The sequence below is a fragment of the Aulonocara sp. 'chitande type north' Nkhata Bay genome, linkage group LG16 (assembly GCF_057382095.1).
Source record: "Aulonocara sp. 'chitande type north' Nkhata Bay isolate Kocher_YH1m ecotype deep benthic linkage group LG16, A_spYH_male_GT1.1, whole genome shotgun sequence".
Classification (NCBI taxonomy): domain Eukaryota; kingdom Metazoa; phylum Chordata; class Actinopteri; order Cichliformes; family Cichlidae; genus Aulonocara; species Aulonocara sp. 'chitande type north' Nkhata Bay.
The window spans coordinates 20866888-21126176 of NC_141359.1; the positions used below are offsets into that span (position 1 = coordinate 20866888).

The following is a 259289-nucleotide window of genomic DNA, read 5'->3' on the forward strand; positions in this document are numbered from 1 at the left end:
TATGTCACCCCACCACTACTACTTTTTGAACTTGAAAACTACCCCTATTTAAATAAAAGAGAAATCAACAGGAATCATAGTCAAACGTGACTAAATTCCATAGAAAGTTGAATGCTGTAGCTTTTTATTTGAAATTGCAGTTATGCAGAGCATCTTGCACAGTTTGTTGATTTTGCAAGTGATGGAGTAATGGGCTGACAAGAGAGGAACTGTCTGGAGGCTTGCAGATGTGGGTTAAAAAAAAAAAACAGGTTACACTTTGTAGCAAGCGGAAAAATCTTTTGTCAAAACAGACTTTTTATTTTTAGAAATATGCTTTATCTGAACTTTTATTTATTCTTTCCTGAAACTGATTTTGTGCCGATGCTCAAGTGACACGGCCGGCCAAATAATGCAAGTAGAAGGGGGATTTAAATCTGGCATCTTAAAACAGTTGTATTGCTGCATTTGATTGTGAGTGTTTGAAAAAAGGTCAATGCTAAAACTGAGGGTTCACAATTAGGTTTTACAAACAATGGGTAATGTCACAGTGGCTACTTAAATATACACACACACACACACACACACACACACACACACACACACACACACACACACACACACACAGACTCGCATTGACACAATTGTGCTTTATTGCTGTACAAGTACAGTACTTAAAAAATTGGGAACATAATAATTCTGAAATATCACAATCATTTTTTTCTTTCCACAAACACATATGTATGCAGATTAAAATATACTGTATGTCATGTACAAAAGAAAGATTACAATAAAAAAAAACAAAAAACAACAACAACAACAATATGAAAGGCAGTGCTGAAATATCATGTCTCTCTGGACAACTATAAGTGGACTGGAGACAATAGATGGCCATTGTACACTGGCAGTAGCACCAGAGAGGTGATCTCAGAGCAGAGGATTTATAGATTCCTGGCTAACGAATATGACTGGCAGTATTTTGGCTGCCGGAGCTTACTTCAGAGTGAGCGAATTCATCAAGATTTGTATGTGATGAAGTGGACATATTAGCAGATGGGTTTATGTGGATATGGATGGATGATGTGTTTAGCCGAGACAGTGGGGGACAGTGGAGTGATTCACAGTGCAGAGGGAAGCAGTTCTTCACATTAGACAGCCTTTATCTTTTCTGCACGAGCATGTTATACGGGGAGGACACCCAACATGTGGTCATGCAAGGTAAAAACCACTGATATGCTTTAAAATACAATTTAAAAATGTCCTCATTTCATGACTTCCATAAACATAAGTATACACAAAACTGCACACGACCAACCATAACTCTGATTATACTGAAGGATAAATACCAAAGCTAGAAATTCTTTCAATGGCATTAGCAAGGTTGACGAGCTTAGTCTTGGTTCCTGTCTTTTGTTTGATCGCAGATGAAACACACAACTACTTGTGTGAAAATGTTTGATATATTTCTCCATTGCAGTGCTCATGCAGCCCCAAATCACAGTGCACAAGGTGTGATATATGGGGCAAATCAATACCTTATACTTGCTTGAAAAAAAATGAACTGCATACACAACTTCTGAAGACAATAATCACATTAAGCAGTTAGGTACACTGTTTTGATTCAGGCGCATGTTCCGGTAATAAGATACAAAGAGATTCAAAGATGTGCACAGGATGGTGGAATAAAAATTTTGCATTTGTACATTCAGCCAGTCAGACCAAAACACAACTGGGCAAGTTCGCCTTCAACGGGCTCTTGAATATTTGTGCACCTTCGCACGCCGACAACAACCGAAATCGATCCTGCGATGGCGCTGCTAATTTGCAATTCTGAACCAATTTAAATGCCTTGTGGGTGATCAGTGGGAATGAGAAATCTATTAGAGCTATTGATACTTGGAGGCTCTAACAATTCAGACTGGATCTTTAAAGATCGAACACCTTGTCTAGACACACCCAGCCCATTACAGAGGTCAACACAACACCACATAAACATTGTGCAATAAAACATCCATATACATTTAGAACATCTGCATTGCATCAGGGAGCAGAACAATGGGGTCGAAGGGGAATAAACAAATCATTAAATAGAGTATAAACGAATTTTCATAACCGTAGACAGTCGTTCTAAAAAAAAGAAAAAAAAGAAAAGATATTCACATCTTAAAATAGACCTCTTTCTCTCAGCATTGCATCTAACCCGAGACATTCTTCAATCTCAGTTTCACCATACACAGTATTATATACTCATCCTTGTCTTTCATCTTCAAGGTCAACCGCCGTGCTTTTCTTCTATAGTAAAAGCTAAAACATATGACACCATTCACTATTTACACTGTGGCTACCATGGAAACACCCGTAAAGCCGGTTTGATCCACTGGAGGAGGTGGGGTGGGTCAAGTAGGGGAAAGGGCAAGGGGGTCTGTTTGTTTTGGGTCAAGTACGGGAAAGGAAAAGAAGATGAGGACAGGACAGAGAAGGTAAAAAATAGGCGCCTGCGAGGACACAACAACGAAGTAGGGATCTGTACAATAATCAGGTTCATCTGTGCGTGAGGTCTCCTGAAAAACGCATTAACCTGTTCAGATGCTGATGAGACACGTTAAGAGTGTGAACAGTTTTATACCCATTTTAAACACTTTTTAATGTTTTTAGTCCACACAGGATCACCAGTGAACTGCAACAACAGCTATGATTTGGTCATTTGTCAGTCTGTACATACAGTATACAAGCATAAGGAGACTACCGTACGCATCAGTTTTAATAACTATACTTGTTAGTTTAGATATAGCTTTCACACATTGTATCACTTTGGCACAGAGTTTCATGTTCAGAACATGAACTAAATACCTATCGGCTAAAGCTTTTTTTTTCTTTTCTTTTTTTAAAATCTCAGCTTTACCTTTATACATAAAGCCAAAGTATGCTCATTAGTTGGATCCCCGTCTCCTAGTAAAGGTAAGTGCAGTAGTTTAGGATTGGCCAGAGGGCTTTCTCACAGGCTGGTGGTAACAAGGGGGAAGAGAAGTGCACCTTGGGATAATACTGAGGTTACCCTGACCCCGGGCCCCTTGCTGCCAGGGCTGCAGTAGCACTTAGAGCCCACACATGAGACGCTAAATGAGAGCTGTGTACCTGAAAAAGGTCCCATGTCTAAGCCAGTAAAGTGTTGTTCAAAACTGAAGGTCTCCAGAGGCGTTGGTTGACTTGTAAACTTTCTGAGACTTTCTGAGGTGTGCACATATGAGAAAGCATCACACGGGAACATCACAGCACGTCAAGTATAATCAGCACCGGGTTTTAGAGTGGAGCTCATTTTAATGCAGCAGCTCATCTTATGAGGCCATACGATCCAAATCAGATGGCCATTCGGCATCTAAACCCCAGGTCAACTACTTTGCTTGTAAGCCTCCTATTGATCAGCGTCAGTCATTTCATCTTAGAAGAGCTGAAAATAAATAGACAAGTCAGTGTTTTTCTCTTTTTGATCATATATGTCATCACAGACTATCCCGCATCTATTCTTTTTCTGCTTTGCAGTCATTTTTCATGGATATCAGTTAGTATCAGTTAGCTGTCACATGGTGCTGAGTTTCTATCACATAAGTAAGGGAATCCCCCACAGTTGAGTGCAAAGGGAAAAAGCAGGACCTTCACCCCACGGACTAGGCTCATTCTTGGAGCTTCAGCTTAGTCAATGGGGACAGAGGTTAACAGATCAAAAACAAACAAAAAAAAGGGAAACGAATAAAATTGAAAAGCTCGTGGAAGTGTGGCTGAAGAAAGAGGGAGGAACTTCATAGCCAACGTATGTGACTTTATCAGAAAACCTCCATCATGGAGGGGCCTTCCTGTTGGTCCAGAGCAGTGTGGGGGGCAGGGGTGGGGACTTAGGTGGGCGTGGGGGGCAGGGGTGGGGACTTAGGCGGGCGGCGCTTCCAGTCACTCCGCCCCTCACACTGCAATCGCCGCCATCGCAGAAGCTCTCCAAGGGCGGCGCTCTCATCCCCGTTGGACAGACGTAGCCGCTGGAACACCTGGGGCACAGAAGGAAGAATACAAGGTTAGGAAAGGAGGCTAGGGTTTGCTGAGGAGATGCAGCACACTGAAAAATCCAAAAGATTAACGACAGGAAGTCCAATTGACAAGCCATGATCGGAGCGGAGGGGTGGGATGATAAACAGTGACTGCACAAGCATCATAAAAATAATAACATTAACAGGGCAAAAAAAACAACAACAACAGCCTGGTCATCCAAACCTGATTAGAAACTGGGAGGTAGGGGTGTTATGCTGGCAGCTGGTGGCCTAAGAAAAAAGAGCTCAAAGGTGAACGCTTTTAAGACAAAGATCCAAATATCCCACTGTTGTTTTGTTCATTTTAATAAATACTATGAAAACACTCTCTCTCTCTCTCTGTGATTTCAACTTTCCTTACCCCCACTGCTGCACCCTAAACCTACTGCTTGCTACTGACGATGTAAAGCTTCAAAAACACCTTTAAGTGCTCCCACGGGCCCTATGAAACAACTATTAACAAAGTTGCTTCTCTTCACACCTATCAGTTTTTCCACTCTGCTGAAGTACGAGCAGTGAGCTAAATCAGCTCAGTAGTACCTATAATGTAACATTTTCCAAGTCAACTGCCAAACATGTCATGTGTTTAGTGAGGGAGTCATAGGCTATGCCACACACACACACAGACCGGGGAAAAAACATTGCACCGATTGGATACTCTGACAAACATACCTGCACATACCTACTATACATGCACACCCAAACGCTCAAACATACATTGAGATAGATTGCCTGCACTAGCACAATACTCAACAAGCTAATCCATAATTTACACCTCCCTGCCAGGCTATTCTTTGCACTGGCGCCAGCGAGGAACACCGGCTACTGGAACAGAAAATAAGTAGGAACACTGTGTCCCTCTGCAATGCATGACTGTACTGTTCATGGACACACACACACAGTAAACATCAGATACAGTTTTTTTTCAAATTAATAACTGTGAAACATTTACGGTTTCTGGCCTTGATGTCTGAAATGTAAAACAGTTTAATGCTTGTCTTCAAAATGTCATCATGACATCGAGGCGAGATGACAAAGTTAAGTTTAGAAAATTATATCGCTTTTTGACATTTCAAAGCTGTCTGATGGCGACTTTACTCCAGATAACAGCACTCTGAAATCTAAACCACACCCTTCTGTGTTGGGGGAAGTGGTGGGGGGATGGGTTTAGATCCATACCAACATGTGAATGGATTGTTATGGTAAAAGCATGGTAATGTGGGATAGTAGTCATTCCAAACTGTCACTCACAGGAAGGATATCCCGAGGCCACAAAATATTCCAATAAGCTCAGAGCTTTTCCACATAAAACGCACACATTCCCAGGTGTAAACAGCTACTGCATGCACGCTACTGTGTATACACCCTCAGATACAGAAAACTAAAACACCGCGTTCTCTGATTGTTTGTACCCACAGCACTAGATATGACTTAGGATTTCACAGAATATAAATTGCATTTTTTATTATCTGACAAACAATAACACATGAAATTCCAAAAGAGTTTCTTTTATGTGTTAGTCAAAGCAGATAGAAAAAAAGAGAAAGGTCACTAAACAGCTAATATTTCTATAACTGGGTGGCCAAGGACAGGTCGATCAAAGAGAATAAAACAAGTAGAATAAAAGAAACTGCAGACAGGATGATATGTTGCTATCTCGGGATGACTTATGTGTGATGTTTTCCTTTGATATTCCCCTGAATAGTTCCTGTGGAGTCATGTAAGGATCTCTGTCTAGTCCGATACATTTTAAGAATAGGTGTCACATGTCACATGTTCCCGAGTAGCACATGTGACCACTCCTATTTCAAATGCCCTGCCAAGTCATTGTCTGAAGGGATAAACAAAAATATCAATCTTTGTACCATTCAATCATTTAGCAGTCTGTCAAGTCTTTATATAATTAGTCTAGACTGCTGCTCGCTATTCACGGCGAAGACCCAAACAAACCAGTCCATTCATTCTTAAATGAGCTGCCCATTCATCTTCCTTCATCCTTTCCTTTTTATTTATCCCAGTAGTTCTGAGAAACCTACATAAAAACGGTCTAGCACAGAGTTATTCCCACCTCACGATCGTGTATAAACTCACAGTGATGAAGGTGATCAAGAAAGCGAAACACCGGTGAACAGCGATGATGCAGTGATGCCAGAGAGAGTCTGAGGAAGGGTTAAAAGGGAATCGAGTGATGGACTCAGCAACGTAAAAATCCCAGCAGATGAAGAGCAATAAAAACTGCAGCTCGAGCTTGAGACTCTCAGGAAAAACACTGTATAGTGACTTTTTGTGCTGAGGAGGACAGCAACAAAAAGGAACAAGTGCAATTGCCTAAGGATTTCTCCACATGTGTGGGTATTCAGATCTATTTAACCTGTGAGCTGCAGTTTCCTTCCAGAAATGAGGGATAAAAAAAGAAGAGCGTAAATGTCATCGACTCAGGATTCCTCTGACTCCTGAGAGCCGAGATGATGTCCTGCAACAGCAGTGGTTTTCAAAAATGCTTCTCCAGTGACCCATATTTTCAGAAGATTTGATTTTTTATGACAACTGCCAGAAATTCTGATTAGAATTTTTACATCTTATTTTCAGCCATGAGTTCAGACTTCACATCCTGTGTAATATTAAACTAGAATTAATTTCAGGTAACCGCAGCCACCGATTTCCATAAAAGCTAAAACAATAAATTCCCTTCTTACTCCATAAACACATTTTTGCCATTTTAATTTTGACTCAGACAAACCTTCTGGAAGTTTTATGAATCATTACTGATTTGACTGCACACTGGATTGATGAAAAACACTGCGATTAAGGGCAGAGAGGGGCACGGCATGACGTACACTCACCACATCCCTACATGTGCACGAGGGCTCACAGCGAGCCCACCCCCTGTGCCCCCCTCGCTGTTTTAGAGGGCAGCCCCCGCACCGAATGGAGAAAAGTTGAGATGACCCCTCTGGAAAATATAGGAGGCAGTGAGAATAACAGCCAAGCTCATTAGATTCATAGAAAGAGAAAGAAAACAGGCATTTATGTACAAGACAACAGCCTAGTCCAAAGTAGATGGTTACATGTGCTTCACACTTTAAAATGCTGTAAGAAAGGAGCACTAAGCAATCACAAACAGGCTTCAGATACTCAATGCACAAGGTGAACTCATCCAATTCTGAATGGAGCGATAAAATATTTCATCAACCTGAGGATTGTCAAGTGGGTACACAGCGTGCCTTTACATCTCTAGTGAAGTTTACCTACGAATAGCGTGCGCTGAACTCTTCTGAGAGTGGAACAGAACGTCCTTTGCTTCTTTGTGCATTAAACACAGAACAACTCAAAAGAAAGAAGCCAAAAAGAAGCCAGTGTTAAGTTTTTGTGTGATATTGGATTTAAACCCTACTCTCTCAAGTGCAAAGTTTCTTTCTTCCTGTGCGGCTCTTCCTGCAAAAAGCAAAAGAAAAGCATCTGGAATTCTTTAAGTTCTTGAAGACATTTCATCTCTCATCCAAGAAGCTTCTTCAGTTCTAAGAGAGATAAACGCAACATAGAAGAGCCACCTTGACAGCACAAGACTCAGATGTACACCTGCATCTAAAGGACAAAGGTCACTCTTTCAAGGATGCCAGTGTTCACATTTTGGACAAAGACAGATGGTTTGAAAGAGGAATGAAAGCCATCTATGTCCACTGTGAATGATCATATTTGAACAGAGGCGGTGGCTTACGACACCAACTGTCTGCCATCTACAATCCAGTTTTGAGATCCCAACCCAGGAGCATTAACGCCCACTCACACCTTGGGTCAGTTGATCACAATAAGTCACATAATGTTCTGAGGCCATGTCCACACTAATACGTTTTTATTTGAAAAAGCATCTTTTTCTCTCCGCTTTGGCTTTCCGCTCACACTGAAACGGCGTTTTTGGTCAAGGAAAATTGAGCTTTTTGAAAACGCTCTCCAAAGCGGATACATTTGAAAACGGCGTTTTTGCGGCGCAGTGGAGACTGCATAAACTGAGACTTTTTAAAACGATGACGCATTTTAGTCATATGATGCAGTCATGTGACCAGTTAAACTGAGATGGCGGAGCGCATTATGCAGCAATTGTTTTGTTTGCTCTCAATTTTGACAGCCCTTTTAAAGATCAATATCAGTCTGTACATGGTCCAGATAGCTTTTCTTCAAATTCTTTAATTCTCACTCGCTTTTGCAACTTTGTACTTTTGTGTTACTCGCAGCAACAACTCCACCTCATTGTTAGTCCATTAAAAAAACTCGGTGCTTTTCCTCAACATTTTGCTGCAAAATTTCAAAGAGCCGGAAATGAGCAGGTCGAATCGTCTTACATTTCATGCATGCGCAATACAGGAATGTAAGCATTTTCAGTCATTCCAGTGTGGATTTTCAAATTTAGAAGAATTAGTCGACTTAGCATCATAATGGGTTCACCCAAAACCTTGGCTGATTGTGACGCACACTCGTTTTCACATCTTGGCTCGTGTGATTAGTGACCCTCGTAGGGACACTCCCTATAGGGCTTAAATCTGGGTCTCACCAATTGCTCTTAGAACTGAAGAAGCTTCTCAGATGGCACTTTTCTTTCCAAGCTTCTTAGGCTACGTTCACACTGCAGGTCTTAATGCTCAATTCCAATTTTTTGATCAAATCAGATTTTTTGTCTGTTTGTTCACACTACAAATAAAATGTGACAGCAAACGTGCTCTAGTGTGAACCCTCAAGGCGGCCAACATGCGCAAAAAGAAGACGTCACACACAACGCGCTCTGTTTAGACCCAGACCAAACAGTCTTGTTTGACTGATGGCCGTTAATATAAAGACTTGTTTCGGATTTTACGTTTCCCAATTTTGCTTTAAGTTATTTTGTTATTTACATATGGCCTAATAATGATCCTTATTGCTGTTTCAGAGAGGAGCGGTGCTTCAAAGGATAGTTGCAGATTTCTGTCAGAATCTGCAGATTATACAGTACAAATAAAATAGTCACGTTTCTCCAACGCTGTCTTCCCAACAGTTTCACTGGATGGCCAGGAATCGTTCACGATGTCTTCTCGGGTGCTGATAATTGGCGTCTGTCTTGTGTCAGTGACGTAAAAGACGGATTTAATGCGACCTGACCGTTCAAACAACTGTCGCTTTCTGAAACATCAGATATGCATCGGATTCAGTACCACATACGAAAGTGACCCAGATCGGATTTGAAAATATCGGATTTGTGCCGTTCACACTGTCACACCATGATCGGATATGGGTCGCATAGGGTCAAAAAAGTCGGATTTGATGCGCTTTCGCCTGCAGTGTGAATGTAGCTTTAGACTACGATGACCTGGATGACTGAGAACCTTCACAGACATAACGAAAACTATAGGTATAGGTGTTGCTTGTTTTGGACTGATTTGATTTGTTGCCCTTTTTTTCTCTCATCTGCTATGTCACTTTTTTTCTGGAAGTTTAAATTGGTTTTATTTGTTATTTTGATAAGTTGCTTTATTTATTCAGTTGAGTTCTTTCCTGCTAACTTTGGTACAGGCCCCAAACTATGATGTGGGGTTTTTTTTTAAACATGTAAAATAAAACCAATTTTTCATCTGTGCTCCACCTGTGTGCATCATCTTAAAAGTTAAAATTAGACTTTCTATGACACACATTCATCAGTCAGTGGTAAGGCTCAGTTTTCAAAAGGTTCGTCTACAACCATACGGTAGTTAATGAGCTCAACATAATGAGATTCAGAGTATGTGCATTCATGTAAGCATATGAGTGCAAAAAACTAAACAAATATAAACCAAAAATATTTTATCCTGTAATTATACACCTGTCCTTGGAAGCACAAAAAGCTCACATCACAAGTGATGCATGCCACTGAAAGAGGCCACTTCCCTGTCCACTTAAAATGTCAACAAACCCAAACAGAAACCTTATACAGGGAGTGCAGAATTATTAGGCAAGTTGTATTTTTGAGGAATAATTTTATTATTGAACAACAACCATGTTCTCAATGAACCCAAAAAACTCATTAATATCAAAGCTGAATGTTTTTGGAAGTAGTTTTTAGTTTGTTTTTAGTTTTAGCTATTTTAGGGGGATATCTGTGTGTGCAGGTGACTATTACTGTGCATAATTATTAGGCAACTTAACAAAAAACAAATATATACCCATTTCAATTATTGATTTTTACCAGTGAAACCAATATAACATCTCCACATTCACAAATATACATTTCTGACATTCAAAAACAAAACAAAAACAAATCAGCGACCAATATAGCCACCTTTCTTTGCAAGGACACTCAAAAGCCTGCCATCCATGGATTCTGTCAGTGTTTTGATCTGTTCACCATCAACATTGCGTGCAGCAGCAACCACAGCCTCCCAGACACTGTTCAGAGAGGTGTACTGTTTTCCCTCCTTGTAAATCTCACATTTGATGATGGACCACAGGTTCTCAATGGGGTTCAGATCAGGTGAACAAGGAGGCCATGTCATTAGTTTTTCTTCTTTTATACCCTTTCTTGCCAGCCACGCTGTGGAGTACTTGGACGCGTGTGATGGAGCATTGTCCTGCATGAAAATCATGTTTTTCTTGAAGGATGCAGACTTCTTCCTGTACCACTGCTTGAAGAAGGTGTCTTCCAGAAACTGGCAGTAGGACTGGGAGTTGAGCTTGACTCCATCCTCAACCCGAAAAGGCCCCACAAGCTCATCTTTGATGATACCAGCCCAAACCAGTACTCCACCTCCACCTTGCTGGCGTCTGAGTCGGACTGGAGCTCTCTGCCCTTTACCAATCCAGCCACGGGCCCATCCATCTGGCCCATCAAGACTCACTCTCATTTCATCAGTCCATAAAACCTTAGAAAAACCAGTCTTGAGATATTTCTTGGCCCAGTCTTGACGTTTCAGCTTGTGTGTCTTGTTCAGTGGTGGTCGTCTTTCAGCCTTTCTTACCTTGGCCATGTCTCTGAGTATTGCACACCTTGTGCTTTTGGGCACTCCAGTGATGTTGCAGCTCTGAAATATGGCCAAACTGGTGGCAAGTGGCATCTTGGCAGCTGCACGCTTGACTTTTCTCAGTTCATGGGCAGTTATTTTGCGCCTTGATTTTTCCACACGCTTCTTGCGACCCTGTTGACTATCTTGAATGAAACGCTTGATTGTTCGATGATCACGCTTCAGAAGCTTTGCAATTTTGAGACTGCTGCATCCCTCTGCAAGATATCTCACTATTTGTGACTTTTCTGAGCCTGTCAAGTCCTTCTTTTGACCCATTTTGCCAAAGGAAAGGACGTTGCCTAATAATTATGCACACCTGATATAGGGTGTTGATGTCATTAGACCACACCCCTTCTCATTACAGAGATGCACATCACCTAATATGCTTCATTGGTAGTAGGCTTTCGAGCCTATACAGCTTGGAGTAAGACAACATGCATGAAGAGGATGATGTGGACAAAATACTCATTTGCCTAATAATTCTGCACTCCCTGTATAGTCGTGCTCTAACTGTGTGTGTGTGTTTAACTGTATACATATATGCATCCCATGACAAGTTTTAAACACACCAAGGTCAGATGCACTTCCGTGTGTTACGTAAAGTGTTGGGGAGTAAGGTTGCAAAGAAAAAACTGCACCTGTTGCCATCTGTACATAGCTTCTGATGAAGGCACCAAAAGTGTGTCTGTGTGTTTAAGTGCCTGTCTTTGTGGTTACCTGAGTATGATGACTATCCATGTGTCTGTGCAAAGAGGGGGTGCTGGAGGAGTTTGACTTGCTGTGACTCTCATCCTCCAGCGACCCTGAACACAAAAAAAGAAGCGTTTCACAAACCACGGATATCTGTCTTCTCAAGTCTTTCCACACACAGGCAGGTAGAGTCTGAAGGACACACCGTTTTTCAAACACAAGCAATCTTAGAGAGGGCTAAGAAACTGTTTTCATGCAAAGAAAAATGTTAAGGCAAGAGTATGGTTTGGTTGCAAAACTCTCTGGGTATTTAAGAATAAAGTAACCACTCTCTGGTTCCAGTAAATCCTTCTCAGTTTCTCAGGTCACCTGATTATACCATTTAATTTCCCTCTCGTTATTTGTAACTCTAACTCCACTTACCAATCTTCCCAGCCTGCAACTACTTTTATTTCAGTCCACTCCACAATGAATTGAAGTGATTGTGCGGATCTGGCATTACAATGGCTAAAAGGAGAGTTTGCAGCTAAGACTGGCCTGGTGTATGACTTTGTCACTCCACAGGTAGAGCCGGTGGAACTGTATTTCTTATTTACAACCACATGGCATTTTAACTAATTTTTACTAACTGTAAACTATAAGTAGACTGACACCCATTAATCTCTAGATGCATAGTTACGTACCAACATGACAGTGGTGAAGCTGGCAGGGTCTTAATATATGATAACAGAGGTTGTAAAAACAAAACAAAAAAACTCAGTGTGTCTTTGCTTATCACCTGAAATGTCATGAAGGTGCCATGTCAGTTTTCCTTAATGTCACACTTGAAATTTGTCAAAAACACATTGTAACCTTGACATTCATAAAATATGGAGAACTTATTTGATTCAATCCAGGCACTGTATGTGCACAGCTTTGGATTTCAATTTTTGCCATGCTTAAAAACCACTAGCAAGTCCGCGCCAAGCTTTACCAAAGTAACCTTGAAGAATATAGCGGGTCATTGCTATTTAAAAATATCTTCCCAAGATTGTGAGTGTGAATGTGCAACATTGGGCTGTTACCGTTTGAGATCTGGTTCCCGTTCTCTACAGGGGCAGAGCTTTGTGAGTGGGGAGAGTGGTTGTTGGCGTTCTTGTCTTGTAGCTGGAGAGATGGTGAGGTGGGGGCAGAGCCACAGTCTTCCCTCCCTGGCAGATTGATATTAGAATTGAATCCTGGTGGGAATATAACAAGAGGAAATGCAACTGCATATCGGTGCATGTTACAAACGGTAATATCCATCATGCATAATATCATCAGAATACCCTCTCTTTATATATTTCATAATATCTGTCTGCCTTTCTCCCTTCTGCTGCTCCTTGGGGCTCAAATGCTACACACTGCATGAGTAAGTAACTGTGGGTGCATATGTGTGTGGCAGTGTGAATGAGAATTCATCAGCTGCTGTCCCACACAGAGAATGTTTGCCTCCCGGTCCATCCATGGTCACAAGATGCCTAAATATAAAGTTACCAAACTGTACTATCCCATGGGATAGGTGAGTTTTTACAAGGGACACAAGGCCATGCAGTGAGACAGAGCCCATGCGCGTGTTCATGCTTATGAAAGATGAGTCATTCAGGCACAAAGACCATAATAAAAGCTAAATGAAATTGGAAATTTTGGATGGTGCTGCTGAGGTATGATGTGTCTCATGACTCTGATTTCCTAAAGCCTGCCAAGACCCCCTGCCCTCTTTCCCTTGCATTCCTGTGGTTTTCTCATTCCCTGAAGATGAGGAAAGGCGGGTGGAGAAAAGAGCGTCAGCTGCTCTGCACTTCATGTCCGGGATAGCAACTGCAACCCCTGGGCAGTCCCACAGCGTCAGGTATCACATTCAGTTATTTAACAGCCGATAGGGAACGGAAGTAGAGCGTTCTGTTAAGCCCACTGGCATCTCTCTACGCATGGATCTAAGAGGGCCGCCTTGCTTTGCCCACTCAAAATACACCAGTGCTTGGTTCCCTGTCACACACACCGTTTCCATGACGCCAGCACTTTTCCCGTACAGTTGCAGGTGCTGACGAGGGGTCAGACGCAAGATGTCATGTGATTCAAATGCGTAAGCATGTTCACTTGCCCTCATACCGTCTCTTATAAGGAGTTCAACTTTTTGCCCACTGAACTTATTGTATTTATAGAACTATGAGACAACAGCTTTGATCACAGCTCAGCTAGCTTCACAATCAGCCTCTAGCATGGTGTCTAGCTGATGCTTTCACCTGAATTCTCGAATATGCAAATAATAGTCCAGGACGTGCTGTTCAATGCTGCGAGGCAGTCTCGCTCCCTTCAGTAGAACCTGAGCGAGCTGTTAAATATTTCATAGCTATCCTCTTGGTTCTCCTGCTCATGTATTATTAACCCAGCCACAACTAATACACTTTGAGGAAACAGAGCCTCAGACAGTAGGGTGCGACAGTTTCTCAAGGTGGAATATCAGTGATAAGTTTACTTTTCACGCTCTCTCTGTCTGGGTTTGAAACCTTTGACCTAAGGGACCGGAGTTCATTTCATTCACTATGTGTGACAAATACTGTTTGTTCTTCTTTTGTAAAGGTCAGCTTTTTCATCACTACACACAGTTTCTATGTACTTTACATACGTGCAGAGCTATAGCACACAATAACAAAGCTAAAACATAATTACAGTGCAGTGTGATGCTAAGTGATTTACACAAGCTGGCTCATTACCTAACATATTAGAAGGCAGCTGCAGCAGCCAAAGGGCACTACACAGGAGGCTGTAACAAATGGGTTGCCTCAAGTAGGCCAAAGGGGGTTGCTGGTTACAACATCTGATCTAATGTAAGGGGTTTCCAAATGTAGGTCTGGATAACAGCGCATCTTACCTCTCTACTACTCGAAAACAAAACAAAATCTGTGACAGATTTATTGACAAAAGATATTGTTATTACCTATTTAAGCATGTAAAACTACTCCTGCTGTACAGAAGGTAATCAGATGGCATGCAATAAATCATCTGACCTAGGTCAGGATGGGATTTTGATCATAACCTCACAACTGTGGGCAGACAACAGCAAGAAACACACGTGCATTCAATGAATGAATGGGAAACTCTTTACAAAATGCAAAAAGGTTCGTATATTGGTGGTTTGGGAAGCAAATTAATACATATGCAATAATTAAAGGAAAAAGGGGGAAGTGCATGTACTTCATAATGTGTATGTACACGAGGAGTGTGTGTCTACTGACAGACCTCCATCTCTCATCTTGCGGCCAGACTTCCTCAGTAGGCTACGTCCAGAGCTGAACAGGGTGCTGAGTTCATCCAGGGGGCTGGTCAGGGGCCTGCCGTTGGCTGGGTTGAATAGCAGTGGAGACGAGGAGCACGAGTGAGCTCTTCGAGGCTCAGGACGAGACACCTTCACAGGGGAATAGGGAGGAGGCTTCCCCAGCGGCTCCCCGCCTGTTCTTTGTGAGGACGTTTTGGAGGAATCTGAGCTCCCGGTGACAGATGCTGCTCGTGTCAGAGCCAGGAAGTTGGCCTCAGGTGGGAAGGGGAAGTGTGAAGGAGGTCTATAGGGTGGAGGTGGGGCACTAGGAGGAGGAGGTGGAGGAGTGAGTGGAGGTGTGGACTTCTTCTCTGGCATTAGAACAGTGAGGCTTGGGGAGGAATCAGCCCTCTGGCGGGCGTACTGTGGGGACAGGGGGCTGTCTGGCCCAGTGGCATAATTGAGGTTTGTCTCAAACACCGGCAGCTTTTTTACTTCTAGGGGGGTTAGGGGTGACTCATCAGAAGCAGGAGAACAGGTGACAGGGGAGGGTGGAAATACAAGGAGTGGAGGGCGGTGGGGAAGCAAGTTGGGAAAAGGTGCAGGAATGTCACAGCTGCCATCTTTTCCATGCTGGCTTTTGGGAGCTCCACTGTTTGATGTGCTATGTGAGTGAGCAATGTCCAAAGCAGCAGTCACCCCCAATGCCAGTCGTTTAGTCTCTGCACTCTGAGGAGGGGATGTCCCCAATCCTAATAAGTTGAGTCCTAGAGCCTCCAATTTGGCTGGTTTGGTGACAGAGGCAGCAGCTCCACCATCTTCAGAAGGGTAATACTTCATCTCCTCGTAGACAGCTTCCGAGTCGGCTTGCTCTGGGCTATCAGGCGGCTCCTGGAGGCTTCGTGCCCGCTGCTGGGATCCCAACATCTCTATGTAAATGTCTTCTTCATCTTGGCCCTTGAACAGACTTAGTGCAACCCCTTGTGGAGCATCTATGGAGGCTGCTCTCTGCATCAAGCCTCCAAATCCCCCGCCACGTGAAAGCAGGGCCAACTTTACATCAGCTGGGCGTAGCTGATGGAGCTGGGGTGCTACAGCATTAATCTCCTCATATGAGCCAGTCAGCTTAGTGTTGGGGCTGCGCTTGGGTTTCGGGGGTGGTACCTTTCTCATAGTTGTGTAGTCATCACTATGGGGACGGGGTTTGGACAAGGCTAAGGAAGAAACAAAACAAAGAAAGCTAAATCAATATGTAACAGCAATGAGGCACCGCCATCTGTTATATCTTTGACAGTCCAGTAGAAATTATTTACCTGCTGGGTCTGTGGGGGATAGCTGGGATTTAGGAGGGCTTCCAGCTGGTGAAGCGTAGCCCTCTGGAGTGGAGCACTCTTTGGCGGCCATCGTCAGGCCTGCACTAACTGCTTCATAAGATGCACTCAGACGAGTATTGGGGTCCCTCTTTGGTTTAGGAGGAGGTTGCTTACGAGGAGAGGAAAGACCTCCCCCGCCTGCTCCGTCCTCATTGATATGGACAACTTGCTGCAAGGCTGGTTTGATGGGTGGATTGGCAGACGAATGGACCATGCTCTCAATGGCGAGCGGGGTGGGTACCGAGCTGGAGCGAAAGTGGCGAATGACTCGACTTCCGCCGTTGGCAGGGCCTTCATGCACTTTCGTGCTTTTCTCTGCCACTCTACAAATGGAAATAAGGAACAATGAATTTATGTTTAAAAGGCGACGAGTGAGTTTACTTTATAATTAATCAAACTCAATATACGCTTGCCTCAAATGTCACTTCAGAGGTTTAAGATAAATTGGGCAAAAGGAGGAAACAACCAAAGAGATTAAACCTAATGTCCTTGCTGTGATTTGATATCATCCAGTTTGATATTTCCTTGGCTAATCTGGGTGAGCCATCTGTTAGTTTCCTGATTGCAGGCAGGCATGCGGTCGGGGGTGAGAGGTGGGGGGTGAGCATTTGTGGAGGTACTCAGGAGAGGCATTTTGAAAATCTGCAGTGAGATTACAGTAGGGGAATCTGGGGGAATGTGTAGATGTAAGTACATTTTTATCTCCTCTACAGGACAACGGTGAAACCTGTTATCAGCTGTTACATGCTCAAGGACACAGAGTTTATAGAAAACATGTGTCTTATATTATTTGTGATCTCTGGTCTCCTTTCACGTTTAAAAAGCACATTGAAATGTGCTTTTTTTAGGCATGTGTGACAACAACTCAAACCTAAATAAATGTAGAACAATTTGCTATTTTGTCAAAATGTTTTGTCCTGTCAGGATTTTAGCCACCAGTATTTATCAAAATGAAATAAAAGTATTTTTCCTCCAACAACAGCAGTAATCAATAGAAATGATATAGCACTGCTTTCTCTGCAGGCAAAAAAGAACTTATAGAAATAATGCACATATTTATGAAGCATACTGCAGAACGCATAAGAATATAGTACCTGTACGTACTTACGACTTTAATAGTGCTGAAATACCAATCACACTTGAGTTATTATGAAGGCCCTTCATTTAGCGCCACCTCTAAAAAGCTTTTTATTGCTTTTTTACACTTTTTCCAAGAGAGTTATTTAATTTCCTCCAAGTGTAATATACTGGTATATTAGAATGAGGTGAGGTGGAGATAAGGATTGTATTCCATAGGAGCAACACAATACGAAAACAATCTGATAGCGCGAGTCATTATCTGACTATCCATCATGAACCTCACAATTAAAAGTCTGCAGCACACAGGTATACAGTGACATCATTAATCAGAAAGCACATGCTGTGCTGGCATGGCCACACACAAGCACGCAGATGAATAAACACACACAATTATGAAGGCAAATGATTCCTTCACACAGTCATAAATCCTGTAAATGACTACGATTGTTTTTCTCCGGGCTAAATGACGCTACAGTTACTACGAGGTCAGTGCCTCATAATATGAATCACATTATAGTGAGTAATGAAAGCTCTGTCTTAGTGAGAATATGGTCTTGATTGATCGCAGTGACTATAAAATGTCAGAAAATGGCTAAAGGTTACGAAGATGTGCACTGAGAAAATGAAAAAAGAAATATCCATATTTTAAATTAGTTCTAACCAGGAGAATAGCGGAACTCTATCCTTGATCAAGCAAAATATTTGCTTTCTGATCTAAATAAAAGGGCGTACGCTGTATTAGTGTCTGCTCATTTACCTCCTGATTGGCTGATCTTCCTCCTTCCCCACCGGCTCTGGTCTTTCGCCAAGGGGTGGACTACTGCCAAGGGTGTTGAGCAGGCTATTGCCATGGCAGCGCAGGCGGTCGTTTTCTCTTGCAATGTCGGAGGCATTTTGGATAACCAGCTGGTCGTAGGTTCGCAGTCCCATGTCTTCTGCCCCCTGCAGGAAGTGCTGCACACCGCACTCCTCTTTGTGTTGTAACGATAACCTGCGATTGACCCGCTGCCTGGCTAGCCAGCCGCGAACAACTGAGACATTGGGTGGAGATGAAGACACAGTCATCAGAGGTGTCATGGCTCGAAAAGAAGATGGTGGTAGACGATATTGTTGTATTGAGTATTACCTTTCTGACAGGTGATGATCTTTTTATGTAGCTGGTGGCAGCGGTCGTTGAGCTGGTCTGCCTGCCAGTATCTCAGAAACACTTTACTGCTGCCCATCTACACAGACAACGAAACAAGAAATCTAATAAAACATACACATATATATCTATTTTTTTTTTCATCAGCTAAAAGGAGCACTTAGAGGACCCTGTGAAGCTGTTTTCTTTTGGAAATCTCAGAAGAGTGTGACCTGCTAGTTGAGCGATGGGAGACCGGTGATGTAGCAGTAATTTATGATAATCAGTGGGTGTGGAGTGTGGATAGGGTGTGGGTTTGCATGCTGATAATGCATTCACTTCCTGGACATAGAGAGCTTTTGAGAGGTGACAGAGGTCACGCTATACCAGGTGCAAGGAATTGTGAGGGTGACATACTTGCACAGATAGCCCCTATTCATTCCAGCACAAGCTACTTGTAGGAGTAATGTGTGTGTGTTTGTGTGTGCGTGTGTTTGTGTGTGAGTGACTGAGTGAGTGAGTAAGGCAGGGTTTTATCAAAAGTATCTGCGGGCTATTGTGGAGGAGTGTGTATGCATGTGTGACCTGTGGGGTCACACGCTCAGACACAACAGCAGTCTAGCAGACAGGAGAGAGGGGGGTTGGAGGGGTCCGTGCTGCTGTGTGCGTGCGTGTGTGTGTGTGTGTCGAATTCTGATGAGGTGGGACAGCTGGAACAAGTTGTCAGGATTCCATGGGATCTTTGAAACAGAGGGTCAGGGATTAAGTCATTTGGCAAATTTTTCATTATTGATGGAGACAGAAAAGGACACTGGACACAAACACACCTGCCATCCCTGGAGTTTTGATTGTTGCAGAACTGAGCGACATTTTTCCTCCGGAGACAGTTTCTTCTTGTCTCCCAGTGTTGGGACAACAAGGTCTTTATATCTGTAACACGACAAAGAAAAACACAAAACATCAGAGCTCCAGGGATAAACACGCTGAACCTAAAAACCCAGACAAGACATGGAGGCAGCCTATTTTGGAAACAATGGGTTCAAGGGTCATTAGGGTCATTCAGAAGACAAGCCAAACAGCATCTGTTCCTATTGGCAGTGTCCATGGCAACCGTTGTTATGAATGGTCAGCTGGATGGAGTCAGTGGTTTGTTTATGCACTGGGTGGTGTGGAGAGAAGCAGAAAGTAAGAAAAGTGAATATAACTGTTAATGTGTAATAAGAGTAGACGTTTTTATATATTCTGAATTCTGAATACACACAGAAGAAAGAATGATTATGAATTATGGAGGAAATAAACTGACCACATAGAAAAATGTGACTGAACTGAAAACACAACATCCCTAAAGACAACCGTATGCTTTGTTGGTGTGAATATAAGTGTACAACAAATGTACTCAATAAGGTATGAAGATTTTTCTTGCTGTGATTGGTTCAGCTTAAACCTATAGTAAAGCCTTCAGCTTAATGGGAATTCAGTTTGACTTTTCCTTATTCCCTGCAGAGAAACTTAGGCTTGCAGTCTGCACTCTCATTGAGGAAAGACTGTTTTGTACAATAGGAAGTGCTTCCAGCTCTTTAACTGAAAAAAAAAAAAATACAGAATTAAAAATTAAAGAAGCAATTTTTCCTGTGAATTAAGTATTTATCTATATATACACAGCTGATTGTTATACACTGGGGGACCGCACCGGTCCACACCCGATGCCATACCAATGTGAATGAGCTGTAAATATTCTAACTGCGCTGTTTATCTTCGACAGCTTACAGCATTACCATCTGTGACGGACAACTGGTTCACAAAGCTCATCCCAATATTTATAAAACTACGGGACAAGGTGCACGTGTCATTAACAGAATATATAACTGAAAGTATGTCATGTCATGAGGTGCATACAGTAAATACAATAGGCTTATTCTGTGCAGAAATTCTGACTTGACTAACATTACTGTGCAAAAGTCTTGAGTCATTTCTTTCCAAGGAGTCAGACTTTCCTCAAATTTTTTAACTGTTCTCGAGCAAGTACTCACGGTTGTTATCTATGTAACAGATTTTGCTCAAATACAGTATATTTAATTCAGGTGTTTTTTAAACTTTCTTACAAATTAACACCATTATGTGATTTTTCATTGTTGTATTGTTCAACAAAAACACAGTTTTTTCACGAGTATAAAATACACTATAAAATACTTCCTATGTTTTAAAGTTCTTTAGATCTCCAGGCTTTTTAGGGGTCTTTCAAAGTTTTCCTTTGACATTGACTCATTTTTACCAGATTTTTAGTCTAGCAGTTGACCATTTTCAAAGGAATATTTTGTTTGTTTGTTTTTTAAGCCCATTAACACTGGCCTATGAATCATCCAAACATAAAAAGGAATCTAACTCGAGGGGTTAACTAATTTTGTGTCAACATATAAAAGACAGCTATCTTCAGGCACTTTGTTACTACAACCTGTTGTAAAAGCACATATTTGTTCCCTTTTCTTTAGTTCAATCTGTGAAAAATGCCCCCAAAAAACATACTTTGACAAACATGAAATAGTATTTTGGCACAAACAAGGTGATTCCAGAAAAGCTATTAGCCCGTATTGAGGAAATTGAACAAGTGGAGGAAAAAAATCCTAAAAAAAAAAAAATTATCTGCAGCAGATGAACAGTATCGTAAAATCATGAAGAAATAGGATAAAATAAATCCAGCAAAGGCCCGATACAGGACCAGACAGCTGTACGTGAGCCTTCAGTTTATCCATCTACTGTTCACTGAAGCCTCATCAGAAATAGTCTCAGCTGAAGGGTCGCTGTTAAAAAGCCAGTTCTAAGGAAGGAAAGCAGGGAGAAAAGGCTAAGATTTGCCAAATTACACAAGAACTGGACTCGAAATCAGTGTAAAACAGATCCTATGGAGTTATGGGTTCAAGTCATTATTAGAGATGGACCGATCCGATATTTAGTATCGGTATCGGTCCGATACTGACGTAAATTACTGGATCGGATATCGGAGAGAAATAAAAAATGTAATCCGATCCGTTAAATATCAAAAAAGCACCTCACAAAACTTGCGACATGGCGTAACTGTGTGTATTTGGAGCCTCGCTACCAAACCGGCATTTCATCTCCGAGGAAGTGATCCCAGAGAGAAGTAAAGCAAGTGTGTAAGTTCATCTCTGAATGTTTGTAAAGCATTCCCACGTTAAGCTTAACAACCGATATATGGAGCGACTGCCTCTTTTTGCTGCTACTTCAATCATGAAACTGATTAATGATCAGCTGATCGGCTTTTCTGTCGCTAGTCTGTCTCCCTTGTTTGTTTTTGGCCCACTTCGCGCCAGAAAGAGGAAACCAGTGGCTGAATAACAGCAGCACGTTTAAGCTTGATAAGCTGTTGTTAGAATTTATTTAATATTACTTTCTACACCAGGAGATTTTTCTACGTAGCTGACAGCTGGTAACTGTGCAGGGGCGGAGCTAGCAAAGTTATGCAGGGGGGCCGATAGGGCATGAACAGGGAAAAGGTGGCACAAAGACATACTTTTCTTTCTTATTCTCATTTAAAATGTTGAGCTTTTAATAAATAATTATCTGAATCTTACACCCAAAGTTTTAATCTTATGTAAAATATATAGAAGTCCATTACTGTATATAGTAACTATTAAGTCTAATATACCCTAGTAAGCTATAGTACTTTTTCCTTTGGGAAGGTACCATCTGTGCAGTCTGCAGTTCTGTTGAAGAAAGATGTTGAATCTATTTAATTATTCTTGAAAAATAATTGATTTCTGTGCATTTTTTCCCCCCACACTGCATCAAATTAAAGTTGATTACGTCGATTAAGCATCATGAGGTGGAGGGTGGGGGGTGGTTCCCTATTTTTTTTGCTGGGAGTTTGCAACCCTATTAGTTAGATTGCTTAATATTTCTGCTAAGTGCTCTTTAAAATACCAGAATAGGAAGGATTGAGTAGGTTTAAGTTTATTAGATTGATCAGTATTGCTGAACTATGAAATATTTTGGGTGCAGTGTATTTTTTTTTTTTTTTAACATACAGGTATAACAGAATAGCTTTAGTGTTGTTGTTTATTTAAACTTGAGTATGAACTTGCAATATATAAAAAAAACAGTTTTATTGATTAAAAAACACTATATCGGATTCATATCGGTATCGGCAGATATCCAAATTTATGATATCGGTATCGGACATAATAAAGTGGTATCGTGCCATCTCTAGTCATTATCAATATGTATGGAGGAGGTCAGGACAGAGGTACAATAGTGACTGTATCAACACTGCTTAAAGATATGGCTATAGGCTTTTGCACAGCACCCAAGCAACAATAACACAGTCACTTATACAATATAAAGTATATATTGTAATATACCTTATAATATATATTTTAATATATTATATTAATATAATAATATATAACAGTGAGTCAGTAATCTAATAGTGTATGAAGTAAGGCATGACAGTCACAGAAACACAGTATAAGAATGCTAAAAAAAATCAATATTTGGCAGGAAAAAAGTGTCCATGTACACTACAATTATCATTACATCTTATAATTAAACTTTATATTTTACATAATACGTCTAATAAATATTCCAATGTACATTTTGGAATCATGTTTTATGCAAAATACTTTAAATTTTTAGGGGCCAAAGAGCTAAAGATTAATATGCTGAATTTGTCACTGGTTTCTATCTTTATTTTTTCCATAAATGCTGTAAGTAAAGCTTCCTTTACACACTATTTCAGACACTGGTTTTTGAACATTTGTTTTTATTAAAAATCTGTTATCAGTACACTAGTCTGTCTTTTCTGTTCTCAATGGGAAACATTACTAGCTGATGATGCCACTCTGCTGACGAGACATATATAACAAGCAGATGGCTGGAAACATAAACCACTTGCGCTGTCAATAGCGAGTATGCGAGTGTATATGGATATGGGATGTGTTTGATTTACAGAAGAGGGCTATGTCTGAACTCTCCCTAACCCTCTCTCTGTATGGTAATACCAGTTCTGCAGACAGCACACACTGTCCCTGTGGGCCCATAAAATACAAAGGAACTCTGTAAATCCATGACCTCTCCAACGAGGATATGAAAACCGTCGATGGTCCCTGCTTTAACAAGACCTAAGGGGGCTTCATGTGGAGTCAAAGAAGTGAAATAACCCTTTTAAAAAAGCTTAAATGGAGGGTTACACTGCGCTAACGTGGTTCACTGTGACCAGAGGGCTGTCACTGACCTCGTTGACTGAGCATCACAAAGTTGGTAATGACAGTGCATTTGTAATTTAAACTCTTACTTCCTTTCTGAAGCTGCTCCTTAGACATATTTCATGGTGGCAACATTTAGTCAATAATATCTGCCGACATTACTTTCTATGTACTACCAAGAAATTTGTATTTTTATCTATCAGTGGAAGGTAATGAAGATGTACTTGGAAAAAAAATCATATTTAAAAATGACTTTTATTCTTGTGGACTGCATTTGTACCTCGCTCTGTAAATACTTATAAATCTTTCACATCCAATTTTGGATAAATGATAAGAACAACACACATCGAGGGCTGGGGTTGGAAGAAACAAGGTTCAAATGGTCCTATTTGACCTCACACATTTGCAGAAAATAAACCTGGCCACAAAACACATATGGTATCATAAAAGACAAATAAAAGCAACAGTAAAACAGATTTCATCGTAAATCACCCTGGTTACCAGGACACTAATGTAATTTGCTTCAGGCTGCCACTTTGACTTAGTCGAGTGGCCTGCGAGGCTTCAGTGTGTATTTCTGTGTAGGCATGGCTCTGTTTGTATTCATGAGACTACAGCAAAGTCATGGATAATGAGTAATTTAATGGGCTGCCATTCTGATTAGTCTAGAGCCTGGGATTATTTCTGAAGGAGAGACACATTGCAGGGAAAAGATGGAATAAAAAAAAAGAAATGGTACGAAACTGGAATGACTGTGTGGACATGACAAAAGTAGGTAGTGATGATGAGGGAAAAATACAAACAGTGGTTCAGAAGAGAGAGTAAGTGAGGAAAGAATGAGACATCAAGTGAGAAAGAGCTCTGGAAAACAGCAGTGCAATCCACCCCCAAATCAGCAGTCCAAGCAGTGATCATAGGTTGGCACTGTGTGCGCTGGACCCAGTGGAGCTGAGAGAGATGAATGGCAAATGGCCTGGATTGACTGGTGTTTTGTGAGTGGCAACCACTTAAATCAGGTATTGCTTTGATTTACAAAAACACACACACATCAGAACACACACCATTTACTGTATGAACAACAACAACAACAAAAAACTGCCACACAGGCATTCAACAGTTTTTGTCTTTTGCTTTTAATGCCAGAGACGACTCACAAAAGCTGGAATCGTAACTCTGAAAACACAAAGAGATCTACAGTAAACTATCTTAAAGCTTAAACAAATCGAAGGACAATTTAAATCCATCCCTCCTTCACATCAGTGATAAGCCAACTGCAACTTATATTCTTAATATTCTTTGGCAAAGTTCCCAAAATCTGGAAGGGTGCACTGGTGCGCCCACTGCATAGAGGTGGTGACCCAAGTGACTCAAGTAAGTGACGCCCTGTCTTAAAATGGTCTAATTCTGAGTTCCTAATGGAAAGTGTATCTGGAAAAAACAAAACATTTTATAGTCAGAAAAGTCATGTGTTAAATACAAAGCACAACAACAGCTGCAGTATGTGTACTACAATGTTATTGTAGCATGTAGTAATGCTATTGAAGCCCTTGATAATCATTAGTAATGCATTTTTCATATCTACCAAAAGCATTTAATTCAGTAGATCACATCATTTTATTAGAAAAACAATTCTCAGTCAGTTTAGATGAACAGTCCCTTAAATGCTTTCATTGTTGTCTTTCTGACAGATCTCAGGAGACTCCAGTGGTTTTCAGTTCAAGTCCACTTGCCATCTGGACAGGTGTCCCACAAAGATCTATTCTTAAACCCCTTTAATTTACCCTCCGCCACCCAAAACTGTAATGTACATTTTTATGCAGATGATACTATTTTATATGCTGCTTGGCATTCCATTCATTGCCATTACAAATCTACATTTTGCTTTTTTTTTTATAATTTCAGAAATGTCCTATTGTGGAGGTAAGCATCAACGACACAGCTCTCAGTTCTCACTCCTTCTTTATTCGTCTCCAACATCAACTGCTCATATCGCGCCACAAAACACAGGAACACACTTCCTATACACTGGGTGTGAGTGGAGCCCTCTAGTGGTCCACCACACATGCCCCCCCCCCCGAACACCCAGCAGAACTAGTCCAGGACCCGGGGCTTAAGCAAACGGCCGGAGCGGCTGAACTGGGGGGGTGGGGAACTGACAGAGGGCAACCCAGCCCGGGAGCGAGGCTGGCACTGGCGGTCAGAAAAAGCTGAAGACGACTCGGACTCCGTTGATTTTGGGTCGCTCCTGGGGGAAAAAACAGAATCCATCAGCCCGGTGGCAGGTGGGCGGCCGCGGCGAGGGGCCTGGGCCGGGACCACCTGATCCTCTTGCATAACATGTGCAGGCTTAAGTCTGTCAACAGAGACAACTTCCTGCCGACCGCCAAAGTCCAAAACGAAATGTTTGTTGCCTGGTTTAAGAACCCTGTATGGCCCGTCATATGGTGGACGCAGCGGAGTCCTATGGGCATCGTGCCTGACGAAAACGAAACGAGCAGAGTCCAATGAACTCGGAACAAAGGTGTCAGGCAGGCAGTGGTGCACAGGACCAGGAACAGGAAATGAGTTTCTTGGGGGGCGAAAAGGCAACAAAGAGGTATCGAAACATGGGGGAGGGCTCTCAGGTAAGAATTCCCCGGGGACCCGGAGAGGCTGGCCGAGGACCAGTTCAGCCGGGGAAACCCCGAGGTCTTCTTTAACCGCGCTACACAAACCCAGCAAAACCCACGGAAGACGGTCGACCCAGTCGCCACTTGTCAAGGAAGCACGGAGCGCGGCCTTAAGTGACCGGTGAAACCGTTCGCACATCCCATTAGCTTGCGGGTGGTATGCTGTGGTGCGGTGGACCTTGACTCCCAGGCCATCAGCCATAGCAGACCAAAGCTCGGAAACAAACTGGGGGCCCCTGTCCGAGGTAATGTCAGCAGGGGGGCCGAAACGTGAAACCCACGTTGACAAAAATGCCCTGGCCACCGTCGCCGCTGTCGTGGACGCCAGGGGTACCGCCTCCGGCCACCTGGTTGTGCGGTCCACCACAGTCAAAAGGTGCGTGAAACCCTGTGACTGCGGCAAGGGACCAACCAGGTCCACATGAACGTGATCGAAACGCCTACCCGGGACACGGAAAGGTTCGAGGGGTGCCTGTGTGTGCCGGTGGATTTTCGAGCGTTGGCATGGGATACAAACTGCCGCCCATTCTTTCACCGTCTTGCGAAGGCCCGGCCAAACAAACCTGGCGCTGACCAGCTTGACCGAGGCCCGGACGCCGGGATGAGAGAGGGCATGCACCGAGTCAAAAACACGACGACGCCACGAAAGGGGAACCACCGGGCGGGGGCGGCCGGTGGAAACGTCGCAAAGAAGGTGCGGACCGCCGTCCCACACCGGGGTGTCCTCCAGCACGAGGCCCGTTTTTGTTGACTGAAGGGCAAGGACGTCCGGGTCAGCACGTTGCTCGGCGGCCATGGCAGCGTAGTCGATGCCGACATACACCAGAGAAACCAACACACGTGAGAGACAGTCAGCGACGTGATTGGACTTACCAGCCACATGCTGAATGTCTGTGGTAAACTCAGAAATGGCCGCCAACTGGCGCTGCTGGCGTGCGCTCCATGGGTCAGAGACCTTGGACATCGCAAACATCAAAGGTTTGTGGTCAACGTACGCAGTAAAGTTGCGACCCTCGAGGAAAAAACGAAAATGCCGTGTTGCGAGGTGCAGGGCCAGCAACTCCCTGTCAAAAACACTGTACTTGCGTTCAGCATCCCGGAGCGTACGACTGAAAAAGGCAAGCGGTTGCCAGAGACCTGAAACCCGCTGTTCCAACACTCCGCCCACTGCCACGTCCGAGGCGTCGGTGGTCAACGCGATCTCCGCCGACGGAAGCGGGTGGGCCAGCAGGGCGGCGTCAGCCAGCGCAGACTTGGCTGCGGAAAACGCACGGACGCGTTCAGGCAGCCAGTCAACCGGATCTTTGGCTGTTTTACCTTTTAAGGCAGCATAGAGCGGCTGTAGCAGGTGGGCAGCTCTGGGGAGAAAGCGGTTGTAAAAATTTATCATCCCCAAGAACTCCTGCAACGCTTTAACCGACGTGGGACGCGGGAAAGCCGAAACGGCCTGGACTCTGTCGGGCAACGGAACCACACCTTCAGCGGAAATGCGGTGCCCGAGGAAATCCAGAACAGGCAACCCAAACTGGCACTTGGACGGGTTGATGATCAGGCCGTGCGCTTCCAAACGCTGGAAAACCTGGCGCAGATGGGACTCGTGCTGGCTCGCTGAGCAGCTGGCCACCAATATATCGTCCAGATAAACAAAAACGAACGGCAGCCCACGCAAAACGGAGTCCATCAGCCGCTGAAAGGTCTGGGCGGCACCTTTCAGGCCAAACGGCATGCGCAAAAACTCGAACAAGCCGAAGGGGGTAATGACAGCGGTTTTAGGAACGTCTTCGGGGCGCACGGGAACCTGGTGATACCCCCGCACCAAGTCAATTTTAGAAAAAATCGACGTTCCGGCGAGATTGGCAGAAAAATCCTGAATGTGGGGGATGGGGTAACGGTCATTCTCCGTGGCATTATTTAAACGGCGGAAATCTCCGCATGGCCGCCACCGACCGTCCGATTTGGGCACCATGTGAAGCGGAGAGGCCCATGCACTGTTCGAACGCTGTACAATGCCAAGGCGCTCCATGGCTGCAAACTCTTCCCGAGCGACGGACAGTTTCGCGGGGTCGAGGCGGCGCGCGCGCGCGAACACCGGGGGCCCGACCGTGGGAATATAATGCTCAACCCCATGCTTCGTTACCGTGCTAGAGAAATTAGGGACAGACAGCGATGGAAACTCTAAAAGCAAACGCTGAAAAGCATCCCCGGAGGTCACTACATTAGCCCGAATCAGGGGCTCGGCGGCCCGAGTAAAACAGGGTAGCGAAGAAAACGAGAGAGCATCGATTAAACGTCTGTTAGCGACATCGACAAGTAGTCCATGAGCACACAGGAAATCAGCACCCAAAATAGGTACAGAGCTAGCAGCAATAACAAAGTTCCACTGGAAATCCCGGCCATGAAAACAAACAGTCACCAACCTTTCCCCAAACGTTTTGATGGGAGAGCCATTAGCTGCAATGAGCTGCGGCCCACAGTTCGCTGCTAGTCCGTCGGCAGTGGTAGGGGGAAGGAGGCTCTTCTGGGAGCCGGAGTCCACGAGAAAACGTCTCCCGGAGCGCGAGTCCTCTATGAAGAGCAGCCTTTCTGTATTGCCAGCGGTCGCGGCTGCTACGGCGCGCTGGCGGGTCCGTTTCCCTGGGCCGTGAAAGCGCAAGGCGGCAGGCAGCGACGCGCTCTGTCGCCAAAACGCTGATGGTAGAAACAGATGCTCTTTCCGCGGTGCCGGCGTGTAGCAATCCCTGCCGTCAGCAAGGGGGCGGATGCTCCGGGGGAGGCAGGTGGAGGCGTGGAAGGTGCCGCCGGCGTGTCCGTAGCCAGGGCGTGAACGTCGAAAGTGCGGCTAGCCAGGAGAATACGATCCGCTTCTTCAGCCAGGGAGCGATAATCCTTCGCAGGCAGAAGCGGAGAGTTCGCGAGGACAGCTCTCACGGCGGCCGGTAGTTGGCGGAGGAAGAGGTGCACGAAGAGGAAACCACCGTCATCCGGCCCGAGCAACGATAGCATGTTCTCCATGAGTTCGAGCGCGGTACCGCCACCCAAGCCTGACAGGTTGAGGAGCTTTTCGGCTCGTTCGGCGTCGGAGAGGGCATAGCGCCGAAGAAGCAGCTCTTTGAGGGCGGCGTATTTCCCTTGGGCGGGTGGGTCCCGGAGGAGCGCCATCGCGCGACGGGTGGCCAGCGGGTCGAGCGAGGCCACCACATGGTGATACTTCGTGTCGTCAGCCGAGATGCCGCGAAGGGCGAACTGAGCCTCCACGTGTACGAACCATGACGGGGGGTCATGGAGCCAAAAGTCCGGCAGTTTCAGCGCCACAGCGAACGTAGCTGCAACAGGAGGCGGAGGTCCGGCGGCCGCTGATGCATCCATAGCGGAGTGTGCGTTATCTACGGCCCGTTGCATGCTCGAGTCAGGGGTCACCAATGTGGAGGTAAGCATCAACGACACAGCTCTCAGTTCTCACTCCTTCTTTATTCGTCTCCAACATCAACTGCTCATATCGCGCCACAAAACACAGGAACACACTTCCTATACACTGGGTGTGAGTGGAGCCCTCTAGTGGTCCACCACACTATCATACATGAACTTGATTTAAATTCTGATAAAACTAGGAACTCTGTGGAACACCTATCAAAAAATTAAGGATAAATATTTTATTTACACACAACAAGATCGACAGAACCCTAAGAGCCTTCATCTGAAAGTTAATGGGGATGTGGCGAACAACACTAGAGGCCAACTTTAAGCCAAATGAACAACCATCAAGTGCAGGATTTACCAAGGAGATGCTCTGTCCCCACTGCTGTTCTGCTACAAGACTGGCTATGGATACTGACTACAGAATTGAGGAATCATTTGGCGCCTCCTCTACATGGAGTAGAGTAAACGAAACATTGATTCACTGATCCAAACCACTAGAATCTACAGTAATGACGTTGCAATGTCATTTGAACTGGAGAAGTGTAGTCAGATGGTGAATAAAAAGGGAAGGTAGTCAGAACGGAGGGAACTGCAATACCAGAAGGCAACATTGCAGACAGTGAGGAAAGTTACAAGTATCTGGGAATCCCACAGGCAAATGGGAATCATGAAGATGTTGTTAGGAAAGCTGCAAATACTAAATAACTGCAGAAATTAAGCTGAATGGGAAGAACAAGATCTGGAGAATCAACACCTATGTACTGCCAGTTGTCAGATACCCTGTTGAGATCAGGTGGCCAAGGGAGAAGATAGAAGCCACTAACATCAAGACAAGGAAGCCTTACCATGCATGGAGGGTTTCATTCCAAGGCCAGCACCCTGAGACTGTCCACTAAGCGTGGTAGAGGACTAGTGAGTGTCAAATCCACTATCCAGAAAAAAACAGCAAAGATCCATGAGTACATCAGGAAGATGGCCACAAAAGATAGTGTGCTTAGTGAATACCTCAGGTAGCAGAAACCCGATAAAGAAGAGGAGCAAGAAGAGTTACCATAATGGAAGGACAGGGCCCTGCACAGCATGAACCACTTGCTGATAGAAATGGCTGATATCAAGAAATCTCGCCAATGGCTGGACAAAACTGGACTGAAAGATAGCAGAAAGGCACTAATCATGGCAGCAGAGGAGCAAGCTCCAAGCCCAAGATCCATGGAGGCTGGGGTCTACCATACCAGGCAAGACCCCACCCGGATGCAGGCTGTTATGCAGGTACAGGCTGTTATATGCTGGGCTGTGCCTGAGACAATCCAGAGAGAGATAGCGCAACAGGAAACAATAAAACCAATGTAGTTTGAAATTCCCAAGGTCAAAATACAAGATCATTGTAAAATTCTGAAGCCTCATGTTTCTGTGTATCATACAAAACCAACAAACCTATTTCCTGATTTCATTAAAACACTTTGAGGGAATATATTTATCTAAGTGTTCCTATCACTATTTGAAAACTGTGATGGATTCATGTGTACAGTAAAATCTACAAACGTCAATCATGTGGACAATATGTGATGTCTGACTCACTGCTTTCATTTTTCTTGTTTCAAAATCCATTTAGCGGTTAAGTGTTTTTTCTAGTCCACTAGAAAACCACTAAACCCACCAACCAAACTGAGCTGAATGTAGTGAAAGTGCAAAAGTGCATGTTTGTTTTTTCTTTCTAACTGCTCAGTGTGCGGTGTGCAGATAATTGAAGAACTTGCAACATGTGTAACAAAAAACTGGCATAGCTGAATTTGTTAAGTAATGTGTTAAGATTACAGCATTACAGAGAAATTGAATGTGATTACAGTAGTGAGTTACTTTGAATAGAAAACCAAACATTAAGAGGCACAGCCATTCCTTTTCTTTAACTTCTCATAATTATGTTTTGACAACTTCAAGAATGTTGCTTCAAACTCATTAGCAGTGAAAATACTGAACAGGTTTTTGATTCATCCACTCTTTCAATTGAGGTTAAGGAAGTGAGGAGCTGGTTTGCACAAGTTTGTATGTATGAATATGTGTAGATGTGTGTGTGTAGGTGGTGGGTAGGAGGATTGTGTGTGTGTCCAGGGGGGGTGATGTTTACAGCAAAGTAGTGGAAACTTTTGAGGGGGGTCATGTGACCAGCTTTGTCGTCTCTCATTATCTGCCAAGAATGTTCATGTTAATCCCTTTATCCTCAAAAAGAGAGAGAGAGAAGCTAAGAGAACAGAGGATGAGAGAGAGAGAGGGAAAGGGAAACGGGGTGGGGAGGTGGTTGGACTTAGAGGTAAATCCTCTCAGTATTTTACTGGTTCTCAGAATCAGAAGACAGGAAAAACTGAGACAATTAACTGAAGCTGAGGAAGTGAGACATAGAAATGGAGGAGAAACGGAATGTCAAAATCACATTGTTTTCTCTGTTTCTCAAAAAAAGAACAATGAGTAACACATGAAGGCAAAGCGTTTTTAAAAAAAAGGGCAGATAGTAAGGGAAGTCAGGTGATGTGGAGTAACTGTCAAAAATAACCGTCAAGTGCAGGACAAAATGACCTTACGTACAATTGGTTAATGCCTGTGTGTCACGCTGACATGGGAAATGTCTGTGGTACTCATTAGCAGCAATGGTCTCCCATTATACCTAAAAAAAGACATTCTGGGTCACGCTGCACTCGTAACAATAAGAGTCGCAGTGACTTTTCAATTCAAATATGTCGGTCTGCCTGTGAACTCGCAGTACTGTAGGGTATATGCCCATGCATTCATTAGCAGTCATTTGCTCTGAATCTTTAAGTCTACTTTCACCTGCTTGATGTGTAACAGATAAAGGGAAGTTTCGCAGTGACCTGCTGGGAATGGTTCGGTATAACTGAGATGAGTCAGAGAGACAAAGAAGCAGTGCAATATGTCAAATTTAAGACCTTTCCCTAAAAGTAGCATCTGAGAGCTAAGAAAGATGTGGTAATAAAGTGGATCAGCATACGGAGACAAAACAGTAAATTAAGAGGAGAAGTTTCGATAGTTACAGCACTCTTATCCGCTGCTATAACACTGACCTGCTGAGGAAGCCTGGAAAGGACAGGCGCACGGGGTAACCATAACGGATCATGCGCACCATCTCAAGCACCCCGATGTACTGCAGCTGGGTAGACACATGGAAGCTGTCAAAATTGTCTGGCTGACAACTAGAGTTGGGTCGCACACACTCCACGAAGTGGGGAGTGCAGGCCTGCAGTTTGCTAACCAACTCTGACAGTGTGTTCTGGAAGAGAAAGAAAACACAGAGGAGATGCATTCAATTGCACATTTTTAGCGAGTCGATCACAATAGCCTCGTGGCTGTTTTTACATGTAAAGTAATTTAGAGAGGAAGGAAGGATTGTCTGACTTCATTTGATGTTTGACGTGTGTGCTGTACAAACTGGAGCAAAATTACAATGTGTTTGTGACAAAGTGGTGTGATTTTGGGGTGTGTTTTTGCCTCTGGAGAAAACAAAAGCACAAAGAGCTCTTTGCTCTGTCTACGGGTGTGTGAGGGAGAACGCGAGAAAGAGCTTTTCTTCAATCCCTGAATTCAAAGATGCTCCATTCAAGGTCACATAGACCCATAAACACTTACATCTGTGTTTTTGCCATTCGTCAAACTAACGTCAGTCTATGCACTGCATACCCTTAGGTTTCAGTGCTCAATACCTCACCCCTCATCTTTGGATGCCACTAGCAGCATTCACATAACTGTCTTCCCTCCAAACATGCGTATGCACACACTCAAATACGTGCCCACAGAACACAGTGGTTTTTGTTCATTGTTCATTCATTCATGTGGAGGGCTTCATGTTTGGCTTGGTACAGCATCATTCTTCAGCCCACTCTCTCCTTCCCTGCCATTCCCAGAGGGACTCGTTGACCACAAGTCCACAAGTCCGATTGTGCAATACACTGGTTTCATTCAAACCAAAGGTACTGCTTCTCTCAACCACATTTTAGGCTTCTTGCGTCACCACCAAGAAGCCGCTCTCCCCTGCTCTCCTCTAACTGAAAATTTGTGCTTCTTTATATAGTTGTGGAATCACAGCACCCAATTCTAAACTTAGTTTTGCATTGTTGCAAATGCACAGTAATTCACAAGATTGACATAAATTCCTTTGCTTATTCCTGTAAAATTTCATTCGCTTGCAACTGGAAGAATTATGTAACGGGACGAGATCATACCCTTAGCTGGACTGCCACTGTGGTGGGTCCACAACGCTCTAGTCGCTGGAGGAAGGAGCTGGAGCCCTTTTTCTTCAAGATCTGGAAGCAGGAAGCGATAATACAGGAACTTATTAGACAGATGAACCTCTTGAAGGGGCCATTGATGAATACGGAACATTATCATCACATATCATCAAATTTGTGCAGCCTTAGTAAAACCATGTTGATATCTTTGATAATTGGTGTGGTTCTTGCAATCAGATTAAATATGTAGCATATTTAGAATTCAGACACAGTTATGATTTGTCATATGTAAGAAGAGGTTCAGTGCTTCACTGTTATATTTACAGGCTTATACACCGAGCAGCAAAACAATATTGCCTAGTGTTACCGTATAAGGCTGCTGGGACAGATCAGTGAGGTTAAAGGGGCCTTGTATAAGCCTTTGCTCTAGATGGCTAATGAGCCACAGAAACAGCAGACAGGGCCTCCTGAAGGTTATACAACCAGCAATCACATATGTGCACCACTACACTGTACTTTCAAAACATTGAAACAAATAAAATAAAGAGGGAAAAACAGCTGAACGAAGAGACTTGGGACACTATCGTTTTCAGGTGTGCTTTTTCGTGTTTTGAGAAAAATGTATAAGCACACTAATGCCCCCAGTTCATGTGCACGTGCATACATTCTTGCGGAGCTTTTATCTCTTGCAGGGCTGCACAAACAAATCTAATTCCCAGATGTTTATATATAGCAGTGTGGTGGGAAGAAGCCTAGATTAGCCTTTTCTTTTTCTGGGTAAACATGTCACCAAGTCCTATTTTCTAATATGCAGTTGAAATGGGAGTGGCCATGTAATATTTTAGTTTACTTAAATCTAGTGGTCACGCACTAAAAATACTATAAAGGTGAATTGATGTCAGTGTATTGGCTCAAGTGTAGGGTGTAGCCACAGTAGTGGACTCATCCTACTGTGTGCAAGGTACCGTACCTTAGTAAGATCATGGTACCTCCGGGGCTGTTGGGGGATTGAGCTGGCACTGACAAGGGAGACTGATGGTATCCTGTGGAGCAACAAGGCAGCTTTAGGCCCCCTCAGCCCTATGCAGCTCCGGGCTGCTGGCACCAAGGAACCAGTCTGAGTCAGCTTGGACTGGAAGAGCTGCTGCAGCAACACACTCTCACTGGCTGCCGGGCACAAAGCACATACATGCAGAGAGGGAGGAAAACATAAGGGTAAGAGAAGCAATAGCATTGGTTGAAAAAGTGGGTGGAAGCGAATATGGAGAGGTGAGAAAGAAAGAAAGATAGAAAAATGAACAAGGACAGAGAGAAATATCAGTGGAGGAGTGTAAGCAGGGAGGACGCATAAAATCAATCTGCATGTAAACAACAATCAGTTAGGCAACAAGAGGGGGTGGACCATGTCACTCTATAACACGTGGAGCGGTTCGCAACAACAATGAGCTCATTCAGAAAGCCAAACAACATGTGTGTGAACGTGGGTGTGTGGCTCTAATCTGAAAGGCTGAGAAAGACACAGAAAAAAAGGAAAGAGAGAGCGAAGGAGAGGTGGTAAAGGATGGTGGCAGTTAAGCAAATAAAAAACAAGACTTCTTTCAGGACTTAAATACTAAAAGCTCCGAGCTAATTGCCTTTTTATTCATGGCAATCACTTCGATCATCTGAATAATCCATGTAGCTTTGTCTCGATCAATAATCTATTTTGAAAGAAAAATCTGGAAACAGTTTTTTGTTCTTAACTAAAGGTTTTTTTCACTCATTTTAAAGAAAAATATAAATCAGAGCAGTTGGTGACACAAAACAGACACCAGGATTGCTTTTTTTTTTGTTTCATTTTTGGTATAAAATGAAAGACAATGACACAATTACTAACCAATGACGATGATTATATTCAAATGTATCATTTTTTATAAACAGCTCAAACGCTATATTAAAAAAAATATGCAGGGGTGTTTAGTTTTATCACATTTATGGACACATCATCAAGGGTTGGGTAGATTAACAGGAGCTGTCTAGATAGACTTCATTCACTTGGCAGTTTGCACTTAAATTCATTCTTTTCTTTCTGAAAGTAAACCATAACTCTAGTGCTGCTGTAAAGTATAAAGATTGTTAACCACTTTGACTTTTATACTTTGAAAAACTAATTAAAATAACCTTTTTAAATGTTAACAGCGTAACTAGCCATTTATAGCCTATTACATTTCATGAGTAACCTTTTTCAACACTGCTGTGCTCCTGTTTTCCAAACCGTGGTATAGTGCATGTAAAATTACAAGAACAAGAGCTGTTGCCCCCACTAAGAGGGGCTAAACCCTTAAGTGAGTGCTTCTGTGAAGAGCAAACAAAGGTTAAGTGAATAGCTAGCCAGAAACATGAAACAGTATACTGCAAAATGTCTGAGCATCCTGCAGAATTATAAACAAGGGAAGATAATAATAAAGAGTCTTTGTGTGCAAACACTCGCATGGACACAGACCCTAAATTAGCTTAATCAACCTACCATCTTTGTAATGAAATCTCATAAGACATATCTGCGAAATGGAACGGTTCGAACATTAAACATGTATCCAAATTATGTAACTTTTTTTTAAATACCCAATTCAATTTTAAGAACAAAATTATATGTAAAAAGTCATAATTTCCACCTTTAAAATGCTGTTACAAACATTATCTTATTCTTTCAGTTGGTGTTTTGTTTGAAAAATGGAGATAAGCTACATGGATTCAGAATACTGAACTACACTACGAACATTTTGGGCACACTGTTTTGGTTTTGAGTCAAAGAGCAATAAGAACAACAAACATAAAGAGCTCTCTACAGCAACAGTGAGAAAAACAAGGAATAAATCTTGCATTTTTTTCAGGTAAACTGATTATAAAAACATTCAGGGCATTATTTTTAGATCATCTTCACCCTATATTCACAGCCTACAATTTCATGTAATAATGCACATAGCAGACACTTTGGTCCTTTTAACTTCAAGCCCTAAACAAGAAGTGACGAGGGGATGCCACCTAAAAGAAAAAAACCACATTGTTTATGTCTCGGTGTGGATGAAAGGCAGCGATGCATCGACCTGTCAGACGGAGGGATAACAGCCAAGTCTGAGAGACGAGCTAGCCTTTAGAAGATTAGCCTCATCATGGAAATTATAGCAATTAGGCTTCTGGACACGAGGCTAGCCTGGCAGTCACACAGCGAGTCCCTGTGTCCTGCTAACCACAACACCTCACATCTGGCACTTTCTATAGACAATATACACACAGACGGTGCTGTCTGCTGCACAGGGGATGAAACGCACATATAAAAACACAACCACATTTGGACAACGAGTGGTTTTGTGTACTGTTTGTTTACACAAGAGTGCGTCTTTGTAATGAAGCGCGTGCTGACACCACAATGTGCACGCATGTCTGTTATTCATTGGGTACTTACACTTAATCGTAAACAGGAGATTCTGAGGAAGAGAGTCCTTGTTTTTTGTGAGCGATCCCGTGAGGTTGTATGAAATCTGGCAGAAAAAAAACAAATAAATACAAATCAAGAAATATATACTAGTATAAAAAAAATATTCCATTATATTTATTCTATCAGTTCATATCTCGCAAATGTGCTATGAACCACAGATACAGATGCAATACAAACAGGCCCAGTAACTGGCTGGTCCTTTAGTGGTCGCCATAGTGGATCATCTGCCTCAATATCGCCCTTTCTCTAGCATTCTCCTTCTGTCGGGCCAATCCTCCTTTATTGCATCCATGAACCTTCTGTGTGGTCCAATATAACCACCTGCAAATGTCCAAACCATCTCAGCCTTGCCTCAATAAGTTCTATCGATGTACTCATTTCTAAGATTCACCGTTTCCAGCTTGGCCTCCTGTCTTTTTTTCAGTGCCACCATCTCCATGATGAGAACTGAGCTGGTCTTGCTACCAACCTAACCTTTTACTCTTGTTGCCATCTTTATGTCACAAATCTGACACTCATCTCAATCAACTCCATCCTACCTGCGCTATCTTCATTAGCTCTCTTGTGCACTGGCTGTTGCTTTGGATGGTTGACCCCAGGTATTTAAACTCCTCACTACCTCTCTCCTTGCTTGCTCACTGTCACACCTGCTTCATTAACACATGTGTTCTGCTTTGCTTCTATTGACTTCCATTCCTCTTCTCTCCAGAGCATACTTTCACCTTTAGTCTCTCTTCCATCTGCTCCCAACTCTCATCACAGATCACAATGTTGTCTGCAAACATCGCAGTCCACACTCCCGCGTGACCTCATCTGTCAGCCTGTCCATCACCATCACAAACAACACGGGGCTCAGTGCCGACCCCTGGTGTAATCCCACCCCCATCTTAAACCCATCTGTCACTACTACTGCACACCATACCACTTTACCGCTGTCCTCATACATGTCCTGCACCTCCCTCACATACTTCTTGTGCCACTCCAGACTTTCTCATGCAGTACTATAGTTTCTCACTTGGCACTCTTTCACATGCTTTCACTAGATTCACAAATTTATTCTGCATACGTCTCCATCAACACTCTCAAAGCAAACATCACATTTATAGTTTTCTTTCTTGGCATGAAGCCATACTGCTGCTCACTGATCATCATCTCTCGTCTTCACCTAGCTTCAGCAACTCTTTCCTATGTCTTGGTATGAGTCATCACCTCTTTCCCTCTGTAAATTCTGCACATCACCCTTATGCTTGAAAACTGACACCAGTACATTTCTCTTCTCACACACATCTTCCTCAGGCATCCTCTCACTCTCAATCTCCTCACACTGTATAAAACAATGTGCTCAAAAAGACATCCTAGACATCGCCACACCTCCACAAGTATGTCATCTGGACTAACTGCGTTTCTAACATTCATGCTCTTTATAGCTGGCCTCACTTCATCCTCATTAATCCTTTGCAAAATCTACTGAAATAAAATTGCCATACACACACAGACCTGTCCTGCATAGTGGCTGACAATAAAGGCTGGGCCTTGGTCTTTCGGTGGGGGGTTCCCATTGCCATCCTTGGTAGTGAGAGACAGCCCATGAATTTGGTTGGAGTCCAACTGGGCAGAGAGCCTCTTGTACAAGGTCTGCTCTAATGGCCGCAGGCTCTGGCTCTCCTCATCTAACACGCACAACAGCCCCTGGGGCTTCTAGAGGAGGAACAAACAGATGTTCACATTATCATTTATTTAGGAGATATTTACAAGCACTAAGCAATAACAGTAATCCATATTTTGTGACACTTCCAGAGAGCCACATTTTTTTTTTTCGTGTGACATGAAGGAGATTCAGTGATATTATTTGATTTAGAGATTTCTCGCACCAATTACAACAGAGGCAGACAGTTGGCTTAGAGGGGCATTAGCAGTTATGTTTATATAGACTTTTTGAACATGTTATGTTTTTGCCTTTTGTCTCAATTAAAACGTCAAGACTTTAACTGTGTACATTAGAAAACTGAATAATTGTGATTCCAAAAGTTAGGTTGGGAAAGTGTGGTTGGGATTGTTGCATTACATAATGTCAGATCAAACTGGACTGGACTGGTCCAAACTAGAAGCATACAGTACCTGAAAAAAGAAGTCCAGAATGGCTGGGTGGTTTCTGGGAGAGCGTGCGTTCTCCATGGCGATGCCCTCCTGCAGACACTCAGCCTGCTCCTGCTGGAATAGCACCTCAGAGACGTACTGCCTCAGCCGCTCATTGGTCATGTTCACACACAGCTGGAATGCACAGAGCGCACACACACCAGCATGTAAACACTCTTCAGCACGCATGGCTGACGTTCATCAGAGAGATGCTGCTGAATGCTTATGTTTAAAGAACAAAAATGTTCACAATGCTGGACACAATCGGCTGTCGGGGGCATAAATGAGCTGACTTCTCTTGTAACAGTGGACCAGTAAACTATTACAAATGTCTGACACCTTGGTGTAGACTAGGGTTTAATGCCAGGAAATGGGATTCCTGGGAAATCCTAGCAAGATTATTTCCCCAGTTCCTGGGAAATGTAAAGACAGAGAAAAAATTAACTTGAGTGCTGTTTATTAAAAAATGTAGCCTGTTAATGAATACAAAGCATTTGGGGTCAGTAGCACATGTTCCAACTTCTGAGTTGACACTGTGGGATTGCATTTCCACGGTAACACATTTTGTATGGTGTGGCCTTGTTTATGCACACATCCAGAAGAAGGAAAAAAGTGAGTGCAAAATGAACAAATGTGACTAAAATAAATGATGCCTGTTGTTGCAAGTTCATTTTTGCTTTAATCGGGGAAACTCAGAATCTATTTTAATTATGATTGGTCCATCTGATTTATATATTATAGTTATATTTTGGTAACACCACTATACATTAATTGTCTATTTTGCCTTAATAATAAGCAGAAAAACACGTAGAAAATGTCATTGTGAACACATGCATGCCCGATTCTCCGTGGTGTATTAGAGCTGCTTTAAATGATCAGAGTTTAGCTGAAGTTATTAAAAAGAAACATGTTTAATTCCCAGGATTCCTGGGAAAACTGAAGATGAATTTTCCCAGGAATCCCAGAAAATAAAAACACTTTGCAGTTTATTGTAAACACATGACAAAAAAGATTGAAAGAGATTGTGAAACATCTATAAACATCTATAAAACATGTGTAACACTAATTATATGCAGGTCTTGGTTGACCTTACTGAGCACGATTATGATGCGACTGTATTCCTGAACAATGCAACTGTCATATCGAACAGAAGCACTGCAGATGCAAATCATCTGTGCCCTATTGATGGCTACTGTTAATAGGAGCACTAGAGTAACCAGAGACATATCCATAGCATCGTAAATTCAATAACAAATGCAGTTAAAGTCCGAGCAGCACTCACTGCCACAGCCGCAATTTCAATAAGTACAGACCACTCAAAGGCACTCAGGGCCAGCTACATACTGTCATAGCTTGCCCTTTTAATAGGAGTAATGAGAAGCAGGATAGAGTGGTCAACCTGCAGTGCAAAGTGTCACATCAACTCTCCTTTCTATAGTTTCTCTGGGTTGGCAGTGTATAACTGGACTAGTCCAAGGCAGAAACTGCTCCAATACAGCAGAAGTAAAATATCACAATAATTATAGGATATTAGGATAAAATCTGATTTGCTGAATGCATGGTAATCATTAACTAACAGGCGTAATATATTTTTCATAGTGCAGGCGGTCCCATCTTCAGTCTATTCTTTTACTCCAAGCTAGTTTAGTCCATTAACAGCTTAGCCCCAGCAGGTGGTTGATTGAGTTAGCTCATTAGCAAAGTGTTGAGCAGGTACAACACATCCCTGCAAACACAGTTCTAATTAACAAGTTCTAATGACCCCGATCCTTGTGCGCATGTGGAGCGTGCTCGGGTACGCTGCTGCATATGCGTGCACATGTGTGTACAAACATGTCAGAGCTTGTTTGTCACTGAAGTGCCACGTCTACTGTACGAGGTCATTGTGTTTATCCAGAAGTTGCCCCTCCTCTTCCCTCTTCTGTGGGTTTAGTGTCTGATGAAAGAAAGCATGCAGTGCCAGACACAGTAGTTTTTCCTCTCGCTTTTTTTTTTTTTAGATTTTCTTATCCTGTTACTTTCTTTTCTCTTCTGGCACTTTCTATGACTTAAATAGAAAAGGTGAAATAATCTCTCACCTCCATTTGGACTGGAAAAAAATCCAGATGGGCTAGGCCACTGTTATCTTAGTGACAGACACACACACTCATACAAAGCAAATACAAACAGACACTCTCTTAATGAAAGCTGTGAAAAACTAGTAGCTCCACAGGGAGGAAGTGTGAGCTTTCAGTAGCAGGAATAAGCACTTAGCCTCTTGAGCACTATAAATTACACTCTGAGGCTCCGGATACACACACACACACACACACACACACACACACACACACACACACACACACACTTGTCTTGTCTGTCTGATCCCTGCTGATCTTACAACTGAGTAGTCTATTAACAGTGCATGCCTGATGAGAACATGGCAGATTTACAGCCTATAGCAGGTGAGCTGTATACAGCGGCACATGTTGCACTTCACAATCTATAGAACCAAAGATGGCAGACATGCTGAGCAGCCTGTGGATGCAAATATATGTATATATACAAACATGTATTCCAAAACTTCCTTGCCACAGCAGGTAGCTCCATGTGTTTCATTTGGCTGAATTTTAAACCGGAGAGTTCGTCCGTTAGTCGAACCTCGGATACAGGAGGAACAATGCGGTTTTCGTCCTGGTCGCGGAACACTGGACCAGCTCTTTATCCTCTCCAGGATACTTGAGGGTGCATGGGAGTTTGCCCAACCAGTCTACATGTGTTTTGTGGACTTGGAGAAGGCATTCGACCGTGTCCCTCGGGGTGTCCTGTGGGAGGTGTTGCGGGAATATGGGGTGTCTGGCCCATTGCTACGGGCCATTCGATCCCTATACAACCGTTGCAAGAGCTTGGTTCGCATTGCCAGCAATAAGTCGGACTCGTTCCCGGTGGGTGATGGGCTCCGCCAGGGCTGCCCTTTGTCTCCGGTTCTGTTCATAATTTTTATGGACAGGATTTCTAGGCGCAGCCAAGTGGCGGAGGGCTTTCGCTTTGGTGGCCTCAGAATCTCATCTCTGATTTTTGCAGATGATGTGGTTCTGTTGGCTTCATCGGGTGAGGGCCTCCAGCTCGCACTGGAGCGGTTCGCAGCCGAGTGTGAAGCAGCGGGAATGAGGATCAGCACCTCCAAATCTGAGGCCATGGTTCTCAGCCGGAAAAGGGTGGAGTGCCCACTCCGGGTCGGGGATGAGTTCCTGCCCCAAGTGGAGGAGTTCAAGTATCTCGGGGTCTTGTTCGCGAGTGATGGGAGAAGGGAGCCGGAGATCGACAGACGGATTGGGGCTGCAGCTGCAGTAATGCGGACGCTCCACCGGTCCGTCGTGGTGAAGAGGGAGCTGAGTGTAAAAGCGAAGCTCTCAATTTACCGGCCGATCTACATCCCTACCCTCACCTATGGCCACGAGCTGTGGGTAGTGACCGAAAGAACGAGATCGCGGATACAAGCGGCAGAAATGAGCTTCCTCCTGTTAGGGAAAATATTCTAAAACACTTCTTCAGTAAAGACTCAGAGAAGAGAAACACACAGAGTTCTTGCTAGCAAGGGCAGCTCCCTACTGAGAGACTCGCACTAAGAAACTGCCCCGGTCTTTATTTATACTTCAGTGTGTGTGTGTGTGTGTGTGTGTGTGTGTGTTACTGCTGATCAAAGGGTCATGAGAGCACAAAAGGTACATCCTTGGTCAGGAAAGGGGGTAGTCTCCCCCACCCTAGATAACATGGTGAGGAAGTCCAGCAGTTCATCTATATGTAAAGAAGCACTTAAACTAAAACAAATGTAACTACGTTAATCCTGCCATAAAACAATAAAACAAGGTATGAGCTCTCATGCTCCCAGACGTGGGGGTGCATTCCTGGGATGCACCCCAAGCCTGCAGCCTGTTAGAGATCACACACAATTAATTATATGCCTCTAAGTATACATGGTTGAATATTTTCTAATACAAATAACTACATGCAGTATTCTACCATATGCAAACTTATATCACTAAAAGATTATACTGACTACTAAATACAATTTTCCATTGACACCTCCGAAGGGTGGCTGGCCTCTCCCTTAGAGATAGGGTGAGAAGTTCGGCCATCCGGGAGGGGCTCAGAGTAGAGCAGCTGCTGCTCCACATCGAAAGGAGCCAGCTGAGGTGGTTCGGGCATCTGACAAGGATGCCCCCTGGGCGCCTCCTGGGTGAGGTGTTCCAGGCATGTCCCACCAGGAGGAGGCCCCGGGGCAGACCCAGGACACGCTGGAGAGATTATATCTCTCGGCTGGCCTGGGAACGCCTTGGTATTCCCCCGGATAAGCTGGAGGAGGTGGCTGGGGAGAGGGAGGTCTGGGCCTCTTTGCTTAGGCTGCTGCCCCCGCGACCCGGCCCCGGACAAAGCGGATGAAAATGGATGGATGGATGGATGGATGGATGGATGGATGGATGAATTTTAAACCAGATATGTTTCCTGACACAGTCTCAAAGGGCATTTCTGAAGCAACCTTATGTTAACTACTATACTATAGGAACCACAATACATCAGATACATAGAAACATTAAAAATAAATAATATAGTGATGTCTCAAACATGAGATGCAGGACTTTAAAAACCCGGTTTTTAAAAAAGGAGTAGTTTATGTGCCAGTTTCAGGTACACCACTGTTACACACTAAGCAAATCTGCTTGTCTTCATAGATAGACTTCTTAATATTAAATATAAACTTTACTCATGAACCAAAACTAAAAGTCATGCACTTATTATTTACTAATGTTTCTGGTAGTGAGCAATAATTACACTGCCTGTTACTAATGTAGCCATATCTGGGTGCAAAAATGAAAAATAAATGGGATCAACTATTCTGGACTAAGATCAACTTGATTCAATAGCCTGTACTGGCAAGTAATGTAATGCCAAATATATAAAGTTGTATTTTATTAAAAACAGGTTTTGTATTCCTCATACACACACACACACCCACATGGTGGTTTGAGGCTGCCTATTACACTAACATGTTGCACAGAGACAGACACTGTGTCAGCCGTTGGTTCATTGGAGGACAGATGAAAATCACGCCACAGTCAGCCACAGACCTCACCACATTCATTACAATTACAGACAAAAATGTCTGGGCTAAAACAGATAAGAACTCCAAATATTTAAAAAATTTGATTAGGATCACATACAGTACCATTCAGAGATATTTCAATAGCAGAGAACGGCCACAGGGGAGGCATTTGGCTCAATTAGGCGGAATAATCACACAGCGTAAAGGGACGAGGAACATAATAGCAATGTTTTGGTTTTTTGGCTGAATTTTAAAACAGAAAGCACTGTCCCACCTGCTCAAATCCATTCTTCTGAAATTCTTCAAACCCAAATATGTCCAAGATCCCAATCTCCCAAGCAGGATCACTGGAACAAAGAAATGAATGTTACTTATTAAATAGCCACTTTTATTTTTCCTGAGTCAACATGAGAAAAGTGTTGCTTATGTCACTAATGAGACATTTGATTCTATTGTGTGTGCGCGTGTGTGTGCAATAAAATCTGAAAGGGGTGTGCCACGAATGTGTGGTTGACAAATGTATTACATTCTGTGGCTGGTGTGTAAACAAGGCAGCTCACAAACACATTCCAGAAGATCTAGCGCAGGTTATCAGAGTGTGATAAGGCTTCACAACATCAACAACACCAAGGATCCTATGTCCTTCACCTGGGTGTGTGTGAACATAAGTTGTTTTTTGTGTGTATCTGAGGCCTCCATTAAAAAAAAAAAGCCTTGGATGTGTCCTCCATCTCTAACCTGTTGTTCAATACACAGATTTTAGTCCACAAGTTTATTTAAATGTTTATCTCTGCTCTAAACTAAAGGATTACTTTACAGTATTAGTGTTAGTCACTCCAGTTTACACAAATGAGTGATTGCTTTTGGAAATCTGTCATTTCAAAGGTTTTTATTGTGGTGTGTCGCGGAAACACATCTAGACACAGACACCACACACCACTATACCTGATGGTGTCATCTTGTCCCTGAAGGTAGTCGTTGATATTGTTGACCAGATAACTGAAGAGGCGCCCGTAGATGGCTTTGGCAAGCTGGTCCCTGTACTGCTCTGACATCTCTACTGTGTGGCGCCGAGTGATCACATCACCTGCACAAAGGCACAAAATACAGTTTCCGGTATTCGACAGATGGGGTTTTTACACTTTTCTTTCTTTAAAAGGTTAAATCTCCTTAGGGCTATGAATACTACTAGTGGTGCAACGGATCACGGTTGATTCGTAATCCAAACCGATCCCACTCACGGTTCGGCACGCACGTGATCCGAAGATTCGAAAAAAAAGGAAAAAAAGTATGCGTATGGTGGCGTGGTGGGTCTGTCAAGAGATAGTTATGGCCAGTGCTAGCGGTCCAAGTGGAGGAGCAGAGGAGCTTGCGGTATTTAAGCAGCCCTTTGCTGCCCAATCCGACCAGGCTAAAACTATTACAAAAGCTGTTGGGGTGTTTAGCTGCAGACGGGAGGCCGTATCCCGCTGTGCAAAACAAGGGGTTTAAACTATGATGCTTGAGCCACGCTATGATATCTTGTTGCGCGTCCAGTTTAGTGGCAAGATCGTTCCAAGCACGTATGAGCAGGAAAAGATTTAAGTTATGGCTGAACTGTCCCAGGCATCTTCTGTTGCCCTAACTACTACAAATGGGTGGAGCTCCAGCGCAACGGAAAGCTATGTGACCGTGACCGCTCATTATATCGCAGCAGAGTGCGATATAATGAGCGGTGTATTATTGTAGGGTCTACCTTACAATATAAAGCGCCTTGAGGCGACTGTTGTTGTGATTTGGCGCTTTACAAATAAAATTGAATTGAATTGAGTGGTAGATACAAAGCCCTTTACTGCCCTATATTGTACCATAATTTTTTTTAAATCTTTTTTCTTTTTTTACTGATCCGAAAATTGATCCGATCCCTGACTTAAAACCATGATCCGATCCGAACCGTGAGATTTTTGATCACCACTAAATACTACTTATCTCTCTATGCTCTCTCTCTTGAGGGCTCCAAAGACAGTCCCAGGATAGAAGAGATATACAGATTTTTGACATATTAACAGAAAACCCTTCAAATTTGACGCCTACATAAGGGATATTCTGTAAGGGGTATTTCCCAAGCATGGTCTGGGTCCATTTATCCCTTTGGGGGAAGGACCATTGTAAAGCCATAGTAAAATTATTCTGGGTGATTATTTGATTGTGCGCTGAAGCATCATGATGAATATGGTCTCTTCAAGGATGACAATGCCCCTTATCCATATGGTACCACGGCTCACTGAAAGGTTGGATGAAAATAATGCAAATGGTGAACACGAAAAGGCTGATAAAGCAATACCTTTGAAATACTGAACATCAGAGGTGAGGGCGGTGCTTAAGTCACTGGAGGATACCTGCAATAATCCAGCAACTGTTGCAAGGAAGAAAAAGAGAGAGGGAGCAAGGAAGAGGCAGAGTAAATGACAGTGACAGGTTAAAAAAGCATCAAAATAACGCCATTAAATGTTAACCGAGCATCAGAAAGATAGGGACGATAACATCCCAGAGCCCACTGCTCTGATGATGATATCACACTGACAGCATAACAGCCTGAACTCTGCTAAAGCTCATTCCCGTTTAACTGATCGATGAAGCTGGCAGCAATTAGTCATCATTGGATTTCTGAGCAGAACCCATCAACAAGCAGCAAAAACAGGTGACAGCAACCCTTCGCTGACATCACTAGTCGTAACAATACATCTCCAAGGTAACAATGTCTCCTTCCCGATCAGGTGCTGATGTGATTTGTTTACATCAAACATGTGCTAGCTGCATAATGAGCGAATTAGACTGAGAGACAGGAAAATAAGGCTGTCCCTGATGACGGAAAAGTCTGTACATGTACATGTTGTTTTCAGTGTGGATACCAAACAGGTAACTGCCTGGCCTTCAGCTATTGCTGGCAAGCTGCCAAGAAGACTACTCTAAGGGAGGATGAGGGAGGCGCTCTGACAGCAAGGTAAATAGAATGAGTTAGTGAGATCCACCCCTCCTCCATTGCCTAGTTCCACTTCCTCTAAGGGTGGAAATGTGGCCCTGGTGGTGGCATAAGCACTGACCTCTCTCCAGCAGCTGCAGGTCGGAAGGGAAGGCTGTGTCAGCATCTGTCAGTGCTGTGAAACGCAGGTCCCCGATATGGAGCACAGCAGAGAGCAGCGTAAATACTGAGTCAACCTCCTAGCAGCGAAAAAGAGAGAGAGAGACAGGAGAAAGTTGAGAGAATATGATATTAACTATAATCTTTAACTACTAATTAAAAATGGAACTATATGAAACGGTTATCAAATCCAACCTTTTTCATAGGGACATGAGTCTTTATTCGATGTCAACTTCATGATCCTAGTGATCCTTCTAACAAGCCCATGGAGCCAAAGCCTTATTAAGTTCAGTCCTCTTTGCCCCAGACCTCCAATTAATCTCACTTCTATAATTCAGTGGCCAGGTTCGCTCATTATCTTGATCCCTGGCGGTGAAGATAGTGTGGAATAAACATGCTAGTTTTTTATTTTATTTTAATGTATGCATAAATCAACAGCTTAAAAACGCTGCCCTTAAATTAAGCGCACATCCTGTTATATCTGTGCTGTGTGTCCTCTAGCTTCAGCCCCACTTCAAACAGTTTCATGCAGCACACCACACTCATTTTAAAACACAAACAATCTCTTTTCAGATCAGCATATCATCACCAGTTAAAAAGTAATCTCTATCCTTAACGAAGCGCCTGAAAATGTGTATCACATGACCATTTATACATGTAGGCAGTTGGCGTATGATCAAATATAGAATTTGACTGGATAGCGATCTGGCAGCATAGAAAAAAAGGGTAGCAATGTCTGTCATTTTCCCTGAAGTAAGCGTTTATAATCAAGGTTGACGGCTGTGTGACAAATGAGCGAACAACACAAACTGTCAATGCACGATTGTTTCCAAAAGTTTCAACGTCTACCTGTCCAGCCTGAGGGCAATACCAACGTATTTTAGATTTAAAGCATCCACCTCTTGCTACAGTTATGAGTCACTCTCTGAATCACTCTCTGACTTTGAAAAATGCTGCTGATTGTCTGGACTGACTGGAGCAGCATGGAGATTTTGGAAATGATGCAGACACCTACATTCACTTCCAGTGTTCAGTCATTTCAGCATGCAAATCAAAGTAGAATACATTGCGTTAATTCACATGCACATGATGATAAACGGCAAGTAAAAGATGGTTATTTTACTGATGTATGATTATGGTTATGGTTAGGGTTACTGCTGGTCTCACAGCATATGGTTGTCTAACAAATATCGCTCACTTTGTGCTACACGTATGCCGATATGACAATGTATGTTGATGTGACAGAACACCGTATTGAATCACGTCACAAAACGTAAGCCAAGAAGCACTTTAATTCTGTCTGTCTCACGTGAGCGCTCCTTTAAAACTGCTCAGCTGCTACTCATGTGTTCACACGATCGTCCTCCAAAGAAATATCTGGTTTTACTTTCTCTTCTTCTTCATTAGAGTCTTATATAAGCAAGCAACGTGTGACTCCTGTTTATGCCAACAGATACTGAGTGTGCATGTATAGTCATGTATAGATATGTGTTTACAGGCATGTTAGTACACAGAGAGGTTGTTCCTGAAGCACTTGCCTTAATGGAAACCACTTTCATTTTAAAATGTTTTTATTTTAATTTAATTTAAACATATTAGAACATGTGTGGTTGTGGTTTGAAATGGAATCCTGGAGTTTTGAAATAATTTTGCTTTTTTTAATGTTTATTTTCTTTTAGCAGCAATGATAGAGCTGAGAGTATGGGTAATATTTGGGAGATATAAAAAGACTGGCCTATACGCTGTTTTCATTATCGTTGTCTCTTTTTTGCTAACACGCAAAATGCAAATAAACAGCACAAATATCAGGAAATTCAACAGTTATGATTCACAGGTCCTCCTAACTCGATTCACCCGCTTCTCTTCTCACCCTCTCTTCCTCTGTGCCCTTGAGTAGAGGACGCTTAATGGAATACCCCATTAAACCATGCACTGAATCTCTGAGAGGGGGATGTCTGAGTTTGAGGATGTGTGCTTGTGTACATGCGAATATGTCTGCGAGTGTACTCTTTCCAGGCAGGATATTGGAGCTGATATCTCTGAGATAAACAAGCATTAGTCTCTGTCGGACACTCTATACATGGAGAGACCCTTCCGCTTAGGGAGCAGAAGAAAGAGCAGGGGAGAGAAAAGGCGCTGCGGGGAGCGTTAATGACAGTTGACCTTTGGTTCTGGACTAGGAGCCATCCCCTGATGAGAGCTTAGACAGAGACCAATGGGGGGTCTATCACTTCCCCCCTACTACCCCACCCCTTCTTCTGTCCCTTGGTCCTTCGCTTATCCAGAGGACAGTAATGCCCTCTGATAATACCACTATCTATTGCTCTATCCCTCTGTCCCTTATGCCTTGTCTGTGACTGCTACTGGATTAAAAGGTGAGATGATGGTCACTCAGTGCTGATAGATGCTGACTGGAATCTAAGTATAGAACCTGATAATGGAGTGGGAGCACAGCTGGTGGTGGACAGGACGGACTGTACCAGTGATCACTGCACGCACACTGTAAGCATAAATCAATGTCTCCTCGACTATTCAATTCTATTCAATCCAGCTTTATTTATATAGCGCCAAAACACAACAACAGTCATCTCAAGGTGCTTGATACTGAGAGGCAGAGACCCCACAATAGAAAACCCCAATGACCCTCTATTAACAGGCAGTTTGCAAAGGTGGAAAGGAAAAACTTGATTTTTATAAGAAGAAACCTCTGTCAGATACAGGCTCAGGGAGGGGCAGCCATCTGCTATGACAGAATGGGGTATGCTTTCTGTAGACAGATGCTTCATGAAAATTTTCAAGAAATTTAACTGTGAATACACAAATTCTTGGTGCCCTCTTTATCCCTCAATTCATTATTTCATGCAATCAAGAGAAGCTACCTGTATCTTTGTCATTATTTAACAGGAATAACAGGATATCTGTTTGAAATATTTCACCTTACAGATGAACCAAAGCCAGACGGTTAATTCTACTCGCAAAGTATGATAAACCGGAAGGTTCAGCCTACAGTTTTAGGTCCGCCTAAAGCCCTTGGAGTTCCATCGCCTGGTTTCAGGCAGCTGCAATCTCAGAAAAGAAAATCTGATGTAATATCTCATCAGTGACCTGTGTGACTTGTGACTTCAAGGCCTGTGACACGACAACGTTTATTTCTCCCTGCTGTCAGTAACCTTTGGCTCAACACCGTGCTGTGCAGCTGTGCAAATCAATACCTGCTTGTTGAAGCTGAGGGCTCGCAGGGCTTGTTTGACTGCCGCAAGATGTTCTCTACTCTGGGTAGAGGCTGTAGCTACTGGAGGGTTCTCCCCTGGAAGTCTTCCGCTAATATACCTGCAGTACGGATGGAAAAACACAACCTATAGTGAAGGATACTCATAAAATAAAGCTATTTTTTAATAAGTGACACATATTATCTTTATGGACAGGACACCATATATGCGTGTATTATATCAAGGCTTGTGTGAACTGTAGCTTGTGAGATCTAAATTTTCAGCAGCAACATAACCGACAGTCATTTTTAAAACGTATTAAATCATTTAGTAATATAGAACATATAAAGCCCATGACAGCCGCATACCTATGAGCCAAGACGTTGTTGAGGTAAAGTGCACTCTTCTCCTCAGCTGAAAGGCCCTCAGCCATCAAATAGAAGATTTTGAAGCTGTGTTGTTGAGCAGGCAGGTGGACTAGACGGGACTTCTCCAGCATATAGGTGTATACATGGGCTTAAACATTAAAATGTGATCATAATTCAGTAACAGGGGAGTCCAAATCACGTTTTAACAATGGCAGTTGTGAAAAATGTAAATCTGTGGCCACTACTGAAAGACCAGTCGACAGGTATCAAATAAACTGGAGTAAAAGAAAAAAAAAAGGTGATTCACATAAAAAGAAACAGACATATAGGATTTTGCTGCCCTCTGCTGGTGTGCAACTGATCTTGAAGAAAGTGGATTTAATAGTAGAGTATCTTAATCACAAATACAGTGACTGAGAATGTGAAATTTACTCTGTTATTCTGACAATAATTTTAATATTCAAGAATAAAATGTGTGGAACAAAAATGGTAAATATTTTATTTTGTGTGAATCGAATCAGAACAGAGACATTCTGATTGAAGTTTTTTGTTTTGATCCGTGCAACAGAATCACATCCAGCGCTATGGTTGCGTGAAATGCAGGTTACCTCTGAGTGGTGTCCTCCTCTTATCACAGTATTGGATCGTCAGCAGCTTGATAAAGCGGCTTGAGTTGCTGTTCCTCTGGGTCTTAGCGTGGCCAAAGGCTTCCAGTACACAGTTGACCTGCATTTCCCATCAATCATATGACATTATGGTCTCTCAGAATTCCTTTATTATCTATATATTTCTATTACTTAAAGCATCTCTCATACATGCCTTGCAAAAATGGAGCCCTGCTTCCACTTTCTACCACTAGATGTCAGTGTACATCCATTATTTGAGCACTCAAAACAGCATGCTACCAGAATTATAAGAGCAAGCTGACCCAGATATTAACTGCATAACGATGACTTCATCCAAACCCAGGCTACATGTTGTTTTGTTACACATAGTTACATGACTGACAAACTAACTGGAAGACGGAGTGAGTGCAGCGCAGGTGCCTCACGTTTTAAACGCTTTCAACAAATCTGAACCACAGCAACTGGAAACACAACAAGAATCTGAATCCTTCACGAGGTGAAGGCTTTCGCCTTTCAGGACACTTAATTCCTGAACTTGCTAAGAAGCTTTTATGTTTCAGTAAAAAAAAAAAAAACTTCAGTCCATATATGTTTTATGTCTATCTGTCTTATCTCTTCTTTGGCGTTCTTAGCTGTAGCCTCTCCAGATTCACAAGAACATATCCTATTAAGGGCATGTGATCATTAGTGCTCTACAGTCTTTTTTTTTAACAATCCCTCTTCAGGCTGTAAGTGTTTATGATGCCATCAAACAGTTTATTAATGCGCAAATGGTTTATCTGACAAATGAAGAGCTAACAAGCAGAGAAGAAAAGACTACAGTACTGTGGTATGCTAATCCATACATTTATTATTTCCCCTGCCACAGCGACAGAGGAACAGTAGGATATATTCACACAGTTATGAGCACTGCTTCGCTGTGTGCTATGTTATTTTGGAGGAGTTTTTTTAATCACAGGGACTGCAGGAAAAAGAAGTAATAAGCACAGTGAGACATAAGCATCAGGAAAACGCACAAACATTAAGTTTGTCAGTGGATTAGTATTGCAGCATTTTGCCGTTGCGAATAACAAATGATACATGAGTGCTTAGTCACACATGCAGCACATGGTCCTTAGTTATGACAGGCTGCAGGACACCCAACCCACTGACTGACTGAAGTGTAAAATAAAAGAACAGCTTGTAGACAGATAAGTCCTAACTTACATGTTTCATTCTGGGCTCCAGCATAAAGCCTTTGGTGCTGGAGCGGGCTGTCAGGTGTCTCACTATGTGCTTGCACGCCTCTGTTTTTCCAGAGCCACTCTCGCCACTATGGAAACAAAGGGAGAGACAAAAGATGCAGATTTAAAGTAATTTATATCTCTGGTGGTACATAAATTGTTTCACATGCCTTTGCCCTTACTGTTTCAAGTTCTAATGCTACAGCATTTTATACTGCTTCAGCCTCAACTCTTCAATCTTCAGTACAATGAACATGCATTGCTGTGCTTACAAATCTATCCATCAGTCTACAGAGCCGTGAAAAAGAATTTCCCCCCTTCCTGATTTCTTTGCACATTTGTTGCACTTAAATAATAATCTGAGTGAATGCAGGTTTTAAATTTTGATTTCATTTATTAAGGGGAAAACAAGTTATCCAATTATCCCCTACACATAGTTACTGGTTTTACCACCCTTGGCAGAAAAAACTGCAATCAAGCATCTGTAATAACTATGAGTGAGTCTTTGACATCCTTGTGGATTAATATTATTACTGTTTTTCAGGGCACAAGCTGATGGCTGGACATACTCCTTCAGGGCTTTCTAGCAGAGAGCAGACTTTGTGGTTCCATCATTTACAGCAGGTCATCCAGTTCATGAAGCAGCAAAGCATCCCCAGATCATCACACTACCACCACCATGTTTGGATGATGTTCTTTTTATTAAATGCTGCTACTTTCTTACTTTCATGTCTTCCGTCCACAGAATATTTTCCAAAAATGTGAAAATATGTGAGACGAGCCTCCCATGAACTCTCCCATGGATGCCATTTTTGCCCAGTCTCTTTCTTATTGTTCATTCATGAACTCTTGACTGAGACAAGTGAGGCCTGCAGTTCTTTAGATATTGTTCTTGTTCTTTTGTGACCTCCTGGATGAGTCGTTGATGCACTCTTAGAATAATTTTGTTAGGCTGTCTACTCCTGGGAAGGTTCGCTGCTGTTTGAGCTTCTCTCCATTTGTAAATAATGGCTCTCACCGTGTTTCACTGGAGTCCCAAAGCCTTAGAAATAGCTTTGCAACTCTTTCCAGACTGATAGATGTCAATGACTGCTTCTCATCTGTCCTTGAGTTTCTTTAGATTGTGTCATTATGTGTTATTTTTTGACATCTTTTAGCCTTCTTCACTTTAGCATTTATTTAAGTGATTTCTTGATTCAAAAAGTCTGGCAGTAATTCTGGTCGAGTGACACGGGTGTATTTAAATGGGATTTTCTTTCTTTTCTTTTTTTACAACAAATGAAAACAGAAAGAGTAATGGGAGCAACTTAAACTTTGTGATACACTGCTGTATATGTGCCTTGGAAGACTAAGTGTGACTTATTAGTCATCAAATTTCTACCTATTGACGTCATCCCTTTAGGGATTCCCTCCCATTAAATTCATAATCTGTTCTTTCAATAACGTTGCTCCACTGAGTGCCCCTTTTCGCACCACTAAGGCCACAACTTATCTGGCAGTGAGGTCCTGTTTTTAATTTTCTGTTGAGTGGATATTAAGTCTGGCATAAGGTACCTCTACAGTACATGCACTGACACTCTCCGACATGCAGAGAGTTGCGACCCACATAGTAACACCAAGCAGATGGCTCGAGAAGGTCAGAAGCTTGTACTAATGACCGCAGTGTGCTGTATTACAGTTTGTCTATGTGTACGTGCGTCACTTTATTTCCTACTAACAACCCTGCTGAGTGTTAAGTCCAACGGTCTTTTCGCTTGTCTTTTCATTTACCAGTTTTTATTAGATTTCAAGGGCATTTTGTTAGAACACTTGCCTCGGGGGATCTTGGAGACTGATTGCCAATAAATGTGTATAAGTGTGTCTGTGCTTCGGAGCGTGTGCGTGCATGTGTGTACTTCAAGAAACGAGAAGAACCACAGTGAAACAGAAAGCTTGAACAAAAGCAAAACAAGAGGAGAAATGATAAAGGAAAGGACTGAGGGGACAAAGGATGCGTGTACATGTGAACAGTGCAAAGTTTCCACGGCTCCGTGTGTGTGTGGGGGTGTGCATGTTAGTGAGATGGATAGCCTATGGCGAGGGTGCATTAAGTCTCTGCCAGATTGGTTACAACTCAGCGGGAATGTCACTGGAGAGTCGGAACAGGATTTAATTGCAATCAGGGAGCTGCCTGAGTCCAGTCGAGGACAAAGAACAAGACGCTCCCAGTAAACATACATCGTAGTGTGAACACTGAACAAGCCTACAGCTCAGCTCAGGCTGAGAGCTATTAACCTCTCAGGGAGTGCTAAACAGGTGCGTGGCAGAGGGGTGCATACAACCAGGTGGCCGCCTTAACTTTCACTCACTATTATTCCCGCAGTCATTCAACTTTAGGGACTTTTTATGTTACATTATCCTGAAGCAGACCATTCAGTGACTGTACAAATGAATGAGCAGCAGGTGTACCTCAAGATGAAACACTGCGGGCGTTTCTCCTGCTGCATCATGTGATAAGCTCTCTCTGCTGAGGAGAAGATGTGAGGCGGCAGAGAAGAGCAAAGGCGACCCGTGGAGCTCAGGTACAACTGACTGACCTGAGGAAGAGAAGATGTTACATAAAACGGACACAAACATGGCCTAGCTAAGAGATAAGGATTCAGTTTCACCAAAACAGAGAAACCATACTGGGTATCACCTTCTGTGTGTCACTGTAATTGTGTATCAACTTCACAAAGAAGCGGTCTTTTACCATCCTGTTTAAGTCATTAGAATCTGTAGTTTTACACTACAATAATATTTATCAAAACCAAAATGAAAAATTGAAAAAAAATCCAAGAGGGATAAATAAGAAAACTTGTCTCTGAGAGTATCTGTCCTATTAAACTGTGAGTCGACTGTAATGTCACAATGTGTGCCCTGTGCCAGTGTTAGTGGCTGTGGCAAAGGGGGATGGTTTTTGGACCACCAGACCAGAGGAGGTGACAGACGGCCAGCAGATCACACATGTTGTGACATATGTCCTTCTTACACTAGCTCCTCCCTGCCCCCTCACATCCTCTCAGCTGGGTATAGATGCCTGGAGTGAATCCAGACAGAGGCAGGAATGGGACAGCCAGAGAGGGGCTTGGCTTCATTCTGTCAGGGTAGCAGAAGATCCATGAAACCCCTCCTGGGATCCACATGGGCAAGCCTCTACCTGCCAAAAAGTGAGCTATTTCAAAATGAGCTAAGTCCTATTTAAAATAAACCAAAACCCTCTTTATTATGATTGGGCTCACATGTTAATAAAGAACTAAAGACCCGTTACTGACAGGCTTCTCTACTGGTTTATCGTAAATATGCTATTTTTTTAAGGTGAGAGGTATGTATGTGCCTGAGTGCTTCTGTCTTCCGTGGCTGATGCAGAGTCAGCCTTACGCAGGGTAACTGACAGGAAGACTGCATTATTTATCAACTACAAGGTCCATTTCATCTGCTTATTCCCTGCTTATTGTACCGCATACATGCCCCATTTATCATAAACTTCCATAAGCATAGTATGTAGTTTGTCAAATATAAAGTCATGAATTTCAAGCGTGAGGCCAAATATGTGCACATACCTGTAAGTTCACTCAAATGCATTCTTACCAAAGTGGAATAGATGGGCAGCTCCTTGTTTGGATTGACCAGCAGAAGGATGTGGCCAATGTAAGTCTAGAAAAGAGCAGAAAATACACCTAAGTCATCTTCACTAAAGCAACAAGTTCATTCAGTGTTATAAAATATATCTCTGATGGACCATTTTGACACAAATAGGCTGACACCGCTTAAAATTACTCTCAACCTGCCTAAAGCCAACACTGACCTAGAAATAAAAGTGCTGTCCCACTCTGTCCTTACCAGCTACATTAACTGTGTGGGCATTTTCCATTGCTATAAGGTAATGTTAATGTCGTGGAAGAGAAAGGTCAAGCAGGGACCTCCAGCAATAACCCCCGTAATGACCTTTCTCTAATAAAGACAACAAATCTGTTCTCTCACAGGCAAACCCTGAAGCTATCTAGATAAAAAAAAAACACCAGCTCCAAATTTCTGACCCCTTCCACTAAACTGCTAACCCTCTGTTCCAGACAAAGAGTCCTGGAGGCTGTTTGAAAGCTAAGACTCTGTTGTTCCCTAATAGAGTACGGGCTAACATTGTGTAACATGCTGCTCTGACCTAAGAACATGGCTTCAGTTTAATGACTTGAACACATTCCCAATTCTTGAAGACACAGAGCAAAATTTACAATATGTTCTTCATGTGTTTTTTCATTAAGTGTTTAAAACTTTCCATAGTTTTTTTTTTACCATCTAACTCTGTTGTTTAATCTCATGACATGCTTGTCAATAATCAGAGTCTTCTGTTCTGTATTTCTTCAGTTCCTTGCCACTCTCATCGGGGGTTTAGCGGTGGAATGGCAGAAGGCAGTGACAGCTCATCAAAGCCCCATCTCTGACCACCCTGCTAGGCACATATGGAGCCCTCGGTGCCTTTGTTCTTGCCTTCATCATATCTCGGCTGGTTTCACCTTCTTTCTAAAAACTCAAACTACTTCGCACATAATATCAAGTGCATACGGACGAAATATAATGAACGGGAATAAAACGTCTCTTATTTTTCTCATCAACGTCTTGTTGCAAACTTTATGTTTAAAGCCAGTCAAGCTAGCGTTTGCTTCCTTGAGGGGTTTAAGAATATCTTAGCTGCATATAAAAAGAAACACAATGAATGACTGTTTCTTGTGCAACTCTACAATATTAACATAGGTATGCTCCCATATTATTGTGATAGTTGCACATTTCAGTGTCTTCATTTAAATCTAGGGCACCTCCTGTACCCAGCTTTCAATATTCTGAATTCCAATCGTTTCTCTTTTCTTCATCCACCGCTTGCACTCCCTTTCACTGTCATCTCCTCATCCTCGTCTCCCGCTGTGACTAACCCTAATGTCTGTGGCCCATCTGGGTTTCGATAATAACAGACTATCACTGCCTCTTCACAGAGAAGAGAGCGCACTGATAGCTCCACATTGATCTGGTTCCAGTCTTTATAGAGCTCCATCCCTGTGGAGCTGGAGTGGAGTTTTAAAGGAAAGGGCTATAAAACAGAGATACAAAATGGACCAATTGTTGGAGATGAAGGCATTTTACTTCTAATTTTTTTCTCCCAATCGATCTAAATGGTATCGATTTCGCAGTTGTCATGTGTCTCAGTATTTGTGTTGGAATGGGATACGACACTTACTGTGCAAAAGTCTTGAACAACTCCTCATTTCTTTATATTTTGCTTCGAAGGAGCCAGATATTCTTGTAATGTCTTCAAGTGATCTTGAACAATAGTTCTCTGAAGGTTTTTCAGAGTTTTTCTTTTGACATTAGCCAGCTTTTTCCACTTGTTTTCATTCCATTTTCAGATTAATATCTATATTACGAAGTGTCAGTCCTAAAAAACAATCTACAACCGATGCAAAGTGTCTGAAAGTCTGAACCTATTTCCCATTTTCAATGCAAAATATAAAGAAATGAGAGGTGGCTCAAGAACCGTGTTTATTATTTAAAGATAAAATCCAGCAATGTTTTAGATCATTTAAACTCTACTGATCATTCCCCACTTTTAAGCATTTAAAACAGAAGTTTAAGTGCATTTGTAGGTCCGAGTTTACAAACTGTGAATTCAAATGAATTTACCAGTCCTGTATACTGGTGTCACAGCATTAAGATGGTATAGTTGGTTTTCCTTTGTTTTATGCAGTGAGCACAGTGAATCAAAACCGTTCACTTCAAGTTTTAGCAGTTTTTGACTGTTAGACATTGACTGTAGAAAATTACAGAAAATATCGTTATGCTTTGACTATACAGCAATATTTGTTGGTTTTGTTCTTCTCTGAATTTGTAAAAATGAATACAGAATATAAAAAACATAATATAATCTACATTATAGTGCTCAGAATCTGTGATGCACTGTGCATGGTGTTTATATGTGTTTACTGTACATGCATATATGCTTAAGGGAAGGTGACTGTAGAGCCCACGGGTATAAAAAATGAGTGATGTGATCCAAACACCTAGAAAATTACCAGGGTATAAAACACACTCAACAAATAAACAACTAGATGTCATTGTTAAGCCCATGAGAACATGTGTTTGTCAGTGCTCTCTGTGTGCTCTGGGCTCTAATGAATGTTTAATGTTGAGTGGAATTCATTCTTAAGTAGCACAAGGACAGACGAGTCTTACGTAGATTTGGTCGTTGCCAAAACGTTTCTGCATCTCGTAGAGAAGGCTGCTGTCAGTCAGCTCACTGAGGGACGCCAGATCGTCATTGGGTGCCGGAGGCATCAGTTTCACCTGAAGAAAATACACTTAGTTTAATGCAAACTCTCACAGTGTTTTCAGAAAGGATGAAAGGGCTGAAAAGATAACTTGAGGATTTACAATGGCCATGGGTCTCAAATGCTTAATTTTGGAGCTATCTATTCTTAAAATGGTGTGAATAGACAACAGAGAGGATGGATAATGTTTGAAATGTATTTATTTGTGACTGTTTTATTTGAAATTTGAAAAGAAAAACATAATGTGACACATGCAACGTCATGATGTCAAATTTCAGAGTTTTGTAAACAACATGCAAGTAAACCCTGTGTTTCATATAACTATGTACAAGTCTGTATGCTTTATTTGTTTATATTTTTCTTCTCCTTGAGGACAAATAAACTGTCTTTATGGAACTTTCTTTCTTCTGTCTTGCGTAAACCCCTCTGGACTTTTTGGGATTTTCTGTGTACTTACTGTCTTACACAGATTTTTGCAGCATGTAACATGACAAGGTACCTGCTCCAGTTTGCTGGCTCCAGAGCCAAAGGGGCTATCTAGGCCATTATCCTGAGAGGGTTGTCGCCTCAGTGCTCCAGCTGCCTCTCTGAACATGGCACATTTCTCCAGCAGACTGTCCCGCTTAGCGATTGGGATACCCAGGGGGTTCCTGTATAGGGTGGCATAGAAGATGGTTAGGCAATAAGGTGAACTAGAGCAAAAGAGAAAAAAAAAGGTTTATAATATGTGACAATTTTTGTGATTTTGAAAAATGTGAACCCACAAGTTCTTGACAGGGGTGTTGAGGTCATGTGAACCACTATCATAGCGCTGGTCAGTGGAGGGCAGAGGAGCAGAGGGGTCCTTCAGCCTCTGTTGCCAGCTCTCTTCTGCATTCAGCAGCATATCTGCTATGGGCTCTGACACTGCAATATCTAATGACATGATATAAAATATGAGATAAATTATTTGGGAATCTGAAATTCACAGAGGCATGTTTAATTCGATAGAGATACAAATTTTAAAATGTCAGATTTGTACGATCTAGTTCTATCATCTAAAGATACTGAGAGTGTAATGATGTTGTTCAAAAGACTGTAAGGGTCACACCACTCCACAGGTACACCTTTTTGTTCTCTTCCCAAGCTTAAACCTCCTTTAAAATTTGTGCGAATGAGTGGTCACTGGTGGAGAATACACTCTGTGGATCAATGCAACCGTGCTTCAGATGAAGGAGTTAAGATCGTTTTTTTGTAATGAGGTCTAAGAGGGCACGAGGGATTGGAATGGCTTGAAGCTGTCTTTTTATTTCTGTGTAGGCACTCATCTCTTGTTCTGACTTTCTTTCGTCATTTGGAGGGGTGTGGGGCTCTGGACTCTGAGTCTCAGTCTCTAAGGGCTTGTCTCACTTCTTTTCTAAGACTGCATGCTAGAAGGGGTATCGACTAAGACCCAAGTGAGGCAGTCAGAGTAGTGATTACACGATGGGAGTAAGTGGTAAGAGGCAGAAATGACATTTTATCCCACAATTTAGCGGTTAGGAGGTAAATCCAAAGTCCACATACAAAAAACATATCATCACTACGACACAACGAACTATTAAGATTTCTAAACACTCTCACAGGATAGTATCCCAGTGGTTCTTTGCTCTTCAACAGCATTAGGAACATTGATCTGGATCATTAGCTAGTAATGGCTTCAACTCTAAAATGACAGGTTTTTTAATGTAAGGCCTCAATCTCACAGGCCCAAAGGCCGGTTAGTCATCTCCTGACAAAAATTCTTATTCCCCAACCAGTTGGCAAGTGGTTGCTAGTAGTGGCTGACTCTCACTGGGTGAAATCGGAAATATGGGTCCTGCATCCAACACCTCATTGTGATTGCTTGGTAACATGCTTGCATGGAAACATTCACTATTTACTCTTCGAAATAGTGGGAGGGAAACCAGAAATGGAGAAAATCCATCTTCAAAATAAAAGTTGAACCTCACAGCTATAACCAACACATTTATAAAAGTACAACTTTTACTTTGAAGGTGAATGTTGTCCGTTTCCAGTTTGCACCCCACTTTTCACACGGAAAGCCAACATCTTCCATGCGCACTACTGGCGACTGAGTCAAACCACTGTTCGATGGTTGCCAACAGGCCTGTTTGACTGAGGCCTACGCACTGACAGCGAGCTGTTTATTCAGCACGGTTAGATTTGGATTCCAGGACACAACTTCAAGAGCAAATGTCAAAACTGGGTGGCTGTAGCTCAGGTGGCAGAGCAGGTCAGCCACTAATCAGAAGGTTGGTGGTTCGATCCCAGGCTGCATCCTGGCTGCATGCCAAATATCCTTGGGCAAGATACTAACCCCATGTTTGCCTACTGGTGGTGGTTAGAGGGCCCGGTGGCGCCAGTGTCCGGCAGCCTCACCTCACCTCACCAGGGCAGCTGTGGCTACAATGTAGCTTGCCATCGCCAGTGTGTGAATGGGTGAATGACTGAATGTAGTGTAAAGCGCTTTGGGGTCCTATGGACTAGAAAAGCGCTATACAAATGCAGGCCATTTACCATTTACCATTCCTTCGTAGGAAAGATCAGATGTAACATGACAACAAAATTCATCAGATTTTGGTGAGCTAGACGACCATAGCAAATGAGTCGCATTGTTTTCAAGCTCATCATTAAACCACTGCGTGACGCCTCTTCCCCTGTGGATGGAGAATTGTCACCCAGGAAATGTTCACTTCTATAGTAGTGAACCAAATGTGCTCAACGGTTAATTGTCTCTGTTGATTCTATTATTACTGCAGCATGCTAACACCCAATTATTCTTTTAGTGCTGAAAAGACAAAAAACAAACAAACAAAACATGCTTTCGGTAATAATATGCTACCTCTATGCCCATTAGCAAATGATTTCCACCGGTGGTATATAATTACTGCTACCAACCAAATTTAATCAGGACAAAAATGTGTTTGTGTTTAGCACAGGGTGTTATTGTTTTCTTTTTGTGCATGCCTCTTTGTTTTATATCATCACAGTGACTGTTAATGCTTTTGAATGGGCTGAGTTGAATAAGACAAAATTTATGCCCCTACTTCTTTTCGCATCATTACCTCCCACTCTCTCAAATGTGTTTGCCCATTCCCGCTGCCACGTCTGTGTGTGTTTCTAGGCACACGTGTATATTTGTGTGAAATACGTTACCGTAGGGCTTGTCTTGGTTGCAGTTCAGCAGAGTCGGGTTCGCGCCATGCCTTAGGAGCTGGCTAACAATGCTTGTCTGTAAGAGATGGGACAAACACAACCATTTTCCATTAAAACCTACAAAAACATGTCATTGCAGGTCTGTACATCCTCCTGTACAAGGTCACGGGAGATGAGGCGGTTATACCTACATTTATAGTTACCGTGAAGAGAAGAGTGGGTATGCAAAAATGTAGTACGGTTTACCGAGACAAACCGTACTAGCAACTCGCAGATGTTACACACGGCATATGTCACACATCACAAGTCTACACAAGTGTTGCCTCTGACCGAAGAGCTCCTTTAATAATGAGCCCATCTCCCATTACATGTCACAGTGAAAGAACCCCATAGCTGTCTACTATCATTTCTGCACAGAGCGACTGTCTCTTTCACCACCCGTCTTTGCTCACAAAGTGTGATGCACAGCTTGATATGGATAAAGTATTTTGGATTAGTATACAGCAGGTATTTTTAGTGGGACTCAAATTACTGGAAAGAAGGATTTTCACTACAACGTGGGAGAGATGCAATGAGTTTAAGGACAGCTCCATTTAACTCTAACATAACAAGCGCTGTTAAAAGAGAGCACTTTACATTTTTATGCAGCAATAACTGTAATAATGTTCTAACTAAAGGTTACCATCCAGCAAAACTACCAATAAACAGAAAGTGTCCTTCAGTGAGAACAAAATATTTAAATGTTCCAATTCCAAAAAATCTTGGGATGCTGTGTAAAATACAAATAAAAACTGAATGATTTATAAGACTCATAAACCCACAGATAGATAATAGAGGCTTAGAATAATATCAAATGTTTAAAGTGAGAAAATGTAAAGCCTTTAAATGAGCTTTGGCCCAGAGAAGACATCAGTGTTTCTGAATCACGCTCACATTTGGTTTCTTCTTCGCAATGATAGGGCTTTAACCTGCATTTGTGGATAGCACTTTGAACAGTGTTCACAGACTGTTCCTGAAGCCCTGAGATTACCATTACAGAATCATGCCTGTTTTTAATGCTGTGCAGTCTGAGGGGCTGAAGATCACGGGCATCCAATACTGATTTACAGCCTTGTTCCTTGCACCCAGAGCTTACTCCAAATCCTCTAAATCCTCTGATGATATTATGTACTGTAGATTATGAGATATTCATGAGACAATTATGAGTCTCTACAATTTTACATTGAGGAACATTACTCTGAAATTGTTCCACAATTTGAAGACACATTTTTTATTGATCTGTGAATGTCTTCCCATTTTGCTCTTCTGTACATTTTGCACAGTGTTGAAACTTTTAGACCTCTACTTTGTAAAGAAAAGAAAAGAAATCAATAACAAGGCCCTCCATAGATTTTACACATCAAGGTTAGTTTTGTGAGCTTATAAATGCAGTTGTGTTTTGTTTCCTGCAGGGCCAGAGGAGGTTTCCAAGTCTGGGGATTGTCCTGGGAACAACAATGTGAAAAGAGTCTGACAAATGACACAATCAAATTGCGATTTACCAAAGGTCAGGATATCTTGGTCTCTGGAGTGCTGATGTTTATCATTTTATTCAATACTACTGCCCAACTTCATGCATCTCCAATACCAAATGTACCAACATACTTTTCTGTAAGTCACAGTTCACATTTCAGATTCTTTGAAGTACTGCATAGCAACAAGGCATCATCAAAGTACATGGGGGAGTGACTCAGCACATTCTGTAGACTTGCTCTGACCCATGTCAACAGCTGTTCAGCAATCAGTTTACAGCGTCTCTACTGTACACAAATGCCGTCAGCGACACTCGCGCTCTATAAATACTGACAGCTCGTCAGCAGCACCACGAGATCTGAACTCCTGAGTGGGTCAAAGATTAAAGGAGCACTACGAAATGGCTATCAGTACACGGCGGTTCAGCAGGGACAAGACAAACTCAGTGGTGATGTAGATTCCCACAGACAGAGTAGTTTTGGGGAAAAGCCCACATGTCCCTTTAATATTTGTCACACAATGCAAAACCTGACATTAACATTAAAGTCCTTCAGAAAAATGAACCTGTTATATAAAATCATGATGCTGCTATATTTCCACAGCCTTCACGTGTAACTTCATTATAAAACTGAATAAATTAATCCAAATCCCTGCAGCGCCGCATTTTAATACCCTGTCACTTAGTTGCAAAATCCAACACAAAAGTATTTAAAAATGTCTCCCTCGAGAGAACACAAGTTGAAAAGCCCTGAGTCAAATCAGGGAAGCCAAGAGCCAGGGTCTAACTTATCACAAGACCGAGAGAGGTAAGCTTAATTAGCTACAGTAATAAGGTCATACATCTTCTTAAAGGGTCAGTCTAGTGTGAATACCACACTCCACATGGGGTTTTTAGGTCTAATGCACCGGTCGGTGTTACAGTTTCCAGCGAGTCTTTACAAAGAAATCGTCTGCTTGGGACTCGTGTCAGAAGAACTTCTTACTAGCAGAACTAACGATTTACTTAGCTGGATACTTGCACACATTTGCAGCCATAAAGTCTCGTCCCAGCCACACTAACCAGTATAAGAAGAAGACACCAGAAGGTAAATGTTAAGCAGGCTCTGGGAGTAGTTTGTATGCAGGAAAGAAAGCACTGGCACCAGTAAAGAGCTGATGGGATATTACGCACTGCGAGGGAAACCTAATCGATTTTCCAATCCTCCACACTGACACTCTTAAGTCAAATATACTTACATATTACATAGAACACTTACAAACACACACAGCATGGCTTTTGTAAAAACAAAGACATGGAAGAAGGTTAAAATTCAATTTAAAAAGAGAATTATGTGGAGTTATACATTTAAGCTTACTGAATAGCTATAATCTGATCATGAAGCAACTACAGAGAGGAATTCAGTAAGAGGGGAGAGAGAAAACTAAATCAGAAGATCCCTGTGAATGAAACTGGGAAAGGCTAAAAGGCACAGAGATAAAGAAAAATATTTTTAAAACACACAGGAAAAAAACATAGCGTGAGAACAGATAAACCAAAGACAGAACGACTCAACACACCAAATGAATAAAATCTCTTTGTCAGCAGCCAAGCACACAGCCCAGAATGTAATTAAATAACTAGTTGGGTCAGCAAGATCTGAATGTGATCAGTCTCCTCTCTTCAAAGCTGGAACCCTCCCAAACCAGCAGATCCTATTCCCTTCCTGTTCCACCATCTCATCTGGAAATCAATCTCCTCTCTTCTGAGAGAAGCCATTAAACTGCTAATCTAGAGTGCTGTATGCATTTGTTGTAACAAATCCATACACAGAGTCCTCCTGTGTGCCTGTTTCTGATCGACTGAACGAAGAAGAACAGCTTATCAGAGTGTGTATAAGGTAACGGGAGGCGCGCTTCTCTCTGGAATAATCTATCACAAATTTTTCTCATCTTTTCATTACTGAGTTTAACTTAGGGGACTATTTAATCAACGTCCATAACATGCTGGCTTTCTGTGCAGCTGTGGGTTACCTGTCCATATTTAGCAGCCAGGTGGAGAGGGGTCCAAAAGTTGTTGTCAGCAGGATGAGGATCTGCACCGCTCTGCAGTAGCACAGACACCACTTCTCTGTAACCACTCGCACATGCAATGTGGAGCTTCAGAGAGAGAGAGAGCAGCAAAGAGAAATTGTAAGTTTAAGTGCAACAGAAAGCTTTTACATCCTAACACATGTGTGCTTTTACATACCAGAGTAATTCCTTCTTCATTGGGCTGATTGAGGCTTCCCCCTGAGGCTACAAGCTGTCTAACATCAGAGAGCATGGTGCTGGGTCGCTGAATCTTCATGGCATGCATGGATGACACATCCACACCTAAAAAAAACACCACCATAACTGAGAAACTTGTGTTACAGTAAGTCTTTAGTTGGCATGCTTAAAGGAATAGTTCCAAATAATCTGACTCATTATCTTGCAAAGAATTGAACGGGAATGTTGATAAAACTCATATTTCAGTGGATAACGCTGGAACCAGGAAATGGTTAACTCAGCATTGCATGAAGGTTGAAGCAGCTAACGCAACAAAGGGGAAAAGCCTACATCTCACTGACAAATGCACTGTAAGCTAGTTTCCCAGACATGCCTTGCCCTAGACTAAGAGAAATATTCAATAAAGCTCTTGGCTGACAAAGGGTTTGAGTCTACAGCTAAGCTTGTCTGGAAAGAGCCATTACTTGTTTTACTTATTCTGTGCAAAAATGTTAACATAAAAGAAACAGTTTTGATGTAGTTTGACCCCAGACAATTTTTGACCTTTTAACTGCAGCAATAAATCAAAGCCAGATACATATTCTTTTAAACTTACTAGACTAAACTGCTTAAAACAAAGTGGTTTACTGACTTTTGCAGTCTAAAGGAATGAGCTACTTGGTTGTAGCTCATTCCTACACTCCTGCAGAGCTAAACTGTTTACGGGACTAAATCTGAGATTCACGCGTTGTTTTATATTAGCAGTTGTGAACGACATCATATAAGGAGAGAGCTGGCCCTGCGCTCAACAATGAAAATTAAAATACCGACACTTGCTCCACCCTGTGACCTCTGTAACAGGGCCATCAAAGACAAACAGAGGTTTACAAGCGCATCTATCCCAAACAATGAAGATCTATGTATCTTTTCATAATTAAATACACACTGCACACCTTACTTTGGTTGCTGTAATAATGTAGATTGATTGTCAGTCAATCTATATTTCAGTGCGATAAGCTTGAGGGCACTAACTAATAGGACTTTTCCAAACAGCCGTGATTAAATCAGGTAATCAATAGTACTGTGTTTCCAAACAAATTAGAGCCTCTGGGTGTGGAGGCCTTTAAGACATACTGATAGTAAAAAAAATCCACAGCTTGCCAGAAACTGTGGGAATCCAGTGGTGGATTAAACCGTCAGTGACTTAACGAGAACAGTGAGAATGAGCTAGACGATTTTTAAAGAAACCGATGGCATGGCGGAGTACAAAAAATATCCTGATGCAGACACACACGGAAAGTCTGTCGTTCTCCTATAACCACGCAAACTTGATGGGGTGAGAGCGCATGCAGCCAGGTTGCTATAGCAACAGAGGCTGAGCGAGGCTGTGTGAGAAAAAGTATGTTTTATGGTGGCAAAACCAAATGCGATTGGGCGGTGTGGTGTGGTGGATGGGTGGTGGCGGGTTGGGTTGATGGGGGAGGGTCAGAGGTGCTGCAGGTTGGCGCGGTGGGGGGGGGGGGAGATCACCACAGGGGCTGACAGACAGAAGCAGACTCAAAAGACTCAGAGGCTGGATGTGCGCCCATGTGCAGGGTGGTCTGAGCTCGATGAGTTCGCCGTCTCCACTCACAAGCTTGCATTTGTCATGTTATTCAGCGCAGCCTCATGTGTGGCAGATGGGTGAGGGAAAACCCTCAATCATTGTCATCATCTGTTTCTATCCAGCTTTGTCAGCATGATTCCCGTTCTTCATTCTCTGCATGTCTCTCGATATTTTTTTCTATATATTTTCTTCTCCTTCTGCCCTCATGCGTCTCTGCCTATACCGCTTTCCTCTCCCTGCGCCTCTGTCTCTTTAATTTCCTACTTTGCTGTTAACCTTCACCTTTTTTAAGAGACTAGTGCCCCATTCACGATATACCACAATTATGCCCGTGGGTGTGCCTCACCTTCATGCACAAGTACACACACAGAGCAACTCATGTTTAGCTGCAGGTATAACATAACATCCAAATACGTCCCAAGCAAGACAAATGTAGTCATTAGGATTTTTTTTTCTCTTTGAAAAAAGGGTGTGACATAACAGAAGTGAGCCTTTGGATTTGTTTGGGAAGAGTTAACACACATTAAATACCAACTTTACCGTTTTCCTCCAAGTGTTTTCGGAGGATGTAGCTGGTCTCCGTCCCCTCAATGGCGTAGTCCAGAGGAATGTTTCCATTGATGTCCTGAAGCAAAACGTTCACTCCAGCCTTCCAAACGCAGGACAGAAAAAAGACAAGAAAAATAATTTACGAGCAAACTCTGTTTAAGCATGTACCCTGAGCCATTCATCAGACTTGAAGAGATGATAAATTGGGAGTAATTATCTTGGCTTCCCAGAGGGATATACCTGAGCAGCGCCATGGAGATGCTAACAGACAATACACTGAATTAAAGCCATTATTAAATCACTGCCTGGGGGGGCAGTAAAAAGTGGGTGCATTGGTTAACACTGCCTGGGATCACACAGGTCAGTGTGTGTGTGTGACAAGATTAATATGTGTTCATTCAACAGGGATGCTGTCAGAGCATAAGATAACACAAGAGGCCTCCCTCTGGAACCTTTAATGATTGCCTGATGACAGTCGTCAACAATCAGTGTTCACTCTATGGTTTATTGTTTCTCTTGAAAGGAAATTCCCCACCAAAAATGCACCTCTTAACCTGTAAACCACAAAGGTGTGCAAGCTGAGCAATATGTACTCTAGTTACAGTGACGCTGACAGGGCCTTCCCGCTGTCTTCTTTTCTTTTTTTTTTTAGTAATTGCCAGTTGTCAGCATCCAACCATAAAATGCTTCCTGCTGTTTGACTAAAACATAAAAAAGCAAGTCAATGTAGCTCTCAGAGAAGGATGAGATCTGACAATAGGGATGAGAGACTAACTGACGGTCCTTGTTTAATATTTATAGTTAATAGATTTCTAACGACCTGTTTGGAGTGTGGCAAAGAGATTTATGGTCTAGTCCTCAGGCAGGCAGCGATGGAGGGGCTGGGGAAAGAAAAGAAAACTGAAAATGCAAAGAGGGAGCAAGCTTACTGAACTGCACGAAAGCTGTTAACCTTAGTGCTCAGAAAACCAATCAGCAAAATCATGAGAAAAAACAAACTTCGAAATAAACTTTATCTGTCCAGTTGTCTTACAAATAACAGACGTATTTTATTAAAAGAAATAAATAAAATGAAAAGGGAACATTTCTGATTCAGGGACACTGAATTCAGTTTTGACTGATCTGAAATGTGTTCCAGTGAGATCCACAGCTTCATTGTGCATCCATCTGTGCTGTCCAGTGGGAGCTCTTTTTGCTCACTTATGAGGGTGAGCTGGGGGTTAACAAAGAGAATTAATTAACATTAACTATCAGCTGGTGCTTCATGACTATTCATGAAAAAAAAAAAGCCTTATCACAATGTGAAACACAGCTTGAGAAGAGCAAGATATGAGATGATGACGAGTAAGTCAGAGTGGGAGTGCGCATTAAGGGGGCACAATTATCCCCCCTCTGCCAAACCCACACAGCAACTACACAAACACACACTCCACCCTCACTCCCTCAAACACTTATGGTGCTTTGCACCCAGTGGTAATCTGCAAAACGTCCTAATAAACCTGAAAGGAGTTCTCATGGTGCCTCTCTTAGCATGCATGTGATTATTACACAGTGGGAGGAGAAGTGTGCTAATCCACACGTTTACCATCAAGATTCAGTAGCGGTAAATAGATGTGCAGCAGAATGAAGTTATTACCTGACAGACAGATACATTATGTCCTCTCTAAACATCCACACCTATACACCTCTACAAAAAGCATCCAGAAAAAACATTTAAACATATAGAATAAGAGAATAGAACAGCCCTTTACTGTCACTGTACATGTACAACAAAATTGTGGAAATATGTTGCTGCCCATTCTGAGAAGGTTAAAACTGCACAAGCAGGACATAATCCTGCACCTGATACTGTTATAAGACAGGGCTTTTCATCCGAGAGTGAAACAATCACAAGAAGGAAATCAGCAGAGAAACTCATTGTATGAATGTAAAAATGCTGGTTTAGCTGTACAAGTTCTAACAATAACAACCAACTGTCATTTAGGAACAAAAAAAGGTATTATGGCACACAGACCTCAGCCAACAGACACAGATTATGAAGCAGGAGCACTAGGCACCACCAATCCAGTGACAAAATCACACATGATAATTGCTGACAGATATAAATGGGTTTGTGTTGTCTGGCAGTCAAGCGTAGTGTAAAGGGGTTATAAAGTTGAGTTGTGAGCCCCACACAAGCCAGCACCATTATGATGGATCCACCAAAGACATCCCAGAGATGGAAATCTGTTAATGCCAAACTCCCTGTGGTTCATAATGGCAGTTGTTAAACACAGTGACTGCTAAAAATCAATAACAACTAGTAAATGTGTGTTGAAAGCTGTCCCTGGGGTAGTTACTGCTGAGCTGGACACCTTCGGTGTGAAAAGCTAACCAGCACTGACAGCTCGCATACGATGAGGCATCAGTCCAACGTATGTCTGACAGACCAGTAAGCTTCTGTCTTAATCAATACAGCTGTCTACAGCTGTTCTTCTGACAATTTATGTAGCCTAGACAAAAAAAATGCTACTTTTACTGAAATCGATTGTAGTCGGATCATAGCCATAGCCCCAACCACAGCTCAGAACAGCAGTGTACAGAACAGCAATCTGCTCTGTACACATAGAATCATTTAGACCTTCAACCTACTCTTATGTTCCCATGTTTTACTTTTGTGACAATTTTGCTTGCTTTTACAAAAAGAGCAGATGTTGCAGGAAAATAAGGAGTCATGATTTCATAAAGATTTTAAGTAATGTGCAGCACAGAAAATCTTTTCATTCTACTGAAAAACAAAAATGAATATAAAAAAAAAAATTGTCAAAAGTATAGGTTGAATGAAAAAGCGAGGGGGATGAAAATCTACCCGATGAATGCAAATATGAATTTCCCAAAATAAAGAGTACGTAATACATTTCCTGCTAATATTACGAGCAGTTTTCTGGGACCTAGCTTATAATGCACTAAACGACTAAGCAACAGTTGCCTGATGAACCACTGTGATGTTTGGGGGTTGCACTGCATTATTAGTAGAGAGGCAGAGAGAGTGATTTCAACTGATGTCAAGTGAAGTTCAATGCAGCCAGAGGCTTGCTGTTAAACGTCTGACTTCAAAGGACTCGGAGTTCACAAGTTCTAAATTCATTATTTACAAGCATGGAAAGTGGGTTAATTCAACGACTGTACCCGTGCTGGATTTTGAGCAGTAAGACAGGAAATTACATTTTGCAAGAGAAACTGCTTCCAGTCGATCACGTGATTCCATTCCTCTCCTAGCACAAGACTGAAAGCTACACAGCAAAATCTCCAGTGTTAAATTAACACTGGAGATTTTGCTGTGTAGCATTTCACAGAAAATGAGAAAATAAAAGGAAAAAAAAACAGAAGTGGTTTTGTTTCAAAAGGTAGAAACTTTGACAGGAACCAAAACAGAGCCTCCAGACTAAAGACAAGAGGAACAATCTGACTTTCACAGAAATTCCAACATTTCCAGTGACACTGGGGGTGTGTTAGTGTATGTTGCATGTCTGTGAAGGCACCAATCGTGCTTTCACAGATGCTGCCATCTCGACGACACCTGTGTCAGGACAGGCCTGTCTAAATGTATACCAGTCACATGGCTTCATAGTTAAAGAGCTTGGGTTCTAAAAGGACCTGCCTGCAGTCAACTCCTGTTACTTGCTGAAAACATTTGGTTGGGATGGAACAAAAAGTGCAAAAAAGAAGCCTCTAAACTGCTGAGCAACTGAAATATGAATTTTAGCCTCTGTCCTATTTACAATTAAACAAAGGGTTTTAAAGATCTGCAAATATTTGAATCTTTATTCCCATTTTATACATTTTGGGAAATATAGCTGTAGCATTTTCCACTCTGAACTGCGAGTTAATCCTACTAGGGTGTCAATAACAAACATTTACCAGAACTGGAGTGTCAATGGTTTCTGGAAGGGGTTTGGAAATGGGCTGGGAATGACAGAGCTTAGAAATGGCTCGCTCTCCTGCTGTTTGGAGGGAGGAGATAAGAGAATTAACATTACTGCCAATCCGGATGCAGAAAAGGAATTCACTCATATTTCTAATCATTCCCCCCATCCCTCTACTTTTCCACATGACAAGCTTGGTAACATCTCTGTCAGCAAAAAAAGCACTCTGTTGCTCTGAGAAGGAACTGGAAATCAAGGACAGGGAAACAGAGGACAAAAGGAGGGAAATAGCAAAAGAGATGATGGAGTGGAGACAATAGATTAGTATATACTAGCAACATTATTCCTTCTTGTGCCAATCAAAGATAAGGGTGCCAGTCGAGCTCCTCGAGTGAGGCCATTGTTAAATAAAGCCGTTACATTCACAGGGAAGAGCTTGCAATTAGAGCTCTGACGAGGGAACAGCCTGACAACAGAGCAGAAAGACTGGAAATTGGCAAGAGTCTGCGGTGAAGGAGTTGGGTGTCAAAATGAATAAACAGAAGAAAAGGGATATTGGATCTCTATCGGAAATACTGTTGGACTAAAGCTATTTTTGCCATGGTAGACTGAAAGAGCTTGGGTTCTCCTTTCAGAAATTATACTCCCTTGCTGTTCATAGCAGAAAAAAGAAACTCGAGCGTTTGTCTTACTATGAAGTGAAAAATTCACCCCAAGGAAATTTGCACCATTTTGAAAACTCAAATGTTGGAAAGTGTTTTCTTCCTTTCACCCAAATGTTGTCACGAGCATGCGCAGGGACACACTCACAGAAAGCACAAGCAAAGCCAAATACAGTACTGTGCAAAAGTCTTGAGCTAGCCCTCATTTCTTCTTTGGGTTCCAGTGGTCCTGAGCATTTCTCCAGGTTTTCTGAAGGTCTTTCAAGGTTTTTCTTTGGACATTGGCTGCTTTTTCACTCAATTTCAGCCCAATCCTTGTACCATTTTCAGAGGAATGTTTTTTTTCTGGCTTATTACACCACTTAACACTACTAAGCATAAAAAGCAACCTAACTCATGTGTCTACACATAACAGACAGCTTACCAAAGAACTCATTTTAAATATTATTATTATTATATACTTTATTACTAGAAACCTGTTGCAAAAACAACATCGTTTATTCCTGTTTCTTTAACTGAATCTACAAAAAATTTCAAATATAACAAAATTTGAAGAGCATAAAATAGTATTTTTTAACCAGTGATAAATTAAAAAAATCAGAGGACAAGTTGAGGACAAAATAGGTTGCAGGTCTAAAAACCAGTCTGCAGCAGATGAACAGTGTCTGAATGCACTTAAGAATTCCAGAAAAGACCTGACAAAGAAATTTACAAGAACAAAATACACATAACACCAAATAATAATGCTCAAGCTAAAATCACACAAAGTCAATGTTTGTTTAATTTACTGTGATCCCTTGTGTCTTAATATTTCAATAAATTTCTGCACCCATTTTCCGAGCAAAATATAAAGAAATGAGGGACGGCTCAAGTCTTTACTGTACTTTGTGTTGGTAAGCTGTAAAAATGTCTGAACTTCTCATAGTTTTTAATTTCTAACAAATGTTCTTCTTTTTTCTTCCCTCTTCCCCTGTTCTCTTCCAACAGAGCAGAGTTATGCGTCAATATGGCCCAATTTATGAGGAACTAGTTCTTTCCTGATAGCGAACGGGAAAAGTACAGAATCAATCTCTGTCTCTCTCTCTTTCTCTCCCATGGCATTGCCCATCATGAAAGCCCCCGAAAACACAAGTCACTGCATTAAAGTGCATTTGAGATACATACAGGACACCCTCCCTAAGCAAACTAGGCACCCCACATGCTTGTAGGGATATTAAATGCACGCAAATACACAAACACTATAAATTATCTGTATTCTTTTTTCCTGGGAAATACTTCAAACGTATACATTCCTCCCAGGAAAATCTCTTCCCTTTCCCACAGACAGGAAACACCAATCACTCAGGACCCAATCAGCAGAACCAGAATCCACTGGATTCTACACAGTTCTACACCACATGCAACCCTCTCTGCGTCTAATCAACACCAGCGCAGCAAACTCAGCCCACTCAGTGACTGGGCTTCATGTGCATGCCCTCCCTTACAGCTGGCACTGCTCTCATTATGGACCTAATCAGTACAACCAGGGCTCTTGTCAAGACATTCTCCACAGAATAGTCTCTCTTTGATATGATGCAAATGCCGAATTCCAAATATCCTAATTTTCGGAGATTCAACTGGATTTGTGAAAGAATAAAAAGCTCTGTTTCAGATCCTCAGCCACACAAAACCCCTCATCAATGGAAGATGCTCCACTTGGACAGAAAATTCTTGATGACTAATGTGAGCCAGTAGTTCAAAGCTACTTCTAAATGAAGCGTGAGTACCAACCAGGTCCAACACACTAATCTAATTTGTAGCTGACACACTTGGAATTGCAAAGATCAACCAGAAAATTACAACTACAGCCAAAACGTGTGTCCTTGAATGTCTCTGTATGTTTTCTTTTTTCCTTCCAATATACTGCATGGTCATGTTTTAATGTGTGTTTCTCACCACCAGCAGCAGCAGCACCATATCAGCATGGTCACACACACAGGCTACATGTAGGGCTGTCCACAGGTCTTCGTCCTGCAGGTTGACGCTCAAGCCTCGTTCAATCAGAAGTTCTGCTGCAAAGACATTGTCATGGCGGGCACACTGCAGAATGCAAAAAGAAGGAAATTACAGTACAGGGAGTGCAGAATTATTAGGCAAATGAGTATTTTGTCCACATCATCCTCTTCATGCATGTGTTCTTACTCCAAGCTGTATAGGCTCGAAAGCCTACTACCAATTAAGCATATTAAGTGATGTGCATCTCTGTAATGAGAATGGGTGTGGTCTAATGACATCAACACCCTATATCAGGTGTGCATAATTATTAGGCAACGTCCTTTCCTTTGGCAAAATGGGTCAAAAGAAGGACTTGACAGGCTCAGAAAATTCAAAAATAGTGAGATATCTTGCAGAGGGATGCAGCAGTCTCAAAATTGCAAAGCTTCTGAAGCGTGATCATCGAACAATCAAGCGTTTCATTCAAAATAGTCAACAGGGTCGCAAGAAGCGTGTGGAAAAACCAAGGCGCAAAATAACTGCCCATGAACTGAGAAAAGTCAAGCGTGCAGCTGCCAAGATGCCACTTGCCACCAGTTTGGCCATATTTCAGAGCTGCAACATCACTGGAGTGCCCAAAAGCACAAGGTGTGCAATACTCAGAGACATGGCCAAGGTAAGAAAGGCTGAAAGACGACCACCACTGAACAAGACACACAAGCTGAAACGTCAAGACTGGGCCAAGAAATATCTCAAGACTGGTTTTTCTAAGGTTTTATGGACTGATGAAATGAGAGTGAGTCTTGATGGGCCAGATGGATGGGCCCGTGGCTGGATTGGTAAAGGGCAGAGAGCTCCGGTCCGACTCAGACGCCAGCAAGGTGGAGGTGGAGTACTGGTTTGGGCTGGTATCATCAAAGATGAGCTTGTGGGGCCTTTTCAGGTTGAGGATGGAGTCAAGCTCAACTCCCAGTCCTACTGCCAGTTTCTGGAAGACACCTTCTTCAAGCAGTGGTACAGGAAGAAGTCTGCATCCTTCAAGAAAAACATGATTTTCATGCAGGACAATGCTCCATCACACGCGCCCAAGTACTCCACAGCGTGGCTGGCAAGAAAGGGTATAAAAGAAGAAAAACTAATGACATGGCCTCCTTGTTCACCTGATCTGAACCCCATTGAGAACCTGTGGTCCATCATCAAATGTTAGATTTACAAGGAGGGAAAACAGTACACCTCTCTGAACAGTGTCTGGGAGGCTGTGGTTGCTGCTGCACGCAATGTTGATGGTGAACAGATCAAAACACTGACAGAATCCATGGATGGCAGGCTTTTGAGTGTCCTTGCAAAGAAAGGTGGCTATATTGGTCGCTGATTTGTTTTTGTTTTGTTTTTGAATGTCAGAAATGTATATTTGTGAATGTGGAGATGTTATATTGGTTTCACTGGTAAAAATCAATAATTGAAATGGGTATATATTTGTTTTTTGTTAAGTTGCCTAATAATTATGCACAGTAATAGTCACCTGCACACAATGATATACCCCTAAAATAGCTAAAACTAAAAACAAACTAAAAACTACTTCCAAAAACATTCAGCTTTGATATTAATGAGTTTTTTGGTTCATTGAGAACATGGTTGTTGTTCAATAATAACATTATTCCTCAAAAATACAACTTGCCTAATAATTCTGCACTCCCTGTATTGTTAGATTTATTGGAACCACAGGAGTGGTTCAGTGCGCATACACTAATAAGTTGTAAATATGGAAAAATGTCCAGCAGTAGTAAATAAAATTTTGCCACTGTCACGGAGGAATGTAATACATTTTTGCAAAAATAAAGGCATGGACAACGGTTATAAGTATAAACATGTTACATTTATATGAGTGACAATATCATTCTGTGAGGACACATAACAATGTCCTGATTTTTTAAATCTGTGCATTAGAAATGCAGGAATTCCAGGGAAGATGAATGTGAGTGTAAAAAATGCCACTTCCTGTTAGGGACATATCTTACCAAGTGTAGCAAGGATCCCCCAGAGGAAATGGGAGTGTTGGGGTCAACACCTTCTTTCAGGAGGCGCAACACTGCAACACACCAAACATCCATATGTTAGCACCTGCTGTTTGCGAGGACAGGCAGCGTGCTTAAGGCAAGCACAGTAGACACATACGCAAACACAGGCATCACTATCAAAACCGATGTGTGTCGAGTGAGTGTCCTCTGACTGTCCTTGTTACGTCAGTGCGGATCAGTGTTAAGTTGTGCGTGCATGTTTGGTAACCCCTGTTTTCTGACCTGCTGCTGGGGCAACAGCGAGCCACGCAACCCAATAACACACTGACACAGATCGACTAAAGGAAACATAAACCATTACAAACAAGCTGACACAGTCAGACATAAACAGATAAGCAGACATGGTTAACACAGATAAGCAGGGTCCTAAGATTTTGCTATAAATTTGATGTGTTTTTAAAGAAATAAATGTGAACGTAGCAGCACACAGTGACAGAGCGAGAGCGACAGGACACTGGGGTGTGCGACAGATGAATAGAGACTGATAGTCAAACAAGAAAAGCAGGTGGAGCGCTGTAGTTTGGACACATGTGAATTCAGTGACACTGACAGCACTAGACGGCTGCTGACTGAACCGAGGAAGACCTTATACCAACACTGTCACACAATCCCACCACATATGCCACATACACAAACGCATACAGTCTGTTGCATTAGCACATACATGAACATCCACACAGAGCCATGGAAAAATATTACACTTTAAAGTTTTTGCTAAAATCTAAAGGAAAGGATCTGTTAAACATTACTGTCTTAAAATTTACTAGCATTGCAAATGGATTCACCTGCGATAAATATGTGTATTTTATAAACACAGATAACTGTTTGAAGTGTGCATCGTGCATTTACACACCATCCACAACTACAGTATATGTTAACGAACTAAAACACCACATCAGAAATCAGGGAACAATTAACAATGAGCTGGTTGGCAATAAAAATTCAGAATTATCTTCAGATATTAAGCAAAGTAAAAAAAAATCTCAATAATTTAAACATTTATCAATCTAACGTAATATGATGTATGGTTTGGACATGGCAGACCTGAAAACAAGATTAGAAATGAGTATATGAGAGTGACAACTTAGGCTGAGCAGTTTGAAGACAAAGTTAAAGGCTGAGATCATTTGGGACACATACAGAGCAGGGATAGTGGCTATATTGAGAAAAGCATTTTGCCCATGGAGTCGTCAGAAAGGAGGAAAAGACGACTGCAGGAAAGGTTGATGGATGTAACGCAGGAGGACATGCAGGGGGTTGGTGTGCAGAGGGTTCATGTGTTGGTATAAGAAAGGGGAAAGGGTGAGATGGAAGAAGAGGATATTCACTAATCACTTGGTTGGCCTATCATTGTAGAGGCACATGCACACATATCAAGCAAGCCAGACATTATACAAAGAATGTTTTTCCATTCTTCTCATGGCTGCAGTGCTTAATAGCATTTAAGTGGTGGATGAGTAATAAACAGACCAGTGCTGGATCCAATCAGCATAATTATCTCCTCAAGTCTCCATATGCTGTGGAGACACAAGACTGTAAAACATCAATTAAAGTACATCTAAAGCTGAATTAGTTACGGGGGAATTGATAATGTTCCTGCTTTCTTGTCTATTAAACAATATATCACAACTCATCAGTGAACTCAGAAGGGCAGTTTTTAAGAATGTAAAGCATCTTGTGATTCACAAATGGTAAAAGTTGGTATATTGAAGGTTGGTATATTTTCCTGGTTAGGATAAACTCGGGTTTTAAAATGACCCAACTGATGGAGTTAGTTAGTAAGGAGCTTTCATTCAACCTGCCTGGATTTTATGGCCCACAGCTGCAGACAGGTCAAGGGTCAAGTGGTTCATAATGTCATCAAGTAGCAAATGGGGAAAAAATGTTTGTCTGACAATATGGCCATCGGGAATCAATAGTACTGTTGCACGCGTGTCCATCTGTTGTGTGCATTAGTAGTAAAGCTGCCAGCTATGCTAAATATCACTAATATTGAAGGCTTTCATTTAAAAATGCTTTGTGTGTCTTATGATCCCAAACATATTTTGTATTATACCTTTATGTAGCTTAGATTAAGATAACAGTTATTATTTATTATTGTAATTTGCACTGCTTTCTTACAATGTCAGTCTTACTTTCGCTGTTTTTTTTTAACTAACTTCATTTGTACATTTTTTTTGCTTTTGATCATTGCTGTATTTATCTCCATAGCATAAGGCTCTTACCAGGTGCCTTTGGCACTTTAACTTAACTGATGTTTATTGCAGACTGTACTATTTTTATACTTTATACTTTATAATGCTGCTGTAACACAACAATTTCCCTTGTAGGATCAATAAAGTATCTATCTATCTATCTATGAACACTGAAACAAGTTTTGCTTCCTGTAGGCAATATTCCTGTCAAGTCAAACTAGGGGCATCCAATTATCCCTGTCTAACGTACGTCAAATAATGGAAGACAATAGCAAACAAAATCCCAAGACTTTGTTCTCAGCATAAACATGGTATAATCCAAAGTTCAGATAAAGTTTATACAGAACTTCAGAAGCCTGATTTAGACAGCTCAGGTAGGTGTCACCCAAAGTTTGAGTCTTTTTAGTGCAACATTCCCTCTTTGTGTCACTAAGTCTTTACAATAACTAAGTGCAGAAACAGTAGGCAGGGGAAAGTCAAATTTAATACCATGAGCTTCCAAAAAAACCTGAATGTATTGAATTTTATCCCCTGTTTGTTCCTATGGAATCATCTTTACAAAGGATCTGTCAAAGTCCTGCATACACAGAAGTAACGATTAACACAAGCAAAGTTTATTGAAGAAAGATGAAACAGTGTGAATCCATAGTTTAAATCATGGCTTGACAGACTAAATTAGTTCTTGATAACTCTATAATCCCAATAAGGTAATGGGATTTCAACTACAAAAGGAGAAAGCCATTTGTCAAGTCAATAGCAAAAGGGATGCATGACACTGTTTGTCTTAAAGCTACTAACGACGAGCTGTTTTACATTATGAGGTGATGCCACATTATCACGTAACTAAAATGCAAAAGGAACCCTGGAGTTGTGGCAGCTATATATTTATCTCACAGCACAGCCACAACATTAACTGTCTTTATATATTTATTAATTTTTATATGTGAGTCGGTGTATGTAAGTGTGCCACCCTTCAATCAGGCAGTGAAATGAAGAGTGCGCAAAAACTAAAGTCAACTATCTTTTCTGGACAACCACAAAACAGCTGTTCAAGACGTATGTGCAGTTTCCATGGCAACCACATAGGACCTGATAGAAAAAGAGTAAGCACGACGGAGAGAGAAGAGAAAGATGAGAGAGAAATCTAAATTAGCTACAGATTGACAGGTGGACATGAATAGAGCATTATGACCTTGATAACTACTCAGATTCTTAAAAGCCAAACCTGTGACATCTTATTGGCCTTCTTCTTCTTCCATGGAAAAAATACTTCACAGTTACATCCCTACAGTAAGATATTATAAATACAGCTACATCCAATACATAAAACTGTACATGAAGTTAATCAGTAACTCTCCTGAAAATCCATGCTTTCATTTAGATATTAACTCATGCTTGTGTTCAGCACCTTCAGGACCTTTTGCCTACACAGTATATTGCAAAGTATGTGCAGTTCACTGTTAAAAAAGCAGTTCTCCACTCAGGAAAATTAGATTTACATATTGTTGAACTGGAACTGCTTGAAATAGATACAATGCCTCACGCTGACTGTTGTGCAGATACAGTGCAAGGTTGGATGTACTTTTCTCATGGCTCTCTTTTCAATTCTGTGGCTCTTCTTTCTCTTCCCCTGACATTCTATGAATCTGATCAAATCTCTGTAATGTGCGCTCCATAATGTGCCACTTACATCAGCATTGCCAATTTTCTTCGTATGGCAACCAGACACATTCTTCTCATGTAAACTATCATTCCTTGGCAGCCCTATATGAGATTACGTTCAAATCCCTTACTCTTATAAATGCGTCTGTCTCTTGGGTCCTTATCACAGAGTCATGATCACAAACGGGGGGCCGTCTCACCTCACTGCCCCATGTTTTTGAAATGAGTTTTTCATTCCTCCTTTGTTTCATTCATGATGGAAAAACACAAGTGTAGAGTTTTCAAATAGATAATGAGTCTTGTAAGAGGGAACAGGGAACCACTGCCTACTTATTCCCAGAAAAGGCCATGTAATGGAATTCAGCTTCTGTAACCATGTAATAAATGCCACCAAAGGGGGGCAATGCACGCTCACAGTATTTGAAGTATTTAATAGACAAAACCCCTCCATAAATGTTGACTTGCAACTTTGTTTAAGTTGCGTCCTCCAGTGAAAGAAACACATTACTCTAAAAGACAACTCTCAGACAAATGGTGCTGGTGCATATTTTATCTCGCTTTCTTTTTTCTACAATGAAGCACTGGAATTCTCCTCGTAAAATCATGCCTGCAAAAAGAAAAAAAAGAAAAACTGAAATTGCTTATTTGTGACAGGAAAGGGAAAGTGGGACCGCAAATTGAATGTGAATGCATTTTAATCCGGTTTTACAGCCGGCCATTTTAGGGGAAACTGTCATTATGTGTACTTCTCTTCCTTTGTGTAATTTTAATTAAAATACTCAAACGTAGAAAAAAAACATCTAAATTAAATTCCATCTTCAAACCGAGCACAACTGTAAGAAATGACTTCATAACATTCACATCCTTTGCTCATTTTACCTGTCTGGACACTCATGACTCATCAAATGAAGTATACATTTAATATTAGAAGGTCGGAGAAGTATGAATTCCAGTGTAAAGTTTCATTGCAATATGACAAAAGTTGTCATTAAAGCACATTTATGAAGGATGGCAAAAAAAGGGCTTCTTTTTCTATCAGCTCTGTGGGCCTAGGCCTTGTTCTGTCAAAAACATGACAGATGTCTGACACCCTTTTAATCCCAGTGTGGTGCACTGAGGGAGATATCAAGTGATGTTCCCTACCATCCCTAACATATTTACTTATTTTTCTTCCCCTTTGGTTAAGTTTCACCACCTAGGGGAGAGTATATATAGATGGAAGGCTAACAGAACAGAGCTAAGTGTCTGAAACTTCCCATAAGACTACACTACACATCACAGTGACTTCAACTGTGGTCCAGCACATCCGCCACACAGTATCTAATGATAACAGATGGATATAGTTATGATTATGGATATAACAGAGAATTCCTTTGAGTTAAAATGTATTTCGTGGGCAGTGTCAAGTGGATTCCTTAAACTTTGTATTGAAGCTTTTGCTTCACTGAGATAAACACATGGTGTTTAGTACTTTAGGTGTGATATGTTTCTAAGGAGTGCTCCAAAACACTCCACATGACTGGAAGCTTTTATTACCTCCACTTTCCCGACTTCCTCACTGTGGAGAAGTGATTGCACTATGAGTCCCTGTGCTGTGCCTGCAGGATGGATCTATACACATTGATCAATAATGAAAGATGGCCATTCAGACACACTTCACACAGTAATTACACTTCCATATAGTGCACACTGAACAGACACGCAGCACAGGCACAGGGGAAACACGCTCGCCCACTGGTGCAGAGACCGATCCAAATAACAATATTTCTGACTTGAGTTGGAGTCCCCACTGAGGGGACTGTGAATGCATACGGTTGCATAATACAGGTAATCTTTACTGCCAGCAGGAGAAAAGTAGGTTTGACCCGAGGTCTGCGGCAGCTAAAAAGGCCAGGATACAAGAGACACTAAAGGATCATGAGGCTATGAATGTCTTAAATGACAAGCCATTAAACAGTACTGGTCTAAAGAATGGATGTTCTAAAGCAGGGCTGCAGGCTTCACACATACACATGCATGCAAAACAACAATAATCATTAGAAAACAGCAAATTGTTCTAACACAACAAAGTACTGGTGATTTTCTGTGTAAGATCTGATATATGAATGGGGTGCACAGTGCAAAACTGGAGCTCATGAGATTTCGGTTTTTAAAGAAAGTGCTTCAAAGAAAGATGCGGATACAGTCCACAGGTGTCTTAAGATGAGTTTTGGAATTGTACCAATCAAAAAGAGGTACCAAAAACCTCTCAAGATTTGATAACCAAAGTTGGAGAAACCAGCACAAAATGTCATTAAATAGCATTTTTGGAGAGTTAAGACATGGTAAATATTAATAGTAGGTTCCATGGTTACGAGAGCAACAGCTTCACATTCTGATGATTGGTTTAAAAAAAAAAAGAAGCAGTTTCACCAAATGTCAAAACACAAGCGAGCCAGATGTTTGCATATGACAGATAAACCCGTGAACGAAGATGACGTGCAGTATTCTCAGATCTACAGCTAGAGCTGTGTGTCCGTGCTATATCTAACCTTAACCCTGCGATATCCTTCGTAATCCAAAAGCATCTTTGCTGCTGTTATTTAGCTTCATCCATTTTCCAATGTTCCCTTTTCTCAGTGTGTTTGCCCTTCCCTCTTCTCTCTCCCTCATCTTACTTCCTGTACAAGACGAATGATAAGAAAAACAAAATCCTTTTGTGACTGCGTGTGTGTAGACTGTGTGTGCATCTCTTATTATCTGGCTGTCGTGTCAGCAGACAAAGTTTCAGCACCTCGTGCCTCGATTTTTTTAATTTTATTTTTTAGTTAAGGCTGAGTCTTATTTGTTAATCTCTCTTTTTGTGTCTTTTTCAGTCACAGCTTCTTAAAGAGCCACCTAAACATCTTTAATTATTTTTCAATAATCATCACCGTCTGAAGCAGACGGCGCTGACAAATTAAGTTGAGATATTTAAATGTATTCAAGATAACAGACATTTTAAAGATACAAGTGTATCTTTAACAAGTATATCACTTGAGCTTACTCTAGAAGGGATCCATGAAATGATAGCTTAATCGTAATGCTGAAAGCATAACATAATTAAAATATTGGCTCTTTTTGGAAGTCATACAGTATATGATCTACTGCTTAAATAGTGACTGTGTTTAAACCCCAACAACAGCTTTTTGGAAATCAGCCAGGCATGATACACATAGCCATAGTTCCAGTATAGAGCATGAAACTGATGTGCGGCACACAGAGTTCATAGCTATTGCTAATTTCTAACCCTAAGTTTAAGTTTGCCAGTGCCAAATATGTTCCCACATTACTCTGGGACAGTCCTGGCCAGAAGCAAATCCTATCTCTCTTTACAAAAAAGGCTAACACGAGCAGAGATAGTGAGAAAAACGTATCACTTCGAGCACCAGCACCACTGAAGAATACTAAAGAAGAGGCATTGTCAGGATATACAGTACTGAGTGCTGATGGATCCAACTTCCAAGTGTAAACTCTAAGTGGTTTGGACAGATCCTTACGCAGAGGCACTGACCCAAAAGAACCAGACAAGCTAGCATAAAAAGAACAGCTGATGAATCTTTAAGGCAGTATTTTTCTTCAAAGATAAAGATATGAAGTGTTCCCTTATCTACAGACGCCTCTGCATGAATCTACTATTTTGTTTCATTTGGAGCCAGTTCTTGTTTTGAGCACCAAATGGTCACAAAGCCCTCACATAGCAAGACAAACGGCGTCCTGGTACCACTTGAGCATCATAGTGGGGCTTAGGTGATTAGGCAGAGGAGTATGCGATCCATGCCAAGCCAGTGAACCCTGTTTTCAGGTTGGCTTTAGCAGTGGCACACCAGCTGCTCCCACATACCCCAGCTGAATCTTACTGGCAGCCAGGGAGCAGAGATTAACACAGTGACCTGCAAAGTCTGCCGGAAGGACTGACGGAGATATGCTCAGACAGATGTGTCGGTGACTGGCAAGTGACTGTCATAGACAAAAAGAAAAATGGTAAGGTTGGACAAAAAGATGTGCCTTTTGGAGTAAAATGTGAATACCCTTTAAATTTCAAGAGGCTTGTTTTGTGACAGAATGATGTCAGCATCAGAAGTTAGTGTGTTTTTATTGTCTGAGGAAAGCTTGCAGACTCCTTTTTCTCTGGCTGGTAACAGATAAATAAACACACACACAGACAGGAACAAAGAAACATTCTCAGACACAGAAACCGACACAGGAGGGCAGACAACGGCGCTTTTCGCCGACATCAGTAAAATCACAGTCATTCTGAAGCCACAAGAAAGTCTGTGAAGGTTCTCAGTCATCCAGGTCATCGTAGTCAAAGGAGCTTGCAAAGAAAAGCGTCTGGACTTCTTTAAGTTGCTTGAAGACGTTTCACCTCTCATCCGAGAAGCTTCTTCAGTTCTAAGGTCAAATGGTGGAGAGTCCCAGATATAAACCTAGTGGGAGTGACCCCCCACAGAGGGACAAAAGGACCCCCTGATGATCCTCTAATCGCCTGAGCCAAGGTGGGAAACTGGGCGTGGGTCCCAATCAGCCGGAGTTTCGGGTGTGTTCATTGTGAAGAACACAAGAAAGTGTTTTTAACCATTTTTAAATGCTTTAATGGACTATTAACTATCAGCCAATCAAACAGCCGTATCACATGTTCTTTCTTTATCTGTTGAAGAACATTCTTATGTCATCTAGCTCTCTGTCAGTGTCACTGAACAGCATATGTAGGTGGGATTGTTTTCAACACTTTGCTCTCAAAATCAGGTATTGCCATCTCTGCTACCCTCTTGTTACCCTCGTGTTAACCAGAAGCAGACACGCCCACTCGCAGAAAAATCCGAACACACACCTTCTTTGTCGTTATGATGAATGATGGCATCCTGTATAATATCGGCAGGCCTGAAGCGAACGTGGTGCTTCTTGCGGTGCGTGGGCAGGGCTCGAACCTTGACTCCACCTTGCTGGCGCTGAAGGCTCTTTTCTCTCTCATAGTACGCCCTTATTTGTTCACAGCGCATCCTCCTGACCAGCCTTTGGCGCTGGCCAATGGGAAGAGACTCCAGCAGACACTGGTCTATCTCCATGTTCTGGCGAAAGACGTTACATAGCTGGAAGCAACCTAGAGACAAAGAGAGAAAGCCAGAAACAGCAAAATAACATTAGTAATGTTTTATCTCAAAAAAATTATGTTGCGTCATTTGTCTTTTTTTTTACATAAGATTTGTTTTTATTCAAGTTTTGAATGCAAGCTGTCCATGCTTCAGTGAGGAGGACAACCTGGTGAATGAGTGAAAACACTATCCCGCTAAACATGTCCTATTGGTGCTGGTGTGGGCCCACTGTGGAGGGCCCCAGACACCCCACACAAAAGTGCCCACATGGGCCCCACATTGGTAAGTCTGCCATGATAGTTTACACAGTAAATAAGAAAATGCTCTCTGATTAAAAACAGAAACAAATTTACCTAAAGATGCAGCCGTACATGTCATTTACTTTAAGTCTTGTTCCTGACAAGCAGAGATTTGCGTGGATACCCAGATTTATTATTAGGGCTGTGGTCTCAGGCTCGACTTGTTGATTTTTTTGGATGATATGCAAACGAGCCTTGGTCAGAAAATAGCCGGTGTTACTCAGATAAGGAGACAACACTTTATCAAAAGCAGTCGAGGATTTATCACCCACACGGCTTCACAGCTTTGTACTTGGCCAGCTCGATATAGACTGCTAGGTCAAACGTATGCAATGTTTACATTTGTTCAGCTTTAGCAAAGAGTGTACGCTGACTCAATCATATCATGTCAAAGAAGCACTCTGTGTGGGTGCGTTTTCGGCCAAAATGTCAAGTATAAACCTTTTCACAGTTCATCGCTGAAAAGTATGAACATATCATCAGTGTGCAGCAGAACTGTCATTTTTCAACTGTCATATTTTCACCTTGATTTGTTCTAGTAATCTTTTTTTTTTTCCTTTTTTTGACACGTTCATCCGGCCACAGCTGTACAAACTCCAGTGTCTATCAGTAGCAGCTGCTACACAGACCAAGCTGTCTCCCTCATTGGAAGGGAAAGTGATATCACAGGGGGAATAGCAGAATTTGTTATTGCTTTATTGCTTGTTTCCTCAGCAGCTCTTATGCTGAATCACCAGCTGATGTAGTTCTATTTTTGGATAACACATGAATATGGGCAGGTGCTCAGTGATCGGATCTGGCCTGTGATCTTGTTTTCAGTCTAACATAATGAGCTTAAAGAGATGTAACGCGATAGCATTGGGTCATAGTGGAGGATATCTTCATGTAATAACTGTAAATACTCACAGCAACAAAACAGTGTCAGCTGAGTTCTTCAGCTTTGTTCACCAAGATAGTGAACCAAAGAAAATTGTGCCCTACATTAAATATGTGTATTTTGGTCTTAGCTTACTTTGCTACTCAATCATTTTGGAGAAATCATCAACACCCCAGCGAGAGGAAAGTTAAACCACAAACACACCCTTTAAAAAGTAATGAGGGTGAATGGAGATTCAAAACATTTCACTTCCAAACATCACAGATGTTCTCTTATGAATTTTACTTGTTCAGAATAAATTTGAAGAAAGTTATTATCCAGAATGCCTTACATTTTTAAAAAAAAGTAGTTAGCACACTGAGATCTTATTTATTTATTCATTTATTAAACATGTCTCAGATAATAAGAAGCATCCATGTCCTCAGGTGTGTTGAAGCGGTAATGTGTTCTCTAAATATCAGCTTTTTATAGCAATTTTATTTATAAAGCACATTTTATTATGTAAACTTAATGTACTTAACAAAGAAGAGAAAAACATAAAAAAGATCTGTGAAGCTTTGCCTTAAGGCACAAAAGCAAAAATAAAATGTAAGAAACAAATCAAGAGCTGCTTTTTATGCTTATTTATAATTCACTGAGGACAATAATTCTAGAAAATATGCTGCACTCCATACACCAAACAATTAGTGCAGAGCAAGTGTGATTATTTTGTTTAGTACAGCTCTAAACTTTGCACATAAAAGAATAAATTCTTTGCTGATTTTAAATTTAAAAAAGTATTCTGAAATTGCTGAACAATTTTCCCACTCGCTCTTTCACAAAGTGGTAAAAGCCTCCCAATCGTTACTTCTGAAACTATCAGCCTCTCTGGGATGCGCTTTCTTTTTATAGCCAATCATTTTACTGACATTTTACTAATTAGTCTAATTTCTTTTATTTTGTTTTCATTACACGACCTTTCCAATCTTCCTGCCCTGACCCAGCTGTGAAGGATATTTGCTCATTGTTTAGCCCTGGGGTGGGTTGTGTGAGACACCACAATATTTTATGTGTTGTTTTTTTTCTGTCCTAACAGAGTGTATCAATTCTTCTGACTGTGCATAATCTATCTGCCTCTCAGTGGAACGTAGCCAAACAGATCTCATCACAAGGCAGCTGCAAAACTTATTCTGGTCTGCTTGGGTGATGTAAAGTAGTGGGACTCTACAGCAGGAGGGCCAAGCCTCGGAAGACCAAAAGAGCTCATGTAGAAATATAAAAAATCAAAAGATGCTAACACTTTTAGGAATAATAATTTGTTACAAAGTAAGTTAAAGTGCAAACAGAAGACGAACTGTCATGACAGCACTGATAATATGACAAATTCAGGTCATAGTCAGCCCAGAGGACAAGCAAAACATGAAGACAAGATAGTCTTTGCACAGACAATGACTCACTAACTTATGTCTCTTTGGGCATGTTATATCCCACTCCTTACATTTCTCAAACTGCTCTTCTTTTATTGTGCTTGGTTTTTTTTCTTCTTTGCCCACTTTTGATTTAGTTCTCTCTTACTTTGAGTATTTTTGTCTGTTCACTGATGTAGCACTCTTTTTCTCCGTCATCTGTCTGCTTCTCTTTTAGGGTGACTGAGCACACATCAGTGTTTTCAGCAGGTGAAAAATACTGTTAGCAGGGCACTTTTAAAGCACTGCATGCTTTCCAACACCTTCTGTTTCTTTGTCACAACTTTATCAGGTCTTAAATATCTTATTTTTCCAGAGCTCCAGACTGTGACTGGTCACACTTTACCGTCAGAGGAAATAACAGTATCAGACACACATTATTGTTTTATTTCTGTCCCAGGGTGTTTTCTGTCTGTTTCTTACTTTGTATCTGTGATGTTAGTTTTCCATTGTTTTTACACATTAGAGAGTGTTGCAAGTTATCTCATATAAGTGTAATATGCATAAGAGCTATGCACATTTGTTCCCCAGTCCAGCACTTGCACTACCACCTGAGAATCTTGGCACTAGAGCCAACTTTCTGAGACTGTAAACTGGGGCTTTTCTTTCAACAGTGAAAAGCAACCTAACAATAAAAGAAGTCCTTAACTGTCGAGGCGTAAGTACATTGCTGTTACTTTTTAGAGTATACCAGAAGCTGTCATTTGAAGGGGCTGGGGTGTGTTCGGATTTTTATCAGGCAGAAACATAGACGTCCTAGCAGACAAAAAGATGCTTCTGTGTGCTTTTTTTGTTTGTTTTTGTTTGATATACATCTACACATTCATTTGAACACCTGCCCCCCCCCCCCCCCCACACACACACACACACACACACACACTTCCTTCACAATACATCAGTGCCATCTGCTCTGGACAGACATGTAAAAAAAGCGTTCTTTTGTATTCAAGTTCCAGACGGGAGTGGTGGGTGGGGGTCATTATTATACTGCTCATGCCAGGTGCTTCAACTGTATTTTATTTTGGGAACTTGGCTAACGGTTGAAACACAGAAACACACTCAACCTACTGCTTTTTCTAATAATATACGACAATGTGTCTCCACAGTCTTGCATTCTCAGTCCCACAGTTGTTGCCTTATTTTTCTCCTGTTCTTATATGCACACGTGACAAATTAAAGGAAAAACCATCATAAATTGTTTTAATAAGGTGTTGGGTTACCACATGCCTACAGAGGAGCTTAATTGCAACATGACATTAATTCAGTGAGTCTCTATATCTCTTCCGTGGGGAATTAAACATCACTCTGCCAAAGGATATCCCCTCACATGATGGTCGTTCATCTAAAGTCTCACATAGATCTTCAATTTGGCTGAGAGGTATTGGCTGTGAAGACAGTATGTGATTCATATTAACTTTATACTTATTTCTCCAATCAGTGATCCTTCATGATCTACAGAAGGGGGGGCATTATAATTTTGAGAGAGACCACTACCATCAGGAAAGGAATGCTTCATGATAGGTTAAAAGGGATCAATTTCCTGACTCTGCCCAGGAAAGATACACGTGAATCTTAACAGTGTCATCAAAATACCTCCTACGACATATCAGAGGATGACCTTGCTGTAGGCGTTCAAGGATTAAGGGTTTTTTCCTTTAATTTGACTGGTGTGTATTGTGTCATCGTATCTATTTCATTCACTGCAGAGTTGAAGATCAAAAAGAAGAAGAAAAAGATGAAACAGACCATCAAGACCAGACACGTGTAGTGCATCACACCTGCACATACACATGCGCACACCTCAGAATACTTTTCAGTATTCCTACTGCTTGTTCCTTGGTTGTATCCTCTTTGTCCACACTCTTTGTCACCCCAATACATCATCTATTAAGCATACATTCAAGGTTACAGTCACACAAATCCATAAACTCCCAGTCCATGACAGACAACAAATAAGATGACATATTAGGGCTGACAGCCCACACATGAACTGTAGGTGTACAAAGCATGTAAGATAGATGGGTATAAAAATAGGCTAAATACGAGGAGAGTATATCACTAGAAACTGAACATTTTTGTTCAGCTTCTAGTAAGGTGCACTTCACTTTCCACATAAAATTTCGTGCACATCACATCACCTTTTAATAACCTGCAATTTATTTTCAAATATTAGGACATAACGTCTGCACTAAGTGGTCAAAATAACAAGATACACTGACTCTTGCTACTATGTGATGAATGGTTGTGGACAAATACATCAGACCAGGAAAGGACTAATCGGAAATGGGTCTGAATGAATCTGGGATATGGATTAAGTGGATATGCAGAGAGAGAGAGAGAGAGAGAGAGGGAAAGAAAGCGCGAGCTTTCTTCTTCTGCCATCCCATCTCCAAGCTATCAGTTATTGATTAAATGTAGAGCATCCCATGCAGGCTCCAGCAGGCTTTGGCTAATAACACAAACACCATTGCAGGAGGTTGTAAATTGCAAAATACCACACATACACATATACAGTTAAATGCACACAAACTCACATTTATGGTGTCTATAAGCTGCAGACACCATAAATATGCAGGATATGTAGGAGAGGGGATGTGGATGATTAAGAGGTGAGGTGGGTTCTTAGAGTGAAGGAGAGACTTTGACAGCCTGCATCACCTCTATCATAGCACTCAATTATCTTTCCTCCTATATTCTCCCTTTTTCCGGTCTTCATTGCTGTTGCCTCTCAAATATTTGCATCTATCACTCAAAATTTGGCCACATTCCTTATGTCACTCCTTCCATCCATTTCCCAATAATGCCATCCCCTCCCTCTCTCCCGTGCTCCTCTAAACCACCATCAGTTTTCTCTCCATCTGTCTTTCTCTCCTTGAAACCACTTTCTCTCTGTGAGTCTGTTAGTGTGATGTGAATATGCCAGACACTCGTGGGAGCTGCATCTTTGTGGCTTTACTTCATCTTCCTTTCCTTCGTTTTGCTGCTACCTGCCGCATTCACTGGTCAACTTCACTCATCTGCAGCAGCTCTCTGCAGCAAGCTCACACACCCACTTACTGCACGAACACACACACACACACACACACACACACACACGCACACACACACACACACACACACGGGGGGGGGGGGGGGGGGGGCACAAATACCCATTTGAAGTTTAGACCACACCGCTGCTGCGTCTGCAGCAAATGACCAGAATTCTTAAGCATGTGAACTCATACAGTATGGCAGCTTGAACATACAGTAAGTGCTAATGCAACAGACACACACCCATGGCTGACAAGTCTACTTGCATGCATAAATATAGAACTGCTGAATGGCTACTTACAACATTTGATGAAATGGTAGTGAGACATTTTCTGAGCAAGTCAGACAGTCCAACAGTCAGGTAGGAAGGCAGGCAGGCAGAAAGGTATGCGGGGGAGTCAGTGAGTGAGGAAAGCAGGCAGATAGTAGGCAGCTACAGGTTCCAGAAAAACTAACTAAAGCAGAGCTCATAACCGGCACGATACATTATTAATCTGGCTCACTGCATGCTATCCAAACTCTGTTCCCCTGTCTGCATTATTCACCACCACCAGTAGCAGCTCCGGTTGCAGCTCATGCAGCATCTACATGCATACAGTTCATCTCTCGCTTTCTCACACACACTCTCACACACACACACACACACACACACACAGACATGCACTCTCTCGGTCACCCCTTCGGCAACACGGAGCTGCGGCTGGTTCTAGCTCTTCTCGCCTACAGCCGGATAACCACTGCACAACGTCTTCCCAGCCATAGCCAACACACGTGCTCCACTGGCGTCACTGACTGGCAGCCGGCTCAGCCCACCTCCTGTTCAACACACCCCCAATGACGCAATGCTCTTCGCCTCCTTACACACCCCCCTCCTGGTTTTCTTCACACACACACATATGCAGTGACTCATACAGATGCACGCTTCTTTGGACTATCCTCTACCTTCTCAGCCCAAAAAAAAAAAAAAAAGGCGGCAAGAAAGGATCCATTGAGCTATATTATAGATATAACGCAGAGAGAGCGAGACAGACAGATTGTGAGGAGGGCTGTTTGATTAAACTGAAGAATTGCAGACACAGCAGGGGGAGCAAGAGAAAGAAAAATAAGCAAGAGGCAAAAAGAGAGGGGAGTGTTAAATTTGATAGGACAGCTAAAGACATAGAGAGAAAGAGAGGCGAAGCTGCTGCAGTGCGGCTTTTGGTGTGGTGACAGGTTAAGTGTTCATCAGCGGTCTTAAACTAGCCTCAAATTTACTACCGATAAAGATAGTTTATAGAACGTTGGAGCTTGAGCGCAGTACGTTTAGACGCCACTATAATGCACTTATCATGCAGCAACAAACCACAGGGCATGGTGCAATATGAACTATGTGTGTCTGTAGGGCGATCTCTATGATTTTGTCCTTTAAGGCTGATTTGCATTTACTAAGCTTTGTGTTAAAAAGGGATTTGTGCAGGATGGGAATGTGAGAAAGAAGGAGGAAGAAGAGACACAGCGAGAACAAGAACAGAGAGAAGCTGAAACACACTTAAAAAAATGGATGATAGTAGTAGAGGTTAACAGGGTGTGCAGTGTGTGAATCAATCTGGATTGCGACGCACGTTTTAGAAATCTGTGGCGTGGCGCTTACACATCTACAGCCTGAATAGCATGCTGATTTTCCCGTGTGAGATTTTGAGGCACAATCGCTGTCAAATATGAGCGAGCAGAGATGGGATTAAAGCACGTGAGAAGCAGGTGAGGTTCACTCCGCGTTGGTGGCGAACAGTGAGGAGTAACAGAGCAAACTTGAAAGAGACTGGGGGAAAAGAAAAGACACACTGGGAGTTAGATTTGTGTGTATGTGTGTCAGACTGGATACTCGAGTAATTCCTGTCATAGGAAATCAGGTCAAAGCAACTGCTCGCTGCATCGTATGCAAAGTACAGCTTGAGCAACTACTACAACAACTACCGGAGTAAAATCAGGTGCCTGTGTTCAAGTGTGTGCAAAGACTGCACTATGCAGAGTAATTCAATCGTACTGCTACATGTGTTTGCACACAAACACAGAGACAACAGACAAATTCACATCTTTACTGCACTTGCAAGCCAAGTAGTAAAGTGTTTTTGGGATAACACAATGACTATCCCATTATCACTTTTGAAATGGAGATCGCACAACAGTACATTCTGACAGGGGAATGTCATGCGTTCCCATCTAAATGTCTTTAAGCATTAATGGCGCATGTTATCTGCGCCTGCAGTAATAGAGACTTAAGATGCCATATCAGAAAGCGGTGGCTTGCTGGAAAACTGGAACATGAGGTACTGTAAAACAGAGTTTCAAAGTGAGACATCACCCTAGAAGGGAAGTCTGTGGCAACAGAGACAGGACAATAAATTGTTGACACGTAATGATAATTTCTATCTCTCTGCAGCCACAAGTAAGCAGCGAGATAGAGTGAAGAAAAGAGATAAAAACAACAGATGTAAGGACTCCATTGTATATAACAGCCATCTAAATCTCTGTCAAAGGAAAGCACGGCTGCAGTCACTTGTGTAACTATCCACAATCTGTTTTCTTGGCACTATCTATGTCTTTATTGTTTCAAAGTCACTCACAGTGTAGCACATGCTGTTTCTGGTAGAGACTGAGGCTCTCTTCTTCTTCTGTGCAGCACTGACAGGTTTTCACTAAGGCAGCGTTTGATGCACAGATCATAAATTTCATTCACTTTGACACAGTGGTCACTCTGCCATCATCACCCTCAGCTGTCAATCAATGCTGCAACTGTGTTACCACCATGAATTTTGTGCTTGACATCCTAGAGAGTGAGTACATTTGTTCTTAAGTGTGATCTCTTCAACTGAGTTCAGTGGTGACGGATCCAAGGTGCAGGAAAGGTTCCTAATAAAGGCAAAGCCAAAGGCACTTAGCACTTGAGGTATTATATATTAAAGGAGACTGTGAATTCAGTATTTCTCATTTCCATTTGATAGATTTATTTGTGTAAATCCGTTCCAGCTACTTACAATCCCATATATTGTATCATGCTATTGACACAAGGTGCTCAAGTAAACATACACCAAACATAATTTGCTATTTCGTGTATTTTTTTAAATGATCTGTTTAACACCTTGCAATCATATTTTTTTGTTCTGTTTTGTTGATTTTTTTCACTGCACAAAGTGTTATTATCATTTTGCTAATCTGTCCTGTTTTTCTTACATTGGTATCATTTTTAATTTATGGTAATTGTGCTACTGACAGTACTTTCTTCATTCAGGATTCAATTTAAAATCCTCTATATTAGGTTTGGTCATAATTGTTCATGACAATTGGTCGAGCCCATTGCCGACTTGTGCTGTGAGGGCATGAAAAATAATTAACTTGTAGAGCACAATTGATGAATACTGGAGCAAGATTCTTCCTTTAGGTTGTGGAGAACGACAGTGGAGACACTGATTGAGACTATTATGGATTGAGCTAAGAAGCTAGCTCAATCCATAATAGACAAGCTAGCTGCTAACTTGGTGCACATCACCATTAGCTTAATGATATTTGTTAACCCCATCTGTTTGTTCATTCAGAAGCTTCAAGGTGTTCTTCATCTAGTTCCTAGAGACTGGTTGGTGACCTCCTGGCAACCACTGGTCCCTAGGGAAAAACAATTATTCCCCACTAGTTGTGAGTGGTTGCTATACTCCCCACTGCTTTGCTTGCTAACAGACTGCTGTAGTCACCCATAGTTTTAACGGAAGATCTGTCTACAACCACCACAGAGAGGTAGCGAAACCTGAGAAAGTGTGTCACAAACTGGAATCTGAGAATTTCTACCTTCAAATTTAGAGCTGCTTACTGCTAAAGCCAGCATGTTTCAATAGGTGCAACCTTTCCTTTGAAAGTGAAAAGGCTCTTTTTCCAGTAACCGTTTTTTTCAAGTTTCACTTCTACTCAGTTAGAAAGTGTTTGTGGACAAGTTGGCCTCTTCCCAGCAAATTACAGGTGACTCGAGCATTCTGCTAGTGGCCAAAGCAATCACAAAGAAGTTTTTGGTGCAGGACCCTCTCTGTGACTGATTTTACTCAGCATCAACCAGCAACTTCCAGTAACTTCTGGCCAGCCAATCTGGGAGTACACATTTTTCACACTTTTCTCTTCAGCGACCAAATGTTGTCAGGGTTTACCATCTGGTGCCTCAGTCTATCACGTTTGTGTGGTCTAATACAAAAATAATCCCAAGTATGTGAGTTTATTTTATTTATTTTTTTGCGGCAAGCTCATTCATGCATGTGCATGCATGCGGGAGTGGGTGGCACTGCACATGTATCAAAAAACTGCAACTGTCTGTTGTTGATGGTGGCCAGTAGACAATTTTTAACATACTGCCCAAGCTTTCTATATTTTTCTCTCTGTATTCTGTGTGTACTCTTACAATCTGCTGTCAGAATTATATTTTTTATGCAGGTTTTATGGTAAGATTAGTATTAGTATCAATATTGGTGTTGACAGAGTATATGCCAATTTACACTCAAATGTAATCAAAAAGGTCAACGTATATTCATTGGCAATGCAAACAGCTACACTAATACAACTGACAAATTACTGAACTAATAACTACACTAATATTTCCTAAGCCACACACATTATGTGTTAAATCTTTTTGAATCACCTTCTAAACTGAATAATTGTGCAATCTGATCATTACACAGTAGCAGCTCAAGCCAGGTTTCAATTAAATGGCAGACTATCTAATATTCTTAATACCAGTTAATAACATAGCATCAATGTTAGTTAATTCTAAGGTGGATTGCTGCCTGCAGGGGGAAGATTTAAGCATTTCTCTGCACAATGCTGCAGATCACAGAGAAACTACCTATAAATACAGAAAAGAGGTCAAACAGCATTATCCTCTCTCATTTGTCCTGTTACTAGTCTTACTAAAGCACCACTTTGTTTCATTGGATAGTTTGTTACTATGCATCAGTGACATAAAAGGTTGCATCAATTATTTCAAGGACATTGCGGCCTGTCACAGTGCATTAGTGGAAAACAAATTGAATATACAATGATGAACAGAGGTCGAACAGATGAAGGTAAAATGGTATCAGTCCCAGTACCAGTCAGCTATGCCAGGGTGACTCAATAACAGACAGGTGTTAACAAGCTATGCTGAGCCTGTGAGCTTCAGCAGCTCCCAGGCACTGACCTAACAGTCACAACTGCAGAATTGCATGTTCTTATAAATCAGATTTATGGGCTTCAGACATGGCAGGCAATTTCATCTTTGACCCATTCATTTTTAAACTAACAAGCACAAACAAAATAATGCCTGTTGTGTTCAGTTGCTGGATCACACTATGCTGAATCTTGTTTTCTGAATTGTTTTGCTGGAGTATTTTATGAACACACAGGTATACGATGCAAAATAACAAACCTTTTGATTTTCACCTGCTAGTGACTAATCAGCTGGTTTTGTATAGAAGAGCAACTTATTTTTTGCCAGAAAGAAAAGAAATCATAGATGAAACAGTTTTGAAAATGGAAACATTTTTTGTAAAAAAATAAAAATAAAAAGCAAAAAGCAATTTTTTTCTTCAAAGGAAGGCACATAAAAATGCTTTGCTTTGCTGTCAACACCAAAATTCAGGCATTTTCTGAGTGATTACATGAATCAGCCATTAAATAAAATGTTTATAGTAATGTTCAAACCCGTATGACGACTTGTTTGTTTCAAAGATCTGAAACGGTCACCCACCAGTGTGACAAGACCTGCAATCTGCTTTGGAGCTCCCTGCCAATCACGTGTGTCATCCCCATTAATTTATTATTCAGCTACAGTTGTATCGTGACTGTAGGCAGTTATAAAGACAAACACGATCTGTTTGGGAGATCAGTCAGCTCGATACGCCCTCAAATATGGTAAAAAGCTCCCCACTCTGAAAGTGTAATTCTCTCGCCAAAGAAACTGACAATCAAGACAAAAGAAAATTCTGATTAAGTGGTTGATCAAGATTCATGCAGCTATTTTTTATTTTGACATTGAGGCATAGGTTGGCTGGACTAAAGTGGCAGCCATGTAAACAGGATTGTTTGTAATTTCACAGTTTAAGAGTCAACAAATGACAAAAGACTGCAGTAATCACTTCAGCATCATCTAGTCCGTTGATTGCTGAAAGACTGATACAGTTCATTATCACTGCTGGCCAGAAGAAGAAAGAAAGAACGAGAGAGAAACATGAGAAAGGCGAGGGAAAAAACTGTCAGAGTGAGGAGGACTTGAAAGACAAATTACATAAATTAGTACATGACAAAGGCAGAGACAGATGAGAGCTATAACAATTAATAACTTATGAGTTAGATTCTCTCCTCTCGTGCAGGCTTCGCTTTCTGCCTGTAATTATGAGTCTCTCTCTAAATCCCTCCCTTTCCCTCCTCTCCCCCACTACGCAATCCCTAAAACTGGAAGAGAGTCCAGTTCTCGCTCTGACTTTGTTTATCCTCCCAGCGCCAAGCAGCTGGCACAACAAACAAACGCGGGAACACAAAGCTTCGGCAAGAGACAATCAATAACCAGACAAATAAAAGAAAAGTACAAGCAAACATGTGAACAGCTCCAAGTCAAGCAGCACTTAGTGAAGAAACAGCATCCTACTCTCACCTGCTCTCAATCTTTCCCAGCTGAATGAGTGACTGGCGTCTTACACACAACACTGTGTGAGTGACTCACAGTGACTCACGCGCAGTTGGCTTCATCTACTAATCTACATCACCATTCAGCTTTATGTTATCATGCTACACACAGCTGTTTAAATTGAAGTACTAATGTTCCATAAGATGCCTGCTGTGTATCTGAGCAAATGTGCACAAACACACACACTGTGCACACTCTACTGCGCATGCACAACAACGCTTGACCAGCTGTTTTTTGGCAATGATACAGAGCGGGTAGGGCTACACACACAAACCTCCAGGATATATATTAACGCACTGGCCGACGCTACATCACGTGCATCATGCGACTACTTTAAGTAAACAAACACATTTTACAAAACAGACTTTTACTGAAAAAGTGACAGGCTGTCACTTTGAGATGCGATCAGATTGAAGGAAAGGAGTCCATTTCTAAAAAGACCGCACCTTTTGTTCACTCCAGTTGAAGTCTTTTATAATTATATCATAATTTCATGTTACGTAACTGACTTTAAACTGAACAGGAGTGTAGAAGTAAAAAAAGGAGATGGAAAAAGACAGCTGTGATTCCAATGAAATACAGGGAATAATAACATGGATACTATTGTGTTGCAGGCACAATAGGAAAATAGATTGTAAATAGGACAGCAACCTTCTTGTATATAAGGAAAATCAATGGTTGCCTGATTGCATCAAACGTTTTTGGTATTGGTGACCGATTACAGGTAGTTGCGTTGACCAGCTGGTCACCCAGAGGCTGAACATGCGACATACACAAACTCTGAGCGATCACACAGGTCAGCTGGTGGAAGGCGACCTGTTTTGCCTGTATTGCATACAGATTGCATGTAACTCATCTCTAACTGATAGCACAATGATACCATAGCTTGTTGTCGTTTTATTGCAGCTGACTGTGAGCGTCCACAGATCTTTGAAGCAACCATTTCAGAGGCAGCAAGTTCATGGCTCACAGCTTCAAAAAGTTGGGTCTTACTGCATTCTCCAACCACTGTTTCCCCTAGTGTGATTGCACTATTAACAACCACAGCATAATTATAGTCCGGAAGCTTCACCAGTTTAATGCAAATCTAATCAAGTTGCTACTTGAACCATTTCCATGTTTGTTAACAAATTTTGCATTTCACTCTACTCTTGCAAAACAGCTTAAATGGAAGCTGTAAGTCTACCATAAAAGTAATGAGAAGAAATCTGTGCAGCTATATTTGTGTGTTGTGCTTCTAACACACCCATTCACACACAAGTTAGAGTAGCCAACTGAGATGGATTAAATACAGTAGTATTCAAATCTTTGTAAATCTTGAGAAGAACACAAAAGGCCTGTTCACTGCAGGAGCTTTTACAGAAGCTCCTGCAGTGAACAGGCCTTTTGTGTGGAACATACAAATGTGTGGAACAGAGATTATATGACAAAGAGAGAGACAGAGTGAGTCAGTTTATAAGAGAACTGTCCAAGTCACTATGTAAATATGTCAGTATGATCACATAAATATGCTGCAGCAATCATGATGCTCCACAAAAACTCGTTATTTGTCTCTGTTAACCGATCAGCCGACACAACACAATAGCATTACATACTGTAATTCTGTCAGTAAAGACGATAAAGAAAAAGTACTGGTTGATTCACTTTTTGTCATTAAGGATAAACAAAAAAGACACACACACAAAAAATTACAATTTGATCAAGAAATTGTCTGTTTTCATTGCACAAACAGCTCCGCTGCACTACACAGAATCCTGTGAAAGAACCAAATCCCACCAACTTTGCTGCTTTTGCCGCTATCCAAGTAAAATGAATGCAAGAAGAAGCATCATATATCTAATAAATCAATCATATTTTAAATGATGACATGATAACTTATTATTATTTCTAATATTATTATGGAGACATGCCACCACTATGCTGATAAGCTAATACTGCATTACCAAGTTTGTAGGTGTAATTTTATTTTAAGCTCACTGTGTAGGTTCCAGGATTACTGTCAGCAGTCAGTCATCTGCAGCTTCCCACAACATAAACTAACAATATGTCAGAGTTATCCAGTAATCTGATTTCTCTCCAAAGCTAAACCCAACGAGGAACTGTAGACTGCAGGCTACACAATAAATATGCTTATATCACCCAGGTACAGTATAGGCACAACTCTTCATGTTGCTAAGCAACCACCATACTCTTACTTCTTTGTAGTAGTCATAAACAGAGAAGACCCAAAGTTAAGAGCAAGGTATTGAAAAAAACCTAAAGACACTGTGTAAGTGACACAAGAAAACATGCAGTAACAGAGTGGGATGGCCTAGATCTGACTTCAGATTATCTGCTCACAACACTGAAACAAAAGCACTATCTTAGGTACTGTTTTGCTACCGGGCAGTTTTGTGTTCAGAGCGAGTGATTGGACATCCTTCATGGGCAAGCATTCTGTCTCAGGTGATGCTTTCCAGAATGCCGGCAGCCTCACACTCACTCAGGTGAACTTTTAAAATGACCTAAAAGAGACTGACAGCACAACTGTATACTGTCTGCAGTGGAGCACCTTAACATCCATACTAGCTACTCCCATCCGGTGAGCCTATAGACTGTATATAAATGAGGTCCATCTAGTCACCATGATGTCACCCATTCATTTGAGCCCAACATTTTAGATCCTCACAATCTTGATTGATTCTGTCTTCTTTTTCCAGTTAGCAGAGATGCCACCTGCTGGCCTTTAGAAAGTATGAAGGTTTAAGCTGTATCCTCAGTACCTTGACTTTTTAGATGCACAAGCTACATCCATCATTTACCTACAGTGTGTGTCTTAACAACTCTTTATGTAAAAGCGTAGATGGTGTTAATGCACATGCTAAAGAAAATAAAAAATAAATGGAAAACAATAAAGGTTCATATTCTATAAGAGGCTAAAAAACACTGTCTCGCTGTGTTTGTAAAAACATCAAAGGAATTTGGCATGAAGGCAAAGGCAGACTGCAACACTGTAAAAGACGATGTGGCTTTCACACATGCGATTCTCTTTTTTCTCTTTATGAAAACATGTTTTTGAAGCGTATGGATTTCCATGTTTTGATTTAGAGAAGTGTTTGTTTTGTTTGCTTTGCTCTTTTGTTCTGTGGTTGCTCAGTTGTTTCTTTTGTTAAAAATAGATTTTGAATAAATGGGCTGAAGGGTCCATCTCGCACTTTCAGATGTCCTACAGAATGACACAAAATACACAAAATAAACTGCACAGACCTGAACTGAGGAAACTTTTTGGTTTCGTAAAAAACATTAAACTTATCCGACACATTCAAACCACACCGTGACTGCGTTAATAACCACGATCCTTTTGGTCACTATAACTGTGATTTGAAATGTTTATATCATTTCATCTTTAACACATAGAAACACAGTGTGACCCACATCTACGGTATAGTTGTCTGCATATCCCAGTGACAGTTTTATCAGTTTCACATTAAACTGTCTGAAAGAGCCTCATGTATATTCATCCTCTCTTTATTCATAATTGATGCCCTGAGCCTAACAACAGTGCTGATGCCGGACAGGCATATTGTCTGGGGAATTCAGCCTTTCCTGCTGTTTTTATAACTAAGTACAGTATTCTTCCTTTTGCTTCTAAACTATTACATTCAGTGGCTGAATTATACAATACTATCTGTTAAGGATCATTGCTAATGCACTGTACCTCTTTGCATATTCTCTCCAGACAAGAATAGACAGCACACACGTAACAGCTGAAAAGATGTGAAACAAACCATCTGGACTACGCATATTACAACAAAATTGTGGACCAGTGTGCGTGGATAATGGATTATGCTTTCAAAATCACTTAATGTTGATCCTTTGATCACTAATGTAATCTGTTATATGTCACCATTCTGGATGCTGACCAACAGGAAGAGAAACTGAGCAAGGACTTTGATTGACTTTACTGTGACCTCCAGCCCCTGCCCTTCAACTCTGTCTGTTTGTCTCTCAGGGGTCAATACAGGTCAACTTCCTCATTAATCACAAAGCCAGCTTTGCCAACGGACTCGCAGCACATTGGTGCACTGCTAAGAAAGACCACCCATAAATTAAGAGTCAAGTTCACTCTCCATTGGTGGAAAAGCTCCACAGCTCCGCCGCTGAGGTGCTTTCTGAACAGAAACCAGGTTTGGCTTCTGAACATCTCGTTCACGCTGCTAAAAACAGAGGCAACAAAGAAGTGACCTTAAGGAACTAAATGAAAATGACATAACAGCTGAAAGCATCAGCAACAAGATGACAACAGATGCAGTCTCAACAGCTTTAAAGTGTGAAAATCTGTAATCAAATAGATCTCATGACAGCACGGAAATCTTACGCTACACTGAAATCTTTCTTGCACAATCAGCTGTTCATTCCCAGCCATAATAACACACTAAACTAAGTGTCTCGTGGTATATTTAGACCCACGACAACTGCATGGCACACCATATGCATTTCCTTTCATTCCCAAAGACACACATGACACCCATGCTCCTTAACGCATGCATGCGTGTTCTCATTCTGTGCTGTAGTACCTGAATACTGTTATCAAAACAAAAATCACACTCACCATCAGGCTCATGAACAAGAAGTGTTAGAAGGAGAGAAAAAGCAGAGTCTCACCAGTGAGAGCTCGTCCACAGGAGACACCACGGCACGCAGGCGAGAGAAATGTGTCCGCCTGACGAAAACCCTACGAGAGCAGCCTGCCCGTGCTCCAAATCAATTTCACACTCTCTCACCTCCCCGCCACTGTGATGTCATTCATTCATCCTCTTCCCCTTCCCCGTAGCCATGGTAACTATGCCGCTTGGAGCTGATCATTCTTTTACATCTGTCTTTCTATCTCCCTCTGTGTCCCTCCCCCTCTCCAGACCTCGCTGAGCCCAGCCCACTCACTCCATCTGAGGGGTGCAGTTACACCCCTAGCCTCACAATCATCCACCCCTTCTTTCTATTCCCCACTATGCTGCTCTGACAAATGAGGAGGAGGGACAAGGAGAGGGGAGGCGCCTGGATTTGCTTCATGTAGTGTGCCCTGATGAGTTTGTGGCCAAACAGGGATAGTTTGCCAAGGAGACCCATAAAGACAGAAACCGGCTACAAAGCCAACTGCCAGACAAAGGAGACAAAACAGAACGACATGAGCTGTGTTTTTGGAGCCAGACACACCGAAAAAATATAATGGAGGTTAAATGCTCACACACAGGTGTGTCTGAAACCCCTTAATGTGCTCACACACATAAACCCAAACACTTAGTCCTGTAATGTGGTGGTGATGAATAGTTAAGGGCTATCACCATCATTACTACAGAGCTGCACTGGCAATAATCCCCACAGTGACCTTGGATTTTCCCCTTGTTAACATTTGTTTTTTTCTCAAAGCATCTTTTCACAATTTCCACATGTCCATTACAGCCTTATTTTAGCCATTTCACTGTTAGGTTCTACTCACCTACCCACCATGCTGCTGATTTAATATTCTAAATCTATCTTCCTTCATCTCCAAGCACACATGCTTTAATTCTCACCTGCAGAACTGGGAGAGCCACTGAAAGGTATGTAACAACAACACATATAAGAAGGAAGGAGTTAAAAGTCAGAGACAGTAATGGTTAAAAAAAATCATACATCTACAGTCACTGGAAAGGCTGTAATCATGAGAAAGACAAAGCAGACAGCAACATGGGGGAAAGTAATTATAATACCAAGAAAAATAGAAAAGCTTAAAGTAGATACAGAGAGAGGAGGGTACCTCTGAAAGGGGAGATCTCCTCTTTGTTGCATATCTTCACACATCAGCTGTTTTTAATTAGCTTCCTGTGCTTTCCTCCTGGATAATCTCTCCATCTGTTAGCATCAGTCCTAGTCTGTCACTCTTAATCTCTGAGTCGCTGCTCATATAATTAATGGGGGTCTTACCCAAACACCAATACAGTACCTACTGTTTGAGCTTATTAAAGTAATTATTGTCATAATTAACCTAAATTAGAAATTGACTGATCCATTACCCTGAGAGGTGGCACAATAAGAATTTGTATTTTACACATACATATGCAGAAAGCATACTATAAGCCTACATTAAGTGAGGGCAAGACATTAAAATGAAGGTTTACATATTGCACAACAACTCATTGCTGTTGATCCAATTTAATATTTCCTCAAACTGGCTAAGTAAGGCTAGAAAGCTAGCTGTCTTTTTAGAGCAATATTGTCGATCATCCCAAGACTTTGTTAATAACAGTACAGAAGTTTTAGCACAAAGACAAAAAAACTGCTGTTTAACTTCATTATCACCCAGTTACATCCCATCACTCCTAATTTAATGGTAAAGAATGAATTTAGCTATGTTGACAAAGTTAGCACCTAGCTACAAGTGATGCCATGGTATTATAAATGTTCCAGTTGCCTTACCTTAACAAAAATTAAAAAATTGTAGTCATGACCACACTTGTTTTCACTTATAAATGTAATTGTTCTGAGGTTGTGATGCTGAAAGCCCAAGAAGCTGCAAATTAAGTATTTTGGGTAAACAACATCTCAGGAAGTTTTAGAAAAATAGCAAACCTCCAATATTGTGGTTGTTCATGCAATTAGCTAGTTAGCACTATTTCCAATGAACATTTGAAAAATCTTGAATCTAAAGTCTAAAGTAAGCAACCAATGACTAAAGCAATATAAAGATTTTTTTATGCTAATGGCATAAAAAGGCATAGCAATTTTTCTCCATCGTAGTAGTTTTAACAATGGTGTTATTATTAGCTTATGCTACATATGTCTGTAATGTAATGTAGCTTGAAAGTCTTAAATGCTGATTTGAAATTAGACCATATGACTTATCTGAAGAAAGATTTAAACAAATCCTATTTTTAATTATCCCTAATTTTAGTAATACATAAAGCGTGACTACATGATTTTAGTTTGTTTTCCAATTACTATAAAGGTCAACACCTTTGAATGCAAGTGCTGTGTGACAGATAGACTTTTCTTGCAGGGATTTGAATCCATTTCTTTTTTCATAATGAACTGCTTAAACAGGGACAAGAAAAATGAGCTGATTTAATTAATTTACTTAATTAATAGTTATCATGTGTTTCATGTGACAAGATTAGACACCCTCACAAAGTCGCAAAATGTTCCTCTAATCAGTCTCTCTGAAATGTTTTCTTTTTAATATTCCACTGTCTCAGTGATCACAAAATGTTATCACTTCCCTATACCAGCCTGTGCTGTTCAGTCTAAGGCTACATAGGCAATGATATGAACTTCTAACACTTAGCTTGTACTTAAAATCCTTTATTGCACTACCTATTATCACCTCCTGCCACAGATCGTGTGCGACTATGGCTTTAATTAAATTACACACTCTGTAGTCTGGTGTAAGGTCAACTGGAAAATGTAAGAGAGAGTAAGGGAGTTATAACATGGAGACAAAGTAAAAACAAAGAAGGCAGGTGGGAACGATTTAGAGGTTGTTACATTTTGGATTGGTAGTTATACAAAGGGATGCAATTACAAGATCAATAAAATAAAAAATAAAAAAACACACTTTTATAACACACACGCACTAACACAAACACTCTGGGAGTATGTGCATGATCCCGAAGCAATTTCTTCCACATTATGGTATGAGACATTGCTTTACAGAGACGTTTTCCTTCATTTCAGACCTCTTATCTGTACCTGCAGAAATGAACAGATATTATGATAACACTAACTGGGATCTTTTATCACCCTTTCCTCCACACTTTCTTTTTACCAAACACATTATCCTTCACCTCAAATCCTCTCTCCTTCATTTCACTCCAGCTTTGCTGTAAGTGATCCTTTTTCTCAAGAATTTAGGTCACACACTCTGCTTTTTGCCTCACTTCTTTTGCCTCACTTCTGTCGATAATCCTCGATCTTTCATTCTGTGGACAACAGTCTAACGAGGATCTTCAGGAGATCAGCGTGATGGAAGTAGGAGTGTATTGTAGCATTGTCAAATGGGGCATCATGCCTCATTAGCTAATGCCTTAATTTGATTAAGGTTAAATGTGAGTGATGACATGTTTGAAATCAGACACACAAACATCACAGCTAGACATTATCTTTCATCTCAGCAAAAACTCCCCCCATGGCTCCTTGAATAGATCAAAGCGGCGTTTTTAAAGGGAATACTTAACCAATCCTGTTCAAATCATTAGCATGGCTCTGCTGATGCACTCACACTCAGCGCTCTAATATCAGCCACTGTAGCTACAGGCAAAAGAACCTGGTAGGTGGACAATTATTTATGTGCAACGGCAGAGGGTCCACTTGTCCATATGATGGCAGAAATGGAGTAGCCACATTTTACGCACCTGCCTTCAAACAATTTTCAGACAGGCGAGCGAAACAGCTACTTCATGAGCTGTTCTCGCAGCCTCTCTTTCCATCCTACTTGTTTCTTCCTGCTGAGAAATGCATTCATCATCCTCCCTCTGCACCATCCAAGCCATGTTACACAATCGAGCGATCTCAGCTCCCATTCCTAAATTACCTTCATAACATTAAAGTATCTGCAGGCTACTTATGTGTTGTTCTTTTCTCTCTGTGGGGGGGGGAATCCAGCAGTGTTAACTGTGGTTTTCACATAAGATAAAGCTATCCTACCCTCATCACTCGATCAGCTGATGAAAGGTAATTCATAAATACATGTAGCAAAAGCAAGTCCTGGCAAGCCCAGACATCGACCCTGACACTGATGTCCCTTTATGACACAGTGTCCAATTATAGGAAGTGAAACAAAGTCTGCAAGGCCACCAGTCACATACCAGCAGCATGTGTTACTGTGAGGAAGTCTTCTATATAAAGTGAGATCACATAGAGGACAGCCTCCATCTCCTTAGGGCTTAGTCAACCTTTGTGTCAGCTGCTGCACCTGTTTAGCATTGAACCCATGCAGACTGCTTTGATGATATTGTTTCATCAGATGGGGGAAAATCTCAGACAAAAGGTTTGGATCCAATCCAAAGCTTGCTGCAGGAATTCCTCTCCTAAAAACACGCTTTTGCTGCTGCTGATGCCACGAGTGCTTTTCACCACCTGTCATTAACTTTAGCTGCTGTTTGAAGCAGCTGTCCAATCCTATGGGTTTTACTCATAAGAATAGCACTTTTCAGACGGTTTCATCCCATTCTCAAGCTTATTTTCCAATTCAGGCTCATGATCTATAAGATGAAGAATAAAGCACTTTTCCCCAAAAATTTTGCTTCCAATTCTTTAGGAAATTTGTGCCGAGTACCAAAAAAATGAAAAATGTGATTTCTGATTGGATTTATTAGCTGCTATTATTATAGCACACCCGAATACAACCAAGGTTTCATAGCTGGAGTAAAGCTTTGGCAAGGGAGAGGGCAATAACTCTATTTCTTTTTTTTAACTGTCATTAATCTGAAAATACAGGAATTTGGTGAATTTACTGTTGTTCAAACAAAAGAAACAAACAAATAATGAAATAATTATCATAGATCAGGAATCTTTTCAATCCTGATAATGTTAGTAAACAGTCCTTTTCTTTACAGCACACTCCTAATATTGCACATTTCCATCTCAACTCATAATTCAAATAAATAGCGCAGTTGCTCTGGATTACAGCTGGCAGCAGTCCAATTTAATCCATGGCATTCCCAGATGAACCCCCTCTACCCCCTCTTTTGCCTGCCCAGTCAGCCTTCTTTCCTCTGACCTCAGGCGCATGAAATTCATCTATCTATTCAATGTCTGTGAAGATATTTTTTTTTTTGTTTGTTTGTTTTTCAAAAGGAGGCTTGGAGGCTTTCTGTCAGAGTAACGCCAAGGAATTTCAGTGAGCGTGATAACCGTGCAGTTCCAAACTATGAAGATATCAGCTGGTGGACAGGCACAAAAAATATAGACAAAGATGTTTAATCATCCCATCTCACAGTTGGAGGTGTTGAAAGACAGAGTTTCACTCATCCATCCTTCCATCCATCTATCCATCCATCCCTTCTCACTTATCCAGTTCAAGGGTCAAATTTGTGCCGGAGCCTACGCCAGCTGTTACAGGACAAGAGGCCAAGCAGACCCTAAACAGATAACCAGTCTGTTGCAGGGCTAACATGGAAAGACAAACAACCATTCAAGCTCCCATTCAGGCTTTGGTCAACCTAACCCCATGCATGTCTTTGGACTGTGGGAGGAAGTTGGGACATGGAGAGAATCCGTGCAGACTCAGAGGGAACAGTTGTTGTCAGTTCCACACAAAAAGGCCCCACCTCCTTGGTGGAGTCAAACTCAGGGCCTTCGTGCTGTGAGGAAATAGTGAGACTCTCTAGTTCTGAATTCATTTATTAGATGGAGGAAAAAGATATCTAAGTGGTGGCATCATCTTTTACCTTTACCTTTCTCCATTTTATATAACGTTGACTTTCAGAACCAGACACTCTCTCCTAGAGCTCTCTTGAAAGGTGGTTCGCCCCTTAATCATACAAAAAAGGTGTCATTTAAATCTTGTCAAAGCCATGGGGCTTCAGCATTGCAACACAGCTGGTGGGCTACTTTACATGAGTGAAACAGTTGGTGGTTTGTATATTCTTTGAGCACCACTGGAGTTCTGATAGCAGCAAATCCATCAAAAACCTCGCTTGCAGCAAAAGGTCTTTGCTCAGCCACCACCCTCTCCTGCTCTTCATCATCATCCTCCTCGAGCTCATAAATCAACCTATAATTATCAGGGAGGGTGGTGACTAAGTCTTGAGACCATGTGGCTCAACAGCTGACCACAGGACAGGCAACTGGGCGCCCTTGTGCGGATTACACAGCATTTAGTAATGCTCCACAGAGAAAAGAAAAGAAGCAGCAAAAAAAGAGAGTCTGGAATATAACTGCTGGAAAAATGGTACTGTTAAAGTAACGTGGTGGAGACAGTCTTTTGAGTTTAAAGAGAATGATACCTCTGATACTGCCAGACAGAGAGGCCCACAGTCTGGCTGAGCAACAGGACAGATGGGAATAGCACACAGACACAGATACAGCTTGTTGAAAGGGACGCTGTGACTAAAACAAGTGGACCTCCTTGTACATCACGAGTGATTTTCTTACACTGTGTTTATTAGTAACAGCTCTGAATCATATCATCCCAAGGGTTTAACACCAACAAGTTTAACCCGCATGCACTCAGTCTTTTCTCTCTCTCTCTCTCTCTCTCTCTCTCTCTCTCTCTCTCTCTCTCTCTCTCTCTCTCTCTCTCTCTCTCTCACAAACACACACACACACACACACACACACACACACACTGGGGTGTGTAGACTCTCAGTCTGAATAAGACCATCTGTGAGCTCCAGAGAAACAAAAGCAGTTTTTTTATTCTACACAGCCAGAGTCATCATCTTGTCGGATACTGAGCTATCTTATGTCACACCAAGAAAAGGCTTTACACTCCATAAAATCTATTCACCACCCATTGTCACCCCTATTTTTCCTGGCTGTCCAGTCCTCTATAGTCCTCTTTTCTTTCCTGATTTTTTTCCTCACTTTCTGTAAATATTTACACAGAGGCTCTGATTGTACACATCACACAACCACATAGAGCTTAGGTGAAAGTCGCCCAAGGTCATCTGAAACTGGGGCAATCCCCAGTTGACATTCAGTACCCTAAAGGTTTTTTGGAGGGCTGCGTGTTTGTGTTTGCAGCTGACAAGCCAACAAACCTGTTTCCCTTTTTCTGCTCTGCCAGTTAGCACACATGGAACATCTCCAGGCAAACAACAGCATACAAGAGGGACAAAAAAAAAAATGAATAGAAACAAAGGCCGATCTACAGACAGCAAACAAAGGCAATACCTACAAGCAAAAAGAAACTCAAAATATGTATAAACATCTAAGTCAAATCAAACTATAGCAGGCATTTTACCCTTTGTAGATTACTTGTACGCTTAGGAAATTCCATTCATGCAAAGGGCAAATTATTCACAATCATAGTTTTGATTCATCCAAATATTTGCCGGTGACCCAACAGTATGCCATCGGGCCTTATGTGACCGACCGGGACAGAGGAGCTCTGAAGTCACTAAACAACACAACACACGAAAAGCAATAGACATTTAGCGCTGTACCTCAGTGTAGCTTCTCCCTGTGGTTCTGTGCAGATAGCAAATAAAATCCAGAGACAATTTGGTCTCAGCTGCAGAGATCTGAAACACTCAGCGAGAGAAAGCCAGAGAGAACTCAACTCCCATCTCTCTCTACATCTACACCAATAGGCTAAAATCCTCCACTCACATCCCATCTGAGTGAGAGAGGGGGAGAGAGAGTTAAAAGGAGAGCGGGTGGATGGGGGGGGGGGAGTGCTTGCTTGGGTGAATATAGGGGAAAAACTGAAAGGGAGAGTGAGCATAAGTCAGGGAGAGAGAGTGAAAGGGAGAGATTTATGAGTTTGGTTTTGTGTAAGAGAGGGAAAACAGAAAGAGAGGAAGACAGGAGTTTAAATCTCTAATTACAACTGCTTATCACAAGCCCATGAGCAGATGGTAGGAATGGGTGACAGTGGACTTTGTACACACCACTCCGTTACGCCCGTCTTTTGCTTGTGCATGTGTATGTATGTGTGTGTGTTTGCATGCCAAAAAGGAACGTAAGCACATATGCCTAACAATGAGGACAGCTCGTAAATAGTATGTGCCTTCTCACCTAACGTCGCCTTTTTCTCACAGGGTATCAGTGCCTGTTGCTCTTCCTCATCAGCACGAGAATGAGTACTAGAATGAATCTCCACACGCATCGGATGGATTTCATGAAATACATACTTGTGTTCTATTTTTCTATCATCAGGTCAAAATTTCAGTATTTCTCCAGGACTTTGGTTAATAAACAAGAACAAACAATGCTGAGCGGTCTGCGGTGCAAATTAGAAAATGATCTCACGCTGAATCACTAACCAAGATGGTGAAAATATTTAACATTGTGCCTGCTACTGAAAATCAATCACAACAAAATAAAAGTACTTGCAACTACTGGCAGACTCAAAAACATGTAAACAGTATAATACCAAGAATTGGTGAAATAAAGCCAAGCCCCCAGAAGCCACGAGAAAGTGAGGGAACAAAAAAAGTGTAAAAATAAATAAATAAATGACTAATTGTAAAGTCAGTTATTCTCTTATATCAACTGTTGAACTGATGGTGTATTCAGGTAAAATTAGCAAATATTTTTTATTTACAGTATATACAAATTATTCCTTTTTGTCCAATAGCTTCTAAGTGTGTGTGTGTGTGTGTGTGTGTGTGTGTGTGTGTGTGTGTGTGTGTGTGTGTGTGTGTGTGTGTGTGTGTGTGTGTGTGTTTAAACAAATGTTGCGGGCTGTGTGTCATCCAAAGCCCGGGCTTGGAGCGGTGAAGAAGATGGAGAAAGAAGGAAAGAGAGAGGGGGAAGCAGCAGAGTTGTGGCAAGCCATAATCTTTCTCCCCCTTTCTCATCATCCATCTGATGTGCTTTGCTCTCTTCTGCAATAAGCTCATGTCCCTGAGAAAAATGCCTGGAAAAATAAAAGATTCAATAGGAAGAGCTTGAACGGAGACAACTTTCAAATCTGCTCAAACTTGCCTTGTACCCATGCAGATTGCTGTTTTGTGATGGTTTGATTTTTCGGCAGGAATATATGAATTATAGATCAGCTTATATTTGCAGATCTCATGTGGACAGGGGAGAGAGGGAGAGCATTTTTAAACCCAATCACATGTTTGCAATGTTAAAAACAGATAAACCTCTTATTCGGCTTGGTCAGTCACGTTTTTCAAATCAGAAACAATTGACATCTAACTGAATCCAAAAAACCCCCAAACTATATTGAATGGCGAGCACAGAGCACGGTGTTTAGGATGTAGAGTAACGTATGGTGCAATCCTGTTTGTTGATAAACCAAATCCATGCAAATCCATGCACTGCCTCTGCCAGTTCAGCTGGAGGGCTCTGGATCAGCCTGATTACTCTGGGCTGACAGCAGCAGATCGAAGTAATCTCCAAATTCTACATAAGTATGTACACGAAACAAACATATAGCACATTTAGCTGCTGTGAGCTAATATGAGCAGTGCACATTTCATTAGTATTTGTGGGAGGGCAACAGATCTACATATGTACACAGTGAGAGTCAATGCTCTGCAAAAGTGAATGTCTGTCTGCAAACTCTGATGCCTGTGCAAGCATGTTAGTGAAACGAGGCATGCTCGGTTTTATAATCAGGATTCAGGGATCACCTTTACTCCCTGTCATCTGTCTCACCTGTCCCAAAGGTACCAAACAGGGAGAGAGAGAGAAGGAAAGCAAGGGAAGTACAGATGGGAACAAAGAGATAGTGAAACCCACAAGGGATAGAATTGGAGAAATGAGAAAACAAATGAATTGAAACTGAAGACTTCTTGGAATTTACCCACTGTTAGTATAACAGCGCTCCTTTAAGTAATCTTACTTCTCTGTCAGAGTAGATAATGTGCCTTGTGTAGCTGTTGAATAAAGCAGAACAGGTAAAAAGGTCATTTGTAGAGCTGTTTTTCATCTTTATTTCTTTAAGACGCTCTTTAAAATATGATTTTACAGACGTTTCGGAATATCTGCTTTGTGCATCTTTGATATTTTAAACACTGTATACACGCACCGTGAGTGCACGGGTGTGTGAACTACACACAGTGCCAGCATGAGCGCACAGCAGGTCTCATTTCCTCATTCTCCGGTCAGACACTGGTTTCTCTTTTGAAAGCGGAGCCCAAAATGACATCAGTTTCCGCCAAGACACAATTCGTCACCATGGCACCGCACGAAGACATTTTTGACCCAGAGGGAGGAGCATCATGCTTGACACATTTATAGCAGAGGTCTTTGCTCCACTCTTCCCTCTTCTCTAACCCCCCCCCCCCCCCCCCCCCCCTCTTTTTCTCAATTGATGTTTGCCCAGCCGCCCGCTCTGTTTACCGCATCATCAAAGAGCTTCTCTGACTTCAATGGCTCCGGTTCTCTGACCTGACCCACTCTCCTTGTGCATTTCAACTTCAAGGTCTCTCTTCCATGTACTCTTGCACTGATACATATTTGGGATCTTTGAGTGAATTTAACATCCAGCTTCTCAAGACTTCTATTTTAGACTTCTTCCCTCCCCCACTTTTGATTTCAGTGCTTGTCAAACGGGCTCCAAGGGCAGAATGCCTGTTGAAGAAGTGACCACCCACTGGGCTTTGTCTTACTCTTTGCCACGACTGACAGATGGCCAGTTTACATAGAAAGAATATCGCAGATAAAGAGAAATCCAAAATACTAAAAAAAATCAACCTCTACAGTTTGAAGATTCATATTTCATTTTAACTGCCATTATGTCAGGAGGTTTTAAAACAAGGTAGAAGATGCAGGCCCTTTATTTGAGGCAGCTCTGGCTGAGGAGGTAGAGCGGGTCGGGTCGATTGTTCAGTCCCTGGCTACTCTAGTCTGCATGTCAACACATTAGCATTCACACATTCACATTCAAATGCATCTGTGTGAGTATTTGTGTAATGCTGGACAAGGTGCTTACGTATGTATGACTGAATGAGGCTTGTCGTAAAAAGCACTATATGAATACCTGTCCATTTACCATTTATGGTATTGGCAAAACACATAAAATAAACATGAATAATAATTTAGTCATTAAAAATATTAACTGTATTTAATAAATAGCAAAGTATTAAAGAGAAGTATGAAGATGAGAAAATAAAATGTCCTGCAGTGGCTACATCTACGGTGCTTCCCAGGTGGCAGCAGGTGAAAAAGCTGTGGTTGGGTTCAGTATTGCTGATGCTCTGCAGACCGGTGCAAATGATGTCCTTGGCGGTTTTAATCACCCTCTGACCACACTTCCAGACTCAGGCCTTTCACCTCCCTTAGTAAATTTATTATCACCAGAATTATAACGTTCCAAGTTAGCTGGTTACATTAATCTGAGTCATTTCTCAGATTTATTCACCGCAGGGAGAGATGTATGGTTACCAGGGAACCCTGGTAACCATACATCCTGAAACCCAGGAAGCTGAACTGTTTGCCTGCTCCGCTCAGCAACCAATGTAAACAGTGGTGTGTGTCTTGTCTAAAATCAACAGTTTAAATAGTTTACTTAAACTGGGCTTACCATTAAATAGTTGTGGAACAAAAACATTTTTTTGACTGTCACTGTTTTCATATGGGTTTCCTGGCAGCCAGATAGAAGCCAGATTTTCCTGTTAATGAATTGTGTTTTGAATACAAGGAAATTGTGGGAAATACTTGAGCTATATGTTATAATTTTATATCATATCATGTCATGGCAAAATCATGTTAAGTTGTGTGGCGTTTTGCTTAACATTTTCCTTTCCCGTGTACAAATCTGTGTTTTCCTGATATGTTATATTGCACGAAAAACTCATGTAAGAGAAAACCTTTTTTGTGACTAATTGTTTATTTTTTACCTTTGATATGACAATTATAATACAAAACCACTGACAGTCAGTAAAGATTAAAACTAAACAATCCCTCTGATCCTATACAGTGTGTAAAGTACTGATAATACTGCATGATTTATGGCATAAAAAATTCACATAATGTACTGTAATTAAAACTGCGAATGTATTAATATTGTCCAGAATATATAAGAACACACTCTCGGGTATAACGTTCACTCCATCTCTAGCTTATACAAAATCTAGACTGAAGAATACACTGAAAAAGTGTCACTATTTTCTCCTGGGCTTTCATGCATTCGTGCATGGCAAATTCATTGATCACTTCCTTTGAAAATGAAGACATCATCTGCCTAGAGTTTTGCCTCAGGCTAAAAATAGGGTATTGCTGCTCCTGATCAACCTTATTTCTCTCTTTGCTTTTGTTCTGACACACACACACACACACACACACACACACGCACACACACATACACAACTCTTTCCTTCTTGTGGTTATTGATGGAACATCAGCCTCCACTCAGAATGTCTTGTGAAAGAATTGTCACTTTATTGCATCTGAATATTCATATCAAGTGAGTCATGCTGGCTTATGTCTTTATATCTGGACTAATAAAGCATATAAGAAGAACCATCTGAGTTATGCAGTAATGTGGCTGCTGCTAAATGAAAGATTATGTGATTAATATTTGGTCCTTGCCACGTGTGCGACTATCTGAAGAAAGCTTACTTGATTCTAACAGTTTCTTACAATGTATATATGTATGGCACAAATGAATATAATGCATGAACATAATAAAAAGGACAGACCTTAACCCTTAACCCTCTGTCTCTCTTGTGTCTGCTCAGGCTTAACAAGCTAGAAGTTGCACAGTACATCATTCAGCCAGTGGTGAAATGGCTGCTTCCTGTGTTTTTGTCACAACACCAAGTCAGTCAAGGTCACCAAGAAATGTAGCATGTTGCTGCCATTCCCCCATCTCTGGCACTTCATGGCTTTAACGTCTCCCCTTGGGTCCGATGTGAGGTGGCACAGTTTAAGCCAGTTTGAGAGCACCCAGAAAGGTGGAATCTCCACTCAGGGACACGTCTGCTGTGGCCCGGGGGATCAGAAGCTCCAAGTAGTCCCCAGCCTCCAGTTTCACAATACCTGAGGGATGTAAATGTCTGCATCAGACCTTGAATTGGTATTTTCCATTATTACGCACTCCTTAAACTGAAGCACCAACATGCATACACAAACACACAAACAAATGCTTGACAGCTTGACAAAAGAGGAAGTGGGTTGATTAACCTCCACAAGAACTGTTGTTTAAAGGAAGAACATATCTGGGCAAATACAATAACACAGATTCACCTCCTGTGTAGCAGGTGTTGAACGATTGGACAGGGTTCATGTTTTGGATGCAGCGGAACAGGGACACATACTGAGGCTCGTTTCCAACAACATTTGCCTTCCACCGGAACACCACGTGACCCATTGCAAAGGTGTTGTCCCTGTAGAAGACCTGTGCACATCAGAACCACCAGGTTAAAACCACGGGGTGTGGTGGGGGCATTGGTGCTACAGCACCGCCTAATTTATTATGCACGCATAATTTATATATTCTCTTCTTTATCTGACCTTTGTTCAAGGTCTCTCAACCAGCTGCATGTTTAGATTGAGCACACCCTTTTTTCTGCACCGTTTGTAAGGGGGAAAATAATATCTGATGATTTGGAAACGGACTGGCAGCACCCCCCTGTGGCAAAATCATGGAATGACAATTTCAAAAAAGGACATACCTGACTGTACACATAATAGAAGCCCTCCTCTCGGACTAAAATGCGGTCACCTTCGGCCTCCAGGGCAGTGCCTCTCTTTAACCCAGGCTGCCAAGGGATGCCTGTGTACGTATCTCTTAAAATTTCTAAACCAAAACATAACATCATTATGGAAAATGCCCCACAGCACATAAAGATACATCTTTTGTAACAGTCACCATATTTGTGAGTCACTTAGTTACTGTAGACCTCATACAGCTTAAGTCTAAATTCTGACTTTGTAACAATGGCTCTGATTAGTTTGCAAAGACCAAAAGATCTCAATATGAAACAAGAGGTAAATACAAACCAGAGGTAAGTTAAATAAACAGACAAATCAAAACAAAATGTCACAGTTATGGTCTAACATCTTGTACCTTTCACGTAGTTTTTTCTGCTGTCGTTTGCCAGCATCTGCAGGAAAGACTGAGAAACTGCGAGCAAACACAAGAGGAAACTATTTTTAAAAGTTGTTTCTTTTCTGTCTCAACAAAGCTTGTTCCTTAACCGTTACTCTTGTTCGTTCTTATCCATCATTTTTTTCTCTCCCATTTTTGGGCAAAAGTGCATCATCGGTGCCCAACAGCTCAATAAATTTGGCCTTATATGCACATTAATCAACTAACAGCAATATCTGACCACATGAGATTTTTTGGGATTGTTAAGAAAACGTGGTCATTGGTATGTTAAAGTAAACAGTGTGTCTGGGGAACTTAGTGTGGCGGGATTTAACACCCTCCACCCCCCTGCCCACCAAAAAAAAAGAAAGAAAGAAACCTCTATGCACAATTAAACACGGGTTAACAATGGTACAGAAAATTATACACTACGCATAGTACCAGTAATAAAAGTGTGTGTTATTTTTCTTTTTTCTAATCAGGCAACAGAGTTGAAAAAACAAAACGTACATTTTTGCAAATATCTCATGCGTGAACAATAACTGTAAGTCTCAAGTGCACCCTCTATGTCTTACTTAACACTTCTGCTCCAGACACCGTTCTCCTTCGTCGTCTTTGGATGAAGGCAGGTGGACACTCGGGCTGACGAGCAACATCTTTGATGTTGTTTGGAATCTCCACCTGCACAGACATGATATAGCTCTTAGAAAAACAGTAACTGCAATTAAAATACAATATTTTGCACATCTTCGTAACCTTGTGCAGGTGGGGTGCTTGCTGTCGTTCCCATGTGGGGGGTGGACTAGTGTTCTCTCACCTGCAATCTGTCTGCGCTGGGTTGTCCCTCTTCTCTCCCACAAGAGACATCTGATTGAAGTTGCTCTATTTCAGCTCTGAGGGCTACCAGCTGGTACAGAGACAAAGCTGAAAGAAAAGATGAGCTGAGAGCGGCCAGCATCAACAGGAAAACTGGCCAGGACAGCATTCTTTCACTATCCCCTTGTCCAGAGCCAGGCTTAAGACCTGCCAAAACTGCCATTGCAGGACCCATACAATCTCCAGAGCGAGCTCACACTTGCCACATGACCAGTTTCACGCCTGAACTATCCTCTCCCTCTCTTCTTACTGTATTTGGAATGGCGGATGTTTGCTTTTGTTATCAAATGTTCTCTAGTATCTCCAGTAGTACCGTAACTCCCGTCTGCAAGCAAGATTGATTTCCTTAACTCTCACTTTTGTCCTTAAGAAGCCAGATCCAGTGCAGTCTGAGGGACTACGCAGGATAAATACTTTACAAAAAAAATGGTAAAGAGCTTCCCCTCTATTGTTCCGCTAAGCTAACCACACTCAGCTTCCTGCCTGACCAGAAGCCTTGACAAATCTCTCTCTCACTCCTCGGTTTTCACATCACAAAACACACGTCTTCTTCCACACAATAAAAATTGACATGCGAGTGGGCACAAGAGTGGAACCTGGCAGCAAAATGGAAAACAGCCAAGGTGCGAAACAGGTAAAGTGATTTAAGACTGAGAAGTGAAAATAATACCGTATAATGCCACCGTTATTTCAGAATTAGATGCACACTAAAATAAGGAAGTGAATAAATTAATCTGTGAACAGCAACACAAGATGGCAAAACATACAAAACTGTTATTCTCAGAAGTGTGAAGTTACTTGTTTTAGCACCCTGAATAACAAAGCACACACACACGCAGACACACACAAACTCCAACTCAAACCACAAAAAAGATTTTAATGTATCAATTTATTGCATGTTACAGTACAGAAAATAGAAAGTGAAAATGTGTGCTTACAAAAGAAGTTGTCGACATTGTTTAAAAATCGTAAAGAAACAACTGGAAAATGGAAAAAATTGCTCAAACTGACCGCCCTGTACTCAGAAGTCAAAAGATGACTCATTCAGATGTTTGTCTGTAGTAATAAATCATCAGTTTTTCTTCAGAGCATACAGAAGCGGAGCGGTTGTGGCAGATATACACAAAGTATGTCGAGACTGTGCATGTTCATTTCCACACAAATTTGCCAAGACTCGATGTTATTACATGCCAGCTTTAAAATGCAACGTACCAATTCTGAGTTATGGCAACATTTTCGCCAGCATTTCTTCCGAATAGATTCACATAAAGAAAAAAAAAAAAAGTCCCACAGTGCACTGTCGCATCCGATCGGCCAATGATTTTCTATAAAAACTTAAAAGACATTCAATTTTATTTGTTTTCATCCACAGGGTGTTAGACTGTAAAAGCACATTTGGCTAGGATGAAGACTCAATATCCCATTTATTATTAAATTTGCTTCCTACCAGGCTACAAAATGGTAAATCAAGTGAATGACAACAAGTTCCGCAATCTTCTCTCGAATGATGGGATGGTGCAATTCTAAGTCACAGCAGAAGTGTAAAACAAAGCTAGTGGAGCCAAAAGAGTGTATACTCACATGGTTGTATGCACAATGTGCATTAACTCAGCATATGGATTTGATATAATACAAAAATGTCCCAAAATGTTCAGTGCCGCCAGTAAAATAAGTCAAAGAAAAAGGAAGAAAAGACCAGCAATATACGATTTCTATAAAGCATGTTCACTTAAGACCACCATTTACATTCATAGTAGGATTTCGATCATTTGTCAAGTTACAGTGATGCACAAATTTGGTCTTCTGGCATTGTCAGATTTTGTTTAGCATACGTCTCAAACAGTATTAAATATGGCTAAGGAGATCTGTTGAGCTTGTTCAAATGGCTTTGATACCACTGCACTGCCGCGTGCTGCATTTAGAAAGCAAGAGCTGATAATAGCGTTTTAATTGTCGAGCTCCGCTCCATCCCATGGAAGACATGCAGGAAAGGTTAATTAGCTCATTAAAAGCCCTCCAAGTGAGTAAAGCCGTTTTGCAAATAAGCATGGGGTGACAGAATCTTCCAATTAACAATTACAATGCTGATGATAAAAGCTAAGAAAAAAGCTTACACCTCATTCCTAAATACACCTCTTCTTTAAAAAACAGTTTCTGTGTTTTGGTTTGTTTTTTGCTCCCTAAAATGATTTCAATTCAGTATTCAAATGGCCAAATGCTGTACAGTAAATTTTTAGGAACTATCTTTCTTGGTAATCATTCGTCATGTCTGTAATGCCTCCCAGAAATCTCACATGGTGTGACTAAAGGGTGAGAGGTATAGGGCAAGTTCACATTCCTCAGTCTTTGTTAAAAAATAATTCTTAGAATTTCATTAATCTTCAAAAGTTAATTTTTGCCCTCAAAATCCCCCTATTAGAATTTGCTGGACTGCAGTTTCTTGTTGATTTGCAGTATTAACTTTGGGAAATTACACACTAAATTTCTCTTGCTTAGACTACTGAGGACTCATAATATCTGCAAATCTTCTGAATACTTTTTTGCACAAAATGAGAACTATGTAATTTTTCCCTATTGTGTTCCAGCGGTCAGCAGGGGCAAGACCATTACACCAACCGATGACTCCTTCGGTGCACAGATATATAACACACTAATGTAACTTGCTGTAAAAGGTTCTTACCATAAACTATAGAAGCCAATGTTGCATAATAACCCCTAAAGCCCAATTAAAAAACAAAGACCTTTTCTTGTGTGCGCATTGCATTTTAACCAGGGAGAACAGCGTGTAGATTATCTTAATCACAATGAAACAGAAGCAGCTAGACAGGAAATAAGAGGTCCATAAGTTATTTTTGACAGGCAGAAGTATCAAACATGTCATTTCATCTTCCTGACCACTTCATCTCAGCAAACACTTGTGGCTGAATATAATTATTCAACAGGAAGCTTTCTGCTACTTTTAAAAGTAAAGTTCAAAGGGTGTATGTGTATAGACAGTAATCACAACAATATCCTTCTATGCCAATCTGTTGCACATACATCAGATTAACGCTTAAAGAGGGAGAGGAAAAAAGTACACTGCTCAAAGTATTGCTCAGAAGATGTTAGCTCATATAATTAAACACTTGGGTAAGTTTAAAAAGAAAAGTGCAATTTAGAAAATTAAATATATTTACACTGAAGGCCTAGACTGCATTATCAGGCCTAGCTCAGTTTATCAGATGAACTGAAATTTTAACTGCAGTAACAATCAGTTTTCACTGAAACACCATAGGCCCCTATATGGACGCAGTAACAAGAGAAGCTGTTTCACTGACTTTAATTCATTCGAGCAGACTTACTAGAGCAAAGTCTTCTGTGTTGTGACATGTATGATCTGGCTTCATTCGTTAAAAAATGTCAAAAATACATGCATACATATCTGCAAACAAACTCAGGAGGACATTCTTACCCTCTCTTAGAACCTTGAAACAGTGAAAATATTTTGACATGTTAAATTTACAGAAAGGTAAAAAGAGTGAAATAAAATAAAACCCCACACAAAAGGATTAAAAAAATGTACATTCTTCCAAATAATCAGTGAAGCTTTCCCAATCAGTCCACTCAAGCCCATGAACAGTCAGTCCCTGACTTTTTTTTTTCTTTTTTAGATAATGGTGACGCTAGCTGAAGGCTGAGCGCTCTCCTCGTGGGCATGGCTCTTCAGCAGGTCTTTAATGAACTGCTCCAAAGCAGCAAAATAGCCCTGACACTGCCACGTGTCGTTGTGCGTGCCCTCTGGAAAGATAGCCAGGCGCTTAGTCCGTGCAGGAGACAGCTCGTACAGTTGTTTCATCATAACTGGTGGGATGAGCTGATCAGACAGACCAGACACAAACAGCGAAGGCATGCGGCACAGCGCCACCTGTCTATAGGACAGGAACTTATTCCTATAGCACCACAAGGGGAGCAGGCGCATGGGCAAGAAGGAGAAGAGCGTTGCTGCCATATGGGGGATGCTGAGGAAGGTGTTTTCAACAATAATGGCTGCTACTCTATGAGGGTTGACTGATGCCAATCGAACAGCCACGGCACCTCCTAGTGAGCGACCAAAGAGTACCACCTTTGTTTTGTCTAGATCAGGGCGGGTCATGACATAGTCCAACGTGGCCTCGGCATCAAGGTAGAGCCCATCCTCGCTGGGCTCACCCTCACTTTTTCCATAACCACGGTAGTCCACCAGCACCACGTTAGCTTTCAGATTGACCAACATTAACAGGGCGTTTGGCACCCTGTGACCAATATTACCTGCATTACCATGGAAATAAAGGATCGTAGGGGGAGCAGAAGAAGTGGGGCAGCTTTGATTTCCAGCAGTGACTCCAGGAGATGTGTCCCCTCCTGTGTAACGAAGCAGGATGAGGTTGAGCTTGACACCGTCCTTAGTACGAATATACACATTCTCATGTGGGATTCCTGTTGGCATGGGAACATAAAGGCGAGAGGAGGAAGGCTGGTCAGGAAAATAGAGGAGAACATCCTGAAATTTGTAGAGGATGCCTGCCACAGATGCTAAGATGAGAGCGAGGAGAAAAAATCCTCCATATAGATGGAAGGTGAGGATAAGGGCCAAAAGGGAGACACGACAGGCACCCCAGGACCAGGACACCAGAGTGAGGGTGCAACGCTCCATTGCCCCCCACAACCTCCACGGCTTCTCCATGGCTACACAAGAGCTGAATCACAGGCCACACACTCTGCAACAAACCAATAAAAACCAAACAAAAACATTAATGAAACAACCAAAAAACACAGGGAACCAAAGATGATTTGGCAGGTAATTGCATCAAATACAGAAGTTCTTGCATCAAATACAGAAGTTCTTGTATCAGTATATAATCATGCACAATATCCATAACAGTTATCAGCCTACTTCATAAAAAAATACTGATGCAAAACTGAACATACTGCTCATGTACCAATACTGGGAAGTAATGAAGACTATATTATCCCACCTAATAAAAGAATTAAACACCAGTTAGTGTTCATTAAATTATTGCAGGCATTCATGAAGCTTTGTTCAAAAACCTATTCTGTACAAAAAAAATTTTGAAATCAGACAATCAATTAAATTAAGCATTAAAAGAAGGGTTACAAATAAAAAAGGACACGTGTCCCTACAACAGCAACCATATATTCCGATATTTTAATCAACATTGTGTGTCTCATGCACAAGGCTAAAATATGTATGAACTACAGTCTTGAGCTTTAGAAATAATGAAGCACAAAACATGATGAAAATACATTTTATCACAATTTTATTTCACTATCATAAGTCAAAGCTCGTGCCATTTGGTTAGTTGACATGGAAGGACCCCTATGTATTCTGTCTAAAAACATTCATATACTTAAACCAGGACTGTATCGTTTTTATAATAACAGTAATAGTAAAACATCACTGGATAATGTGTTTGACTGCAGTGGGTCTGTTTTCCGCCTCCTGCTATATCAGCAACCTATAGGAGGAATCGGGTGTGCTCAGCCAACCGAAAGGTGATGGGAACCAAACCCTGGTGAATATACTGGCTTATCAGGTGGCGGTAAGATGTGTGCACTGCTGAGGTTAGTACGGGAAATTAAGGTAATGTATGCTGAAAAGATGAAGATGGGAATCTTACGAAGGGAAAAAAATATCTCGACCCCACCCACAAGGAAAAGCGTTGACAGCTGCTGTCAGCCTGGTGAAAAGCTCATACGACTGGTGTTAGCAGGGCTTTGGCAGTTGGTATCTAATTTAACTGATCGTCGATCGTTAAGAGCAGCCAGTCATCACTCAGTATTTTTTTGGCCTGTCAAAAGAAGCTGTCAAATCAGTCACGACTGACACACCATGCTTTGAATTTGCTGGCTATACAAACGAGTTTAACCCCATTAAATGACCACTCACTGCAGCCGAGTTAGATGAGTAACTGAAATGCTAACTACTAAGCTGTCCTTACCTTGCTAGTGCTGTTAGCAGTCTTATATGTAGCTTTTTAAGTTAGCCACCTAGCTAACTCGTCAATGTTAGCTACGGAGCCATCTACTTACCCTTCTCTCATTTTCAGCGTCTCAGCTCCACGAAATTTTAGTAAAACACTAACGCACAGGCAACACAGCCACTGTCATTCAACTCTGTATCTACTAACAAGATTATAGTTACAGCAGCAAGGTGAGTGACAGGCTGTCAGCGACAACACCGGTGACACTAGCTGCACAGCTGGTTAGCATTACTGGTGTAACCTTTTTCAGTTCCGTGTAGAGCTTAGAATAAGAAAATGGGTTCCTGTAAAGCTGCAGTCCTCACACATCAAAATAAACTGCGTTTCAGCGTGACAAAGCACTAAAGTATTTCAAGTGCTAATTTAAGCATCGATCAGGTGATACTTAAAGCGTGTAATGTATGGCACGCCGCCGTAGTAAGGACGTGCAGAATATTAAATACGATGTATTGGCCGAGCTCACGCCTCTGCGTGTGCTATTTAATTTTCACCCACCAGGTGTTGCTATTAGATAGAATATACAGCATCCCAGGGCCTAAAAGCAAACTTCAATGACCGATGCAGCGTTGTTACTTGTTTACTTTATTTACATTTTTAATTTTAGTTTTTATTATTATTATTATTATTATTATTATTATTATTATTATTATTATTACTACTACTACTACTAATAGTAATAAAAACGAAGTCAGAAGTGACAGAGAATAAAGTCATGTATGAGAATAGTGAAATAGTTGTAAGGTATGTGGTAGGAGTTAGAGTTGAGTTCAGGGTGAGGGGTGGGACAACAGAGCCTGTTCTTGTTTGCCATGGTATTTACAGGTCGACAGATGAGGACAGGCAGGAGTCTCTGTGGACTATGATGTTTGCTGATGACACTGTGATCAGTAATGAGAGTAGGAAACGTCTGGAAGATTACTTGGAGAAGTGGAGGTATCCTTTGAAGAGAAGATTAATGAAAGTCAGTAGAATCAAGTCAGAATACTTGTGTGTGAATAAGAGGAGATCGCGTAATAGTGATGTTGCAGGGACTAGTGAGGGTGAACAATTTCAGATGCCTGGGTTCAACCATCCAAAGCAACATACAGTGCACAAGAGCAGTGAAGAAGAGAATCTAGGCAGGGTAGAGCTGACCGAGACCATTGCTTGGGGTGATTTGTGTCAGAAGAATAACAGCAAGAGTCAGAGGGAAGGTTTACAAGATGGTAGTGAGGCCTGCTATGATATATAATTTGAAGAAAGGAGACGGAGATGCTAAGGTTTTCCTTGTTAGCAGTTAGGGATAGATGAGATGGAGGCAGATGATCCACTGTGATGACCACTAAAGGGAGCAGACAGAAAGAAAAGAAGAAGAAAGAAAAACGATTACTATTGACTGACTCGTTAGATTGAAATAAAATAACCTCATATTCACAAAATGGCAGAGTATTGTGACTTGCTTTTCATTAATGACACAAAACTATTGCAGGAAATTATAATTTCTATGCATATTTTAGACCGTGATATAGGCTATCCACTAACAAGTTACATTCTTTTAAAACATGATCTCAAAGTTACAGATTGTTTTAATCTATTCAGTTCCCAAGAATGAGTCTCTTATAACTTGAAAATGTATGAGAGCCTACTGCTGTGATCTCAACAGCAGACTATAAAGAACAGTTTTTATGTGTTGGTGGAGTCAAAACTGACACATCTCAAAGCTTCGAAAAATGGGTCACTTGTAGGTGTGAGAAACATAACACTGCTGTGGCTGCTGAAGGGACTGTCCTTGAAAAAAAATCCCTCAAAGAAAGAACAGCTCAACCTTGCTGCCTTAAGCTGCTTTTTTAGTTAAAGCCAACAAAACAACAAAAGTTAAAATAACTGAGAATTTGACTTGGACCTTGGTGATGTTGCATGTCATACGTGCTTGTGACTTTCAAATTTCATGGTGATCTATAAAACTAATTAGAAAATACAAACACAGTGGAAGTTGTGCTGCAAAGGGGTTTCTAATTTTAATAGTATATGTTAATATTTCCATTCTGAGTTGCCCATTGGTATTGATTCGTTGGTGATACTCAGTGTGACCTTGGAGGAGACAGATTATGTGCAGACCAGCACAGCTGTAGGCTGTTCACCTCTCTCCTTGGGGTTTGCTGATTTGATTCCGTGTTGTTCGAGTCAGCAGCGGCTTCATAAGCTATGCAAATCTTCTCATAAAAGAATACACCAAAAATACAGCCAGCACATGAAAGCTCATTGTCGATTACAGTGTATTAATTATTGCTGGAGTAAGAGGTGCTGACACAAGTATTTGCTGAAACTTTAAAGTCGCACTGTGGAGGCTGTTGAGGAGAAAATGGTTGTGAAGTAGTGTCCACATGCTGTGTAACTGCCCATGACCTGTTCTGCAAGTCAGCAGTTTCTTTGAATTTATGGATGGATTAGTTGGTTTGTTGCTGTAGTGTTATTTATGTCATAACAATGAGCAACATATAAAAATTAAAAACATTTGTGTTTAGTATTTTTTTATTTCATTTTTTCCTTAGTAAAATGCTGTGCTCATTTTTAAATAAGGATTTACAAAGGAAAGTGCTCTTTGAACTGAATCGTCCAGACTTACAAATGAGAAACTGTTTTTTTCCCCAGCTTGAACAGATTGACTTTAAGATTATGACCATGTTCAAACTCCATTCATTATTCAGACTGAATAATAAAAAGGGAAATCTACTACACCAGAATCTAACTAGTGTAGTAGCCATGTCATTGGCATTGACCCTACCTGCTAGAGGTGCTTATTGTATCTATGCAGCAGAATGCATAGTGGATGAGTGCACACACATACACAAATGCACGCACGCACACACGCACGTACACACCTACACCTTGTCTCTTTAGGTGATGGTGAGTGCTGCTTTCAGCCTGTAAGAGACTGACAGCTGGCAGCTTCACTCCCTCTTACCTATGACTCAATTACCTTTGACATGTCAGTCAAAACATCTACTACACAAACACTCGCTCACTCTCTCTTACTTTGCAGCTCTCGTATCCCATGACTCAATTACTTGAAATATAGCACTCTAAACAGCTGGAGGGCCCAAGCTCAATAACTCGCAGTCAGAGCTGTAAGAAGGACGAAGCAAAACTGTGGCGACCCAGCTGGGAATATCATATCATCAAGCCAAGGGGACATGCTTATCATTCACCTCACACCATGCACCATGTGGCCTTCTAGAGCCAGAACCATAGAATAAATTTCTACAAGGGGCCCGTGGTTCCCATTGATAAAATAAAAAACAATAACACAACTTCCACAGCAGATGTCAAGCCATTTAAGCGCAGGGATATTTAGTCAGTCAGCAACTTTTTTTTCCACCGGACACTAGGTTTTTAACTTTTTTCATATAAGAGTTGCCACACAGCAAATCCAGCATGTCCAAATTAACACTGTCGGATTTGATTTCAACACTATTAAAGTGTCTATATGGGTCCACACCAGAGAGTGTTAATTTAACTCTTTTTGGAGAGTTGGTACGTTAACTCTGATTTAGTGTTAAACACCAAATCTGTCTGGAGTTGATAATTTAACACTTGGTGTTAAGAGTTTATATATTAACTCTCAAAGAGTATTTTAGTTTAACTACGTAAGAGTTATCTTCTAATTCATTCTAAAAAGCGGGAATTTTACTGTTCTGAACTTCTAGAAATTTCTTTTGGAAATAAACATTTACTAAAAAGATGCAATGGTTTTTGAAAAACATTTATTCTGAACTGTGCACCACAATTTCAAAACATTTTCTGAAAGATGTAACAGTGTACATGTTCTCACTTTCATTAGAATTTTGTTTATCAAAAGGTCTGACATGGTAAATGCAAATAACAGCATCTCATCACTTATTTCTTCAATACAATATGCATGTCCTTCATTCATCCCTTTGTGGAACTTCAACGCACTTCTGCTCTCCCCCATATTCCATCTTCACAAGCATATCCTGTGTGGTGATTGAATAAAAATTAGTTGACACTAATTAACGGCACAAATAATCCAGTAAACAATTGCAGCACAGTAAAAAAAAAAAAAGGAATCCTCTTTGAGCCATTACTTGTGTAAAGTATTTTCCCAAAAGACAAGGACACAGGCAACAGGTAATACTGAACTAAATGTAAAACCTCAACTTTTTTCATTTTTACCTAAACCGTGTGCACAAAACTCTGGAGGGATCTAAATGCTACCGTAGAATCCAGTCAGGACGTCTGCTACTGCTGTTTGCTCGTTTTGTTTTGTTTTTTTATGTGCGATCGTTTTCAGGCTTCAAGTAGCACCATTACACCAACATTTCACATTCTAGACATTGTTTTAGGTGTATTTGACCAAAAGTTTGACTGAAAATTCACATGCAAGCTTTTTTCAAGGCTGTGGTATTTGCCCGCAAACAATACCTTTCAGCTAGCTAAAACAGAATATTATGCTATCAGCGAGCAACATGGCTAATGCCTTTCACACAGCTTTGTCTCAACTCCAAAGAGCCACAGAAGTAAAAGCTAATAACAATTGAAACAATCTTTGAAAAAATGACTTACCAAGCATGGCAAACAACTCAAATATGTAGAGCAAAATGTTCTGAAACGGCTTCACTTCAGCTTCGATTGGAGCCGTGCTGGGGGCGGAGTCTGTGAATTTACTCTATTGGTGTCATAGCCCCTCTAGGAGTTCAGAGTTAAGAGGTCAAGAGTTAATGTTTCCATTGTAACACCTCCAGATTTGAAATAGAAACACTCATTTTTAACACTCGATTTTAACTACTATCATTTTACACCTCAGAGTTACATTAAAAGAATGTGACTCTGCTTAGAGTAAAATTAACTCTACTTTTGCAAGGAGACTATTAACACCAAAAAATTTAACACTTTTGAATTTGCTGTGCATCATTGTCTTTGTGCCATGCTGCGTTTGGACATAGTTTGGCTTGTTCCATACTAACATGCAACACCTCTTTGGTTTGTTGATTTCTCAGCACGCCATGCATAGAATGACAGATGGTTGTGTCCATGACTACAATGTAAAAGTGTCACCTTGGAGACAGAGTATTCCTTTGAGTCAGAGAGGACAGCTACATAATACCAAGTCTTTATTTTACACACAAAACATGCACACACACACACACACACACACACACACACACACACACACACACACACACACACACACACACACACACACTTGTGCGCCCAATTCTTGTTTTCTTTTGAAGTCATTCCTCCCTGGAAAAACAACAGTTCAAAGAAATCATTAAAAGCCCCAAATTACTGTGACACATGAGTGTATGCAAACTTCTGTTCACATCTGTATATAATTAAGAACACACGAGGTACTGTAGTGCTTATTGTTTTACTGTCAGGCACTAAACAAGATTCAATGACACTGTACATTATACAGTTTTATGCTACAGTGACATGAAATAGAGCAGGCTGCTTGGCATTGTGGGCATGCAGCAAAGAGTGCCCTATACACTATGCCTGCCAGAAGTAAATTGGGTGGAAATTGCAGTATGTCTCAGACAGCAATTAGGAGGCCTCCTGTGGCAAGGATGTAGACTTTTAATAAAGGCTACATTTCCCTCATTTCCCATGCAAATAAACCTTCTGTCATACCTATGATGATATCAATCATTCTAATTAACCTGCTGATATAAGTTTGTGTTTGTGTGTGTGTGTGTGTGTGTGTGTGTGTGTGTGTGTGTGTGTGTGTGTGTGTGTGCTTAAGTACAGGCAGTGGTGATGAGCTGAGTTTAAAACAGCAGCATGTAGTGAAGTAATAAAGGAGTAACCACAATATTGTGGGTAATTACATGGTAATGGGGCATGATTTACTAATTAGTGTGGCTTTAAGTGTGATCGGTGGGGTTTTGTGCAATGAATTTCACACTTTTTATTCCTCACTCTCTGACTATGACAAGTGAGGCATGAAGTGGTCACCATTTTTACAAAAAAAGGGAAAGTAGCCACAATTTCCCCTAAAAAAGCCCCCTATCAAGATCTTTAGAGTGAGAATGATGTTATCTAAGCCATCATCCCTCTTCTGGTCTTTGCCTAACCTCCTCTGATGGTAGAAAAAGATAATTAGCACATTTGGCCATTGTGCCAAAAATAAAAATGAAAAAATGACGTTGAGAGAACACGTTCTTCAGCTGTCAAGACACTTGAAAATCCTCTTCAGCTGTAACATTACTTGCCACAGTTTCTAAATCAAGCTGCCTTAAAAGTAATTCAACGCATACAAGTATGTTTTTTCACATTTATTAGAGCGAAATGAAAACCGCACCTTTTGTAATTTACTGTGTTTTTTAAAAAAAATTGAACTTAAAGTTATTGCGGCATTAAATAATACTTTAAATTTTTTTGATCTGCTGTCTTGATGAGACCAAATAGGAAGATTGATGCCACTTTAATGGCTGTTTATTTAGCAGGAAACTGAAGTCAGGAGGCCTGGATGCAATTTAACTAATTTAGCAAAAGCAGGAAGGGGCAAAAGCTGGCTTGGCTGTATCCAAGTTCAAAAATATGTCTACAAGCACTATAACTAAGATCTTTGTGGCTTAGTGAGCTCTAAAGTACTAGTCCCTGAGCAAAATTATAGGGTTGAAGTTGCCCCTTGCTTCAAGTCAAAAGTTGTGAGAATGCTCTTGACCTTCTTGGTTAAGTCTTAGTAAGAAAGCAATCTTAGTTCATTAAACTAAAAATAAATAAATAAACTACAGTCATTAAAAAGAGAGCATTTCAATCAGGGGAGGTCTGCACTTGGACTCGGGCACAAACTTGATTCTTTTCTTTTTCAGCCATTCTGTTGTTGAATCGCTGCTGTGCTTGGGATCATTGTCTTGTTGGATGACCCAGATTTGATCAGATGGCTTCACGTTTGACTCAAGAATACTTTGGTATACAGGCGAGTTTGATTCATTGACTGCAAAGTGCCAATGTCCCGTGTAAAACAAGCACAAATCATCACTCCTCCACCACCATGCTGAGAGTTGGCATGGGGTGTTTGTCCTGATATGCTGTCTAAGGAACTTGGAAAGAAAAGGGTCTGGACTTCTTTAGGTTGCTTGAAGACATTTCACCTCTCATCTGAGAAGCTTCTTCAGTTCTAGGGTCAAATGGTGGAGAGTCGGCGTGGGAGTATCCCCCCAAAGATGGACAAAAGGACCCCATGATGATCCTCTACCTAATCACATGAACCAAGGTGTGAAAACGGGTGTGGGTCACAATCAGCCAGGGTTTCGGGTGAGCTGTGTTTGCTTTTTGGCAAACATGCCATGTAGCTCCACTTTGGTCTCGTCTAAGCACATTGTTTTCATTTGTTTAGATGCAGCCTTGCAAACATAAATCATGCTTTCATGTTTTTTTTAATTTAAAGAGAAGAGGTTTTTTTAAATTTTATTTATACTGGCAACCCTTCGAGACAAGCTGTATTTGTTCAGTCTTGAACTTTAACATTTAACGCGTTAAAGTACTAGCTGAGGCCTGTAGTGTCTGAGACATATAATTTTTTTCTGAGCATTGCAGATTCTGGCCTTAGGATGACTTAACCGAAAATGACAGTCCTGGGAAAATTGGCAACTCTCTAAATGTTTTCTACTTGTGAATAAACTCTCATAGATTAGACTTCATATTGTTTGGAAATGCAATTATAACCCTTGATGGGCAGCTTGATGGGCAGCAGCAATTGCTTTAAGATCATTGCAAATGACTTACCACCTTGGCATTGTCTTAACACACACCTAGTTGCTCCAAATGAGCAAACTGCAAAACTTCTACTTTCACAAAGGTACTTACACTTGCTGAGAATCAATTCATCAAGAAAATTTATTTCTTTTGGGATCAGTGAGGGTGTAATTTATTTTTCATGCACTGTTTTTGCATTCTAGCTCAATTTTGATAAAATAATGCCACAGTCTAATGTGCTATGTGTTGTTCATTTGGAGTTTTTACCTAATTTTCAGATCTGCAACAGACATTTAAAAAAGAATTATATTCTTATATGAAAAACATTGCAATTTACCTTACAGCAGTAATGCTTGTAGTCATTACCGTTAATATTAATCCTAATTACAGTTACTTAAGAGATATCTTGAGCATAGAAATCATCACACTGGGAAAAACCAAAGCATGTTTCTCTGTGAAGGGCATTCTCTCTGTGAAGGAAGTGCAACCATGAAATAATGTCAGCAGCAAGGCCATTTAAAAAAAAAAGTGCAATATGAAGGGCATGCTGTAATTACAATGTGTTTGATTTAGCCTGTGCTGGGAACCCACTGTCCTTGAAAATGCAGCTACATTGTCTCAGTGAAGTCAAGAGGTTTTTAAAGGTGAGGTAAACTAAAAATATTAGTGTGCATGGGGCCTTGTTGGTAACCACTATCTACTTAAAGACTAAATTCACTTGATTTAGAGAAAGCTCAGTAACTTCAGGAAGAGCAGTCAGACCAGTAATAAGTGATTGGTTGAGTTGTTTTGGGAGAACATTCCCGACTAAGCTGATACCAGAGGACATGTCTGGTCGCCAGTAGAAACAGACAGGGTTGTGGTCCAGATTAAAGGTTACTGTTTTATCCTGTGGGGATGGAAAGGCCATCTTTCATTTCTCATTTCTCATTTAATAAGTGTGTTCAGTAGCGGTTTTTGATACGGGTGACACGGGCTGTTGCCCCGGGCGGCATTGTGGTGGGAGGCGGCATCACGGGCATCGGCAAAAAAAATTTTTTTGCTCGTACTCATGCTGCCCCGACGTCAGCCAGCGCATTTTGTGAATGGCATAGGCACCGATCGGCTTTCTATCACACATTTGCCGGGAGTAAGGGCGCCCTCCGTTTGTGAAGTGCGCCTGCTGCTTGCAGCACAGGGAGGAGAGGGCGGGGCGGCGGGGGAGTCACTGACTGGCTGGAGCAGCATCTAATAACCAACTTGCAAAATAAAACAAAATAAAAAACCAACAAACACGAAAACACCAGACATTATGATACAGAGTTATAATTTGCACCAATGTTTTTTCAAAATTCTGTATGCGAAAAGTGAGTGCGAGAGCCCTCGGTGTGCCTGCTTGCTGCTGTAAACTTTATTGTCATCTCCGCTACATACAGTCCAGTATATAGAGAGACGAGACGACGAGGCTCCAGTTACAGCAGTGCAAGTAAACAAACAATAAATATAAGAAGAGTAAGAAAATAAATATACATTTTAGGACTAGGGGTAAAGGGATCAATAACAATTTAAAATTTATAATTTACAGTTTGATAATTTAAAGTCTCACACAACCTGTCGAAAGGGATGGGCGTTCATACTGGAGTGCAAAATTAAAACCAATGGAAGATAGGTCAGTGGTGCATCATGGGTAATCTCAGTCTCTCACTGAACATGCTTCTGTGCGCCCGGGGGCGCCAAACAGGCTAGGACCGCCACTGAGAGTGTGTTTGTGTGTGTATGTTTGTGCAAAATAAAACAAAGCAGATAATGATGCTTTCTTTTAAACATTCCCTTCGGTGTGTTGGTTTGGGGAACACTCTCTCACACTCTCTTTGTCCACAGAAGCCTCTATATTATTACTCCAGCCATTACTGGCTGCCAGCATGATGCCTGCTTCAAGGAGGGGCCACCTTCCTCCCTATAAAAGGGTGTGACGCAGCATCACCCATCATTCACATTCCTCTTCTTGCTTCTTAGAAACCTTGAGTCTTCCATTCAATTCAATTCAATTCAATTCAATTCCATTCAATTCAATTTTATTTATATAGCGCCAAATCACAACATAAGTCACCTCAAGGCGCTTCATAGATACAGAGAAAAACCCAACAATCATATGACCCCCCTATGAGCAAGCACTTTGGCGACAGTGGCAAGGAAAAACTCCCTTTTAACAGGAAGAAACCTCCGGCAGAACCAGGCTCAGGGAGGGGCGGCCATCTGCTGCGACCGGTTGGGGTGAGAGAAGGAAGACGGGATAAAAGACATGCTGTGGAAGAGAGACAGAGGTTAATAACAGATATGATTCAATGCAGAGAGGTCTGTTAATACATAGTGAGTGAGAAAGGTGACTGGAAAGGAAAAACTCAATGCATCATGGGAAACCCCTGGCAGCCTACGTCTATTGCAGCATAACTAAGGGAGGATTCAGGGTCACCTGGTCCAGCCCTAACTATATGCTTTAGCAAAAAGGAAAGTTTTAAGCCTAATCTTAAAAGTAGAGATAGTGTCTGTCTCCCAAATCCAAACTGGAAGCTGGTTCCACAGAAGAGGGGCCTCTCCCTCGCATTCTACTTTTAAATACTCTAGGAACAACAAGTAGGCCTGCAGAGCGAGAGCGAAGTGCTCTAATAGGGTGATATGGTACTACAAGATCATTAAGATAAGATGGGGACTGATTATTTAAGACCTTGTATGTGAGGAGCAGGATTTTGAATTCAATTCTGGATTTAACAGGAAGCCGATGAAGGGAAGCCAAAACAGGAGAAATATGCTCTCTCTTTCTAGTCCCTGTCAGTACTCTTGCTGCAGCATTTTGGATTAGCTGAAGGCTTTTCAGTGAGTTTTTTGGACATCCTGATAATAATGAATTACAGTAGTCCAGCCTGGAAGTAATAAATGCATGAACTAGTTTTTCAGCGTCACTCTGAGACAGGATATTTCTAATTTTAGAGATGTTGCGCAAATGGAAGAAAGTAGTCTTACATATTTGTTTAATATGTCCTGGTCAAAAATGACTCCAAGGTTCCTCACAGCGTTACTGGAGGCCAAGGTAATGCCATCCAGAGTAAGAATCTGGTTAGATATCATATTTCTAAGATTTTCAGGGCCGAGTACAATAACCTCAGTTTTATCTGAATTAAGAAGCAGAAAGTTAGTGGCCATCCAGGTCTTTATGTCTTTAAGACATTCCTGCAGTTTAACTAATTGGTGTGTGTTATCTGGCTTCATGGACAGATAGAGCTGGGTGTCATCAGCATAGCAGTGAAAATGTATGCTATGTCTTCTAATGATACTGCCTAAGGGAAGCATGTATAATGTAAACAGAATTGGTCCTAGCACTGAACCCTGTGGAACTCCATAATTAACCTCAGTGTGTGAAGAGGACTCTCCATTTACATGCACGAATTGGAGTCTATTAGATAGATATGATACAAACCACTGCAGTGCAGTACCTGTAATACCTACAGCATGTTCTAATCGCTCTAATAGGATATTATGGTCGACAGTATCGAACGCTGCACTAAGGTCTAGCAGGACAAGCACAGAGATGAGTCCACTGTGAGAGGCCATAAGAAGATCATTTGTAACCTTCACTAAAGCTGTTTCTGTGCTGTGATGAGCTCTGAAACCTGACTGAAACTCTTCAAATAAATCATTCCTCTGCAGATGATCTGTTAACTGTTTGACAACTACTCTTTCAAGGATTTTTGATATGAAAGGAAGGTTGGAGATTGGCCTATAATTAGCTAAGACTGCTGGGTCTAGAGATGGCTTTTTGAGTAAAGGTTTAACTACAGCCAGCTTGAAGGCCTGTGGTACATAGCCGATTATTAGAGATAGGTTGATCATATTTAAGATCGAAGAATTAATTAATGGTAGGACTTCCTTGAGCAGTTTTGTAGGAATGGAGTCTAAAAGACACGTTGATGGCTTGGAGGAAGTAATTATTGAAGTTAACTCAGAAAGATCAATTAGAGACAAAGAGTCTAACTTAACATCAATGGTACTAAGAGTAGCTGTAGATAATATTACATCTGTGGGATGATTACTGGTAATTTTTTCTCTAATGATAAACATTTTATTTGTGAAGAAGTTCATGAAGTCATTACTAGTTAATGTTAAGGGGATGGTTGGCTCAAAAGAGCTCTGACTTTTTGTCAGCCTGGCTACAGTGCTGAAGAGAAACCTGGGGTTGTTCTTATTTTCTTCAATCAGTGATGAATAGTAAGATGTTCTGGCTTTACGGAGGGCTTTCTTATAAAGCAGCAAACTATTTCTCCAGGCTAAATGATGATCCTCTAAATTTGTAACACGCCATTTCCTCTCCAGATTACGAGTCATCTGCTTTAGGGTACGTGTTTGAGAATTATACCACAGAGTCAGGTACTTCTGATTAGAGACCTTAGTTTTCACTGGAGCTACAGTATCCAGAGTTGTACGTAGTGAGGAGGTGAAATTATTAACAAGATAATCGACCTCTGTTGTGGTAGCATTCAGATAGCTGCTCTGCTCTGTGTTGGTACAGGGCATTGAAGATGATAACAGTGGGTGGATTATATTCTTAAACTTAGTTACAGCGCTTTCAGAAAGACATCTACTTTGATAAAGTCTACTCTCCACCGCTGTGTAATCAATTATTGTAAATGTAAATGTTATCAGGAAATGATCAGACAGGAGAGGGTTTTCAGGAAACACTGTTAAATGTTCAGTTTCTATGCCATATGTTAAAACAAGGTCTAGAGTGTGATTAAAGTGGTGGGTGGATTCTTTTACATTTTGAGAGAAACCAATTGAGTCTAATAACAGACTAAATGCCATGTTGAGGCTGTTATTTTTAGCATCTACATGGATGTTAAAATCACCTACAATAATTATTTTATCTGAGCTCAGAACTAAATTAGATATAAAGTCTGAGAAATCAGACAGAAACTCTGTGTAAGGCCCAGGTGGACGATAGATGATAACAAGTAAGACTGGTTTCTGAGTTTCACAGCTGGGGTGGACAATGTTAAGCATCAGGCTTTCAAATGAATTAAAAGTCTGTCTTGGTCTTTCATTAATTAATAGGCTGGTGTGAAAAATTGCTGCCACACCGCCCCCTCGGCCTGTGCTTCGAGATTTCTGGTAGTTAGAATGACTCGGGGGTGTTGATTCATTTAAACTAACATAATAATCCTGCTGCAACCAGGTTTCTGTAAGGCAGAGTAAATCAATTTGTTGATCAATTATTAAGTCATGTACTAACAGAGACTTGGAGGAGAGAGACCTAATATTCAATAATCCACATTTCACTGTTCTACTCTTTGGTTCAGATGTGGATACTGTATTGTTCTTTCTTTGTAATTGTTTATGTTTAAGGTGTTTGTTGCTGGTTTTTAGTTTGTTTTTTGTCTTTTTGGAAGCTGACACAGTCTCTATGGAGATGGGTTTTTGGGGGGGTAGCAGGAGGAGAGAAGCTGCAGAGAGGCGTGTCCTCCGTGGCAACTCCTGAGTTTGCTGGGTCCATGGTGGTTGGCGGGATCATTCTGTCACGGTATGGCATGGCAAACCGTGGGGGTGTGGGGAAGGAGGACCCAGGCGTGGAGCTCAAAGTTCAAGCAGTGCGTTTATTTACAGAGGGTGATATCAAACAACAATAAATCCCCGTGTTTTTCCCCAGACTCCCGTGTCGTGTCCTCCAAGTGTTCTCTGCTCCCGTGTCTGCACTCCCGGTGCTCGCTGCTCCTTAAGCCTTCCACGCTCCTCCTGCGGGAAACAATAGCGGCAGCAGTCAGGACACTGAACAATGGCAGGCATACACTACACGACACGACACGACACGACACGACACGACACGACACGACACGACACGACACGACACGACACGACCAAAACCTAAACTGGGTAACTAACGTGGAGTCCCAAGCAATGATCCCGCGTCGGTGGGAGCTCCAAGACTCTCTTAAGTAGCTCCCCCGACGAGGCCTGATCAGCAGCAGGTGTGTGGCTTCGGGTGTGGCCAGTCCCCTAGCAGGGGACTGAAGGAAAAGAGCAGGGTAGCATACCTATATATATATATATATACATATATTCTTACATGGTGATGGTGGGGAGAAGAAAGTTGGAGTAATGGCTTTGCCAGAGGCACAACTTTTACCCCAATTTTTTTATCTGAATAGATTCCACTGACTCGAGAAATGTGTATGGGAAACACAAGAAGTCATTTCTATCACTTACAGACTCCAGGTGGAAGCTCCGCCAGTACTGTAGCCTAATTGTGTAGCTTAATGCAGTGATATAAATCCAGTTTTTCTTTCTCACTTTAAACTCTCTGTGTGGCTTTCTTGTCTGTAAACAGAGCCAAGGTTCAATTGTTATCTGTTCTGCTATGCAAAGCGCAAATCCTTGGCCTATGCATCACTGTGTTGTACTCAGCCTGGGCCCTAACTCTGCGTCATTTATCTCATCACACAGACTGACCGACCTCAGATGACTTTGCAGACATACTCTGCAGTCTACCAGTCACGTGCGATTCCCTCCCTCTCCCCCTGTGGTGGCTTGCTCTACTTCTGATCACTGCACACATCTGTGCTTCTCCTGGCAATCTAAAATCTAAGCCTAAGTGAGACAATCAGGAAAGAATACCACCATTAGTGGCAGTTCACATGTCTTTTTTTTTAACATGCATCACTGTAAACTCATTTAGCCCAGGGTGACGGTAAACACAATGATTATGTCACTGTAAATTATGTTAGTGGCCCATTTGCAGCTCTGCAAACTGCTCCTTAAAAGCGCATTTGTTGTGGAAGAAGCTAGCCATCTCAACAAGAGCAAAGTTTCGTACAAAAAAATTCTTTTCTCTCTACAACACTTATTCCTCTCCCTCCATCAGTCATGCTTCTCTCCGTGACACTCTGTAAATATCTGCCACAGACAGAGTAAAGATCAAGAAAAGGTCAAAAATGATAAATTCTGCACTGGTTTGGTCCACCCTGTTTCAATATAAAACCAGAGTTAAGAATGTGGCTACTTTTCTAGCACTACTGCTAAGGTTATAAGAGAGCGGCAACATGATCTGCCTACATTTTTCTACACCTTTCTGTCAAGCATTTGAACCATTACAGTAACCATTAAACAGAGTCTCTCAGTGGTGATGTATGAAAGACCATCAATCATCTTCATCTGGTCATCTAGGCTCACTGGAACGGTGATGGATTGCCCCACTGAGATGTTCGATTTGAAGGAAAAGAGCAGGGTAGCATACCTGATATACTGAAATTTTATCTGTAGTCAAATCAATCAGCTCAAGTAGATCGGTATCATCTGAGTTTCCTTCATACAGTGGGGCTAATTTATTGGGTCACAGGGGGGTCATGGCTGGAGCTGCAGTCATACACTGTAATCAAGCCAGGGTCCACTGAGCTGAGAGCTGGGGACCATAAATCAGCTGGATGAACTGCAGCTATACACTGCTTGTTGGTGAACTAGCACAGTGTATATATCTATAAAAAAGAGCAGTGACTCATTTGACCAAGTATTACATGCTGCCATCGTGATGCACATCTTCACATACAGATACAGAAGAGTCTGCTCTCTATTAATTCCTCCCATTAGCAGTGACATTCAAAGCTATATCCCCAGTGCACAGATGCCAGTGTAAAGTACCTTTTCAGCTCTTATTGTTTTGTCCCCAGGGGTGAGGAGGGGAAGTGCCTGGGAGTGTGTACATGGGTCTATGTTTATGTACGTGTGTGTGGGTGGGTGGGTGGGTGGGTGGAAGATAGTTTTAAGACAGACAGTTGTGAAAATAAAAGGGCAAGGTGAGAAGGGAAGGCAATGTGATATTATTTAGATTCACAGCTTTAAACTCTTATCATTGTATCACAAGGTTGCCCAAACTAAAGATATTGGATATGCTTACTATATAGATCTTCATATAACTGAAAAAAGGAGAGATATAGGATGCTTGGCTCATATGGTACTATCTTTACAAGGGCATGATTGTGGCTTCCCACTTTCAGTCATCCTTGCTTACTTTTGCCCTTCCTCACTCAACCTTCTTGCAACCTTTTCAACATCAAAGATTGACTGTGTATAATTAAGTATTTCACCTTCTGAAAATCACATTGTCTACTTAAGTTACTCCCAGATCATTTACTTTTCAGTCAGACTGTCCAGTGAATTGGCTGCAAGGTTTTAAGTGGATGCCTTATTGTTAAGCCTGTAGTGACTAAAAAGGAATGTTTGGTGTTAGTAGACTTATTTGCCCCCACCTGGGCTATTAGTCTTTATTTGCAACACAGTGCAGCGGGATTCATTTAGAGCATGACCTGCTCTACCACACACTGATGAATAAGTACCTTCCCACTCCCCTTGCATCAAATAAAACGTTACTTTGAAGGCAATGCGGTACTTTAGTAAATTATAGTGTGAACACATTTTACAAGAGCCTTCATTGTGCTGCAGTCCATATGCATGTACCATTTCAAAGCTCTTATTGCAGTGTGAATAAATGTAGTAAGTGTATATATATATATATATATATATGCTCATTTCGGCATTTTTCACTGGAGATCATCTTGGAAATTACAGTGGTGGCTTTAGTGGGACCAGTGAGACCACAGTGGCAGTGGCTGCTTGGTGATGTTCTGAGGCTCAGCACAGTAAATACTCCAAAACAGAAGAGAGTGGAGGAAAGGGAAAGAGAGATGAAGCTGGGGGATTGCAGTAGAGCGAAAACTGGCCTTCCCCCAGATCCATCCAAAGCGCAATCTGGGTAGCTGTATGCTTATTCTGTGAACATACAACTCCTACAGGATGAGAGGTGACTGGGTCTTGCCACTGGATGCTACTCATCATCCATGTTAGCCAGGATTTGACTTCACTCCCAGTTCTTCAAAGGCTGAAATATGCATTTACCCCCTACTCTCCTGTTGGATCTAGGGGCAGACATATTCCTTTCATCAGAAGGTGCTTTTCTCTGACAGCACAGATTAGTGAGAGGCAAAAGCATTTTAAAATGTAAGGCTCATTTCATTGCTCACACACTGAGTCTTTATAATGCTTTGCATTAATAAATGGTTCATCCAAGGTCTTCTAGCTGTTGTCCTATTAAATTCAGCATATAAAAAATGTATGTAAGCTCACGTCACACAAGGTATACTGAATTCAAATGATGCCAGCAGCACTGTGCAGGTGCAGAAAGACAGCCACTTCACATTTGTTTCATCTCTATTAAGAAAGTTTAAATTAAAGTGAAGGGAGAAGACTAGCAAGCAAGGACTGATGGGAGGCATTGAGATGAAATTAGTTACTTTACTTCATGCTCAGGTTGCTTATGACATTAGGGGTACTTGGTGACATAAACACTCTGGGCTTGGCCTCAACTTTCTCAGCTGGAGTGTGAAGCCTCACCGTGGGATTTGGAGTTCCTGTAAACCCTGCCTTCTGTTGTTTACACTTAGGCTAAAGCTGATGTTTCAGGGAACCATTCTCCCCACCTGGAGATCTCCTCAGCAATCTGTAGGCTGTGTATCTGTGCATTATTGAAACACAGCAAATATACTTGTTTTGCTTAATCATTATTTTCTTTAAGTCAAATTTCAAACAAATTTTAAAATGTGACAATGGTGAGCCCCTGTCAAATAGTCACCATATCTATATCCACAGTAGGAACACTGTAATGCTCTTCTTTGAACTCATATCAGTAGGCTGACCTGCTCACAACAACAATACATGACATTAAGAAAATACAGTATATTTATGACATATCCATGCTCTTATTTAAGCATGGTAAGCACAGACACTATATAAAAGATGTACAATTTTACATATAGCAAAGCCAACACAGAGGCCACCAGGAGATATAGGTATGATTATGGAAAGCCTTCCAGTCCTATGGATGTCTATGGGAAAATGGGACCTCCGTAAGCTCACGTCACGCAAGATAAACACTGAGTTAATAGGGTTAGTCACTCATTTCAGGTCAAACTAAATAACATGTAAAGTCAACGTTGCTAATTTTAGTCATTCTAAGTGCCACTAAACAGGACTATCCAGGACATGATCACTGGCTAACAATTTCTTACTGATAAATTATTAGCAAGTGATTCGTCACCACACTCAGATTCAAAACATCAAGCTGATGAGGACCTCTGAGCCTTCACTGATGTGACACTGCCACACCTACAGGGAGTGCAGAATTATTAGGCAAATGAGTATTTTGTCCACATCATCCTCTTCATGCATGTTGTCTTACTCCAAGCTGTATAGGCTCGAAAGCCTACTACCAATTAAGCATATTAGGTGATGTGCATCTCTGTAATGAGAAGGGGTGTGGTCTAATGACATCAACACCCTATATCAGGTGTGCATAATTATTAGGCAACGTCCTTTCCTTTGGCAAAATGGGTCAAAAGAAGGACTTGACAGGCTCAGAAAAGTCAAAAATAGTGAGATATCTTGCAGAGGGATGCAGCAGTCTCAAAATTGCAAAGCTTCTGAAGCGTGATCATCGAACAATCAAGCGTTTCATTCAAAATAGTCAACAGGGTCGCAAGAAGCGTGTGGAAAAACCAAGGCGCCAAATAACTGCCCATGAACTGAGAAAAGTCAAGCGTGCAGCTGCCAAGATGCCACTTGCCACCAGTTTGGCCATATTTCAGAGCTGCAACATCACTGGAGTGCCCAAAAGCACAAGGTGTGCAATACTCAGAGACATGGCCAAGGTAAGAAAGGCTGAAAGACGACCACCACTGAACAAGACACACAAGCTGAAACGTCAAGACTGGGCCAAGAAATATCTCAAGACTGGTTTTTCTAAGGTTTTATGGACTGATGAAATGAGAGTGAGTCTTGATGGGCCAGATGGATGGGCCCGTGGCTGGATTGGTAAAGGGCAGAGAGCTCCAGTCCGACTCAGACGCCAGCAAGGTGGAGGTGGAGTACTGGTTTGGGCTGGTATCATCAAAGATGAGCTTGTGGGGCCTTTTCGGGTTGAGGATGGAGTCAAGCTCAACTCCCAGTCCTACTGCCAGTTTCTGGAAGACACCTTCTTCAAGCAGTGGTACAGGAAGAAGTTTGCATCCTTCAAGAAAAACATGATTTTCATGCAGGACAATGCTCCATCACACGCGTCCAAGTACTCCACAGCGTGGCTGGCAAGAAAGGGTATAAAAGAAGAAAAACTAATGACATGGCCACCTTGTTCACCTGATCTGAACCCCATTGAGAACCTGTGGTCCATCATCAAATGTGAGATTTACAAGGAGGGAAAACAGTACACCTCTCTGAACAGTGTCTGGGAGGCTGTGGTTGCTGCTGCACGCAATGTTGATGGTGAACAGATCAAAACACTGACAGAATCCATGGATGGCAGGCTTTTGAGTGTCCTTGCAAAGAAAGGTGGCTATATTGGTCGCTGATTGGTTTTTGTTTTGTTTTTGAATGTCAGAAATGTATATTTGTGAATGTGGAGATGTTATATTGGTTTCACTGGTAAAAATCAATAATTGAAATGGGTATATATTTGTTTTTTGTTAAGTTGCCTAATAATTATGGACAGTAATAGTCACCTGCACACACAGATATCCCCCTAAAATAGCTAAAACTAAAAACAAACTAAAAACTACTTCCAAAAACATTCAGCTTTGATATTAATGAGTTTTTTGGGTTCATTGAGAACATGGTTGTTGTTCAATAATAAAATTATTCCTCAAAAATACAACTTGCCTAATAATTCTGCACTCCCTGTATGAGATTTAGCAGCAGACCAGCATGCTACCTTCCACAGGCAACTGTGGGTACAAGATTCACTATTTCCAGGATGGATGTAAACAGACAGTAAGAGATCTTTTACAAAACAGAGCACATACAGAGAGAGCTCACATTGACTTTTGTAAATAATAAACTGATGCATTGCTTGCCCCGCTTCTCTTCACTGCATGCCCATGGTTTATAGTTTGTACACTGACTTCTTGAAGCATTTCAAGCCTTCAACTATTATAACTGTTGACATCACCTAAGAGCCTATGTTTGTACAAAAGGAAGACTGCTAAGTTATTGCGCAAAGTATTCAATCCTGTTTGGAAAGATATTCATAGACTTTAAGCGTAGATCACACAGACAGCTGCTAATTAGTGTTAATAACAATGCAATAAAATATAAGGATTTTTCTTTTTCTTTGGGGGCAGGCTATAAACACGTTTCTCTTCTGCTCTGAAGTTAGGCATTTCAAAATTGGAGCATATGGTTGCTGACTCACTTTTGGATTAAGATGTAAGTGGCTATTCAAGAAACAGCACTGCACTTCTGGAGGGCCTTCATTTTTCAGTCCAGTAGATTGTGGCAATGTTAGCATAGAAACATTTGGCAAAAAGAAATATCAGCAAAGTAAATCTGAGGCTGATGTAAATGTTACTACTTTTACTAGAATTGCCTAATAAAACCAAAGTAATGGGCAAATTTGAGCTTATGATTAGATTAATAGATTAGATTACTATAAAAAGAGTAGTCTGATGATAACCATAGTTAGACTTAATTATCGGGGAATCATAATCCATCCAGTTTTTATTGACTTACTGCAGTATTTGTCTTGATGGCAAAGTTACTCTGGCAGACTGACTTCATGCTTTTCTTGCAGAAAAGAGGCTAGAATGACCTGAATTAAAGCATCTATCAAACCTGAATGATAATAAAATTATATTATTCCCCAATGAGTTCTAACCATCATCAACTTAAAGGAATTCTCTGTGTAATTTTATGCAATTAAAAGGTTATTTCACATTATAATATGTACACATCTTACTTGCTCTTTCTCATGATAGTCTTAGAACTAAAGAAGTGCTGTGGTACCGTACTGTGATCATCCCTGCTACCTTCTTGTCTTTTCCCAGCAAGTGAAATCATTCCCCCTACGAAGGTTTCTGTCAAGACTCTGAGAGCCCCAGGATACAGTTTCAGGCCATCAATGATGCAACATCTGTGTAAGACAGGATGAAGACAAACACACTGTCATACATACAGAAAGGCGTTTAATCTTATAACACACAGTGAATGCACCAAACATTGACTGTATGCATATCACTACTGTACACTGCACAATGCTTAAAATAAGATGTGAAGCATAAAAGGTATTAATGGGGTGTAAATAATCTCTGTGTATTCTTTGTCACAGAATATTGATAATGCACATAAAAATGCAAGATCCAATAAAAACAATCCTTTTGTACTACATATTAGTATTCTGTATGTCTCTTTGTCAGGGTAAAAGCTATCTTCCTTGACAGAAACATTTCCTTTGAAGCTAGAGGCTTCCAGATCCCGATTGCATACTGGGAATATAGGCCAGGAATCCAGGAACATGAATATGGGAATGGGCAGTGTCCTTGGGAAAGTGAGCTGTGTTGATAAGCCGCTTAGGGATTCTTGGAATGGAAATGTGGTGAACCAATCGATCACAGGAGTAAAACCCTGAGGCTGAGGAGAGGTGGTGGCGGGTGGGGTGGGAGCTTGTACGGCATGATTGCATCTCCATCAATGCTCTAATCTCCCTCAAGTCCAATGAGGACTTGACCACTGTAGAGAATGTACATTTGTTTTACCAAAAGACCTTTTTTCCCCCACAAAATAGATGCAAGTTAAACTAAGCATCCCCAAAAGCCCTTATGGTGAACCAGCATACACAGAATTAGGACCTTTCTGGAGTGGAATGGGGCCATAATTATTACAGCTATGCTTTTCATAATAGGATAAGTCAAAATGTAGTAAAACAGACCCATCATCCCCAAACCACAAGGATTATACCATTAAGCCATTTTATAGTCTTAACGACACAAACACTTTGCGTCTTTGTGGGCTATTATGTAAATACTGATGTACTATTTCAGTGTTTTAAATTGATTTTTTCTCACCTTCTAGGCAGATATTGGTTTCCATCCACCTCTGTATGGTTGAAAATCAATCGGTTGACTCTTGAGAATTTCTTTAGTTGTACAATCCATCACAGTGTACTGTATACCACGTATGCATTTTTCCCTTAAAGTCATAGTACTGAAGAACTGCAGATTACTTGAAAAGCATCAGAAGCAGTGATGGAAAATACTAAAGAAAATATAATACTTTAAGTTTTCAGTGTTGTAATTCAAAGGTATAGTGGCTTAATCAAATCTTGAGAATACCTTAATTGATTTTCACTCTTTCTAAATATATGGAGCCTACTGGCTATCAGGAAAATAATAATAATAAATAAAATTCTAGAAAACTGTCAGTATGGCTACATTTTGTCACTCTTGTTTGCATTCATGAGGGCATAGAATACTTGAAGCACTCAGTATAATACAGTCAAGTAAAACACCATCACTGACTAAATCATTGGGATGATTTCAGCTTTATGTGTCTAAGTAATAAAATAGCCACTGCATGTATCAGTGCATGTAAGTGTAGCTATAACGTAAATGTGCAAAAACACTGGATTTGTACGATACTGGAGGCACTCTTTTGCTATACATATCGTGGTCTATAACTTCCCCGGTTTAAACATTTGATATTTTTTTCTGTGATCTATTGTGACAAAAATACAGCTTTAGAGTTGCAAATCATTGCATTCTCCAATTATTTAAATTTTTCACCGTTGCAAGTTTTTTTTTCCTTTGGAATTGGGGTTGAGCACATATATATGTGCTTATATAAAAACACATGAATATGTACATTCTATTGTAGAGTTTAAGGGGGCAGGGATGTAATTCTGGTGATTGTGGAATGTATTTAAGTTTTCAGCATTTCAGTAGCCTCATGGTTTGCAGGTAGAATCTGTCTCTTAAGCTGCTGTTGCAGGTCTGCATCCATCCAGTACCACGTGTCTAACAGCAGGAGTGGGAAGAGTCTGCGTCTAGGATGGCAGGGGTCAGAGAGGATCTCTCTTCCTCCTACAGCACTGTCTCTAATAAAGATTTAAAGGTATTTATGACTAACTATATATTTTTTCTATTCAAATGATAGTTCTTCCATGAAATAAAAAATACAGTTTAAGCATTAACATTATATCATATTTGTAACATCCACTCAGGATGTGAGCCTGGGCTGAGGGCGTTGTCTTCTCTGGCCAATCACAGATGCTGAGCCTGTCTCTTTTTCCTGTCTGACGTCAGGGAGATAAAAGGCAAGAAAGATGGAGAGAGAAGAAAAGAGGAAGAGAGGCTGGTGGTAACTGAGAAAAAAGAAGGGTGCACATGAGAATAACCCTACGGGGTTTACTAAGTAAAAGAAGGGAGAGAAGGAAGAAGACGGATGATGATAGTAGAAAAGAGGATTGAAATGCTGACAGATCGCTGAGATCAGGGGGGAAAAAAGAAAGGAAAAGGGACATGCATCTAAAAGCCCACAATAAACAGCAGACAAAGAATACGAAGAGATACAATGAGTGTAGGTTAAGATGTTCATTTCAGTGCTGATATAGTTCACAGAATGTCTGAATGCTCCTAATTTGACAACATTTGGCAAACGGCCACATGTACAGTTATCTGATGTAAGCAGCAGTGAACTTCAGGGCGCACACAAAAAAAGGCAATTACTACACAAACTTCTCGTTAAACGCAGGTTTTTAAAGAACCATCACTCTCAGCATCAGTTATAAAGAGCATCAGTTTAATCTCCTTGTATGACTCATGAATACAATATAGGATGTGATTACTTTTTTTGTAGTCGAAATCAAAATAGCTGAAAAAGAATCAAAGACACGAGTGAAAAGCACTGAACGCTCCGCTTGGGTGGTTTCGATTTGTTTATTAAACGGTTTTAAATAGACATTTATAAATAGATTTTGTTCAGCTTTGTCTGCACGATGATGCCTTTGACAAACCAGACAAGGCAGTACGAATAGATATAAAAGGACTTTTTGATATTGAATGACTTATTGCTTATTGACTACTTTTGATGCCCTAGAAACTTTAATGTAAAAATGGGTAAGGCCCTAAGCTGTGCAAATTACCTTTGATGTAACAAGAGCAGCATCATTATAAGGTGACAGTGCAGTCAATTTTACACATGTATATAGGCTACAGTTGTTTCTCAGAAAACATACACACACACTAACACACACATCCCCCAGCTTGAATAGTGGATGAGTCATGTCTGCCAGCCCTTACTGTTACTGTGATGGCTCCAGATTTAAGGGCCAGCAATCTGCATTCATTTCACAGACTCTCTCCTTTTCTCTCTCTCTTTCCCCTCTGTCTCTGTTTCTATACTCTGTCTCACTCTTGCCCTGGCACTATTTCTGTCTCCTTCACACACACACATAAACACACAGGTAGAAAAACACTGGGAGTGGGAAGTAGCTGTCACCTCTCTGCTGTGCCAAACACACACGCCCCATATGTTGTTGATCAGTCTTGTCTTAGGACCTGACATACTCATGGAAATGCTATATACAGTTTATATACTTAGTACTGTGCAAATCTCATCTCTTTATTTTTCCCTCCAAGGAGCCAGACTTTGTTGTTATTTAAAAACAAAAGGTGTCATAAGCAGTAGTTCTCCAGGCATCTTTCCCACTCATTTTCACTCCTTGTACCCTATTTTCAAATGATTTTTTTTCCTTTCGTTAAGCCTCTTAACACTGACCTATGAATCACTCCAGCATAAAAAGGCACCTAACCAGTGTTGTGTCTAAACATAACAGGCAACTTAGCAAAGAAACAAATTTAAATGCTATCTTTAGCCACTTTTTTGCCTGTCGGCTATTGCAAAAACACAACAGTTGCTCCCATTTCCTTCACTGAATCTACAATCTGCAAAGAAAACATGGTGTGACAGGCATGAAATACTATTTTTGCATCAACAAGGTGATTCCCAAAGAGCTACTAGAAAAAACTTGGCATATCTCAGCACACTCTGCAGTGTGTTATTAAAGAATATGAGGACACTAAACAAGTGGAGGACAGTGAGAAAGTCCGTAAATGTCCTTATGAAACAGGGAAAAAGATGCGACACAGGACCTGAGAGAAGCATCTGACCCTTCAGTTGATCCATCTACAGTTCACTGAAGCCTCATCAGAAATGGTTGCAATGAAAGGGTGGCTGTCAAAAAACAACTTTCAAGGATATACATAGGTGGTCAAAAGAAAGTTACAGTGAGTGTCTACAGTAAAATATGGTCATAGCTCTGCCATGTTTGCCATTGTATTTTAATCACTGGTGTTGAAGATCTTGTCATAAATTATGTTGTTATGAATGCAGAAAAGTACAATCACAATTTGATCCATCTGGAAAGCATCTGATTGGCAACAGCTCCCCCACCCCCGGAGCCTGGACATTAACATTATTTAGGCAGTGTGGGATAATCTTGACAGAGAACTGAACAAAAGGCTGCCAACATCCAAAGTAGAGCTTTGAATGTCCTTCAAGACGCCTGGAGAACTATTCCTGATGACTACTTAAAGAGATTTCAAGAAAGCTTGTCTAACAGTGCTCAGGCTGTGTTGAAGAATGAAGGTGGTCATCAAAAATGGTGACTGTCAAGCTCATTGGAATTGTGCAAACTCTTCTTTTTGGCTTATATACTGAATTTCCATGTATGTTTGCACATTTCAGTAAATCACTACTCTTGCTTCCCATGTTCATTACAAAATAGAAAGAAACAAGGGGCCACTCAAGACTTTTGCACAGTACTATGGTACTATACACTGTACACAGAGAGACACAGTACACAGTTAGGGTCAAAGACAGAGCATAAAATTATGCAAGGGTAGAGACAATCCCAGCCAAATTAGGACATCTATCCCCCACAATGAACATCACACGCCCATGCAGTAATACGTGAGTGCAGTGAGTGATGAACGGGCTTTCAATTAACTATGATACAACAGATGTTTGGCAAATCACTATGTGTGGTTTAAATTTCTAGCTAATGAGTCAACTCTGGGCCCTGAAAATTGAACTTTAGCTGGCATTACATCTTAATGTGACTCACACAAACAGGGGTTCAGAAACATAAAGCAAATTGAAACTCAGTGTGTGACATTTTGGTAATAAATCAAATAACTGTGTTACTGACAACATGACAGAAGCAGCTTTTACTACTGCCTTGATCCTCGTGGGGTTGTTGAACAAAAGCACCTTGTCAGATACAGTTTTATTATGTGATAAGTTCAGGTGATTTTTTTAGAAGCTTAAACCACCACACACATACACACACAGAGGAATAATCACATCTTTTCATTGTGTTGGTAGCAGTTTTAATGAGCCTATTTAATGGTACAGAGAGGACAGTGGAGAGCTGTCTGTGAGGCTGAATTAAGGTTGCTGGAAGTTTTCCAACAATAAGGAAAATTGTGATTTAATTCCCAGAATTATTTCACATTTTCTTTTCATATTTTCTGGCAAAGGGAGGCTCGCTGCACTAAAACTAATTGGACTGAAAGAACTTTCTCCCCTTCAACAACAAATTGTACAATAAGCTGCCTCCCGCCTGGCCTCCGAGCACAAATTAATCAGGTAATCATATCTTGTCTTCTTCACTATATGTAGCCCATTAACATTTAGCAACACTCTTTTCTCTTTGGTAGCACTCCAAGCCATACACGCTGACAATGATTAGTAGCTTTAAGGATGAGGATAAATACTGTAATTTACTTTCCGCGCCCTTAAGAGCAACTACCATCTATTTCTCCATCCCTCTCGCTTTTCTTGTCTGTCACACACGCAGGGCCATTGCATATAAAGCTGCACTGCAAGCCATGTGCTTGTTGGAAACCCACCGGTCAAACACAACGCAGGACGGGACCCGATAGAAGGGAACAAACAGTATTGTAAATCCTGCAAGCACAGACCTGCTGCTTGTTCAGCTGCTTTCTACCTCAGCGAGTCAAGCATGACTAATTTTCTGAAATCTGCTCAAAGCTTTTCTTTACTTTGACACTTTTTATTTTCAGCTTGTGGTTCGGCTTACAGCACAACTTACCTGGCCTGTGAAACGGACGGGATAAATGAATCTTAATGATTATATGCAAACAGTGAACGCGACCGCTTAAATGAATGCTTCTCAATGTGAAAGAAACGCGTCTATCCTGCACCAAAAGAAAGATGTCGCCACGACTCTTTGTTTTTGCTCCCCGCCGGGACAATATTTGGCGACTGTTACTCACGAAGACCTGAACAGATAGCCAAAACAACACCAACTACCCTTCTGTGCCTGTGGTCTCTTCCTCACCCTCCGCGCGCTTGGGTGTGTGCGTGTGAGCGCGCGAGCGAGCGTATGTGGTGTGCATATAGGTAATAAGCTGCTCCGCCACTGCGCAACGATGGAGCTATCGCAACGATGGAGATGACGCAAACAGACCCAGCTCTCCGAAAAAGTGTTTCAAGACGAACATGGCGGCAACTTAACCGCGGTCCAAGATGACAATGGCCAACAGGAGAAAGGATTCTAGGTTTTTCGCCCAGGTACGGGACAGAGAAACTAGCCTGCCTGCATCAAACGGGCTCGTTGCTCTCCTTTAAGTGAATCTGCAAAGCGAACGGCGGCAGACGCGCAGCATCAGCACCGAGAGGCTCGCAACAGCTGGTCTCCCTGCACCCCCGCCGAAAGAACAACCCCGGGGAGAGACGGTAGGGAGAGGAGGGCATGCGGTCAAAGAGGACGCCGTTTCCCCCCGGAGAGCCATGGAGAACCGGGATGCGGCAGCGCGAGGCTTAATCTGTGCGGGCTCGCTAATTGGATCGGAATAGCTCCGAGTGCTGCGGGCGCGATAGTGGAGCGCCCTGGACCGGCGGAGGCACGGCACCCCACCGATATACAGAGGAGAACCAACCGGAGTCCATCCCCCAACAAGTCAATGAGTATTGTGGCAGAGCAGCCCCCGCGGTGGAGTCGGCCAGGGCAGCACTTTCCTAAAATATGACCAGGGGTGCTTGGATGCGTCGGCAGCATGACGAAGGCTTAAAATACTGGTTTGCACCCCGAGAGAACGAGAAGCCATTTACCGAGTCGGAGAGGGCCCAGAGATGGCGACTGTCGCTGGCCTCTCTGCTCTTCATCACCGTCCTCCTCTCTGATCACTTGTGGTTCTGTGCCGAGGCAAAACTGACGCGAACCCGAGACAAGCGGTCGGGCGACATGGGCGAGTACCCAAACTACCGACACCACATCCAAACATCACCTGACCCCCAGCGTCTCGCCAGAGAGCAAGATGTTATTTTTCTAGGGAATTCTACCAAACCTCTGTGGCGAATGGACACCTGTCACCCCGACAGCCTGTCCAAAGACTGCTTTACTTTCACGGACGCGGAGACCGTGTGCCGGGGCCTCTCTGGTAGAGGGGAAAACGGGACACAGTTGGCGTACGTGAATCTGAGCGATTTGTACCTTTCTTTTTGTAATTCCTACTCACTTTTGGATTTGTTTTACGGGTTTACGAGTCTGTACGATATGAACTGCACCCTGGATATGGCCACTGGGGTGGATGTGCTGGGATGCCGTGAGTGTGTCCAGGCTTATCAGCGTCTTGACCAGGAGGCGGAGGACAGATACCACGAGTTTGAACTGCTGGTTCAGAAATACGAGACAGATGCATACTCGGTTAGGACGTGCATGGAGGAGTGCAAGGTAGGACTGACGAGGCCCGGCTATGTCACTCACACACACACACACACACACACACACACACACACACACACACACACACACACAGTGAATTTAAGGGGGTGGGTTCACAGTAGTCATGGCAACCGTTGAGCATATCTGTCAGTATATTGGTATTTATTTTTCAGAGGTCATATTACCGTTAGGTTACGTGTCTCCACAGCATCTCTTGGCCTGTCAGCTGTTCATCATGAAACAGCATTGGGGGGGGGGACTAGAGCACAGCTCCACAGACACTGCTGCAGTCAATCATTCTCCATCAATCCTCCTAGTTTCTCCTTCTCTACCACTCCTGCCCTGTTAAAGGCTTCCTAAGGCTGGGGCAGTGACGATTTGACATTTGGACAAAGGTTCACACTTGTAACACAGCTCTGTGAATAGAAGGGAGGGCCTCTGAGTGGTGCTCGTTTCAATATTGTTAATAGCACTCCAGTGATTTCTGTACCTAATCCAGGCTTTGCATTGTCCCCAGTTTACTTGTTGTCCCAATATGTGCAGCCCCAGAGCACGTATCTCAGGCGTTTGGCTTGCATCCGGGTTGTGCAAGTAAACAGCAGAGTATATCGAGGTCTGTATAATCGTCTGCACACACAGACACTTTGCCTTGTGTTAGCTTTGGTATCCAAGGCAGCCGTGTTGAACAATGAAAAACGAGCTGAGGACACATCGGTTAAATTACACTTCAACCTGTTTCATTTGTTGTGCACTGGACTGTTGCAGAGGATTGTCTCTGCATCAGCTGTGCATGAGGCTGTGTTCACTGTCCATGGTGCTGAAACAAAACAAAGGCCTTTCACAGGATGTATCCATTTTCTTCAGCGATTGTATTTATTTTGACTATGTAGTTAGCTGTAATGTCACATAGACCATTGCCAAACTAATTTCTTGGACTCTTGGGATAGGATATATCCAGTCTCTGTCAAGTCAATCCAAAACTGAACACCTTCATGTTCGGCTAACACCCCTGAGAAATATTAATTATTTACTGTTGGGTCTTTCATGAGCTGGATTGAGAACCAGCAGTGTTGAAAGTATAGAATATGGTAAATGACACTGAAGATGTGAGAGGAAGGTTTGACAAGGACAGAAGGGATTTATGATGTTAGCCTTGCTTGTACTGTATCTGGTAGAGGGTACAGTGCATGCACCATTAGCCTACAGGCACTGTATTTGTAGCTTGTTTCTGTGTGTATTTCTGTGTGTGTTTCATGAAGCACAGTCTGAGCAATTTTCTCATGCTGAACACTGAAGTTTTGAAAAATTGTAACAGCAGTCATCGTCAAATGTGTCTAATGCCAGGCAGGCTGCACAATCACTACAACAGAACTATAACAAAGGTGGGGAAATTAACCTTGAAAAGCAGGAAATCTTGCATTCAAACTGCTGTCACAATTCTTCTGCAACCCAAGCTCATTTGTGCAAGATGGATGTTGTACGAGGGCAGATGGCCAGAATGCTGGCTGTGCTTATAATCCATGCGTGTAAACAGGAATAGTTAGTGGAACTATACCAGTGATAAACCACCACAATAAAATCGTACTCTGTAGTATGTAAATAGCATATTGTGAGTAATGTTTGTCAAAGAGTGTGTGGATGCATAGGTACAGTATGTACAGTAAGTGCATGATACTATGTACTTGCTCTGATATCTTCAAGCTTCTTCCTTATTATGTCATCTAATCAGTAGTGTGCCTTTGCACTCCTACTCTTTGCTAATGTAATAAGACTCAGGCAGGGCTACAGCAGCCTTTTAGCCCCTTTATCCCAATTTGAATTGCTAATCTGCTTCAGTGACCTTTGTGAAAGCACAGTACCCCTGGCCTGCATCACAAGCTACAATTCCTTGAAGAATCACTCTGCTGGACAATAAAAAAACTTTAGGCAGCTTGAAACAATAATTATTACTATTCATACTTATCTGTCTTATTTCTGTCTACCCAGGTCTCCCAATCCTGCAAAGACTTAACACTTAGTGAATTGACATTTTAACACAAAGTGTTTGTAAGTGCTTGATGTGTGCGTTGTCAGTGCTGTGCAAGTTAAGTAGATGAAAGAATGGCGATATCATAGAATCAGTGATGTAAGGTTGAAAGGTAAATTTGCAGGAGGTAACAGAAAGATAACTGGCTTGAAGATGGAGAAATATCATAACTGGAACAATATCAATATACATATACGTTCATAACTAGCCGGCTAATCATGAGCAAACTTAACAGTGGCCTGTCATCAATTTAGCTGCAGTACGTACTAGGGGTGCAACGATACACAAAATTCACGGTTCGGTTCGGTTCGATACTTTGGTGTCACGGTTCGATATTTTTTCGATACAAAAAAAATGTTCATGCCTTTTTAGTTTGTCATTTATTAAAATTATAAATATATATTTTAACTCAAAAGTACAGTTTTTAAATTTAACCCTAACCCTTGTGCGTGTTTTTTATTTTGACAGCGAATGCGCACCTGCGGACCACTTATGTGCAGCCCTGGTTATTTAGCTCGTCATATTGCAGCCACAGAAATTCTTTTGTCCATGAAACCATAAAGCTGCACTTTCTTTTTGCCTTATAGTCTGATTTGTCATAACTTCTCCGTTTTGTGGTAAGCTTTTCTTTGGCTGTCACTTCTTCACCCTGACCTGTCTTATTTGGCTCAGCAGAACTAAAATATATATCCTGCTGCTTTTACACACGCACTCACATAAGCTCAGCGATTCTCTGCGATCAACCTCTCACATGTTTAAGCTTGCTGCGGGAGATTTCACTTGTCATGTTTGCATAGTAAGCTAACAATTAATAAGACGATGTCAGAGGAATTGGTGCACAAATTATCATCACTCACAGATCAGTGCTGTCGCTCTCTATACACCGTTCGCACGATTGCAAAGTGAAAGCAAAAAAACAAGCGCAAATTCAAACGCGATTTCAATATGTCACATATTGACAGTGGCTCACCGATGCCAATGACATAATTACCCAGCTACATTTCTGAAAGAATGCAAAAGCATTGACATATATTTTTCCTACAATAGCCCGACGGGCAGGGCAGAGAGATTTTTGTAGCCCGACTGGAAAGATCGCTAGCTCCGGGACGTCGGGCTAGCGATATTGCAATCCCTGTATCTGATTGAGGAATCACTCATCTTTGGAAAAGAGAGTTTATTACAGAGAAATGGCTCTTTCCAAAATAAAAGCTATACTATCCGCTTCTTCTGGGCTATATTCTCAGCAGCATAAGGAGAATCATGTGCTAACAGCTGTCTAAATGACTCGGCTAAAGTTGTTGTTTTTGTCTTTGCACTAGGATGATGTCGGCGTAAATGTGCAGTCATATTCGTTGTGTTCCCACTAGTGCTTTCAGGTTAATCTCATTGAAATGACCTTAACGCCACAACACGGCAAATCTCCGTTAACGAGCTACCGCCGATCGCCCCGTGCATGGGGCTAGACGGCCAACACGTTAACGAGCTAACTGCGCTAACACACTAGTTCCCACCCATGTAATTGAGCATTGCATGGCACATCCAACATACTGTTTTACTTTAGTCCATGACTCGCTTACCTTCAGGGTCATACGTCACATGAAAACCAAAATAATTCCAAACGCCAGATCTGAATGAGGGTGGGGGAGGTCCATGTTGCAAGGAGAGCTTAACTTCTGTCTTGCTAGCTTGCCCTGCGCTCTTCCTTCTGACTATGCTGTCTGTGTTGAGCGCTCAGTGGATCTGCGCTCGACAGTGCAGCCTAGGCGGAATAGTCGAACGCAGATTCACTGAGCGCTCAACACAGACAGCATCGTCAGAAGGAAAGTTGATAAAATAAATTACAAATGTTGTATTGTTCGATACATATGCGTACCGAACCGAAAGCACTGTATCGAACGGTTCAATATCGATACGAATATCGTTGCACCCCTAGTACGTACATGTGTAGCAACAGAAAAAAACATGTATTATATTTCACAAGGTCAACATTAGAGTATAACTCAACTTTACATGGTGAAGCTAAGAGAGATATTTGCAAAAGAATTTAGAGGTATTTGTGTTAGTTTAGTATCTGTGAGTCAGAACAGACTGGTGCATGGTCAGTCCTCCAGTGTCAGTGCTAAAAATAAAAAAGAATACAGAGGCAAAAAGTATTTTTCATGTGCTGACATTTAGAAATGCCCCTCTTATTGATCTAAGTTATAAATATCTTCTATTAAAAAGACAAGGTTGGTAATACTTTGTCTGGTAAATCTTATAAATACTCATTAGTGCAACAATTGTGTATTTGCCAATTAAAGAGCCAATATTTATTAACATTTGTTTTAAAAATTAAAACCTTCTTTATGTAACATGTTGTTTAAAAACGACCTTTTTAAAAGGAAAAAATGGCCCTGGCGATATTAATAGATAGCAGATTGGCATTACAATGTCAGTATGAGATGTTGTCTTTGACTAAGGTAACACTCAGAGTCTGCGTCGTGAACGTCTCTATAAAACCCAACTAATTTGCTAAATTAGCAGCCCCAGGTGAAAGTCATCATTATCCTGCTTTAATGTTATTTAAACCTGAGCGACGTCTGAGGCTGCTTTTTTCTCCCAAATCTGACGACATGTGACTGTAGCACAGATATAAACAATAAAATAGATGATGGCTGAATCCTCATCAGCAGCTACGGTGGATATATTATGTTCCAACTTTGACAAGTAATTTCTGAGGATTATATGTCAGTCTTAGAAAGTGCTATACTTTTCTTTTCTTTTCTTTTCTTTTCTTTTCTTTTCTTTTCTTTTCTTTTCTTTTCTTTTCTTTTCTTTTCTTTTCAAATACTCAAACTGAAGTGAAAGACTGGCAACATGAAATGAAACGTATCAAAGCAGAAAAATGATAGTTAGCTCCATTATTGTTTGGACAAAGACATCATTTTTTTGTAGTTTACTTGTAGTTTTGTACACCACCACATTTGATTTGAAATAAAACAGTCAATATGTGATTGAATGCGGACTTTCAGCTTTAATTCAAGGGGCTTTCGCTGTAAATGGTTTAAGAATTACAGACATTTGTATAACTAGTTCCCCAATTTTGTGTGCTCAAAAGTAATTGGATAATTAACTGATAAGCAGTTTCACGGTGAGTTGAGGCAACCTTTTCCCTTGCTATTTTATGACTGAAGTCGATTTTGTATTTTAAATCTTTTCAATATAACTTTAAATATGAGACCCAAAGAGGTGTCAGTAGAACTGAAGAGGGCCATCATTAGGAATGGCCAGATTGATTAAAGTGCATGATGACAGAAAATTTTTAATGGTTAAAAAAACAGAAAAAAACAGCTTCACATCTATTCAAGTGAAGAAGATTCTCAAGGGGGAAGACATATCATCAAGAGACAATCAATCAAAGGATGTCTTCATGGATGGAGAGTCTACAACAAAATGCAAACCACTGGTTACACTTTACACTTTTTTTTTTTTGCTTGTCCCGTTTGGTTCTTTTGCCATCAGAATTGTTGTCTAAAGGCGAAGAAAGATGCCCAACGGATTTACTTTACCAAATGGACCATCCCAGCCTTGCTGTATTGGTCTATTTGATTCACCTTTCCTTTTATTGTTTATTTTATTTTCATTTGCTGAACACGGGACAGACTTGACTGGGGAAAAGAAAAGGGAGAAAGAAAGAGGGAAAGAAAAAGAGCGGGGAAGAGGAACAGTGATAAAGGGCAAAAACCAAAAACCAACAAAACAAACAGACAAAAAGTACATATGTCAATCACCTGGATCATCTGTTGAGAAAGAAAAAAGAGAAAACAAGCAAAGAAAAAGAGAGCAATATAATAAACAACATCATAGCGATGATCTATGTGAATATAACAGTAAATACTAAATATTAAACATTATTGTGCAGCACGTAAGATCGACAGCGCACAGTGTGCTTTGAGGTAGCAGCCAAAAAGGGTGTAGTTTGTGTGTGTCAGCACCCGTGTGTACACCTGTGAGCGCGCTTGTATTTAAAATGTTCCTTCATGTAATGATCTGCTAGAGGGTGTGGGGAGCTACAGCCCCGTCCTCCAGGGCATGACGCAGGTATGGAGGAGATCAAGACTCCAGACATCCAGAGGCCCCAAGAGCAAAGGAGACCAAGGAAGACCAACAGAGGGGCAGCCGCGCCACTATCCCGGAAAGAGCTGAGGATAGCCCCAGATGAGGTGGCGGTCAGCAGCCGCGGAGCAGAAGCCAGGGGGGTTGCAGTGACGTGCCCGTGAGCTTTGCTGGCAGCCAGCTGTGCCAGAGTGACCGAGCCCCAGGCCGAGAGGCCGGGGGCACCCTACCCCCGAAGGAGCCAGAGCGAGCCCCAGGCTCCAGGCCCCAACAAGCAGCCACCAGGAGTGAGCCGGTGGGTACCTGGACGCCCATCCCCGGACTCAAAGAACCACCAACGCCCCGATGTCTAAGGGCGCCTGCCACTGGCAGGGGGAGTGGTGGGGGGAGATAGGCCTCCATACCATGGAGGGCCTGAGATGTCCCCAGAGAGGTGGCGTCTGATACCCAACCTGACATATGGACACAAACAAACAGGCACACACAGATACAAACATCCATTCCCACCCTCATGCTCTCATATGCAATTACTCAGCACTCACCCAACGTGGAGACAAACATAACTAGACACTGTACACACAATCACACTCCCCAAGCGTACTCTAAGCCCCGGGTCTAGGTACCCTTGCTCCTGGAGGGAGAAACTGCACCCAGACCCAGATTGTGTTACCCTTTTCCCTGGGGTGGAGAGAAGCAGACCGCCCCGACTCCGCAGCAGCAGGGAGGCCCCACACTCCACTGGTTACACTTGAGAGCAGGAGTGGCAAATTAGATTTTCACAGAAAACAAAAAAGTGGCTGCAAAGGTCTGAAGAAAATTCTTTGGATAGATGAAACCGAGGCGAACTTGCACCAGAAGGATGGGAAAATAAGATTATGGAGAAGGCGAGAAATGAGCCGAATCATTCCACATCATCTGTCAAACATGGTGGAGGCAATGTTATGGCATGGACATTTACAGTATGGCTAGGGCACTAGAGTTTATTGATGAGAGAAGTAGCAGGATGAATTCATGAAGTGTACAGGGCTATCCTCTCTGCTCAGGTTCCGCAAAAAGCTTCTTTTATGGGCTCAAAATGTGGTCATAAATATTTTGTACTTGTAAATCAGGATTTGTATGTGTAAAAAAGATTTGTGCGTGAGTAAAAAAGATTTGTGTGTGGACTTAGCCAAAAAAACCCTGCAAGTTACAAGTACGAATTTTGACCCTATTTTTCTTCCTTTCATCTGATTGGTCAATGTCATGTCAATCACAAATGTAACAATCCAATCAGAGAACAGATGGGTTTGGCTGTCGGAGGTGCGTTTTTTTGAACTGCAGGTCTTTGAAGGGAATAAATGCCTTTTTACATGCCAACCCAGCGTTTTCCTTCATCACCACGAAGGAAAACAGTCTGTGGTCGTCCGAGTTTGGTGATTTTTGTGTCACAGCTCTACGTGTTTAATACAGGGACTTCCACAGCCTTTTCAACAGTGCTGTGGACCGCGTGTGGGGGCGGGCAGAGTTTTGGAAATGACAGTCTTCATTACAAAGCTTTCTTCGTTATGAATTAGCATAGATGTTTTTATTGAACATTTGAAGAACTAGCAAAAAAAGCAGAAACTCTTGTAGAGGACATAAAGTCAGAGATAGAAAAGACAAGGAGAAGGTGCATCTAGTACAGGTAGAGCTGCTGCAAAAACCCACAGAGCCCAGCAGCCAGCGCAACAAATTCTGGATCCTTTGCTTTTAGTTAGCAGTTGCTGTGACTCACAGCAATGGTCCCGGGTCAGCCCTGACTTTGTGTTAAACTAATCCTAAAGTAATAATGGTATTTCTAACCACTGATATACCACAACTTTACCCTTTCAACAGCTACTGAAAGTTAGGGGACCTAGCTTCTACCCTTCAAGGACCTGCAGTTCAAAAAAACGCACCTCCGACAGCCAAACCCATCTGTTCTCTGATTGGATTGTTACATTTGTGATTGACATGACATTGACCAATCAGATGAAAGGAAGAAAAATAGGGTCAAAATTCGTACTTGTAACTTGCAGGGTTTTTTTTTGGCTAAGTCCACACACAAATCTTTTTTACTCACGCACAAATCTTTTTTACACACACAAATCTTTTTTACGCACACACAAATTTTTTTTACACATACAAATCCTGATTTACAAGTACAAAATATTTATGACCACATTTTGAGCCCATATTCTTTCTGCTTCTTCAGAAAGCTGAACTTACTTATGAATATGCACGAAAAAAAACCCCCAATGACACCACAACACAAGAAAGCTGTTTAAGGCACTTACAATGGAAAAAAATCAAGCACTGCAATAAATTCACTCAAAAATTCAATACTTGTGTGTGGGCTGTCTATGTATGATCTTCATCGGAGCATGTAGCATGAAATTATTATTTTTTTTTTGCTACAGTATCTGTCTGCACAGACAAAAATGAGCATAACCTGCATTTAAAGTGATGAATCGGGATTTCATGTATGACATACAACATAATTGAGGAGGCAGCACAGCTATTTCACTGTGTACATAAATGTTTAATGTATATTTGTGTATGTGTTGTGTGTGTGTCCTTTGCCCACCCGCTGCCTATTCTTGTGTTGCTTTTATTCCTTAACCCATTTATGTTTTTCAAACCTTTTAATGTTGAATGTATCTGGTTACTTAACAACCGTACATGTGCACATGCGCACGTACATAAGCTTTAATCAGGTTGTGTCACTGAGACGTTGAGAATAAGATTTGTTTTTCTAGCGAGACAAAAGAACATGAAACATTCATAAACAGCCAAACTCTATTTGTTTACACAAACATCGGTGCGTGTGCGCGCGCGCGCGCACACACACACACACACACACACACACACACACACACACACACACACACACAGAAAGAGCCCCATGAGCAGTGTTTCCTGCAGGTCCAGACCTGACTGTCCCTTCCGGTGTAATTTAATTTGCACTCCCATAATTCTCTGCTTCTCTGGTGGCTGTGTCTCCAGGGCTCTGTCTCAACATGTTGATCTCCTTTCTCCCTATATCTGTCACTGTCTCTGTCTTACTTTCACATCCTCTCTCTCTTTGTCTTCCTCCCACCTGTGTCAGAGCTCTGAGGAACCAACATCACACATATATGTCCAGCATCTGTCTCTACGTTACCTCCACCCCTCTCTCTCTCATCCTTGTAGACTTTTGTCGTCCATCTAGGGGCCTTGTTCTCGCTTCCCCTCTGCCTTTCTGGAAACGTGGGTGTTGAGCTGCTCGAGTGGTAGATACTCATCTAGGCTAAGGTCCTTTCCTCCCTTCAATTACAGGCCTGTCCACATAGATCACTGTGTATGCTCCTCCTCCATGCCTGTCTGGTCCTTTGCTTACTCAATCACCTTTTCTAATCTATTGCTTTCTGTTTCAACAAGACTCTTCAGCTGAGCCCTAATTTCATTTAGTTGTTTAGGTTTATGTGCTTCCACAGAGGCACTAAACACACAAAACAGCCACGGCTTGTGGAAACCGGTGTTGTTAGTTTATCAAGCATGTGGTCATAATGTCTTAGGTAAACTGAAGTAATGAGACAATAAAACTGTATCTGCGAAGTCAGAGAATCACCATCAGCACGAATACAGTTTTTTTTCTGAAGGAAGCATTAATGTTTTTACCAGTTTTCTTGTTAAGACATCCAATATTTGAGTTTTAAAGTTTATTTCTCTCCTTAGGGAGGCAATAACACAACAAATTCCATTAAAAACTGGAATTTCTGCATAGTTTGAGCTTACTTATGGGTGGGAATTGCCCATTTGTGATAGAACTGTGGATATGGGATATTTTTCAGAGAACATCAGACTTTCCCATATTTTGGTTAGTAGTGTCATCTAAACAAAAGCTGCAATAACAGGTATTAATAATGGTTTGAGATTTTATTTGGTATATCCAATAGAGATGGACCAATCCGATATTACGTATCGGTATCAACCTAAATTACTGGATCGGATATCGGAGAGAAATAAAAAATGAAATCGATCCATTAAATATCACGACAGCGCCTCACAAAACTTGCGACATGGCGTAACTCAGCTCATAACCTTAGCACGTCGGAGCAGTATGCGTCACGTGATAGAGCGGCTGTGGCATGCGAGACCTGTCGGCGGTCTGGTTGAACATTTGGAGCCTCGCTACGTGCTGCCAAATCGGCATTTCATCTCCGAGAAAATTATCCCAGAGAGAACTTAAGCAAGTGTGTAAGTTCATCTCTGAATGTTTGTAAAGCATTCCCACGTTAAGCTTAACAGCCGATATATGTTGCGACTGCCTCTTCTCTCTCCCTCCTTCTCCTGTCGCTACTTCAGTCATGAAACTGATCAATGATTGGCTGATCGGCTTTTCTGTCGCGAGTACTATGTATGTACTATGTACTATTTAAAATATGAGAATGGGGAGGATTGAATAGGTTTAAGTTTATTAGATTGATCAGTATTGCTGAACTATGAAATATTTTTGTGGACAGTGTATTTTTTGCATACAGGTATAACAGAATAGCTTTAGTGTTTTTTTTTTTAAACTTGAGTATGAATTTATACAAAATGCAGCAAGATATTAAAAAAACAGTTTTATTGATTAAAAAATACACTATACTGGATTCATATCGGTATCGGTAGATATCCAAATTTATGATATCGGTATCGGACATTTTACAGTAGTCTGTGTAATGATAGTCATACCCAACCAAAATGCACCCCACTATTTTGAAAAAATCAAAACAAACACGGAATTTAAAGAAGAAGGTGATCAAGAGCCACACAAAAATTTAATAGGTCCCTTCTTTTCACGTGCTCCACCTCTCTGCCAAGTTTCATGTCAAGCAGCTGGGCAGTGTTTGCCTAATCCTGCTTTCACACAGACACACAAACCAACAAATGGCAAAGAAAACACTACCTCTGCCAAAGAAAGCTTCAGCTGAACTATATGGAGTCTATTACAATAGATCTCTGTGTGCATGCAATATACCTTTTGTCCTGATATTTCTCCTCAGCGTGACAGAGCGGATACATATATTTGTATATAAAAACTTTAAAGGTGAATATTGTTTGATTTTAGCGGTATGCATAGTGGAACTCTGTAAATAATCACCTTTCAGTTCTCTTTCCTCTGTTGATCCAGAGACAAAGAGTAGTAGAAATCCCCATCAAAGACTGCTGAATAAAGCACCAGCATGTGCTGTATCACAGAGCACATGCTAAGCTAACCTGCATGTTTCTAGTCTTTTACTCTCACCATCACACATCAGAGGTTTTGTACTGTGATCATTTCCGACCATATTTTATGCCCAAGTGTTTGTTCATTTAAAAACTGCAAGTTGTCCTTAATTTGATTATTTCATCTATGTTCCACAGCCCTGATTTAAAGCAAAATGAGTGCAGTCTGCCATTAGGGTGATAGGTTTCAAACGTTTACCCATTCATACACTGAGTCTGGGATCTCTGGGCGGTCACTGGTACTGGAGCTTTAAAAAGGCAAACCGATTCAGCATGTGCTTCTGTTAACACCTTTTATTTTAATAGAGATGTATGCTATGAGATAAGCTGTTGTTTGATGAAATTAACAGCTTTTTATATAAATTAAATGAACGAAGGCTTTGTCAAGGCACATAACGTACAGATGGTTCTGCTATCAACACAGACAGCATGGGCCTAGTGGATGTCCTCCACTTTTGTCTCTCAAATTTAATCAGGGCTCTGTTGCTTTTCTGCACAGCTCAAACAGATGCAGGGAAACTCCCCTTCATATGAGCTGCCAGTGTTTGTTTCTCCCCAGGCAGGAGATAAGGGAATGTGTCTGTTCAAGAAGAACACAGCAGCACTCCCATGGAAACGCCTCCTCATCATCCTCAATTCCCTGTCTACACAGCACAATGAGACCATACAGTTCCCTCCTTCACTGCCTGGACCCTCAGCTCCAATCAACACATCCGCAACTTTTTTTGTTTCATATATTTTCTTTATTTCCTTCCCTGGACCACTGCTCTGGCAGAGATTTTCTAATTATTCATCCCCTGTTTCAAAAAGTCAAGTGTAGGGCTGTATGCATGCACGTGCAGATGTGTCTCATGGTCTTTTGTGCCTGTTGTGTGCAAACTGTTGTGCGCAAACCACAAGTGTTCAGCCAGCTGCTTTAGGCGATAGCCTAACTTGACAAATAATGAGATAACAGTTGCAAATTCATTCTTTTACTGTCCTCAATTCAGTGATATGCATGTCATAAACTAATCAGGACTTTTACAAATGCACACTTGGCTATCTGTCTCTCCTCTCCGCTCTTTCACTGGTATGCTTGGTTGAATGAGTTGGCGAGTGGGTGATGTGTTATGTTTGATTTTCTGTGACAAAGTGAAAAGAGAAAAAGGACAAGAGAGAGTGGAAATAAATTGATAACTGTATGAAATGCATTAAACATTGGAGATATAAAGTCTGCAAACATCAAGAACGTATTTGTTCATAATAACAATGCTTTTGAGGTGTCCCATATCTATCCAAATCATCAGTATAACAGAAAAGATCTGTATGTTTATGGGAAGACTTTGTGTCCAGGATTTGTCTGTGTACGTTTTACGAAGGAAGATGACAAATGGATGAACTAAAATCAATGTTACAAGCTTGATTTTAAAACACAAACCCTCTGAGACAGAAACATACTCGGCAGTTTGCCAAACTGTCACTGAATTCGTTCTATTGATTTCTGTTAAAAATGTGTGCAACACAGTCTGATTGCAATTTGTGAAATGGCTTTTGTAGTATTTCCAGATTCAATGAACAGCAGTGGTGTTAGTTGTGTTAGTCACGGGACTTTCACTTAAAAGACTAAAATCTGGTCTCGTAGACCAAAGTTTCTGTCACACCAAAGGATGAGATCTTGGTTTTTGGGTTGAAATGTTGCAGTCCCATCAGATAGTCTTTTAAAACATACCACATGGACAACATTGTAGACAGGGAAGGGATCTCACTATGCTCAAGTGCTACTGTGACCAGTCAGTGACGTTCTTCTTTGTCCTGGGATGTACAGTACATGTGAACTCAGCCCCTGTGCGTAAGCTTGACAATGGTTTATAAACCCAGATTTGTTTGTGTGATAGAAAGTGAAACAGGCTTATCTAACTGAAAAAAATAGAATATATTCAATAATAACTGTATTAATGTTTCTCTGTTGCAGTTAATTGTAAAGCAGGGAGTGGTAGTCTGTTCTACTCTGACATGATTTTAGAGTTATATCAATAAGCTGCAGTGGTGTAATACATAATAGAACAGGACATAAATTATTCTGTACATACAAAAACACATGAATTATGAATAGAATTAAGGTAGAAAGGTGGACTAAATAATTTAGTGAAGGACCGTGGAAGGCTAAAAATGATATACACATAATTATCACAATGCTGCTTTATTTAGGATCGAGGAAAATCACATTTTTGGTGTCAGCTGAATATGGATATAATAGACAGATAAATACTGTTTTATTCAGTCTGATACATGTGTATGTGATTCCCTACAGCTGGACAGTATCCAAGCTGACTGCAGCTTTTTGTCACCTCCCCCAGGCTGCAGTCACAGGCTCATTCTCTCTCCAGACAAGAATTCATCTTTAATGATCCAACTTTCTGTCCATGCATGGATAGCATACTAGTTTACCCTTATTTTTTGAGGTAGCACATAACCTATGAGGAAAAAAAAACAACCTTAACCACCTATCTTTATCCTATCTTTAGCTTCCTTTAGATTATACCCAAAAGATAAACCCAAACATAACAATTTGAAGGTTGGTAGATATACATGTATGGGCATTTTGTCAAACTACTGACTTGTATCAGATTATCTACATATAACTGGAAGAGGTGATCACGAAATCATTCTAACAAGATGCCAGAAAAAGTGTTAATGGGGTTGTCTTCCAAAACACTCGAAAGCTTTTGTCCTCCCAAAGTGCATCAGTAAGCGGAACATGGAAGTAGCTAAGGTCTATTCCCTCAGCTGAAATGACACTGAAATTGACCGTTATGGTTACTGTCACAGTGAAAGCAACAAAAAGAAAGCAGGATAGTGATTTTCACATATAAGGTCACACAGGAAGCGTAATCCCTAATCCTATAAGGATGCCTTATAAGTGCAGCCACTCAACGATCTGTATTTGGCCTGCATACGTTTAGCCATATTTTTAAAGTCCTGCATTCAAATAGCTTACATTCTCCTTAGACTATCAACCATTTACATGTAAGGATTGGACCTAAATTACTGTTACGATCTTATTTTAATTATTGACAGATAAGTAGTATTGCTGTAAACTGACTGGTACTCAAATAAGGCTTTTCTACTTATTCATACACACATTCTTAAAAGGGCTTTTTTCCTATACTTAAGCACCTTGTCTAACATTTATATACACATAGATGCATTAGGGGCAACGTAAGGCTCAAGGATCTTTGAGCATGTGGATTGGAATAGCTGGGGTTTGAACCTGCTGAACTCGTGCAAGTTTAGCTTATTGATGGTGACTGACTGACACATTTTCTTACTATACAGCAGCCAAAGGAGCGTAATGAAATAAGAGCATGGAGTGTATTATATGCAACAGGGTACCCGCAATGAGGAGCAAAACTTTTTTCTTGCAAGTTCTTGAATGTGGGTCATCAGTGTGTTTGCACTACTTTAAGCAAAGTCCTTTCTCACCTTTCTAAACTGCTAAAGTTTTAAGCATTCTCAAGTACATAGCTTAGTATTGTTGTGGTGTTCACCTTTACATTATATCAGCCTATAGACGTAAGCAGGACTTACTTTAAATTGCATGTAGCTTGGAAAGACTTGGAGCTGGTGTTACCTCTCTATATTGGAAGTAAGCCTGCAGAAATAAAAGGTGGGTAAGTGATAGGAAGGTGTAGCTGTAGCAAGGAGTTAGGATTGAGGATTATGTCCTCCTGATGTTTTAAGCACGTAATGCCTGACACAAAAAATGCAATACAAAGAAATTGAGAATTTGTCCATAATTGCTAATGTTGAGTTCAACATGCAAATTAGAGCAGGTTATGTGCTTGTGTGTGTAACGTTTCCACAAGCAGTGGGACTGTGTGTGCACAAGCGAAGGGGTCTGTCTGCTTCATTGCATCATTGAGATTCTTGAAAATGAAAAGTAGTCAGTTTAAGCAGACGTTAGAGCTGCCTATTTAATCGGAGGTTAGAAATGGGACTGACATTTTTTGTTCTATTTGTACATCGTTCTGTTCTTATATTGTCAACTGACTGAATTTTGACTGAATGCTACAGCCAGCCTGGCGGTTAATGGTTAATGGTGGGTTTACAGCTACAGACGCCAGAAGTGGAAAACAGACAGTTCTCCTTCCGAAGCACTCTACTCTCTGTTCCTATCCGCTCTCATTGGAGGAGCAAATACTTCCTCCTAGCTAAACAAACGGTTGAGGCTCTTCATATTATTTACCTGATCTGATCTGAGACAATAGGCCAAAGCCTCAAAACAGAACCCAGAGCAGGTAGAGATTCCAGTTTCCACTCAGATTACTTGAATTGAGATACATTAAAAGGGTGTTATGGACTTCTTCATTTGTTGCCTATCTGAACTGCCTGAAGTGCAATTAAACTACATCTGTATTGGACAAGTGGGGTCCAAGATAAGAGAGGAGAAGAAGAAAAAATAAACTCATGGCAGCAATAGTAAAGTGAGCTGAGAAATCTACAGTCTGAGCAGAGAGACAGAAAGCAGTCACAGTTCCCAGACTCTGGTGACATTCTCACATTACTGACTCATCACCATCATCAGTAGCTCACAGCATGTCCTGATTCAGAGACAGCATAGCAGAAACAGTGAAGGAGGATAGATACATGTACATGCAGTCTAATGTGTATAAAATTGCACTGTAGTGTGCGTGTAGCAGATGTGAAATGGTCGACTGCGTTGTGACAACAGACACGGAATGTTCACAATTCGTACATTATATCTCAGCTACATGCGCACACAGTATGAGCACGCATGTAATGTAGCACAACCGACAAAACATGCATGGGAGAGAGGCTCACAGCCAGCAGGTGACAGAAGCAAATGTAAGAGGGTTGGACATGGAGACAGAATGACAAATGAACGGTTAGATTAGAGGAAACACCAATGATGTGTGCAGCTTGATGGGATTGTGTCAGACATCCCTGACATCCCCTGACATACTGTATTTTCCCTGGGTTTTTGTACAAACAATTGATTTGAGCACCTAGTCCCCCATAATCCTTTCCATTTTAATCAGACCAGCATTTCTCTCACTAAATGAGTGTGTTTGCATTAGGGCGTAGTGGCACAGTGGGATGCTGTGCAGTAATTGTTTTCAGAGTCACTGAATGAAAATAGCTTTAGAGGTGAAATTTGAAATGAACTTTCCTTACTTTGAAGAGTTCGGTTGAAGATCGATACTGACCTCAGGACTGTCTGATGAGTAGGAAGCTGCAGCTTGATGATCATTCGCTTATTTTAGTAGTCACATGCGGAAGCAGCGTGTGGGAACCAGCTGTGTTGTGTTACGGGATTACTCCACACTAGAAAATAAAAAGTTGGGAAAACTCAAACTATCAAATCAGCAGGAAAATTTCATCATTTATGACTTGATTGTTGACTTTACAGGAATTCTGGCAACTAACTTGAATTTTCTTGTCCATCTGTTTACATTATTGTTTTGACAGTAACAATAACATTTTTGGTTTGGCACAGAGTTTTAAACTAGACTACATTCCTAAAGCAACACTCCCATTCATCTCGGACCAGCAGTGAGAGTACACGAGCTTGTGACCAGTGTTGGGGTCGTTACTCCAACACTTTTTGTGAGAATAAGCAAAGCAAATAAAGCTAAAAATAGACATAAATTAAAATGGGCCAAAGTGAAGCAATCACTCTCCTTTCCTATCAAACAGCATTGTTAAAAAGCTCTGCTTTTTGTAGTCATAGGAAACTGTAGTTGTTTCTATTTCATGGGCTTGTTTGTGTCCTGCAAACAATTACTTAAGCTGGGTAAGATGAGAGTCCAGCAGTGTTTTCCGAGTGGTTTTTATTGTGGATAAACGTCTGGTCATTCAGGTTAAGCTGATGGGAGACTCTATGGAAACTAGCTAGCAAGTAAAGCAGCTTCAGTGATTCATCAATGTAACGGATGAGTTTCTGCTTGCTAACCAACTTGGCCAATATGTGTGATGTAGAGACGATGGAATGTAAAAAATTGTTTTAATAACTCCTTTAGTACATTAGTGAGGAAAGCTCTGATGATGGAGCTCTTACTGTATGCGATCTAATAAAACTTGAAGTTGACCAGGTGCAAGCTCAGCCAGCACTTTCAGATTAGCATCTATGAGAAATGACTTGGTTGAATGAATGTAATAAGTTTAACCAGCTATTCTGCCAACACTCCACCTTCATTTCTCATTAATAGTTTTAATTATTAAGAATTATTTTAATATAAATTAAAAGAAATTGAGATACAGGTGTTTCTGAACCCATGAAGAATTATTTTTATTGGATATGTGGTCCTCACAGGACAGCCATTATGCACATATGGTTTATAGAATATGATACCGGACATTAAATAGAATATAAAGTATTTAAAATGAGCTTAAATTTGAATATATACAGCAGTAATATTAATCAATTTAATGTTGATGGAGAACATTTTTCTGCAGAATAAATATTTTTACTTTTGATCTAGTAATACAGTTTTGTTTGTAATGAGGTTTTTCATAGTGTTTTATTGCTTCTTTTCCCAAGGTTTGAAAATTCCTCCACCACTTGTCATTGTCAAGTAATAGTGAGCAATTCTTAGTAAAATGCTACATGTTTATTTAAATGTGGAAGTAAAATTGTCGTAGGCATTTCAGGAAAGAGTGCAGAAAGGTGAAGATGTCTATGTAGAGTGCAGACATGCAGCACAAATGAGATGTTTTAAATTGGGAGTCGGGTGTAATTGTCTCTACCTGCCTTTTTATACAAGTTACCAAGCACCACTCTATTACACGTTACTCGTCATTACATTTCTTAAAAGTAATGCAGCACTACAGAAGAAAGTAATGCATAATAAAGTAATATATTAAACACATTCTTACTTTCACACTACACCGTGATATGATGTCAACGTGATCGCCATACTATTTCTGCTGTAGAAACTTGTACAGGTAGCTTTCTCTTAGCACTCTGTCTGTTTAAATGCTTGCAAAGAGCCAATTTTTTGTGATGGCAGTATAATGCAGTTATTTCTTTTGTGAATGCAAGTTGCGCTTTGTCATTGCCCTTTTGTGCAATGAAAAGAAACCTAATGTCCATATCGCCACGCCTCAAAAGTTATAGACTGCTTCACCACTGTCCTCCTCCCTGCACAGAAAAATGGACTGATTGTAGCACAAGTGTCTGCCTGTCGTGCAAACAGAAGAACCTTTGTAACATAAATGACAACATACTTACATACATACAATATAGAGTAACATGTTATATTGCTCTATATTACTCTAGAGCACATTTTACCCAACACTGCTTGTGACCCACACCCATGAGGTTGTGGTTGTGTTTCTTCATAGGTACTAACTGTGGATCTTTATTTCATGTGTTAGGGAAACGTGCTAACGCCTACAGTGTGGAAATATGTTAACCTTTCAAGGATGTTTATGTAGCTGTATATAGATATAAGGAATGCTGAATAAAAAATGAAGAGGACACAGCTGTAAGTTAGCTGAAACAAAATGTATTTCTATAGCGTAGTGGTTAACACATTTGCCTAAGAAGTGAAATATCCCTGATTTGCAACTGGGAGGAAACACAAAGCCAGTTTTGCAGGTTAGTGTTCAACTTTACTCAGTAGGATTTTTTTAAAGCTAGTAATACATGCCATTACAGCTAGAATTTTATTGTTAAACTCACAGAAATATTGTAATTAGCTAAAGTTTTGAGTTTTCTCATCTTAATTATTCATATTTCCTCAAATCTAGATTATGTTTGTTGTTTTTAACTTTGCAACTTTGCTTTAACATATTTACTATTGATGGAAAACTTGAAAAGCGAAACACTTTAATTTTCCTAGTTTGCAACTTATTCCTATTCTATATCATACCCTGTCAGCTGATTGTTTCGCCATTTTACTTGTTTGAAATATCTACACAGCTGGTTTTATTCTTCAAATTCCAAAAAACAAACAAAAAATATCCAAAATGTCACAGCTTAAATATAGGATTTGTTTCCCCTTGAATAAAAAAAATCTATTATCTAAAGAGTAGCCAATGATAAAATAACTTGTAGTCAAAGTAAAACGTTTCTAGACATTAACAGCAGGTAGGGGGTCACTGATGCAGCTGTTATTGCTTGTGGAATAAAGAAAAGGATGCTTTGATCTAAATGTTTTCCAGGTGGGTTTGAAAAGCCTCCAAAACAGCATTTAGACCATATTACACTAAACGCCTCCATTAAAACTGATGCAAATGAGTTTGTGTTGCCCTCTGAACAGCCCTCATTGTGAAGCCTAAGAGGCTGATTATTCACATCATTACTCCAGTGGCACCTAGCAACCACCTCGCCACCGAGGAGCCTTTTATGTTGCGTGACAAAAGCTTGAACGCAAGTATGTCAGACCTAAGTTTGGTGGTCCGATTGAGGATTCAGTAAGTGGGCTGACACTGATCTCCTCCTCCCCACACTTCCTCTGGTTTGACAGAGTGGTTTTGGATGGAGCATGGAAGTGCAGGGAGAGAGGAGTTATTGATGGTTACAGGCAGAACATGGAAAAGGAACAAAGCAAGACAGAAGAGGGATGGAGTGGAGCTTGACCTGATGATGAGGGGTCGTATCAGCACATCTTCGAAAAGCTTTTTTCACCTGCTGTATGTGTATGTGGATGAAGCAGATGGTGGAACAGTTATGGGGGTGGGGGTCGGGGGTGAACGCCGACTGAAGTTCCCCGTCTTTACCTAACATCTGTTTGTGCATTTGTGCCCAACCCACACCCGCCATTTCTCGACTGCAACCGTGTCACCCTCTCTTCACCTTTTTACTCTACCGTTGCTGTTATGCTTTATTTTTCTTCAGCTTCTCTTTTTTCCTACTTTGGCTGCATGTTTTAGACCATGATGTCTTTTTTGTTGTATTGTATTTTTACAGTGGCACTGACAGCTCTTCAGTGACTCTGTAAATTATTTATTCATCACTGACTTTTCTAAGGATTGTAGGAGGAAGTTCAACACTTCTGTACCTCACTTTTCGTATTTGTGTTGCAGACCAAGGTTATACATGCAGGCAGCTGACTGGCTAAACATTTCCCATGTAAAGCATGCTAGTGCATCCTAACTAAAACACACAAAGTTAGGAAGAAGCATATTTTCAGGTATTCCTTTGGCTCTTTAAGTAGCTGAAACCGTTCTAGGAATTCAGAAATTACTTGAAGACAAGGATGCCGTTGTGGTTAGAGGGTAAATTGACTGTAGGTGTGAATGGTCGGCCATTGATTCATTCATTATGTGTCCAGCATGTAGCTTTCTTCTTCTTCTTGCCCTATGACAGGTGAAATAAACTCCATTCACAACTGCAAATCAGGACTACTGAAGTGGAAAAAAGAAGTTTGATTTTCAAGACAAACATTGATTATAAGAAACAAAAGAGGTTTTGTTTTCTCTTTCCTGTCCATCAAAAGCAGTAACTCCTAGAAAATGTCAGCTTTATTCTCACTACTGATTTTTTTCCTCTGACTGCTATGCAGAATCTTGGTTTATGTGATATCAATAATGAGCTTTGAACTAGAATTTAAACGTTATCGATGTTCAAATGACAGTTGTGATGCTCAGAGAAGTGCAGAAATACAAGGCTAAATTTAGAGAAACCTAAGCTCTTTCACTGTGCTTAGATGCTAAAGCAGAGTAAAAAAAATCACTGGGGAGATCTCTGCTTTGGAAACAGGCATCATTATCTTTAATCTTCCTTTATACCGCAGAGCGTTTTCTTTTCAGCAACAAAAATCACAGACAATGCAATAAAAGAATTAAACATTACATATCGAACATAGTTGATGCTTTTTTTTCTTTGACTATTCATGTCTGGTCTTAAGCTATTAAGGAAATTGAAGCATACATATGAAGACATATCAGAAATGCACATTTTTGGTGAGCTTGATGAGTCGAAATTCATGTTCCATAAACCAAAGTCTCGTCTTTTTTGCACATAGCCTCATGTCCTGAATCTGACAGAGCACAGCTGAGACTGCAGTTGAGGATTTAGCTGGTAGGGATGAGGTTTCCTTAAAATTAAGCTATTTATAGTGACCAGACTGGCACTTTTTGTGTGTGTTAGCTTTATTCTAACCTGGAGGGCATGCATGTGTTTTGGTGAAGATATCGAAGTTCCACTGTAATCTTATATAGTCTGACCTCTACACTGACATTTTGTTCTCCACACTGTCAACCCCCCTCCCCCCACTACATTTCCTTTATACATTTATTCCATTCATCTTTCCATTTTTATCAAGGTGGTTACCATCACACAAATGCTCACATTTTTCACCCCCCACCCCTCTTCTCTCCGTATCTTGCTCCATGTAGCCCTAATCCTCCTATGCAGGCTCTTAGTTGGATAAAGCTGTCTTCCATCCTTTCTCTTTATGGCAGGATTTACAGCAGTACCCCCTTCACATCCCCCCTTTTAGCGCTCTTATGGTAGCTTCCACTGTTGCCAGGTCATGCTCTTCGGAGAGCATAAAATCCAGTTGCATAGCAGAAAGAAATCCTGCTATATTTCATCCATTATTCCATCCATCCATTCGCTACCGCTTTTCCTTTTCAGGGTCGCGGGGGGCGCTGGAGCCAATCCCAGCTGTCGTAGGGCGAGAAGCGGGGTACACCCTGGACAGGTCACCAGTCTGTCACAGGGCTAACACACAAGGACAGACAACCATTCATACTCACATTCACACCTAGTGACAATTTGGATTTTCCAATTAACCTATCCCCACAAACTATATTTCATATAACTACTATATGAAAAGGTTAATTATAATTCTAGTTGGTTAAAAAGACAACAAAATTAATGTTGGGTGTTTGAAAGATGGGAATGGAAAGAATTTGTGGCACACTGGTGTTTCCGTGACTTGGACCAGACATATAGTATACTCTACAATACAGCAGACTCAACCACATCATCGTCTTTAGAGTTTTCTTTTTTGGATATGGACAAAAAAACATATAAAAACATAAAGCTTTTTTTTTTTTTGATTTTCTGAATGTCTTTATTTCAGGCTTTAATGACTTGTTTATTTTTGAGCTTTTTGGGGTTCAGTTTGTAAGACAAATTTTATGAGACTACATGTGTATGTGTCTGTGACTGTGAGTGAGCGAAAAAGTGAGAATGAGGGCAACTTTCATAAACTGTCTTATTGATTTTCAATTTTAAGGTAGGGGTATGGTTCAGGGTGGAATAGATTGGGAGGTGGAGTCGTTGGAAAAAAAAGAAGAAGAGATGAGGTGGAAAGTAAATAAGAGGTGGGTACCAGATTGTCAACAGAATAATACAGATGATGTTTGAGACAACACTGTTCTCCCACAGAAAACAACCTCATGGGTCATTAGTGCAAAGCTGTTAGGCTTTATAGCCTAAAGCTACAATATAAAGTCAAGCAATCTCTAGCAGCCATGTGAATATGTGAAAGTGGAAGTTGCTGTTTTTACCTTTAAATGGGGCAGAAGATGGCACCCTGGTGATCTAGAAAGCGGAACTTTGCAAACCATTTATTGTCTTTTTTAATGCAAGCTATGATCTTTTATTAACTCTCACAAGGTGGCTTTTGCACCTAATAAACAACGATCGAACCAAAAGTTAAAAATAGTCTCAGATGAGACTTCTGGCTGAAAGAAATGTGTGTATGTGCCTTTACCATCTAAAATAGCCTCCCCTATACGAGGACCAGCCATGACGTTAAACTGATCATCTCATTAAAATGCAGTTTTCTGGGGTGGCTGTGCCCTAGAAGGTAGAAGGTGTCTAAGAACTGGAATGATCGTGGTTCGGTGGTTCCCTACTACCGCAACCAATTGCATACACAACATACACACACACAAAAAAAACTGCAACTCGTGCAGAGCTGCTGCACTGGTGTGTGAGATGGATAAATAAGAATTTTGGCTTACTGTTGATCATAAATTAAAGGCATGTCTTTTGTTATTTGTGCACAGAGCTTTTGTGAAGTCTATGGCACAGACTTTTAGTAATAAACGTGTAAGTTCTGGGTTTAGTCACGATCACTCGGCAAGTGACTTTTGGGCAGTAAAATTTATGTCATCCTCGTCTGTTTTTTAGAGGTTAGTCTAATATGGACCACAGATAAAATAGCTGTACTTTGTGTAAATCAATAAACAAATAGTGAACTCACTGACATGTTCTTGACATATGTAAACAAACCAGTTTGCGCTCATTTGCGCTTTTGTGACCTTGATCTGATAAATGGATGGACATGGTTGGCAACAAAACTCAGGTGGGCTGTGGTATTTAAACGACGCTCAGTTGGTACTGAGAGACCCAGAGTGTGCCAGGTAAATATCCCCCACTGCATTACACATCCAGCAGGCAGGATGGATCCATGTTTTCATTTTGTTTACGCCAAATTCTAAAGCTTGCATCTGCATGTCGCAGCAGAGATGAATGAATGAGTCTCATCAAACCATCTTGTACAATTTTGGTGAGCTGTAGCCTCAGTTCCTCTGCTGATGTATCCCATGTGCTTCAAGGATTGATGTCTTGTGCATTCAGAGATCTTCTTTTGTATGCCACTGTAACAAGTTAGTTGCTTTTTTATCAGCTCAAAGCAGTCTGGGAATTCTCATCTGACAGATGTGGGCGATCGTGGCTCAAGAGTTGGGAGTTTGCCTTGTAATCGGAAGGTTGCCAGTTCGAGCCCCGGCTCGGACAGTCAATCTAGTGGAGAGTTGGTAGACAAAAGGGTAATGGCCTTGACTTTACACCCTCCCCTCATCACAAGTGTGATGCTTTCAGTCAAACGTGCAGATATTAGCAGCACAACTCTAAATGATGGTGACTGATTAGGAAGGGATGATTGACGCAGAACTATTTCTGATGGAATAATCTTTCTTTGTCTTCATCAGGCCAATCTTCACCTCTTCTAGCTCACCATACCATCATCTCTCTGTCCCCGCATGCTGTATCAACTCAGCCACTTCTGTATTTTTCTTTTAGGAATCCAGTAATCTATACTTTCCAACCAAAAACATAGATCAAACGCTATTAATAATAGTCTTCATATTCCTTTTGTTTAAAAAAAGGCTGTAAAATAATGCTATTTAGTGTGTCAACCTCGTGACAAAAGAAACATCATTTTCTTTTCCGACACACAAAGATAGCGCTGTATAGAAGTTGTTGTTGTGACAGACCTGACAAACAGCACTGAGCTGCTGTTTTTCAGCAGCGGGGATTCCCTCCGCCATAATTACACGCTTCTATATCTCTTTATGAAACCTCTTCACCTGTGCAGTGCTCTTCCCCCCCCTCCCCCGGATTAAAACTAGCATGTTAAGCAGCAAAGCTTCGAAGTAATGTTTTAAACAACAGTTGCTGAATCTGAATATGTACTGACTGCATATCTAAGATTGATGTAGCCCCTGTGACTTCCACTCCCCCATCTTTCTGAAGCACTGGGATTAGCATTTTGGCCATCGCTGTTTTGATTTTTTTAAAAAGGTGACGTGACCATATTTGGATTTGGAAAGCTATCAGCGAATGCTAGCGCTAGCTGCTTGAGCCACATGTTTTCAATCATGCATTGAAATCTGAACCTCTGTTTCTACGCTACTTTTGCACTTGACCCCGCAACAGAAGCATCAATAGAAAGAAGAAAATCGCAGGTGGAGAGGCTAGATGAGGCTTGTACTCGTGAAACTTAAACCCCATTTATGTTTGTTTGTTGACATGTGACTCGGGCACGTGCGTTGTGTGCCCTGTGCATGTCTCTATGTGTGTTGTGTTTCTGTGTGTTCTGGGAGCTCGGTAAAAATCACGGCTCTAATCTGTCTGCTAGGATTCTGTGTGTGGGTGACATTAAAGTTCTCATTAGCACTGTAACTCAGCACCAGTGTCACTGTGAAGACACCAACGACACATCCACGGTGTGTGTGTGTGTGTGTGTGTGTGTGTGTGTGTGTGTGTGTGTGCGTGTATGTGTGTTTGTGAGAGAGAGGGAGAGAGAGTGTAAAAGCTTAACAGTTTGAATGATTTCTCGCACCCATTCTCTCATTTTCTTTTCTTAGTCATTGTCAATGTGCTGTTGATCTCATCACGGAGGCAAAATTAGATAAAACAGAGCACGAGTACTTTGTTAAACAGAACGGACTATTAAAAACTTTCACCAAGTGAGAGGAAGCACATCTTGCTGCACCGAATTCTCAATAAATCAACTAAGTTCTCTTTATAGCCATATATAATGTGGCTCATGCTGAAGTAAGGCTGGATGGATGATAACAAGGAGGTGGAAAGAAGGAATAGTACGGGAGAAGGAAGAGAGGTTGCTATGGTAACAGGAAATGGGTTGGAAAAGACTATGAGATGTTTAGATAATTTTACTGAGTGGACATCACATTAAAGTGGCCAGAGGACACAGCAAGTTGTGGGGCTGCTGTTGTAATCACATATGGTTTGAAGTGCTGCGTAAATTTCTTCTCATCACCCGGATATTAGCGTTGCTATTTCTATACTCATCCCTTAACCCTCCTCTGCATGCTGTTTAAATAAGCACTCTGCGCTAAGTTTGTGTTATTTGTCGCAGCAAGCACATTAAGCCACATAACCAGAGAGAGTGAAAGAAGTGGGTCAGGGGGGGATATGGGTGTCTGCACTCAGGACGGTTCTGTCTGATTTCACACATCCCAGCTAATCATCCCCTAACACTTAGCATCCTCACTTCATCTAGCATACTGACAGAAACGAGCTACACTACAAGTTGTTCTGTAGGAGAGGATAATGCCAGAGAAGAAAGAAGAGTGCTCACACTCTCTGAATGTCTGATTTCATATGGAGTGCTCACAAGACAGTCCAGAATGAATGTGGCCCTACAGAGCTGTGACCCAAAAATGTAACGTCCATTTGTTTCGGATAGAAGAGCAAAGGAGCAGCTGCAGGAAATTTCTAGCAGCATCCACCTGATAGCAGCCACAGTCACAGATGCTCATTTTACTCACATGTAAGTTTACATTTTGTTTCACTCCTAACATCTGTCGAAGTTATCTTCGGCCAGCCAGTCAGCATGCATCAGCAGTATGCAGCATTTTGTGAGCAACGTTATTATTGTAAGTAATGCATACATTAGATGCAGTGATGTAAATTTAAGCTTTTCTGTTTATAAGCAGATGTAAATAATTTCACTGCCTTCCAGCATACCGAATTAACAGTCCAATATGGCAGCAGCGCACATAAAACGCAGTAAAAGTATGTAACTTTTAATCCAAATGGCTAATGTATATTTGTGACTCACTAAATAGGCCGCACACAGATAACTGACCAGGATCTATCCATGAATGTGCTGCAGTAAATATTTTTAGGTGCAAAAAAAAATAGGTGTGCTCTATTTCAATAGCAGCCAAACAAATCCTGTTTTTCTTGCTTTTCTTCTACTACTGGGACACTGTCAGCTCCAGAGTGGCATCCAGCTAAGAGCTCGGACTTACAAAGTAGTTGGACACAGCATCAGCAATGTTACTAACACACAGACTGAATTTGTGTGTGTCACTCAGGTAATTTATATTGTGCAACTTTTTGGGGGCTTTTTAATTTCTTTTTATAGCAGCATCTATCATTGAGTTAATAGTGAAGCTCTTAAAAATTCAGTCGCTGACACCCAGCTACTATCAGCTGATCAAACTCATTCTTTCTCAACATCAGTCAGCTCTCTTCCAAAAAAAGAGTTGAATATGTAAAAATGACAAAAAACAATGAAATATAATAACCATAATAATATTTGAATTTTTTAGAGGAACATTGATTGTTTTAATCATTTAACTTGATTGATTTCTATTAATTCAAAGAAAAGCTTCGAAAATGGCTGAATCATAGCCAGTTTCAGTACTTTAATTTAAAGCAAGCAAAAGGGGTTTTTTTAATATAGAAATAATTTCTGTGTGCAGAAATGAAATCCTATGGAGGATATTGTGCTCTTCAAATCACCCTTTATGCTACTGTACTAGTAACCAACATTACCACGCAAATCAGGTATTGCCATTTTGCCATTAACAACTGTATTAATAACTAACATAAAGCACATCTTGTGGTTGAGGACAGTTTTCTCTGCTTTTTGTCTTGAAAGGGGCAGATTTGGTGAAAAAAGACAGAAAAACTGAAAGCTTGGAAAGGAGTGGAGAGAGTGATAACAGATCCATCAGACTTGTCTCTCGTGTCCTTGGTGACGCAGGTCTGCAGTTTTTCTGCAGCAGGAACAACAGCGAGTGAGCGACAGAAACAGATAGAGAGAATACATTTCGAGGGTCAGGGGCTGAGACAAACACTGTGGCTCAGGGAGCGAACGTTCGGCACCTGCAGTGGGACTTAGCTGCTGAAGTAGTTTTTCTTTTCTGGAGGAAATGGGGTCTCTCATTTATATTATGCAGCATGCTAGCTGCAGTGGTAGCACTGCTGCTGCAAAGTGCAAAGTTAAAAACTCGCAGCTTAACATTTGTTTCATTATAAAACAAGAGCTTGACTTGGTATAAGTTTTAGATTTAAGTTTTAGAGTTTCAAAGAGTTTCAGCTGAGATCAAAGGATGATATTGAAACCAGTCAATAATTATGGAAAAGGAGTGAAGACTTTATGGCTACATAAAAGACACGTTGGCCATTCTGTGAAACAGACAGATCTTGTCGAGTAGCAGGTAGTTATAAAAAGCTTAATGATATGAAATAATGTTCTCCTGTTGTAGTCGTAAATGAGGGAGCTGACAGGTTTACTCAGTCATGCAGAGCTAATATGACGGCAGCCGCAGTGTTTATATTACTGTTCCCACTTGCTGAGCAGTGCTCTTGTCACAGCAGCGTGTTACACTTAAGCTTTACCATTTAAGTTAAGCGTGCACACACTCACATTTACTGACAACGCCATTTCCTGTACCTTACAATAAAATCTAACGAAACTTGGTAAATTTGCCTCGGCACATTTACTGCACAACTGAGCTTAAATGACCTTATTTATGAAAACAGAATCTTTGGGATTTCTACAATAACATATTTAATGAAGGCGTACTTAATGTGTTCCTCAAAGATGATGTTTTATACAAGAAGCGTGTCATGATATTACCATACAAAGAAAAATGCTTTCGATAAAATACATAGAGTTCATTAAATCCCTGCTTTTTCTATGGCTTTTTGAATTTTTAACCAGCAATTTTTAAGCGAATCCAGTCACAGTGGGTCTATAAATGGACCCCCGAAAAACGTTTGCTTAATTAATAAACGTTAATGCAGTCAAGACGGGAACACTTAATCCCACAATACAAGAGCATTTGGTTGAACGTTCACTATGGCTGGTATCAGCTTCATCAATATTTCATGCAGAAAATGTAGTAAAATTGTAAATGGTCTTTCTGTGCTTTAGCAAATCTGATCTTTGAAGAAGTAAAACATTTTATTCTTATTCCCCCACCACTTTATTATTACAAGCAGACACGCAGAGAGAGAACTAGCTTCTAAATTTCCTGTCGTTGATGGATAAATCCAGTGGGTAAAGTGGGAAATGGACATGATCTAAGTCACTAGTAACAAGCATTATTTCTCCTGTTGTGTCAGATTAACATCCTAAGAAAATATTTGATCAAGTAAGATCAGTGTAAGTTCGGGAAGAAAACAACCATCCTAATTTCCAGCTTACACCAGGTCTGAGTTTTTCATTATCTGCCCAACAGAGGCACCTGGAATAAACCAGTGATCATCCTAGCTGAAGGGTATTGAAACTACATGACTGGTAATGCCTTTTTGCTGTAACTGCAGTGAATGTGGCTTTCCTTACCATCTGATTCCAGTGTCGAAACTCCATCCATTCTCCCCCAGTGGATTTCTGAAAAGGCTGTGGGCCATGTCAGGAGTGGTAAAATTGATTTCATCGACAAGACACCCCATGATTTTCCAGTCGAAGTGGAATCTTATTTGAAATATATAAAAGTCAAGCATTGCTGAAAATTTAGAATGAACGTATGCTTTGTGTTTGTGTAGAATTGTACAAAATATCATCCCATATACAGTATGTTGTGCAGTCAGTGTAATATTTTTCAGGCTAGATTGTGAGTCTGCAAAGCACTCTTACGTTTCAGACCAGGGTGTGCAGACGGGCTCCCAACTATGGTTAGGTTTAGGTTAACAATCAAAGCTATTTGACTAAGATTAAAAAAAGACAATGGTTAGATATAAGTAAATGTATTGCTTATAAGACCTAACACAGTGCTGCATTTTCCTTAAGACTTCTATAAATGAAGAGGGAGCTGAGTGTAAAAGCGAAGCTCTCCATTTACCGGTCGATCTACGTCCCTACCCTCACCTATGGCCACGAGCTGTGGGTAGTGACCGAAAGAACGAGATCGCGGATACAAGCGGCAGAAATGAGCTTCCTCCGAAGGGTGGCTGGCCTCTCCCTTAGAGATAGGGTGAGAAGTTCGGCCATCCGGGAGGGGCTCAGAGTAGAGCAGCTGCTGCTCCACATCGAAAGGAGCCAGCTGAGGTGGTTCGGGCATCTGACAAGGATGCCCCCTGGGCGCCTCCTAGGTGAGGTGTTCCAGGCATGTCCCACCGGGAGGAGGCCCCGGGGCAGACCCAGGACACGCTGGAGAGATTATATCTCTCGGCCGGCCTGGGAACGCCTTGGTATTCCCCCGGATAAGCTGGAGGAGGTGGCTGGGGAGAGGGAGGTCTGGGCCTCTTTGCTTAGGCTGCTGCCCCCGCGACCCGGCCTTGGATAAAGCGGATGAAGATGGATGGATGGACTTCTATAAATGTTTAGATCCGTTCACTTGTACAGCATCAGCGAAATATCCGACGTTGGTCGACAACAATTTGTGTTCTACATTGTTTTCTGTAATATCCACAGAGAGAGGGGACGTGAGTGTGAATCTATTACTGCAGATACAGGAATTAGATAAACACTCAACAACAACTTTCTGAGCTTTTCAAGCAAAATCAATTTAAGGAAACTTTATATCCCAGATGTCCCGGATGATTGTTAAACAGTACCATCTGTTAAGTCATTCTCGGAAACGGTTTGCAAGCGGGCAGGTACATTCACAAAATACTTCGCAGGCCATTAGATAAACCATCTATTGTAATATACACCAATAGTTGCAGTCTAAGTGGCCAGTCTAACTGCTAATCGATCCAAAATGAAAGGGTTGGGCTACTGTCACATACCTTGAAGCCTGACAAGATGGAACTTCTTGTTTAGGGATGGGAATCAATAAGATTTTAGCGATACCGATTCCATTATCAATATCACGTATTGATTCAGTTCCTTATCGATTCTCTACTCTATTCTCATTGAGTTAGGGAATTAAATATACAAATGTATGATGTATATCATTAGGCAGAACCTGAACAACTGGGAACTGGTTCTTGATTCCCATCCCTACTCTTCTTATTGTGATCTTGCAAATGTTGTTATTGTTTAGCTGCTTCCCTTTTATAAACTTGAAAGATGTTTTTCCTTTACAAATTGCATAAGGCAACAAGACAACACTTTTGTTCTCTTTTTTTAAACTCAGAAATTGCTATATGACTTCATCATGGACACAATTTAATACATACAGTATGCCTTTTATCCTGATTATGTTATATAGTGTCGACTTAGGGTTGATTATAGTGCACTGTTTACAGGGAGTATAACTAACCTAGTTATGTATCTGTGATACAAATTAACCTCTGGGGTTGCACAAATTGCAGACAGGAGCTGACAGTGAGTCAACCTCCAACAATTTGTCTGCAGTTTGAACAGTTCTCTATTGTTACCTTTAAAATGTATTACCTGTGACAAAATGTGTTATTTGTGGAAAGATCATTTCTGTGAGACAGAGCTGCAATGATGATCCACAAAGTAATCTGCTGCTTGACACTATCAGCAGACTTTGACTAATGCACACTGTGCATTATTCAGTGTGTGATGTGTTGTTGAAGTCAAAGTGGGTGAACCTGTTGCTTTGAATTTCGTTGCTATAACTAAAAACTCAGTCCGTCTGGATGAATCTAAAGCTAGGATTCCCAAGGATTCATCCGAAGCTCGAAGCAACTAAAACACCACTAGCTGGAAAAGAAAATGTATCAACTAGTAAAAGGATTACCATCATAAAACAACATTGTGAACACCAAAAGTGCATTTTCTTGTGGTTTTCTAAATTGACACTCAGCCAGTAAAACCTTAAGAACCAGTGACCCAAAAATAAGACAGGCACAGCTTTCATTAACACATAATGTGCCCTTTGTGAGTGTGCAAATAGCATAAATAGTCTTTTAACAGGTTTGCGTAACTCACTTCTACCTTCTGGATAGAAGGTAGAATGTTGTAAAGACTAAGTACATCACATATCAGACTAATTCTATATATTTAATGTTCCGTGTAGTGTATTTGGATTTAAACTTTAAAGGACCCTAAAAATGTGTTACTTAACTAAACCTCTGCAGCTATTCTCATTAAAGTCTGCAGACAGCAGGAATCTGGAATAATTTCCATGGATGGATGAGCTAAAAGGCTGGAGGACAACTGTTTGACTGTGGTACATGAAGAATACTGAGGAGCCTTAGCAGTGAGCACACCTGGCAAGTCTGTACAGTAAGTCCAAAAGGGAACCATCCAAGCTAAAACTCTCAGTTTAAAAACCTTTTGTATGCCTTTGGTTCAACGCCTCTTTTGTTTTTTCTAAATTGGAAATATTATATTTGGTCTATTTTACTCAAAAGTTAAGAAGAAGAAGAAAGTGTACTTTATTGGTCCCCGTGGGGAAAATCCCTCTCTGCATTTAACCCATTCACTCAGTGAAGCAGTGGGCAGCCATTGGGCGCCCGGGGAGCAGTGTGTAGGGACGGTACCTTGCTCAGGGGTACCTCAGGGTAGCTGTTCAGGGGAATCGAACCCCCGACCTTCCGATCATGGGGCCACCACTCTACCTACTGAGCTATCCTACAATAATAACTGTAGCTTCCACCTGCTGCTACCAGGCAGTCTCGTTCCCAGCACGTGACATACTGCACATAGCCAGAATCCCATGGCATCACAATTTAACACACTGGGTATCCCTTTAGTGTCAGTTTTCAATTTGCAAGTAATTCCATTAGAATTCCTGAATGTTTAAAATAGGCCACATGAGTTGGTAACCATATGTTTTCTGCTGTTGTGGTTGCTTTTGTGATAGTGATGTGGTAATGAAGAGGAAGAAGCTTTGTGTAGATGGGTGCATTTTAGCTTCTGCTGATCTTCAGTCCAAACGATGAGCTTGTTAATCCCAGCCAAGCAGTTAGTTTGCACCTAACCAACAGCTACTGAAAACGAAATTGCAGAAACAGTTGCTCTATTTGGGACCTAAACGCCTGTCTTTGTAAATCCTTTGATAAAATCTTACTCTAACAGGACATAACTGCCCTTTGTCTAGGTTTTGCAGGAACACTTCAGTTTGTGATATGTGTGCAAGGTTTTGTTGAACTTTGCAGCTGCCATACGTTATTCACTACATTGGCTTTGTGTGTCCACACAACACTGAGTCCACCAAATCATCCGAGTTAAGGCCTTAAGGCCGAGTTCAAGTGTAAATCTAAGAGCACTGTTATAGTTGAGATTTCTATGAGTGTGAAGTTGAATTTCTAAAGTCAACTAAAGGACTTTAACTCAACTCAGTTTTGCATATAGCATGAATAATTTTCAGTGTGAAACATTGTCAGGTTTTTGAATGTGTCTTTAATTTAGTTTACATTATGACCCCATACTTACCTTAGAGTGCACATACTACTGCTCCACAGGATTACAACAGCTGTACATATCACACCTGCTGCTACCTGTCCGAGGTTTGCCCCTGTAGGTGCCCGTGTGTGGGTTTTGTGCATTGTGTTCTTGTGTTTGTTGCTTTGCAAGTTTCCAAGGCAGACAGAGAGGGAACCTGTGTCAGCTGTGCACCTGTATATGTTTTGTCCTGTGTCAGTGTGGCCTCTGTGAAGCCTGATGTTATCAACCTCTTGTGATGAAAGGTAGATATTGTACTTTCCAGGTGTGCATGGTAGAGCTAGATAGAAAGAGAGAGAGAAAGGGTGAGAGTGAGAGAGTAAAAGGTTTGACTATTTCTCCACGGACCTTGCTGAACATTGGTGACTGGCCTGTTAAAAAGCTATTTCATGCAAATTTGACTTGAAGTGTAGGCATGTATTTGAATCAAATTTGAAATCCCTCTGGATTTATTACTTTTCTCTCACAGGACTAAGTGCCTTCAATGGCCACCATGATAATGAGGCACCTTGTGGCTAAAGATTGACTAATGTAATCTTAATTAGCCTAATTTTTTGGTTACTGATTAATTATAGCTCATATGAGAGAATATAAACACACACATATGCATATAAACATAATTATACTGCTCGTTGTTGAGGTTTAGGTACAAAACAGCCTGATGTGGTTTTGTGAAGGATCTGGGTTTGGGATAAAATTAGTACCTTGTTTCAGAGGACCTTTGTAGCTATGGTTACAATGATAAAAACATGGTAGGGGTTATGGAAGTCGTGGTCAAAGAGAGTATGCTGATTGTCTGAAAGTGGAAGCAGCACCCGTATCCCAAGTGCAATGATTCACTTTGTCATCACCTTACTTTCCTCTTTGCTTATGTCATAATTGCCATGGCCGCTGGAGAGCTTTCACACGTGAATGTAAACATATTTGTTCTGGGACATTTACTGAACTTAATAAAACACAACTTATTACACTTGTACATATATGGATTGCTTAAACTATTGGTTGTTTTTTTTTTAAAATGGGAAAATTGCCTCCTTTTGATTTTAAATTACTAAGTGCTAGATGTTATAAGATGCCCTCTGCGACACCCTAACGGTAGAAAATTTCCCGTTAAAGTGAAAACAGCTGTATACTTTTTTTTTTCTATTTAAGACTTGGTTAATATTGAAATAAAAGGGTAAACAGTGCTATAACCAGTATATCTACATGAAAATTACCGGTTATGTTTGTTCACAAACAGTATGTTCCAGCACTACAGTGGCATATGGTCCTTTTCTTCCTTACAGCTTTCTCATTTCAAGTATAATCCCTCACAGTGGCATGGGAGTATCACTGAATATTCAGCAGGGGGGGTTTCACCTAATATAAACCCAGTGTCCTGAGAGGTGGCAGAGAGCCTTTGTATTGTGCTGCTCACCGGCCTGCCCAGTTGTTTATAGACTCACACAGTGAGGGTGTGTAAAAAAAAAAAAACATGCACGGTTTTCTGAGGATAAAGAGCAAAATTATAATGAGGAGGATGAATCATTTGAGGATAAGTAGAGGGAACACTACATGTTGGTGCTTTCACTCTTTCACTGTTTGAAGTGATTGATTCAGTAAGAACCATGACCACTGCTAATTAATTTTACCTTGAAGACACCAGATGTTTGGGTGTGCAATTAAGTGCCTGCTTTCCTGAGTATTTACAGACTTCTTTTATATAGAATTATAGTAAATTGCATGCATGTACTGTGTGAGTTAATGTACTTATTAGCACTTAAAAATTGAACAAAACCAATTCTGCATCTCCCAAAGGAATTATAGACACGGGACACATTTTGTGTTTTAGGCAAATCACAATAATGGTTAAATTCTGCTTTTAAGCAAACATTAAATGAGGGATTTTTATTTATTTATTTATTTTTTGGTTTTTCCTTAATACTAAATTAGTGAGAACATTTAGAGTCTGCTTTATGGTTCACAAGTACAACGGGTAAATCTGGGATTGTTATTGCCTTTCCAGTTTTTGTTCCACAAAGACAGCTATCAGTAAATGTCATGTTGTTTGACAATATGGTAATGTCAATATTTGTATTTTTATTTAATCAAACTGTTTCTCATTCATAAACCAAATCCAACTAAGATATAGTGCTCTCAGTATTTAATGAAAAGCAAGCACAAGCTTTGCTACCTGATATGAAGTGGTTGTCCTACATATAACAGGAATTGCATTGCTTTGGCCTTTCTGGAAGTACAGAGCAGTATCCCGTGGAAGCACAAAAACCCTCGCTGTGAAAACACCTCATTACTGTACATGTATTACCAAAAAATGGAATAAAATATCAAAAGTGAAAATAATTACTCTCCCATCACCGTTGAACAAATTAATACTAGTGCTGCATATGTTTAAGATTGAGCTCATTTTAAATACTTTATTTTATAAATAAAGTATTTAAAATGAGCTATTTAAATACTTTAATATGATATTCTTTTTCATGTCTAGCAACATATTCTGTAAATTATAGTGAGTGTCCTTTGAGGACCACATATCTCTGAATAAAATAACTGTTAATGCTGTTAATGTTTTCAGAATTACAGGTCTATATTTGGATTTTTTAAAAGTAAATTACAATAACCAATACATCAGTTGAATTAAAAGGCTTGAAATGTATGCGTCACGGTTAACTGTCAGTATCTACAGGGGGTATTAAAAATATTATTGAAAAATGTAGTTGCAGTGACTTCAAATTGGCTGGTTGAATTTATTACATTGAGGCTCAGCCAGCGTTTTCAGTCACGAACGTGCTGGCTGAGCCTGCACCTGGTCAACTTGCCTGTTTCATTAGACCGGACACAGTAAGAATTGTGTCCCCCCTCATCTATCATCATCCTTTATCATCAGACCTTTCCTTCTAATTTATTAAATGAGTTAAAAACTTTTTCACTCTCCATCTTCTCTATGTCACGCATTAGCCACGGTGGTTAGTATGGTGGTTATGATGATAAATCACTGAAGCTAATGTACTTGCCAATGCTAGCTGTGTTTCCACCCAAAGTGCAGATGTGTGATATCAGACTCTGAAGGCAGAGCCAGCTGCAGCGGCAAGCACTGCTTGCCTTGCTTGTCCTGAAGGAATGCCACTAGTATACAGTCAAGTGATTAGGAGCATGCATGATAAGGACAAATATAAAGAAACGATGAAGGAAAGCAGAATATTAGGAAATAGAATATATAACATACATACGACCTCGAGCTCCTCTGATGCTGCTTGTTTACCAGCAGGAATTAATCTGCATTTAATCAAATCCTGATGATCCTGATAAAAGTGAAAAGTCCCTGGACAGTACTCTGCCGCTGATAGTGATTTTTCCAGAAAAAGGTGCAATGGGGAGAGAGAGGGAGACACAAAACTTGACCTTTAAATGCAAGGTGATGCAGGATAATAAAGGTTCAAATAGCATTACTTAAATATAGGCATGAGCACATCTCAAGGAAAAAAAAAAACATGAGTACATGGGCAAGAACTCAAAATAACAAATAATTCAATAATGGTGGATGGCAACATCAAGGATATATTGGACGGCAGGTAAACAGTCTTGTTGTAAGCATGTTAGACGTGGGAGAAATGGGCAGGTGTAAAGACCTAAGTGAATCTGATGAGGTCCAAATTTTTATGACCAGATGGGTCGGAGCATCTTTCTGAAATGGAACAGTGGCAAGTACACTGAAATAGACAATGAAAGAACTGGTGACAGGGTGTTAGGAGGCTATGATGTGCTTGAACAAGTTTGATCTCCACCTTGCCACTTACACAGCTCAAAGGATCTGCATGCTTGCCAAACCACTGTCACAAGAAGTGACATTTTTAGACTGTATCTGTTAACCCACTTACTCTTTTGTGTCTGTGTGGTTAATACAGTTTTTACCGAATGCCTAAACACTAACTGTGAATCCTGTAGCACAATTTCTAAAACTAGTCAGACTTATAGCAAAACCACTCACTGAGTGTGCAAAACTAAAAGCACAAAAACTGCTTTGCACTCAGTTTGCAATTTTGTAACACACACTTTGCAAGACTGTAGGCACAATTCACTGCACAACACTCAATTTCCAAATTTCCAACACACTCCTAGCAAAAGTATACACATGTATGGCTATCATTAACACTAATTTGCCAACTGTCTGGCACACTTTCACATGTGAAAACTTTCTTAGATAATTCGTTCACTTTGCAATCAGCCTAAGCACTATAATACAGGTAAGCTGTGTGTGCGGAGTACAATGGTGGGAGCAGAAAGAGTGAGAAGTAGAGGAGGCCGAGGAAGAGGACGTGGAGGTGAAGAAGTAGGATGAAGAGGACGACAAGGACAAGGAGGAGCAAGAGGAAGACGCGGAGGGGGCAGAGGAAGCATGTTCACTGCAGACCACGTAACCCATATAGTCATTATGGCGATTGCAAATAATCCTATACTTGGAAATAAACACTTGTGTTTGTTTTGATGTGTTTGAATAAACACCAGTACTTGAAGTTTGGATCCCTCCATGCTTATGGATCTATGACAGAAGTATGAGCTCAAACTGACATGGCCTACCTTGTGCACAGGGAAGGCAAACGCCAGATGTGTTTTATATTCATACCATCGGTGTGCAGTTGGCGCATTGTGTGCTTAGTAGATGATGGCTTGTGTGTACTGTTTGATACGGAAACACCATTTTTACGAAGGTGTGAAGAGTTAATCTAGCTGTGTTTGCTTTTGCAAGAGAACTACAATGTTTTGATGATTGGGTGACAGGTTTTCTTATTTGTGTGAAGAGTTTTGCAAAATTAGCCAATAGTTACAAAAAATGTGCTTAAGCAATCAGAAAAAACTGTAAGTGCTTTCCTTTGAGAGAGTCATGGCAGGAGGTAGCCAACTACTGTTCAGGCTGCCTTATCTCCACTTGCTGTGCACCCCCTGCTGGCTTAGCTGGTCTGGAAACCCACCTTAATATAGATCGGGCACCTGGGAGACCAGCATGGGATCTTGGCCCTCTGGCCTGTTCCAGAGCTTTATTGATAGGCACCGAGCCGAGTTGCCAATATCACAGCAGCACACAGACCTAGAAGCTGTCGTGTAGTGTGTGTTGTGTATGTGTGGGATTCTTAGTGCACTGGGAAAAGTCTCTGTATTGTGGCGCCTTTACGTTTTTCTTGGTGTGTATTTGTTTTCCATCTTTGTTAAAAAGTGCCTCATGGGGTTTAACTGTGAGGAATACATGTTTGGATCACATCCATGAGCTTAACATGGGATAGTCAGATAGTATTGTCAATGAACAACAGTCTATGTCAATTCGTTTTTCATTTTCCATCTGTTTTCTTCTTGCTTCTGCCTCGCATTTTTAAATGTCATGATTTATTCCTTCTAAATAATGACATTGGGATGTTAAGTCAATATCATGGAAAATGAGAGCAAGGGATACACCGTTATCTTTGATCTTTTCCTCGTTTTGCAGTGGTATGACTTCATCTATACGGCATGAACAGACATGAGACAGTTATGAAAAATGGGGGTAAAGAGGATGGGTAATAAGAAACACAGAGAAATGTGTGGAAGGAGGCAGACAGAATAGAAGGAAAATGAAGAGGTGGTTAATATTTCATTAGTTAATTAGAGACTGTGCTATGTTCTGAGCGTGTGCTGTAGCTCTAGGCTCCTGGGTGTCATTGTGGCTGGCATAGTCATCACTTACTGTACCAGCCTATTTCCGATAGCCTCGGCTTCACAACAAATACAGTACTGAGACTAGAGCAAATCTTTTGCAGTCAGACAAACAAAATGAGGACAAAGGCCTAAAGTATTGCTTGTAACTCATGGTGCGCTATTAGTATCTTTGTTCTACAAATGGCTTAGGTTGGAAAGCGTGTGAAATGTGGTGCATGTATTTTTATGGACTGTCAGAAAGCATGCAAAAAGCCATGCTATCATTTCAGGTCTTTTAGAAAAAGTGTTGTCCCAATCCTAATCAACACAAATTTCCATTTAAGAAAATTGGGAATTTGCTGTGCAGGAGATTCAAAACCACAGTAAATGCTCAGCACCAATATTGACTGCATCTTAAGGAGGAGATTATGTCACTTTTTAATTAGAGATGCACTGATTTCACACTGGCGACTCACATTACCGCTGTCTGCTTAACACCAAAATTATGCTACTTTCTGTGTTACTGCCAAATGCCCTGTACTAGTAGAATCAGAATATTTATTGGAATTATACCAGAATTTGCAGAGTTTGCATGCATACAATGAGGTATGCTATCTATCTATCCATCTATCCATCTTCTTAACTGATTATCCATCTTAGGGTTGTGTAAGTGCTAGACAGCAGCCCAGTTGACACTGGGCAAAAGATAAGGCAACAGTTGCCACCTGGCATCCCTGTTTGAGAATAATTGATGGTTATCTAGACCTCTGTACTAGGCCTGTCATAGAGTGGTTACCTGTCAAATTCTGAATAAGCAGTTTAGGAAATGGATGGATTTGTTGAGGATGTATGATTTATTTATTTATTTTTAATTCTTGACCTTGCCAGAGCACCCTGAGTGAAAGAGTCACTCAGGAACACTGGACAGTAGCTTACAGCAATACATTACCCATTAAAACCTGAATATATTTGCATAAAATTCAATTTTAACTTAGGATATAACTATAGAAAAAAGCACTTCCTTCAAATTGTAGTAACTTCAGGATACTGTTTTATAGTATTGTGTAGTTTGTCACAGACAAGGTCCTATTGAAACCTCTGGTGATACTCCAAGTCACATGAGAGAATGATTACCTGTTTTGAGAATGTGGTTGAAGCACAATTGTACATTATGCTAGAAGTGCAGTGTGCCACTGGAAGTGATCCATTCCTTGCTACAAAGCATCTGAAATGAAGAAAAAAAGAAAAGAAATACATTGCCTGGTAAAGCAAACACACAGCCTAGAGAACCAAGCAGGGAGAAAGTGAGGACATGTGGTACGGGTAATCAAGGACAGAAGGGCAGCACAGAGGAAAGCAGTGGGAGGCGTTGGCTTCCTCTGAGAGAAACCATAGAAATGCCACAAGTTACCTCAGGCCTCTGGGGAAGAGCACTGAAAGAGAGAAGACGGTGAAATTGTTTGAGACAGACAGACAGGCAGAGAGAAACATGTGGAGGAGACGTAGATGCTAAAAAAGACAATAAAAAAAAAAAGCTTTTTTTAAATGTTTAACATTTACTTGTTCTTAATTAAGTCTCATTGCTATTTCAGGAATAGATCTTAAACAGAGGTGAGAATTTGTCTTTCTAACAGGTGTTTTATGATGTGAGAATGTCACTCTGCATCCAAAAAAAGATACAGAGATCTCAATCTCTCAATGACTCATAGATATCACAACAGAGGGTACATGTGCAGTTTCAGAATACTTTGCTTTAAATAGGAAGTCCTGGCTGTGTGGACACTGTACACACAAAACTTTGTCTTCACTTGCAAGTCCACTCTGTAAAAACATCTTGAAAGTTATTGACGAACGTCTTCCATGTTCCATGTTAGCGGATGTGAGAGAGACTGATGAGTTTTTAGAATTTATTGAGCCTGTCAACCTAGATGGGAAACTGAATCTCATACTCTTCTCTTCTCAGTGCAAGAATAGAGGGCAGCATCAGGGATCTTACAATACAAAGATTTAATAGAATTACACTGTTATATAAAAACATGTATATGTACTTAAACATAAAGTTATTTTTTAAAAAATGTTTCAAAACATAATTTCTGTAAATAAAAGCAACAACAGTGCAAACAGAAACTGTTAACCTCTTTTTACTGATAGGCCACGTTTGGTTGTCTACCAATGTTTATGCGAGTAACAGTGTTAGTTACATTACAATAGCTTAAGCATTTAACATTAGCTAAGTTCTAACATTGCAGTCTATGGAATTACAGAAGGATGAATGTTGGTAATATAAATTGAAACTTATTTAACTTGCATTTTTTTAATAGACGTGTATGCTGATCTTTTAGGTGCTTTGCTAAATTGCTAAAATTGGCTAATTTTGCTAAAATGTCCTAATGAAGTCTGAAGACTGAAAAGCACAATAGTACATTGTCTTTTACAAACTGTGTAATAAGTAGTTAGAAAGTAAGTAAAGTGTATTTATAAAGTGGTTTTAACAGACATTGTTACAAAGCGTGGTACGATAAAAACCATGATTAATCATCATAAATATATAAAGATATATTAGAAAGAAGAGGTAAACGAGGCAATGCAAAACCACATTAGAAAACAAATTTTAAAAAGCGCCCTGCGACAGACTGGCGACCTGTCCAGGGTGTACCCCGCCTCTCGCCCTATGACAGCTCAGATAGGCTCCAGCGCCCCCCGCGACCCTGGAAAGGATAAGCGGAAGCGAATGGATGGATGGATTTTAAAATGCAATAAAAAATAACCATTTAAAAAATTAAAGACTCTGTTATCGTCAATTTAGTGCCGAATTATTGTAGCAGTTGCCATCTTCCATTTAAAGTTTTTTTTTTTAAAATCTTTTTGTGGATGTCTTTATCTTCTTCACCATGTAAGTCTAGACTGGGCAACCCATGTTTTAGGCAAAACATGCAAAACCTGAAATGGACTCGTATGTAGAAGTTGCAGCAAACTGCAGTACCAGCAGAGTGAGATATATCATTTCAAGCCAACATAATCACGGGAAAGCGTTTAAACAGACATTACTACCAAATGTACATGTAAATCCTGCAGAAGAGGATTAGGGCCACTGGGGGGAAAAAAGTGGGCATGTCTTTTTTTTCCTTCTTTTCCAGAATTCTGAGATTAAACTTGACAGACAGCTAACGGCTTCAATAAACATTGGAGGTGGAAGTAAGTTTAAGTCTTTTTACTTTGGCAATAGTTCAATGATTGACATCCTTTTCTTCCTGTAAAAAGCAATAACTCTCCAAGGCAGAAATGTTTTAAAGAGCATCTAAGGCAACAAACAGCATATTCTGCAGGCTAACAAGTGACCAGCTTCCTGTTTCCTCTACCCACAGGAACGCACCCCCCCCACCAAAATATAAGCTTGTGAGTATTCTCACTATGACCAGCAGACGGTGCTGAAGAGAAAGAACCTATGCATGTCATAACAGTCAGAATTCTGACGTTAATCTCAGAAGACTTCTGATGAAAAAGTCAGAATTCTGAGAAAAGTCATTTTTCTCAGAATTCTGGAAAAGAAGAAAAAAAAAAGACCTGCCCACTTTTCTTTTTTTTTCAGTGGCCGTAATCCTCTTCCATAAAATCCATATTAGCAGCATAGCTTTAATGTTTCTGGTGACTAAGGACCCTGGACTGAGTTTATGATACTCCAGCTTCTTCCTACACATCCGGGCATTAAAGAAAACAGAAAGGAAAAAAAAGACAATGAGAACCACAAACACTGACACACTTTTGCTTAAACACACTTTGTGTGCATATAGGTAGAATAAACCAACTTGAGGTTAAAAGCTGAAGGTTGTCAGCACTTCAAGACATGGGCTTAGGTGGGCTAAAATATAGTTATAGTACTAAAGAATAGACCCTGCTTGTTTGATACTTATCTGACTTCTGTTTTGTTCAGGAAATAAGTGTCTGTTTTTCTTATAGTGATGTTTAACTTCTCTTTCGTGATTGAACACTATTACCAGTTTTTCATTCCCGTTTTTCATCTGCATGAAATAGTGTCATTACAAAGCTGTGTTTCCCCACTTAGCTAATGTGCAAGTCAATTTTTAAATCATCGCTGTTAAAAAAAGGAAATCAGATTTTAATATTTCATTGTTTAACTAAATCCAGCGATGACTTTAAACATTTGGTGTGGCTGTGTGGTAGACTGAGTTATTCTCTAAGCTTCTGTGTTGTTCTGATGTGAGCCTCAAGTGCATACAGTGGCTGCGCTCAAAGAAAATTCATTGCATGGTTTCTGTGAGACGTTTTAGTGCATTATGCAACCCAGTCACCATACTGTTACAGTATCCCAGGCAACACTTTCATATGCATCATACTTTCAGCGTTTTAAATGGCTGCAACTGCATAAACTTTAGCCCGGTTTGCACTTGAAATACATTTCCACCCAGATATAGGCAGGCAAGTTCTCGTTTTCTACCTGCAGTGTTTCGCTGAGCACAATGTGTTTCACATAAAAAAAAATTAACATTCTACAGTAGCTTTCACTCTCACATCAGGGTGTTGTTGCTACTGTTTTTAGCAGCTTTCACTCCTACACTCCTGGTTCTAGCCAGCGATGACTCAGGACTTCTAATTGTCTTTATGGCATAAAGGGACCCTCAAGGGTATCAGAAAATAACCTTAAGTGGAAGATCACGTTTATACTTTATTTATAGATCATACCTTTGCTCTCAGGTGTGTCATGTGATCCACAGTATGCGATTAAAATCTAGGAGTCTGTGAATACACATTTCTCTAGAAAGCATAGAGTGATGCGCTGAAGAATGACATTATTTCCTCTTGGTCTTAAAGTCACAAGACATCGCACATCTGACTTGAAAGAACTTTGGCCTGCACTGCTGCAACAGAATATAATTAATATGTGATACTTACATATATACATTTAAATGTAAACGTGCCCCAGTATATGGCTAACATAAGATATTTGCATAACACAATCTTACCGTGTATGCGTGTGCGTTCATACTTGTGTGCACTGGTGTAAATGGGATGATTTCTGCTGTTGGACTACACAGTGATGACCTGGCAGTAGGATTATTTGGCTGAGAAAAGGCTGTGGCCCTCTCAAACTCTCCACTCTAGTGATTATTGACTCCTGGCAGACGCAAGGCAGCTATAGGCCGATGCAGCTCCACCCCATAATCACTATTGATTACTGATAATTTAGTTAGGAGAAGGAAAATTGACCTTGTTTTTGCAACAAATTGGACAAGCTGATTTCTTTCAGTACTGCTGATACAGGAAGCAGAGTAGCATTATACATCTTAAAGCTAAGCTAAGTAATGTGTGACAAACTGGCTTGTAAAAACATGAGAAAAGAGGAGGACACAACATTATTCAAAAGTTCTAAAGATAATAAAATAAAATGGTAACTCATATAAGAAAACACCCAAAATAATGTGTGTGTGAGAATAAAGATGTATCTGTTAGGTCAGAAAAACAACATGAAGCTGTTAAAGAGAAACTAAAACCTCACTGCAGGTTAGCTATTTGCAGTTCAGTAGCCTATATAATATATGATTCATCAGCAGAATAATCAAAGCATTTAATCAAATTTGAGTGTTGTTTAAGACGGTCAAAAATAAATTAAAAGCAAGGGGAGAGGGCAAAAACACAAAGGAGGCAAAACAGAGAGGGTGGCTAAGTTAATCTGCAGTGTGGGAGCTAAGGAGAAATAGAGAGAAGCTCTATACTGTAGGTGTATGAGGCGAAACTAAGAAAGCACAGATGTTTTGCTTTGTATCGTTCTGAAAGTTACCAACTGTAAAAAAATAAAAAAAAAAGACCAAAAAGCTAAACGAGACTGAACAAGGTTGCATCCAAAAAAAAGCAATATTATCAGACAAAAATAGTAAATGCATATTAAACGTCTTATATCGGTGGCTTTCCAATAATTTCATTTTGCAGATAAATATAGATAAATCTGTTTGTTACTGTTATCTCTGTTAGTGTTTTAAATCACAAATTAAAACGATAATATGTAAAGGAAACACATTTTGCTGCACACAGAATTCTTTGAGATTCATTCCCAATAATGGTTAAATGTGAGAAATCAGGCATCTACTGCGCTGTTTGGCATAATCCTGGCCATCAACTCCTACGCTCTCTGCATCTCCACAGCATGGAGCATCCACTGTCTGTCAACACTAATGGGCGGCAAACTAAACATCACAGAGGGAATGGGACGAGAATATACACAAGCAAGAGATAAATGCATATTGGGCCATTTTGGGGCGTACGGGGGTAATGTGAGTTGCGCTCAAATAAATCCAGTTTTACACGATCAGCGCTAGACGGCTAGAATGGACTTCTCCTTTTTGACACATTTCAGCATTGTTGCTTTAGTGTAGAGAGGCTGTGCCGGCTGTAATGCGATTATGAACGCTAAAGCTTGATCTCCGGGGGAGGGCAGGACTCAGAGTGTCATTACAGCAGAAACGGTTAAACGCAATTAAACAAAATAAAGAAGAAAGTGATTTGTCAGGAGGATAAGTTGATAAAAAATCCTGTGCCAACATTTTGAGAGAAATACTGGGCATAGTCATTTTTTTTACCCTTGTCACAGCATAGTAGATTTGATAGTGTTTGCATAAACCTGAAGGGTGATTAAGCAAGTGAACACAAGATAATTGTATTTACTGCAATGCACACATGGGGTCAATAATGAGAATGAATTATGCCGCTGCATAGTACCGTTTGTGGTATACAGGGCTGCAGGGCCAGATCATGTCCTTCCTCTTCTCTCGATATGAGCTCCCATTGGAGTCCGAAGGCAGAGATGGCAGCTAAGTGGGCTCTGGATTGATGTTCTCCCACAGCAAACCACTGCAGAGGCCCGACTTTTGCTCCTCTCGCACACACCTCCCCCCCCCACCCCCACACTACCTCCCGTTAAACCGCGTCTACACTCACCTGCATTGCACCAGTTATTTCTCACCTCCAACTTAACATCTCCTCCTGCCCTATAGATTCGGTACTCCAGAGTCCTCCCACCTCCCTCCCTCTGTCCCTCAATCTCTCTCCCTCTCTTTAAACACTGCAGGGTTGATTCACGTGTGCTCAAGTGTGGGCTTACAGATGAAGGATGATGGTCCTCCCGTTAGCAACAATTCTAAAACATACTGCTCTACTGGAAAAGGGGAAAGGGAGGTTTAATAGGACAGTCTGAAACAGGGCAGCTCAACAAGTTCATGTTGTTAAAAAAAGTAGTCAAGTATAGATGGAGGAGTGAGACCTGTTGCTTATTCCAATATTTAAAAGTGAGGCGCTGTTAAAATACATGTACTTGACAGCTGCTTTGCTTTGTAAATAGATTTTAATGAACGATCACAGATAACGCCAATCTCAGTGACAAATAAGCCATTTTCAAATATTCGCTGCATAGTTGTAAGCAATGTAAGAACACAATTGTCACGTTGAATAGTCTTTAACCTTCCCAGTTCCATATTAGGCAGATCATGTAATGCCCCTTTTAACCCAGTTGTAAATAGATTTGGTGAATTCAGAGCAAGCAAATGGATGTCCTCTGTACTGCTGCATGCTCTAACCAGGCAGCACTTGTATTTCAAGCAGTTAGAGTGATCTGAAACAGATCTCATGTTGTTTGCTGCCTTTGAGACAGCACAACTGTCCACATTCTTCTGACATAGTCCAAAGCAAAAATGGAAATAGACTGCATTTTCTATGATCCATGTATCTCTATTGACAGCATATCATATTAGATACATTCGTTTTTGAGACGTCTACATCATCAGTGTTATTGTCTTTCCCTGGAAAACCTGATGTACAGTACAGTCAGACACACGCAGCGCTACTGTGAGTAATAAATTGCACAAAAATGCTGAATGTAGCAATGTAGTTTAAAAAATGTGACATTTCTAGCAATTCTTTCATGGTTTCAGCTTTACAAGCTTAATGTGAACTGGCTACAGTGATATACTAAAGCTGGCATCAGTTTGATAGAGCTGCAGATAATGCTTCGTTGTTCAAGTGCATAAAGTATAAGGGATGGCCATTCCAGAAAAAACATGCTGTTGGTAACTAAAACAAAACAAAGAGATAATAACAGTAAAATGACTTGTGGTACTGTTTTTGGTCACTTTGAGATGGCTTTTAACATCAGCAAATTAATCTGTTATGCTGCTTACAGTAGTGGAAAAAGAAATGTTGCATAACCTCAGAGAAAACACTACTAAGAATTTAATTATAGAACAACCCCAATGCTAAGCACACAGTCTTAATGGAAGCAAGACATCTAAAATTGGAATATGACCTGTATATTGACACAGACCTCCATGCTGGGCTTCTTTTATTCAATCTTAAGAAACCCGAGTAGATTATGATAGATTTTTTATAATATGCATTGAGTAATATAAGCTGTTTTCTGGATCATTAATACGATCAAAAGATCAAACTGGTGGACCTTCTTCTTTAAACTGCTGAAATTACTGACATGTCCTAGCCCCTCTTAGCACCAGTGATACCATGAAATATACAATGTTGTTCAGCCTGCTCTGTAAGAGAAGGTCTTGGCCTGCTTCTGGAAGTAAGTAGACGTCACTCCCCTCAGCTGCTGAAGCGTGACAGGGTACTGACTGCTGCTCAAGAGCTTTGAACAGAACAGAACCCAGCTTCACCGTCAACCCCCGGATTTAAATGGCCAAGTGGAGAAAGAGCCAAAAGACCCAGATGTGTATCTGTGTGTCATGATTGATCATGATTTGTTTACAGCATTTAGCGGGACCTCGATAAATCAGACCCCGTCTCTATGGCAATGACTTCCTGATCCACTCTAGGCTGATTTAATAGTCCTGGGGGACCGCTAAACACACGCCATGGATGCTCACCAGGCTTAGGCTGCTGTAAATTCAATCATTTACCGGTTAGAGCACCTGTGTGCACTTGGGTGAATTTGTGTTTGTCCGTGTGTAGTTTATCCGCATGTGGTTTTTTTTTTCTCTTTTTTCTATTCAACAAATTGAATTTCTAAAGCAAATGAACGAGGCAGTTAGGGTGAAAACAAAATCTGCTTTTGGTTGGAGATGATGAGCTTTCATTGGGCGTCAGTGCGACTTTTCTTGTTTTTAATTGCTCACTTCCAACAGACACGCGGAATTATTCCATCCCTCTAATTGAAATGCTACATTTTCTTTTGATTTAATTTAAAGTTCGATTCAGCTCTTGTTTTACATAAACACTGCAGGAAATAGCTCGCCTTAATTTGACAGTCCTGCTCGTACTCTCGCCGAGCCTTTTCCTCCCTCGGTCTGCAACTGTGTGCGGCTTTTAGCAGTGGAGGGAGTAAATGACTGACAAAACAGGCAAAAACCTGGGGAGCAAAAGACTCGCAGAAACAGCAACAGGTGAAAACTTCCCAGCAGAACTCACCGCAGCTGTGTGTGTGTCAGCGAGGACGAGGAGATGAGGATGGTGATAAAGGCTTAACGACTTTAGGTACGGTCAGGTCCATAGGTATTTAGATAATCAAACAACTTCCGGAACTTTTGCCTGAGTACAGATCTTTTATCTGTTTACTTTCTAATGGAATAACAAGGGAACAGGCCTCACCTGGACATGATGCTATTTTCAGAGACTCATCTGGTTTTGAGCCTCTGGAAATCAGGATCTTTATGTGCAAAAATGGCTTTAAACAGTAACACAATCATTTTTCTTATCTCCTAAATTAAAGCTATAAGTCTGCTCTAGAATCCCATCTAGCATATTTAAAATCAACTCTGGTTGAAATAACAGAAACTGCATCACCAAACACTTATGTACCTGACCGTATATGCAATGAGCACAGCAATGACATAGCTGTTTCAGGTTTTTGCTAACTCTTAATTAACACTAGGTACAGTAACATACTGCTTCATGTTTGCCATGCAGTCGTTGACTCTGCTGTTTGGTTACTGTAGCTGAGAGGAGAGAGCAGAGAGAGTAAAACCAAAACGCCACGAGGATCCAGCTGAGGGGTTCATTCACTACAAATGATCCCTTTTCTAATTGCAGTGTTAATGAGTATTTTCAGAGTACTTCTGAGGAGTTGTGTCCTCAAGTATAAGATGAAACGTTAAATACTGTAACCACAGGCTTGTCAGTGTTTTAGAAAAGCTTTTCACATAACATGCAAAAATGTTTCTGTGGTGAAATCGCTGAATTTCTAGGTGCTCAGTTTAAGTTTGATTCCAGTAACATTTTTCTTTTATTTGTTTTTCCTTATTTTCCACTACCATGTGTCCTCTCTCAGTATTAGTCATCGGTCATGCTACATGTAAAAGTAAGCTTGTCCCTAACAAACAAATCCCCATTACCGGTACTTTTCATTAGTGTGGCAGCCACGTCTGCCCCAGGGCAGCTGTGGCTACAACCGTAACTTGCCTCCACCAGTGTGTGTGAATGCGAGAGTGAATGAATAGTGGCATTGTAAAGCGCCTTGGGTGCCTTAAAAGATAAAGTTTTATCATGCACAGACCTCCACCCAATGTAAGCTGCTCTAAATTAACAGCATTGATAATTACCAAAAATTTTTTTTTATGTTTCTGTAATGGTTATTCTACCAGAATGTATACGCTCTTTAATCAAAATAACATTTTAGTTCAGTTAACCTATGAGGACAAAAATGCATTCTACTCACTCACAACAGAAATACACACTGAGCCTTCATCCAACCCACTTTAGACTATTTGAGCTGTACAAGTTCAGTTGTACAGCAGGGTGTGCTTGTGTGTTTGTATGCGTTTACTTCTCTGTGTATTCTTGTGTTTCAAAATAACAATAGTGTCTGATAAACTGATTGCTCACATCATCCTAGATTTCACTCTGCTCCAATCCCTGTGGAGATTTGTGTCATGTGCTCATGGAAAACATTCCTTATCTCTAGTGAGGTGAACAGATCCGCCGCTGCCCTTTTAAATTTGTCCGTCAACATCTGCAAGAGCATGGGACTCAGCTTCCACTGAGTTGGACCCCCGTGAGACATCAATTCCGCTGCAAGGTTCTGTGCTCCTGGGATGTACCCCGCTCTGATGGAGAGGCTGTGTTTGTGAGACCACAGCAGGAGGCTCCTGCCTATTACCATTGTATTGACCATACAATGTACTACCTCCTTCATAATGTTTAATATAGTCAGATTTTACTATGTCTGTGAAAACCAGAGCAAAGTGTTTAAAAACTTTCAAAATCATGGACGACTACAGTTTGTGTAGATTTCTTTTTTTTTAACCTCCCTCCAACAACTTTGGATTGGCACATTCCTTCACAGCTGGAGAGAGATGTGTCTATGCGCACAGTGAAATGTGCGATGTAGCTCTCCCAAGGGGGACCTCTGATAACAGAACATGCCGTATGCACAAGGGGATAAACCCAACAGCTACAGCTCTTAGAGGATGTAGCCTGAACAAAATAGAAATTTCACGTTTATCCAGGCAAGTGGTCTTCTTCTCTAATTCTGTTTCTGTACCCTCCTTGAAGTCTAACAGTCATTTGATCAGTAGAATAGTGTAAAAAGGGACATTAGATAGCACGCTCCTCATACTATAATAACAAAAGAAAACGAGAGAAGCAATCTTGATGAAAGCTTGTATTAACATTGCCTATAGCATATACAAATAGTTCATACAAATCACACAATCATATATATATATATATATATGTTTACATTTCAGAGTTCAGTTGAGCGCTGAACGCAAAGTATTGAATGGGATGTCATATGAAAGTAGTGCGTCGTAATATAATGTGTCATACAATAGCAACATAGCAATATAGTATAATGTATGTTCCCCATATTCTGCATGTAGTGGAGGCGTTTGGTAGTAAGTGCATCCATCTATCTATCTATCTATCTATCTATCTATCTATCTATCTATCTATCTATCTATCTATCTATCTATCTATCTATCGTGTACATATATATATATATATATATATATATATATATATATATTGCAATGGCAGTGAGCAGTGCTTACCCAGTAATCACCTGACAACGTCTCCCCGTTTCAGTAAAGAAAGCTTGCAGACCGTGGTCTCACTGTGGCACATGGTTGACTGCACAAAGAAAGAATACATTCTGTGAATCTGTTAGAAAATCTGTCATAATATAGTTGTTTGTTTTTAGAACTGAGCCAAGCGAAACCTCTCTTTCAGTGATCTTTTCCAAACTTTATTCAGATTGCAGGAAGCTCCGGTTGTATGACTGCCACAGAGTATTTGCGCACATATTCACTTTTTGGTGATTGAAATGGTTTGTATTTTTCTTGGCAGATGAAAGCACTGCATTCTGTGCTCACAATGTGTGGGAAGTCGGTATAAGTCGGTATCCCAAGTATGAAAGAAAAAATAATAAAGCGGTGTGCCATACACAGAGCAAATGCTGAGTTTGCGCAGTGCAAGAAAACAACTGGGAGGGAGTTTTTATAGCTCTACACTTTTAAAAGTCTTAAAAGATATATAACGTATTCTACATATTTGATTTCTTTCGTCTCACACTGGGCTGAGCAACGTGCTGCCTTTTCGTTATTGTTAATTTTGAATTTGCTTCTCACTGCAAGAGAAAATAGATGTGCTGCGTGAAAGCGTGTGAAAAGTGTCAACCGTGTGAAAGCTGGAAGTCTTGAGCTCAATGGATGAAAGTTCACAGAGCATCATAATGAAACCAAAAATATCTCTTTAGCTATATCCACATCTATATTTAGAAATTTAGCACGTAACCATGGAGAATGTGGTTACACTCAGACTTAACAAGCACTGTTGGTGGAAATGGGTCTGCGGTTGCCATAGGAACCACTCTATTCATGCCGGGTGATGTATGACTGCTTCCTGTTTGCTCTCCCCTCGGACATTTCAGCTCAATCGACTGGAAATGGGCCAAATATGAAATATGAGACTAAATCGACAGTGAATTTTAAACACACACGAATTTGGATGAGCTCTAGCTGCACAGCTCTGGCTCTGTTGGTTATTGTAGACGCTTTTTCTCCTGTCTCGAGCTGGCTCGCTTTCTTTAATAGAGGTAGACATGATGTCTGTCTTCAGTGCTCACAGTATCTGACCAGCAGCTGTCAGCTCTTAGTTCTGAAGGTGAAGATCTGTCTGTCTAAGCTCTAAGCTATACCCTCAAGGCTTTCGCTTTGAGCTTTACAAAGTGGTTAGAAAGGCCTTTCAGGCTGCCTTCAGCCTCTCCATGGCCAACATGTCAGTATGATTCCATTGGCTAAAACATGAGAATATAAATGGTTTGAAATGGATGCCTCACTTTTACGATTGTAACGCTGGCAACAACAACAACAAAAAAGCCACTGGATGATGTTGTTTGCTGGATTCTCTTTCATAACAGGCAGAAGTGCAGAGTAATAACATAACACTTTGAGGAAACTGTTCTACAGCACAGTACAGTGTGCTGTGGCATGAAAGACAATAGGCAAATGATATGAAAAGACACTTGAAGACAACATTACAGCACAAAAAAGACAGAAACTTCACATTTGTAGCTGATTTTATTGTTTTCAAAGAAATGCTGCAGTTAATCATAAGAGCAGCTTAAAGATGTTACATTTCCAAAGAAGACTGACATCAGAGAAATAATGCTAATTCGCTGTCTTTGATTTAGACGTTATTTAATGTTTTTAGGCAGCATGATAACCCACTTGTTTTTAGGTAATATGTTACAATCTGTTTGTTACAATCTGTTTGTTACAATCTGTTTTCCTGGTTTAATTGGGTAACAGAGTATTGAGATGTTCTTTTCCAGGCTTAATAATTGGAAACAGTTTAAGAATAAAAGTCAGAAGTTTGTCACTGTTGCTGTTTTTCTTTGTTTTGCACGATTGATTTCAGTCACCAAATCCAAATTGGAGTTTTTTTTAAAGCAGCAAAATAGTTCCAGTCTAATCGCTCCCCAAATATGTTGCATATAAAAATTGGTGCGTGACACTGAGGTGGTGTAGGAGTTAAAACATAAAGCAGAAATGCAGGGCAAAGGCAGCACTGACAAGGAAAGATGGGAGATTCTGCAGCATAATTAGAGTGCCAAATTGGAAGGGTGTGTTTGGTATATGACATAAGGAGAGAGAGGCATGTGCCCACCTCACGTCTGCCTGAAACCAGCTTGCAGACTTTGCTGCATGTCTTTAACTGTCAATGTGACAGGAAGTACAGAATGAAATAGCAGTTCATTTTGCAGTGGTAAACATCATTATCTGGTGACCAACATTAAAATATTGTTACGATTTCAGTTCACAAGTAGATCCAAATTAAGGCAAGCTTTATTACAAAAGCAACAACATAACAATAATCCACAACTGCCAAAACTAACAAAAGATGGAAACCAGGGCTGCGAGGGAAACCAGAGGCAGAAGAGCAGACAGTCTGACAAAGTCACAAAGGGAGGCAGGACTATAAATATACTGAGAACTTATTGGGGAAGATAAACAGATGAGGAACAAGATGCAGGTGAAAGCAATTTACAGGTGAAAAAAAATCAGGGAATCAAGGGAGAACAGACAGGAAGCCAAACTGACACAGGAGACAGCAGAAAATTAACCTTCAAAGTAAAATGGGAAAAACCAGCAAGAAGTCAGGGACAGGGGAACACAGACAGGAACAGTGGGGAAAGTAATAATAATATGGATGAAAAAAACAAACAAAAAGGTCATTGCTAAAATACAGAAAACATAGGAACCAAAGACTTTGGTAATAATGCAAAGGATCAAACTCAAAACAGATAACTAAGACTTCAAGAACTCAACAGGGACAAATTCATCATGAATAAGGACGTGATCCTGAGCTATCCTTTGACAGCTTTGTTGAAGGGCATCTTAAAATGATTTACCCATGACCCATGACCTTTGCTTTTCTGGACAAATATTCTAATTAAGATCTAAGGCTTATCCTATTTATGTATGTATTTATGAAAAGAATACAATTGCTAAGTAGTTATAAATGTCTGATTTCTTAACAAATAGTGTATCTAAAGCAGATCAAATTCACAGTTAAACACATCAAGTGCAGCAATTTTTCTTAAGAAGTTAATGAAAATCATTCTTAGAAATGCCGACAGTAAAAATACAGCAGATTATTAAGTCTGAAACATCATCTGGACCCCAGAGAACACAGGAAGCTGATGCTATTTGTAATCTTCTTCTGTGACGTATTGCTTCTGGTCACCCTCTTTAGCTCTGACATCTGACCTTTCCCCATGAGGCTGCACTCCAATCACAGAAAAACAGGAAGAACATTGCCTCTGACAGCAGGCGTTACGAGTGGCCTCATGGGAAATGTAGTGCTGGCAATCTAAAGTGGGGTATGAGTCACCATCTGTCTCCCTCACTCAGTTATTACACAAGCACTGCACATGCGTGTTTCGATTTGTGTGTGTGTGTGTGTGTGTGTGTGTGTGTGTGTGTGTGTGTGTGTGTTTATCAGCATAAACTCTTTTTGTTCAGCACTTCTTTAATACAGTTTGTCCTGCAGTTTGAATCTGTTACAACTTGATGACGACAAAATTGATAGTTGACCTTGCGAGCTTCTCTGAGAGTCCTGGATGTTCCTCCATCTTTGTGCACGTACAGGTGACTTCTGAGAGTCCAGGAATTGCTTCTAGTAGCTCTTGACATATACAGAGAGAAAACACACTACTGCAACACACCCTCCAACACAAACACACTACCTCAAGGCAGAGACTGTCCTACTGTGTCTCTACAGTGGCAGCACGTTTAGGTATTCCAGGCAGTACTTACAGGGTATATTGACATTCCTGTCTTATTGCTTGCTCCATTGTGCATTCTGTGAGAGCTAACCCTCAATCCCTCTCTCTCTTCGTCTCTCTCAGCCTCTGTATGTCTCTGTATTACTTTGGTCAGTATGAATGGCCATGGAGGAAATCTTTAACATTAGGAAAAGGAATTGTGAAAATACAGTTAAAAGTCTAAAATTTGTGTCCTCCACAGACTTATCAAAACTGTCTAATAAGCCTTGGACCCCAATTTTTGGCACCCCTGGTTTACATCCTTATTACCTCCCCAGCTGGGTTCTGTGTGCATCATGCTAATTTGCCCATGACGCAGTACTTTTAAGCTGGTTAAGAGCAGGTATATTAATTTACAAGTGTCACTGTCTTAGCATGTGGCAGGGTAATAACTAGTCGTTAACCCCAAAATTTGCCGGCACTGTTGCAAATGTCATGTGTAGTCATGTGAAAAAAGAAAGTTTGACAAGACAAGAAATATGTGTGAAAAACTGAGTGCATCCTTACTGTTTCCATAGGAATTGAGAGGACAAGAAGCATTCAGGTGCAACAATTCACCCCAAGGTCAAACTGTGCAATGCTCAAAAAAATAAAAAACCTCAAGGCCTAGCATGTTAGAAAGATAAATGTTAAAAGTTCATGACAGTAAAATTAGACAAATACTGAAAAAGTATGGCTTGTTTGTTAGGGGTGCAAAGAGAAAGCCTTTTATTCTCCAAAAAATATGGCAGGATGGATTAGGTTTGGAAAGCTTCATCAGAGCAAACCACAAGACGTCTGGAACGACATCCTTAGGACAGATGAGACGAAAGTGGAAATATTTGACCATAATACACAGTGCCATGTGTGAAGAAAACTAAACACAGGATATCAGCACACACACCTCATACCAGCTGTCAGGCACAGTAGTGGAAGGGTGATGATTTGGGCTTGTTTTATAGCCACAGGACCTCGTTTGTATACCAAAGTATTCTCGCGTCAGTGCGAGGCCATCTGTCTGACAGCTAAAGTTTTGCCAAAATTGGGCCATGTAACAGGCTAATGATCCCAAGCACAGCAGCAAATATACAATGGAGAGGAAAATAATCAAGGTGTTGCAAAGATTCAGTCAAAGTCCAGCACTCAACCAAAAATGGCATGCTTAACAGAGCTGTGCATGAATGAATGCCTGCAAAACTCAAAGTTGTAAAGAAAAGTGGGCCAGAATTCCTCCAACAATGTTATATAGAAAATTATCACTCAAGTTAGTGCCACTAAAGTTGGTTCTACCAGATATTCAATTATGGGTTGTATCTAGTATTTCACATGACCAAACAGTCATGTGAAAACTTTCTTTTTTCAAATGATTATATGCATTAGAACTTTGATCTGATGATTGTGCTATTGCAAGGACAACTTTTAAGTTTTAAGTGACTTTTATGGAAATGTGTCAAATTAGATATTTTAGTCACCATTCCTAGAGCCACATTGTTAGCTTGGGTAAACCTGCCAAATACCAAACGTTTCTCTTTTGCTTACATATCAATTTTTAGGATAGCTAAGCAAAATGTGGCTTAGACAAAACCTGCCATAGTGTGGCTGTCATAAACGCTGTTCTGTGTAAGTAATTTTGTTAAACAGTAAAAAACAAACAAACACCTTCTTTGTGTCTTCACGGTTGTCAGTAATGTTCTGGAAAAAAGGAAAAACCTCTTACTCTTGAGATACATGTCTGCAAAGACAATCTGTCCCGGGATTTTGTTTCTTTATTTATTCACCTTGTGAAAATGCCATAAAACAACAAACATCTTACAGTCATGAAGAATCTTTTTATTTAGAGGAATCTGATGCTTTACATGACCAACATATGCAGGATTACTGTGCTACAAAGTGTGGCAATGCGGTCTTCCATTAAGCACAAATGAAGAGAAACACCTTTTTGTATTATTTTGCGAAGAAGAAGCAGGTATTTGAAGAAACTTTACCAGGTTCAAGCTAAATTTGACCTTTTATTTGAGATATTTTGGATTCTGGACATCAGCTGAGGAGCTGCTGTGGTAAGCAAATGTTTTACCAACCAAGGTAAACCCAAAGTGAGACTGTAGTGCAGTCATAGTAGCTTTGACCAACAATGACACGAGAGAACTGGGACACAGAAAGTCACAAAATAACAGAAAAAACACACTTGTACAAATATTGTTCCAGGAACCATGATCTGTATTTGTTTGCTTGTTTTCATCTCAGCTCCGAGACAAACAGGCAGCAGATGAGCAACTGCTGTGCTGTTTGAAAATTCAAATTCAAGTAAACATAAAAAATAAATTTTCTTTCATAACACAGTGATAATTTCAAACTGTTTTTTAACTATTTTTTTTCCTAGAAGTAAACTCGTAAATATATAAAATAAATATCACACTAAATTGGCGAATAATTTTATAAGATGGATCAAGAAACTGGGATTCAAAGCATCCAAACAGACCTAGTTTGCTAATACACAAACACACATTTGCACACCTCCAGGAGCTGGAAGCAATGTAGCTTACTCGTATCATGCTGGCCTGTGATGTTGGTTTGTTTATTTGTGCCAAGGGAGCGATAACCTGCTGGCAACATTTCTAAAACAGCTCCAGCTGCAGCTTACACTGAGAAAATGACTGGTCAAATTTCACCTGAGTTGGGGTTTTTGGGCGAAAAGACGTCTTCGCAGCAGCTGGTCTCTTTGTCAGCTAAACACACCCGTGGGTTTATTTACCTCCACCGTGCTGGTTCTTTAGTCTCTTCTCATCCACATCACACCGCTCTCTACTTCTCAAAAGTTGTTATCTTTAGTGTAGTAGTGGTTAAGAGACATATAGCCTTTTCTTTTGAATAGGTGTAACTTAACACGCCTTAAAAATTCTTTTTTTTTTTTTTTTTGCTAGATTAGAAATCTGGAAGTATAAAAAATCAGCTTCAGTTAGCATCCTTTATGAAAACATTGTTGCCTTGTTGTTTATGATCACGCTATTTTCCTTCCCAGCGTGAATGAAGCGAAACGACAAAAATAATAGCCATGAGTTAAAAAAACAGGACCTTGGGTTGAAGCACTTTATTAAGAAACACAAAGGAGTAGACTGCTCCAAAGCAAACTGTGTAATCTGTTTTACAAAGAGGTTAACAAAATCCGATCCATGTATAAAAAAAATTCTAAAACACACAATACACATATTTTTACTGAGAAGAAAGAATAAAAACAACTTTATTGTTTACAGTGTATTTGTGGAAGCACAACCAGTATTTATGCGCCATAATAACTAGGGATGGGTATTGAAAACCGGTTCTTGTTGAGAACCGGTTCCCACTGTTTCAATTCCTTGGAATTGTTTGCCATTTTTGCAAACGATTCCCTTATCGATTCCAGTCGCCCCGAATGACGTCACCGCGTTGCGGAGCGTCATTTACCTGGCAGGAAACACGGCGGTTCAAATGCTAAAAAGTTTGGTTATACTTTACGAGAACGGATGACAACAGGGCAACTTGCAATACTTGAAAAGTAGATATTTCATTTAAGAGAGGAAACACTACGAATATGCAAAAACATTTGCTCACAAAACACACGATGACCATAAATGAATGTCGTGTTTTTAATTCCGCTCCGGACTCGTGAATCTCAACCCAGCAGCAGCGGTAACGTTTGCACGTCCTCTCCCGTTAATGCGGCAGGTAAATAATCAACTAACAGTGCACATTATGTTAGCGCGATCTGCCTTATTACAAAACCTGCCATTACTGTGCGTTTTATTTAGGTGACCATGATGAGAGAGACAGAGTCTGGCTGGCTCAGATGCTGGCAGTTGTCACTGCAGTCTACCGGTAGCATCTCTTTTCAGGCCAGGATAGAAGAATGTCACCGAGCAGTGACTAAGTTTATGGTAAAAGGCTTGCACCCATTTGCCACAGCAGATGTCCCCGATTTTCAGGGCAGGGACATTACTGGATATTCTTGTGTAATTGCTACAGAATAATTTATGTTATACTTTGTTATTGCTACAGAAGAATATTTATTTTATTTTGTTATTTTACATTTACAATTTTTTCCCCCGGGGACCCTGTGACACCCCATTGAAGAGCCGTAGGCTGTGGATCTCTTAAGATCTCACTGCTGGGTTTGTAAGGCCATGTTACTCCTAAATTTCTATCTTGTTCAAAGAGAAGATATTAAACAAAGTTCTAAGCTAATCGACCTTTGTGTTCTCCTTTTTAAAAAGAATCGATAAGAGAATTGATAAAGAATCGAATCGTTAAACAGAATCGAAAATGGAATCGGAATCGTGAAAATCTTATCAATACCAGTGTTGGTCAAGTTACTTGAAAAAAGTAATCAGTAACTAATTACTGATTACTCCCCCCAAAAAGTAATCCCGTTACTTTACTGATTACTTATTTTCAAAAGTAATTAATTACTTAGTTACTTAGTTACTTTTTAAAAACACGATTTACAACCTGAAGAGGTGATAAAGTGATAGATCTTTCAGCCCAATTCTACTTTTTCTACATAATCCATCATACAAAATGTAATCAAATGGAAAAGTCTCTTTTTTTAACTTGTTTTATCAGTTTTAATCCTTTAACTTTATGCATCAAGCAAAACATTTAATTATATGCAACATTCTCTGACTTGAATAAATTAGTTTAACATTTAAACCTATTTTCTACACATTCCAGCACATAAAATAAAATATTTTTTGTGTTTTCACTCACTCTTTCAAACAGATGCAAGTAAAACACAGCAGAAAATAAATAAAGTCAAAGACTCAGCGGTCCTTTTGCTCTATTTTCACCTGTAAAGCAGGAGCAGGGTAGGCGGAGGGTTACCCTGGTGTAGGTGTGCTGCGGTCAGTTGAAGAATCCGCGCGAGTGTCTCTGTGAGTTTCCCATCACGTCGTAGCTACTCGGTGCTTGCTCGGAAGTTTAGGGGTTTTTTTCGCTGTAAAAAGAAGTTTTCTTCCCACGCACGATGGACGCTAATGTTTTTGTCACTTTTTATGGAATCAAACTCAAAGTAAGGTCAGTACTTCCACACTTTAAACGCTGCACGCTCATACTCTCTCCCGCACTCGATATATTATCCATTGTTGATCTGCACACAGCTGCTGTCACCAACGTCGCACTTGCTTACGTCACTGTCATGAGACATTCTCGCAAAAAAAATCACGGTTTTAGTAACGCAGTAACGCAGCGTTCCTACGGGAAAGTAACGGTAATCTAATTACCGATTTTGCAATAGTAATCCCTTACTTTACTCGTTACTTGAAAAAAGTAATCAGATTACAGTAACGCGTTACAAGTAACGCGTTACTGCCCATCTCTGATCAATACCCATCCCTAATAATAACTGACAGCACCAAAGAGAAAGTTAGGACATGCTATCAGTGATGTGATGGGGTTAAGGAAGTAACAGACTTCCTATAACAACCCTCATTATTGCAGTGCTTTAAACAAGATTTAAGTGTGGAGATTAAACCCAAAATAACCTTTTTGGTAGCAAATTAATGCAGCTTGACAGGATACCGACATTCTGTGATTTTAATTGTGCCTCCAAAGGTGTAGTAGTTAACTTGGCAAATGACTGCTGTGGCAGTGAGGAAGCAGCCAAAAATAGCTTCAACCACATTTGCTGATTTAGATTAGATATCCCTTTATGTACATTTATGGTGTTGTACATACATGAGTTTTGTCAACAGGGAATTTGCAAAGTGCCCTTTTGTGTACACACTCTACAAAATCAATACAAAATCAATGCTCATAACAGGGCTGAAGGTTGTCTCATCTTTACTTTCTAAATGTTCACTGGTACTGATGAATCAGTAGCGGCCCTGTATGTGTGTGTCTGCGTGCGCATACATATAGACAGTGGTTTAAGTGGGCTCTAACAATCATGAACAGAGTTCCAGCACCTTTAATAAATGAGTAATTAAATCTGGCAGAGAGATTAGAGTGTTGAGTGAAATATTTTTTCATGTACGCAGCCTGGTATTACTTCCAGCATATATGCACGCTTGACAGCATGGGTAAAGTTGGTCCGTAATGAGAAAATGACTTCCCACGGCCTTGCTTACACCTTCAGTGTACATCATTTCTTTGATGCATTTCCCCCCCTTTGAATCCATATTGCAAAACAAAGTCAGGTATAATAATTTTGTTCTTTTTAAATGTGGCATGAAAATACTGTACTAGACAGTTCAGTGCACGGTAAACTTGTTTGTTTGAAGTTACACTTTAGCATTGTATTAGACTGGTCATTGTTTGTATCAGACATCAACTTAAATCTTTCTATTTCTGTAACATATTTCTTTTTTATATACATTTATATTTGAACCAGTAAGCATAAACATACAGCCCACAGATATTCATATACAGACATGAACATCTACAGGCTAAGGGCATGAACAACCACAGGCATACTAAAGCACATTAAGCGATTCAGCATTGACCAATACCTCAGAGACTTGACCTCTTAGCTGCTATATTAATAAGTGATACAGGCTGGGGCGCTCATCTTTACTAAGAATATTAAGGCTGGAAACCTTTTCCTTCAAAGTTTAGAGGCAGAAGCCACTTATGGGCGGTTTGCGGTTACTTGCAATCGCATGCTGATGACATTTAGCTGAGGAGGGAGTCAGGGGACCTTATTTAGATGATGGAGACATTAAGACATGTTTGTAAGCTGGCAGAAAAAAAATGTCATAATATCCACCTGACTAATGTAGTGAAGTAGAGGGGATCCTCAAGAGACATGTTTGTTTTCTCTATCATTATACAGTCAGCACTGGGTGCTGTAAAAAAAGAAGCTCAATTATGGATGAAAAATAATTCATTGTTGTTTTTTTGTTTTGTTTTAAGTTACTGTCGGCTTTCGCATCCTACTTAAATCATATACATCTGTTCAGTATGTGTTTTGTCAGACTGGTGGAAATACATTGAGTCTGAAGGGATCTCAGATATCTCAGGCATCTCTCGCACATATGTTGTATAATATGATGGTAAGTCAGAGGATAAGATGCAGCGTGGTTGTGCCATTAAACAATAGGGCAGCACAGCCTGTTGGTGTTTATTCTCCAGTATGCTGATCAGTAGGCCTGCAGGTCGGACAGTGATAGTGAATCACATACAGATGACACAACCTGCCATACCACTAAGCTAGCACTGGTAAAGACCAGCAGGCATGGAGATGGTTTATTTATATGTTATGTAACTCCCTGTAAAGTGTGGAAGATTTAAGGCCATGCGACACCTGAGGCAGCCAATATGCATGCTTTCAAACATGTTCTTCAAATTTTTGGTGTCCCAGTGAGCATTAAAAGAATCATGTCACAAGCCCATTCCACTCAAAACTGACCCTTCAGTCACAGATCCATATAATAATGTGTGTTTTATCCATGTGAGAGCTTCGAGCTCAGCGTTCAGTACAAATCCATGAAACTTGATGGTGAACTTTGGATGGGAGTACAACACTCTGCAGCTTCATATTAGACTATCAACCAAGCAAAGCTCAGACAGTTCAGGTTGGCAGTCACACCTCCTCCTCTCCACTGCTCCTGTGTGCTAATCCCCCCCGTTACACGTGGTACACCCATGATTCTGTTCCCAGACATGGTTAGACCTCTGTTGTGAACTTTGTGACTACATCACCATTATCTGCAGGTGAGTGTTAATGTCAGGAGGAAATCACCGGTGTGGTGCTCAGGGAACAGCCCAGCATAAACAAATGAGGAGCTGATTTTAGAGTTTAGAAGGTAAACAAGATTAGGGTGTCTGGAATAAATATCACAGAAAACCTTTGTGGCAAGCACACATTTCAACTTAGCTCAAGGCAACTCAGAAATTATTGTACTTTTTAAGGAAACTCAAGATAATTTTATAGAATCTGAATACTTTATCATTACCAGAGGAAATTATGGTGGTAACAGTTGCTCCAAGACACTAAGAACAAAAAGGACTAAAGAAAACATCCTGGGTATCGTATGTGCCTCATATAAACTCAAAAGCTATGCAGTTGGTGACTGAAATTGACGTCAACATCACCACCACCCATTTATACCCAGCATCAGGGATATTGGTCTTTCCAAAGGATACTAATGAAAAATACTTCACCACAGCCACAGCATGTTCACCCTGCTACCATCTGGCATGTGATACAGAAGTATCTGCTGCTGCACCACCAGACTTCAGAGCAGTTTATTTCCTCAGGCTGTGAGACTGCTGAACTCATCCTTCACACTTCACCACAAATAATAGCTTTACTTCTCTTTAATGACTAAGTTATTTGTCCATTCATTTGTATTTTCTCCTTCTCCTTTCCTTAAAGTGACTACATGTGAAATATATCGTTACAAGTTCTCAGGTGACAGGTGACCTCCTATCTAAAGTGCACCATATTTAATGCTTTTTTGCTTTTTTGAACCAGTGTGTCCAGTCTGTTTGTGTTCTTGCATGTGCACACGTATGTGCACCCTTTTGTGAATTGCATGTGGGGGAGGAAGAGGAGGTGTCAAGTGAACAGTGGTATTCAGGAAAAGATTGTTCTGTTCTTGTAGATGTGTGTGTGGGAGGACACTGTGGAGTGGGCGGGTCACTGGGACTGTGATTACTCAGGGAAATAAGGAATTACTTAGTCTGTTTTCAATTTAAATGCAAATTTTGGAAACGCGAGCATCTAAACATGTGCAGAGATACTAAGAACAGAGGGAAGTGGATTGTGCGCATAGCAACATTAAGAGCCCCAGTGTATTACCTATTATTGGCTATCGCTAGTAATATCTTAAGGGCAAGATGTGGTGGGATCATTACATCTGCAAGAGAATGACCTCAATAAGGTCAGCATTGTTTTAGTGGTAATAGCAATATGTGCGGCATTTTTAAACACTGCTGGCTATTGTTCATTCATAATGTCATGGCAACTCTATCATTGCGTACAACTTCTAAACCCAGTGTGGGGCACAGAATAGGTGTATGTATGGTATTTATAAACATATCTCACTCTTTCATAAACTCCCAGTGGTAACTCTCACAGACTCATTTACATGATGAAATAAAATAGCACTGGGGATTGTGACAATGAAGAACCTTCCCCCATATTTTGAGTTTCATAAAACACGTCGTGACTAAGCAAGCCATATCTCTATACTCAAATGCTCCTCAGCCCCACAGAATTTGTCATACTTATGCCTACTTTTGTTTGTAGAACTGAATGAAGTTGCAGCTTATGGGAGTGAGCGAGAAAAGGAAACACAGGGAAACAAGAAGGAGATGACACACGGTCAGAGTAACAAACCCAGAAAAGTCATCAGTGCACACACTCTCAGACATCTAATTGCAATTTGCTGAATGTACATTACAGCGTATTTGGCTTGCTTCTGCGCCATTCAGCCCAGCATTGTGAGTATGTGAGGTTTTCCTGATTTCTTTGAAAAATGTCATTTAGTTTAGTCCTTGGCTTTCATGTTTAGTTAATATTACTCTTAGCCTTTGTTTACTTATCGCTGTGTCATTTTCTGAGTCTGTCTTCCGTGTTCATGCATGCTCTCTCATGTCTGCCTTTCCTCCTGTGTCAAGTTCATGTACCAGTCCATGTCTCACAGTGTTTCCTGTTTTATTTTGATAGTCTCGTGTCCATGTTCTAGGGCTGCTCGATTATGGCAAAAATGATAATCACGATTATTTTCACTGAAATTGAGATCTCGATTATTTGACAATATTTATTTAACCCTTTAAGACCTACCATAGAACCAAGTCCGCCAGAGCTTATATTATTTTTTTTACATGCTGTAGTGCCATTTTTGGGAGCATTTCAAGTTGCTATACATCAATACAACTGTTATAGCCCATATTTTAATAATATGTATGCATTAAGTGACCGAGGACAAGCTGATGACATAAGCTTGTCACTGGCTTGCCATCACCAGTGTGTGAATGGGTGGATGACTGGATATGTAAAGCGCTTTGGGGTCCTTAGGGACTAGTAAAGTGCTATATAAATACAGGCCATTTACATAAGATGTAAGTACAACTCCTCCGGTTTCTTATGCAAAACAAATTATTGCGCTAGCTTACACGGTTCCGGTTCTACAGGGATTTAAAGGGTTAACAATAACAATGTATTGAATAATGACTTTAAAAAAATAATATAAAATAGTGTGCAAATACTGATAACAGTGCAAATGTTTGCAATATAAAAAATAAATGAAAAATGTAAACATCTATGTTTAGTGAACTTTGCAGTGTTGCTCTGTGGTGCAGCTACTACACCGTAGCAACGTTTACACACTATGTCTACTTGATGTCTGACTCTGCGAACCCATAATGTTTCCACACCACTGAAGGTTTTTTTTTACCTCTCTTTTCAACCAACGGCAGTCACTCTCCTCTCCAAATAACTTCTGCTTAGCTTTCTGAGCTTCCCTTGGGTTCTCTTAATTGTTGTGACGGGTGTTCGAAATGCAGAGAGGTGCGCTCGATTTGCCACACGGAGCAGCGCGAGAGTAAAGCACGAGGGAGGGGCTAATAATCGGCTCAGTCATTTTTAATGATCGTTGAAAGCCCAGATCGTAATCGTGATTAAAATTCGATTAATTGAGCAGCCCTACCATGTTCTGTGCGTTAAGTTTTGCTTCCCCTGTGCCGTTGCGTTCATTTCCTCCCCGGGTGTTGCCACTCCCCTCGTCTCCTCTCTGTGTATTTAGTGTGTGAGTTTTCTATCATTCGTTGTCGAGTCGTCTGTTGTATTCATGTCAAGTTCCCTAGCTTCCATGTTTCCTGGTCTCAACGTTCTGAAAATCTTTCGATGTTCTATGTTCCTTGAGTTCAGCATTTAGTTTTTCCCATTGTATCTCTAGTTATGTTTTGCCTTGGCGTTTTCCTTGTCTTGTCTTAGTTATTTTCTCCAGCCTTTTGTTTAAACCCTGTCCCTTACTTGCATGTCTGCATTTGTGTCTGTTAAAAAATAAGGTCTGCCGCCACAGCACCTTTGACAGTATCAGGCCCAGCTAATTTTTAATCCATTGTCTGGAGTCAGAACATTAGCCTTACAGGTAGCATAGCATCGTGCCTACCACAGTTCCTACAAGGATTATTAAAGGTCTTAATAACTAATCAAACCCTTACAGTCTAAGTAACTGATCAGATTTCGTGTAATTCTTAAAGGCAGCAACTGTGGCAGAGGATGTTAACTTGTTTGCCTCAAACCCACAACTCAAAATTGTGACAAACTATAAGCTATTTACTATTTATTAACACATTCTCACTTCCAGAATGACTTTTTAGATTTTTGTCATTACCACAAGATATAGCCGTTTTTTAACGCTTCTCTGTGCAGTGTGTTGCACGAATATGGGTATGCATTATTTTTCACCTCTTCATGTGCAGGGTCAGTGTTGTGAACCAAAGCTCAGTATTTACCTAAACTCTGCCTGCCACTTTTTGGTGTCTAAATGTAACCAGTGAGTTCAAGCCAAAAGTAAAAATGCAGTCAATGAAAACAAAGTGCTAAATACAAAGTTGCCCATTGAGACAGTCGCTATAGTGACAAACTTAGCCCGAACTAACAATGTGGACTTTTAGCTCGCTAAAAGAGACTCATTAATTCCGGGTGGCCAATATTTCTGTGGCCATCGCTTCCTGTCGCAGATGCCATGTGACACCTTGTGCATAATTTTGAGCAGTGGTATTTGTCAGAAACACAGTTTTTGACACCCTGTGATGAAAATTGGTGACATTGTCCTTTCATACTGCTCCCAGATATCATTTTGCCTGAGGAGGAGAAGAAAAATGATGTTAGGAGACAGGTGGGATGGCAGACATTCACTTTTACTTTACTTTTTGACATTTTCTTTTTTTGAGGTACTCCTATGACTCTATTGGATTACCCTACTTAAAAATAAAACAAAAAAGGAGTATCCCTTTAATTACCATGTTCCTCCTGTTTTACAACTTGGGAGTGAGGACACCCGTGGTCATCTCCAGAAGAGATAAATGCCACAGAAAAGTAAGGAAAGATTTTGGTCTTTTCACCGTATTTCAGGAACAATAATAGAATATCACAAGACTCATCCTCCAAGGCAAAGTGAAGTCTGAACTGAGTTTGGTCAAATGACTGGAACTATAATCCTACTACAGCCTGGCACTAACCCATTTTCGTAGAAGATTTATGTGAGAGGGCCCTGAGCGCTGAGCGGGCCCTGAACTGCAATGAGATATAGTCTATCAATTATTGAAGTGTGATATGGGTTATCTATTATTGCTGTGTTGTACTTTCGTCATAACAGACAGTTGGTGAAAATGTTCTTCATTAAGCAACACCACTATGAGTGGGTGACAGTGATTAGCACTGAAGAGAGGACACATATACTTGATGAGGCTGAAGTGTAGTATTAGCATTTGTTAGATGGATAATATTTTTGGGAGTGGAGCCAAGTTCACGAGAAGTTCCTGTGTTCACTCTTTCTCACAATGGACTCAAGAGGAAAATCTCTGGATTACAAAGAGCCTGTGCAGGTGCACATAAGCATACAGCACTACAAACATGCTCCACCCAACCTATTGATGGACAATCTGTTATTCTTATGCACCTGCGTTGCACACTCTTGATAGTGTTCGTGGATATTGCAGGTACTGCAGTGTTGCCATAATAGGAAACTGCTGCTGCCCCTGAGGTGATCTCCTCCCTTCTGCTCTCCTCTCATCCTCTCATATATCAACTTTCGTAAGCAGTGGTGAACTGGGCCCCGAGGCGAGCTCTCGTCTAGCCAATGAAGCTATTAGATGGTCCATTTTGTCATCACAGCCCAATGGAATTAGAGCCATATTCAAATTCAGACAAATATTGGTTGTGAATAAGGATGGCTCGAAAAGAAAACAGCTTAGTATGTCTTCTTCTGCCACTCGATTGTCTCTGTTTTGCTCCCGTAAGCACCAAATGTAAGTGTGAGATACATGTTTGGTTTAGTAGATGCAATACCAAAGAAGAGGCCACTATAAGATGACTGGCAAGATATTTGAGTGGGCCCTTGAGTTGTAATAAGCCAGAAGAGAACGGGACCCGACTATGTTCACAGACAGCCTGTTGTTATGGGATATATAGTATAGATTAATGGACCTGTCACTGAGCATATGTTCCACATTTACAACTGCCTTGAGCCACCAGAACATATTCAGTGTGCTTTGGCAGTGATCCTACAAATCTGGTAGCTCTGCTGGAGGATTCAAACTCCATTGTTTGAAAGATGTTCTCTCATTTGTGTTTTTAACCCTTTAAAGCCGGTCAGAGCGGGCACGCTCCCTTTTGCATAACTATTTTTAGATCCCTGTAGAACCGGAACCGCATAAGCTAGCGCAATAATTTGTTTTGCATATGAAACCGGAGGAGTTGTACTTACATCTTATGCCATCAGCTTGTCCTCGGTCACGGTTTCCTTCCACATATAGCTTTGCAAAAACTGCATAAAAAGCGCTTGCAGGAACAAAAACATAATATTCCAGAAACACGCTTTGCCAATCCGATCAGCTGTTCATAACACTTCCCACATGGAAAAAGACATCAGCGCCAACGATCGCATGTCTGCCATTTCCTGCCCGAAACCGGAAGTGACGTCATTTCCGCAGAAAACGTAGTTTTTTACTTGTAGGCCTTAAAAGCCTATACTGGTGTTTTTATAAGTCATGTTTGACTCTATACTTTTCTGAATAGTTTCTGGGATGCTTAGAACTCGAATTGCACTGCTGGAAATAGTTTATTTTGATGCACATGCTGTTTTCTTTGCAAAGTTGCATCATAGGATTGTTTTTCGTTTTTCCTGCACTATATAAAAATTGCTGTATCTCAAAAATAAAACTATGAAGACACTCAAAATAAATTTCCTGTTATTGTAAACTATTTTTGCAACTTTTTTGTATTTAAAGTTTTGAGGGATAAGCCTCTTTCTCCAAGTAGAAATATATGTAAAAAAACAAAAACGATTTTCAATTTTTTTGCAGTTTATTGCACTTTTTTGCAATTAATGTAGTTACTATGGACTTAATGCATACATATTATTAAAATGTGGGCTATAACAGTTGTATTGATGTATAGCAACTTGAAATGCTCCCAAAAATGGCACTACAGCATGTAAAAATATAATATAAGCTCTGGCAGACTTGGTTCTATGGTAGGTCTTAAAGGGTTAATGCAGTAGTGAGCATCCGTATCAAATCAGGATAAAAACAGCATAAAACCGATCTTTAAAAAAAAGGAAAAGTTAGACTGATGAAAAAAAAATCCACACTCACCTCTCTGACATAGTTGGAGCTCAAAAAAGCTGCTAAACAGTTTATGAAGATTAAACTACAACTGGACAATCAACATTCGTGGGTTTAAGCAAAAATATCTGTTTAATTTTTTTGTAATTTTGTGGCAAACCTGGAATAAATAAAGTGTGTTATTATTTGTGTCTTATTTCAGCTGCTCACAGAAACACGCATTTGGGCGCTTCCAGGACCTTGAATGCTTAACTCTTTCATGATGATATTCTCTAAGCTATCATTAGAATTCAGTGTAAACTCAGTGCTTTCCCCTGCAGTAGACCTAAAAGCAATGTGGGGGCTGCTCTGTTCTGCTCTCCTCTGCTTTGCACAAACTCTCATTCTCTCCTTGATACAGGGCTGGAGCTCATTCTGGCAGCAGCAATCAGATTAATAAGTAAACAAGCTAGTAATTGGCCTCAATGAAATATTCAAATGATACGGCTGTTTGCTAAAAGGATACTCATTTTGGAATTTCAAGCATTAACCACCCTTGATGATATGACATGTCATTACAAGAATACAGTCTCTGTCTGTTTTTAATTCATGCCCTGAATCCCTGCTACACACACGGTGTAACACCCCTCTACATTCCCTCAGTTATGCTACAGTTCAGAATCATCTTGGGAGATTTTAACTGATGCATCGCTTAAAATTTATTATGATAATGTATGCTGAGGTGTTCTTAGGTATGCACCGTCATCGCCGCTCTTTCACCGAAACATACATGTGCACATTTGCCAATGCACACATTAAATTTCAGCGTTAATCCTATCATCTGGCGTGTATGTGTGCATGAGTACCCATGCATACTTGTGTGCCTCTGTGATCCTGCTTTCTGTCTAAGCACAGCATTGCAGAGCACAAGCTGCATACTAACCCAATCATTAAGACATAAATGAGAACATCAGAATCTATCTGCAGTCTCGCACACAGTAGTCCTGAGAGAGAGTCAGAGAGAAGGAGGGAGGTGGGGGGAGGGCTGACCAATTTATCTTCACTCTCTCCTTCCTCCTCTTCTAATGTTTGCATCTCCCCATTTCTCTCTTGCTCTCCCACTTCCTTTCTTTCGCTGACAGATAGAAGCACAGGGGTGGAATGTGGCCTGGTTGAATATATCAGACTGACTTTCTCCCCGTACTTTTTAGTCTAATTGGGAGAAGCAAAGCAGCTACGTCTAAGGCTTGGCCCAGACGATGCGACCCCATCGGATTCTGCCTTTCCTTTTCTAATTTTGGCCCGCTTTTCAAATGCTGTCCAAATCCTGGCCCAATTTCCTGTCCATATGTGTGATAAAACAATGCCATCTGAAAGAACATAAAACGATGGAGAGCAGTGATGGAGAGGAAGATGGGTACGAATGTTATAGACAGAGAGCTGCCTACTGTATGTGCGAGCCAATACATGTGTGGAGGCTGCGGATGAGGATAATGTGTGAAAGAGAAAAAAAAGTCAGTGATGTTTTAGCAGATGGCACACTACAGATGAGAATGGTTTGCAAAAGGAATAAGGGTGTTGCAGATCAAGTTCATGAATAACTAAAGTACAAACATCCACTGTTGAACCTTTGCTCCGTTAAGACCCTCCACCACTAGACGCAAATCCCAAGACGGCAAAAAAAGTGCAAAAATCTGCTCCACACATGCATGCTTGTGTAACTGTGTGTTCATTCATAAACCTGCACAAATACAGTAGGGTTTGTTAACAGGGGATTAGTTGTGCACATGTATGTTACTCTGAAACTACAAGCCAACAGAGTCGGGTATGCACTGAATTAAAAACACAAGTACACACAGTGACCCAATTTCCCTGCCTCCACTTTGTTTAGGTTTCATTTTATAAATTACAGTTGGCTGTTTCAATACTGTGTTCATGCATGTAACTATCAATGAATGTGGATACACAAGTAATTAACTTTGTTAGTGTCCAGAGGTTGAGTATCAGGGTTTTGCCTAGATTTTGAAATGGCAGTATAAAAAAAAAAAAAAAAAAGGCCTCTTGTTACAATGACATGGGCTTTATATGCTAATTACCATATGCAGTTAGATCCATAACTATTTGGAGAGTGACAAATCCATGTATTGATATGTCACTGCTAATTCATTGTGGTTTGCAAGAGCATGCTGTTTTGCACTGAGAATAAAATATCCAGTTGAATGACGATTGACACTGAAAGGCATTTTGGTGTTGCTGAGTTGGCCAGGGCATTCCAGACTGTTGATTTGGTCAACCCTAAACTTTTTGATATCTCTTTGGTAGGTTTGTTTGAGTTGCCTCCTGCATCTTTCATTTGCAATAACATCTCTGCAACTCATACTGATAGTGGGGAAAAAAAACAAAATGACAAGCAAACTCATGGAATCAACTCCAGATTTTATATCTGTTTGATTTTCATGAAATAATGAGACAACAGGTCTCACTTCACCTGCGATCTCACCAAGGAACTACTTGTCAGCCTATTGTCCAATTACTTTTGTCCCACTGAAAATGGGGTGCTATGTATAAATGGCTGTAACTTCTTAAAGGTTGATGCAATAATTTTAGTTAAATCCCTTGAATTAAAGATGGAAGTAAGTCTTCACCCCAACCACATCTGGAGTGTTTAATAAAAATGGGTCCATTTTTAAACCTATGGGCCTAACTCCTGTAATGTTTTGCCTACATTTACATTTGCCATAACTCATCCACCCACGTGTCCTTTTTATATGAAGCAGATGCAGATGCATAGTTACAATCAGGCCACATGTATCTGAGCTATAAGAGGTCAACGTAGCCAAGGTTTGGTCCGAATGTGTTTGTACTATCAAGTATATAATCAGATATTTGGATCAGTATCAGATGTTATGATTAAATTAATCCTGCGAGGCTAGTGAAAGTCACCAGCACTTACATCATATTTCACTTTAGCTTTGAGCCCTGCCAAAAGCACAAACGTTTAAAGAATTAGTCCGCCTCACTGGTTTGTCCATACGGTTTGTCATGCTGCTAAAGATGCTAGTTTTCCTTGGACTTTCCATCACTGCCATATTTTAGATGTGAACCTGTGTGTGCATGATAACACTTACATCACATTTTCCATTGCCTGATTTTCTTCTCACTGCATGTGAACAGTGAAAAGCGGTAAGATGCCCACAGAACTGAGCTGATATTTAAATAAGATGTATAAAATGAAATGCAGCAGTGAGTTTTAAAAATCAGTAAAATTTCACTAAATCAACTTTTTTTTTGTCTTTTTAGACTTTTTGTAAATAAATAAATGTCAGGCTTATCAAATCTAATCATGCAATGATTTGCTAATGAGTTCATTTTAACACTGTGAAATTACATAATTTGGATAAGTGGTTCTATCAAATCAGTATTTAGTTTAATTGCATTTTAATTTCATTCAACGTTCAATATGATAGCATTTTATTTAATTCACCCTTTAATTTGCTGGCTTTTTTAATAAAAACCTTGTTTAATCTATCATTCTTTTCACCTCTGAGTGTAAAAAGATGTACCTGAATTTGTAAATGTTTACTTCCTCTACTCTGTGTTTGCATGTAAATATTCAAGTACATCTTAAAATTATGTAACAAATCAACAAGAAACATATATATATCTTTTTTTATCTTATAGTGGGGGTTTAAGATTGTTTTTTTATTTTTGCTTGATTAAAGCTTGATCATATCTAATGCCAAAAGTGGCATTTGCAGACTGAGGTCCTATACAAAGCAGCAAAGCTTTATACTAACAGAACTGAAAAGATGCTAAAAGCGTTGGATTTTATCCTGGACAATTACCTAAACTCTTTGTTTTGTGTCAGCAGCCTTGAAATTGTGTTGTCCTCGGGTCAAAAATGACCCCTAGGTGTATGGCAAACAAGTGTATGGGAATCCCGAGGACAACACAAGGGTTAGCAAACTTAAGGGGCAAACCTGCTGTCAGTGTGGCTGGCCTCAGCACATGGTGTGTTTATGTCTGTGTGATGTACTTTAACAGCAAGTCTTGGTTTCACAGCAGGTTATGACTGGACCAGCCCAGACAAGACGTCCAATAATAACAGCTTCTCGACTGTGTTAGCTGGTCAGCTGCTAATTAAACAGTGAATGGTTCTGATTATCTGCTGTGTACCAAGAGACGCTGTACATGTGTGTGCTTGTGTATGCATATAAGCCCTTCACTTCAAAATTGTCTTCATCAATCTAATCATTCTGACTAATTAAAGATGTTTGCACTATGAACTGCTTTCACCTACTCATGTATATTTATACTTAAGCACCTTATCTGCCTTAATTCCAGAACTATTGCCAATTCAGGATAAACCAGTTAACATAGCATGGATGTCTCTGGACAGAACCCGGACGACCCACAGAAAACCCACAGTGGCACATGGAGTGTTATGGCAAATGCAGATGGACCCAGGAAGCAGAACGCACGGAGGCAGAGTTGCGGTGAAGACAGTTTATTTACAGTGAGGGGGAGGTATTTATAAGGACAAAATATATACAGTATATGAATGGGGACGCGGAGCCAGGACGTGCAGGTGACGAAAACACACACAGGTAGTGCACTCGATTTGGTACTGTTGAATGCCAAAACCTCCAGACGGAAAACAAAACAGTCGAGGCAAATTCCTAAGGAGGAAACAAAACTCCTTACAGTCACCAAAAAAATCCAAGGGCTCCAGCAGGCAGGGGCAGAATTTCAGACGCTCCAAAAAAATGTCAATACTCCGACACTAGTCTTCTGTCAGGTAGCTACTAAAGAACACTTCTGAGGAAAACATCTGATGAGTAACAGGTGTGCCAGGTTCAGTGACTCACTGCCCTGCCTACCTATACAAAAGGGGAGGCACCAAAAAACACATACAGACAAAAACACCACATAACCAGAATCCAACTCCTAACATGGAGAACCTGCAAACCCCATATAAAAAGGTTGCAGCTGACCTGGAGATCCAAGCTGAGGTCCCAGTGCTAACTACTCCCTATCTGTGCCACTTTTCACTTAGTACCTCCTTATGAGAATGTGAACAAACTACATTACACAAGTGCTTTGCTGTGCAAATAACTATAAAATGTCATTGCTGATTATTGAGTTTGCAAAGTAAAAAGCAAACCTGTCAAGCCTTTATCTGTATAACTTCATTTTTTATGTTGCTTTACACATCTCAAGCTTGTGCAGTGGCCAAAAGTCAACTTGTTTTTCAAACTGACTGTGATAAGAGTTGGGTCTGCCTCTATGACTGAGCAGATCTCAGCTGTTTTCAGTTAAAGACACCACAGTTTCCATGCCTGAAGGCGGCATTCTTAACTTCCATGAATACTGCTCTACAGTAACATCCTGAGGTAAGGGAGAAAATTCTGTGGAAAATATGTGAACTGTGGTGGGTGCCACTATGCCTTTTTATGCTGGCTCAGAATGCATTACAAGTGCAGGATTTTTGTATTTTTTATTTTTTAGTCACACAAATGTAATCGCGTCCCATGTGGACCACTCAACAGATTTGGTTCCCTTTAATTTGAAAGTGAAAATGAAAATCAAGTGGAAGGAATGCCATGTTGACACACAGGAGCTGATTCAATCAAGGACGCGCCAGAGAAAGAGGGCATAATGGGACTGCGACTGGAAAATCTAAATAAAAATGCAGTCCAACCCAAAATGGTCCAGAGGTGCACGGGATAGTGATGGACTCTTAATGGACAGATGTAAAATATTATTACTACTACAGCATACTTAATCACCACATCATTACCTGTGCAGCCAAAAGAAAAACAGCAGCACTGTGAGGCAGTACTCCAACGTAATTACTGTAAAATGTTATTTTTTACTGTGTATCCATTGTCTATGCTATAAGTTATCTAGCAATGAGGTGAAAAGCATCTCTTAACTGCTGCTGTGCTCTTCGTAATGTCCTCTCTGAAATCATCATCACTAAAGATTTAAAACAAATTCAGTTCCTTTAACTTCAGTCATTAAGCAGTAAGGTGACAAGGGAAGAACTTGATTGGTCCTTGTGTGAATTAGGGCTGGGCCATATCATACCGTTCACGGTAATACTGGTATAATGTTGGGCAACGATAAGAAAATGAAATATCGCAATAGAATATGGGTAAAACCCACATGCGCAGTGCCTTTGTTTTCATATGCGCATGATGGCGACGGAGAATGAGAAGGGCGAAAGCGGATCGTTGAATGAAACGGATGAACCAGAATTGGTTTGTAAAAATGCTGCAACTTCAGTGGTGGAACTGGTTTAGCTTTCGTCTGTCCGATACACAACAAAACACTGTTTTTGGTAGAGCATGCTAGCAGACCATCGTTATTACTGTTTTCTTTGGAAAATACTGCACACTTAAAATTAATCCTTTGATTTTTCTGAAAATCGACAGTGTCCCTTATAATCCCGTGTGCCTTATGTATGAATTCTGGTTGTGTTTACTGACTTCGAAACAATTTTATGTACATGGCCCTCGAAAATCTGTCAAATGTTTTAGTACAACTTTGCTAAGCTATGAAGCTGCACCGCTTGATGGATTGTCGGAGCATTACTGCTATCGTAGGCAGGAGCCTCGCGGAGTGATACGTACTGTGCTTCAACATACAGTGGGGCAAAAAAGTATTTAGTCAGCCACCGATTGTGCAAGTTCCCCCACTTAAAATGATGACAGAGGTCAGTAATTTGCACCAGAGGTACACTTCAACTGTGAGAGAAAGAATGTGAAAAAAAAATCCATGAATCCACATGGTAGGATTTGTAAAGAATTTATTCGTAAATTAGGGTGGAAAATAAGTATTTGGTCACCTCAAACAAGGAAAATCTCTGGCTCTCACAGACCTGTAACGTCTTCTGTAAGAAGCTTTTCTGTCCCCCACTCGTTACCTGTATGAATGGCACCTGTTTGAACTCATCATCTGTATAAAAGACACCTGTCCACAGCCTCAAACAGTCAGACTCCAAACTCTGCCATGGCCAAGACCAAAGAGCTTTCGAAGGACACCAGGAAAAGTATTGTAGACCTGCACCAGACTGAGAAGAGTGAATCTACAATAGGCAAGCAGCTTGGTGTGAAAAAAATCAACTGTGGGAGCAATCATCAGAAAATGGAAGACATACAAGACCACTGATAATCTCCCTCAATCTGGGGCTCCACGCAAGATCTCATCCCGTGGGGTCAAAATGATCATGAGAACGGTGAGCAAAGATCCCAGAACCACATGGGGGGACCTGGTGAATGACCTGCAGAGAGCTGGGACCAAAGTAACAAAGGTCACCATCAGTAACACACTACAACGGCAGGGAATCAAATCCCGCAGTGCCAGACGTGTTCCGCTGCTGAAGCCAGTGCATGTCCAGGCCCGTCTGAAGTTTGCCAGAGAGCACATGGATGATACAGCAGAGGATTGGGAGAATGTCATGTGGTCAGATGAAACCAAAGTAGAACTTTTTGGTATAAACTCAACTCGTCGTGTTTGGAGGAAGAAGAATACTGAGTTGCACCCCAAGAACACCATACCTACTGTGAAGCATGGGGGTGGAAACATCATGCTATGGGGCTGTTTTTCTGCCAAGGGGACAGGACGACTGATCCGCGTTAAGGACAGAATGAATGGGGCCATGTATCGTGAGATTTTGAGCCAAAACCTCCTTCCATCAGTTTCATTTTCAAAGTGAGAACTTTGAAAATGAAACGAGGCTGGGTCTTCCAACATGACAATGATCCAAAACACACCGCCCGGGCAACAAAGGAGTGGCTCCGTAAGAAGCATTTGAAAGTCCTGGAGTGGCCTAGCCAGTCTCCAGACCTCAACCCCATAGAAAATCTGTGGCGTGAGTTGAAAGTCCGTGTTGCTCGGCGACAGCCCCAAAACATCACTGCTCTCGAGAAGATCTGCATGGAGGAATGGGCCAAAATACCAGCTACTGTGTGTGCAAACCTGGTAAAGACCTATAGTAAACGTTTGACCTCTGTTATTGCCAACAAAGGTTATGTTACAAAGTATTGAGTTGTATTTTTGTTATTGACCAAATACTTATTTTCCACCCTGATTTACGAATAAATTCTTTACAAATCCTACCATGTGAATTCATGGATTTTTTTTTTTCACATTCTGTCTCTCACAGTTGAAGTGTACCTCTGGTGCAAATTACTGACCTCTGTCATCATTTTAGGTGGGGGAACTTGCACAATCGGTGGCTGACTAAATACTTTTTTGCCCCACTGTAATATCACCGTATTGTGTGTGTATAACCTCTTTCTAAGTTTTGTGGATATTATACATGGTTATGTTGAGGATATGTCGGCCAATTTCCACTGGAAATGCCTTTTGGTTAAACTGCCAGCAAGGAATTTACATTTGCACTGTTAAATTTTTATAACTTTAATGCACATAAAAAACAGCTGCTTGTTTAAGTGAAGATATGGTTTGGGTTTTTTTTTTTGCACTAATAAAGTTGTGGAGTTGTAAAGTGTTTTGTCTAGTGTCAATTATATCGTCAGTTATATCGTTATCACAAATTTTCACATTTTTGGTCATACCGTCCTGCTCTAGTGTGAATGATGCGCCGCAGGTGGATCTTTCCTCTTCAGGCTTCAGGACCATTATTACACCTTGGTCTAAAAAGCCTGCAACCATAATGCGAGCGGCTAATTTGTGATTTTAAAAAGTGAGATAAAACATATAATTTGGTCATTTCCAAAATTGGGTTTGAACCACTAAGAGTTGTTTTTACTGGCTCTCAGTGGCTCAGTAGCACTAGAAATGGGCACGAGCTTTTTTTCTGCATTCACAGATGTGCTGAGCAGGCGGCATCTTTCTTTCTCTAAAGCTCTGTAGGTCTGATGGGAACTGCCTGCTATAAAGGGCATATTTAACAGAAGGAGCAGGATATCTTCATTTTTAGATATGGTGGGGGTTTTATCCCCTCCAACTCTCTGCTTAGAGTTGTTGTGTCATGTGGCCTCTTCATTTACATTTCTGCAGAGTAATAGCCAGCGTTTCTGATATCCTTGCATTACTCCTCCCCCTTTGTGAGTGTGGACGCTTCATCTCTTTGCTCTCTAAATGCTTTGCTTCTTTTATTGATTTTTACCGATTTTTATGCTGATTTTTTCCCTTTTTTCCATATGAGCTTACCTGCGATAGCTTCTGGACAGTTATAGATCATTAGGACTAAAGTGTTCTTAACAGAAACAGCAACATTTTTATAGTTACCTTATCCTCAGCGCTCCGTGTGTCTGTGGCCTAGACACAGCTGAAGCCTGATTACAGCGTCTGGGCACCGAGCAGCCTCGATAGCCTAGAAAGGTGCTAACCGCTAGGCTAACTAGCAACAAGATGCCTTCCCTCTCCACAGATGACTACCACAGCCTCCTGCAGAAGATTGCAGCACTGGAGACAAAAATTCATCGCTTAGAAGTAAACGTGGAGGTAAATGGACTGTGTGGAAATGAAACAACCTTGCCTTTGACTCAAAACAATGGCGATGAGCAAGCTAGCACACAGCTAAGGAGCACAGATAACATGACCAAGAAAGTAGACTTTGTGCACTATTACAAATCCTCAAGCGATAATCCCCCCTTGGACTGTCTTGGTGCAAAACCAAGACATAAATCATGTCTCCTGGAAGGGGAGGACGTACCACAGGCAGGGCACAGCGAGCTGAAATCTCTGAAACCGACTGGCCTTCACTTCCTACGAGACAGAGAAGCTCTTCTACCCCTGTATACGAGAGGAAACAGGACTGGACAACCGTGAATAGGAAGGTTAACAACAAACCTTCAAAACAACTGAATGTGAAACTGAAGAACAGATTTGCTCCACTATCAAAGGACCCTGGATCTATATCGGATAACCATCCATCTAAAAGTAGCGAAGTAAGGCCTGAAAATCCACGGGGAAAGCTAAAGGCTAGGCCTGAAATGCTGATTGTGGGTGACTCTGCTGTAAAGGATGTACAAAGCATGTGCGGTAAGAACACTAAAGTCCTCTGCTTTCCTAACGATATGGTCAACATCCTGAAGGAGAGAATTCTTCAAATTGCAGATGAATATCCAACTGTGACAAACATTGTCCTGCATACAGGGTCAAACGATGTGTCCAAACAACAATCGGAGGTTCTGAAACGGGACTTTACTGGATTATTAAATACTGCAAACTCGCTGAATGCAGCTGTATTCATCAGTGGGCCTGTACCGCCGGTCAGAGGAGGAGACGAGAGATTCAGCAGGCTGTTTACACTGAATAAATGGCTTATATCAGCATGTGCTGACCACTCAGTGCATTTTATCAACAACTTTAATATTTTTTGGGAACGCAGGCATCTGTTTAAAGCAAATGGATTTAATTTTAACAAGTCAGGGGTGAAACTGTTCACCTCCAACTTGTTTTATTCCATACGTCATCCATCTGTGCTTGGAGCCAAGGCTGAGATAAACGAGGAGTTATCTCATAAAGAGGAACAAACAGTACTCCAAGAACAGACAAAGCCCAGCAGAAACCTTGAGGAGGAGCTCCATCTGCCCCCACCCGGGAAGAGCCTCAGAAAGGAGAGACATCTGAGGCAAGAAGAGGCAAGAAGAGGGGTCCCTATTTGCCTCCAACTCTCTCAACAACACCAACGACCAGGACCAGGATCTTCCCCAGTCCCCCAAACCCCTGACAGGCCATCACCCTCCTCCCCCTCCCTTTCTCCCTCCTCCCCACACCTGAAATTCACTGAAGAGATGATGGAGCGGGTCAATGCTGGGCTCAGATCTACCCCCCGGCCGATTCCCTCTTTGTCCCCCATAAACCCCCCACCAAAGCAGCCAAAGGTTCGCCACCGAGCCCCACCCTCAACAGAGCAAAGCCTCGCCCCCCTTAGTTCCTCCTTACCACCTTCATGCTTTGTCTCCGCTGTGTGATGTGTGGAGGGTCCGGGCTGCGAGGATTATGGCAGTGGTGACTTTTCCCAGGAGAAGCTGGGACCCTGTTTACTAGAAGGTTTTAAAATCTCTGTACTTTTAGGTGACAGAAGGAGACATGTGGCCTGGTCAAAACACAGAGAGCTGCACTCTAAAAGATCTTTAAATATAGTAAACATACCTTGTGTGCCACAGACTGCTCCCAAACACGAGGGGACAAGTAATGCCTCTAAAACACTTAAGTTGGCTTTATTAAACGTTAGATCTTTAGCTGGGAAAACATTTTTAATTAATGATTTAATCACTGAGCACAGCCTTGATTTTATGTTTTTAACTGAAACTTGGTTGGACCAAAGTAACAGTGGAGCTGTTCTCATCGAGACGACCCCTCCTAACTACAGTTTTATCAGTGAGGCCAGGGTGAGCAGGAGAGGAGGAGGGGTTGCTGTCTTATTTAATGAATCATTTCAATGTAAGCAGCTATCTCCTGGAAGTTTTCAGTCTTTTGAATATGTGGCTTTACAGCTGAAGGCCCCATCCAAAGTTGTGTTTCTTAATGTTTACAGGCCTCCCAAATACTGCACAGACTTTTTTAATGACCTCAGTGAACTGCTGTCTGTGATCTGTGTTGATTTCGACTGTGTAATTATTGTTGGGGATTTTAACATCCATGTGGACAACCCTCAGGACAAAGGGACTAAAGACCTGAGTAACACTCTGGGCAACTGACTCAGCATGTAACAGAGGCCACACATAATAGAGGACACACTCTCGACCTACTGATCTCCAAGAGCCTGAGCATTTCAAACATTACTGTGTCTGATGTGGGCTTATCTGATCATTACTGTGTTTTCTTTGAAAGTAAAATCTCAGCCCACACAAATATATCAACAGCAGTGATCACAAAACGGTGTATAACTGAAGACAGTAGTGAGATCTTTAACCAGGTCTTCCCATTAACACCTGACCTGTCCAAAGGTTCAGTCAATGAGCTCGTCAATAGCTTTAATGCAAAATGTTAAATGTAATGGATACTATTGCCCCCATTAAGGTGAAGGTTATCTCTGGAAGGAAAAAGTCTCCATGGAGAAACTCCACACTAGTGAAAAATGAAAAAAGAGAGTGTAGGAAAGCTGAGCGCAGATGGAGAAAAACAAACCTCCAGGTTCATTATGACATCTATAAAGAGAAACTTCACAATTATAATTTACAACTGAGGAGTGCAAGAAGGTCCTACTTCTCTGACATCATCACTAAAAACAGCCATAATGCTCGGGTCTTATTTTCTACAGTTGACAGGCTAACAAACCCTCCTGTGCCAGTGGCAGCTGAACTTCATTCAACCATGGCCTGCAATGACTTTGCCAAATTCTTCACAGACAAAATCAAAAAGATTAGACAAGCAGTTGGTACATCAACAGCAGATCCAGGATATGTACTGTGTCCACCGAAAAACTGTTTAAACACCATCAAACAGTTTGACCCTATTAACAGCAAAGACCTGGAGGACATCTTAGGTCAACTGAACTCCTCCTCTTGCTGTTTAGATGTCCTGCCAACAAGTTTTTTCAAAAAGGTCTCAAAGACTTTGGAGTCAGACCTGTTACAGATCGTCAACTTTTCCTTAATGTCAGGTGTGTTTCCAGAACCACTAAAAACTGCTGTAATCAAACCTATACTGAAAAAGGACAATCTTGACAAGACACAAATGAACAACTACAGGCCGATCTCAAACCTCCCATTTTTAAGTAAGATCATTGAAAAAGCAGTTTCTCAACAGCTCAATTACTTCTTAAAACAGAATAACTGCTACGATGCCTTCCAGTCAGGTTTTAGACAGAATCACAGCACTGAAACCGCTCTGACCAAAGTGTTCAATGACATATGTCTGAACACAGACAGTGGAAAAATGTCAGTCCTAGTTTTACTGGATCTCAGTGCAGCATTTGATACAGTTGACCACAACATATTACTCAAACGACTGGAGAACTGGGCAGGTCTTTCAGGAACTGTACTAAACTGGTTCAAAACATACTTAGAAAACAGGAAATACTTTGTATCAATAGGTAACTTCACATCCGAGCAGACAAGTATCACATGTGGAGTTCCCCAAGGTTCCATCTTGGGACCCCCTCTGTTTAACATTTACATGCTCCCACTGGCAGAGATTATAAAGAACAACAAAATAAACTACCACAGCTATGCAGATGACACACAAATATATATCACAATGTCACCAGGAGACCGAGGCCCTGTACAGGCTCTTGGTAAATGCATTGAGGAAATTAATGACTGGTTGTGCCACAATTTTCTCCAGCTAAACAAAAACAAAACTGAGGTAATAGTCTTTGGCGCCAAAGAAAAACGATTACAGGTCACCAGAGAACTTCAATCTATACATCTAAAAACCACAAACCAGGCGAGAAATTTGGGTGTAGTGATGGATGCAGACCTAAACTTAGAAAAACACATTAAGACAATAACAAAGTCAGCTTACTATCACCTCAAGAATATTTCAAGGATAAAAGATCTGATGTCTCAACAGGACCTGGAAAAACTAGTCCATGCATTCATTTTTAGTAGGCTTGATTACTGTAACAGCATCTTTACAGGTCTACCTAAAAAATCAGTCAGACAACTACAGCTCATTCAGAACTCTGCTGCTCGAGTCCTCACTAAGACCAAAAAAGTGGACCACATCAGTCCAGCTCTGAGGTCTTTACACTGGCTGCCTGTCCGTCAGAGGATAGACTTTAAAGTTCTGATGCTGGCCTATAAAGCTCTGAATGGTTTAGGACCAAAATACATCAGTGACCTCCTGACCCAGTATGAACCTTCCAGATCCCTCAGGTCATCTGGATCCGGTCTTTTATCAGTTCCCAGAGTCAGAACCAGACACGGAGAAGCTGCATTCAGCTTTTATGCTCCTTATATCTGGAACAAACTCCCAGAAAGCCTCAGATCAGCTGAAACACTCAGTTTATTTAAATCCAGGTTGAAGACTCACCTGTTCTCAGCTGCATTTGAATAAAGCACCAAATCCACACTTTTAAGCGTAAATTTCAAAACTTACACTAACTACTGATCTTATCTATTTCTGATTTTATCTGTTTTGATTTTATATACTGTTTTGTTTGTTTGTTAAGCTTAAATTTCAAAACTTGCATTAACTACTGATTTTATCTACTGTTCTGATTTTATCTGTTTTGATTTTATATACTGTTTTGTTTGTTTGTTTGTTTGTTTGTTTGTTTGTTTGTTTGTTAAGTGGGTTTAGAGCTCTGGGTAGCTCCCCAGCTGGGTCTAGACTGGGTCTAGAGAGTATTTTAAATTCAGGGAATTTAAAATAGAAAGTAGCTCGTCCACAGAAGGACTGGTAGCTCCCCTTACGATAAGGGTTCAGATCGCGCGAACAGGTGTGAAATGTGTGTGTTTAGTTAGTTAGTTTGTTTGCTTGTTTTAATCAATTTTAAATCATGCTTTTTATTTGTTTTTGTTTCTAATGTCTCTGTAAAGCACTTTGAATCACCTTGTTGTTGAATTGTGCTATACAAATAAATTTGCCTTGCCTTGCCTTGCCTTCTGATAACTTGTGCGGATGTCTCAACATTTTCCTTTACCTTATTCTTCTTCAGTCAACCCCTACCTTTATAGTTGCATTTAATTAAAAGCTGTATTTTTTTCTCCTTGGTTGCTTTGAAGAAAGCCTTGATTCCCCCTCCCCCAACCAAATGCACAGACAAGATTCAGTACCACTTCTGAAGATTACTCTCTCCTATCTTTATGACTTTATCTCTTAAGTCTGTGACAGATGAACATGGATGAAATAGATTCATTTTTATGCAAATGCGACTTGCAATACCTCTCATTTAGTTGCTAAAGCTGTGGCTTTGTGTTCAGGTATGCACAGGAAAACACGGAAAACACAAGTGTGCTGTTATATGTGTCAAGTAGGATACTTGCATATACACTGTGTGTGTCTGTCTGATTTCTGTTCATTTAAATTAACAGAGCTTTAGCTGTAAGAGTAGAAGCTTAGCCTTGGCTTCATTTTTAGCCAACCCTCTCCAAAAGCCTGACATGGTCTGGTAGGGTCAGTAGCACCTGTAGGTGGGCAGCGCTCTCATAGCAAGCTGCTGACAACTGTAGTTTATTATATGACACCGCCATTTCTCAATGTCGTTCTCTAAAACTGTTCTCTCATTCATACTTTTTCAACCCTTCTACCTGACTGTGTGTGTCTGATAAGAGCAAGGCAGAGAAATAGCACGACAAAGCTGGTTATACAGCGTTTGTCTGAAGGTGAGTGTGCATATATCGGCTATGTCTCTGTTGGCAGCCTCGCACCAGCCACCCCTTCCAGGCCATTTTTCATCCGGCTGCTGCAGTACACACTGCAGAGGGAAGCAAGAGGGGTAGAGTTGAATAGGATATGGTAAGAGGTTGCATGGATATCAGCAGGAGAGACTGCGGTGTTGCAACAGAAAAAAAGTTTTTGCTGTGACACCTTGCTGTTCTGATATTGTTTACTGGGATTATTTAAGAACTCTGCATGGGTGCTGATACAGTAATGGGACACCACAGGGACAGAGAGACTTCATAACTGAGTTACAGGTACATACACAAGCATGTAAGCATGGTCTGCTAGAGCCAACAGCAGGCTGCATAACTGCAGTGGGTGTTGATTCATCACTTTCACTCGCAGTAGGCCCATCTTGCTGATAATTATCTTTGTCAAGTTAATTATCAGTGTAAGTGTCAGCATGACAGTGCCGATGAATTACATCCAGATAACCTTGATTAATCAACAAAATGAGTTTTTGGGCAAATGCTTTTTGCATATGGATGTCCTCCCTGTGGAAAATGTCTTCTCAAATTTCCATCCATCTTTATCTCGTCACATCCACAATTTCTCATAGCCTACTCCCCTCCACCACTGTCTCAACTTATTTTATTTTCATAGATTTTTGCTCTTACCATCTGTTTCTAAGACTGCTGCTGTCTGCTCATAGTAGGTACAATTTATGAAAGCTTTTGTCCTGTCTGAAACACCTGAGCAGTTACTGGATGAATTCCAGTGAAACTGTGTACAGTACACAGGAACACCGCCTATATATGTCTCACGAGTGGTGATCCACTGACATTCCTATTTTTGTCCAATAGGTGTTTTCCCTGTGCCTGATTCAATTCTCTAAGGGTGCTCTGGTTTCTTCTCACAGTCCAAAGACATACATGATACATTAATTTGTTAACTGATGATTTTAAAATGGCACAGGTAAACTTGAGTCTTTGTGTTAGCTCTGTGACTGACAGGTGATTTCTGATGGGTGAACTGCCTTCCATCTATTGATGACTGGGTTGAATGAGTACCCTGCTAGCACACTACCACCATCCATCCATTTATTCACCTTTTTCCAGTGCAGGGTGCTGATATAATATGTACTCATATTCACACGTACATTAATGTGTTTGGAGCATGGGATCAAGCCAAAGCACTGGCAGATAACCTATGTAGGCACAAGGAGAACATTCAGACTCCACACAGGAAGACCCCAGCCAACCGGCAGATTTAAATCCAGGACCCTTTTGCTATGAGGCACCAGCTCTAACCACTACAGCACCATGCTGCTTATTCTCAGCTTACTAATCTTGACTTCTAAGTCAAAGCAACTTTGTGCTCAGGCAGACATTAGCAAAATTGTCATTTTCTTTCTCATGTCATGAGAAAATCTCTAGAAATGTCTACTTATTTGGTCCAAATGATCATTTGGACTCAGTGACAAACTGATTTGGTTCAATAGGCCTCTCAAGAACTCAAGAATTCATTTAATTGCTATCGACAATTTTCATACTTTCAACTTTAATAGGGTAAAAAGATGAATTGGTGACATTTTATATTAAAAAGGAAAGCCCAACCTCAGTCTGCAATCATAACACTCTGTGAAAGCATTTTCCTGGTAGTCCTTGCATGCCACAACTAATGTCTTCTATATCTTTTTACATCAACTTTGCTCACCCAATTAACTTCCTTCAAAATCTTCACTACTTACATTATACTGCATTCACTGCTGTCCTTTCTTTGCAACCCAATAGAGTTGGCAGCATAAACAGAGAAAGAGGCAATTCTGGTTCTGTTTTAGGTACCTGTATGTAATGAATTAAATCTATGTAACTGTTTTGTTTGTTGTGTTGATTGTAGGTGGGTCAGAGATCAAGATCAGCATTTGGTAAATAAAAGCAAAGGAATAGTACAAAATGTAGCACACAAAGAAAATAATAGAGAAAGAGTAGCAATAAATTCAGTCTTAATGACGTTTGGATGCAGAGTAGTCAGAAATGTGTACGTGCAAACAATGCAAAAAAAACCCTAAAACGTTAACTCAAACCTGTGAGCGGAAGGTTCCAGATTAAAAGAAGAAAGAAAAAATAGCTTGATAGTGAACCTAGTTAAATAGGCTGAGACATAAATTACTCTGATTGCTTTTCTTTCCACTTCCCATTGGGTCACAGCAAGCACAGCTACAGCAGACAGAGAGGGAGACTAGCAAACCTAATGCAGTTATCACCTTAACACACTTCCAACGAAAGACTCTTTGCTCAAAAAATTATCACAATTTCTAGCACTGTTCTTATTTACGATGTGTGTGCTGGAAGCTTGGTGATAAATTTATCAAGTTGTCCAGACGCGGCGACACCCCGATAAACTACCTGAACGGGATCAACTGGGACGCTCGGAAGGTGCAGAGCAGCACCTGACACACTCTTGAAGTCAGTGACACCTCCTGCATGGAATAAATTCTGTCATTATTAATTCAGACACTGCCATGACCGTACCTTTCATTCATTCATTTTTCATACAACCCTGTAGTGCTGCTGTTTTATGATTCAGCGCTCATAATGTGTGTTGTAGTTTTCCCTTTTCACTGAGCATTACGCTTGCATTGAAATATGGCTTATCAAATTTCCTTAGAATAACAGCCTGGTGAACTTTGTACCGTCTGTAGTTTCCTTTTCCTTTTTTTATTTATTTTTTTTTACCTCAGCTGCCCTCTCTTTCTCTTTGTTTGAGTGTCTTTATTCTTCCTTTTAAAAACCAAACCTCCCTTAATGTAATACTGTGCACCCTTGCTGTGTGGTAATTACGTTAGCACTGCAGTCTTCTAAACGAGCAGCCCATATTTAAAAGATATGAGATGGTGAATTTTGTGTGTGGATGTGAAAATGTGCTTGTACCATAGTGGGCCCGCCAAAAACAACAAGCAGGTCGTTAAGAAACCAGCCCTTAAGTGTCCGCACAGCTATTCAAATGTAGCATGAATGTAATTGAATAGGCTACTCTCTTTGAGTTGTGTGAGTGCTTTCTACTTGGTTTTAATCAACTGATTGTGATGGGGCTTCAGTCTGCTGCCTGCCTTGTTTGTGCTTTTGTGTCACATTCTTGTTGGCTCCTCTAACGCCTTTGCTAACCGTGTCTGTTTATTTAATGTCTTGTCGTTCAGATCATTAGTTACGTTATATTTTCTCTACATAGCTGCAACTGACATAGTTTCTATGCTTGCCAGGTAGAGACGCCGCAGGCTAGTCAGTATGCATGCATGAATTAAATCAGTGCACATACAAGGAAATGCACATACTGTAGCATAATAGGAATGCAGTCATATTAGACTGATCATAGATGCGCTTTCTTTCTTTGCAGAGACCATTGGTTTGCTTTACACTGTGTTACATGTTGTTTAACAGATTATATTTGGCATAACCTTTGCTGTTTTACCCTTCAGCTCCATGTTATCATGGGAGTCCCATGAGGCATTGCTGCTGCTTCTGCTGCTGCTGCAGGAACTAAGGGAATAGCTTACACGCTAGCTCCTACTAAAGAATATCCTCTATTTGACCCTCTATGGCTCTGACTGCCCCAGTATCACTTCTTGAATGGACTGCTCATTTCATACAACAATGTGGAAAGCATACTAAAGTAGAAAATGTGCTTGAATTTACAGGATATGGGATTTTTTTGTGTGGTCTGTATGCGGTATATCGTTTTATTCCATTTAAACTTGAGCTCTAGGTTTTCTAACATATCCAAAGGGAATATGGTGCATTTGTGTTTTCTTTCTGCACTCTTTGTACCGAAAACTGGAGACAAAATCTGGATGACAATCAATTAAAGCCAGTGCAAAAGAAAGAGAAAAAGATTGTTTCTATAACAATGAGCCTTCACTTGATCTTCATCATGGCTTTGTGCTATTTACTGTACTCCTGTGCTCCCAGTTTGATCGAACATGAAAATAATCCAATTATAAGCTATTATACTGTCCCCAACTGTTCTATTATTGAAGATGAGGATCATTTAAAGTAAATGAAGCAGAAGAGAGGATAAAATGAGAGAGCCTAAATGGAATGAACCAGTGAAAAGCTGGTAGTTGAGTGACAAAGCTGCTCATGAGACCCCAAATATGTTTGTGTGCGTATCTGCTGCATTGCACTGCTGTTTAAAGAGGAATGTGTTGCAGCAATTTGGTTTGTTGCTACAAACTCCCTGAGTCTCCCTGTCAGCAGTTCAGCTGCAACCACAAGTCCAGATAAAACATTAAAGACAAGGCACTGACAAGGCAGGGCCAACCGGGGCCACTTAAAACTAATACCACGGGGCAGGCTATAAGGCCTTCCATCAATTACAACCTTATTAGACTAATCGTAATGAAATAATTCAATTCAGCAGACAGCTGACTCTCAACTCTGCAGATCACCAACAGGCAAGTAAAACAGTGGAGGGGAGGGATCGGCATGGATCTTTCTCTTTAAAAATAGTTGAGTCGTATTTGCAGAGATGAAGGGCAAAATCACTGAATCTACTATAGTTTCTTTTTCAAATTCTAGAAGCCAATCTTCAGCCTGCTTTGACTAGAAGCAGAATTCACCAAGCGCTGGATTGTTCACCCACTAATAGGGAACATGAGCTGGGTTTAGTGAGACAGGTTAGTTTTACCCTGCTGATGATGTGTTGTTGCAATAGTAAGGAAAGAAACACAGCTAACTTTTGCTGTGACGCCTCAGTTCTCATACTATCGTTTGTAACTCCAGTCCGTTTAATGTTTTTTTTTTTTAATTACAAAGAAATATTTAGAGTCATATTTTGTCTTATTTTGTTTCATTCTATGATACTTTCTGCCTCTAGGAGGTGGAGTGCTGTTGCCATTAGGCCATCAGCATTATAATTAACTAGCTGGATTTAGTTTGTTTTGAAAAAGTAGAGCGTGATTACTTACCATTGTTATTAAAAATTGTGGACACTGAGTGTATTTCTTTTCCCTTGCTTCTTCTTCTATTTCTTCATCTACTTGATTTTGACTTTATTCGTTTAAAATATCCTTGGAACCACAAGTAAGCCTGCAGTCTCAGAGCGAAGTGCTGTATTGGGGTGATACGATGCTATGAGGTCTTTAAGATCAGATTATCTTGATTATTCGAGCCCTTGTATGCGAGGAGAAGAACTTTAAATTAGATTTTAGATTTAACAGGAAACCAATAAGGAGAAGTTCATATGGGAAATATGTCCTCTCATTTTAGTCCCTGTCAGTCCTCTTTCTGCAGCATTGAGGATCAACTGAAGGCTTTTCAGAGAACCTTTAGAACAACCTGATATTAATGAAATGCAATAGTCCAGCTATGTTTTTTGTAAATGTATACCATGACGTGTGTGTTGTGAGACTGTATGTGGCACTTGCTCAAAGGGAGATGACGCAGTGAAAACCATTAAAACTTCTTGAATAAGAGATTTGCATGTGCAAAGTGATGGAAAAAAAATTTGAGAGCCAGCTGGCTGACCTCTAACTAACAGCCTGTGATTGAAGAGAAGGCTGTATTTTATTCGCTCCCCAAGGGGACTGAGAGAACACAGAAGTTATATAAAGGACAGAAAGAGTCCATCCTACCACCGTCTGTATTAAGACACTGCTCTCCTTATCGCTTTCACTTGCTATGTCTTCCTTCCACTCTGCGATTTGACATGATAAATTACCAGTCACAGCTCCACTGCAGACTCATAGTTGAGGGAGTAGAGCTCTCACATGCAGCAACAGCAGTAGGCTGCTCTAACTGGGACTAAGTGCAAACGGACATAACTGTGTGGCAAAGGGCCAAAGCCTGCTGTAGTCCTTACACCACATTTGTCACATCTCCTGCGTTTCTGGCAGCTGTTCTGCTGACTGATGTGTTTAGAGGTCTCCATGTATGTGTTGGTATCACCTAGATCTAACCTATACTGCTGTCCTTTGTCTTACAAATAAGCTATACTATACTTTATACTATACTTACTATACTTTTCTTCTGAAGGCACTTCAGATGGTGTCGCTCCTTCGCTGGTGCTATACATTCTTTAGTTTTTGATTTCGCTTCATGTTTGGGATGCAGTGCAAATGACCAGACAGACCTTGACTTTAACATTGTTTTTTCAGATTCTACTGAGTAGGGAAAATGTATCATGAATACCAAAAGAGACACTGCTTATCATTCATTGCCTCTTACATTGTTAATGTAATGTGATACATCGCTGAATGAGAGGCAACCTGGCATCCAGTTTATCTTTATTTCTCCAAACTGGCAGCTACAGGATGAACTAAAGGTTCTTCTAAGGTTGTTCTTTCAATTTAGGCTGTCTCAACTGTTTGTGTCTTCTAATGCCATCCACGACTGGCTTGATGATGTTGACATCAGGTCTCTCCGGGGGCTGTACCATCTGTCACTGGACTCTTTGGTCTTCTTTTCTCTGAAGATAGACCTTCATGACTTTAGTGTGTAAGCAAATCTAAACTGTACAAAAGAATATGCACATTCATTTAAATGCACATAAATTTGCATAAAATGTGTTATTATATTAGAAATATTAGCTTAATGTGTGCAAGATAGGACTCAAGGTCACGTGCCCATATTTTTGTTGCTCTACCAGGTGACAGAGAAGGACAGTGAGTGTGTGTGTGTGTGGTATCAATGAAAAGCCTCATGCTGTAAATATAAGTATTAGTGCAGAGAGAAGTTTACTGCATAGTGTCTATGAATGTGAACATATTCACCAATACTTACATCTCAGTCTGAAATATGCATTGCAAATGGTGGAACCATCCGAGCTTTTTTAATCATGTTATTTCTGATTCAACATCATTATATTGCAGATTGTATGTTTTAACTTAAAAGAATATTTGAGCAGCAAACAAAATAATCTCTTCTCACAACAAATGCGACATTCAGACTGACGCTAATCCCCCCACCCCAAGTATGAAATATTTGCTAGCTTTATTTAAACAAGGGCAATGTTGGCGCATGTTTTGCCTTTTGTTGTTTTTTATTTATTTATCTTGAATTTATATTAATATTCACACCAAATTTGTAAAATATTATTCAGGTTTAGCAGTTACCTCAGGCAGCCCCTTTATTGAAGCCAACAGCATGGCCTGTCAGGGCACGAACACTGGACACTCTGAGGATGTCCTTTGCTGTCTGGACACAGGATGTTAGCAGCAGATCCTTTTGGTCCTGTGCACATCAGGCTCTGGCTCTTTCTGAATCTTTCTTCGAATCATTCAGGCGACTGTCCCACTCTGCCTGAAGTCCTCCACCATAGTCCCCTTGCCTAAGAAGCCCCACATCACCGGCCTGAATGACTACAGACCGGTGGCACTCACCCCAGTGGTAATGAAATGCTTTGAGAAGCTGGTCCGCAGACACATCACAGCAGCCCTGCCCCGCAGCCTGGATCCACACCAGTTTGCCTACAGAGCAAACCGATCCACGGAAGACGCTGTAGCCACAGCACTCCATGCTGCATTAACTCACCTGGAAGAGCATGGTAGCTATGTGCGGATGCTCTTCGTGGATTACTGCTCAGCTTTTAACACCATCCTTCCACACAAACTGGTGGCCAAGCTACAAGACCTGGGGCTTCCATACAGCACCTGCATGTGGATCAATAGCTTCCTCTCGGGCCGTAGACAGAGAGTCAGAGTTGGCCATCACACATCCTCAGCCCTGAGTCTCAGCACTGGCTCACCCCAGGGCTGTGTGCTCAGTCCACTGCTCTACTCTCTCTACACACACGACTGCACTCCTCGCCACCACAGCAACATCTTTGTGAAATTTGCAGATGACACCACAGTGGTGGGGCTCATTTCCAAGGGAGACGAGTCTACGTACAGAGACGAGGTGGAGCAGCTGACGTCATGGTGTAAGGCCAATAACCTCCTCCTCAACACTTCAAAAACCAAAGAACTCATAATAGACTTCAGAAGGAAAAAGGCAGAGATCCAACCACTATTCATAAATGGGGACTGTGTAGAAAGGGTGGCAAGCTTCCGCTTCCTGGGAGTCAATATAGAGGAGAACCTTTCCTGGAGTGTGAACACCTCCGAGCTGCTGAAAAAGGCCCAACAGAGACTGTACTTCCTGAGAATTCTCAGGAGGAATAACATCACACAGAGACTGCTGGTGTCCTTCTACAGAGCCACCATTGAGAGTGTTCTAACTTACTGCATATGCATCTGGTACACTAGCTGCACAGGGGCTCAGAGGAAAGCACTCCAAGGGATCATTAACACCGCCCAAAAGATCACTGGCTGCCCTCTCCCCACACTGGAAGTTCTACACAACGCCCACTGTTTTAAAAAGGCCCAAAACATCATAAAAGACACCTCACATCCTGGCCACTCCCTGTTCGAACTGTTGCCCTCAGGCAGACGGTACAGGGCAATCAGAGCAAGGACTAATAGACTCAAACACAGCTGTTATCCAACTGCAATAACACATCTGAATACTACAAAAAAATGTCCATCACGCCACTCTTGTGTTAATCTATGCACGGTCTGAAGCATGTGTGTGGGAATGTATGTGAATGTTTTACTGTTATATCTTATTAGTATTTTAAGTATTCTATCTATTTTATTTATTGAATTTTATTGTTTTATTTATATTTTGATATTGCTAGGGATGATGCAATGATCGGGGACCATTCTTAATTTCGTTGTTCTCATGACAATGACAATAAAGTTTCTGATGATTCTGATGATTCTGATGAGTGTGTCATGGTGCACTGTCCTGCTGAGGGAGGATGCTGCTGTCAGGGAGTGCCATTCCCACTGGGGCTGGGCATGCTTGATCTACAATACTGTTATTCAGCTGGGAAACCAGGTCTTTCTGTAAAAAAAAAATACAATGTAGTGGAACAAAACGGCCAGCAGTATTGTTCCTGATTGAACTGAAAAGGACATTTTAATTGACTAATGTTCATCTGTATATCTAATTAACAGTATATTAGCTAATATCACTTTTGTAAAGCAGATATTAGTCATATTAGGTATATTTTCTTGTTATTCACAACACACTCTTTACTGTTAATCTGGATATATCATAAACACACATGTATACCTACACCTATACATGCTGGCACACACACATACATACTAGCAACATGCAAATATTCTGTCTGCATGGACAAGTGATATGATCTGTGCTTTGGTGCACTGCTTTTAGGTGTGATGATTAGTGCACAGCAGGTGCTAGCTTGCCTCATAGTCCCTGGAGTGGTGCTGGAGGAAATACCATCTAATTGCTGCAGGTGATAGTACCACACAATGAGGCGACCGACTTATAAAATGAAAAAAAGATAAAATAATGTGCTAGGTAAATCGTTCTTCCCCACTTGTGCACTTGTTGAGCAGAGAAAATGGGCGAGAACATTTTTACCAATGCCAATGCAAAAGCATTATGTAGTAGAGCAGGGCGATATGGCCAAAAATATTTATCACGATATATATTTGAAAATTTGCGATAACGATATAACTGACGATATAATTGATGCAAGACAAAATACAACTCCACAACATTACTAGCGCAAAAAGACAACCTTCCATTTATTTTCACTTAAACAAGAAGCTGGTTTTTATGTACATTAAAGCTTTATAAAAATGTAACAGTGCAAATGCAAATTCCTTGCTGAAAGTTTAACCAAAAGGCATTTCCAGTAGAAATGGGCTGACATATCCTGAGCATAACCATGTATAATATCCACTGAAGTTAAAAAGAGGTGCTTTGCAACATTAAACTGCAGTGTGCAGTACGTATTTTTCGGACCATAAGGTGCACGGGATTATAAGGCACATTAAGCGAAACAAAGCAGTCAGATAAATCGAACTTTATTAAACTCATTCTTCTTGCTTCCTCCACTTCTGTACCATTGATTCATTAATGTTGAATTCTCTGGCAGCTGCTCTATTCCCATGTTGTTGCAGTATATTAATGACTAACCTCGTATTGTGGATGGATTATCTCAGTTGTTCTCCTGACTGAAGTTTGGTCTGTTTACAGCATCCTGCCATGCGATTGCATTTGTCTCTAACCATGAGGAACCTTCACGTTAACTTTTATAAGTGGAAAAGTGTTAGTGTTCGTCCTCCAGCTTCACTGTTTATGTTATGCTAACATAGCTGTGTCGCTAGCGATCAGGTAGCACATCATTATATACCAGCTAGCCCAACTTCAGTAACCCTACAAACGTCACTGCTGTTTAGTTTCCTGTCTTCATTTATGCTGTAAGTGATAGCAGAGCTGTACATTTGAATTTTTTCAGAAATCTCTCAGTCAGAACATGCAATATCATGCTTAGGTAACTAGCAAAACTAGCGAGCTGATCGTTTTATTAAAGATGAAAGAATTTAGACAGTTTTTAACTCTCAGTGATGCTGCAGTGTTCGTTTGACCTGAAGGGGGGGTTTAGGACCCAGATTACTCCCAGATTTAAGAGCATCTTAGTCCGACAAATACGACAATAACGACGGCCTCTTGCATGTTCTGCAAAAAAATGTGTTTTGTCGTGTATCTGACGGACAAACACCAAACCAGTTCCACATCACTGAAGTTGCACCATTTTTACAAACCAATTCTGGTTCATCTGTTTCACTCAACAATCGGCCATGTGCGTATGAAAACAAAGGCACTGCGCATGCGCGTTTTACTCATATTCTATCGCAATATTTCATTTTCCTATCGTTGCCTAACATTATACCGGTATTACCGTGAACGGTATAATATGGCCCAGCCCTATTATGTAGTATAAGGCTTTGACCAGATTCCATGTATTTGAGCTAACCCGAGAAGATGACTACTTTACACTGTGGCTCGAAAACAGGAGTGTTTGCGAACTGATTTCTATCGACCGTGCTTACAAATAATACCAGTTTTTAGCTGCAGAACGACTGATCAGAGTCAGTTAAATCAACCCTGATTCTACTCTCTCTGGGTTAAGTGCGTGCATGGCGAATGAAAAACGTTATTATCAAAGGAGCTCCATCATTACAGTTCGCCATAGCAACAGGTAAATGCAAAGCAGACCCACCATTTTCATCCAGCGTTAGGTGTAACAAAGCAAATTTATCTTTAAAAAAATGTTATATTATTACATTCTTTTTCAGTGCGGTTCACATTTAGCACACTTGAATTTCTGAGAACTGTAAAAAAAGGCTTTTATATAGTCAGTGCTATAAACAGACACATGGTGTTCCCAACCCAAATATTGTACAAGTAGTGATAATAGCCATGCTATTTTGTGTTAAAGCTTGCTGGTGATGGTCCTACAGTAATTTGTTGGCACAATATTTGAATTTAAGCATGCATGTTATCTTTTTTGTTTTTAATGGAGCGCAAATATTTTAAAAGGTATTCATTTGTCTGCTGTCCTGTGTTGCTCTACTTAAAGACCACTCGCATAAGAGCAGTTAAAGGTGCAGTTTCAGTGCAGAGCAATACTCAATTTCAACATAACTGGACAAATCTCAGTATTGACTGACAAAGTGATGACTGCCCAGCAACAACTAAATTCAGCACAAACAGTGGATATCAGGATCGCCAGGATATCTGCTCATTCCTGTGTGGATCAGTAGATGTGGAGGTCATGATGATTCACATCAATGCAAGCGTGTGAGCATGTGTGTGTGTGTGTGTGTGTGTGTGTGTGTCATCCAGCAAAAGCCTTACTAACTCATCAATATCCTCTCACCTCTCTGTCTTCCACCTAGATGGTTTATAAGCCTTGGCTGTGTTCTCAGTACTTCCAGACCACCCAGATGCACTGCAGCAATCGAATCCCCTGTGGTCAGTACTGCCTGGAGGTGCAACAGCGGTGCCCCTTTGTCCTGCCCGACAATGATGATCTCATTCACGGAGGCAGCCCCAGTTTTATATGCACAGGTACAAAATAATCATTGTGCATTTGATATATTGTTGTGTTTGTAATTTTATCCTGTGTGCTTAAGCTTTAAGGTGCTCAGTGAAATTTCGGGCTAAGATATTGCTATTCTGGGATTCAAAGCCACACATCAATTTCCTTTAACCTCCCACCTACTTCATTTACCGCAGGCCACGCTCTCAGCTTGATTACAATGAGTAAGCACATGTGCTTAGCGTTTCACTCAGTAATCCTTCAGGCACACAACCGCAGAAGAACAGGCAGAAAACACGTATGAATTTACACTTACAGGATGTTCTGACTAATCATCAGACTGACAGGGAGATACACCATAACAACAAATTGCTGCCAATTACTCATAGCTCCACGAGGCAGCTGCACGTTACAGCACTGAGACAATAGGTCCATATGCTCCGTCTGTCCTGCACAATACAAGGCGCTTTAAATGCTTCTCAGTGAAAGTTTAAGGTGCTTTCATTTGTGAGACGTGAATGTACCGGAGCCATCCGAAGGGATAAAAGTGATTTGCATTTCCATGTCTTTGGGATTTTAAAGCAATGTTTCAAAATGTCGTCCACTGGAAAAAATGCCAGATTCTGTTTAATGGTCCTGATCGGTGTTTGCAGCAGCAGGGTTTAAAAAAAACAGCAGATGAATGAGAGTGCTTAGCTGACCAATCACCGACAGTCTCTTATCCTTCAGAAACTGCTACCTCCTGAGTAGGCACAGGAACTGTCTCACCAGAAACTGAGAGCCTGTTTATTCTGTTAGAAAGACTGAGTTCCTGAGAAGATTCTAGTGGGGGGAACACGTTTATCACTGGTGTGTGTCAATACCGAATGCACTTTTTATTAATGCACTGCTCTAAATCATAATATAATAGCTAACCATGTCAAAATAGCACTTTTTCCCCACATACTGCTGTTCAACAAAAGTGCATTTTGTAAGAATTTTAAATCGGAACCTTTTATTTCACTAACTTGTGTATATTATGCTAATGCAAATACAAACTGAAGATCTACATATATATTTAAGGTCAAGCTATCTAAGAGCTAACAGGGATCTTGCAGCCTTGATGACTGAAACGTAACCAGAAGCCCTCGAGTTGCTTCAGTTTAACTAGAAAACCAAATCAAAAATTAACCAAGCAGAACCTAATTTTTAGTCAAATCACCTCTGGTTCCCATGACAGCAGCATAATGTTGAGGTATTGACAGGAACAAATACTGAAGATAATCAACCAGTAGTCTCTGATTCTTCTCTGTGACGAGCGACAGATGCCCCAAGATGCCAAAAGTTCAGAGGATTAAAGCATGATGCACTTTTCTTTGAACAACTCTATGTGGGTTGAGTCCCCACTGGCATCATATGTTGATGCTGCCCTCTGGTGGTCATGTTGAGCATGAGGTTACTTTACAACAGAGACAAATAAGATGTGATGAATCAGTTGCCAGTTTGTGGCAGTTTTTACTGAGACATATATGATTATAAAGAACAATCAATATGGCCGTTTTTTCCACAGTAAATTCAAACCAGTATTCTTTTCTTTTCAATGTCAATGTGTCTTATAAAAAGCCCAACATCAGTAACCAGTGTTGGGAAGGTTACTTTTAAAATGTATTCCATTACAGAATACAGAATACATGCCCCAAAATGTATTCTGTAACGTATTCCGTTACGTTACTCAATGACAGTAACGTATTCTGAATACTTTGGATTACTTAATATATTATCATGCTTTTTACAACAACGTGAATGTACTATTGCTGTGTGATTTATTACTATTACTGAAGGTCCGCGACTCCGAACTGTAGTAAAGGGACCTCTGACTAATACGGCGGGGTCCCTGTCGGCTCGTAGCCGAAAAATAGCTTTACTTTGTTGTGTGGGTCAACTTTTCTTGCGAGAGACAGAGAGAGGCGTTGAAAGACTGCTCCAACGGAACTTATTGTTTTCGGAGGAAAACACGAACACGGTGTACAGTCGAGTCTTAATAGCTTACTTACAACTGGGCTCGTCAGGCACTCTTCTTGGCTGCAGTGGTTATTATTATATTTACATGCTTCCAGCTCCCGTTTTTCCTCGATGACAACTCGTACCTTTCCACTCCCCTTTTTCTCCCTCCTCGCGCTCACAGACCCATAACGTGTATGGCAGTCCATTCTCCCTGCAACACGGACTACACTGCCCATGATGCTACATTCTTTAGAGCTATGCTTGTAGCATTCAGCCTGTTAGCTTAGCACAACAACAACAACAACGAAAAGGCTCTCAGGAAACACACAGTCAAAAGAGAGAGAGAGAGCGTCGCCCTGTAACCATGGCAACCGTAACGCTGCCGCCTGGAACAACAGCACGTAGCTGTCAAACAAAACCCAAACAGTCCTGACCCGCGACAATATTAAACAGGAAAGTACCGCAGTGTAATCCATTTATTTCAACAAAGTAACTGTATTCTGAATACCACCTTTTTAAACGGTAACTGTAACGGAATACAGTTACTCATATTTTGTATTTTAAATACGTAACGGCGGTACATGTATTCCGTTACTCCCCAACACTGTCAGTAACATTAAACAGTAAAGTAACATGTAAAGTTTTCTCTTGCTCCATTTTTTCTCGTCCCCTTCTAAAACAATTTATTTGGAGAAATTTTTTTAAATATACTTTACATATCTGTTAAAAAGGAAATAGTATGCTCCTCAAACAGTTGGTAACTGTATTTATTTATTTATTCATCTATTTATTTTTGCTGTGGCTTAATAAATTAGAAGTTACTAACACACATTCAGTAAATATTTTTGGATGCTGGTTTAATAACTACATTTTTGCACTAATGAGTATTTATGGATCCAGAAGAGTTTATGGACTTTTTTTCTTACCAGAGGCAGCAAATTAAATATGTGCTCTGTACATTATGACTGATTATAGGAGAGGGTTATAGCTTCTGGAGCTCTTTCAGTTTTATCTGCTGTGTCTTTGCATTGTATATGCATATGTGTGTCAACTGTAATCCAAAAATGGGGGCTTTGTCAGAGACAGGCAGTAACTATATTGTTCCTCTTCTTGCAGGTAGGTTGCAGACAGGAAGCAGCAAACATTTTTTTCTTTCTTTTGCTTTAAAAAAAAGAAAGAAGCAAAAACAAGTATGAATTTATTAAAAATGCTACACAGAAAAGTGCATTTCTCACTCTTTTCTTCTTTACATCCCTCCAACCCCAAAAACAACCTCCAGGGCTGCTGGAAGACTATCCATCAGGTGTGGACCCAGATGCAGAGTGCTGTGACGTACGGTGGTACTTGAAAGCAGACAACCGTTCCCGGGGGACCCTGAAAAGAACTCACCCACCATGCCAGCACCGTACCTCCCTCAGCTCCTCAGCAGCCTGCAGACTGTGTAACAGCCGGCTCAAACTCTGCCTGCTGGTCCTTGTCCTCCTACACACTGTTGCCAGCCTCACAGCATCCCACAATGCAACAGGACTGGGCCTCCCCACCATCACGCCTCTGGAGGAGAGCCCTGCCAACGAGGAGTGATAGAGCTGCCAGGAGAAGGTGAGGTTGTTGGGGTGGGGGATTCCCTCACCATGGCAACCGATGTGGAAAAATACAGCCACAGCTGTGCAAGCGGCTGGAGCTGTACGCCTGTGGACATCCTGCAACGCTTTCTGGCAAATGGAAAATGTGGGACGCTTTGATATTAAAAGACACAGGAATCAATCAAGACAAATGAATAACTAAACAAACAGACATACCGCGGGGTTCAAACAGTCCCTTCTGTAGGGAAAGGGGACAATGCCACAGCCTTTGTTGAGAGGGAAGGTCAGCTTCCTCGTGGCTGAGTTTCTCTCACTACGCTTTTTTACACTGTGTTCCAATTATTGGTTTGTGTTGCACTGGCTAACTATGGAATAACACAATCATATTCACTTTTTAATGTTCATCCTTTGTCTTTGTTTCTGAGTCTCTCATAGAGGAAGGAAATGTGTCTGCCTCGAAATAAGACAGACAACGTGTAAAGAAAAAGAGGAATATCTTGCAAGTTTGTCTGTGTGTGCGTTTTCTAGATTTACTTGTGTGCGTGTGAGCATGTGTGTGTAAGAGAAGGAGTGTGTGTTGCGGACACAAAAGTCTACCTAACAGGCTGGTACAGCAGATGATTTTTATGGAGGCCCCCTCAGATGTCACTTAGCTCTGCCATGGTGTTTTGATGGCCACAATCTCATTAAACACCACTGACTTTTTTGAATGTGGTTCTGATGTCCATAATAAATACAGTGTTTAACGCAGGTTTACAGTTTCCCCTTAATTTGTTTTGTGAGATAACATTGACCCATTAATGTTGCTTTTAAATCCAAAATAGCAAAACCTGGCATTAGAAACCAGGACAGGACAGCCCGTTCTGTTTTTCCAATGCTTTAAATCTCAGATGAGCTCTTTTTAATACAACATGGGTCTTTTTACTAGCTTTGACCATAATTCCTTATTTTTGACTATTCAATCTAATAGGTTTGATCAAATATAAAATGTAAAATTTAGGCCATATGCATATGCACGGTTCTTTGCATTTAGGTAACTGTCTTCAGGTGCCAAAGAAATGGATTAGAAAATGTGCTTATCTGCTCTCCATTGTCTTTGTTACCTCAGCGAATGTTGTAGCATCATTACTACTAAGTGTCATCTTGACGAATAGAACTGACTGTCAAAACTACAAAAATGAAATCCAATTTGTGGTGAGCCAGATGAAAGCTTTAGGTTCCTATTGTGACAGGGCCGAGCCATGTCAATGACAAAATTTACAAATGATTAGAATTTTAAAAGGTTAAAAGTTTTTTAGGGGTTACTTCCAGGATTTTGGATCACTGGATTTAAAATCATCATGTTTTTAATGCAGGGAAAATATTAAGTAAACGTGAGCTGTTTTCACACTTCCACTGCAGCAATGAACTTCTCTGGACATCCGGTTACGGGGCTGCATGCAGAATGCAGATGTTCTCATTAAATAGTTCTTAACCTGCACTGTCTGGAGTTAATGTGTGAAAATGACAACAGTGATTCAAGTAAAGCAGGGTGGCGAAAAGTTCATTTTTGTCAGCTTTTTAGAGTGGATGTAAACCTGATGAATTATTATACCTGGAAAAATGATCACCTTTGTCAGTGTACACAAAAGTGTAAGATTCAGAGATCGGGCAATTTTATCTCACCAAATGAAATTAAGCCTATGCTTGTCTTAATCAAGGATATTATTTCTTATTCTAAACATACTCCTCTTCTCAGCAACATGGCTGAGCAAAGCTGACTGATGCTGGGATAAAAAAAACATTAGATCAGTATATTTAGCACTGTTAAACCAGACATAAAAAGACTTGCTCTTTTTTAAGGTACCATCCAGTCAAATAGTGTCTGCAGCATACAAACAGCATTTAGTCTGAAGACCGCTCCTTTCCCCTTAAGCCTTGGATCGGCTTCTTCACCTTGACGTGGGTTCATAATAAAAATGTAACAGAAATATGACTAATAAATCACTCTAGCTATGAATACTACTTGAAAACAAAAACTCAATTTGCTGTTTTCCCCTGAACCAAAACCTAACCTCAGGCTTTTTATTCAAAGGAAACACAGTGACTGGATGTTACCTTTAATGACCTTTCGTAATTTGTAAACTATAACTCCCATGCAATTATAAAAAGGATAAAATGTCAACATCTCATTAGGCACGGTAGCTCACTACCTGCAGCTACTCCGGTTTCTTACACTGTATTCCTGCTCCCCGGCCCCTTGTGCTGAGCTGGTCCCATACGACACACAGACTGACATTCCCCATCTGATAACCACAGCGCAGTTCTGACATATCTGTTGAATCCAAATGTGTATTACATGAACTGCATGTGGAGGCGCTGCAAGGTTATGAAAGCCTCTTTTGTTGATTGTCTTCAGCCCCACTCCCTGAATGCACCACATCTTATCCCAAATCGGCTCCTGTGGCATGCCCACTGTCTTGTACTTTTTCTCCTGACATGTCAAACTCCTGTCTCATTAAGTAAAGGGCTTATTAAGATATACAGATCAAACGCCATCAAAACAGACATCAAGCACATTCAAAAAGGTTGCATCCAAATTGTTAGTAGACAAAAGGTAAAAACCTGGCTCATTTATTATTACTGTTATTGTTATTATTTTGAACTCATGCGGTTTCAGTACAAAGGTATTCCGCCGGCTGCTACTGGAAAGCAGAAACAGAAACAAACACAGAGAGAGGAGCATGCCATTGTTTGTGTTTGCACCAATCACATTATCTGTGATCATCTAGGTCCGCTAACACTTTGATTTATAAATGTTGACCTGTGTGTGAAAAGAGAGGAATGGTTTGACCTTAAGGGCTGACTTCTTCTTTTGTTTCTGGTTTTATTTTTTGTCTCTTTGATGAACAAGGCTGTGAGATCAGGTACATGGTAAAGATGAGCAGATAAACAGCTTTTGCTGAATGAATTTTTTCCCCCCACTCTCGAATATGTTTATTGCTTATATGAGATGTCCAGTCTGATATCTGATGTCAACACTTTTATTATTAACCTTATATGAGGATTTAAAATTCATCATTATTCACACAATTTCTATATAATAAGTATATTGGCTTATTTTGGCACTTACTCTTTAGACCCTGCCTCAGTCTCATTACCATTGCTGCTTGCTTGAAATGCATACATAACTGTTTCATGGTCATGCGGCACGGCACACCCATGCCCATCATAAATGACTGCTTCCGGTTTCAGAACAATGCTGCTATACCATTGGCCACCACTAGATGGCAATAGATTTATTCGTTTCCACTGACACTTCTGCTAAAGACCTACCACAAAAGGTCTGACAGATACACGGAAACCAGGAAGGCAGAGCTCCATGTGTGCTGCTGTGTGCTCTTCTTTTGTTCTTATACATAGATGTAGGTTAATGTCTCTGAGTCTCTTTGGAGAGCTCATTTGTGTTTAAATGACCTCGTGGCAGTGGGACAGGTGTGGCAAACCACAGCTGTCTTTCACCACACAGGGTCTTGCAACATTACCTATATGATATTAGCTGCAGTCCTGAAGCATGCATTTTAGTGTGAAATCAGTACAGTGATTGCACATTAGATTGTGTAATAACTGTCATTGCCCCAAAACAGACTCTGTATTATTTGCATTTTTCCGTTCTCGTCTTAAGGAAATATTTCCCCCAAATTTCCATAACATGAAATGCAGTACAGGATGTGCAGACAGCGGTTAATGGTGCCCAAGCATAAATAAATAAAATTTAAAATACAGCATGACATAGTGCTTTTCATAATGACACATAATGGACATAAGAAGGAATACAGGGTCTGCAAGAAATGCTAGCAATACATAGATTGCCCCGCAAGTGTCATGCAAGCCTTGTCACAAGCACATGTAAAAGATGAGTCCACCTTGAAGTGTAATATGTTCAGCAGATTGTGATTTCATCCTGCCGTTAATGGCCAGCGGTCATGCTGCGATCCAGCAGCCACCAAAAGCCAACCGGCGGACACGCCTATTCAATAAACCTGCTTTCAGAAGTCACGCAGAGAACATGGTTGCTTTACACGCAGCAGAGCATCCTGACTGTGGTTGCATGGGTGCGAATGCTGTGCATATGTGTCATCTATCACACGCCTTCACACATGTTTGCACCAGGTATGGACATTTCTGTGTGCAAGATTACTTCCAAAAACAAACGAAAAAAGAATTAGATTTGACTGATGTAAATCTCTGATTTGACTTTTGTTGGTAATGCAGGCTTGCACGCAACAGTTACTCTGTGATAATTTAATTTTTTTGTATGTATTGGTTCGTCAAATTTTTTACTGCATTATAATGAGAAGAAATTGTGTAGGGTCTTATAGATTCAGACTAGATCCCAGACAATGGTCTGTAGCGATCATAGGTTATGGTCTGTCACGTTCCATTACACACTAACGTACAAAATCGAATTTTGTGTTTTACCCCTGCACATATAGAGTATTTATGCCTCTTGCCATTACCACCCTGTGCACCCACCACGAAATAATATGTACACAAATATTGCCCTCTTTCACTCTTTCTCAGCCTCTCTCTGTTTTCACAATAGTTCTGTTCTCTATCCTGTGGATCTATGCAGAAGCCCATTCCTTATTTTGGTTGTAAATATGTTCCCTAGTATGCTGAACAATGTATGTCTCTCCTTGTGTACTTTGAGTTGATGTCATGCTGTTACTTTCTTCTTCTTCTTCTCCTTCTTCTACTTCTGATCCTTTTTTTTATTTAAGCGTCTCAGATCATTGATGTTAAAAGAGAGTGTGGTGAGGTTTAACCAATAGACTTGTCCTCAGCTTTGCAACCTTATTGTGAAAGGTTGTGGCTTTGTGTGTGCATAAGTGAATGATTTATGATTATAGAGATGAAAAAGGTTCAAAGGCATATAGAAATATCATTGCGATTATGATTATTATTATTACTATTATACTACCAGTATATTGTAATATTATAGATGCTTTAGTTCAAGTAACTTCTTTAATTTTTCTACAAACAACTTTGATGAAATGATTTATAAAACAGTCTCACAAGTCATGATCTTTTCGAAAAGTATGAAAACTACTGCTACAATGATTAAAATTGTGTTCTGATGAAAATAAATACAGACATATAATCTGTTCCTCTGTGGTGCTTTTGCATGATGTGACTTGCTTCCAATCAACGTACAAAAGTAGTGGTGAACACAACGCACTAACCATACAAAAATGATATTCAGGGTTTTAATAAAGACATAAAGACATGTTTGAAAAAGCAAGGACAGTAGGAGAAGCAAAAAACACGAGTTAACATCTAAAATTATTTCTGAACAGGCAGTTTCTACAACCTTTAAGCTGACGACACAGGCTGCAATAACAGAACTTTGCAGGAAAGTAACAGTGCTGACAGCAGCTACCTTGGCAGCACTCTGCTGATGTGTGCAGCAAAGGATATGTACACTGCTTAACAGATTAATTAGATCACCCATTGTAAGTTAATGCTACAGCTGCCCTCAGTGAATAGCATCAGTAATTTTCAAAATTGCTTTTATGTTTCTGTAATGGTTAATTCACCAAAATGCATAAGATCTTTCATTAAAGTGATATTTTAAAGGCTAAAATATAACTATTTTTGTTACCCATGAATTTTCACATTTACAGTTTCACATAAAAGCATAAAAATTACAAAAATATAGCAAAACATATACTGGGACATAAAGTGTGCTATTTTACTAATAAACAACAATCAAATGTTTTGTTTTAAAGAACTTTTGACAGATTTGTAAAATATTTCTGTTTTCATTTTATGACAAGTGGTCTAAGAAATGTATTAAGCTTTTTCTTTTGAGTCTCATAAAAGAAAAAAACACAATTATATCATAAATGAAATAAAATCAAATCCAGTATTGTACAAAAACAGAAAAAAAAATCATTAGAAAAAAAATTGATTATGCCAGGAAAATGTTATGATTCTCTACCATAATTGTTTAGCACATAAGGCCAAAGTAAAACTCATATAAAATCTAAAATAATGAAAATAAGTTAAGTTTTTTGCACAATTTTGTTTTATTAGTCAACCATAAAGTTTGGTTATTTTTATCAATAGCTACACATTCCTGTGCCACAGTATTGCTTAAACATGCAGTTCCATTTACAACCTTGAGATGGCAGTGAAAGTACATTAAATGTAGCTTATGCTGTCATATATTAAAAAAATAGAAAAAAATAGAAAAAAATAGAAGGATAACCACAGGGATCATGAATGAATGCTTTATGGAGATTTAGCCACATCAGAGATGAACTGTACATATTATCACTTCAGCAGAGAGGTGGGTTTGTGTATTTATCTGATTAGAAATACAGCACATCATTTAAATTCTGTGCATCGAAGGTGAGAGTTATGGGAGAGGAGTGGATCCATTTTCCTATTACACATTATGAAACTGCTGACCAAGAACCAGTGAGGCCAGTAAGATCAATTGCATACACACTCACCATTAATAATTAATGTCGCAGCACATGCATTTATTCAGCTGCTTACTGAGCATCAGATACTACAGCTCCCCTGAATTTGAATGATAATGTGCTATACTCTGTAAGGGAACTCAAAGGTGTTTGGATTAATATTTCTTGTGGTCCATGAACTATGTCACATTATGTGAACTGAATTATTGAGGGTCACTGAGAGCCATTGAGATATATTGCCTACAGACAGTCTCAGAACTCGGTGCTATTGTAATGGAGGATTATAAAGCTAAAGAACAATAACAAAGGGCATATTCTTGTTTACCTTCCGCTCTGTGCCACAGGCCCTTCCATTTTGGATTAAAGCCCTCATTTCTATTTCAGCTTGTTGGGGGGGATGAAGTGCTCAGCGGACTAATCCTCAACTAACCCGCCAATAGTCTGCATCCAATATTCCACCTGTCATTCAAACCACAGCCTCTGTGTGTCTGTGTGGTATTAAGAGGCCACGTGGTTTTAAAATAGAGGTTGGTTGCTGGATTTAGTGATAAATGTAAAGTTTAATGGATATCTGATTTTTAAATCCTCAGAGAACATTTCTAGTTTTAGTGTGTGAGACCTTGAAAGAATTGTGATACCTGTGTGTTGTGATATATTCACCAACAGAGGTCAGCACAATGCTGCTGTTAGAGGAAATGTAAAGTTCTCCAAAAACGTATAACCAATCAGAATGGCTCATCCAGT

General features: G+C 40.8%; 4 protein-coding genes across 7 annotated transcripts; 1 reads left to right on the plus strand and 3 right to left on the minus strand.

Annotated features, from left to right (window-relative positions):
• Positions 1 to 609: 609 nt before the first annotated feature.
• On the minus strand, positions 610 to 92797 carry myo16 (myosin XVI). Of its 4 annotated transcripts, none has more exons than XM_086265760.1 (36): positions 92328 to 92797; positions 86114 to 86383; positions 77345 to 77415; positions 75288 to 75431; positions 68777 to 68885; positions 66632 to 66756; positions 66415 to 66540; positions 62893 to 62968; positions 60480 to 60630; positions 60215 to 60365; positions 59621 to 59731; positions 56990 to 57055; positions 55829 to 55956; positions 53364 to 53469; positions 52140 to 52257; positions 51532 to 51679; positions 51167 to 51284; positions 47917 to 48034; positions 47157 to 47228; positions 45779 to 45920; positions 45108 to 45180; positions 39736 to 39888; positions 39115 to 39315; positions 37585 to 37660; positions 35113 to 35309; positions 34137 to 34217; positions 32982 to 33187; positions 19430 to 19532; positions 18606 to 18702; positions 18237 to 18510; positions 16340 to 16722; positions 15011 to 16240; positions 12814 to 12966; positions 11777 to 11862; positions 3913 to 4016; positions 610 to 3881 (listed from the first exon to the last, which is right to left on the minus strand). In XM_086265760.1, exons 1-36 carry the CDS (start codon positions 92353 to 92355, stop codon positions 3815 to 3817), a joined length of 5862 nt encoding a protein of 1953 aa, XP_086121886.1. In that variant the 5' UTR covers positions 92356 to 92797; the 3' UTR covers positions 610 to 3814. The 4 variants fall into 4 exon arrangements, 3 of the variants coding, with proteins under 3 accessions (XP_086121886.1, XP_086121884.1, XP_086121885.1); XR_015125296.1 differs by lacking the exon at positions 610 to 3881 and adding an exon at positions 6899 to 7008 and having other exon boundaries at positions 3883 to 4016; XM_086265758.1 differs by having other exon boundaries at positions 610 to 4016.
• Positions 92798 to 115195: 22398 nt separating this feature from the next.
• On the minus strand, positions 115196 to 118692 carry tnfsf13b (TNF superfamily member 13b). The gene is made up of 6 exons (XM_086266262.1): positions 118184 to 118692; positions 117942 to 118047; positions 117346 to 117402; positions 116951 to 117075; positions 116523 to 116673; positions 115196 to 116315 (listed from the first exon to the last, which is right to left on the minus strand). The coding sequence occupies exons 1-6, from the start codon at positions 118415 to 118417 to the stop codon at positions 116203 to 116205; spliced, it is 786 nt and encodes a 261-aa protein (XP_086122388.1). The 5' UTR covers positions 118418 to 118692; the 3' UTR covers positions 115196 to 116202.
• A 420-nt stretch (positions 118693 to 119112) lies between these two features.
• abhd13 (abhydrolase domain containing 13) lies at positions 119113 to 124687 on the minus strand. The gene is made up of 2 exons (XM_086267253.1): positions 124312 to 124687; positions 119113 to 122978 (listed from the first exon to the last, which is right to left on the minus strand). Exon 2 carries the CDS (start codon positions 122942 to 122944, stop codon positions 121889 to 121891), a length of 1056 nt encoding a protein of 351 aa, XP_086123379.1. The 5' UTR covers positions 122945 to 122978; positions 124312 to 124687; the 3' UTR covers positions 119113 to 121888.
• Positions 124688 to 151195: 26508 nt separating this feature from the next.
• nalf1b (NALCN channel auxiliary factor 1b) lies at positions 151196 to 257218 on the plus strand. The gene is made up of 3 exons (XM_086267944.1): positions 151196 to 152565; positions 248367 to 248538; positions 251772 to 257218. Exons 1-3 carry the CDS (start codon positions 151858 to 151860, stop codon positions 252071 to 252073), a joined length of 1182 nt encoding a protein of 393 aa, XP_086124070.1. The 5' UTR covers positions 151196 to 151857; the 3' UTR covers positions 252074 to 257218.
• Positions 257219 to 259289: the final 2071 nt, after the last annotated feature.

Excerpts from the sequence above, each read along its gene's own strand:
- myo16 (XM_086265760.1), bottom strand. The coding sequence starts at position 92,355 with ATGTCTCACTACCATTTCATCAAATGTT. Across the intron at positions 53,470-55,828 it reads CCGCAGTGTTTCATCTTGAG|TGGCGAGAGTGGCTCTGGAA; the intron begins GTACACCTGCTG and ends TTGTTTCCATAG. Across the intron at positions 37,661-39,114 it reads TCAGCCACTATGCAGGACAG|ATTTCATACAACCTCACGGG; the intron begins GTCTGTGTGTGT and ends TTTTTCTGCCAG.
- tnfsf13b (XM_086266262.1), bottom strand. The coding sequence starts at position 118,417 with ATGGGTCCTGCAATGGCAGTTTTGGCAGGTCTTAAGCCTGGCTCTGGA. Across the intron at positions 117,076-117,345 it reads CAGAAAAAACTACGTGAAAG|AAATTTTAAGAGATACGTAC; the intron begins GTACAAGATGTT and ends GTTTTGGTTTAG. Across the intron at positions 116,674-116,950 it reads TCTATTATGTGTACAGTCAG|GTCTTCTACAGGGACAACAC; the intron begins GTATGTCCTTTT and ends TGATGTGCACAG.
- nalf1b (XM_086267944.1), top strand. The coding sequence starts at position 151,858 with ATGACCAGGGGTGCTTGGATGCGTCGGCAGCATGACGAAGGCTTAAAA. Across the intron at positions 152,566-248,366 it reads CGTGCATGGAGGAGTGCAAG|ATGGTTTATAAGCCTTGGCT; the intron begins GTAGGACTGACG and ends TCTTCCACCTAG. Across the intron at positions 248,539-251,771 it reads CCCCAGTTTTATATGCACAG|GGCTGCTGGAAGACTATCCA; the intron begins GTACAAAATAAT and ends AACAACCTCCAG.
- abhd13 (XM_086267253.1), bottom strand. The coding sequence starts at position 122,944 with ATGGAGAAGCCGTGGAGGTTGTGGGGGGCAATGGAGCGTTGCACCCTC.